Consider the following 252,829-nt stretch of genomic DNA (forward strand, 5'->3'; position numbering starts at 1 on the left):
GAATCTTTGAGCAAAGGTTTTCTGAGAAAGTCTTTAAAAATTTAGTTTGACTAATGTTTGAGCTTTTTGGCTAAATCAGAGACTTGTTTGGATCCCTATTTATTGGTCCCATTATTTTCAGTAATATGTTTACTATCATGTCTGTATCACTGTTCCGTTCATCTTAGGTGATGTAGAACGTGACAGATTGTTCTCAGTGCATCTGTACTGATAATCAAAGAGCATTTAATCAACATTAACCAGTACCATTCAATACATAATTACCACAAACAAACATTCTAGTTTCTCTTAGGCTGCATTAAAAACAAAATGTTTCTTGGGCATATTTTTCTCAAAATACAGGATCATGTTACAACATTTATTTTTTTCTCTTGTTCCAGTAACTGTCTGTTGTGTTTGTTGCTTTGTCCCAAGACTTTTGCTTCATCACGAGACAGTTGCTTTGTCCCGAGACTGTTGCTTCATCTCGAGACTGATGCCTAGTCCTATCACGATGTGAGCCAGTGTGGAACATTGTGTACATATTGCGCTCTGGTGGAATGGCTGCTTCCTCATTTAACGTGAACCAAACCACCGTCGTAGCAGATAATAAATAGAAATCAGTTATCAAACAGTGGTCTTGTTGTCACTTGGTTTTGTTCTGGGTGTGAGTGAGTGAGTTTAGTTTTACATCGCTTTTAGCAATATTCCAGCAATATCACGGCGGGGGACACCAGAAAATGGGCTTCACACACTGTACCCATATGGGGACTCGAACCCGGGTCTTCGGCGTGACGAGCGAACGCTTTAACCACTAGGCTACCCCACAGCCCCTGGTTTTGTTCTGAAGTCCAATTATAATATGAATTATAGTGGCTTGTGACTTTGTCTTTGCCAGACAACCAGTGGTTGATGCTATGAGTGCCAGAAGTACAATGGCCCACTAGTATGAATGGAGTCACCAGCCCTGACCAGTGACCATGTAGTCCATTGTTATGGAGGTCCCGGGATAGAATAGGCCTTAAGCAACCCATGCTTGCCATGAAAGGCGACTATGCTTGTCGTAAGAGGCGACTAACGGGATCGGGTGGTCAGGCTTGCTGACTGGGTTGGCATATGTCATCGGTTCCCAATTGGGCAGATCGATGCTCATGTTGTTGATCACTGGATTGTCTGGTCCAGACTTGATTATTTACAGACTGCTGCCATATAGCTGTAATATTGCTGAGCGCAGCGTAAAACTAAACTCACTCACTCACTCCATTGTTATGGCATAGGTATCTATGGGGATGTTCTGACTGGAAAGGGGTGGTGGGGTAGCCTTGTGGTTGAGTGTTCACTGGTCATGCCAGAGAGCTGGGTTCAATTCAGCACATGTACAATGTGTAAAGATCATTTCTGGTGTTGCCTGCTGTGATATTACTGGAAATTTGCTAAAAGCAGCATAAAACCAAACTCACCTCTGAGTAAACTCACTCATTTTGACAGTAAATATAGAAATGATGGCGAAGGGGGTTTGTTACACATGGGCTAAGTGTGAAATGCCATGTTTGGCATTGTCACTACCCCTTCCCTTGGTTATTAGGATTATTGCTAAGATTGGCACAAAACCAAACTCTGCCATTGTATGTGTGGCTATGCTGCTGCTCGTTATGAATCCTTTCTGATTTTCCTTCGTAACCACCCCTGCCATCTGTAATATTGCTGAAATATGACTGAAAGTGTCATGTAACCTAATTTAGAAATTGTCTGGGTGACCTATGTAGCCACTGTCTCCAAGGCTGTGCTCCTTGTTTGTCCTTCGATTAGTTGGTGGGAATTGTGTGGAATTTAAGGTTTGAAGTCCCTCCTCATACATGAAGCGAATTTAACTGAATACCTCCAAACAAGCTCACCTAATATTTTGGAAAGACATAATTTGTTCTCCACATGTTTTGCAAAAAAGTACATTGTTCAGCTCCTCTTCACCAAAGTTTTTTTCAGGTAAAAAGCCCCAAAAAATCCTGTTTATCCTTACCTCCAAACACTTAGTTTCACCAGCTCACGCCATCAAGCAGTTCCAGACAGAGGAAGAAGGAAATGAGCCAAACACATCCAAACTTCTGGTTCCCACACATCAAACCAGTCATGCCTTTCCATGTTGACATTTTACTGGCACTTCAATGGATACACACCACCTCAGTATCATTCACAGCACAAGTGGGAATTATGCACAGCAAACCATGGCTTCCTTCTACATGAAATCTTATGGTAACTCGTTGACAATTTACTTTGAAAACAATGGTGAACAATGCAACAGTATTTCCTGGGTGACATAATTAAACTACCCATCAAAAGTTTAGACTTGTGTAAATGTGGCCACTTCAGTCAACTGTTGTTTGCAAAATATTCCATACTGTTTTAAATATAATCTGATGTATTTTAAAACAAATTCGAACATTGAAAAGATTATTGTCATGAGTTCAATAAATGATTAAACTAAGTGATAATTGGCAAACTCTTCAAAATTCACACCCAACGGCAGCTGTTCACATTCACGATATTTGCACAAGCTTTTCAGCAATTTGATGGATGATCCTCCTGCAATTCATCTCCATACGGTTTGCAGTTGATACCCCAAACTAGTGGAGATATCAATCTTTGATGTAACCACATGTATATATACATAACAAATCGTGACTACTTTAACTGAGGCTAACCTTTCGACGAGTAGTACATTACATATGCGGACACAACTCAGTTTCAATAGCAGCAAGGATAAATTCATTTATTTCCTCGCAATATGAAATATTTGTACAGTTACACAGTTATCTTCTGTAGTCTTTCATGTATATAACAATGGGGACATAATGCTAAGCAGGTTGATATGAGTTTTGCTATATATAGCTGTTATACATCCTATCATATTTCTAGTTAGTTTCTGGTAGGTATTAATGTTAATGTGTAAGTACAGCGATCATAATGAACTCTGACTAGTGTTGTTGAGCAACAAGTGATTTTCTCAAAGATTCACCAATAGTATAAGATAGTAAATAACTTAACATTGGTAAATACAAACAATACATTGTTATCACTGTAATAATCTCTACCAACATGTTATGAAATACTTCACTTCAAGGCAAACAAATATTTTCACTCCTCTACATCTAGTGAGTTACATGATAATACTCAGTGTCCAGCCTGGACTTGATCGCTTGGTCATGGTGCCCAGTGTCCACAACTCACCAGAAGTCACATCCTCGATATCTCCAGTGTATACGTTATGATAAGTCTCCATTATATTACGGTCCGATAATTTTATCACCTCCCTTGGCTGGCTTCTTATCAAATCAGGTGTCTACACTTGCACTTTCGCTTTCTAAATTATCTGATTAAACTTGGCAACACATACAATGCACAGGTTCTTTGAAGGGGGTAGTAGGACTTTTTGCATACATTTGTGTTTCGGACCTATGAATTTGTATGATTTCCCCCAAATCTGAGTCGCAGTGTAAACAAACTTTCACAGATGTAACTGCTATCTTTAATGACACTGGCAAGCTCGGTTGTAACAACCGCCTTGCTGATTGGCTATTGTGAGAATGCTGAACCAGCCAAGGGAGGTAGTAAAATTATTGGGCATACCCACTATCTTTGTTGACACTGACAAGCTCGGTTGTAACAACAGCTTAGCTGATTGACTATTGTGAGAATGCTGAGCCAGCCAAGGGAGGTAATAACATTATTGGGCATACCCACTATCTTTGTTGACAATGGCAAGCTCGGTTGTAACAACTGCTTTGCTGATTGGCTAAATATATATATATTGTGATAATGCTGAACCAGCCAAGGGAGGTAATAAAATTATAGAGCATACCCACAATCTTTGTTGACACTGGCAAGCTCGGGTGTAACAGCAGTTTAGCCGATTGGCTATTGTGAGAATGCTGAGCCAGCCAAGGGAGGTACTAAAATTATTGGGCATACCTGCTATCTTTGTTGACACTGGCAAGTTCGGTTGTAACAAAGGCTTAGCTGACTGGCTATTGTGAGAATGCTGAGCCAGTCAGGGGAGGTAATAAAATTTAATGCATCCAGGGTATAGTGGAGACTTATTGGAACGTATACCCTGAAGATATCAAGTATGTGGAAGTCAAGGACTACCCAATTCTTATATATGGGATTAAGGCCCCCAAAGACAAGAAGCCATGTTCAACAAGAATCCACGTTCCAAACATAAAGTATGCCACAGTGTAAATGTTTCATAGCTTAATTCCCCAAAGTACTTGTATGGCTTGGTCCGGCCTTAAGATAAACTTTCTATCTGAGAAAGTGACTCTCACCCACTAGGAATGGTTTCCTAGTAGGACAAAATGGTAATTATGCCAGTAAATCTACCAACTCCTCACAGGGAGCTGAGAATGAAAGTTGAGTGCACACGGATAATAATGTAGGTGAAATGCATCTTGGTCTGTGGGCATCTGAGTATTTCTGAATGAGAAAATGTCCTATACAAGTTAGTATGGGCGAGTGAGTTTAGCTTTAAGTGTAAATTGGCATGGCTCCCACTGCCGAAAGCTATGATTACACAATGTCATTTAGAAAGAGGTTTCCTGGTTGCTACAACAGAGAAGTGTAACATGAATGTTCCTTCCACTCTATATAATGATGCATAAACATTTCAAGGCATATGTAATGAAAGACATATGGAATAAAACCTTACTGGGTCTTACCGTTTCAGTATATATATATAAATTGTGCAGCAATGTTTGTGTATATGAACAGTATACAGAGATTCCACCTCTTTGGGCACATGCTGGCCACTGTGATATAATTGTATACAGATATACACAATGTATACTTGCAGTTATGACCCAAATGTATATACAGAACATCACACTATAATAATAAGTGTATAGCGGTGATCACAATATATACAGCAATGACCACAATATATATATATATATAAAGACAATCATTTGTACAGTGATGATTGTTAACCACACTGTATAGTGATGACAACAATGTATATGACGAGAAACAATGTGTACAGCGATGGCCGCTCTGTATATAATCAGATGACCAGTCTGCATAGCAAAGGGGCATAATTCTGCATGACAAGGGGATGTAACTCTGCATGGCAATGGGATGTAACTCTGCATGACAAAGGAACATAACTCTCTATGCCACAGGGAGTGGTTTGGTTGTTGTAAAACACTACACTCAGCAATATTCCAGCCATATGGCAGAGGTCTGTAAGTAATCAAATCTAAAGTTGGGAACGGATTACATGTGTTAGCTAAGTCAGTGAGCATGACCACCTGATCCCGCCAGTGGCCTCTTACAACAAGCACCATGTCACACTTAGGTGCCATGGACAACACAGTCACATCTGTACCTTGTTATCAGCAATGACTCACAAACTCTAATATTATTCATGGTGAGGTCTGTCTCATTTCTGTGGCCAATGTGCAGAAGTTATCTCATTGTAAAAGAAACTGTCCAACTTTAAATCATTACTCCGATTACAATGTATTTTGTTCAAAGACAAATGAAAGGGAGTCCCTAATGACACATGATAGTTCATTAAAGGTCACATGCAAAGCAAAACACAACTTTGCAGATTCTGACAGTGATACCTTTTGGTATGCACTTACCAAAACAAATCATCAAACTGACAATTCAACATATAAAGTTGAAAGAAAAAAACACGATGAAAAAAAACCCCAGCAAAATTGGAGTTCAAACAATTCACTAAATTTCCCACAGCGCTGGGGGAAAAAGTGGTTTCAACAACTGTGCTGAGCTGCACCCATAACGTATGAATAGTGATTAGGTACAAAATATTGCACTTTTGAATCACGATTGTACGCTTATAACTTTATTTATTTGGGTTTTTTTTACAAGCAGCATATGTATATTATATGTCCTATATAAGTGATCATTGTGTTTTAATTATGTTTGATTTTTTGGTTGCATGTGACCTTTAAGACAAGACTATTAGTTACACAGTGATTTGAAAGGTAGTGTGTAGTGTGTTACGTGACAGATTTTATGGGGTGCATGGTTAGTACATCCAGCAAATCTGCCTACATGGTTTTGTATGCTTTGGCTAGTGACCAATCAGAATTTGACATATTTATCTTAAGGGTAATTAAGTGCTGTACTGACATGAAAATATTGCTGACCCACTGGAGCTGCAAGATATACAGTTGACAAAATGATATAAACTATAACCACAATCCTTTGTTCGGTATGTACAATGAAATACAGTAGAGTACGTTATTTGTCTGTGGACACTTTGTATATCAACTGTTATCTATGGGGTCATGCAGGCATATTATGTTTCCAACAAAACATTCCATCAGGAGACTTAACTCTGCGCAAACGTTTGATAGGCTTTTAAAACAATACATTCAAAACATCCTCTTGAACAGTGTCTACACATTCTTTTGCACAGGCAGAGTAAAGTGTTTGATGTCTATAACTCATGTTTCACCATATTTGTTCTGCAAAATGAGACCAACCCATGTTGGTTTGTAAGACAGATCCATTAAATAACAAACACACTAACAGATGGAGTATACTAACAGCAATTCAGTTGGTTTAAAATCTTGCCCAAATTGTGTATTTGGGAAATAAAGAACAATAATGTTCTTCTAATACTTCTGTTCATGTTACCAACTTCCACTGGAGTGAGTGAGTTCAATTTTTTGCTGCTTTAGCAATATTTTAGCAATTACTAGTTACACCAGGAAAGGACTTCACACAAAACGTTTAGTGGAATATTATCCAGAATACAAATGGTGAGATTATTTCTCACTGACTGCCATGACACGAGAATGTATTGCACAGATCCCCGTGAGCATCAGCTGCACTTGTTGGTCACCACTGTATGAGCTCTTGTCAATTAGGAAGCAACTATTTGATTTTGATGAGCGGACAGAATGAAGGGTGACAGGGTTTGGTTGTAAGTTGAGCATCAGGGAGAATCAGGTGAATCATAACAGAGCTTCAAAACATTTTCACAACAGTTACTAATCCTATCACCATCTATCATCATCTATCATCTATCATCTATCATCATCATCATCATCATCATCATCATCATCATCATCATCGTCATCACTTGTAATATAAATATTGACACAATATCATACAGTATCATCGAGGCACAAACGCAACATCAGCATATTGGAAGAATGTCTCTCTGATCATGGTCACATGGTCATCATCGTAACCAGCTACCATGATATCAACAATTTCTAACGAACATGTTTGCCGCTTATGTTTGAAACTGAAACAGTTACCCTGTGAAAAGTATATTATTCAAAATAACATTAGGACCACCCAATTCTATAAATTACATTAATCAATTTGCTAGGAAATAATTCAGTGATTCTGTTAAACAGGTATTAGCTAGTCCTGTTGAGAAAGTTATGAGCCAGAAGAAAACTTCACTGTAAGCTTGGAAAATGTAATTATATCAGCTGAAAAGTTCGGCATTTTGACAGGTAGGATATCTCAGGACAGACCCAATGCCCATTATGTGGAATATTTACACCAAGCATTTGTACAATAATATTGCAATCAGATCTCATTGGATAATGGAGTCATGCTGCACTAAAGCATTGTATGAAGAAGACATCAGAAATGGAAGATGGCCTGAAAAAATGTGGTACTGAGCATGGAATGCTTCTGAATGTTCTGTGACATTCATGGGTTGACACATTCACTGGCTGACACATTCACTGGCTGACACATTCACTGGCTGACACATTCACTGGCTGACACATTCACTGGCTGACACATTCACTGGCTGACACATTCACTGGCTGACACATTCACTGGCTGACACATTCACTGGCTGACACATTCACTGGCTGACACATTCACTGGCTGACACATTCACTGGCTGACACATTCACTGGCTGACACATTCTAGGGTTTACACTCAACCACACTGCTCAACTTCTGAATCTTCTGTTAAGGTGTGATACAGAATATAACTCACTGCTGGGACGTTGTCACAAATAGTACTTATATAGCTATGGAAGCAATGCACTTTCAGCATCATTAAGAGTTGAAGAAAAATTGAGTACATATTCCATTACCGGTATATTGCAGAACCTATCTTGAAGTTAAGTTACATAGCACACAAAGCATTTCAGTCCAGTTTATGTATAACTTTGGGTAAACATTTAATGCCTTAGGCTGGTATATTAGCCAAGACAAATCCTGATCAAAATGCATGTTGGGTCAGTCAGACAACCCAAATCTCTTTTAATCCTGCCTGCAGATGAGAGGATAATTCACTAGGCCTGTCAGCCATTTTGGAACATGTAAACATGGCAACCCAAACATTTCAAACCACATTCAGTAACTATGGTTACCCATCCAGGTGCTATTCATATACAGTCACCAAGGTCATGTGATCCACAGTTCAGCTGCCTTTCAGGACAAGCACTGCTAGTAGCTCTGCATTGCAGTCTCCATGGCAACAAGCAGTCATACATGGGATGTAACTGTTCCATTAGCATTTGAAGGCTGCCCTCTGTGCTGATATCACCTCGACAGAGCCATACAGTGATTGAGCACAATAAGCCTTGCATTTAACCTTAAAATCTTGCAGATGCAACAGTTTATTGCAGACCCTGGATGTTGCTACTGTCATGACTGGTCTCCTGGTTCTGCTTGGGACATGTTGCGACTGCTGTCCTGTTCTTCTCCGGGCTGGTGATGGCTGTTGTCTTTCTGTTCTGCTCGGGAAGCACCTCGGTGGTTATTCTCTGTGTCCATCAACATCTGCAGCTGTTGTCTTGCACTGGCCAGGAACAGGTCCAGACTCGCTAGATGGCGCTGACGTAATATTGAGTCATTCTGCAAGGAAAAATATGTTGTGTACTTCAAAATCAAGTATCATGGACAGAGGACAGACATTTTGTCTTCCAATGTAGCACGTTCTGATGTCCACTCACCTGTCTCTGTTCCTGGATGTAAGACCGGATTGTTTCCTGAGATGACTTCTGTGTGTCTCTCAAACTCTCTTGACCTCGCTGCCTCTCCTCCTCCACTGCTGTTGACAGCAACATCTGATAACAAGAGGGCAACCTGTACTACTAAATGTAGGACAGCTGTGAATAGCTATGTTCAGCTAAGCATAGCTATATAGAGCTTTGTGGAGCTGTGTGTATCTAGATGGAGCTGTGTGGAGCAGTGTTTCTAGATGGAGCTGTGTGTATCTATATGGAGCTGCATGTAGCTGTGTGGAGCTGTGAAAAGCTGTGTGTACCTACATGTATATGGAACTGTGTGAAACTGTGTGTATCTGGGGGCATGGTGGGCGAGCTGGCTAAGGCGCCAGGCTAGTGATCCAGCGAGGTTGAGGTGACGGGATCGAGCCCACCTGTGACCGGGTGTAAAAACCTTGGAGTCAACTTTGTGTGGAGACTCTTTCAGTGTTGTCACAACCCCTAGTGTACAGTACACAACCCTGTGCACATAAAAGAACCCACAAATCTGTTGGTATATGACCAGATGGTGGCCACATGAACACGTGCATACACCTAGTTGCGGGTACAGCAACGTGCAGTAAACTTGGACAAAGTGCTGTGACTATGTGTCCCAGTCCACCCAGGTGTCACATTGGGTACCTCGTTAGGATGAGAGAGCCACAATAAACACGGTGCGCCTAGTGGCAGCAAGAGTTGTATACTCCCCAGGGAGTTGAGATTGAAATACCATGTGATTGAGGGAAAAATACCAGCGCCTTGAGCATGCACTAGTGCGTGGATATGTGCGCTATATAAATATCCAATCAATCTATCTATCTATCTATCTATCTATCTATCTATCTATCTATCTATCTATCTAGAGCTGCATGTAGCTGTGTGGAGCGGTGAGGAGCTGTGTTTACCTATCTATATGAAGCTGTGTGGTCTTACCTGCTGTCTTGTCCTCTCCTCTTCAATGACAGCCTTTACATCTTCAAAACATCTCTCCTTCACATCACGTGCAACTTCTCCGAACCTTTCCTGCAAACAAGCATGGACGTCAACATCTGACTGACTTTAGGAATGGGCTTAACACAGTGTGCCCATGTCGGCATCAAATCCAGGTCTTCGGCGTGATGAGTGACCGCTGTCACTACTGGACTATCCAAACACCCGTCAACATCTGACATCATAACTGTAAGGCACTACAGGGTCCACCAACATCACATGTTTCAGGCAATTCTTTTTTCATAAAAAATAACTAAATTTGATTATACAAGAAACACTCTTTAAAGGGAAGCATGATACTTGCAATGCATTTGCAACATCCACTTTTCACATCTGTACAATGTGGGAGATTGGCTTCATGTCCAGGGCCTTGTACAGGACCCGAGATCCCTGAACACAACTGTACCTGCTCCTTCCCCAGTGTCTGAGCTGCCTTCTCTTGTTCCTCTGTAATGGCTGCCTCCATAAGTCTTCTGCTGCTTTCCCTCTCAGCCTGAACAAATATGACACTCTGTTGCAAAAGTTTCAAAGTAAATGCAGCAGATAAACATATTCCTTCTGTTATGAACCTTGTGGTCAAAGTTTTGAATCCTGTAATTATACATGCTTAATTTAAATTCCACAGCAACACTAAGCACGATACGTATACAGACACTTTCAAGGAACACCCCCTGGACAGAAGGACTGTACAGGGTGCCTACCAACACACTCAATGGATGACTGAAGGCCTATGCTTCACCTGGGTGGCTCATACTTGTTTCATGTGTGTGGTTAAAGGACCACTAAACTAAATTTTTTGGTACTCTTTTTATCACTGCATATGAAAGACTTTTGGTTAGCCATAAACGAAACACCATTTGATTTTTAAAAAAACTTCTAGTTAATTAATACCAAGTGCTTAAAAGTTGCTTAAAAGCCGTCTGCTTCTCTCTCGCCCGCAAACGAAACCGCAGACATGTTACGTAACTCTGTCGCCAGTGCCCTACAGTGACGTCATAGAAGGAACGATTGCCCGTTAAATGTATGGAAAATGTGTAGGAAGCTCGTCATTTTGCTGATTTCTTGACATCACCAAAGACATGCCGAATTGTTGTGTTGCCATCAGTTGATAGTAGATTGTGAGAACATATAGCTTTCATTTTTCTCAACAGCCTTCGCGATTTCAGGTTTGTACAAACCTGTAAACGAAATAGTTTAACCCCTGAAATGTAGATGAATACTGCACAGACCCTCATTTCTATACCCACTATTACGTCACAGAGACGCGCCGCTCTGAGTGGTTGAAATTTCGTTTGCGGTTGAGAATTGTGCACTGTTGACAAAAAGGTCGATTTAAGGTAATTAAAGATCGCAATGAGCAGTTTTAATGACGGGGTTTCATTTATAACGATGTCAGCAAACTGATTTTGCATTTGTACCCTATTAGAGTATATGTAACCTTTAAAGCATGCCTCATCCGGGTAGCTAATGAGTGCATCACATGGGTGACTAATGCTAGCTTCAATTGGGTGGCTAATGAGTGCATCACAGGGGTGACTAATGCTAGCTTTAGTTGGGTGGCTAATGAGTGCTTCATGCTGACTAATGCTAGCTTCAGTTGGGTGGCTAATGAGTGCTTCATGCAGGTGACTAATGCTAGCTTCAGTTGGGTGGCTATTGAGTGCTTCATGCATGTGACTAATGCTAGCTTCAGTTGGGTGGTTATTGAGTGCTTCATGTGGGTGACTAATGAATGTTTGACCTGAGAGGCTAATATATACATAACCTGTGCAGCTAATGAGTACTTCTAAGTAAACTTAGCCTCAGCACTTTTCATTACACTCCACTATTGAGTCTAACTGCGACTAAGTTTACTTAGACTGTTCACCTGAGAGGCCAGGGCATTCATGACCTGGGTAGCTAATGAATACATGACCTGAGTGGCTTATGCATGCTTCATCCATATGGCTAATGCATGCTTCACTTAGGTAGCTAATGTATGGGCTGCTTTACCTGTATGGCCTTATGTATTTCTGCCGTCTGCTTCTCTCGCTCCTCCTCCAGGAACAACTGGAACTGCTCCTGCTGCTGTAGACGTGCTGTCTCTATCACCTCTCGAGACCGTTCTTCCTCGCGCTTCAAGTCGGCCTCATGCTGGCTCCGCAAGTCTGATATCTGGAGCAGGTGAGATGAGGAATGTCATGTAGTGCTAGATAAAGGGATGTAATCCACAACCTTACCACACCACAACCTTACCTTAGCTGAACTTCTTGTTTACTAACATTCATCAACCTGTTTCTTTTCTTAGAAATTTACATTCTTATACCTACTTCAACAAGACAACAAAGTCATCAATGTCCCCACAATAAACATGTCTAGAAGTTGTTATTATGTTAAATATAGCACAATGGAAGGAGAATACTGAAAAGTTATTAATTTCTGCTCCAGAAAGGAGCAATACCACCAACGTCAGTTAAGCACAACAAAGTATTTTCATCAGAATTCCAACATTACCAAAAGGCACCAGTACATGACGAAACCTATACATGTGCCAAGTTTGGTGAAGGTTCATTAAATAGTTTTTGAGTTCTGCTCCAGAAGAGAGCATTACCACCAATTGGAGTCAGTTAAACTTCATGCCAGGGAAACGCCAAAACTACTTAATTCAGAATTCCAAAACTACCAAATAGCACCAGTACACCACTGGGCATATCTATGTACCAAATTTGGTGGAGAAATATTTAATGTTTTTAAAGATCTGCTCTGGAAAAGATAAATGTGCATTAATTGATGGACAGAACAATGCATGAACGGACAGAGTCCATTTTAATATCCAACACAAATCGCATTGCTGGGGATAAAAAGGATATCTGTCTATCAACATTAAATTTGTGAAACATTACTTGTTCCCACTACACTCTACTTCTGGCCTTAACTAGCTATCATCTTGTGGCCACTTAATTCTGAGACTAGATTGAAGAATGAAGGGAGATAACTCTACCTGAGTCTGTATTATCTGCTGGTAGCACTCTGCCTGGTGTTTGAGAGCCTCCTGTAGGTGCTGGAAGCTGGCCTCCTGCTGCTCCAACACAGCAGCCCGGCTAGACTCCTGGCAACAATTGGGAGGTCACAATCAGTGTAAGGGGCATGGCATTCATCATAGTGAGAACAGTGTGGCACATGTTCTCACTGTCCCAGTCATACAACAGCTGACCAACAGCGAGTTACGCGTTGTAAATGTCTCAGTCGGATCTCAAATCATCAACAGCTGGTTACTTGTAAATGTCTCAGCCTGACCTAAGCTGATCAACACAGGTAATATAAGCTACAAGTTGTCTGTGTTCCACCTAAATAAGAACTCAGGTGAGGTTTAACATTGTATTTAAGGATATTTTGCCCATAGGATGTTGTGCATGCATGTGTGTGGCTGCTTGTACTAGCCTAGACTTAAGCTGGTTTTGTAGTGTGAGCTCACCAAGATACCATGGCACAGTTAAGCATGAGTACCCTACTCAGACATACTATACTGACTCCAAACCGACAAGTGATTGATTTAACCATTAATGTTGAGCACTAAGTACCATAGTTTAACATGTTTTGGTAAGACGAGCAGACACTCTAACCACTACAACAAGGAAGGTGGTCCAACAAGAACTGATTAACAGCAAGTTACAAGCTGTCAACTTCCCAGCTGATCATCAGTGAGTTATCTGACTACAAGTTGTGAATGTCCCAGCCTCTCACAGCTGATTGCAAGTTACGAGTTGTTGATGTTCTACCTCTATACTAGCTGAGTCAGCTGATTATCATCTGGGAATACCCCACCTTGTATTGTTCCACCACCACACTCAGGGCATCATGGCCAGCCTTCTTCACCTCATCAAGTTCCAGACGATGTCGCTCCTGCAAGACATTTCACATGAGACTCATAGTAAACTTAGTGTGTCATATACATGGACTAGTCCATGATCCCTAGTTGCTTTCCATCATTTCTTAATTTTCTTGCACCGGTCTATAAAACACAGACTTGTATTAACCAGGTCTGACCAACTCATCCTGTTAGTTGCACTTTCTGATGTTGTTGATGACAAGTTCTACGAGGGCTAATATAATGAGAATCCTGACCTGTATCTCTGCGAGCCTGGCCCGCTGTTGATCCAGATCTGCCCTAGCCTGAGTCAGGTCCTCCTCCAGCTGGTGGTTCTGGGCAGACAGGCCTTCTAGGTCCTACAATAATGAGTGAATGAAGGAGTACCAACCAGTCCACAACTTCATCCACTTGTCTGAAGTTAGTGTCAAGTTAAATTCTGTTTTATCTTATAAAAGTATGATAAGACCAACACTTATCAAAAAATGATGCCAAGTTTAGTTGACGAAAAGGTTTAGACTGTTACCCTCAGAGGCACTGCCATGTATTTTAAATTCTTTTCCACATATAAAGCATATACAAAAATACTTAATACCTTTTTCAACTTAGCATTTTCTACTACCAAAGGCTGCACATCTTCATCATCGCGAACAGGAGGGGCAACATGTTCATGAATTTCAGCTGCTGGTTCTATCTGCTGTGGGACAACATGTTCCTGCAGTGCCGGTTGTAGCTCTGCCTCTGCTGCAGCTCCTTCTGGTGGCAGGTCAGGACTGGCTTCTCTCATCAAGGGGAGACGATTCCCTCCTAGACCCAGATCGGGAAGAGGAGCTGGGGAAGATGGTGGCTGAGCTACTTCAGGGGAGGTAACACTGCGTGTTGAGGCATTGAGAGTTCCATCCAGAACATTCTCGGCAATTCGGGCCTGGGCAGCAGCATCTGTGATCTGATCATAGAATGATGGACAGAATGATGTTTTAAGATTAAAGATTAAAATATTGATGAATGCTTGAGCATTAGCACAATGTGATCCTTGAACCCTTTTAGGTCTATTAACAAAGAACAAAACTCTTCAGACCATCGATATTTTATATTTCAAACATTTAGGCCTGTAACATGAGCCCCATGCTCAGTTTGGAACAATGGTTATTCCTAATTTTCACTGATGACATCATTAGAGCAGATGAATTTAGGTGGGGTTTAACTGGCTGATTAGTCAGCAAGTGGAGGTAACTCTGCAGTGATTCATGCTGACCAAAACCACTGGGTCATCAATATCCCTCATATACTACTCAACTTTACATAAGGATAATGTTATTTTTCCAAAATAACAAAACCATATCTCATAAAATGTGATGAGCATATTTAAAGTAGACAACATCTAATTGTCCCTATCAAAAGTTAAGAACATGCACAAGACAATACCATGCGTAAATACTGAAATCTATATAAGCTATCACTGTGATAGCTATCACAAAGTTGGCAGTTTATATCATGTAAATGTCACTGACAAGCCCCATTATGACCAACAAATATTTTCCAAACATAAATCAGCCATATGTCACTAATAGTGAAAAAGTTTTGATTTATGCTGCTTTTGGCAAACGTTTTCAGTAATATCACAGCTGGGGACACCAGATACAAGCTTCACGCACTGTTCCCATGTGAAGGGCAAATATGTTAACATCTAAATAACCCCACCATCCTAAATCAACTTTAAACATGCCAAACAGGGCTCCAGTTAGTACTTTGTTACTTGCACTGGTGCAACCAAATAATACAAAGTGCAACCCAGTTATAAGTCTAACTTGCACCAGGTACAAATTAATTTGTGACTGGGTAAACTTCTGAATAAAACATCTAAATAATTCAATAGCATATTTCTTTTATATTGCTATAAAAGAAGTGCAGTGCAATTTGACTGGTGGAGCTATGTTTCTTGTTATCTCAGGTTGCAAGTAAGTTAGCATCTCTTAAATCAATCCCTGCCATATATCAGCCTGCATCAGATTCAGAATTTGACTAACTGCAGATCTGGTAGGTATCATACAGAACCATTGCCTCTGATAAATCAAAAGATCTTGGTACCTTTTAATCTATGTATCTTGATACAAATATTTCCAGTCGCCTGCTTTCCTAAATGCCAGTCCTGCTGAACCTTCATTTATATATTTAATAAGAAATGCAGAACTGTCTGGATGACTGGGCTGCACACTGACCTGATCATGATTACTGAGATCCAGGTTGGCAGGAAAGGATGGTTGGGCACCTTGAGCGGGGTTAGCGGGGACATCGTTGGTCAGGCCCCCTGATATACCCGAGGGGTCCAGATACTGAGGGAAAGCGTTCTGTGCACAGAGCAGGTCAGGTTGCCGGAACGTTCCACTTCCTGAAGGAACACAGCCTAGTTTATGGATTGCCACAAAATATAACAAAAAATAACAACAGTGGACCTGCCAACATATGTAAGGAGTGTATGAAACAAGATCTGCCTGATAACCAGAGATGGGCTAGATTTCTGATGGATGATCCAAATTACAGCTAGCAAGTCCAATGGTCTGGTTTCAGATGTTCCTTACATCTGCGTAAATTCACCATATTTTGGAGTCTGGTCTGGTTAAATTTTGGACTGGCAACATTTTGTAGGTACCAGCCCTAATGTCTGCTTGAGTTTTGGGCTTTTCTTTCTTTCGATTAATCCTAAATGAAGTATTATGTTGTATTTATATTTGGAAGACATCAGGGAGTCACAGGACCTGTTCAGATTGATATTAGGCCTAGGTTCTGCAGCTAATGTTTTTTATGGATCTGTATTTTACAGACAAATAAGTGCTGATAAACAGTCAAGTCTCGTTAATCTGACCTCCGTTTATTTGACAATCATCTTTGTCTGACGCTTTTGTTGGTAACAAACTGAATAAATGCAGCTTAGTCTCATTTATTTGGTCCGATATCCTTGTTAATCTCACAGTTTGCTGTGAAACTTGAATTAACGAGACCTGACTGTATGTCGAACTAGATATAATGGAGGCATCACTACATTTTGAGCACATATGAAAAGAAATTCAAGTTTATTTGTACTGTGAAACTCTAAATGGAAATTATCTTGTAGCTCATGGACAAGTAAGATACCATTATTCCATTGCCTGAAATGAAAACTGACTTGTCCCGAGCATTAGGTGATGGGATTTTGGAACATCTGAAAATGTACATAATATGTAAATAATTAAAAATGAGATGCAAGACTTACCAGAGGCAAAGACAGCCCATGGAGATGATCCTGCCTCTGTCTGGTTTCCTGGCTGTGCTACATTTGGAGGAATTGGATCTGCAGCCTGTAACAAGAAAAGTGCAAATAACATATGCAGGCCGCTGTAAACAAAACTCAAGCTGAAAGTTTTCAGCATCTATATTTAGATACTCAAACAATGATCAACTATCAAAAATAGTAAATAGGTTAAAAATCTTATGCATCATAAATGCTTACACAGGCTATCATAAACTAACACAGGTTTTCAAACATACTGTATGCACCCAGTTTTGAAAACACCACTTACTTCAAAGCCTCCAAACTCTCCAAAGTCGTCATCATCATCAGCTGCAGGGGCATCAGCAACTCCCCCATTGGCCTAGCAGCAAATGGTAAAAGTGTTCTTGAATACAGTGAAACAATGCAACTCTACAAGATGTATTTTCTGTCTTAAAATATTAGGACTATGTATTTCACAATTCACAAATATTTTCCATTTGTCATGACATTAGTGAGTCCTAACTTCTGACAAGCATTTTAAAAGCTGGGAAGTACAATATACAAACTGGAAACAAACTGGGAGCAAACTTTATGGATAACAGCTTTTATTTATGAATACGATGTTTCGATACACAGTCTTGTGACCTGTGAAGGGCCGTTAATTAGTGTTACCTGGGACTCACGGAGATTGAAAATCAATTCGCTATAGCCGGTAAGTTCGTTATAGAGAATTTGTTATTCACGACTTTTTTATATGATAACATATAGTGCTTTATTCGCGACTTTTAAAACAGTTCGCTATAGCCGTCAGTTCATTACATCAGTGTTCGTTATAAAAGTATTCTACTGTATGTGAATTTACTGATTCATTTCTTATAAAAGTTGAACACCACTTAAAACTCTTAATATATTTACAGAGATTTCTTCACAACGAACAGCATAAAATTCTGACCACCCAAGAGGATTAGAATCATAAAATGACAATTCATATGTTTCCTGTTTTATTTCTCTAAAAGAAAACTTTAGGTTATGTCTGTTTGTTAGGAATAAACACAGAAAATGTGTTTATTATCAAATACATGATTTAGATGATATAAATTTGAATTTAACCGCACAATTATTATATGAAGATATGTTGAAGCATTTATTTATATTATAACAAATAACAGTACAATGTACAATGACTGAATAAAGTCATGCATGTGTAATGTAATATTAAAGTATACATGCATCAGTATACAAAGAATCAGATAGATTTACAACATTGTACAGTGCAAATACAATGTAAAGTGGGAAAAGATATTGACTTTATTTATATATTTGTGTTAGAATTTTTAAAATCAATATAATGCAACAAAACATACAGAGCGATGTCTAAAAAATAAAATATGAGCATTTTCATGACTATTTTAATAATCTGATCATTGTGAAGACAAAATGTATGTAGACACTGCAGGAAAATGTAAACCGTTCCACGCTGACAACGCTTAAAAGTGCCATTTATTATATTAGAGACAGAAATTTATTATCAATATGAATATATGTATTGTTTAGTTGTGTAATGAAAAATAACATTTGCAAAGTGCCCTGGAATATGTACTTTACCTACTGGTAGCTTAGTATATTTAATAAATTAATATTATTTCCTTTATTAAAACTTGAAAGAAACGTTTTAATTTATACACTTAATTAAGGATACTTAAAATGCAGTCATTGCAGAAATTTGCAATATTTTCATTTATTATTTATCTATACAGTGAATTAATATTTCATGCATCACAAACCGTTACAGACATGAAAAAGTACAGTAGGGATTTTAGTTATGCCCAGTTTATGGCATTTGAAAGTTGGCTACATGAAGGCGATAACTGCCATAATTCATTCACTACTGTTATTTTACAATTACTTCACCATTGTTTCTCATTACATGCTAAATATCTGTGTTGTCAGAAATCTCAATCCCATCATGAACAACCCAATGAAATTTCCATAACAAGATTTTCAGTGTTTCACATTTCGCATCAACTCCCCATCTTAGTGAATTCCATGCATACAGCCATATCGGCCATAATACTAAGACGATTTGAGGTCATACACAATGAAAATACACTGCAGTTTTAAATGTGTAATACTGAGATATTTAGTGCCAGACGTAAATTTCCGACTGCAAAACGTCAAGTAAATGACAAAACATGACCTGAAAATGATCAGCTGATTCCACTGCCTCGCTTCAAACTGCCATTTCGTGATTCATACTTGCAATGTAAGCAATCATGCCTATCCCAGGTGTATCATAGAATCATAGAATAAATATTTCAGGATTTAACACTTGATGTATCATCGTAAAAGGGAAAAGATATGCCGTCCACGCACCAGCGTAAACATTCCCAGTGACGGTGAAGGATATACTGGTTAACTGTCTCTAAGTGTAATAGTAACACGTAAGGCACACATCACGCATACGACATGCGCTGTCAGTTTAAGGTTGGACCGTCCGGATCAGTGTACCTAGCGGATTAGTAACAGGAAGATAAATTCAAAAAGATTGCCCATTCCGCAAATCGATGCTCATGCTGTTGATTACTGGATTATCTGGTCGAAACATGATTATTTACAGACCACCGCCATATAGCTGGAATATTGCTGAGTGCATCGTAAAACTAAACTCACTTGCTCAGATTCTTGTACCGCTGTCTATATTCTATACTAGTGAGTCATGTTGAGGTTTTTTCAGAGGTTACAACATACTAAGAAGCAAACACTATGGTAAATCAAAATCTGCTTAACAGGAGAAGTTGTAGTAGTAGCCTGTTCTTACTTTAAAGCAGAGTTTCAAATGATATAGCCAAACAATACATCTTAAAGGTCACATGCAACCAAAAAATCAAACATAATTAAAACACATTTATCACTTATTCATGACATATATTATACATTGCTGCTTTAAAAAAAACAAATAAACACAATTATAAGCGTGCAATCGCGATTCAAAAGTGCAATATTTTGTTCTTGGGCTTACTTCCCCCGAAACGAAGCCCTCGGGAGACCGAACCCAGTCATAGCGGGTGGATATGCACTCAAGTGTAACGACGGCTTCCGATTGGCTGTTTCATTTGCTGATATGCTGAGGGTTCATTGTGTGTACAGAAAGATGATCTGTTTGATGGGCATTTTAGAAGTATAGCCAGTCACAAGAACGTAAGATTCTTTATGGATAACAACTTCTTTTTGTGTATTTGATGCGTCGTTTCAGTATGGATTCATATACTGTTGTCAAACAAAATCATCTACACTAAAAGAAGTCGTTATCCATGAAGAATGTATATAGAGATGTTGGGTTTGGAAAATACATGTTCTCTGAATTTGCGCTCGATCCAATAAAAAATCATGTCTGTAGAGATGGTAAACTACTGCGTGTCATTCGTCCAAGTACAAAGCTGGACTTGAAACTGACAAGAGTTTGCACCAGTTTCCGTCAGATCCAGTCATCCGAAAAAAATGGATGTAGTTTGTTTGCAACCCACAGACATAAAAACATGTCATGTGTATCACATGTGCCTAATTACATAATGTGGCAGACACGGGACTCGGGTGCACGAGTCATAAAGCAACTTATTTTCTTTAGGTTGTATAGTCTGATAGGTGTTAAGTTCAAATTGCACGTGGTCAGTGATTGAAGCTGTGTATTGCATGTTGTCTTTAGCAGACAGGCAGACAGACATATAGGTGAATAAACCAGACACGGACAGAGACTGCTTACCACAATAAACAAGTTGTTTTACGTAACGAGTTCATTATTTACTTGTTTGTGTACACAACCAAGATTAGACTACTGCTCATGACCTCAGACGCTGGGCATGCATACTGTTTCAAGCTCCGCGAACCTATTCACTGTGCATGCGTTATGGACGCAGCGCAGCACAGCTGTTGAAACCAGTTTTCCCCCCAGCGCTGGGGGGAATTTAGTGAAACGTTTGAACTCCGATTTCGCGGACTTTTTTTTCATCGCGTTTTTTTCAGCTTTATAGGTTGAATTGCCATTTTTTTATGATTTGTTTCGGTAAATGTATACCGAAAGGTACCAGAATCTGCAAAGTTGTGTTTTACGTTGCATGTGACCGTTAAGTATGTATGCTGTCTAGAGAGGCTTGAGTTCACAGTAAAGTGAGATCAACAGAACTGGGAGCAACATTTGTTGTTTGTACTAGTGTTTTGAACTTATCCTAGGACAGCGATTTGGTGCAAAAATAAAATAGGAATTATATATGTAATGAAAAGAAGTTAAAAACCTTGTCATTCTTCCATCATAACGACAAAACCATAGAGTAATTAGAAAGAAATGGTGGTCCTTAACATCACTTATCTTTTATTTTAATATCTTTAAAACTTGAAATAAAGCATCATGAAGTATTCTATATTCAGCAGCAGATAGACCCACATGAAATACACAAATTATCAAGGATAAGTATAAGACACTTGTGAAATGGACACACTGGTTGGTTGGTTGGTTGTTTAATGCAGCACTCAGTGATATTCCTGCAATATAGCAGTGGTCTGTAAATAAACAAATCTGGACTAGACAATCAAGTGATCAGCATCATGAGCATCAAATCTATGGAGAAGCAAAGACATGGGTCAGTGTGCTATAAACATGTTACTGAGGTCATTTCTTATAAGCTATATCTGCTCTTGTCCTATTTTCATAACTTGTTTGACTAATGACAACTTCATAGAGCTAATAATTTATGCAAGCAAACATTTGTTATTTTACTATTTTTCAGATTAGTTACATGGTCCTCTGGTGAGGAGAGACAAGTCATACTTGTACCTTCAAGCCTTTTTTCCATTTCAGGAAGACTTAATTGTTTCATTAATGTGTAATGTATCTTACAATATTAACTTTTCAGGGTGTCATTTATTTTAAACAGTGTATTTTGTAGGTATGCACCATTTGTGTATATCTATAATGATCTAAACAATGACTTTCAAAAATGGTTATTTTATGACCGCTTCAGTTTACCATCATCTACCTACAAAAACACCATTACTTTGTGGCATATAACTATCTGTTTATGCAAAACAAAAGACAAATAACCTGATCTATATTGTTGCTGGGCCAGTCTTTATCCATGGCTACTAATTAGTCGATTTTTATAGGTGTATCTTTGCAGCTGTCATCAAATGACGTTCCACTGAGAAGCGTTCACTCTGTATTCGTGGACATGGGCGTCGCCATGATGGTTAATGCATTGTGGGTAAACAGGTGCACTTAAAGTAAAACCAGACACCCTTGATGTGAATTCAAAGGGTAAATATCTCTTGACTGAATTTTCACTTTAGTTAATATCATCTTGTGTCTCTGTGTTATTCATACTTTAAAATTACGACTGGCGAAAATGCACCAATCAAAATTTCGAGTAATATATGCCGCGTTTCTCTCGACCTCTGACACCAGCCAAATTTGCATCGGTAAAAGTCTGGAATGTTACAAGCCTTATCAAAATCGACCTCAGTGTTATAAAGCGAATGAGTAAATTGACGTGGTTACAGGTGCAACGGAATTTCAGATCTTCAAACTAGATTTTTGACCGGTCGTCAGGTTGGTATTTTCAAGCTGATTGCTAATTCTGATAATTTAGGTTAGATCAGTCACTTCCTGAAATTTGGTTTTGCTTTGGCGACGGGTGTTTGGCTTGTATCCAGGTTCTTGATTCACGTTGTGGGTATTTACGTCGATGTTATGATAAATGACAGCTGTGCAGTTATAGAATTATATTCGTTCTGATATTGGTAGTCTGAAATATGTCGTCATGAAAATAAAGTCTTGCTATTAATGATGAAATGTTGGAGATTGAGTCGTGGCGCCGCTCATCAACAGTCAACATGGACAGCCACGCCTTAAAGTTTAACCTCGTGCTTCGCCTTCTGATACATTTAATTTTAAGGAGTCTTAGGAGATTTATTAGTAGTCTTGTTGCATGAATTGTGATCTCTACAGAGAAACATTCCTATATCGTTTATCAATAAACATGTACTCTTAACACGTCTGATTCAATAGAATCATGCACATTGGAGGATTGGAGGATATCAATAGAAAAGTTTAGTAGTCACATGTTGTCTTCAAGAATGGATTAAGTTCGTGTCCAAATTTTATGTTAATACAGAGATGTTAATTCCCTTTTCCAGACAGTTTTGTCAGTAACATTACTGGTTCTGATAAATCATTAAATGACCAAGAATATTGTTTTGTATTGGCAATAAGGTCATCATGACCATAGTGATTATGATGAATAGTAAACAACAGTTTGTGTTTTTCCCAGAGTAAACTGATCTTAACAAACAAGTAAAACTTGTAACCATGGTAACAAATGATAGTAAGTTGGATATTTCGGAAGTTATTGTTTTCACTCATTATGGAAAAGGTGATACATCCGACACTCATCCATGCCAAGTTTGAGTGAAGATGTGTGGCTTTGATCATCGTGTTTGTACTGCCTTTCTCATTACTTTGGTCATAAATTCCATTCACCCACTCATTCGGTCTATAAATTCAATAAAGGGACTGACAGCTTGACGATATGAATAAGGTGAATTAAATGGGAATCATTCAAATGTGATCATGTTGACATATAGGTATACAGATCATTGTAAAACCTGCATGGTTTTGTAGGTTTGCTGTAACTGTAAGAGTTTAGATAAATCCTTACATCCTGCCACAGCTGTAATGCATGGTGGACGAATGTTGTCAGTTGGGTATGAATAAAAGGGTTGGTGGATGCGATAAATTTTTATTAATCAATGCTTTTGGTTGCTTGATTGTGGTTCATGTGTGGTGGAACTGACTTCTGTGACATAACATATCTTTTGCAGGCAAACAAATTCTACTCTGCAAGTTTTTGCAATTGCTGTTTACTGTACTGTTAGTAGAGCTCAAGCTTAGCTATTAGGCAATTTATGTACATGTGAATGTGATCAGAGTTATTGATGTAGATGTATTATTATGTGGGCTTGGTTATTTCCACTATCGTTAATTGAGGCTTAGAATGCCATGGGCTATGCTAGTGTAATTTTGACCAGAAGGATATTGCAGTTGAGGGCTAGTAGAACAACATGAACGTTTGAAGACAGATGTTCTATTGATTCACTTGTGTTCTTACATGAGGACTACATGTTCTAACTGTCAGTTTGGCATTTGCAGCCAGTGTCATAAAATACAGATGAATGCTGGATTAAAACATGAACTAGATTAATAACCATGATAACAAATAACTAACCATCTCATATATCGAAGGTCAAAATGAGTTATATTGTAACTCTATCCACAGACGAATGTTTTGTTAATGAATATCTAAAACATTATCTGATATTGCTCACTGTTGTTCCCTAGAAGATAGCATCCACGTTTAGTCCAGGTAGGAAGATTTTGACAGACGAACGCGTAAATTCAAATGAATTCTTGTGAATTTTGCTGCTAATGAATATCATGATTTGCCTGATTAAGTTTTTATGTAGGATGCAAATATTGTTTCAGTTCAGTGTGTTATCATGATGGTTATCGCCTGTGGAGTGATAACCTGCTGATTAAATGATTGGGGCTTATCACTGACATATGTGATGATATAAATTGATGTACGAAGTAAGGGTCAGCCTTTCGGCAGTGGGCAACAGGGACGTTCACACTGGTTCTCTTACCAGGATCAGGTCTGTAGGTCACATGACTGATTCATAGCACATTTTTTAACAGGGCATGACTTACTGTGGGGCTCCATGTGGTGGACAAATTGGGAATTGTGTTATTTTGTTTAAAAATCTGGATTTTTAAAAGTTATTTTCATAGGTATTTGAACATAGTACACACCCTTTTTTTTCGATTCTAGTCTGAGTATTAGTGGAATAAAAGTCTGCTTGACTAATTAATCTCTTTAATTACTGTTATTGTTAATATAGGATGAATACACTGTAGATCAGGTGCAAAATATCTGTGTCCTAGTATGCTTAGGTAAGTCCTTGAAGGGTTGCGATATAGATGACATGTTTTGGTATTAGGTATGTGTATATGTTATACCTAGATCTATCAGTCTATGTCATCACTTATCTAGTATTAGATATTTAATGTGACATATTTGATTATTCCTTATTACAAAAGAAGCATTTGTTGAAAAGAACTAGTTTTATTTTTAAGTAGATGTAACTGGAATGTAGGGTGGGGACTGGTTACCATGGTTACTTGCTGGGGATAGAATTGCTTAGAATAGACATTCAGTAACCCAAGCTTGAGTGGTCAGGATTGCTAACTTGGTTGATCATTGTATCCCAGTCGGGTAGACCAATGCTCGTGCTGCTTATCCTTGGATTAGGAGGTGAAGACTTGATATTTAAAGGGCGCTGTCATATTGCTGAAATATTGCTTAGTGCAGCATTAAACAGCAAACCAACCAACCTTTTTGACAAACGCCACTTTCATCCCTGATTGATAATTGTTCCACTCGTCAACAAATATAAACTAGTACAAGGAGGGCATGTGGGATGTCATGATAGATTTTCTCATGTTAAGTTGCAAGGTCAAGGACGTTATCTGGCGAATGAGGAAGACAGCGTAAATGTTGATCCATCTCATCCCGAACTTGCTCTATCTGGGAGAGATCCGGTGAATTTGCAGGCCAAGGCAGCAAGTCAGAGTTGTGGTTTTGCAAGAAATCCATAGCAACCTTTACCATATGAGGGCGGTCATTGTCTGTTTGGAAAGTTAACCCAGGGCCATGATGTTGCAGAAAAGGAATTGCCACAGGTCGAAGAATCTGATTCCTGTAGCCCACAGCAGTTAAGTTGCCCAGAACAATAACCAAAGGAGTTCTTTGACGTGCTGTATTCCACCCCAAATCATCACGGAACCACCACCAAAGACTCAGGCCTGTGCATAATGTTCTCCAGTGTGTCTATAGGCATGTTCACGTCCAACACTATGGGTAATATGTAACCTGGCCTCATCTGTAAAAACATTTCTCCACCACAACAAGGGTCTGCAGATATGATTTTGTTACCACATTCAGGGAGCTTGTCGATGACCTTGTGTCAGGATAGGTTGTATGGTGGGATGTTGTGGTCTGATCCGGTGATGACGTTGTTGAACTGTGTTGGGGTGAATTCAGAGAAGTCCTGGGATGGTCTTGGCAATCATCACTGCAGTCTGAAACCTGTGGCGAAGATGAGTCACCTTTATCCATCTGTCCTGTCTTGGCGTTGTTACATGTGGACGTCCAGAATATGGCTGATCAGTGTTCTACTAGCGTCTCACCAGTGCAGAAATGGTGTTCTGTTGGCAGTGGAGATGTGCAGCCACTTGTTGAGACAATCCCCACAGACCATCCCAGTGGCCTCATGACATTGTGCAGATATTAGCCTCGGCATGCGTTTCACTTTCAGTAGCTGTTTCATTTCTTGAACAATTGCAGGACCAGGGTTTGAGCTTTCCAAAGTGACCGTATTGTGTGGCATTCATATGCTGTCTTTCCTGGAATGCCAGTGCAACAATGTATTGCACGTCTCAAGGACGAAACCACTGACGTCAAGGAACGTGGCATGTGCATGCTTGTTGGATATGTGTCACTAATCTCTGAGTTTATATCCTTATGGGTCTACACAGGTTTGATAAACTTAGATTTAAAATTTTTGTATGCACAGTTTCTTTGTGTGCCTTGTGTATATTTTATCTTCTTACACAGTGGTAAGTTACTATTTTACAACCAGTCAATGATGTATGTGAGTTTTATGCCCTGAAGTAGGTATGGAAGGATACCACAGTCTACATCCATCAACTCACACATGAATGGTGGTTTGAAAATTTGATGATTTGCTTCTGTGTCTGCTCTCTGTTGTATTGACTGCTTTGACAGTCAGTCTACTTGTCCATGTCAGTGGGTGTTGAATATTTTAGCTTCCTCTAAATCACTATGATGTGATGCTGTGTTGGACGTTTTGTTGGTTAAACAATTCATGTCATCAAGGGCCTGGTTGGTTGAGTGTTACAGTGCATGCTTTGTATGTCCTGCGTTCATGCTTACATTGATTCACGATATATGTTTGGTTCATCCAATCCAGTTCTGACAATCAGACATTCAAATTTCTCTCCAAAACTCACTTCTTTAAAGAAGCCCACTCTTGGGCAGGTGTTGGGATTTCCTCATGCCTTGAAACATGTTAAATCTCTAGCATTCCACAAAAGGGTTTTACAAGGCGACTGTTTCGCTAACATGGCAATATGAGCAACTGCTAACATTCCAAATTCAGGCCATGCGCAGTTACTGACATCTAAACACAACCATATGTGAATATACAATGAATATATGAGAATATGTGCATGTGCGTGAATAAGTAATAAGCGAATGGTGTTCTACTGATAATGTAGACTTTATGACTCATCTTAGATTTTCAAAAAATGACACGACATGAAACTCTCCTTCATATTGCCACAGTCATTAAAATTTGATATGGGACAGAAACTGTTTTCCTTTCATGTACATCATGTTGATGTCATGACAGAATCAATGATGTTGTAATCACTGTCAGTTTAATTACACTGGTCTATATGACGGTAACCATGGTGACCAGGTAAAACTGAACTTGACAGCTGGTAACCATGGTAATATAGTGAATATGCAATGACTTTGTAAATGGTTAAATGTGTCATATGTTATGTTTTAGATTGTACTTTTTCAGTAACATATAAATTCTAGTGCTTTGGGGGACTAATTCAGTCTGTTGTAGAAATCAGTTTGAAATGGATAGTTTCTGCTGCTGTTACCAGAATTTGAAGCAATGGAAGTCACGTGTCTTGTAATGTGTTCTTGTTTAATCCAAGGGAAAATTTGTCCGGGAGTGTGAGAATTTAAGAAAAAAGCTATGACTTTAATGATTAAATTCACTTACAGTATGTCCATTGTTAACTGTTATCAGAAAGGTCTTTTTTTCAATCAAATGCTATCAATACAATGGCATTTTAAAAAATGATTAGATCAGATTGCAGGGTTGAGTTTCTTGAAACATTTTTTTTTTGTCCTTTCAGAGAGTAAATGGACAGCCAACAGTCTTCGAATGTTGCCACAGAAATGGTAGACCCTGATTCCACAGAAATCAAGATGGACGACCAGACAGAACTGTGTGTTGCTGATTATTACAAAGGAAGAAAGATATTTGTTACAGGAGCGTCTGGTTTTGTTGGCAAAGTGTTGATCGAGAAACTGTTGAGGTCATGTCCAGAAATAGACAAAATCTACATTCTGATGCGGCCCAAGAAGTCGCAAGACATTCACCAAAGGACTGAAGACCTGGTCAAATCTAAAGTGAGTTTTTTTATTTTCTGGACATGTCTCAGATTGGTTACAACCATGTTAGTAGAGTATGAGGGATTCCAGACCAGAAACAAAATCCAGTTCCAAGTGTGTTGGTTATTGGGCTGGGACAGGTCCATATTTTCTACCTGGGTACTCCACCCCAGCAGATTGTGCGGAGGGGTGGTGGTAGTGATAATATAATATCTAAAGAGCTAAGGTTTACCACTACATTTATGAAAAAGTTTATAAGTGATGACAGAACACATAAGAAAGATTCGTAAGTTTCAGCTTTATCTTCAGTGAAAGATAACGCTAAAGATAAACACAGGAAGCTACAGCTGAAACCTATGGTGTCACATATATCATCATGTTCATTTGACACACATATGAGATCGATGTTCACGTTCATCACTGGATTGACTGGCCCAGACCCGAATATTGACAGACTGCAGCCATACAAACCTTATTTCGTCATTAATTTTTTTATAAAGTAACTTTTCGCCCCGAAGTGTTATTGTAATATTGTACTATGTTTTTATGAAATTTGCCAAAATGCTGGGCCTAGATTTTCAAAGCTCTACATACATCAACATTAACTTAAGACTATCTTAGCACTAAATACATATTTTATCTCGGCCATGAATATATTTCAGTTTGGATTAAAATTCATCTTGCAGTATTCCATTAATACCATGCAGGAAGTATGTTACAAGTAGTGTTGTTTCAGTTCCACTTTGTACTTGTGTTAAGAGTAGCATGTTGCCAGCCTCTTTGTCCCTGTCTGAGGTTATACTAGTAGCAGCATAACAATACTGCAAAGCATTTTGTACTGCGATACAGGTCTTGCGAAACGAAACTTTGATTTACTTCTATGAGTACATCTTATACAGTACAGTACAAATTTATACTGATTAGGAGACGTGAAAAATAGCAGAAAGTATTGAAGAGCCAGTTGATGCAGATGTCCTAATATTTCTAGGTAGGCTGTGTATAGCAGAATGTTCATAGGTCACCAAGCTTACATGTTTCTCCTCTATAATTCCCACATCTTCACCATCTGAGATCTAAAAACAAAGGATTCAGGGTTGTGATTTACCTGGAGAGATTGTCAACTTACGAAACATGAGTGTTGTGTTGGGATAAGAATTACATCATCCCATGTTATCAGGCTGCGTGATTACTGATAATAGGTGATCTCTGTTCTGTGCTAATGAGGTGATGTGGGAGAGGGTTAGGCAGGAAAATGAGGTGATCTGCATGTACTCTGTAATGTCATGGCCTTATCGAAGCGCTTAACCTTAACTGTATGCCTTGACTAGTGGTCAAACGTCACCAAATGTCTGTAAGTTAACCAGTGACAGCTGTCTGTGAGTGTGGCACTGAAATCTAACTCAACAATATTTTTCCAAATTGTCATCTAACACCCTATTGGCTGGCAATATAGAATAACAATATAGGCAGTGATATTTATACTGAAAATCCTCCAAGAACAAATTAATTATATCACTTCCATGGTTTATCAGGCATAGTACTTAAACAAATCCCAGATCTCCTGATTAGGTGCATATTTGCATATAAATGCATTAAAAATCACATTTTCTCAATTACAAATCTGGGAGTACACGAAATGCATAAGAATCTCATAGAACCCAGTAGGTCAATATTACCTTCCCTACTTTACTCATTTCACATACATCGAGGCACCTGAACTCTACAACAGCATTTGCATATGTTAAGTGATGTCCATATACATATACTGTTATAGCCATAGCCACTGTTTGGAGTTGACTGTAGTAGTCATATGATTTCCATGTTGAGTGTTTAAGAGAAGATGCCAACTATTTGACAATATGAGAATTGCCGAAAACTTAAGTATATTGAGAAGCATTTCTATTTATGTATTTATAAATGTGATTACTCATTAAGGATAAGAAACTCTGATTGAAAGGACTCAATTCTTTAATGTCATTGGAATATACAAAATGCTAGTTACTCCTAAAAAAATACATAAACCGACATGGGAATAAATACCCAATTGCTTGAAAATTATCTGGACCTCTGTAATTCTTTTGTTTCTGTGCCTCACTTATAATGCATCGGTAAATTTTATTGGCAGTAACAAAATAATTATAACATTTCATGGGTCATTTGATTGACCATTGGCCTGGTTATTGACCATGGTTTGAAGGACAATTGTACTTTTATGTTTATCAGTGGTTGAAATATAAACTCATTAGTGGTGGACTTTAGAGGAATTACTGTATTTATTTGTGTACTTTAGATAAAAATGCAAGTTATGCATCATTTTACTGACAAAGAACCTAATTCTGTGTTTATTGTGTGAATGTTTGAGATATCTATAAATTAATGATACCTGTTAATATATGTGATACACGGAAGCATTTAGGATGGAGGTATGTGTTTTTAATTTTCTGTTGAGTATTTTGTCATGTCTAAATGGTTTGTCGGGATATTGTATGCAGTTTTTGTTTTGTAATTGACACAAATATGTACATTCAAATTCTTAAGTAAGATTGTGAAATCTAAAATTACAAAATGGGTTGTTAGTGACTAAGTATTCGCCATGACTTTGGAAAAGAAATAATGTCTGGAATTATTTCTCATTGCCACAAGAATTTATGATGCAACGGTTATGGTATTCTTAAAACAGTGACAATGATAACTTTTGTTTTGCTACATGAACATGTTGCTGATTTTGAAAAACACATCATTATTTGAAGTCACTGTACTTGTGTTGCCACACGTCTCTAATGGTGGTCCTTGATATACGTTATCCAGTGGGCTGCTAGAAGAATGCAGACTAAAGGGTCCTCCAAAGTCATTTGCTGTCAGTATGAGGACTTGTTTACTCCAAAGAAGAGATGGACTAGTAACAATTGGTAGTTTTACACCCACAAGCAATACACTTGGGTTAGAGTGGTGTTCAGGAAACCCTCCTTCAAGGACTTCCTGTCGCCATCATGGCGGATGATGTGGTCAAGTAGAACTGTAAACTCTGTAGGCATCATTTTGGCACTGATAAATACTGTAATGGATGATTTCTTAGTGCTCAGTCATAAAGCATTGATACAATGTATGAAAGTTTGAAACCAGTTTCTAGTGTTTCCTGCTTGATATTGCCAGAATATTGCTAAAAAATGCATAAAACTAAAGTCACTCACTCACTCAGGATGTGAAATCAAACTGTCTTTCGTAGTTCTACATTCATGCTGGCAGCTGGATTGACTTGTTAGGGAACTGAAACATTATGTAGTGATGTTTGACCCCTAGTTTGCGTGATTTATGCCACGCTCTTCGAAGCCTTATTGAGTATAAAGTGAGGTACTGCTGATGCCAGTCAAAATCGCTCACTTGATATCCTGGAAAAGCCCAGTGTTACAGAGCCACTTATCTGAATAAATCATGCAAATATTTATGTGAAAAGTCAATTAAGTCTGTTGCATGCAAGTATGCTTGATGTTTTGTAAATATTTCGTAATTACATGCGTATACACCAAAATGTCAAATCTGCAGGTTCCTGAGGATAGATCAAGTAACTGAAGTAGATTGAGGGCTTTTATTTCAACACAAGACCATGGCAACTTGCTGTCTTTCTTATTGTTTCTCATATTACTGATGAAATATAAATAAGAAACATGTAAACCCACGTTTTTACCTTGTTACATTTTCGCAATTAATAGAAAATGGTAAATGGAGTTGAGTTGGGTATTTTGGGTATTGAGGTGGGTACTTAAAGGAAAATTAGGATTCCCAATCGAGATGAACAAAAGCCAGGATGTAACTCATTGACCCAAAACCTTACCTGTAGCTCTGAAGGTCACAGCAATGTTATGGTAATATTGCTGGCTATTGAAATGTGGTGTTTCTGCTTAGTAACGCTTACTTGTTCCCTCCGTACCTCACTCACTCACTCACTCACTCCCTCCCTCACTCACCTGTTCACTTACTAAAATGAATGTCATTTCAAGACCACTGTGGTTTAAGATTTATCACTGTAATGTTTCTGAGGATGACTTCAAGACGGAAACTTGGTAACTTAAAAGGAATATATGAGGCTGTGATGCAGCAATAATATTGCTGACTACAGGATGAAGATATTGCCAAGTGTTGTATAAACATCATAATCATCCAGGTTTGGGCAGGTGTGTGACAGTAGGAACACAAACTCGTGTTCTGGAATGATCAACAACTGTGGGAAGTTTTTAGTTGGGGGATGTACGAGCAAGATGTTGCAAGTACCCGTTGTAGGTTTGATGGATGCATTGTGGCTATGCAGCCCTCCAACACTGTACACGCTACATCTGAACTGACCAGCTGGTGCTGTGATGTACAATACAATCAATAGTGTGGACGATTGTATCTCACTGCAAACCTTGACTACTACCTGGAGGTCAGTAAGGCGGCTTTGGTCCTAATTAAAACAAGATTTGTAATAGCCTTCAACAAAGTTGAGATGTGTACTTTAATATTGGTATTGTTATGCTGTAGAGAAGACAACTTTCTCAGTATAATTGGGTTGTTATCAGCCGAATGTGGAGTCATGACGACATTGGCACAATGCCAGATTGGAGTTTCTTTTATCCAGAAAATAGTTTGGCCTTAATGAGAGTGCCAATTTGTGTGAAATATACTGTATTAAACCTGGCGGGGATGGCAGATGAACATGTACGTGGTACTGACAATGTGTACCACATGTTCATTGATAAGAATGGATCTGACATGAATTGTATAAGCTTGTATACACTTGTATAAACTATTTGGTAGTCTGATACATTGACTTTTTTGGACTGTTATTGGAAACAAGAAATGCGACATTGTTTTGTTCATTATTTGGGTTGAATTAATAAGAATCGAGATGTCAGCAAATAAGACTATCATCTTGTCTCTGAAATGAAAATAAAATAAAAATAACAAATTATGAAAGAAACAGAGAGACTTTCTTTATTCCAGACACAGTAATCTAGACTTGCATGGGCTCTGTTGGATATATTTGTTTTAGGGACTGTATGAGAAAGAGTGGACAACTTTAATGACTTGCTTGAAGCCCATTCCTTGAAAGATTTAGTAATATCTACTGATCAGTGTTAATACTAAACCTGAAATCTACTGCATGTGGTACTAAGGTGAAATAGATGTAGCAGGTTTGCAAGAGACTGATAATAATATATTCTAAAATGCTTCACCCAACTAAGTCACAAACAAGAACTCCATTACCTAACTATTCCATAGAGGACATTGAAGGCCATGAAATCATTATGACACATTATTTAGTAGAGTCCTTTTAAACACTGCTGACTTGGACACATGTCTTCTTGTCCCCATTGGGTAGATCAGTGCTTATGCTGTTCATCACTGGTTGTCTGGTCCTGACTCCATTATGTTATGACCTCTGCCCTAAAGCTGAAATATTGCCTCCCTGATTAACTCAAATTAAGCTAACAGGCAAAAGAAACTGTATCAAGTCCAGTCACTGATATTACATAGCGACAATCTGCCATTGTTTAAAAGGAAAATGAATTTTACTAACACTTGTATGGGATTACAAATTGGTATCGTTTCTTTTGCCCGTTAGTTTAGTTCAACCATACATATTTTTCTTTTGTTTACTTAAGTTTCTTTGAAAATTACAAACTTAACATAAACAGCAGAAGCAGTAATAACTACTTTGTGTGAGACAATGATTTAACTGCAAACTGTTGATAGATCAGCCTTCTCTAATCCTTTCATTAAAACACTGATTTAACTGCAAACTGTTGATAGATCAGCCTTCTCTAATCCTTTCATTAAAACACTGATTAAGCTGCAAACTGTTGATAGATCAGCCTTCTCTAATCCATTCATTAAAACACTGATTAAGCTGCAAACTGTTGATAGATCAGCCTTCTCTAATCCTTTCATTAAAACACTGCTTAAACTGCAAACTGTTGATAGATCAGCCGTCTCTAATCCTTTCATTAAAACACTGATTAAGCTGCAAACTGTTGATAGATCAGCCTTCTCTAATCCTTTCATTAAAACACTGATTTAACTGCAAACTGTTGATAGATCAGCCTTCTCTAATCCTTTCATTAAAACACTGATTTAACTGCAAACTGTTGATAGATCAGCCTTCTCTAATCCATTCATTAAAACACTGATTAAGCTGCAAACTGTTGATAGATCAGCCTTCTCTAATCCTTTCATTAAAACACTGCTTAAACTGCAAACTGTTGATAGATCAGCCGTCTCTAATCCTTTCATTAAAACACTGCTTAAACTGCAAACTGTTGATAGATCAGCCTTCTCTAATCCTTTCATTAAAACACTGATTTAACTGCAAACTGTTGATAGATCAGCCTTCTCTAATCCTTTCATTAAAACACTGATTAAGCTGCAAACTGTTGATAGATCAGCCTTCTCTAATCCATTCATTAAAACACTGATTAAGCTGCAAACTGTTGATAGATCAGCCGTCTCTAATCCTTTCATTAAAACACTGCTTAAACTGCAAACTGTTGATAGATCAGCCGTCTCTAATCCTTTCATTAAAACACTGCTTAAACTGCAAACTGTTGATAGATCAGCCTTCTCTAATCCTTTCATTAAACCACTGATTTAACTGCAAACTGTTGATAGATCAGCCTTCTCTAATCCTTTCATTAAAACACTGATTAAGCTGCAAACTGTTGATAGATCAGCCTTCTCTAATCCTTTCATTAAAACACTGATTAAGCTGCAAACATTGGTAAACCAGCGTGTTCTAACATTTCCATTGACAGTGTCGTAATGTGCCAATGTAGTAACACTGAAACATGAATTTAGAAGTGATACCCTTTCCATTAAATCCAATCTTACGTCAACTGAACCATGATCAAGCTGGTTGTCAAACTGATATACCTTCTGTTTGTGATACTGTACAGATATGTAAACAAGACATGCTTATTGAGCAATGTCAGCTGTGATTGTGAATATCAAGGTGTAGTGTATCTTAATTACTTTGTGTCATGTAAGTGTAATACATTGATACTGACATTTGCATACATTTTCTTAATTGATAAGTTAGTGTCAGAAAACTGATCTAGGAGTGAGTAATATTGTCTTGAGAATATTGTACACCCAAGTTTAATTTGAGCACCCACTAGGGGATTCGGTATGTTTGAAAATATTTTGAGCATAATGACAAGACAGAGCACTACATTGTTTCTCATGAGCAAACTCTGGTGTCAGCGAATGCATGTCGGCAGATGCTGTCAATGAAAATCTGTAATTTGAGATAGAATATCACTGTAGACATGATGATTTACCTCTTGTATCATCTCCTTTGCAAGGTTTTGCATTAGATGTTGAGACTATGATAATTGTCTGTAAACTAAAGCTGATATAGCAGTCCACTGTGCACGTTTCCTTCCAGTCCATCTGTGACTCAGTTAAAATAACTTTGAAAATGAGCTTCTATTCAGGAATAATGTATTCTATTGTTGCTGTGTTGTTTTTTGTTGCTGTCAACATTCAACAAGAATATTTGTTGTAATAATGTACATGGCCGTTTGGTGCAGCTGTCTCACGCTGTAACATGTGTGCTTGAAATTAAACATGTCATACTTTCGAAAATTTTAATGAAACTGCAACAAATATGAAGCATAGTATGGCATTTATGATGAATACAGTTGTTCTCTGTCAACTGACCTTTTTTAGGTGTAGGGACAGTTGGGTAGCCTTGTGGTGAAAGCATTTGCTCATTAAGCTGAATGAGCATGTTCGACTCCCATTTCTGATGTTCCCCTATGCATGTAAGAGGCGATTAACATGATCAGGTGGACATACTCGCTAACTTCATTGACTCATGTCATCAGTTCCCAGTTACACAAATCGATACCAATGCTGTTGATCTGGATTGTCTGGTTCAGACTTGATGATTTAACAAACCACCCCCATATAGCTGGAATATTGCTGTGCATGGCGTAAAACTGAACTCACACACTCTTTTGGTGTCCTGTGCAGTGATACTGCTGGAATATTGCTGAAAGTAAAACCAGACTCGCTGGCTTCTTTAGGTGTCAGAATTCTGATTTTGGCTAGGATATGTATACAGAATGTACCTGGGGTACACATGCAGTCAGTACATTAGCTGACAGTGACAGTGTATCTCACTGTGGTTCTTGTAAACAATGGTGAATAGGTCCTCTTCTGATAACTTCAGACAAAGATGAAATATTTAAGTGAAACGTTGAATAAATTTGACAAAAAAATTTGACAAACAAAACAATACAAACACAAATTATGTCCAGGTATACACCTTTTATGACCAGATAGTGAAATTACATGATAAAATTGCGTATTTAATTTTGGCTTTGTTGACATTGCACATGAGTATTATAAGCTCCTTGTAATGAATGTATTTTATGAGTGTACCTGTTGACACTCTCTGTACAGGTGTATGTGACAAGAATCCTGTCAGACTGACAGCCATAGTGATGTATCCCCATGGGTTTGACAATGTCCCAGTGAAGTCTGGTCACACTGACAGGTTTGGAAGTCTGGGGCACTAATGGGGAAACAGCAGTTCTTCAAAACACATAGCCTTTTAAGCTAACAAGGTCCCTGTCGTCAAACTTATGTCTGTCTAGGTAGCTCAGCTGAAATGTTAACCTCCCCGACTGCCTGACTATCATAGTTAGTAGGTGCTTGTTGCTACCCGGCCTGCTGTCTGCATTATTCAGTGTATTGGATTTATGACTGGCTTGGGTTTAATGTGATGTGTCTAAGTGATGTGGTACACCTAACAGCCATATTACATAGTGTCACGTCACCCTAATCAAAATCCTAACCCTTACCCTAACTCTTAACCCTAACTCTTAACCCCAACCCTTAACCAAAAGTAGACTCGCTTGATTTCAAAGATGGCAGAAGGTATCTGATATTCTATAGTCTTACCAAGTCATATATCCTCATTAAATTGTATCAAGGTATCTCAACGTGGACTAGAACATTGACATAAGACATGAGCGTGTGTGTGTTCATACATGTGAGAGAAAGAGAGTTTGTGTTTGTGTATTTTGGGTACATATCTGTCAAGAGACAGTAGGGTAGCCTATGCTCATCACATAGAAGAATCGGTTTCAATTCTTTCATGAGTACAATGTGTGGAGCCCATTTCTGGTGTCCCCCCTGCCTTGACATTGGTGCAATATTGCTGAAAGCATCTTAAAACTACTCATTTTCACTCACTGACTCACTCACTCACTGACTCACTCACTCACTCACTCACTCACTCACTCACTGACTGACTGACTCACTCACTCACTCACTCACTCTGTCAACACTCATGAATATTGCAGTTCAGTGTGTCAGTTACTGTCCCACTGTGTGCAGCTGATTGGACCTCCTATCTATGAACCTTTGACTGGATAAACTCTCCTGATTGTAGATACTCTGAAAGTGATAGCAACCTGGCATATCAGGATAGCAGATGAACATAGATTACCCCCTACGTTGTGTCATTTTCTATGCTCAGCTCAAAGTGTTGTGGAAGTGTTCCAAAATTGATTTTCACTGTCTGTCATGACACTTGTTAGATTGTGGAACATGTCCTGAGAGCTACTGGTGTATTTTGGAAAACTGAATAGCTGCAGTATAAACTTTCTCTTAAATTGAATACATGCAGTAAATCAGTGGAATGCATGATCTGAAATACTGATGTAAATGAGATAAGTCCATCCACTCAGCTTTATTGTATGCATACAGCGAGTCATATTTAAGCTTTTCATTACGTTTAATCTGATATAAATATGCTGAAGATATCCAGTATTGGATGTTGCAATGTATGTTGACAATCTTCAGCTAATTATCATCTTTTTTTTTTAGATGAAAGAAGTCTGTAAGATTTTTGGTATTTCGGTGCCACAACTCTTTTACAATACTCTTTTTTCACATGTTAAAAACCAAAATTAAAACGAGAGAGCCAAACTCACAGCTGTTTCCATGGCTACATAGGAGAACTAGTGCGAGGTAATTTTGGTAGATGTGTTCATGTGTGCCTTTCACAAATAGCAAGTACCAAGGAAAAAAGTGATGACACCTTAAATTAGGGCTGACTCTCAAGGACCCCATGGTTCTCCATGTACATAGCTAATACTGACCAGGCTTTATGACGTATTAAGGTTCCGAAGGAATATTGGTTCCCGGCAAAAGAATTGAATGGCCATGTAATAGCATCTTTGTTGACTGTATGTTGCTGATGCTCATGATGTTAACCTCTGGACTGACTCAAATATTTCTGACCTGAATATTAACCTGCTCATCAGGTCAACTCATCAACCGGTCGTACTTGCTAACGGTTAATTCAGGGAGGTTATTCTCAATCAGCCAGATTATTAACATGCCACAGTGCCCCAGCTGTTTACAAATACCAACATACCAATTAATAGTTTCTATACATGTTGCACTGTAGGGGGTTAAACATGTTGTTATTGGTCTCAGAGAACACTGTTTTAACAGTTTTACAGAGCACTGATTTCTTGACCTGTCTTGAATGATGAAGTAGATGAAGTTATACATTCATTAGCATAATATGTGTCCTGCATTTGTTTAACGCAGAGACAAGGCATTATGTTTTTAGGTTTGCATATTGTTTATTAAATTACGTATGCAACAATGATTAAGGTTGTCCTTAAAAATAACAATATTCACCTGTCTCTTTTGATACTTAGCAACAGTTTATGGACATTTGAAATTTGTTTGAAACCTGCTGGGACGAGTTGACCCACATACCACATTTGTAATGTGAATATTTCGTATTGTGTTGTTTCTCAAGCATTCGTAAAGTAGTAATTTGTACATTTCTGAGCCTTTTTCGTATTAGTCTTTGGATCTGTAACCCTTATTGATTGAAGAAAGGTGCATACACGTTTTAACTACAATTCCAAGTTGCTAACAGATCATTTTGTGCAGTGTGTAGAACTTATTGCGTAGACACCATGTACCCGCTTGCCTAAAAGTCTTCTTTCAGTAGCTGCTGGAGAATATGGCATGTTATCTAAGTTCAAGGATTTATATGTAGCACAGACTATAATGTATTACACTTTGAACATATCTGCACATCGAATATCACTGGCATATAACATGTTATAACAATCAGACCGTGACACTGACAGGGCTTATATACACTATACTAACCAGAAGACTTGTATGTACACAGTTGATAACATAAACAAGAACACATGAATAAATACTGTATTTATCATAACAAACACTAAATGTGCTCAGGGAAATAAGCAACACCATTGTGAGATCCAGGTGCATTGTGAAAATGATTTCAAACTATAATGTTATTTGTCTCACTGTCTCTGAACCACATTGTTTCCCAGGGGTTCTAGCCTTGATTGTTATGACATAATCATGATAATGTAATAATGAAAGAATAAATGAACATGGTATTTGATGTTTGTATTTTATGGACTGTTTTTTGAGAGGAGATAAAGTGCAAAGAAAGATAACTCTACTTTATTATGATTGTTAAATCTAATAGCTACATTTTGAACGTGTGTGAAATGAAATCCAAGTTTATTTGCAGTTTCAAACCATAAGCAGAAATTATCTAGAAGCCCATGGACAAGTAAGATACCATTATTTGTTTGCCTGAGAAGAAAATTGACTTGTCCTGGGCGCTGGATGATGGGATTTTTAAACACCTGTTTTCCCTTACTGTCTAGCCCTCCCTGGATTGCTAAAGCCCTAAATGAAGCAACTCTGTGTCCTCATATTTAGGATGAATCTTCCCATCCATGGGCTCCTTTTAGTGCAAATGGGTTTGTTTGGTACAAAAACAATTATATATATTCAGGGACTAAGCTTTAGTCTAAACTAAATGAAAGAGTAGCTGAAATCTGTGCATGTTTTGGTAGGTTTCTCATCTTGTGTGATGATATGTTCATGCATTGTATCATGTACTGTAACCTTATTATAAAAATTTCACTACACTACAGCCGTCAGGGGTTGTATCTTGTTTCCAAGGTCTGAATGTTTCCCATTGTTTGAGAAGTTGTTTGAGCAAATGCTGTCATTGCTCATTGTGCCCAATAGAATTCAGCCCAGGCCCCATTCTTCATTGCGATCATAGTCGTTACGACAGTTGTAAGCAGTGTATGAACCTCTTATAACACAGGGCTGATAAATGTTGCTGGTCCTGTTAATATGTAACCAGCCCTGTATTAAAAACAGGAAACAGATATGGTGTTGAAAAAAGTAATTAATGAATTACTTGTAGTGAGGTTTAGTTAAGCATGTGCAAAAGCGAATTTAATCAAATCATAACTTGGTGGTCACTGTTGATTCATTTAGTGTAACTGCCATCTGAATCAGAAAAGCAGAACAGGAAGCATTATTCATTGGCTCCAAGCCTTCTCTAGACCAGTCATTTAGTGTTAAGTGAATGGGTAGGTTGATCTGTGGAATATACAGTTTGACTGATCATGAACTATACCTTCATCATCTAGCTACCACAGTTGTAAGTTATTTTTGAAATATTTCCTGTAGTCAATGATATGGTCCAATATATACCCTTTGAAATGTATTGACGTACAGGGATGGCTAGGGGATAAAGTTGTAAGCCTGCCATGTAACTAGCAAACAGTGTTCTGTAAGGCTATTTCATACACTGTCTCAAGTCGTAAAGTGTGCTAGTTCCAATCACCTTAGAGCTACAGTCGCTTTGAGGAGCAAGGGCCTGGATGTAGTTGGATACAGTTCGAGGTGTTGTTCAGGTGTGTAGTGAAGGCTTCATCCATAGATAGCATTCACACTGACCCAGATTGGTGTGAGTCAAGACTCAAGGCTGGATTGTCAAGTGGAAATCGTACAACTACTCTACCTGTTTGTCTCAAATGTAAACTTCAGTGAATGAGATGCCATTAGTATGTGGATCTAGCACAGGCTAGGTCTCTTGGGATTCTTTGGCAGAATAGTCCTCAGTGCTCTATGCTTGTGTCTCCTTGGAATTCTTTGGCAAAAAAGGTCTTTGACACCCTATGCTTGTGTTTCCTTGGAATTCTTTGGCAAAATAGTCTTCAGCACCCTGTGCTTGTGTTTCCTAGGAATTATTTGGTAAAGTAGGTCTTCAGCACCCTGTGTTCATTTCTCCTTGGGATTTGAATGCAGACTGCATCCCAGTACCCCATTCTTCTCTCCCAGTGGGACTCTTCGGCCAAAAATCTTGATTGTAGTGATAAACAATAAAACTTTGCATTTTATCTCCTTTGTAGCAGCATTCAGTGAAGTGTAGAATGGGCACTATCAGAATCTTGCTCGAAAGGTCAAGCTTTAATAGGACAGTGTATTTGTGAATATACCTATGTGATAGAAATAATGTGTCCGAAGGATTTGACCTTTAACAAAACACAACAGCTAACACTTGGCACAGGATCAATTCTAGTGAGGTTTCTTGTCCTACAGATGTTAGAGGTAAAGGGATTGTTTCCATCAGTGTGGGCTAATCAATGTGACTGCAGCAGAATGTGGGTTATCTTGAGTGTCCAGTATCTGTAATACATGTAGAGCTTACATCACCATGCAACGTGACTATGTCACTGGGGGCCTCACAGACCCAAAATAAGTAACAGGTCAAGGTAACTTGATAAGGGGGCGTTGAGAGGGTATGAACAGAAAATATGTGTTTCGGGTAACACAATCAATTCATTGTTAAACCTGCAGCACAAATATTATCCTTTATCGCTGCCAGAAACATGAGTTGAAACACTTATTATCATTCTTGAGCCAACATTTCCACGTATTTTGACCCACAAATACAACATGAAGTAGAACAAAAATAAGGCCCAAACAAGCAAGCTTTTAACTGTACAAAGATTACATATTACACACCTACTAACCCATAGCTGTTGGGCCCCGTGTTGAATGAAACACAAGTAATTGTTTGGTGTGTCATGACCAGGAGATAACAGTGTGTGCTAATATCAACAAGATTGGATTCAGGTTCCGGTGTGGGGTCTCTGTGTCAAAGGGCCAGAGGGGTAGCCTAATGGTTAAAGCATCTGCTTAATATGCTGAAGAATCAGGTCAATTCCCCACATGGGTACAATGTGTGAAGCCAGTTTGTGGTGTCCCCTAGAATGATGCTGCTGGAATATTGCTCAAACAAGTCAAAGCAGCATTGAATAATACTCACTCACTCACTCACTCACTCACTCACTCACTCACTCACTCACTCACTCACTCACTCACTCACTCACTCACTCACTCACTCACTCACTGAGTGAAGCTGTCGCTCTAATCAGTGTCATAGCCACACCTTCATAGTCTCAGACTGGGGTAGTCTAGTGGTTAAGGCGTCCCCTCGTCACACTGGTAACATGAGTTTGATTCCCCACATGGGTACAATGTTTATTGTATGGTAGATGGGATGTGGTAGTAGGCACCTTGAAGATTTCCAGCATGTTAAACTGCATATTAAGCTTGTAACCAAGACACCTCAAGAACTGTTCACTGGGTTTTCTTCATATTTGACATCAAGCTTCATTGAAGGAAGGTGCAGGAACCTCCCATAATTTGCAAGGTCATAGCAATACTTTAGAGATTTCAGCATGTTAACCTGCATGTTTCAGCATGTTAACCTGCATGTTAAAATGATCAGAGAGATATCTCAAGAACCAGTCACTGGACTTTCTTCATATTTGACACCAAGCTTTGTCTAGGGAAGGCAAAGGGACCAGTTGATTTTGGTGACCTTCACATAATCATCAAGGTCAAGGCAACAATTTTCAGCATGTTAAGCTTGTGAGCGTGATGTCTCAAGAACAATTCTCTTGATAATTTTCATAGACTTTCAAGATTTCCCTTGGATTATTTTCAGTGAGCAATTTCTTCATTACAATTTTTGCATAATTCATACACAGAGACATTTTATGCCAGGGTCAACCTGAGTCTTGAAAGTATTTGTGTGTTTGAACAACTACAGTGCAAGATATCAAGAGACGTTGACGTTTAACTTCATCTTAAATTATGACCTAACTTTTAAATTTGCGACAAGGGATTAGTGACAGTGCTTGTGTTAGTTTAATATGGCTGTTATTCTGACTATGGATTAGGTAAGCTGTAATATTGCTAACGATGCATGCTGAAGGTTTGTTAAAGATATAATATTGGTATGCATGCTGAAGGTTTGTTAAAGATATTATTGCTATGCATGCTGACGGTTTGTTAAAGATATTATTGCTATGCATGCTGACGGTTTGTTAAAGATATAATATTGCTATGTATGCTGACGGTTTGTTAAAGATATTATTGCTATGCATGCTGACGGTTTGTCAGGAGTATGGCATCGTTGACTAAGGCATTCCATCAACAACCATTCAACATTGGTACAACACAGATGATTGATTGTTCATCACGCTAGATAAGGTAGAAAGACTTGTGCCACAAAATTTGGCAGAGTGAAAACTGACGGAATGGTATGGCACTATTTCTGTCTTAAAGTAACAGTCTCAACTACTAGAACTGTAACTATCTCATCACTGGTGGCGTTTGGTGTATTGTACAGCTGGTAATTGTGATGTGAGCAGCTGTGTCTGCAGTCTGTTGTCCATCATGCATACATATGGCGTAATCAATATATACCATTGTTATTCACCAATTCAGTGATATAGCTTTATATACCCCACTGTTTCAATAGTAGTTTACAGGTATTGACATATCAATAGGCCCATTTAAGTTACATAGGCTGGCTTTATGAAAATACATGTGCTTTTCCTCATTTTTTATATTCGATTTTTGGGTTGTATTTCCCTATTTTATTTTCATTTGTAACCTACTGACAGTATTAGAAATAAGGGGTTGGATACATGATATGAAATAATATTGCTGTAGATCCACACTAACATGATATAACATTTAGTTCACACCAAGGATGTTTTCTTTTGTCTTACTAAATTTCAAAGATGGAACATTTTTTCATAAAAGGGCAATGTTATGGTAATTTTGGGTTTATAGGCTGCCAACCTGTTTTTTAGAATAGACTTTCCCATGCATGACACTGTTAACAATCTGTGACATGTTTTGGGATGTTCCATTTTCCAAATTAGGGGTGAAAGGTCATTGCCCAATTTGCCATATGCCTCTCCCACTGCCAGTATTAACATATATTTGCATGTGTCAGGTCAGACCACATGCCTGTGTAGGCACTGTCAGACATATTGATTACCCATGATTCATTGCTGGCCTCTGTCGGCCAGTCATTTGTATTCTGTTAACATGTAATAGCAGCTTGTTATTGTTTGAATGATGTGGCCTGGTGATAAAGCCTATAATAAACCTTTGGGAAAGGTCCGATGAATACAGATGAGGCTTTGTGTAGGTTATACTGATGCATGCTGGGAAATGTCCAAATTTGGATTAATTTGTGTTAAGGCAAAACAAGAAGCTTTGTTTGTAAAGATAAAAGAGTGGTGATTTTCTTAGCAATTTTTAAGAATATTTTATCCATTATTTTTTTTTACTGTGAGAGATTTATATTACATAGAAATAAATAGGTACTGATGTAAAGTTAAGAAGGTGATTATTTTATTGATAAATGTCTTATTGTTAAAATTACCTCAGTATGAAATATACTTGATGAGTAACCATGGTTACAAACAATCTTGCCATTCTTGAGAATTATTAGTTAACCCATTATCTGTGAACCCATTATCTGTGGCATCATGTTCAAGATAACATTGAACCCCTAAATTGTTCATGTCACGTTCCTTTTGAGACCAGGGGGCACTTTGACCCTTTGCATGCTGAAGCTTGGTGCAGTGATGAATGTTGACAGTAATTGGTCCATAGCTCAAGTTCGATTTATGATCCACTGGGGTCCTAGTGGAGATTTTCCCCCAAAATTTGCATCCCATCTCCAAGATTTAAGTCCTTTCCCAAACTCAATAATGTATCTTGGCACCAGCCCACCTGTACAAGTTATTTTGAAGCCAAAGGGGACTATTTATAGGTTATGCCAGATAGACCTCTAACTCGCTTCCCACCACAGCCTTTCCCATCACAGCACAATAGAACAACACAAGCACATTGAAACATACCATTTTGCCCCTCTGTCCACCAGGACACATCTTATCTCACCAAAATGCAAAAAGCTCACTTTTCCTTCCAGATTGTTTGTTTACACTGGCAGTTACTTTGGACACTGGAATTTCTGGATACATATTATCTTCACAAATGTGTGTTTTATTACCTTTTCTTATCTGTTCCAGTTGTTTGACAAGCTACGGAAGTTGTTACCCCACTTTGACCAGAAGATTCACCCTGTTCAGGGTGACATATCCCTCCCAAATGTGGGGCTCTCTCCTAGTGACACAGCTGTCCTTGTTGACGATGTTGATATCATCTTCCACAGTGCTGCCACAGTCAGATTTGATGAACCTCTCAGGTATTAACAATTGATGGTGATGATTGCATGTTTTACGGTTGGTTGTTGTTTAACGCTGCAGTCAGCAATATTCCAGCTGTATGATGGCGCTCTGTAAATAATTCAGTCTGGACCAGTGATCAACAGCATGAGCATAGATCTACACAATTGGGAACCGATGACTTGTCAGCTTGTCTGACAATCCTTATCCCATTAGTTGCCTCTTATGACAAGCCTGTGTTGCTGAAAATCTGTTCTAATCAAAACTTAAGTAGGTATAATGATGGTTGTGGTGAGGGGAGGGGATGATGATGATGATGATGATAATGTTGATGATGATGATGATGATGATGATGATGATGATGATGATAGCTGAATTGACTTGGCAGTACAAAACAATTTGTAATTTACCCATTATGGTGATACCCTTGTCCTTATCTCTGATTTGGTGGTAAGCTGTTAACAGTGAGTGGTTTTCTAGGAATTGTTTTGGTGATATTCTGAGGTTGTTATTCTACCATTCACAGGTTATCCACAGAGATGAATGTGGTTGGGGTGAGGAAGATGATTGAACTAGCCAAGAAACTGAAACATCTACAGGTAAGAGGGAATCAGCCATGACAACTGAGGAAAAGGGATGAGAGAGGGGGGAAGAAAGGAGGGGAAGAATGGGAGGGAGTAAAGAATGGAGTTGGATGGAAGAAGTAAGGGGTCGATGTAAGTGAGGTGGAATAGCAGAGGGTAATATTGGAGGAAGTAAGAAAAGGGTGAGATGGATGGAGGAAGTAAAGGATGGAGTTTGAGGGGTAGGGTGGAGGAAGTAAGGGATGGGTGAGATGGATGAAGTAATGGCTGGAGTTTGAGGGATAGGGTGGAGGAAGTAAGAGAAGGGTGAGATGGATGGAGGAAGTAAAGGATGGAGTTTGAGGGGTAGGGTGGAGGAAGTAAGGGAATGGTGAGATGGATGAAGTAAAGGATGGAGTTTGAGGGGTAGGGTGGAGGAAGTAAGAAAAGGGTGAGATGGATGGAGGAAGTAAAGGATGGAGTTTGAGGGGTAGGGTGGAGGAAGTAAGGAAATGGTGAGATGGATGAAGTAAAGGATGGAGTTTGAGGGATAGGGTGGAGGAAGTAAGGGATGGATTGATGAAGTAGGAAAGGGATGAGCTGTTGATGGAGGAAACTGGGAAGTAGGAGATCTGGTTGGAGGAAGTAAGGGAAGAAGATATAAACAGGGATGGACAAAGAGAAATTGTTGGCAAATTAAGAGATTGAGGAAGAAAGATAGTTGGAGTAAGGGGGGAGAAGGAAAGGTGGAAGAAGTGAGGGAGGAGGAAGTAAAGATTGAAGGAGGGAAGAAAATAGAATGGAGACAGGTCAGTGTACTAATGTGTGCTGGCTGAATGTTACAGGTGTTTGTCCATGTGTCCACTGCCTACGCCAACTGTGAACGACCCTACATAGAGGAGACTGTCTACCCAACCATCGTCCAGCCACAGAAACTCATTGATGCTCTAGAGTAAGCACCCTCACTTCTAATCTCACAGTACTTGACACAGGTTGTCTCCCTTAGTTGTAAGGATCTGCTATTTGTGTGTATGAATGCCTGATCATGGTCTTTTAGCACCACAGTGGTTATTGTCTGTTGTACCAAAATTGCAAACAAGGTAACGCAATCTTTATCACTTTACAATGTGAACAGTATTAAATGCTTGGAGCAAATCACCCACCCACCATGGTGGCACATGAGTTGAACACTGCAGTTTGCTGTCCCTAGGGTGAGGTAGTCTCAAATGGTTCACCTCACCTCACTCACATCAACTGGCTCATGTTACTTGAACCCTACAGTACCCCCACTTGCTCGCTCACTCACTTGCCCAACTTAACTCACCTCACTCATCTCAACTCACCCATGTTACCTAAAACCTACCTTACCTTCGCTCACTCACTCACCAACTGACCTCACTCAACCTCGCCTTATGTTACCTAAACCCTACCTTAACCCCACCACTCGCTCGCTCGCTCACTCACCCACTCATTTGCCCACCTTACCTCACCTCACTCAACTCATCCATGTTACCTAAACCCTACCTTAACCCTACCACTTGCTCGCTCACTCACTCACCCACTCATTTGCCCACCTTACCTCACCTCACTCATCTCAATTCACCCATGTTACCTAAACCCTACCTTAACCCTACCACTTGCTCGCTCACTCAGTCACCCACTTACTTGCCCACCTTACCTCACCTCACTCATCTCAACTCATCCATGTTACCTAAACCCTACCTTACCCCTGCTTGCTCACTCACTCACTTGCTGAATGGTCTCTTTCAGATGGATGGATGATGAGATGGTAGACATCGTCACCCCCAAGTTGCTTGGCAACAAGCCCAACACCTACACGTACACCAAGCAGTTGGGGGAGACGTTGCTGGTAACAGAGGGTGCCGGCCTGCCCATAGCCATCGTACGACCATCGATAGTTGGGGCAGCCTGGAAGGAACCCCTCCCCGTAAGTACCACCGTGTAACTGAAGTACTGATCAATTGCCTGTTAAATCCCACTCCATGGCTTGTCAGTCACCTTGGGAAATGATCTGCTTCAGTCCTGTTTAGAGATTTTGCTTTTCACAATATGTAACTATTTTCTTCTTGCAGGGTTGGATCGACAACTACAATGGACCAAGTGGTCTTTACATTGCAGTAAGTCAATTGTCAGCTGATGTTATATACTTACGACATAGGAAACTGCATGAAGGGAGATAACTCTTCCTCATCTGCCAGTCACACAGTAGCCTGAGCCTGCAGTAATGATTATTGTTAATAGAAATAAAAGTAATGAGAGGACAAGTTAGTATTTTCCGCTGTTAATGATAATTATGACAGCATTTTTAATTTTGTTTTCTTGCACATTGTAGACCAGGATTAAAAACTGATTGTATGTTTATTTAATCTTAGAGGATTTTGACTTTCATCTTGCTATTAGGATGATGTCTTTAAGGCTTGCGTGTACATTGTGTTTTGTGTTGTTCCAGGCAGGGAAGGGAATCTTGCGGTCAATGAAGGGTGATCACAGTGCCGTGGCAGACATTATACCTGTGGACATCCCGGTCAACCTGATGATCACCTCCGCTTGGTACACAGCTGTGTACCAACCCAAACAGACCATGGTGTACCACTGTACCACTGGATCAGTCAACCCCTTTACATGGGGGGAGATGGGTAGGTTAACACTGTGTACTACTAGATCACTCAACACCTTCACCTGTCGGGAGATGGGTAGGTTTAACATGGTGTAGCATTAGATCACTCAACCTTTTGCCAAGGGGGGCACAGGAAAGTTAGAGCAATGGATCAGTCAACGTTTACCTGGCGGTGGGGGTGGACATTGGTATGTTAACAACTCCACAACTGGTTAGATGGTAGGATAACATGGTATAGCACTTGGTCAGTCAAGATGGGTTGGTTAACATGGTGTTTCATTGGATCAGTCAACTCTTCTCTTGGGGGGAGATAGGTAGCTTAACATGGCATAGCATTGGATGAGTCAACCTGGGGAGACATGGGCAGGTTAACACACTCTACCTTTGGATGAGTCAACCCTTTACCTGGGGAGACATGGGCAGGTTAACACACTCTACCTTTGGATGAGTCAACCCTTTACCTGGGGAGACATGGGCAGGTTAACACACTCTACCTTTGGATTAGTCAACCCCTTTACCTGGGGAGACATGGGCAGGTTAACACACTCTACCTTTGGATGAGTCAACCCTTTACCTGGGGAGACATGGGCAGGTTAACACACTCTACCTTTGGATGAGTCAACCCTTTACCTGGGGAGACATGGGCAGGTTAACACACTCTACCTTTGGATTAGTCAACCCCTTTACCTGGGGAGACATGGGCAGGTTAACACACTCTACCTTTGGATTAGTCAACCCCTTTACCTGGGGAGACATGGGCAGGTTAACACACTCTACCTTTGGATTAGTCAACCCCTTTACCTGGGGAGACATGGGCAGGTTAACACACTCTACCTTTGGATTAGTCAACCCCTTTACGCTGGGGAAATGGGTAGGTTAACGTGGTATAGCACTTGGTCAGTCCACCTCCTTTACCTGTGGGGAGATGGGTAGGTTAACATGGTATAGCATTGATCGGTTAACCCTTCACCTGTGGGGAGATGGGTAAGTTAACAAGGAGTACCATCAGATCAGTCTGTCCTCGATTAGTCATGAGATGAGGATATCTTTCAGATACGTAAGTGATGATTCAGACTGCATGCTTGATGGTATTCAGACTGCATGCTTGATGGTATTCAGACTGCATGCTTGATGGTATTCAGACTGCATGCTTGATGGTATTCAGACTGCATGCTTGATGGTATTCATACTGCATGCTTGATAGTATTCAGACCTAAGACATAGGAAGTGCAATATTATCCTGCAGCATGTGCTGTCTACTTTAATGCCATACTACACAGACATTTTATGTTCCAGAATCTGTTGTAATTAACTTCTACAAGCGAACCCCACTAGATGACTGCTTCAGGCGACCCAACGTAGCATTAACAAATAACAGGTAAGTGCCCTCACCCTCCCCACTTGCTGCCTCCTCCTGTCATCGCTTGTCTTCTTGTGTATTTTGTTGACAGTATATACAGGATGTGTGTATTCCAACCTGCGTCCTTGTCGTTATGTCATTTTATGCTTGTATCGAAACGTCACACTCTCAAGTAAAAGAAGGGGGTGCTATCCATCAAGTTTGTTCTATGTTGTGTCCTTGTTCCAGCTTCCTCCATGACTACTGGATGTTTGTGAGTCACATGATACCAGCGTACATGTACGACCTAGTCTTCAAACTGGTGGGCAAACAGCCAAGGTAATAGTCATTTCAAGGTGTTAGTTGTAACTGTGTATTCATGTTTGTGATTTTGGAGGTCCTGAGATAAGAGAACACAGCAGGGACAACAGAATCACTCTTAGTTTCAAAGACAGCTCAGCATTCTATAAACTAGGTCACTAGATCACAGGGAAGCACTTGCACCATTGCAGCTGAATAATATTTCAATGTCACCTGTATATTCCAGTCAACATATGTAATATTGCTGCATCAGCAATAATCCTTCATTAATCCCAGTCCATATGCATTGTGAGCAGGGGGAGAGAACTCTTTCTGTTTATTATCTCCCTTTCATTGAGTACCTCTCTATCTATCAGTATGTATGGTATTGTTACGTTGCATCACATGATGATGTATTTTGTGTCTCTACAACTCTCCATGATACTCTTTCTCCATGACTGATATTCCTGTCAAGGAGCACTTATGTTGCTGGGAGTTGCCTAGTGAAATGTTGACTGTGGACAGATATGTCCACACGCATTCTCACACAAACTCACACCCTCAGTCAGGCTTTATTCTCATTTACTCTCCCCCTCCTTCTCTCATGTCCTCTCTCACTTTCTCTCCATCATTCCCTTGACTTGCTCACTGTCTTGCTCATTGACTCACTCTCTCACTCATTCAGTGTGGGTTTTTTTTTTGTCCAGAATGGTGAAGACGTACAACAAGCTACATAAGTCACTGGACATCTTGACCTACTTCACCAGCAACTCGTGGGAGTGGACATACACCAACCTGGATATGTTGAAAAGCAAACTGACCTCACAGGACCTCAAGGTACACTTGTTGCAGGTGACAGCCTCGTAGTCCAGGGGGTCACCTGTCTCCTGTAAATTGTTCCTATTTTCAGATTTAATTGATTTGTGTATTTCATGTCTTTTATTACATCTATAGCAATACAGGCAATGTGAGACTACTTTCCCTTACTTTCCCTTGCATTGCATTGATTCAGTGTAGCGGAGAAATATTGGTCATTTTTTAAAGGATAGCATTCTGCCGAAGCCCAAGGTCTCCATTAACTTCCTGCTAGATAAATCCAGGGCTTGAGATAGTGTCTTGACAAATACTGTTTCCCTTGTTTCTAATTGATAGCATATTAAACTGATTCTCCATGAACAAAACAACAAACAGCAACAGAAGTGTTGAAAACCTCACTATCTTTGAAAAGTATTTTAGAAGTTATATAGATGAAGAAAGGTATTTTAGAAGTTATATAGATGAAGGAAAACTGAGTTCCATGGATAGTCAACTTCTTTATTGCAGTGGGCGTGACATTTCGATTTAGGTACTAACACTGTTATCATGCTTGCTTTACTAAGTTCCCTATCCATCAAACTTGGGATTTCCCTCACAATGTGAAGGATTACATGACCAGCCACTTTTTTTCATTGAGATAGAGGCAGTGTCTGGTAACATGCAGCATGTTTATTAGGCTGCTTAAAAAGAATTAATGTTTCTCGGACACATTTTTTTCAAAAGTGATGAGGGTGGTAGGACTTTCTTTTAAAAGAAAATTATAGAAAAATGTGATGAGGGAGGAACACATTTTAATTTTTTCTCAATCTCAGAAATACAGCTTGTCATGCTTAGCATATGTTAATGAGTTGAGATTCAGTTGCACTTGTTCTTGCAGACACTCATTCCTACAGTATTCAAATGGATGACTGGGACGTGGCAAAGTCAAAATTATGTTTTTAGTACACAAATAAAAATGACACACTGATGCCTGAGAAACATTTCGCTTTTGTTATATAGCCAAATTCTTTACATTTTCACTAAAATGGATGCTGGTCTCAAATGTGACAGCTGTAAGGTCAACTAGGTGTGTGCGTGTGCGTGTGCGTGTGCGCGTGCGCGTGTCAAAAGAAGAAACAAAATTTATAACTATATTTTATTATTTGATGTGATTTCATTGTAAACCAACTTCATTGATATAAACATCTTTTGCATTCACAAGATAGAGAGGTTATCATAAAATTTGTCCATACTGTATTTACTATTTGTTTATATACCACTCAAAGAAGAAATTAGATGATGTAGTTTGTTAGTTATTATGTGCCACCTGTGTTGGTGACAAATGTTTAGGACGATTTTCCACCTCAGTACTGACCATATCAAGTTGTTTTTGCAGACATTTTATTTTGATCCCCGTCCCTTGCACTGGCCGACCTACATAGAGAACTATTGTCTTGGGGCCAAGCAATATCTCCTGAATGAAGACCTGGCTGGTCTGCCTGCTGCCCGGGCTCATCTCCGCAAGTACGTACCTCCTCTAGCACAGTCAGGCAACGTTAGTCAAGTCCCAGTTAATCTGATTCCTGCTCAACAGACTCAAAATGTAGCCATTCTTGTTTGCTATATAAACACATCAGTTGATAATTCATTAATCTTATGTTTTCGGCTCCAACTCGGAATATTAATTATCAGCAACGGATTAGCTAATTGTACTTGTTTTAGCTTCATTGATGTGGCTGTACTTACGCCGGTCATATTGTCTAACAATGGCGGGGCTCATTATCAGTTAACTTCAATGGTAATTAATTCATTGCGATTTGAACAACTCATGAGTTTGTGATTTTGATGATCAGCAGGTCACACTTTTTGTTTGTTTGAACAAAACCTGTCATAGTTGATGTTTTGATGTTATTGGTAAGCGTTTTGGACAAAAATTAGTCATTTCATCTGAAGATCAAAAAAATTGTCTCTATCAGTTAAGTGAAAAGGAAGTAACGCTGATGCAGTCTGGTTTACTGAACTTGTTGCAGCCGACTGTATGTTTCACTATCTTAACATATTGTATGAAAAATGACACTGTTTGGATCAATGGTGCTTGACTGAGCAGAGGACACATGGTGTAGTCTGTCATTATGTCTGTTCATTGTGTCAGTGCAGTGGAAACATCCACTAGTGTGCCAGACTTTAATACCAGGGGTGATTGATGAGTTTTGAGCCTACCACTGAAGGAGTGTGGTACAGATGAAATCATTTGGTGTGGTGATAGAGCAATGAAGCAGAAGCAGAACCAGAAACACAAAAGGTGGAAGTATTCGACGCATTATTTAAGAGAGAGCAAGGTATCGACTGCAGAGGGGGTCACCTAGTAACTGCAAATGGAAAAACAAGAGAAACAAGCTGTGATCAAGTACCTTTTGAAAAAAGGCATGACACCAACTGAGATTTTTGAGGATATGTCATCTACACTAGGGGACGGTGCCCCATCATATGCAACAGTAAAAAGATGGAGGGCAGAATTCAAATGTGGGCGAAAGAGCATTGAAGATGAACCCCATTCTGGCCCAAGGTTTGCGTCTTCTACGCCAGAAATGGTCCAGCAATTCCTGGATAAAGTTATAGATGACCGAAGAGTGACCCAGCGAAAGGTAGCCAACTTAGAGGACATCTCTCAGGAGTGAGGGCATTTCATTCTGACTGATATTTTAGGAATGCACAAGGTTTCTGCTCGATGGGTCTCAAACTTATGTCAGTGGATCAGAAGCACCAAAGAGAGCAGCTCTCCAGGGAGAATCTCAAGCTTTTTTGAAGGTGATCCAGAGACTTTTCTCAAACAATTTGTTACCACGGATGAAACATGGGTCCGTCACTTTGAGCCTGAATCAAAACAACAGTCGAAACAATGGAAACATGTCACATCTCCTACTCCAAAGAAGGCAAAGTCAGTTCCTTCAGCTGGGAAAATCATGGCTTCTGTTTTTTGGGGATTCTGAAGGCATAATCATGGTGGACTGGCTTCCTAAAGGTCGAACTATCACCGGGGTTTACTATGTAGAACTCTTGAAACAGTTGAGAGAAAAGCAAAGCTACACGACGTTGAAAGTTGACAAAATGAGTCCTTTATCACCATGACAATGCTCCAGCTCACACGTAAATGATTGCAGTGGCAAAAATCCATGAAATGGGCTTTGAACGTCTTCCACATCCGCCCTATTCACCTGATTTGGCCCCATCGGACTCTCATCTGTTCCCTCAGCTGAAAAGACATTTAGCGGGAACTTATTTCCAGTTCGATGATGATGTCACTGCAGCCACCATCGCTGGCAAAAGTGTGTAGCCCTGAAAGTGATTATGTTGAGAAATAAACAGGTTTCATATCAAATGGATTATGTTTTCCGTGTTAGGCTCAAAACTCATCAATCACCCCTCATATGTACCTAACACCATCGTACAACATAAATATTGCTCTGTACAGTCATAGTCAACAAGTAAAACAACAGTCTGTTTATTTCTTTTCAGATTGAGGAACATTCGCTACATGTTTAACACAGTGACAGCAATAGTGTTCTGGAGACTCCTGATTGCGAGGTCCGACATCGCTCGCAATGTGTGGTACCTCATTGTTAGTCTTGTGTTCAAGTTTGTCCGATTCTTCCGAATCACAAGCACCATGCAGAAGACATGAGTGGTGGAAACAAATAGACATTTTGTATGCAAGAACAACCCTCATCTAACACTGACAGTTACAGAGAAATCATTTCAATATTATTAGCATCAGTCAGGCATCAGCTTGTATAGAGTCAGCACATCAGTCCATGAAATAACTTAAAGAATTCAGATTCAAAGTATAAGATTTCTTACAGAGTTGTGAAACTGATGATGTGGAATGTTGTTGCAGGACTTGTATGTCCAGGGTATAGATTGGGATAGTGTCAACAGCGCTAGGTATAATGGTTATTTTTAATCTAGAGTTTTTGATGTTATAAATGTATATACAACCGTGAAAGAATCTACTGACGGCCTGGCCTGTCTGTAGTCAGATCTTGGTATGTCATGTTCGGGGATCAGAATTGATGTTATTTTGTTGATACAGGTGATAGCTGAATTTGTCAGCTCTGGGACACTTTTCTTTCCAAATGTTTAATTTCTGTGGGCTTTAACAAATCATGAAGAGGATTTTGCCAGTCTTAGATATTCATTTCTGTTGAAATATATTTTGTAAATGACAAGGTTCAATAACCCTTGAAAGTTGAAAGTTTTGAAGATGTCACCTGTTTGTGTGTGTGTTGATGAATTCATTCCTGTACATTGTATTGTGAATATCCCGTTGTTTGAAAATATTGTAAAAACACAGTATCAATGTAGATATGTACAGACTTTAATGGATTCTTTTATGAAAGTTATGAACAAACACGATATCTTGAACAGCATCTTAGCTTCAGGTGGATGAGACAACTGGAGTCGTCCATCATATGTGGATGTGTTGATGCTTACTCTATCACAAACACAAGGGCAGATTTGTTTTCTTGTACTGAAATGCTGGTTCATCTATTGGCAGGGCTCAACAACCTGGATCATCTGACAAAATGACAGGGCCTGGTTTGTACATTTGTTGCCAAAGCTCAATTACCCTGGCCGTCTCACAATCTGTACAGTTCAAAATTAAGGGCTTGCTGTGGTTGCCTTGAGATTTCATTTCAACAATACCATTGACTCCTTCTGTCGAGTGTCAACAACAGGGTGAAGGGTGAAAGATATGGGCCCCGTTCCCAAAGTCGTGTTAGCACCAATGTGATCACTAATCATACACCAATTTCAGCAGAGACAGTTGAAGTGCTAAGATTACTTTGTGAAGCTTGGCCCAGGGTGAATTGTCAGAGTACTTCTGCTTTGTGGTGTGATAAGATTTGATACAGGCTTCATATAGCTCTGCTTTTTGTTCTAGTCCTGCATGTACGTTGAACTTTGATCAGAGAGAAAACTGATTCAGTTTACCATAGTTAAAATGATTATCATCCAGCGCCCTGCTACTCTGTGATTTTAGTGTTATTTTGATAGCTATTCTCTTTCTCAAACCTTTGGTCTACAATAGTTACCTGTAGGTCAGCCTTGGCCTATGACAGTCCTAGAACTACGGTGGTTGTAACTCCCCTACTCGAACTTCAGCAATGATAGTTGTACCACTAAGATCACATTGTGGACTGGACCCTGGACTTGAGATGCATATTGATGATCATGAATTATACAATGTGTTAGTATCATCCATGGTTCTACACTACACCAACCAGCTGCATGGACTCTGAGTAAAGCAAGCACCTGTCTGTCCTCAGTCATTGTCATCCCAAACATGTTTCATTGAACTATTGTATCAGTTAACCAGTATTCCACGTTTGAGTTGATGGAGCTAGAGGGGAATATTCTTACAAATGCTTATTTAGAGGAATAACCTTCAGAAACTCCCCTGTACTGAAGAAAATTGAGAATATTAATTGGTTGCCAGATTCATTAGTAACTCATTATTGTCAAACTGTTTTTTTAATTGTACAAATTTTATTAGTTTTCAAATTAGTTGGGAATGTTTGATTCCCAGATTTGTTCCAGGTTTGTCTGTACCGATTGTTGGGATTTCAGCACAGCCTTGCACATCAAATCTACATCTCTTTGGCTGGATCTTCACACATTTTGCAGACACAAAAAATGTTAAACTGACCTGGTTAAGTTTGTGGAACTAGACTGTAATGTTTGGATGATGATGAGGTGTGTGTATTTTGGGATGAGGAGTAGACACAGTTGTGAAGTAGGATCATTTGGTTTGCTTCATGTACTGCCCAGTATTTTACCTCTGCATGAGCAACAGACGAAAAACTCTCATATCTGTTTCCATGTACAAATGTCCATATGTTGACAAATGTTTTAGCAAGTTTTTAGGTTCTGTAAATTGACATTACGATATGAAAGTGTTTGTGCAGTTATAACCAGCTATTGTAATTAACCATTGTATCCTGGATTCCGTTTGTTTGTGCGTCAGCAGTGTTCATGTCCTGACGCAAATAGACTCAGAGGAACAAAACAGACAGGTCAGAGGTTATGTGGTGTTTTACATGCTCAAGATACAGTTATTGCAATGTGTACGTGGCTGCCTGTACTCATCTGGATTAATGCCATGTACTGCATCTAGTTACCATGATACATTTCAACGTGGATACATCAGTTCCCAGTTGCATAGAATGATGCTCATGCTGTTGAGCACTGGATTGTCTGGTCCAGACTCGATTATTTACAGACCGCCGCCCTATAGCTGGAATATTGCTGAGTGCGGTGTGAAACTAAACTCACTCATTCAACATGGATAACCCACTCCAACGCACTTTATAGTATGATACATTTTGACATGGATAGCTCACACTGACCCGACCAGTCCTTGTTCTGTCAGCTTTATGCAGAGAAACAAACTGAAACAACATGAGATCAAACCACAGATGTTTCAGTGTTCAGGCAAACATGGTATCCACCAGACAACAACAGCCGCACTCTGTGCCAGGGTTAAGTCATACTAATTCAGTGTGGGTTTTTAGATTGATTCATGGAAAATACACATATATCATGTCTATTTAACCTTGTATGGGATTCGGTCAATTATCTGCTTGTTATCATTTACAGATATTTCTAGTATTTTAATGTTTTAATGTCATATATTATCAAAATATATATCATTTGAATCTAGTGGAAACATTTACTAAATATGTGTCTTATATCAATGATATTCTAAATTTCTGCAATCTTTTCACACAGTGTTTTCAGAACACATCTGTACTGAGAAGATATTTAAGCCCAGTTTTTATTCAGTTCATCACTGAGGTCCCGGTGTAAACGTTTACATACTCACCAGATTCAGAAGTCGCTGTGCATCAGTGAACAGTGTAATGAAGTCGGCATCCCTGTAGATATGTGATCATTGAATGTGTCCTTTTTGGATGTCGGTATGATTTAAAATCCTTATAAACATTTATCTGCATTTATCATATCAGCCTGAGAGGTCAGCAAGATCTCTGTAAGTCGACCATTTTTTTTAATGGCATTATCATCTAAGAATGTGGAGGAAAGAGGTTCATACACCACAGATGCTAGATTTGGATTCCATACCATGAAGAAATCTGTTGAAAAATAGGTGAGCTAGCATTCAACAATGTTTGAAATTTATTACTGCCAGGACACCTGAATTTGTATTTCCAAAAACACATTTTGTTGGGGAAGGGGGGGATTAACCATAAAATCTAAAGATCAAAAAGATGAATAGGTCTGGATTTAAGTTGGAGTAAAGTATCAATGTGGCCCAGTTGAAGTATTGTATTGGATATATGGCAGTGTAAACTTTGTATCGATTCACTGTAGTGACAGCCTATGAATCAACACGTATTAATGAATTGTCACACCAGTAATGAGTATTGTGAGCAGTAACAGGATTGTTGTGAGCCTGTTGCCAGTATAGTATACTTGTCCAAACAGACCTAGACAAGTGGACAAGTGACTACAGTTTGATGCTGCTTTTAGCAATATTCCAGCAATATACTGTCAAGCAGTTAACAACCTGGTCAGTCCTGGAGACTTAATCAGAAAGTAAACCAAGGATCTATAGAGAACTACTGAGCGATGAAAGTACTCTCGTTTAGCATGGTCTTCATTCAGCCACAGATAATCTCACACTGATTTTGTGTTGCTTGTTCTATATATGATCCCTGACATTTTAGTGGAGAATATAAAGATAACAACATGAAATGTCATTAGATAGATTTCACTGAAAGCAATCTAGTCTTCATAAGAAATGTAATCTAAATTAAGGATGTCATGAATTGTGAAACATCATTTTTCTCAACATTGTAGCAGTGTTCCATCATACAGCTTCAACTGACCAATCAGCATCTAGAAGTGCTTAAGTGCACATGCAAATATCAGCAAGTAAATTAATGATCTTTCTTCCCCTGAGAAAATTAGCTGTTTTTGAGATACAGTTTATTGTGCATAATATTACTATGCTGATTTTGCTGTTGCATGTCACAGCATGTAATAATCATGATAATTCACATGCTATTTATTGACAACTGTTTCTATTGTATATATATACTTTATTACTTTGCTTTGATTAACCTATTGTTTCCTATATGTTGTAAATATACCAAACTGCTCAAAATTCTAGATTATCTGTTAAGATCTATTTAAATATTGAGACTTGGATGACGAGACCAAATCCATGAGAGGGGCAAATCTAGAAAAATGGTGGTCTTGGAATCGGCATGTTCATGAGAAATCCAGTGTTTGGGCAGCGATGTTATGAGGCCCTTAATAGGAATTAATAAACTATCGATCCCAAGTAGCCCTCTGCTTGTGTCCATGTGTTAATTATCTGCTTTGTCCATGGTTAGGGCCTTACAAGGGATTTGTATGAAGACTTGGAGATGTTGGCTTAGCATTCCACGATGACCTTGCCCTACTCTCTGTTTCTGCCCGGCCTAGACTGCTTTGTAACTGATCTATTTTCACAACTGAATAAAAGCAGGTTACACTCTATGTTGTGTTAGTTGATATTTCCACCTCGAATACTAGCTGGAGAGTTTCTCTCCAAACAACAGTCAGGAGGAGAGATGGTCTGGTGCTGTTTACAAATGGACGCCCATGTGACAATATTGTACATTGACCTTGGATGCCTTCAGTTCAAATGAAGAAAAGAATAATGCTGCTCAGTATTCCTCAGTCATCAAAAACGATGAAGATCCAGGTTACAATTAGTCCTCAGTCATCAAAAACGATGAAGATCCAGGTTACAATTAGTCCTCAGTCATCAAAAACGATGAAGATCCAGGTTACAATTAGTCCTCAGTCATCAAAAACGATTAAGATCCAGGTTACAATTAGTCCTCAGTCATCAAAAACGATTAAGATCCAGGTTACAATTAGTCCTCAGTCATCAAAAACGATTAAGATCCAGGTTACAATTAGTCCTCAGTCATCAAAGACGATGAAGATCCAGGTTACAATTAGTCCTCAGTCATCAAAAACGATGAAGATCCAGGTTACAATTAGTCCTCAGTCATCAAAAACGATGAAGATCCAGGTTACAATTAGTCCTCAGTCAGGCTCGCTCACTTGGTTGACATGCGTAAGAAATGCGTAACCAAGATACACCTCAGCCGATCAGGCCCAGTGTAGTCACACATTTTACTTCAACTTGGTTGACACTTCATCGTATCCCTGTTGTGTACATCGATGCTCATAATGTAGATCACTGGATTGTCTGGTCCAGACTTGATTATTTACAGGCCGCTGCCATATAGTTCAAATATTGCTGAGTGCCAAGCAAGCAAACCAAACATACCATCCACCAAGATTGATCACAATAGCAAGTTTCAACAAGAAATATTCAACATTTCTGTTAAGGATGGTAGTTGGATGAGCATGAGATTGCTACATTCCCCTTTTTAAAAGGGAGGGTGGACATCATGGCTGGTAATAAAAGACATCAGATAGTACAACGTTCTGATCACTGGCTGTCTGCACCCCAACTGTTTATTTACTGATTGCAGATCTTCATGAGTGGGAGTATTACAGGGTCCAAACTTAACACAACAAACAACATTTTTTTCATTTTTTGAATTAGTGATATTTACACTACTTTCTCACTTCAACTTTATTTAATTATTTATTGTTGTTTCTATGTGGCTCAAACATTGTCAATGCTACTCTTAATTTAAACCTCCCATTCTGAGGACAGAGGTCATCCAATGATAGAGGTTGCTGACACTAAAACAAAGGGAATTACCCTGACACCTTGACATTCACAATACATCACTATACAATAAGTAAACACATAGATCTATAGATCTATAAATGTACAGATCTATGTGTTCAGTTGTGTGGAAAGCTTTAATGCTTTTTTACTCAAAACCTTGTCATAGTCTCAGAGTATCAAAGAAAGAGAAGAAAAAATCTCAACAAAGTGGCATATGCATATGTTCCTTGTAAAAACATTTGATGTAACGGTTAGGCCTTGAAGTGTGTCATTACAGCATGATGGATGGATGGATGGATGGGTGGATGGATGATGGATGGATGGATGGTGCTATCAACCATGTGTTTGTAGGCCCTGACTCAGACTTCTGATAGAAGAATGAACATTATCTGAACATACTGACCTAGGACACACAGCTTGACGACATTATGGTCTACAGCAGGGAACAGGACACATCCTTATGATTCGTTATAATAAATATATTTATTTGACCATACAATAAATATCATGGTTGTAATGGAACAATATGGATGGCTACGACAGGGTGAGTAATGTGATCATTCATTTCGTTCACAACTGCCCCCCTTTCACCTACCTCCTTTCTCCCCATTCAGAGTGATGCAGCCTCTTCCTCCAATCCCCCTGACTCTTCCCTTCATTCATCAATCCACCCTTAGCACCCTTGTCTCCCCACCCCAAGATACAGTCTCACTCCCAACCCAGTTGTGTCTGTATCTCCCCATTCCAGCTGACACCCAAAGTGTTACTCGAAGTTGCTCCCAGAAACAGTCTATGCATGCAGCGTCCTAAGTCTGCCAGCATCATAACTGTGTAACTTTGTCTTTGACTAGAGCAGTGAGAGTCTTCTGTGTGACAGACCTGGAACATAAACAGTTTCTCAATACTGAATAGATACGACATCTTAACATTAAGAATATCAAGACAGGCCAATCAAGAATGCTAAGGTTAGGTGATGAATCATCACAGCAAAGAGTCAAGTAAAGTTTAAGTTCAGTTTGATTAAGTTATCTAATGCTCCCCCGTATTGCACTAGAATATTAGACAATTTCATTAATTTTTTCTGATAAATCTAATAATACTGACACTGCCAACACTGAAAACTGATGAAATCTCTGTAAGGCCAGACCAATTTTGTTCCTTGTTTGACAGACTTTTGTCTGCAGAAAACCAAAAGTCAAGTGGGAATAAGAAATAAAAATAACACCAACAATCAGCGCAATATTCTTTCTAGACACTCAAAGTATTTTACTTCTGGAAGTTTATGAAGTCTTTATGGGGCGGAAAAATAATCTTAAAAAATATTTTCTTGCAAGTTCAATAAAAACATTAGGATTTTATTTTTGAGAAGGGTAAATTCACTTTCAGTTTTTTCCTTATACTTACAAAAATACAGCAGTCAGATCCGTAAAACAAGAAATAAAACTGGCCTGGCCTAACTTAGTGGTACAATATGGTATCTGTTAACAGGTAAACTGTAAAATCACTCAAAGTAATCTGTTCAAAGTATCCACAGGTATGGAAAACAAGAAGACAAAGTCACCAATATCCCCCGCAATGACTAAATACTCTTCATGAATATGTCTACTAGTTATGATGTCAAATATTTTGGTGTGTATATGGCAAAGTGGAAGGAGAGTATTGAAAATTTTTTCTGCTCCAGTATGGATCACTACCACCAAATTCAGTTGAGGCCAAGCATGGAATGGAAGCACAACAAACATTTTATTCAAAATTCCAAAACTACCCAAAAGCACCAGTACACCACAAGACCTATCCATGTGCCAAGTTTGGTGAAGAAACAGTGAACAATCTTAAGGTCCAAAACAGCACAGACCCGCCAAATTCTGTCAAACCCATGCTCATTGCCATGGAAATGCAAAAAAATATTCTGTACTTCAAAGCTTCCAAAAGGCACCAAAACACCACCACACCAATCTATGAGACAAGTTTGGTGAAGAAATATTGAAAGGTTTTACAGTTCTGCTCTGGAAAAGAACCCTACCACCAAATTCAGTCAAAGTCAAGCTTGTTGCCATGGAAATGCAAAAAATACTTTATTCAGAATTACAAAACTACCAAAAGGTATCAGTACACCACCAGATCTATCTATGTGCCAAGTTTAGTGAAGAAATAGTGACACGTTTTCAAGTTCTGGTCCGGAAAAGACAAATGTGCATGGACAGACAGTGCACATTTCAATACCCCCATAAAACATGTTGCGGGGGATACCTAGTATTGATTATTTTCCTTGGACGAACGAATCATCTAAATTTTCCTGTAGATTTATAATGTTTCCTGCATTCATTTGTTCATTCTTTCATGCCGTGAGAGCATCTCCATCTTACCTCATGGCAAAGGTTGGGATGTTGACATCGTATATGATGAAGATCTGATGGTGACCCTCCTGAAGAGCGTAACACTTGTGAGACTCGCACACTACATATGTCTCCATCGCCTGATGGGGGAACTCGGATGGACCTGAACACGCAGTGAGTGAGTGAGACGTTGGGTGGGTAGATGAGTGAGAGACAGTGAGAAAATCTGCACATATGTATTTCATCTCATTTCATAACTTTGTTGTTACAATCTCCCAACTATTTGTCAAGGCCTGTAAGGTGAAACAAACATCTGATTCTTTTATATTTCCTTTATTCATCTGTTATGCCAAATTTTAAACAGCATGTTTAACCTTAGAACAATACTTGTTTTCTTTGCCACTGTACACTGTACAACTGTATTCTGCAATGAGCAAAATTCTATCTAAATGAAAATAATCAAGTTCATGGCCGACAGTCCAGTGATTGACATCATGAGCACTGATTTACCACTGCTTGAATCAAGTCAGTTAGTGAGATCACTTGATCCCATTAGTGACATTATGACAAGCACTGGTCAATGAAGATCATCCTGGATCTTCAAGCAGGAAAGAAATGTTTCACCTTTTGTGCTGTTTTCAATGGTTGCTGAGAGGTAGGTTCCGATGACTTTCTTGTAGAAGGCCCGCAGGATCTCACGCTTTCTGTCTGGGGAGAGGATTCTGTCTGTAAGGTAATCACACATCCTTTAGGATACTACAAGGAAAAAATGCATGACGAAAAGTAAAACTTCAAGACAACAGGTTAAACTGTTAGACAATGGGTTAAACCATGTGACAATTGGTTAAACTGTTGGACAAAAGGTTAATCTGCAAGGTAATATTACCAATTGCGTGACAACAGGCTCAACATCTAGATCCTATTACATGCAGGAGGACAAGCTCAATTTTTTAAAAAAAACAAACAAATAAACAAAACAAACTCATGCTGTTGTGCTGTAGCTCACCTGATTAGCTGACAGTGGTTGTGTGCTAAAGACAGGTTCAAACACTGATATTCAAATATTTTCTCCATTAATACAAAGAACCAACAATTAATTGTATATATCAGTCTTTTATGATTAAGATACATTTTGAAAGAATTAAGTTAAAAACTCAAAGGTTAAAACAGTAGTCAAAATGAAAAGTGTTCCCCTGCTACTAAATCATCTATTAAGTTTTGTTACATTTAAACAAATATGACTAAGTAATTCTTAGCAGTTGGCAGGGAAAAGCATGCATGGAAGACATATTCTAAATATTAAAAAACAGTGAAAAATAGGATGAATTTTGTAAATAGCTTTTCCTATATGGTTACCATGTTGGCCATCTTTAAAATTTGATTCAAACAGATTGCATCCAAAGGTAAGACAAAAGGACTACGATTTGAGGCCAGTACCAACTGAGATATCTATCTGGTATATTATCCTATTTTTCCAATGTATTCAACTATTACCCCGCATCAGGTACTGGGTGTCTACTCTAAAAAGCATCTTGATATGTAAATGGATGTCTGACCTGGAGGTTTTGACCGGTCTCCAACCAGGAAGTCCACACTACACAGACATCGGTGGGATTCCGTGTTGACCACAATGAACCTGAAACAACCATAGCTTACTCAGACTAAGGCTCAATGACACACATTCAGGGGAAGTCTCTCTCATGTAGCATCTGTCTTCTCGTCTGTCTTCTCATCTGTCTTCCTATGGAGAAGCACTCTGTGAGCAGTATCATAGTCATATCGTGGTCAGTCACCCTCATGCTGCATGACTCAATATCCAGGGAGGTGAGGTATCATTCCTGTGGTCAGTCTAGAAGCAGGGTATAGTGTTGACAGGACATGTGTCATAATGAGGCAGTCTTGGAACCACATTAACCTGGCACAACCAAGGGAGGGAACTCTTGACAGTGAATACCAGTACTAAGAGAACAAAAGTGACGCAATATACTCTAGATAACATGTAAGGCCAAAACACAGAGACACACAGACGCACACGCACACACATATGCACATTTAGCAGTACTTCACAACTGCTCTACATGGGTCAGAAGTCAACAACTGTTTTTTGCAGGGATATTTCATTTTCTCATTTTTGTTTGTGGAATGACATGAAAAGAAAAATCATAAAACTGATATTTGTTTCATAATATAGTCCTAGTTAGCACCCTTTCCATCAATTTCTTCAAGGACTTTTCTTAGTACAAAAACCAGGTTAAAACAAGCAATGTGTTGGGTTTCTTTAACGCTATTTAAAACAGAATTCCTGTTCCATCACAGCAAGTGACCTTTCTGTCAGAGGAAAACCATTAATGATGCCGTCACAGATGTGTATGACATCGCCATGGTTACAGGTACGCACTGTCAAACCTGGAGACTTAATCTTGGCTAAATGTTATTCTACACCATGAACATAGAATTGTCTGATGGATACACCAAGAGCCAGCAGCATCAAACATGGTGTACAAGACACTTTCACTCTCTGTGACAAGCTTTGATTATATGTATGACAACTGCTGACATAAGAGATGAGCCAAGTCACTATGTGAATACTGATGTCCTACCCGAGGATGTTGTGGTCAAGCCCCAGGGTGGGTGGATAGTTCCGTGGGTGGTGGTTCCTCAGAGCCTTCAGGGTGTCCTGCCCGGCCCTCCAGAACCTGTTCACCTGGAAGAACAACAGAAGCCCTTAATGAGTGTGAGTGTGGAACTACATCAGTCATATCATGTGTCAGTCTTCTGTGTCAGTACATCCCAATTCAACCATTACAATCCCAGAATAACCAGCTACTTGTCATGCCTATAGTTTATCACACCAAAACTCCATGCTTCCATAACTTGTTCCCACTCCAATAATTTATGATCATAATCACAAAAAACTAAAATGTTTACAATGGCATAAGTGAGATAATATCGGAATCATCTGGATACATGTAAATTACAAAATATATAAGTTAAAGTATGAGGGGAGACAACTGGTGTACCTCTTGTGAAAGTTCTGTGAGTGAGGGAGTTGGGCCCGTCAAGATGCAGACTTCAACGTGTTTCAGCAACTGGAACGTCAGGAGGCGATGTGGAACCTGTAACATTGGCAACAGATACATAACAACAAACAATATTGTCATATATATCATAGAGCGCATTATTATTACCCAGAGAGCAGCATCATATGATATATGAGATATGATATAACCTGACAGGTGAAAGGTGTATTATCAAATAGGTAAAATTGTTGAATATGCAATATAATCATGCACACAAACATATTTGCTCTGTCAACTATAACACAATCTGTACTAGACAAAATGAATTAAAAAAAAACAAACAAAAAAACAAAACAAAACAAAACAAAACAAAAACAAATAGTGTAGGCAGACTTACTGTAAAGGAAGAAGACAGACTTACTCTTGAAGAAGAAGACATATTACTGTAGAGGAAGAAAACAGACTCAATCTGGAGGAGGAAGATAGACTTGCTGTAAAGGAGGAACATAGACTTACTGTAGAAGAGAAAGATTGACATACTGTGGAAGAGGAAGGCAGACGTACCGTAGAGATGACACAGACGTAATGCAGAGGAGGAACACTGACTGTGTACAGGAGGAACATAGACTTACTGTAGTGGAGGAAGACAGACGTACTGTAGAGGAGGAACACTGTGTACAGGAGGAACATAGACTTACTGTAGTGGAGGCAGACAGACGTACTGTAGAGGAGGAACAGTGACTGTGAACAGGAGGAACACAGACTTACTGTAGTGGAGGAAGACAGACTTACTGTAGAGGAGGAATACTGACTGTGAAGAGGAGGAACATAAACTTACTATACAGGAGGAAGACAGACTTACTGTAGGGGAGGAACACTGACTGTGTAAAGGAAGAACATAGACTTGCTATACAGGAGGAAGACAGACTTACTGTACAGGAGGAACATAGACTTACTGTAGTGGAGGAACACTGACTGCGTAGAGGAGGAATATAGACTTCCTGTAGTGGAGGAAGACAGACTTACTGTAGAGGAGGAACACTGTGTAGAGGAGGAACATAGACTTACTATACAGGAGGAAGACAGACTTACTGTAGTGGAGGAACACTGACTCTGTAGAGGAGGAACATAGACTTACTGTAGTGGAGGAAGACAGACATACTGTAGAGGAGGAACACTGACTGTGTAGAGGATGAACACAGACTTACTGTTGAGGAGGAAGACAGATGTACTGTAGAGGAGGAACACTGTGTAAAGGAGGAATATAGACTTACTATACAGGAGGAAGACAGACTTACTGTAGAGGAGGAACACTGACTGTGTAGAGGAGGAACATAGACTAACTGTAGTGGAGGAAGACAGATGGACTGTAGAGGAGGAACACTGACCGTGTAAAGGAGGAATATAGGCTTACTATACAGGAGGAAGACAGATGTACTGTAGTGGAGGAACACTGACTGTGTAAAGGATGAATATAGACTTACTATACAGGAGGAAGACAGACTTACTGTAGAGGAGGAACACTGACTGTGTAAAGGAAGAATATAGACTTACTATACAGGAGGAAGACAGACTTACTGTACAGGAGGAACATAGACTTACTGTAGTGGAGGAACACTGACTGCGTAGAGAGGGAATATAGACTTCCTGTAGTGGAGGAAGACAGACTTACTGTAGAGGAGGAACACTGTGTAGAGGAGGAACATAGACGTACTATACAGGAGGAAGACAGACTTACTGTAGGGGAGGAACACTGACTGTGAACAGGAGGAACACAGACTTACTGTAGTGGAGGAAGACAGACATACTGTAGAGGAGGAACACTGACTGTGTAGAGGATGAACACAGACTTACTATACAGGAGGAAGACAGACGTACTGTAGAGGAGGAACACTGACTGTGTAGAGGAGGAACATAGACTTACTGTAGTGGAGGAAGACAGATGTATTGTAGAGGAGGAACACTGACTGTGTAAAGGAGGAATATAGACTTACTATACAGGAGGAAGACAGACTTACTGTAGAGGAGGAACACTGACCGTGTAAAGGAGGAATATAGGCTTACTATACAGGAGGAAGACAGACATACTGTAGAGGAGGAACACTGACTGTGTAGAGGAGGAACATAGACTTACTGTAGTGGAGGAAGACAGATGTACTGTAGAGGAGGAACAATGACTGTGTAAAGGAGGAATATAGACTTACTATAGAGGAGGAAGACAGACTTACTGTAGAGGAGGAACACTGACTGTGTAGAGGAGGAACATAGACTTACTGTAGAGGAGGAAGACAGACTTATTGTAGAGGAGGAACACTGACTGTGTAGAGGAGGAATATTGACTTACTATACAGGAGAAAGACAGACTTACTGTAGAGGAGGAACACTGACTGTGTAAAGGAAGAATATAGACTTACTATACAGGAGGAAGACAGACTTACTGTACAGGAGGAACATAGACTTACTGTAGTGGAGGAACACTGACTGCGTAGAGGAGGAATATAGACTTCCTGTAGTGGAGGAAGACAGACTTACTGTAGAGGAGGAACACTGTGTAGAGGAGGAACATAGACTTACTATACAGGAGAAGACAGACTTACTGTAGTGGAGGAACACTGACCGTGTAAAAGAGGAATATAGGCTTACTATACAGGAGGAAGACAGACATACTGTAGAGGAGGAACACTGACTGTGTAGAGGAGGAATATAGACTTACTGTAGTGGAGGAAGACAGATGTACTGTAGAGGAGGAACACTGACTGTGTAAAGGAGGAATACAGACTTACTGTAGAGGAGGAAGACAGACGTACTGTAGAGGAGGAACACTGACTGTGTACAGGAGGAACATAGACTTACTGTAGTGGAGGAAGACAGACGTACTGTAGAGGAGGAACACTGACTGTGTAGAGGAGGAACATAGACTTACTGTAGTGGAGGAAGACAGATGTACTGTAGTGGAGGAACACTGACTGTGTAGAGGAGGAACATAGACTTACTGTAGTGGAGGAAGACAGACGTACTGTAGAGGAGGAACATAGACTTACTGTAGTGGAGGAAGACAGACTTACTGTAGTGGAGGAACACTGACCATGTAGAGGAGGAATATAGACTTACTGTAGTGGAGGAAGACAGACTTACTGTAGAGGAGGAACACTGACCGTGTAGAGGAGGAATATAGGCTTACTATACAGGAGGAAGACAGACATACTGTAGAGGAGGAACACTGACTGTGTAGAGGAGGAACATAGACTTACTGTAGTGGAGGAAGACAGATGTACTGTAGTGGAGGAACACTGACTGTGTAGAGGAGGAACATAGACTTACTGTAGTGGAGGAAGACAGACGTACTGTAGAGGAGGAACATAGACTTACTGTAGTGGAGGAAGACAGACTTACTGTAGTGGAGGAACACTGACCGTGTAGAGGAGGAATATAGACTTACTGTAGTGGAGGAAGACAGACTTACTGTAGAGGAGGAACACTGTGTAGAGGAGGAATATAGACTTACTATAACAGGAGGATGACTGAGGAAGGGTGACTGTAGAGGAGGAGGAAGACAGACGTACTGTAGAGAAGGAACATAGACTTACTGTAGTGGAGGAACACTGACCATGTAGAGGAGGAATATAGACTTACTGTAGAGGTCGAAGGCAGACTTACTGTAGAGGAAGAAGACAGACGTATTGTAGATTTCGAAGGCAGACTTACTATAGAGGAGGAAGATAGGCTTACTGTTTAGCTGTGTTGAGGAGGAGGAAGATTTACTACAAGGAGCCTCCGTGGAGGAAGAATTTAAACTTACTGTAGGGCTAAGATGAGGGAGGAAGACTGGTACATCACGAGATGAACATTGTGGCATGGAGGGAACCAGGAGCGACAACAGCACCAGTTCTGTGGGTGAGAAACTCCACCATTTCCTTGTCGCCACAGCAATCTTCCCATGGACTAATAAACAGCCATAATGACTCCCTGCAGCCTCAGCAAAAGCATCCAGAAAGTTCTGAAATCACAAGATGGAGTGACTCATTCTTTAGCTATCTCAGGAAAAGTATAAAGAATCCAACATTCAGATCCCGTCCCTCATCTGGGGCAGATTACCAAGAAATAGTTTAAATAGGTTCAATAACATTGGGCACACAGCTAAATTATAAAAAAAAAATGTCTAATCACAGGGAACAATTGTCACGATTTAATTTCCATAAAATTATTGGCAAACTTTTCAAGCTCCTTTAAATAGATTTCACTGGCTGCCATAGCAACTGTATTGAAATTCAGGGTTTGGAACAACACTTTGATGAGGATGTTGTTTTTTTGTGTGTTAGCAATAATCTGGAAGATCTCAGCAAATGCAAACAGATATTTTGTTGTTACAGAAATTTTCTACAATACTGTGAGTGAGTGGTGATATTTTGTATGTCAGTAGTCATCAGTAAGAGAGTGATCTGTGATCAGAATGAATGAATGATTTCTGGTTGTTACATTTCAAACACACAGAGAGAATCTTTTAGAGTGGGTGGGTGAGTCAGTCAGTGAGTGAGTGGGTGGGTGGTCGAATGAGTGAGTGAGTGAGCTACAAATGGTGTGTATGCTTAAGGCAATATCATATACTACACACAGGCAATGTCACAACCTACAGGAGGACAACAAAAGGGCAGTATCTCAACCTATATATAGGCAATATCTCAACCTACATGAGGACAACACAAGGGCAATATTACAACCTACAGGAGGGCAATATCACAAGCGGCAGGAGGACAATACAAGGGCAATATCACAACCTACCGGAGGAGGACAACACAAGGGCAACATCACAACCTACCCTACAGGGGAGGCAATATCACAACATACAACAGGGTAACACAAGGGCAATATGACAACCTGTATATAGGCAATGTCACAACCTACAATATCACAACTTGCAGTAGGACTACACAAGGGGTATATCACGACCTACAAGAAGGCAATATCATAACCTACAGGAGGACAACACAAGGGCAACATCACAATCTACAGGAGGACAATACAACGGCAATATCATAACTTGCAGCAGGACTACACAAGGGGTATATCACGACTTACAAGAGGGCAATATCATAACCTACAGAAGGACAAAACAAGGGCAATAGCACAATCTACAGGAGGGCAATACAAGGGCAATATCATAACCTTAAGGAGGGCAATATCACAACCTGCAGGAGGACAATACAGGGGGTATGTCACAAACTTCAAGAGGGCAATATCACGAACTATTGGAGGACAACACAAGGGCAATATCACATCCTCCAGGAAGGTAATATCACAACCTACAGGAGGACAATACAAGGGCAATATCACAACATATACATAGGCACTATCACAACCTACAGGAGGACAATACAAGGGCAATATCACAACATATACATAGGCATATCACAACATATACATAGGCACTATCACAACCTACAGGAGGACAATACAAGGGCAATATCACAACATATACATAGGCATATCACAACATATACATAGGCACTATCACAACCTACAGGAGGACAATACAAGGGCAATAGCACAACATATACATAGGCATATCACAACATATACATAGGCACTATCACAACCTACAGGAGGACAATACAAGGGCAATATCACAACATATACATAGGCATATCACAACATATACATAGGCACTATCACAACCTACAGGAGGACAATACAAGGGCAATATCACAACATATACATAGGCATATCACAACATATACATAGGCACTATCACAACCTACAGGAGGACAATACAAGGGCAATATCACAACATATACATAGGCATATCACAACATATACATAGGCACTATCACAACCTAAAGGAGGACAATACAATTGCAATATCACAACCTTAAGGAGGGCAATATCACAGCCTGCAAGAGGACAATACAGGGGGTATGTCACAAACTTCAAGAGGGCAATATCACGAACTATTGGAGGACAACACAAGGGCGATATCACATCCTCCAGGAAGGTAATATCACAACCTACAGGAGGACAATACAAGGGCAATATCACAACATATACATAGGCACTATCACAACCTACAGGAGGACAATACAAGGGCAATATCACAACATATACATAGGCATATCACAACATATACATAGGCACTATCACAACCTACAGGAGGACAATACAAGGGCAATATCACAACATATACATAGGCACTATCACAACATATACATAGGCACTATCACAACCTACAGGAGGACAATACAAGGGCAATATCACAACATATACATAGGCACTATCACAACATATACATAGGCACTATCACAACCTACAGGAGGACAATACAAGGGCAATATCACAACATATACATAGGCACTATCACAACATATACATAGGCACTATCACAACCTACAGGAGGACAATACAAGGGCAATATCACAACATATACATAGGCATATCACAACATATACATAGGCACTATCACAACCTACAGGAGGACAATACAAGGGCAATATCACAACATATACATAGGCATATCACAACATATACATAGGCACTATCACAACCTAAAGGAGGACAATACAATTGCAATATCACAACCTTAAGGAGGGCAATATCGCAACCTACAGGGGAACAACACAAGGGAAATACCACAGCTGACACGAAGGTAATATCACAACCTACAGGAGGGCAACACAAGGGCAATATTACAACCTAGAGGAGGACAAAACAAGGGCAATATCACAACCTATACAAGTTCGATATCACAAGGTGCACATTAGGAACTTTGTCACATCCAAAGAGTATTCTGAAGTATTCAGCAACTCAATTAATTCTAAACAAAGCAAATTTCAAATTAATATTAAACAAAAATAATTTCAGTTCCCTTTCAGCTAATTTTTTATGTGATTACTCTTTCTTCTGCTGCCATATGAAGAACATATTTTCGTTTCCATATTGATAACTTTTCTCACTGAGCATTTCAATGTATTAAATTAACAGATTACAAAACAAATATATTCCCAATTCTGCCCCTTTCTTCGATTCCAACATGATTATTCATCACAAAACAATCTGCCATCAGATCAATACACAAGCTGATCTTTATACAATGAGTATCTTGAAAATGTGTAAAATAACTCATTTTTAGGCCTGAGTGCTGTCTGTATTCATACCAACAATCACAGATGAGAGATTTGACACAGTGAGGGAAATATGCAGCGATAAACTATGACAATATCTGTCAGCACAGGTAACTTAAATGTTGCATCACGATTCTCATCCTAATTTACTGGGACAAAAGCTTGCCCCCGATAAATTGCTGCAATAGAAGGGAGGTAACTCTTCATGGATTGAGCGGCAGAACAAAGGAGAAAGGGTGCAAGGGTCATAAAGGCCCCTTCTGTATCTAATCAGCAAGAAATGAGTCACTATTTGGGGATATTTTCCTTACGCTCTGTAAATAATTGATTATTTATCATGGAATATTTAATGGAAAATAAATTGCATTTGCAGTTGGATAGGAAAAAGTCTTTTGCACTATGTGCAATTAGTGGATCTGTACATTAATGATTAGTGCAGAAAATAAATTGCAAAAATAAAATTCCAGGACAATTTAGGCTTTGTTAATCAAATAACTAAACACATGGCCAACTGCCATCAAAACCCGATTGAAGGAATTTTGCCTTTGTTCGAGAAGACTTTCGAAGAAGTTCCCACTCAAACTAATTTACATGTCGCATATGAGCTATTTAATTATCAAAGTTCATATATCTATTTGAAATTAATGCATTAATAATGTATGTCTCACTTTGATATATTTAATGCTCGATTAAGACAAAATAAGTCAAAAATAAAAAGCACCATATACTTATATTTTAATCAATCCAATAAGCTGAAACACTTAACTTTTTAATTTAAGCAACTTTAAACATTAATTTAAATTAATCATAAAATGAATTACAACAAGTTATTACATTACAACACAAATGACAAATCACAGGTCAAACATATTTGGTGGAATATCTCCAATATTAATATCACAAATGGTAGAATTTGGACTAGGAAGACAGCAGCACCATTTAAAGAGACAGAGCAATGCTTTCCGATACATACAATTTGACACAAAAGGGGGACCCTATCCTTAGCCACTGCTGTGCAGGCTGACATGGCCGGATGACAATGGATGCAAACGTGATTTGTACACACTTCATTTACCAATAAGAGCTTGAATCATGCCCAGAACACTCAATGACAACTCGAAGGACCCATGGGATTTGCCAATTCGGGGCTTTAGTCTAGGCTGTGATTTCTACCCCGGGGGTAAAATGGAATTATGCAAACACAGAACTATCTATGTCTGAGTAAGCTTGAGGGTTACAGGGTTTATGCTGGGCTGACAAGAGCACCATGACATGTTTGATGCAGAGAGAGAAAGATGCTGTTTCGTGGCCGACACATGCTTCACTGTGCTGCCTTAACAATTATGCAAAAAGGTTAGGGAACCAGGTCATTATTGGCTGAAGTGAAGCTTAATTTTCATTTTTTTTGCTGAAATGGTTTGAATTGTTGTGATCTTTTCCAGTTCAAGAATCAAGGATGAAAATCAGTTTGAATTTTGAAACCTACAACAAATTAAATATTTATCTTTTACTGTGTTAATTACTAATAAATTATTACATTTGTCCAAATGGTGTTACTTTACATTGTGGCAGTTTAAGATTAAGATTTATAACATCAATGAATAATTAATAGTTGGGATAAACAAATTAAGGATTGTGATAAATTACTTTTTAAATTAGCATTGTTTTTGTCTTCAGTTATAGCATTTTAGTTATGCCAAATGAAATTCTACAGACAAAAAACTGTCACATCAGCATATTTTCACAAGTGACTTATTGTACATACAGAAAGATTCATCATATTTTGTGTCCAATCTCTCTGTATAGTGCATCCCTTATATTAAAACTAATTTCATTAAAACACAATAACTAACTGCCTACATATAATAATATATATTATTACTACTATGTTATTAGTGCCGATGGAAAGTTATATACTGGAGTTTATAACAAGACAAAGATGGAGTCACCTACAACAATGTGGAGAGGTTAATATGTTAAACTGACATGAGACCTAGTCTGATACACACTTTTGAAAATATATTTTAAGAAACTATTTATTACTGACAAGTTCAGGGTTTTATATCACACAGAAACGTAAGTCCTGAATGCACAGATGTAGAGACCTGATGCAGATAACAAACCTACTGCATTCTGACGGATGCGCAATAACATAATACATTAAAACATAACATAATTAACTTTTGAAAGGAAATGTAAGCATGCTGTAATTTATATTAATCAAAAAATCCGTTCAGTGCAGTAAACCAATTTATTACTTTTCAGAATCCTCACACTTCCTGTAAGAACCCCTCAAATTAGTAACTGGATGTCTTCTGAAAAACCACGTTTTGTAGGAATATTGTATTTTGTATAATTTGTTCTCCTTTCACATCCGTATTCACATAATTATTGATGTGATGTTTAATAATAACTGAATGTACCAGTTATGTACTTGATATCTAAAACATGAACTGTCTCTTAGAAATAACCTTCAGCGAGAACATTTTCTCTTTCACATCATCATCAATTCATCCTAATGCAAAACATAATTTCCATTACAATCAACAGATTAAGAACAAAGTATGTAATATCACACATTTGTGATATCAGTGGTGTAACCTGAGTTTATTTGGCAGGACAACAAAACTTTCTCCTAAACAAATGTTGAACTTCTTACTAGCTTCAACAAGCTTGTAAGCCCAGGAACAAACCATGAGGGTTGTATTCACAATCAAACATCACATTCAATTTGAATGAATTCAATCCATAAAATGTCTTTGTTATTTTTCAGATATCTACTTAATAAGATTCTATGTACAAGTAATTTGATCGGCCTCCCAAGTCTATTTCTCCTTATGTCCATCATCACAGACTCTCTGTATGTGAAAACTGTATTCATAGATGCACGCAGCAATACCAAGTTTCACATGAAATTGGAAATTGATTTGACAAGCACTGAAACCCTGACACAACCAATTTATTGGCTTTTAATCAAAGTACTTTATGTGTATGAGAAAACTTGTGAGTTTACAGTTTTAACACGAAGGTTTAAATGTGATTAAGTTTTTATCACTGACAATAAATTCTTCCAAAATTATTATTCCTCATAGTTGACATATTTGTGTTACTGGAGCTGGTGGAACATCCTATCAGCATCCACGTCCTACATACACTCAATCAGGACTGAAACATCACATTTCATTTGAAATCAGCTTCCAAAAGGCATTTGCATTTCATATTCAAATTTATTATAATCTGAGTGGTATTCAAGAGCTATTTACATATTCCTCTATACAGAGTGTGTGACAACATATTGACGGATCAATATTCACAACATCTAAATTGACACTGTCATTACTGACTGATTGCCATGTACCAAGACCTTTTTCATACAACTGATGTACGTTACTTTTTCCCAGATAAATCACTTGGCTCAACACACCAATCTGCTGAAGCTGGGCTGGAGAACTAGAGACTTTAGAATTCAAATTTATCATGATTGCGTTGCAATATTCACACACTGTCTCAGCTTTCAAACACCTCGAGGATGTGATAGCTGGACTCAAACTTGTCATTACTTACAATAGCACATGTTTTGAACAGTACCATAGCGTAATTTGCGTAAATGTCAGGTATCTTCATAGAAGTTTAGAAATTTTGATTAAATACATACAAACAAACTGACTAGTGTATTCAATCTACCGATGTCATGATATATTACAGATGGATTCAACAAAGATACAAAGATCTGGACCCATCTATCTTCAATATTTAAACCTTTGTCCATTGCTTTCCTCTGAATAGAACAAAGATCTGGGGACATTTGTCTTCAATATCTAAACCCTTGTCCATTCATTTCCCCTTCAACCAACAAAGATCTGGGCCCCTTTGTATTCAATATCTAAATGTTTGTCCATTCATTTCCTCTGGATCCAACAAAGGTCTGGGTCCATCTGTCTTCACTACCTAAACCCTTGTTCGTTTGTTTCTTCTGGATCCAGCAAGAGTCATCACAAGATGACCTATCCCCCCAGCCCCCACATATTTGAAAGGAAGGACCCATCATCTGGCAGTTACTTGACGTTTTCTTAGATTAAGTTTCAATCGTTTATATGGAAGTCATGAAAAATGTAAATGCCATATATCTGTAAACAGCAAAAGGCACCACTTCAAGATCTGTCTCATATATCTGCCAAGATCTTTGAAAGATATGACATGGTTTCCGAGTTGTGCTCCGGCAAGGAAGCCCATCCCTCCATTTTGAGACTAAGTCAGCATCGTTTCCATGGAAACTGGGCCTGTGATATATCACAAAAATCTGTAAATAGTAAAAGGCACCACTTTAGGGTCTCCCCTACATATCTGTTTTGCAGAAAGATATTTAGAAGTTTTTGAGTTATGCTCTGGTAACGAAGCCCATCCCTCCATTTTGAGACAAAGTCTGACACGTTTCCATGGAAACCCAGAAAATTATTAATCACAAAAACCTGCAAATACCAAAAGGCACCATGACGTTGGGGTTTGCCACATATATCTACCAAGTTTCGCTGACAGATATTAGGAACGTTTTGAGACATGCTCCAGAAACGAAACACACCTCTCACTTTTGAGACAAAGTCCGCATCGTTTCCAGGGAAACCGAGAAAATAATAAATCACAAAAAAATTTAAATAGCACAAGGCACCATTTTAGCTTCTGACTGGCATATCTACCAAGTTTTACAGAAAAATAAAGAACAGAGTTTTGCTCCAGAAACGAAGCTCATCCCTCCATTTTGAGACTAAGTCCAAAATGTTTCCATTGAAACCGAGAAAATAATACACCACAAAAACCTGTAAGTACCAAAAGACACCACTGTAGGTTCTGATTCATGTATGTAACAAGTTTTGCAGAAAAGTTTTGATCTGGAAGCGAAACCCATCCCTCCATTTTGAGACTAAGTCCAAAATGTTTCCATGGAAACTAAGAAAATAATGAATCCCAAAAACCTGTAAATAGCAAAAGGCACCACTTTGGGGTCTGCCACACATATCTACCAAGTTTTGAAGAAAAATATTGAACATATTTTGAGTTATGCTCTGGAAACGAAACACACCTCTCACTTTTGAGACTATGTCTGAAACGTTTCCATGGAAAACGAGAAAATAATAAATCACAAAAACCTGTACATAGCAAAAGGCACCACTTTAGGTTCTCACTGATACATCTACCAAGTTTTGAAAATCAATATTAAACAGTTTTTGAGTCCTGCTCCAGAAATGAAGCCCATCCCTCTATTTTGAGACGAAGTCCGAAACGTTTCCATGGAAACCGAGAAAATGATAAATCACAATAAAAACCTGTACATAGCAAAAGGCGCCACTTTAGTTTCTGATTGATATATCTACCAAGTTTTGCAGAATAAAATTGAACGTTTTTTGAGTTCTGCCCTGGAAACGAAGTCCACCCCACCATAAGACTAACACCAAAATGTTCCATGGAAAAACATAACAAATGAAAATGGCACAACTCTGTAAATAGCAATAGGCACAGCTACGGGTTGAGATTATTATATCTATCAGGTTTGGTCTAAAAATATTGAACGGTTTCTAATTTATGCTACGGAAACAAAACAATTACAGATGGATGGACGGACGGACGGACACTGCGTCGATTATATCCCCCCGGCATTACATGCCGGGGGGATAACAAAGACCTGGATCCATCTGTCTTCAATATCTGAACCAGTTTCTACTGGATTCCTCTGGATCCTAAGATCCAAACCAATCTGTTTTCACTACCTAAACATTAGACCATTGGGTCCCGAAAGACCACACAAAGATCTAGACCAAGGTGTCTTCCACATCTAAAGTCTAAACCATCATCTCCCACTAGATCCAACCCAAATCTGGACAACCCCACTGCTGTCTCACCCTCCTTATCGTCCAAATCACATTTCTAACTACCATTCTACCCTTATCACATTTCTGACTACCATTCTACCCAAATCACATTTCTGGCTACCATTCTACCCAAATCACATTTCTGACAACCATTCTACCCAAATCACATTTCTGACAACCATTCTACCCAAATCATGTATTCATCTGACAAGTGGATCCAGGCATACAATGGCTTGGGGCATCAGAATCGGTCCCCTGGTGCACTGTATGTCATCATACACTGACAAAGTGGATCAGTGTCCACAGCGACTATCACTTGTTTGTCCTGACATGATTCCAAGATATACAAGCTGCCATGTATACTAACAAAGTCTAACGAGAATACCACTTGCCAATGCCAGTGCATACAAGAAATAGGAATATATATCCATACAGATGAAGGAATGGAATAAATTGTCACATTTAACCTTAATTTCTCTTCATCATCTATTTCCCTTGGCTTCATCATTTGCATTTTATCAATCTTGTAAATCTGATATCCTGTACCTTTGTTGAATGGTATATAACAGAAATATCACAACATGCCTCCTCAAAAAACAAACAAATAGAATACCTCCCTGAATAACCCACATCATCAATCTACGCATTTCCCAATTTAAATCTTGGCAATATCCCTCCCCCTTCCACTATGCACACTTCCCCCTTCAATCCAGGCATCCCAAAGTGTCAACCTTGTGACCATCCCTGCTCCTGCTGACCAGCTTAGCCTTGACCTCTGTCCACACAGGACACTATCCTGCCTCTACATAAGCTTTGAGAATGTAATAATTCCTCTTTCAGCCTATTAGGTGGCTTGTCTATAACACCAGCACTGAAGGTTGGTGCTGTGTTGAAGATTTCAATCACATCTCCTCAAAGGTAGTGCTTGTCACTTTGATAAAATCTATTACCTCTTCTAAGTAAAAAGATGAACAAAAAATGACACAACCATCATGTAACTTTCCTGAAGTAGTTCATGGCATTTAACATCAAGCAGTTTCTTCAATCTGTGAGCGAGAGGTGGTAATTTTGTTGTCACAGAAAAATGAACGGTGGTTAGTTATGAAGAGGAAAACAGACGAGAGTGATATCCAACATTTACCTACAAACAGAGTGCCAAGTTGGCAGAAAACAGTTGTGATAAAAACATCAAACAACTGCTTTAACTGACAAGCCTTGCATGGAATAGAATGATGGAAATCCTAACAACCACCACTTGATATTTTACCAAGGTCAAGGCCATTGTTGAAACCATTTTGAAAATTAAACAAAATGTTTCTCAACTTAAGAGGTAGCCTGAAATATATATAATGAAAGTTAAAAATCTATAACGTGGAATCCATAATTTCAGAGTAATTAAAAAACAGGAAATTCCATCAACAATTTACAGAGATGTGTATGTTTGGTGTTTAAGAAGTATGGGAACATTTCACTTGTGTTACATCTGAAATTAGCATGTTTGGAAATGGTATTAGTTGTAAGTGAGATTAAAAGGTATTTCGGCTTCACTATGTTATTGATCCCCGTGCTCGCTCATTTCAATGTTCATTTCAACGCCAATAACTTGAAATGTAATATTCCAAGAATAACTCATTTGGAAAAAAGTTCAGTTTCGAAACTCGGAGCCATGGATTTGTAAAAACCAAAATTAAAACTCTGCGCTGTACAACACACAGAAAGGTCAGAGTATCCTAACCAATTGAATTTAAATTGGTCCAATTTAAATACTTATTAAAGAAAACAATTAAATTTCAAAAACCTGCTCCGCTGTTGAATGACATTTATTATTACAGAATTCGATTAATATGTAGCCACATTTGCTAAGGTAGCTGGAACCTTCCCAGTCCCTGTTTCGTGTTTGTCATAACAAAACGTTTTTTCTGCTTTACAATGATTAAATTATAAATATTAAATAATCAGGTTTATTACCATGCATATTTCTCTATACATACAATACAGGTGAAAAAATTTTCAGCAATTATCCTATCAAAAAATCTTTCTCTGTTTGAGTGATAATCTTTACATAGTTGTGAAGTTCTCCTGAATGACGCCAACAGGACTGACATCCTCAGCAATGGCCTCATTCTGAAGGTTGAATATGGACGTGATAGTAAATTAATTTTTTCTTACCAACGCCTCTGGCATTTATTATAATCTAACTGTCCATACTTACAGTTTTATGTTAACTTGAATAATTATATCCACTTTGATATATATTTCCATCAACAGTTTGCCATTTATGAGTTTAAGGCCCTTAAAGTGATATTTTCTAGCTAAGAAAATTGTATTTGGTTGAAATGAAAAATGAGAAACAGAATAATTGGATTTGAATGTTTCAGTTTGGGACCTTAATTTTCTGATTGCTAATAAATGATAGTTTGATCTTTTTTAGTCAAATATGTTGCAGCTCATTATTGCTGGTCGTTTTGATGAAATGTTGATTGAGGAGAGATATGTAATATCAGTGGCCATTAGTGGAACAAGTTCATCAACTTGGCCATATACAGCTGAATCTCTTGAAGCCTCAAGGTTGACAAACAGTTTAACTTATCGTGAGTTTGACATGGGTGACTTTATTACTTTCTGACCTTGCCATCAACAACAAAACATAAACGTAGACAAGTTATTAAGATAACATGTATATAACCAGAGATGGCAACCCTAATTTAGCCAAATCAGTATTTTGGTCAAAATATGACACCAAATTAGTATTTCTTTGCAAAGATTAGTATTAACTTTTCCCAAGAATACACAGCTAATCTTCTAACAACTTGTTATGAACATTGTACTCACTTAAGTCAGTATTAAGTATCCACATATAGCTTGATGCTGAACAAAATGTGGCTGAAATTTATTGTGTCTGGTACACATACTATTTGATAATTTAATTTAATGTATTTTTTTAAATACTTACATTTTTACTGCTTTTTCATAGTCAAATATTTTGTGTTGTTTTTTTTATAACAAATATAATGAAATGGTATTGGCTGGCATCTCTTTGTAACTGTGAAAACAAAAGAAACATGTCATATCTACTTTGATGTATCTGTATGCCGAATGATGTTTACGTCAATTCTGTGCAGATTGTGTTTATCGAAAAGCTTGACGTAATGTAAGATTTAAAACATTTTAACTCATAAGGATTGCAAACTGACAAACAAAAAACAAAGTGTAAGTGAGTGAGTAAGTGAGTGAGTGAGTGAGTGAGTGAGAAACATTCACCCCACATGATTACAAGGACACCAGTAAATTCATTCATCACCATCAACTGATAAAATGACACGCGATCAACTTGGTCAGAGAACAACTGATTTTCCTAATGTGATACAAACATCCAGCCATGATTTCCTTTTAATATATGTATAAACCAAACCTCTGTATCTTCATCATCATCATCATCATCATCATCATCATCATCACTCGAATGATGCTGCTACCCTAAAAACTACCTCCACAATTCCCAGGACAACACCCAAATCTCCCAAGTTAGACTTAGTTGATTAACTTTGATATTTCTTGAGTAGGGAACAATCAATAAACTAGAATGGCATGCAACTGTATCATTTCCAGTTTAATGTTTGCATGTACTGGCAGCCTTTAATTTCCCTCCACAATTGGTTGTCAGCCTACTACTGCGCCAGCTATAACTCAAGGCAACACACAATTAAAGACACTATACCCCTTTAGTGAATGGTGCCTCCATGTACATCAAAACCACTGAAAAGCCATTTTTCAATGGTGATAATGCAATTCCCTTCTATGGGCCCTAAGTAACTAGACTGTTAGTCAAGGTCAATACTTCTCCCGATCCCGTCCTACGTCCCTGGTTGCAAGTGGGTTACTATATATAGAGCTGACGGCCAGTGAAAGGTGAAACTCCTTAAATTATTGATTTCCGTCCATGATGTAAATAATTTGAAGAATCTGTGTGATCTTATGTGTCAAGTCGGAGCATACATGTTCTTGATATTCTGTCAACACATATCACATCTGGGTGGTAAAAAAGTATGTTTACCTTTAACTGTATGGACAAACAAAGCTGGTAGCACTGATTAGATTTAGGAGGGACATGTCAATGTGTCATGTTACTATGATGAGTGATTACATGCAGATTATATAGAGGCATAACAACAACTGGTAGTAAACACAGGAACTCTAACAGTACTATTATTATTATTATTATTATTATTACTACAGATGCAACACAAAAATGAGCAAATGTATTCAGGACAGGGCCAGATGTCTAAGTCGAATTTTAGTAGAAATAATAAGTGATCTGAAACTAGCAGTGGTTGCTGCAGAGACACCAGTGGTTGCAATGGCTGAAGTAGTAGTTGTTGCAATATAGGAGGCAGCCACCCTTAAAGATGAAGTAGCAGCTGCTGTAAAAGAAGTTGCAGTAAAGGAAGCAGCAGTTGCAGTAGATGTATTAGCTGCAGCAGAGGGAGCTTTAGACACATTGCCTGCAGTAGAGGAAGCAGCAGGTGCAGTAAAAGCACTGGCCAGAGGAAGCAGCAGTTGCAGTAAAAGCATTGGCCAGAGGAAGCAGCGGTTGTAATAAAAGCATTAGCCAGAGGAAGCAGTGGTTGCTGTAATAGATGCAGAAGAGGAAGTAGTAGTTGCAACAATGGTAGAAGAAACAGCAGTGGCAGTAGACAAATAAGTAGCTGTGGTTACAGAAGAAGAAGCATAAGCTCCAGCAGAGGAACCAGCATTTACCAGAATAGATGCAGGAGAGTGGAAGCAGTATTGGAAGCAGCAGAAGTAGGTGAGGCAGTAGATGCAGTAGAAGCATGAGATGGGTCAGAGGAAGTGGTAGATGCAGAGTTGGAAGCAGCAGTTGCAGTAGATGAGGCAGTAGATGCAGTAGAAGCATGAGTTGCCGCTGAGGAAGTGGTAGATGCAGAGTTGGAAGCAGCAGTTGCAGTAGATGAGGCAGTAGATGCAGTAGAAGCATGAGATGCAGCAGTGGAAGCAGTAGATACAGAGTAGGAAGCAGTAGCTGCAGTAGATGTGGGAGTTGCTGCAGTAGAAGCATGAGATGCAGCAGTGGAAGCAGTAGATACAGAGTAGGAAGCAGTAGCTGCAGTAGATGTGGGAGTTGCTGCAGTAGAAGCAGGAGATGCAGCAGAGGAAGCAATAGATGCAGAGCAGGAAGCAGTAGTTGCAGTAGGTGAGGCAGTAGCTGCAGTAGAAGCATGAGATGCAGCAGTGGAAGTGGTAGATGCAGAGCGGGAAGCAGTAGTTGCAGTAGGTGTGGGAGTAGTTGCAGTAGAAGCATGAGATGCAGCAGTGGAAGTGGTAGATGCAGAGCGGGAAGCAGTAGTTGCAGTAGGTGTGGAGGTAGTTGCAGTAGAAGCAGGAGATGCAGCAGTGGAAGTGGTAGATGCAGAGCAGGAAGCAGTAGTTGCAGTAGGAGAGGCAGTAATTGCAGTAGAAGCATGAGCTGCAGCAGTGGAAGTGGTAGATGCAGAGTGGGAAGCAGTAATTGCAATAGATGAGGCAGTAATTGCAGTAGAAGCATGAGATGCAGCAGTGGAAGTGGTAGATGCAGAGCAGGAAGCAGTAGTTGCAGTAGATGAGGCAGTAATTGCAGTAGAAGCATGAGCTGCAGCAGTGGAAGTGGTAGATGCAGAGTGGGAAGCAGTAGTTGCAGTAGATGAGGCAGTAATTGCAGTAGAAGCATGAGCTGCAGCAGTGGAAGCAGTAGATACAGAGTAGGAAGCAGTAGCTGCAGTAGATGTGGGAGTTGCTGCAGTAGAAGCATGAGCTGCAGCAGTGGAAGCAATAGATGCAGAGCAGGAAGCAGTAATTGCAGTAGATGAGGCATTAGAAGCATGAGATGCAGCAGCAGCAGTAGTAGTAGTAGTGGTGGTGGTAGTAGTAGTAGTAGTAGTAGTAGAAGAAGAAGCAGCAGCAGCAGTAGTAGTATCACTGGCAGTAATAGTTGTAACATAAATAGAAACTGAAATCAGTTTCTGATCACATGAAAAGAACATGAAGAAGAACTCAATTTATAACAATAATATTGAAGTTCTTGATAGCGTGTATCTTTGATAAGTTGTGTAGGAGTTCACAAGAAGCTCACCCTCAGAGAAAAACGCTCTCCAGCCAGTTGACACACAGGAGAAGTGTATAATTGGAGTTTGAAACTAAGCGGATTCAATAGGTTATCGAGCTGTAATGGCAGCTAATGAGAACAGTTATGCGCATGTTGACAATGCTATATACATGATCTAGAGCCAGGGGCAACAGTGATCAGTTCACACGGCTTTTGTAGCTGTGATTAGACGGGATATATTTCATGTTTTTTTCTACATTTGATTTCACTGCAGAATCGCATATTTCACAAATGTAGCATTTGGGTATGAGGTGAGGTCATGTTGAAATGTGGCGAGGTAAATTGTCCAACACAATGGCTAGTCATGACAACCCGAAATTAATTCCATCATCTTATTCGAGTTGTGATTTCAGTAAAGAAATAAGACAATCTCGTGTATGCCTTCCTTCATTTATTGGTGGCACTATCAAACAGAAGCAAATAACGAAGCTTAGGATTGTGGGATTACTTCTGCTCCTGAGGCACTGCTTGATGCATATATTCAAATGACTAAATTTCATATTCAACTATTACAGAATAAATCAGACATTTTTATGACAAGCTTACTGCATTGTCAGTTTGACACGTAAACTTGTTTCTGGGAGTGAAAATTGTTTGACATCTGAATCAGCTTCAACATTAGAAATATGGAAATAGGTGGAGTTTTTTGTAACTCATAAATGGTATCCGGGAAACTGGAAGTATTTTATGTCCAACACAATACCCAACACGATCTAGGGCCCTGGAGGATGTGTGAAGGACATGTGGGACGTCAGCCCATCCATGCTGGTTCTACACGTAGCTGCTTTGATAAGTTCAATACACAACACAGAATCCAGGGAAAAACTCTCCCATGAACATACTGAGTCCTCCATAGAATACGACATGGATATCATCATATGATATGTTACATGTCCATTAAGGTGAATGTACTGACTTTTATTAAGATGAAGTTCATATACTAATGTTCATTAGCGTGACGACTTTCAATAAGGTAAAGAACTGAGTGCTAATGTCCATTATAATAGGGATCTATGAGATAATGGCCATTAAGTTAAAAGTCCACATGCCTCAAATCATTGAGGAAAAGATCTATGTGCTAGTGTATATGAAAGTGGAGATCCTTGTGTAAATGTCCATTAGCTAACATGGCTGAGAGACATATACTAATGTACATTAGCTAACATGGCTGAGAGACATATACTAATGTACATTAGCTAACATGGCTGAGAGACATATACTAATGTACATTAGCTAACATGGCTGAGAGACATATACTAATGTACATTAGCTAACATGGCTGAGAGACATATACTAATGTACATTAGCTAACATGGCTGAGAGACAAATACTAATAACCATTAGCTAACATGACTGAGAGACATATACTAATGTACATTAGAATAAAGGAGCATGTGCTAATGTGAATGAAGATAAAGGTTCAAGTGCTAATGTCCATTAAGATAAATGTTCGTGTGACGATGTCCATCAGGGTAAAAGTCCACGAGCTAACATCAAATAGAATAGAGGTCTAAGTGCTAATGTTCAATAAGGAAAAGGTCTAAGTGCTAATGCTCAGTAAATTGAAGGTCTAAGTGCTAATGCCCAGAAAGGTAAAGGTCTAAGTGCTAATGCTCAGTAAGGTAAAGGTCTAAGTGCTAATGCTCAGTAAGGTAAAGGTCTAAGTGCTAATGCTCAGTAAGCTAAAGGTCTAAGTGCTAATGCTCAGTAAGGTAAAGGTCTAAGTGCTAATGCCCAATAAGGAAAAGGTCTAAGTGCTAATGCCCAGTAAGGTGAAGGACTAAGTGCTAATGTCCAGTAAGGTAAAGGTCTAAGTGCTCATGTTCAATGGTAAAGGTCTAAGTACTAATGTCCAAGTTGGTGAAGGTCTATGTGCTAAGGTCCAGAAAAGTAAAGGTCTAAGTGCTATTGCTCAATATGGTAAAGGTCCAAGTGCTAATGCCCAATAAGGTGAAGGACTAAGTGCTAATGCCCAGTAAGGTAAAGGAGTGTTAATGTCCAATAAGGTGAAGGTCTACGTGCTAATGCCCAGTAAGGTAAAGGTCCAAGTGCTAATGTCCAGTACGGTGAAGGTCTAAGTACTAAGGAAATTGTTATCCAGAGTTGTAGGATGCAATGAAGCATTCTTGGCACTAAGATGATCCTAAGTCCCATGCTTTAATACAGACTTATGACAGTCATAGCGCTAAGATTGCTCAGTGGAATGGGGTCCTCCACCAATGACAATATGCTATTTAACAAGAGTCATCAGAAGATGACATATCCCCCCGCCTCCCACATTTTTGAAAGGACAAATAATCTGAGAGTTACTCATTGTTTTCTTAGACTAAGTTTGAATTGTTTCCATGGAACTCATGGAAATTATAAATGCCATATATCTGTAACCAGCAAAGTCACAATTTCAAGATCTGTCTCATATATCTGCCAAGATCTGTTGAAAGGTATGAAATGATTTTCGAGCTGTGCTCTTGGAACGAAGCCCACCCTTCCATTTTGAGACTAAGTCCGAAACGTTTCCATGGAAACCAAGAAACTTCTACATCAAAAAAAAATTTAAAAACCAAAAGGCTTCACTTTGGGGTCTGCCACACATATCTAGAAAGTTTTACTAACAGATATTAAGAAGTTTTTGAGTTCTGCACTGAAAGTGAAACACACCTCTCACTTTTGAGACTAGGTCCAAAACGTTTCCATGGAAACCAAGAAAATAATGCATCACAAAAACCTGTAGAGAGCAAAAGGCACCACTTTGGAGTCTGCAACACATATCTGCCAAGTTTTACGGACAGATATTGAGAAGTTATTGAGTTCTGCTCTGGAAACAAAACACACCTCTCACTTTTCAGACTAGGTCCGAAACGTTTCCATGGAAACCAAGAAAATATCCTGTACATAGCAAAAGGCACCACTTCAGCTTCTGACTGATATATCTACCAAGTTTTGCAGAAAAATATTGAATGGTTTTTGAGTTCTGCTCCGGAAACGAAACACACCTCTCACTTTTGAGACTATGTCTGAAACATTTCCATGGAAACCGAGGAAATAATAAATTACAAAAACCTGCAAATACCAAAAGGCCCCACTATAGGTTCAGATTGATATAACTACCAAGTTTTGCAGAACAATATTGAACGGTTTTTGAGGTCTGCTCAGGAAACGAAGTCCATCCCTCCATTTTGAGACTATGTCCGAAACGTTTCCATGGAAACCGAGAAAAGAATGAATCACAAAAACCTGTACATAGCAAAAGGCACCACTTCAGCTTATGACTGACATGTCTACCAAGTTTTGCAGAAAAATATTGAACGGTTTTTGAGTTCTGCTCCGGAAACGAAGCCCACTCCACCATACGACTAACACCAAAATGTTCCATGGAAAAACAAAAAAAATATAAATGCCAAAAATCTGTAAATAGCAAAAGGGACAACCATAGGCTGAGATTACTATATCTATTAAGTTTGGTCTAAAAATAGTGAACGGTTTCTGAGTTATGCTCCGGAAACAAAATTATTACAGACGGACAGACAAACAAGGCGTTGACTATATCCCCCCGCATTACATGCCAGGGGATAAAAAGGATTTTATCTTGAGGACATTTTGAAATGATTCAACTAACATCATAACTGAATTAGCTCAGCTGAGAGGTATAGTACCATTAATAAAAGGAGTTTCCACAAATACATCAGAAAGATACACACCTATACGCACAGGGATGCAAACCTATTCCAACACACAGATACAGGGATCATGTTACTGTTTTCAACCGTTGTGTATTTATCTAGATTCTAGTTCACATTCAGCTGTTATACTCCAGGTAATCAAAATATTTTCACTTCCTTGGGTCTAGTCTATTTGGTACTTTCAATCCAATGAGTAGACATGTTATGCAATATGATTCATCTCTATTGAATACTTTTAAACCAGTGTGTTGACTAGGCCATTTAAACATCAGATTAACCAGAACTGGGTACTTTTAAACCAATGAGTTGACATTTTATCAAAATTATTCAGCTGTATTGGGTACTTTTAAACAAATGGGTAGACATTTTACTAAACATGATTCAGTTGTGTTAGGTACTTTTAAGCCAATGGGTAGACATGTTACGCAACATTATTCAGCTGTATTGGGTACATTTAAACCAGTGAGTAGACTTGTTATCAAACATGATTCAGTTGTATTGGGTACTTTTTAAACCAATGACTTGGCATTTTTAAACCTCTGGTTTTCAGGTCAGTTGCAATATATCTAAAGACCACAATCGTAAGTAGGAAAGTGCTGCTGTCAGCATTAAACAACATTCATTCTCTATAATGACTGAAATAGCTTACAGCTGCATCACAATCTTTCATTCTGCTGTTATTAATCTGATTTGTATCATTATTATCATTATTATTATTTTGATGATCTACAGACATGAAGGGTAATTTTCAACATCACCATGTATGCTATAACAGTGAGATAACATATTAGAAGCTGACATCTGATGTTGACTGTGGATGACAGACATCATCTGATGTTTTCCTTGTCATGAAAAAACAATCCATTTTCTCGTCTGTTTATCTGAAATGTGATATGTCCATAAGGAAGCATAAGAACACATGACTTCAGTGTTATGTTCTGCACCAATGAACGGCATGGCATCAACGTATTAGATAGCACTACTACTCATGCCTGCAGAAATATTAGAATTGACATGAAAACCAGAGGTTGAAAACATGAGCGGCAACCATGTTGCAGACATTCAATACTCTTTTAAGTTGTCTTTAGCTAAATTCTGTGAGTACTGAATTGTCAAGTGAAAGAGGGAAGGAGGTGAGCAATACTCCGAGAATGTCATGGTGGGGGGGGCACCAGACACCAGGTGGGGGCTTCACACATTGTACCCACGTGAGGAATCAAACTATGTCTTTGGCATGACAACTGAACACTTTAACCACTGTCCCTAGAGGGAAGGAAGGAGGGAGGGAGTCAATGAGTCATCGAACAAGGTGAGTGTATATTGTTTCAACATATTCCTGCATTGTATGGAAGGATGAACTAAACCGGGATGATGGTGTCATGAGCATATACTCAGTAGTAGACAGTAGACTACCCCAGTCAAGAGTAAGAGGAGACTTTACCTGTAATATTGAGTTCTCAGGTCCGGCAATGATATCAGGAGCATTGGTAAGGTCAGAAAAGGTCGGGAGACAGGCTTGATCAAGGAGCGCATCAACCAGATTGAAACACACCTGAAAATGCAAATAAAATTTCTTTGATAGTGTTAAAATATTTGTGAATCCATTTTATCAATGGTTCCATGAGGTGTTGGGGGGATAGCGAGATTGTGTGTTTGTGACCCTGCCTGCAATGCTCTGGGTCACTCTGCTCCAAGGAACATCCTGACCCTTTTATACTCAAGGAATAATGAGCAGAGACATTGAAGGCTGCTATTGACACTCAAGATACAGCCTGATTAACTGTTTATAATGGTGCTCGTAATGACCCATCATGATGACTAAGATATGTTTAGTATTCATTAATTGTTTCTGTTAATTTCTGTTTTCTTAAGGGTCTACATGAGGTGTCATATCTAATTGATACATGTTTTTTCATTTGGTGCAGGAAATTGATGATTAAGGGAGTGGGTGGGTAGGTAGGTGAGTGAGTGGGTGGGCAGGGATTCATGCCACTTCAAACAGAGTTTCTGTCATAACACAGTGTGAGATTGGAGGAATGGTAAAAGTAATGCCTGTGTGTGACAACTAGAAACCTAACAAGCAGGGTGTATTACGACAACCACCATAAAAACTAAGGATTCTGACACATACAAGGGAGACAACCCTGCACAGCTGATTTGTTTGAACCATGAAAAGTGAGCCAGTGATCTAGTTTTTGCAGTAGATGCAGATTAACACTTTCAGCAATATTCCAGCAATAGCATGGTTGGAACACAAAAACAGAAAAAAAAAAACATAAATAAATTAAAAATGTGTTGGGAATATTTTCCTGAATGGGGTGGAAAGTGTTGAGACACAAGCTGATCAATTTGAAGAGATGTCTGTTGATGGAGGATATCAATCTGTATCTACTCCAGGAGGATACCAATCTGTATCTACTGATGTAGAATATCAATCTATATATACTGATGAAAGATATCAATCTATATATACTGATGAAAGATATCAATCTATATATACTGATGAAGGATATGAATCTATATCTGCTGATGAAGGATATCAATCGATCTACTGATGGAGGACATTAGTCTCTATCTACTGATGGAGCACGACAATCGATCTACTGATGGAGGACATTAGTCTCTATCTACTGATGGAGCACGACAATCGATCTACTGATGGAGGACATTAGTCTCTATCTACTGATGGACCACGACAATCTATCTACTGATGGAGGACATTAGTCTCTCTCTACTGATGGACCACGACAATCGATCTACTGATGGAGGACATTAGTCTCTATCTACTGATGGACCACGACAATCTATCTACTGATGGAGGACATTAGTCTCTATCTACTGATGGAGCACGACAATCTATCTACTGATGGAGGACATTAGTCTCTCTCTACTGATGGACCACGACAATCTATCTACTGATGGAGGACATTAGTCTCTCTCTACTGATGGACCACGACAATCGATCTACTGATGGAGGACATTAGTCTCTATCTACTGATGGACCACGACAATCTATCTACTGATGGAGGACATTAGTCTCTATCTACTGATGGAGCACGACAATCTATCTACTGATGGAGGACATTAGTCTCTCTCTACTGATGGACCACGACAATCGATCTACTGATGGAGGACATTAGTCTCTATCTACTGATGGACCACGACAATCGATCTACTGATGGAGGACATTAGTCTCTATCTACTGATGGAGCACGACAATCTATCTACTGATGGAGGACATTAGTCTCTATCTACTGATGGACCACGACAATCTATCTACTGATGGAGGACATTAGTCTCTATCTACTGATGGAGCACGACAATCTATCTACTGATGGAGGACATTAGTCTCTATCTACTGATGGAGCACGACAATCGATCTACTGATGGAGGACATTAGTCTCTATCTACTGATGGAGGACAACAATCTATCTACTGATGGAGGACATTAGTCTCTATCTACTGATGGAGCATGACAATCGATCTACTGATGGAGGACATTAGTCTCTATCTACTGATGGACCACGACAATCGATCTACTGATGGAGGACATTAGTCTCTATCTACTGATGGACCACGACAATCGATCTACTGATGGAGGACATTAGTCTCTATCTACTGATGGACCACGACAATCGATCTACTGATGGAGGACATTAGTCTCTATCTACTGATGGAGGACAACAATCTGTATCTACTAATGGAGGAAATGAATCTATATCCACTGATGGAGGATATCAATCTGAACCTACTGATGGAAAACATCAATCTGTATCTACTAATGTAGAATATCAATCTATATATGCTGATAAAGGATAACAATCTATATATACAGATTAAGGATATCCATATGTATCTACTGATGAAGGACATCAAGTTATATCCACTGGTGAAGGATATCTATCTGTACCTGCTGATGTAGAATATTTAGCAGTTTCTGTTGTTGGAGAACACCAATCTGTATCCATTTCAAGAGTAAATCAATCTAAGCTATATTGGTGATCACAATGCAAGTAGTCTCCACCACACCTTCCCTGTTTGTAATCAATAACAATATGCTATTCATAAGTGTTCTGTCAAAAATAGTATACAGGACAAAAACCTTATTCATTTGAACATACTCTGCCATTTACTGCTAAACATACCCAGTATAATGAGATATTCTTGCCCCTGGCAACATTTAAGCCTAGTAATGACTCCAGATGTTTTTTCACTTTGGCACTTAGGATTTTCTAAGCTTCAGCATTTTGAGCAATTTATTATTTTTTTGCCTAAACAGAAGCAAAAACAGGTCCAAATTGTTTGACCAGATGACCTGCAAGAAGTTCAGATGGTAGATGGTTGATATATACATGTAATACACACCAGATATAAAACAACAAATTAATTCTTTCACCAAATATTAACAAGAAAAAATAATACTTCATGAAGGAACGAAATAGCTGCTAGAACAGCATTGTTCATATGATCAAGGAAGACTAACATGTGATCTGTTCACCTCAAGACCATAACAAAATATTCTATCAAGTCTTTGGTACATGTTAACTGCATGCAATACAAGCACACCAACATGGATTTTACTCACTTGACATATATTTATACAACCTAGTGTCTTAGAGGGGGCGCTGCGGAACCCTAGAGGTTAAGGCTTGTCCATCCTGCCGAAAACCCTGGTTCAATTTCAGATATGGGCACAACGTGTAAAGCCCATTTCCTGTATCAAGCACCATGATATTGCTAGAATATTGCTAAAAGTGGCGTAAAACTAAATTGCTCACTCACTGTGTCTTAGGATGAGGATGGGATTGGAACTCAGAACTGCAGCTTACAAGCAAGCACACACCCTGTTGGGTAGAGTAGTACCCCATAAACAACCATAAGATGATGAACATTACACTCTGCTGGGTAGAATAGTACCCCATAAACATCCATAAGATGATGAACATTATATGAAATGATGGCATAAAGACTAACACAAAAATCAAGACAGAAACATCAATTAGAGAGCAATCTTACTTTTCCCAAATCGATAATACAAAAAATACATATTGATATTTCCATATTAAACTATGATGAATGGGGTATTAACTTTCTGAAACATATAATACCAAGACAATATTTCATTGGAAGAAATATTTCCTTAATCACTGCCAAATATTGCTAGTTTATGATTAAAAGACCAGATGTACTTTGTGGGCAATGAAACAAATTGATAAACTGACCTTTTATTTCTACTTCTTTTTTTATCACTTTTTCAACTGAACAATATATTACTTGTGACACTTCAAGAAGGATAATGATGGCAGCATGTGACTAACACTGAAAATGGGAAAGTTAATATTTCCCTTTTTCTTCTTCGCAAACTGAACATTACTTGTTAAGCTCTCGCTGCCACCATTTGGAATGTGTTTGAAAACAATAACAATAATATATTTGTGCTGATTTTTGCAAAGACCATCGAGTCATATTGTTCTGGCGTTCATTAATACCCAGGCCTGGAGGGCTAGTGCCTTCGCCTCTGTATAGAGCACAATGGCCATGTTTTCATGCCACGATCGCCCTGCAGGCTTCACAACACTGAGGGCACACTGACTTCATCGAAATGGGCACTTATAATGAATGTCCCAAGTTTTTATAATATTCTTCTATTAATGCCTACAGTTCTTTAAGAGTATGGCCACAAAATCAAAACCCCTGCCCATCAATATTTCATTTAATTAAACAGCTATTGATGTATGTAAATGTGCCAACAATCACACCAGCCTTTTTTTTGATGGGATAGAAATTCTCTGGCTTTGTCATATAGGTTCTTAACACCAGCCTATGGGGAAGCAAGTTCTTTGAGACGATGTGCAAAATCTGCCTTATCCTTCATATTGTGACATAACCTATTAATTTCACATTGAAAAACCAAAATATCATCCTAGGACTACGAAAGACTTCAAATACAAGCAGGCTTTTAATCAATTCGTCTTGTGAAGGTCTATCGTTGTCAGGGCAGGAATTTGTATCCTATGACGTCATATGGGTTTTTCTTGAGCAGGTATCCATGGAAGAGTGTATTAGGCCCTTACAACCATTACAGATGCTTCTCTTGTGTGTGTACATATTGCTGATAAGAATATTGATTGGGGAATTTTCGCCTGCTTCCATCACTGTGGGTTAACTGGTACGGGACGGACATGCATAAGCAGACGAGCCCCAATTCGCTGACGACCCATCAGGCTCCCATATATAGATTTATTGTCCGCGTGGCTTTGCAGGCCGGCCATAGCCTTTATGCAAAATGCAGAATTGTTGTGTGAACACTCATGAAAAAGAGTGAAGAGAAAAATGAGCGAAATCGGCAAATTTCCATTAAGTTAGGTGATTGAGAGAAAGAAGTACAATTCTATTACTGATAAGGGAGAGAATTTATGTAAATTTTTGAGCTTTGAGGTGATGATGGATAGTTATACTATGAAAACTAGAAATTTAGGTTTCTTCATTTTGAAAATCACAAATTTCTTAGGTTGTGTTTATGTAAATATTGCTCCCTTTCAAGAAAATTGTGTCGGCACAAAATATGTGGCCATCGTATTAACATAAATGAGTAGTTATTTTTCTGTTTTAATAGCATGAGGACTAAGCCAAATGTTGTATTGCCACTCAACTGTTAATATTCCAATGGCCAGAGCAGCGAACATGTATTTCTTTTCACCAAGTGTGATGAAGAGGAATCATGAGACATCACGCTATCTAGGAACAAGCAGCAAGCACATGTTGGTCAGCCACAGTTCTCAGAGACACATATGAAGAATGTCTTTTTTACATTCTTCTTTTTGCAAGCAACTGGTATCATCACTATTAGTGATGAATAAGATGTATACTGACATGTCCCAAGAATAATCAGTGTTCATCAGTGTTCATTATCAGCTGAAACTGATTCCTTAAGGCATGAAATAGAAAAAGGCTGTGAAGTTATATCAATGATTCACAGCAAGATATGACACCAGGTGTTTGTGACAAGGGTGTTCTATTGTACCTGTAGCCACTGACAAGGGTGTCCCGTTGTACCAGTAGCAACCGACAAGGGTGTCCTGTTGTATTAGTAGTGATCAACATGGGTGTCCTGTTGTACTGGTAGTGATCAACAAGGGTGTCCTGTTGTATTAGTAGTGATCAACATGGGTGTCCTGTTGTACTGGTAGTAATCAACAAGGGTTTCCTGTTGTATTAGTAGTGATCAACCAGGGTGTCCTGTTCTATTAGTAGTGATCAACATGGGTGTCCTGTTGTACTGGTAGCGGTCAACAAGGGTGTCCTGCTGTATTAGTAGTGATCAACCAGGGTGTCCTGTTCTATTAGTAGTGATCAACATGGGTGTCCTGTTGTACTGGTAGCGGTCAACAAGGGTGTCCTGCTGTATTAGTAGTGATCAACATGGGTGTCCTGTTGTACATGTAGCCACTGACAAGGGTGTCCTGTTGTACTGGTAGTGACCTACACGGGTGTCCTGTTGTATTGGTAGCAATCAACAACGGTGTCCTATTGTACCTGTAGCCACTGACAAGGGTGTCCTGTTGTACTGGTAATGATCAACGTTAGTGTCATGTTGTACCAGTAGTGATCAACATGGGTGTCCTGTTGTACTGGTAGTGATCATCCACAGTGTCATGTTGTACCAGTAGAGACTGTCAAGGGTGTCCTGTTGTACCTGTTGCAACTGAGAAGGGTGCCCTGTTGTATTGGTAGTCACTGATAAGGGTGTCATGTTGTACCAGTAGTGACCTACAAGGGTGTCCTGTTGTACTGGTAGTGATCAACAAGGGGGTCCTCTTGTACCAGTAGCGACTGAGAAGGGTGTCCTGTTGTACCAGTAAGGATCAACAAGGGTGTCCTGTTTTACCATGTGTGATAATGGTTAAAAGCATACAACCAACCCTTCTCTCAGCACAGGCTTTTTCTGATTTTGAAAAGTACTTTGTTCCTTGTATTTACACGATGATTCTGTCATTTGTGCTGACAACAGGAACAAGGTTTGTGAACTTACTTTTTATGAATTAATATACTAACAGTGAGTGAGTGCTTCTAGTTTTACATCGATTTTAGCAATATCCCAGGAATATCACGATGGGGGCACCAGAACTGGGATTCATATGTAGTGCCATGTGTTAAAATAACTGATGTATGATTACATTATATAGCTGCAATAAAGACAAAAGTAGCACTGAAGTACCATATAGTCGCAGTGCAGTTACAGTAGTATATCATAATAGCACTGGTAGCATTTAATTATCATATAGTAGCATTGCAGTTGCAGTCAGAGATAACAGTAGCAATGGTAGCATTTAATTACCATATAGTAGCATTGCAGTTACAGTCAGAGATAACAGTAGCAATGGCAGCATTTAATTACCATATAGTAGCATTGCAGTTACAGTCAGAGATAACAGTAGCACTGGTAGCATTTAATTACCATATAGTAGCATTGCAGTTACAGTCAGAGATAACAGTAGCACTGGTAGCATTTAATTATCATATAGTAGCATTGCAGTTGCAGTCAGAGATAACAGTAGCACTGGTAGCATTTAATTATCATATAGTAGCATTGCAGTTACAGTCAGAGATAACAGTAGCACTGGTAGCATTTAATTACCATATAGTAGCATTGCAGTTGCAGTCAGAGATAACAGTAGCAATGGTAGCATTTAATTACCATATAGTAGCATTGCAGTAACAGTCAGAGATAACAGTGGCAATGGCAGCATTTAATTACCATATAGTAGCATTGCAGTAACAGTCAGAGATAACAGTAGCACTGGTAGCATTTAATTACCATATAGTAGCATTGCAGTTACAGTCAGAGATAACAGTAGCACTGGTAGCATTTAATTATCATATAGTAGCATTGCAGTTACAGTCAGAGATAACAGTAGCACTGGTAGCATTTAATTACCATATAGCAGCATTGCAGTTACAGTCAGAGATAACAGTAGCACTGGTAGCATTTAATTACCATATAGTAGCATTGCAGTTACAGTCAGAGATAACAGTAGCACTGGTAGCATTTAATTACCATATAGTAGCATTGCAGTTACAGTCAGAGATAACAGTAGCACTGGTAGCATTTAATTACCATATAGTAGCATTGCAGTTACAGTCAGAGATAACAGTAGCACTGGTAGCATTTAATTATCATATAGTAGCATTGCAGCTGCAGTCAGAGATAACAGTAGCAATGGCAGCATTTAATTACCATATAGCAGCATTGCAGTTACAGTCAGACATAACAGTAGCACTGGTAGCATTTAATTACCATATAGCAGCATTGCAGTTACAGTCAGAGATAACAGTAGCACTGGTAGCATTTAATTACCATATAGTAGCATTGCAGTTACAGTCAGAGATAACAGTAGCACTGGTAGCATTTAATTATCATATAGTAGCATTGCAGCTGCAGTCAGAGATAACAGTAGCAATGGCAGCATTTAATTACCATATAGCAGCATTGCAGTTACAGTCAGACATAACAGTAGCACTGGTAGCATTTAATTACCATATAGCAGCATTGCAGTTACAGTCAGAGATAACAGTAGCACTGGTAGCATTTAATTACCATATAGTAGCATTGCAGTTACAGTCAGAGATAACAGTAGCACTGGTAGCATTTAATTATCATATAGTAGCATTGCAGCTGCAGTCAGAGATAACAGTAGCAATGGCAGCATTTAATTACCATATAGCAGCATTGCAGTTACAGTCAGACATAACAGTAGCACTGGTAGCATTTAATTACCATATAGCAGCATTGCAGTTACAGTCAGACATAACAGTAGCACTGGTAGCATTTAATTACCATATAGCAGCACTGCAGTTACAGTCAGAGATAACAGTAGCACTGGTAGCATTTAATTACCATATAGCAGCACTGCAGTTACAGTCAGAGATAACAGTAGCACTGGTAGCATTTAATTACCATATAGCAGCACTGCAGTTACAGTAATACATTATAGTAGCAGAAGTTGCATCAGAGTAAAAGTATCATGGACACCGCAGGATGTGATCTCATCTTGTATGCACAAATCCATCTTGTTGACATAATTTCTTTGTATGACATATTCTACCTATACTGGTAATGTCTAACCAGCAGTTTATTACAAGGAAGTACTACCAAACGTTTAATTACTGTCAGATTGTTTTGATCGTTTGTATCTTTAGAAAAATGCTAATGGTTATCTTTTTCCTAAGCACATTAAACTGCCTGCATGACCAAGATCTGTTTTCAGAGCATATCCAGGCATGGACAATCCCCTACCCACGGTCCTTATACACTCACAAGTATCTTGTTTGGCTTCAACAGTTTATGTTTTTTCAGCCAACAATTATTGTAAACAAAATAACCAGATTTGTGCAAATACAGAGGAAGCCACTGTCAATACCTTCCTCTCTCGGCTGCTTCCCTAAATTCTGTACATTTTCTTTAATTCATTCAATATCTCAGCTTGTGCTGGTCCCAGCCCTCCACACATCCATCCATACCAACTACATGAAGGTAAACAAAAACATCAGCAACATTTAATGTCACACTTTCTTCCAAGGACAAAGTGGTCAGCCAAATTTGCATGATATACCTGAAAAGGTTTCAAGTATATTTAAGAAAAGAGACAGATGAAAATACATTGCTGCTTTCTTTTTCGACCAAGGTAAAAAATTAAGGAGGTGACTTTACTGTATACTGAAGGTGACAGTGCCATCTGTTCATCCTTACCAAAAAACAGCAGGATAATATAAGGAATTGGTGGACTAGGTTACTTTGTCAAGGCGCTGCAATGTACAAGTATTAGTGCCATTTCTTTCGTGCTGGTCTAAATCTGTCAAGTGATTCAATAGTCTCAAAAACATCTGACGTTGACAATTACGTTTCCACAAGTCACTTGGTACCTGAACTTTGAAAATACATCAGACTGAATTTGTGTACATGGTATTATAGGGAACTGGCTGTCACAGAATGCTCCAACCTATTGTACAGTTGACACGACTCCATAAAAATCACCCTATGCGCAGACACCTGGTGTCAGATGTTTGCATGTAGAACGAGAGACTTGATCAATAAGTCATAGATCTACATAAAGGAGAAGGTGATGGACGTGTTGTAGTACACCTAGCTGTAGAACATCCTGTCATTAATACAGCAACCAATGAAAACCATATTTCTCCTGTGTAGGTAATATGTCTGTCTGTTTCTCTAATCTAGACAACAGGACTTGGTATCATAATGGTTCTCATTTTAAATGTATCAATTTGAGTGTGCATGTTTGAAAATGTTATTAATTCATTTCTACCAACTGAAAAATATTACAGAAACTATGCAATCTACTGAAATTTGACATTTAAAAGAATGATAACCCCCCCAAATACCTTCATCCCTATGATTTGGATTTGGTAAACTCAGTTATATTTGAATTTCTGAAATCTTTATAACAGTGCATACTTAAGTTTTGTTATGTTCCTGTGCGTTTCATGTTTTGGTTGGCTAGTTGCTTCTCCGACCCTATTCAACCTTATTTCACTCCCACCAACCAGTCCTAAAAAATATGGCATCCCTTTAATGGTTCTGTCAAATTAGATTTTATGTGAATATCATACATAACCTCATTTGTTCCAGTTAGGAAACAGCATTCTAGATACAGTATTAAACCCACATTAAATGGCTACAGTGTTTTCCGTCAAACCAACATCATAAAGTTACCGTTATTTTTTTCATCCACGAATCCGTAATTCTGTACACATAAAGGGAAGTTTACACAAAGGTCTCCATTAACAAATTTAGTCATGTTTACCATCATTCTATTGCACGTTAAAAAGTCTTCTTTCACAGGCAAATCTTTTCCTTCTGGCTCAAGTCTATAACGTACACTCTCACCTGACTCTTGTCACAGTGAAAGAATGCTTAAAATGTTATCGAAGAAACTGACAAAATCCAGACAAAGACACCTCCTAAATATTGGTCAAACAAGCACTGTTAACTATTCCAACCCCTAAAATCATTTTGATTCATTACCATATTCAAAAAACAATGAAAAAATATTTTCATAATGAGAAAGTCAGGCCAAGACCTTCTAAACGCTACATTGAAACTTTGAACGACAAATCAGAAATTTGGCAAAGTTTGCGAAATAATCCATCATTAAACAAAAGAGTTTGACCTCCAAAATCTAAAGTCTCCTCCGTATATTTAGAGAGTAACATCGTATGAGCACATGGTAGCTTGACACAGGCTGAACCACAGATGGGGATTAGAAGTAGAGGATTAAGGACCAAACAAGGCTGATATACGTCCCAAGCTCAAACCTGTGCGGCAGAGATGCTCGGCAAACTGGCCATGGCAGATCAGCTAACAGGTGATCTAGAGCTCTTCCTTACCCTGTTTTTTTCATACCGAGTTTTTCCTGCACGAACAAGATGGCTTAAAACCTTTCAGTAAAAATCTCGCTGGACAAGGGACCAAATATGGACAATGAAAGTTAGGTGAGAGTTAAACACTTGACGAGAGTTGGAAAAGTCAGCTGAGGATGGAGAGAACTCAACACATGAGAAGTGATGCATCTACATCTGTATGTCCTACATACTGTAGTTCTACAACAGAACCTTACTACATATCAGAGTTTATTTCTCATTAAATACTCTGGATAATAATATACAAATTTACACAAAAAAACAGCCGCATATAACACCTTGGCAAATATATATCCCCTTTTACTACATATACCATCTCCTTATATGTTCAACTCAGCTTTCTACATGCATAGATACTATTGCTGAATATAGTACCTTACTGAATATACATTCCGCTTCACTACATGCAGAAATACTGCAACTACATATACCACCTCATTACATGTATAGCATAGTTTTCTAAAGGCAAATATGCTACTACTGAATATACCACCTTACTAAATATACATCCCATTTTACTACAAGCAGAAATACTGCAACTACATCTACCTTGCAACTACATTCATATAAACATACTACAGTCCTATACATCACTGCTACATATAAATAACTGCAGTATGAAACACCAACTGACAGTTGGCCTCCATATTGTTCTATAGCTGCATGTTTCTCTAGTATCCATACACCTCCTCCCCCCACTAACCTCCTGGGCTGCCTTCCTGGATGGGATTCTCAGATCAGCATATTAATACCACCCACAAACATGCAGTGCCAGCTGTGATGGCGATAACACTATGTCACTGATCCAAGTTATATAACAACAGAAAAAACTACCTTCCCTACAATGTCTAAGGGTGAGTTGGTCTGTTAATGGCATCTACACTATGTTTTCTACCATCTTGTATCGGAATGTTACACTGATACATGGTTGTAAGAAACCATTGGACAAGGACCAAATTTCCGACTTGCTCCTTTTTTTAATGTTTCAAATGAAATATCTGAGGTTTAAAAAGTCACTCTGCTGTCGGTTGGTGGCAGATTGCCCTACCTGTGTAGTGTGAGATGGAACCTTTATTATATCAGCGACTTCATTACGGATTTCTTACAACTTTAATAACATACAAAGAGGAAGCAGGTGTCTTTAAGAAAAGATCATAGATGTCCTGTGAAGCTAAAAAAAATCAAACCCTTTTTAAATCCTAAATCACAACTGACATTCTACAGAGTAAGATCAACATATTGCTGGATTGAAACTGAAAATCCAATTACTCATTTTGAAACCACTATGTATTAAATTGAATTAATTTTTCAAAAGCATGTTCCAAAACTGAATGAAAAAAAAAATATAGCAAGTGGGTATTCAAATAAAAGGCAATTTAAACCAGATTCAAAAAAGATACCTCACTTGAATTCTTATTTAAAAAAAAAGTCTTGTTCACAAATTCTTTCTGTATAAAAACTCCAGTACAAAACTGTATGCTTACTCTTCTCACTATTGTTCTGGCTCTTTAGCTTAACACATTCTCTTCAATGTTTGATTCAAATATGACATAGTCTACCAAAGTTTACAAGGAGTGAGCTCACCTTTTGCCCTTGTCTTCAACAAATAGATTTACTTGTGTTGCTTAGCGATGACATGTACTCCCAGCATGGAGGGATGGATACTCTATTGTCTTACAACTTAGAGGAACTTCATTAGATAAAATATCTTCCTACCATGCCAAATACCTCCAATTACATTCATAGCTGAAGTCTAATTTCGCTTATTATGTAACATTGTATTTGTCTTTTATTTCCTAGCAGGTGAGTCAATATGGTTGTCAAGTTTTCTGAATATATTTGCTCGAAAATCAATGGCAGATATTACAAGGCTGATTCCTGTATTTGCAACATTATCAATGGACTATTATGAGAGCTGACAGAGTGTGTCCTTAACCGAAGACAAAATCGTACACTTCACCAAGCCTGGACACCTTAGGGGAGATGAGAGATGGACGATCTTGGGGCACTTCTATACAGTATTCCTACTCAAGGAATCTACAGAAACATCAAAATGTAGCATTCTCATTTCAGTGTATTTTGGTGTCTTCTTTCACCTTTGATTAAAATCTTTTTAAACAACATGAAACATTTCGTACAAAATTTAATGATTTAATTTAAATACAGGTGTATAAAGTAAAACATTTGTACACTGTTTTCTCCAAAGGAAATAAGCTTACTTGTCAATATGAGAGAAAAAAGGGGGAAAAAAACTTTATAAGCTATCCTGTATTTAAGTGTACAATGTTTCCAACATGGTTATGTTTTCAGTTTTACCTGACGTGCTCTGAAGTTTTGCGAACACCTGGTGTCATCACTGATAATGTGATCAATTTGTATCTGACAGCTATTTTGCCTCCATCCCAAGTAGCATCGGTTTCGGCATCTAATTAAGACAAATGATTCCCATGAGTTGACGTTTTACATTTACATCCAAGAATCATCCACAGCTTTATTACTTTAACATATAACTTGGACAATAAAATCATCATAACAAAACTATAAATGAATCTTCATACAAGCTTTTCTAAATATCAGCATTTACAATATATCTTGCAAATGGACAACAGATATATATGTGAGTGATAATGTACTAAATATGGTAAACAGTGCTGTGACTTATGGTTGAACCCTACTTTCACACCTTATCATCACGTTTACTTAACAACAATGCATGATATACATATTCATGACAATCCTCCTGTCCCATAGGAGTAATACACAACAAGATTTATAACACTGTCAGATATTGAACATACCACGCTCAAATCTGGAGTAGATTTTTAAAGATTAATTTTGATTTTTCTAGTGAAAAAGGGTCAATGGCTCTATGTGTAAACTAAAATATTCATGTGTCAATAACTCTGAATTCATTTATGTATCAAGGTTTAAGAAAGGATGGCTGACCTTAACCTTTGAAGGATGACCGAATCTTGACCTTTCACATGTCAGCTTGTGGGGAGTTATTTTGCACATCAAACATTGGACCATGAATAACTCATATTCCTAATGAATGTGACGTTATTAATTACAAAATTGTTTAACATACTTCAGGATCTTCTACTTAAAGTATTAAGAAATTTAAAGCTGATATCAGATTAGACATTTGCCGAAAAGATAATTGGACTAGATCTGCTCATTTCATTATTGTTTTCAAGAAGCTGTTAATATTGGGAAATGGTAATTGTCATGCTTCTAAAAATATCTTAGATTTTATCTGTCAAATTAATCAAATGGTGTAAAGATAAATTTATTTAAAAAATACTTTTCATCAAGATACTAGGAAGATATTGATTTTTTTGACTGAGAAAAAGGATTTAAGGAAATTAGATACAAACATAATTATCATCAAGAGAGTTCTGAATTTTTAATGAAAACTGAAAGTATCTCAGCAGTTAGAAGTTTACTCATAAATCATGTTCAATTAATTTAGATGAAATGTATTTGCATTGATCACGATAAAGTGAGTGATAACGTAAATGTAATAAATGCATTATCAGAAGTCAAGCTGCCTAAATATCTGGAAAAATAAAATCTCCATGACATTTTTTTCAACAAATCAAATAAAAGGTTAGCAAATATGTGTGGTATCACACAAAAATGTCAAAATATACACCACCTTCCACAATCCTAAAACACATTCTGTAAAAAGGCACAACCACATTATGATCAAATCAAATTCTAAGAATTTATTAATATCTATAAAAAGTGATCACTGTGTTAGTTGACATACTTCAGCAAAGTAATTCACCTGATAAAACTCCCTTTTTTCGTAATACTTTTCAAAATCATAAAATAATGCAAATTTCAGGCTAATTAAAAGATTAGAATACCACTTCAGGGATGTATAAGACATTTGGTCAGTACACAAGGGAAGTACGTATTAACAGAAGAAACAAATGACAAGCCATTTTTGTTTCCTTCCTTTGTTTCGCTAATGGTGCTGCTAGTGAGTTGACAAGCTGAACTATCTCTGACCTTATTCTAGGTAGAAAATTAATTTTATTGGCTGGGCACATGCAATATCACACAAAAGTGGAAGTAAAACGAAGCCCACGATTTCAGCCCAACGTTCACTATCTACAATGAAAACTCTGTGGAGTGCGACATATCCCATGATGCCCTCTATCGATTCTTTTCATTTTCAAAGAATAAAAACGTAACAGACATTTATTTTGAATTTCTCGCTTCACTGGAGCAAATCATGAGAGAGGAGAAGGCTAAAAATGAAAAGTTCACTCCTTTCAAACAAAACTCGTTGGGTTTTGCCGAGAGTTCAAACACAGACAAAGAAAGCAGGCCGCTTATTGAGGCATATGAAATAATACACACCCTATTTAGCTCACAAATATGCCACTTAATCATAGTGTAGATGAATATATATGCTGAAAATAAAGACTAATAGCTATTTCCATTTGTATAAAAATAACAAACAGTAACATTTTCAGTAAATATTGAGCATTGTCTTCATTGTACTATTCACGAATACTGTGGTGATGTACTTCTATAGAATTTTTGCTGAAAACATTTTTAACAAAAGTTGCCATTTTACAATAATTGAAGTTTAATGAATTAATCCATTAACTCCGATGTAGGTCATCTAAAGGTTTGCTATTTTTGTTTTGTTGAATTTTATTTGTTTCTTCCTGTACTTTAAACACGTTAGAAAGTAGGGTTCTTAAATTTATGAGCTAAAATATTATTTGATCATGTAAGTTAAAAAACCCAAGAAAGTTCACAGCACAATTTGATGACAAAGGATAAATAGGCAGATTAGAAACTGCACCATATTTAGTCTTCATATATCAGCATTGAAATAGTATTCCAAGGTGTGTTTTAAGACCAATTATTTCCCACTGCCTCAAGTTGTACACATAAAGCACTACTATCACCAGATCTTATTTGCCAGTTCTACATAATCAATCCTCTCTGCCACACAATACCTTCCCCAAACATTCAAAACTCATTCCATCAAATCCATCATTCAAAATATGTTGTAACAAACTTCTAACACAACCTTCATCTACAATACTAGAGGAAATATGTATTTTATTTAAATGTGAACTAGAAAACCCTTAAAAGGAGCCTATATGATGGAGCAATGACACAAGGGGCCGAGGACAAGCGCATGAACTCGTGGCTATAAGTGCCTTCAGCAGGCAACATAAGCATTTGCCCATTACAACATTGATTTTCCCCCTAGCTATAGCTTGAGAGGGCCTCCATATAACCATTCGTTATTTAGTATTGATCAATCATAAATTATTTGTTGTTTTCGAGGCAATATACAATTAAATACTGCATGCTTATAGATCAAGGAACTGACTGGAATTATGCACATAAAACAAGGTACAGTGAGTGATTTTAGGGAAATATTTATCTATGCAGCAATTAAGGCGATGTACGTCACAGGACAAAGTCTTCACTCATCCATATGTAGGATCCGCCAGTGAATACATGGTGCCTCGGGAGGACATTGAGCCCCGAGCTTGTCAAGAGCATCAGTATCAACTGCAGTTTCTGCAGGATTTTTGAGGTGATTTGGAAGATAAATTGAAATTAATATCTGTTATGGTATGATGTATCTATATCATAGTCTGATAAATCAGAACAGACAAAAATGGAATATTTGATACTTTTAATATCTTTGTATAAATACCTTCATACACAACAAACAACATATTGGTTACGTTTCCTGTTTAAGGCATATCAGTGCCAACATATACAAGTGACATAATGTACTATGAGATTAATATTAGTATAAATACAAGCAGTACAATAAATTTGCCCGTTCACGCGAAATCTCTGGTTTAAACAAAGTCTACTGGATGATTCTGTGTATATCAAAAGCAGGCTTATATGAATCATTATCAAATAGCGAAGACACCAGGTGTTCGGAATCAAATGATATTTGATATGAATCATATGTGTGCTGGAAAGAAAATAAATGGAAAAGCACATGGTTAAGAGTGTTTCGATTGGACTCCGAAGCAATAACCTCGATGATTAATTTGTTAAAGTTTGTTAAACATCAGACAATGTTCAGTTCCCTGAGTTCATTTTTGTGTAATTCTGGTTCAAATAGCGACCCTCTGCCTTTGTTGGATTTCCAAACTGGCACGAATCCATGCAGCTTGAAAGGATTTCCCTACAACAGCATGACAGCCTGCCTCCATTATTCACAGATTCCTCAAAACCGTTATGACAAATCATTAATCCACTGATAAATTAAATTCTATGTAATATATGTATGTATTTTATGTATGTCGTATATTACACATCACACTGAGTGCGTGAAAAACAGTTTGACAATTAGAACCATTTAAGGTAGGGTATTATCGTATATAATATATAATTCACAAGTCATTTTTGATTAAAATATATATACACATACCCTGAATTTAATTTCCTAAAGGAAACTTACTACACCAATTTGATGTATGCATACATTAAGTTCAAATGATTTGTTCAATAAAACTTCAAAAAAGTCTATGTTTTCAAAAAACACACATTAAGATTACCAGCAACCTGTCAAAAATTCTTACAAGTGAAAAATCCTTGACGAAAACAAAAATAAACTTTAAGGGAAATAACTCAAAATGCATTTCTAAATTTCTGTGAAAAGTTTGATTCAAGGCATAAGAAGTTATGGTGAGAAAGTTCTGAGGGAATGGAGTCGGAAATTGGGTCAGAGATACCTAAGGAAAAACGCTAACCTCGTGTCACTTACTCACTTCCCCCTGTTTCCGTACCCATCCCCCTACAAATATCACATCAAACTAAACAAACCGTAGAGAAACAAATCTATGACAAAGCTGAGCATCCGTCAACATGCAGGTGTGAAGGCAGGGAATTTCACACCATGGCAAAATTGTTGTCAAATTTTGTTTATAACAACGCAAGATATTTAAAGGAATGATAATTGTTCAATTTACAGTGGAAACTAAACTAAATTATGATTGAGTCCAAGGTTATAATGCAAGCAAATTTTGCAAGAACCAACAATGGTAGTGGGTTGGCCCATTGTTCGAACTGGGACACTCTTCCAAAGATAAGAACCTGTTTACCCAAAAAATTCTTCATAAATGCGAGATCGATGCATTAGCTCACAGATCCTGTGTACCGTTAGAGGCCGAACTTTTCACATCTTCTTGTGATTTCCTTCCTCCTATGTGAGAGAGCTAGTTCCCAAACCCCACGTTTAAGTCGCTCGCCACCAAATAAATAAGAGGCCTAACTCGGAAAATATTTAGACTTTAAATATGAATGTGTCAGGAGCTCCTGGCTTATGGTATACTCACCAAGTACAAGACTTGTCTACGCATTTTCTGTCTTGTCTTACGACAACAGCAAACTTTCATTGGGATGTTGAAACATCGTCAAAATTCTTTTAAAATTCATAACATGATAATAATTTCTGATGAAACAAAGTGAAATTTTCTAAAATTTTCAGTTTTGGACACTAAATTGTAGCATTAAGTGAATTAGTGGGACAGGATTTTTCCAAGTTTCTTAGTGGAAGTAAGAATGTGGCCAAAAATATGGAGTGCAGTCTGTGTATCTGTCATGAACATACGCAAGACTTGCTTCCTCTGTTATATTTCTACTGGAAATGTGTACACGAAATCCTCAGTCTTTATTTCAGGAATATAACACATTTCCACATCATTTCAACAAAAAATGTTTTCAAAGGATGTCCAAATTCAGCTACAATTCTATTAATGCCAGTTAAAAAACAAAAGAGAATTATCAAACATATTGCGGAGTCAAAAGCCAAAATGGCAGATTTGCTTCAGAAATATCCATTTCGTATTGCATATTTATTCAAAGTGAATGACATAAAGGGGAAACAACATATATCATGAAAAAACAACAATATTGGTATGTTTGAAATAGGTTGTGTATCAAATTGGCTTTGATCTATATGGCAGAAATAAAAGTGATACTTATGACAATTTGTTCAATCCTTAGCAGTTTACAAACAGTCATAAAGATGTTTGCCACTCAAGATATTAAAATACTTTTACATATTTTGTTAAAGGAATATGTCAAACAAAAGATTATCTTAACAAGCATACACTTATGTACAGAAATGATATTTTACTACATTAGAAACATGTTTTCCACACTTAAGCATGTATGTATAAATTCAGGAATATTATTGTGGATAATGCTGCACCATGCATTTGGAAAACACACAATTTTCACTAATTTATTAGAGGTTTCAAACCACAATAACTACCTCTAATACAAACAACTGATATTTGATGCATCACCACAAAAGTTGATTTCAATAGAAAGCTTCTGCTTCCTTCAACAGCAAGCGCCTTGAAATACATGTAGATATGTGTTACAAAATGAAGCGTTTGTGTTACTATGATTGTGTGATTATTCTGACAATTTGGCAAGAAATATGACAGAAATCAACTGAGATACTATGGTTAAAATGTGGCCCACTTTATCCCTTGGTGACTTCCTATCTTAAGTGGCCTAGTGGGCAGTGAGAGTCAAACAACTGACTGAGATGTAGAAACAGTCCTTGAAAAGCCTGCTTCATTGGAGGGGTCCACCTTAGAAAGCAGATGTGCTACACTCCAACACCTGAAATACTGGTGGGCAAATGATGATGATGTAACTAACAATGACCACATACTGTGCTGTGCTCTGTAGAGAAGTATCCGTGCAGTCTTAACTCACACACAAAATCCATTCAAACCACTGAGCTCTACCAATCCTGCTCCACTCAATATCTTGCCTAACACAAAAGAGATTTAATTTGTCACTGGAGAACAGGGATAAACATTACGTGTTGTCAGTGTAGAACTAGGTTATGTGTAGATTTAACAGTGCTAAATTGAATTTGGAACTGAAAGTGCTGTGTGAGGTTTCAGATGTTAAACTTAGAATGGTTTTGTCCTAATTGACATCACACTGGTGCCAAGCAATACTTCTTGGTACTCTGCACTTTAATCAATACTCTTGGTACTCTGTGCTTCAATCAACAAGTCTTGGTACTTGTGCTTCAACCAATGCTTCTTGGTACCCTGTGCTTCAGTCAATGCTTCTTGGTACTCTGTGCTTCAATCAATGCTTCTTGGTACTCTGTGTTTCTCTGAAGGTCCCAGGGTAGAATAGGCCTTCAGCAACCCATGCTTGACATAAAAGGCGACTCTGCTTGTTGTAAGAGGCGAGTAACTGGATCAGGTGGTCAGACTCGCTGACTTGGTTGACACATGTCATCGGTTCCCAATTGCGCAGATCGATGCACATGTTGTTAGTCACTGTATTGTCTGGTCCAGACTCGATTATTTACAGACCTCTACCATATAGCTGGGATATTCCTGAGTGTGGCGTAAAACTAAACTCACTCACTCACTCAATGAAAATGATGTGGTGCTCTGTGCTTCAATCAATACTTATTGGTACTGTGTATTTCAGTCAGTACATCTTGGTACTATGTGATTCAATTAATATATCTTGGTACTCTGTGCTTCAATGAAAGTGATGTGGTACTATGTGCTTCAATCAATAGTTATTGGTACTGTGTATTTCAGTCAGTACATCTTGGTATGATGTGATTCATTTAATATATCTTGGTGCTCTGTGCTTCAATGAAAAGGATGTGGTACTCTGTGCTTCAATCAATACTTATTCAACCAACGTGTTCTGGTGGTGTCCTTTAACCAACGTGTTCTGATACTAACATTAAACCAGCATGTTTTGGTATTAACCTTCAACCAACATGTTCTGGTGTTGATCTTCAACCAACATGCTCTGGTACTAACCTTCAACCAGCATGTTCTGATCCTAACCTTCAACCAACATGTTCTGATACTAACCTTCAACCAACATGTTCTGGTACTAACCTTCAACCAACATGTTCAGGTACTAAAATTAAACAAACATGTTCTGGTACTAACCTTCAACCAAAATGCTCTGATACTAACCTTCAACCAACATGTTCTGGTACTAACCTTCAACCAACATGTTCTGGTACTAAAATTAAACAAACATGTTCTGGTACAAACCTTCAACCAACATGTTCTGATACTAACCTTCAATCAGCATGCTCTGGTGTTGACCTTCAGTCAACATGTTCAGGTATTAACCTCCAACCAACACTTTCTGGTGTTGACCTTCAACCAACATGTTCTGGTGCTGACCTTCAACCAACAGTTCAAGGTACTGACCTCCAAGTATAAGTTCAACCAAACAAAGTATTATTGTACTTCATGTGATAAACTGTAGTACTGAACAACAGACAGTAAATTGTGAGTGAATGAGTGAGTGAATGAGTGAGAGAGTGAGTGAGTGAGGTTTTACCCAGCATTATTCCAGCTACACAGCAGAGGTCTGTAAATAATCAGACCAGATAATCCAGTGATCAACAGAATGAGCATCAATCTATGCAACTGGGATACGATGACAAGTGTCAACCAAGATCATTTCTAGCCTGACTCTTCATAGGTTCTGTGTAAGTGGCTGATGTATAAGTTGCATAACGTCCTTGTGTAGGATGGCTGGCAGTGCTGTTGTGTCATCTGACCCTGGAGGCATGTGAACAATTTCACCCTGGGCTCCAAGACCTGCATACACAAACCATCTACTGCCACTCAGTCCATTGTATTTACTGTGTACTCACTCACACATTAATATATCAATCCCAATGACACCAGGACATATGTTCCCAGGCTATGTGTCAAGTTCAGATGTGATGAAGCACTTAGCCAATTACAAATTCCACTCTGTTGAGCTGTATATGCTGTGGAGAAAATCCAAAAACCAAAATCAATCATCAAACTTTAATTAAAGTGAGTATTTGGTTGACTTACACCTCATTTTGATATGCTGTAAAGCCTTGTCCTACCCCCGGGTCTTTTCATCTGTATTCAATCCTACGTTCAATACCACTCTTAACCATATCAGGAACCAGCTCAGTTGACGTATGTTGTAAGAATCTGACTGTAAAATCCATATCATATTCAAGGCTTGATTGATCTGGGATGTTTGTACAACGGATGACCCTTTTTGGGGATAGATTGTCACCTCGTACCCCCGCTGTATCTCTGGGCTCTTGCTAAATACATCATTTGATAAAAGTCCTCCTTTTGCTTCAGCGGAATTGTATGCGCTTTGGGATGCTCATTACAAAATTTATATTCAAACGTCAGTGAGCATTTGGCCGACATACATCCATTATTGATGTTTCGTAAACGCTCTCTAAACTTAGTGTACATCTTAGGGCTCTTGTGCAATCCCCTATGTAATGAAGGTGTTGACCATTTAAGTATTCAGCTCTGTTTGGATGGGATATATTGAGCAACCTCACCCTCAACACTGACAGGAGACATTTATACCCAATACATCTCGCCACAATGTAAACCTCACATTCATGATTTGGATTCCAAGAAAAATCTTTTGTGCCAATCTTATTTCTTTTGTTCGTTTTACCCCACACCTCTGTAAGTGAGTTAGCGAGTTGAGTTTGACATTGTATCACTGTGATGGCTTCCTACACTGCTGCTCAATGAGGAACTGAACACTTACATGTGATAAGCCATTACAGGCAGGCTACTCAAACATCCATCGAAAAACAAAAGTTACCCTTTCCTTTTCTGATACTATGACATTGTTGGAATTATACGTAGGATTCTACTTTTAGCAGAGAGTCATTAGGACTATGAAACGGGTTTTGTGATGTGGGTGTAATTCTACCTTGACCTGTATTTCAAGGCGGCGCCATTCTTGATACCAAAAAGAAGTGGTATGGATCTGACAAGCCATGGAGCAAACTTTCGTACAATCTGGCTCTGAAGTCTACTCTGGTGGAGCCTATCCCTGATGGAGCCTATCACGGGTGGAACCTACTCTGGTGGAGCCTATCCTGGGTAAAGTCTACTCTGGTGAAGCCTACTCTGGTGGAGCCTATCCCGGGTGAAGTCTACTCTGGTAGAGCCTATCATGGGTGAAGTCTACTCTGGTGGAGCCTATCCCGGGTGAAGTCTACTCTAGTGGAGCCTATCTCTGGTGAAGCCTACTCTGGTGGAGCCTATCCCGGGTGAAGTCTACTCTGGTGGAGCCTATCCCGGGTGAAGTCTACTCTGGTGGAGCCTGTCCCGGGTGAAGTCTACTCTGGTGGAGCCTATCCTGTGTGAAGTCTACTCTGGTGGAGCCTATCACGGGTGAAGTCTACTCTGGTGGAACCTATCCTGGGTGAAGCCTATCCCAGGTGAAGTCTACTCTGGTGGAGCCTATCCCCGATGAAGCCTATCCCGGGTGAAATCTACTCTGGTGGAGCCTATCCTGGGTGAAGTCTACTCTGCTGGAGCCTATCCCAGATGAAGTCTACTCTGGTGGAGCCTATCCCAGGTGAAGCCTACTCTGGTGGAGCCTATCCTGGGTGAAGCCTATCCCGGGTGAAGTCTACTCTGGTGGAGCTAATCTCCGATGAAGCCTATCCCGGGTGAAGTTTACTGTGGTGGAGCCTATCCCTGGTGAAGCCTCATATGGTGGAGCCTATCCCGGGTGAAGTTTACTATGGTGGAGCCTATCCCGGGTGAACTCTACTCTGGTGGAGCCTATCCCGGGTGAAGTTTACTCTGGTGGAGCCTATCTCTGGTGAAGCCTACTCTGGTGGAGCCTATCCCAGGTGAAGCCTACTCTGGTGGAGCCTATCCTGGGTGAAGCCTATCCCAGGTGAAGTCTACTCTGGTGGAGCCTATCCCCGATGAAGCCTATCCCGGGTGAAGTTTACTCTGGTGGAGCCTATCCCTGGTGGAGCCTCATATGGTGGAGCCTATCCCGGGTGAAGTTTACTCTGGTGGAGCCTACACTGGTGGAGCCTATCCCGGGTGAAATGTACTCTGGTGGAGTGTACTCTAGTGGAGCCTATCCCGGGTGAAATGTACTCTGGTGGAGCCTACACTGGTGGAGCCTATGCCGGGTGAAGTCTATCCCAGGTGAAATGTACTCTGGTGGAGCCTATCCTGGATGAAGCCTACTCTTGTGGAGCCTATCCCAGATGAAGCCTATCCCGGGTGAAGTGTACTCTGGTGGAGCCTATCCCTGGTGGAGCTACACCTGTTCAGACACCAGAAACTTCATGAATGTTGCACACTGTCTAGATACTGAGAATGGAAAATAGGTCATCAGTGTGACATCTGACACCTAATGGAACAACACATTTATTTTCTTCTCTCTTGTTTTCATTCACACTCTTTTCTACTAATTATTTTAAGTTAATACAAAAATCAATTTTATATTTTCAATAGTGCTTTGACTATAAGAGTTTGCTCAATCTGCAGAGTATTCATTGTGGAGCATCATCTTAGAAATCTATTTTCAATTGTCAGAATTGTGACAGAATTTCACCAATTCTTGATAATTCATAATGGAAGATGACTTTTTCAAATCACTGGTCATTCACAACTCAACTGCAAACAACAAAAATAACTATAAAATCATTCAGATTCTGTTTCATCTGGAAAGTATCCTTTCATATTCTAGTCTGAGCAGTCCCTTGGTGTTTTGAGAACATACAAGGTAGGAAAAAATAGTTTCGATCACATTCCCTTTCAATTCTCCATCCCATATGAGATTCTGTAGTTAACCTTCTTCACGGTGCCACACATCTCAAGGTCCTTACCAAATTTTATATTTTAAAAAAGCTCCAAGCCATTTAATAATTCTGTTGTATTTGAATGCAATGCAGGATGGAGGTCAAAACCATGAACTTCACTAAAACTTTCAGCCTGACTTGGGTTATTTGAAAACATGCCATTTTTATCTCTGATTTTGATTTGATAAAGTTGTTAGAAATTTCAATCCTTATTTGGATGTTGTATATTTAAGAACTTGGGTTACAAAATCTATACTAACCATTTTAAGAGAAGTTTCTATAATATCAGACCATTCCATCCTCCTCATGGACGTAGCGAGTAGTTTGTGCCTATGGTCATGTAAATCAGTATTTTGATTGTTTGAAGGTAGGTGAGTGAGTGAGTTAGGTTAATTTTATGCCTCTCTTGGGGCAGGCCTTTTGACAGGCCTTTTCTTACTTAAAAGATACAATAATACGTTAAGTCATAAAGAAAAACAAGAACAGCATTGTGTCAGTATTTTTGTTGTCAAGTGTGACATTCAGTGGACATGCACATGGACTGAGGGGGGGTGAATGTTTTGCTGGGGTTTTTGAACTTGTGGACAATTTTGTGAAACATGCATGTACAGAGTGAGTGAGTGAGTGAGTCAGATAGGGGATGAACAAAGGAATCATCTTTTCTGGCCATTTTATCTTACTTACATTAGTGAGTGAGTGAGGAAGCTGTGGTGGCTGAGTGGGCTAGATGGCTGACTTTGTGTGCTGGCGATTAGGTACCTGACTCTGAGGGTGTGGGTTTGAATTCTGGATGGGACAAATGCATAGTTGGAATCACTCCATGGTTATACCAGAAATTTCTAATGAGTCTGGAAATGGTTGTATCACTCTAAACACCACGATGTAAAAAATGGTTTTAGATGGAGAGAGGAGGAACTAGGCTTCTCACTCATATTCCCTGCCTCACCTTGCCACCTCATTATGCTTCTATGAATTCCCCAACTTGCCTTCACCATCTCACCCATTGCACGTCACCTCCCTACGTATTTCACTTGCTCCTCACTGTACTTCCATCAATTTCCCAACTGATCTTCACTACCTCACCCACAGCACCTCATGTTCCTACCCCACCTTCCACCTCGTTGTACTTCCATCAATTTCCCAACTGATCTTCACTACCTCACCCACAGCACCTCATGTTCCTACCCCACCTTCCACCTCGTTGTACTTCCATCAATTTCCCAACTGATCTTCACTACCTCACCCACAGCACCTCATGTTCCTACCCCACCTTTCACCTCATTGTACTTCCATCAATTTCCCAACTGATCTTCACTACCTCACCCACAGCACCTCATGTTCCTACCCCCACCTTCCACCTCACTGTACTTCCATCAGTTTCTCAAATGACCTTCACCACCTCACCCACAGCACCTCATGTTCCTACCCCCACCTTCCACCTCACTGTACTTCCATCAGTTTCTCAAATGACCTTCACCACCTCACCCACAGCACCTCATGTTCCTACCCCCACCTTCCACCTCACTGTACTTCCATCAGTTTCTCAAATGACCTTCACCACCTCACCCACAGCACCTCATGTTCCTACCCCCACCTTCCACCTCACTGTACTTCCATCAGTTTCTCAAATGACCTTCACTACCTCACCCACAGTACCTCATGTTCCTACCCCCACCTTCCACCTCACTGTACTTCCATCAGTTTCTCAAATGACCTTCACTACCTCACCCACAGCACCTCATGTTCCTACCCCCACCTTCCACCTCACTGTACTTCCATCAGTTTCTCAAATGACCTTCACTACCTCACCCACAGTACCTAACCATTCTTCTTCATCTTCTACTTAACAATTTCACTGAACTGTCCTTCCTTAAATCTTTTGCCACTAACCTTCATCTTCTCACTTTCCATCTCACCTTGTCACTTCATTTCCTTCCTTCAATTGTCCAACTAACCTTCACCCCCTCACCTACAGCATCTTACCTTCCTTCCTCAACTTCCAACTCACCTTGTCACTTCATTGTCCTTCCTTCAATTTTCTAACTCACCTATTCCACCTCACTCATCACATCATACCAATATAGCATCTCACCTTCCTTTCCATCTAACCTTTCCACTTTATCTGCTCACTTCACCCTCCTATCTCACCTTTTCCACCTCACTATTATCACCTTATCACTACCTCGCTCATTTCCATCCCACCTAAAGATCCCTAAGAGTACACACATATATCACTGTACAGATAAACAACCTGCTCTATCATTAGATCAACAATCAATTTCCTTACAATTTCAGAATTAAACCCCAGTAAAACATTACAGAATTGCATAATATATAAATATCTTGGGCATAAAATCTATGCTTTGGTCATAAAATCCATATCTCGGCCTTTAGTTGACTTCTGATATTTACAGAACATACAATTGGTTATTTTTAATCCAGTGTTCATTTGGATGTGAAATATACCACATAGAGGCTCCTCAATCCCACATTCTTAGAACTCAGTCTATAAAATCTGTTCAAATGGACTGATATATGTCCATGGATGACGATAAAATCCATATTGTGGCTTCAGTTGACCCATGTATTTGTTGGGCATCTGGTAACCCAAGTATGTAGTCTGTGTAATCTCCTAGTATTGTATTCTCTATTGATTAGGTAAACAACCACACAGCCAAGTTACAGAGCACGCTAGTAGGTAATTCATGCAATCCTTGGGAGACACGGAAATATGTGTTATATTCTATTACAACCTATAAATGCTAAATGTTCTACAACAACAAGGACTGGCAAATACTTTTAACCAATATTCCAAAAAGAATTAAAAACTTAAAAATATGGGAACACATTTTCAAATTACGATTTTTATTTTATCATTTTGGTCTTAAACAACGGATCAGCTGACCTTTTTTTGTAATGTTATGCTGACATGGGAAAAATGCGTCTTCATCGAAGCAAGAATGTTCGTGAAGAGGATCAACGCTGATTTATGAAGCTCTGACGTAAGACGTCAGTTATCTCGGTTAGCGTAGTCTCTTCAAATTGACATACAATGATCATGAAAGTTTCCCTGATATGTAAAATGTAAATGAAACTCCTCCATCACTGAGTTGCCTCAATGAATACATTATCGTGTCAACAACACTCTTTTCTTTAATCATCAAGTAGAAATGTTTTCCTAATTCTGACAATTTTTATCTTGATTTGAATACGGCATACAAATTCTGTTAATTCAAAGTGACGCTGAAGCACAAAATATACGGTTTCGTGACCCAGTTGTACAAATAAGAAGATGATTCTGCAACGAGTTAGTGAACTCGGCCTTAAAATTACAGTAAAATTCATCGCAAAACGATGATTATCTTGATATTATTCAAAGGTCTATTCAACTTCATTTAATGTCAAAATATTTCCTTGGCATTTAGCGTGATATCATCATGTCACCCGCGCAAACAAAGAACGTATTGATTTTATTTAATTTCTATACAAGAGATCCTAGCTGTATAGGTGATGAAGTATTAGTTAGAAACGCAAACAGCTAAACGGAAAGTGTATCTTTTCTCAACTTCTCGTATCGATTGGGATGACAAAAGATAAGCAGGGCCTAACCGTATTGTTAATTTCCATGTATTGGGATAGCGCAAAACGTGACACTTTGGCTCTTTGTTCTGAAGTGCCTCTCTGTAACTACAAGATGATTAATACATTCCTAATCTGCACCTCCATCCAATAGTTCATCTTATCCCTTCCAAGCAGCTTGAAGCACCAATAGCAAAAAGTAGCTGTTACACATAAGTAAACAAGGCAACAATGACTCATTTTATAGGGTACGATGGCCGAATATGCAGGCAAATGCTCCACTGCAACCTAAGCCTAAATCAATAATTTCAAATACAAGCATTCACCAGATTAAAACACAGGGGCTCCGCAAGTAAACTCTTGCCCCGCAGAAATATATTAGATATTCCACTGCCGTTATAAATAGCAGGGGCATTGGCAACGGCCACGGAGATTTATGCTTAATATATTGGAGATTTCATTAAACTCTCTATTTACTCTGCCTGCCTCCGAAATGGGGCCTAAATCGTGACATGGGATCGGTGGATATACCAATATTGATCCCAGAAATATAAAGCAGTGTCATTGCCATGGTGACATGCTGGGCGTTCCACGTAAGTTTGGCCTCAACTGCGTATATTTCAATTTTACTGCCGGTGCTACGCAATAGCGTTTCTATCAATAGCAACCATTGACAAGTTGAAAACTGATTATGTAACAACCACTAGCAGGGTCTTTAGCGTGTGTAGTCCCATACAAAAAATACACGTAACTATGGAAACACAGAGCCTTACCGAGGCAGTTAATTGCCAGAAGAAATCGGAACATTTCAAAAAGATATTAAATTGTTCTTGGCAGAGAACAAATACTCCCAGAGCGGGTTTGTTTGATATACAACTCTGTGAATGTACAAGCTTAGAAAAGCTGGAATCCCCTCATGAAGATGAGCGAGATAGTAAACCAAGGGACCTATTCAATATGATAGCAGGGCCTATAGTTGATCAATGCTTTGATATCTATTTCATTACTTGGGTTTGATTTGCTCATATAGGATGGCATGTGTAAATAATCACCTCCTAAACGTAAACTGGGAAAGAATACAAAAGATATTGGACTGTGGTTACAAGCTCAAAGAATTGAAATCTGAAAATTAAAACAGAAATTTTCAGTTCTATTTAAAAGGCAGTATGCGATATTGGTGAATGGATCCTGCGATCCAATACAGTGCATGCCTAAGGGGGGGCATTCAAGATGTACCCAAACTGCATATAAATATTGATTGTTATAAAAACTGCTTCTCAATAATGAAATGCGGCTTCCAATCACGTTTTTGGGCTCCAGAATTCTCAATCATTTTCAGGAATCGTAAATGGCCTTTACTAGTTTTTATCAAGGATTCTTTACTGAGTACAAGATGAGAGATCTTCAAGCAGTGTCTCTCCTCAAAGCTGCAGTATATGACCTTCAAACTTTCACATTGTGATTTACTAAACTTGAAATCGTAACAAAATCATACCATCAAAAAATAACTTTTTTTCCTTGTGTTCTGTCACAATGAGATTTACCATATGCTTCTTGTAGTATTTTCTGTTTTATTTGAGCTGATGAAACTGACATAAACTAATTATTAGACTATTTATCACTTTTTCCTGCAGATGGTAGAGGTCTGCATAGTAAATATGTATTTGGTGTATTTCTTGAATACCACTGGGATGGAAATTGATCAGCTTTGAATACATATTAAAAGCAGACGTGGGGTAAGATGACAATGGAATGTCCAACTTTGCTTCCACAAGTGATGATTGAACACCATGAAAATCCTTGTCTTACAGCAATTCTGATGGTAGGTAATTGGAATTTTCAAATTTATCTTCATTTTCAAATGTCAGTAAAGTAATATGTATTTAACTTTTATATGTACTTTTCAAATTTTCCACATCAAACATTTCTAATGATACATCAATCAGAAACTGCTAAAAACACTTTTCATGTTCTACTTGTAAGTGGTATCTACAGATTTTTATCATTATTACATGGAGATTGTTAATAATGTTCATTCTATTTACCATATATTAGGAAAATAATCTTATATGTGAGGTTTTGGCAATCAAATAATTTTTTATACCAAATATATAATATTTATGATATGGAAGCAAATGAGGGTACTAAATTCTTTATCATATAACATCATTCTTAAATAATAGATGCTGCACTCCATAAAGCAGCTTTGAAAATTACATATGAATACAATGTTGAAGTGAACTGTCCAATTTATCATAGAATGCCAAATGACTTGTTTCTTGAGACAAATTGGAAAACTCCTATGTGAGCCTTTTGGGGGTGTTTGTGAAGACTTTATTCTCAAAGAAGGCATACTGATGTAAGGACGGTAGTTCCTGGAGATTGGCGAACTCATTTGTATATTTATCAACCTGGTCTATCCCACGCACATGCCTGTATATGATAAATATGGTCATTCTTGGCAGTCTTGAGAACAGCTTGCTAATTTTTGCATCTAAAATCTACAATATTTTTTTCATTCAACTGTGAATAAGTTCAAAATGGGGAGGAATTTTCTGCCAAAATGGTCAGTAGATTCACACAGGATGTTGTGCTGTTATCATGTATTGTCACTAGTTCTGCAAGTGACACAAACCTGTTTGACCTTGACTTGAATTGAGGTGCTTTAAAAAATACCATGATTGAAATGGAAAGGACTTACTCTCTCAGCTAACAGCTTTACCTTTCTGTTTGGTTGTGTATGAATATCTCATCACTACTGGCCTGGTTACACTAGCAGTAAGTAATTGTCTACCTTGTGCTAGCGGGACAGTACAGACCAGCCATGACTTCCCTAACTGGCTGGGGGTGCAGATGAACAGAGCAAGCGTAGGACTAAGGTGATATAGATGTACACCCAAACAGTAACAGATGTATGACACTTACAGGGCTAAAGTTCCTTGTAAACTCACATCCTGGGAGAATGCTAGAGTTAATGACCTAAAAGCAAGTGTTTGTCCCCCGTCATTAAAGTAGAACAAAATGTTTATAACACATTTACCACTTTAAAAGTTTCGGTCACATACAAGATGCCTTAAAGGACTGGTGTCTGCATAATCACCCAATGTGGGTTGTCGATACAACTGAATACACTGGGTTCAATGTTTTATGAAATTTTATGTTAACATAAGTTTGAACAGTAATAAATAAGTCGTGGTGACCTTGAAGATAAGGTCAAGTACTGACACTACTGAATTACAGGGTGAATATGGATTCAAGAGACGCAACTCTGAACAGTGAAATACGGCCCTGGAACAACAAAGGAGCTTCATTCTGACCACAGGGATGCCAGTTGTCTCCATACTGTAGAGGGAGTTCTGGAGATAACCTTCACACAAGGGAGATAATCAGTAATCACATTCCTGACCGGACTGTTTGAGAATGTAAAATTTCAAGTTTCTAGCAGCAGTTCCCTTAACACTTACAGTAGGTAGGAATGACCTAGAACACAATTTGGACCCTTCATGTTGAAAGAAACATTAATTGACCTTTGAACCCGACTGAAAGCAAACTTTGCCGATTACAGGGTCATCTTGACAACCTGATACACTTGACATTTATTGCGGTTTTTTTTTGTCACAAGCTCAAAGACACTAGCTTCTTGTTCATATCTTTTGCTCACTGCCATCAAACATGAAGCTTAATTACCTTCTTAAAATTCTTCAACATCGTTGCCTCTCTTCAATCAACACTTTTAAAACACCCAAAAAATATTCTTAAACGAAAAGATTCTTTCTTAGGGTCCTGATGCAAAAGAATACATATTTGAATATTTGAAGATGTTCAACCCCTTTGAATGGCAGTGTCCCAAATATACTAGATTATTATGCAATGAGCGTGTTGCAGGAAAAAGTGTTATAAGCTGTGAGTAACACTTCATTTTTGTGAATAAACTGTTTGAGTACCTGAACAGAACAGACATTAATGTTTCCTTTCGGGATAGAAACATACTGCACTGAATGAAAAACGAAGATTTCTGAAACAGAAACAGTTGGTAGTAATATGGACAAATAAGCTGAAGGAGAATCCCAAGTGGGAATCACCGTAACACAGAAAACAGCCGATTATGAAAGACACAAGAGGTGTCGATTTTTGACAAAGTTGTTTCACCATTCTTGCATCAAAGATTACATGAAAGTTTCTGTCAAGCTGTCTAATAGCGATATGGAAAAAATAATTATTCATGAGCGACAGCAAAGTCGCCACTTCAAAGAAGATGATACCAAACAGAAAATTCAAAGAGGGTGTCCATATTGGACAAAGAGTGTTTGCCATCATAGCTTCCCACAACATATAACATGCTGTATGAAGAGAAACCATTTGTGAAGGAGACACGCATAAGATGGCTCTAGAAATCTATATGCTAACTCTCAGATATAGATGCCCATCAATAATTTTCTATTTAACAGCAGCTTATTGCTGACCGCGCTGATAGAATGAAGTAGCTGTTGTCAATTCAGACGGTGAATAGGATGATTTCTCAACAACAATGCTCCATGTCAGCTCTTAGGAGATAAAAGTGAATCAGTTATTTCAGATTTACAGTGACCTGTTTGGTGTATTGGGGGAAAGACCTGGCCTGCCAGTCGCTGATGGCTTGTCCGGTCTGTTCGGTCTGATGTGAAAACAACACATTGGAGGGATGGTATGATTTGTATCAATGATTCTTGCTGTAGTCTCACTACACACTAACAATCAACCTGCTCATGGCTGAGAGATGGTCTTACCTGGTTCACTGATTAAAGTTTTTGGTGTCAAGACACATTTACAATCAACCTGCTCATGACATGGAGATGGTCTTATCTGGTTCACTGATACAAGCCATTGGTGTCATGACACATTTACAATCAACCTGCTCATGGCTGAGAGATGGTCTTATCTGGTTCGCTGATTCACGTCCTTCTTCAAATATTTCATTCCAGCTGCCATGGATGAGACTGGTTGTAATGATGTGCTATCTAGCTATACTTGATGATGGTGATGATGATGATTATGATGATGGCTGGTTAAATGTAATGTCCGTGAGTACTCGCTCCTATATTGGAATGAAACTATGGTCTCTTCATGGAAATGGGTTGGAAGATCAGTTCCCGAACAATGGAGAGGTCCCTGGGAGACTAGATATACCCTGGCATTGTCCTCATACCACAGGCTATAGTGACTCACTGAGCTGAGTGAGTGAGGTGAGGTGAGGTGAAGAGAGGTGGAGTGAGTGATTGAGGTGAGAGGAGGCGGAGTGAGGTGAGGTGAGGTGAGGTGAGGTGAGATGGAGTGAGTGAGGTGAAGTAAGGTGAGTAAAATGGTAAGCAGGTGAGTGAGGTGAGGTGGAGTGAGTGGGTGAGGTGAGGTGAGTTGAGGTGGAGTGAGTGAGGTGAGATGGAGTGAGTGAGGTGATGCAGAGTAGGTGAGTGAGGTGAGGTAAAGTAGGGTGAGGTGAGTAAAATGGTAAGCAGGTGAGGTGAGGTGGGGTGAGTGAGGTGAGGTGAGGTGGAATGAGTGAGGTGAGATGGAGTGAGGTGAGGTGGAGTAGGTGAGTGAGGTGAGGTAAAGTAAGGTGCAGTGAGGTGAGTAAAATGGTAAGCTGGTGAGGTGAGGTGAGGTGGAGTGAGTGAGGTGAGGTGAGGTGGAATGAGTGAGGTGAGATGGAGTGAGGTGAGGTGGAGTAGGTGCGTGAGGTGAGGTAAAGTAAGGTGCAGTGAGGTGAGTAAAATGGTGAGGTGAGGTGACGTGGAGTGAGTGAGGTGAAGTGGAGTGAGTTAGGCGAGGCAAGTGAGTAAAATAGTAAGCAGGTGAGTGAGGTGAGATGAGTTGAGTTGAGTTGAGTTGAGTTGAGTTGAGTTGAGTTGAGATGAGGTGAGTTGAGATGAGGTGAGGTGAGGCGAGTTTGCAAGTGAGCAGGCAGAAATGGAGGGATGTATGGAATACACTATCCAAACAAAATCCATCTCATGATGACACATCCCCTAAGTATGTTGTAATTCATACCAGGATCCTGGCTTCTCACCCCAATTTTGTAAATCTCTAGGTATGTGAATAAGAAATGTTTCTGTTCAGTATTTTACAAAGCAACACACCATTAAAAGGCACCAGTTCACCTATAGCTTAACCTGAATAACATGTTTCATAAAGAAATAGTAACTGCATTTGGATTTTTGTTTCAGAAATGAATATTTTCTGTCAAGACCAAATTGACAACATTAAAACATTAAAGATATATAGATCGACATTCTAAGTCACCAAACAGCACCACTTCTAACATAGATATATCTGTGCAGTAAGTTCTGAGGAGAAACACATATCTGGATAGGCATACTGAACTCTACATCCCTTGTTTTTCAAGTAGATGATAATAATGTGTTACCTCCTCCTAAAACTCTAAAATCAGGAATTACACTATTCAGTAGTTCACCAGGTATTGCTTAAATCAACAGGGTGTGAGTGGATTGGTGACATCTTCATAAATACTTCCAAGCAAATCACTGGGACTCAGGGTGCTTGAAGAAGTTATTATCTGGTAAAACTCCAACACTTTATTTGGACACTGAGAAACCAAAATAAAATAATGAAATGAATCTTAGACTTGAAATTTGTAGTTCAAAACGGTAGCAAAAACCAGCCCCATACATACCCCTCCAGATTAATTGATTTGTTTTATTTGATGCAAAGAAATTGCCTTGAAATCTCATGAAGCGGAAACCATCTCCAGGGAAAAATGGGTCATAATAAGAATCTGACAAATGATGCCAACACCCGCGTCATTCATGTATTATGTGTTACAACTTGTTTCTGGAACTGAATCCGATGGAAAATCCTAAAAAACCCGATGCACCTAATGCCTTGAATCCATCAAATGTGTTTACTGAATGAGCCTATGCTGGACAGTCGATCTGATCTGTACAAGTGGATGATTCTGGTGGTAGGTATCCCTGCAATCACCTGGGAGTTCCCACAGATGGAAATGTTGTTCAGCAACATGAGGAGGCTCTGGCATGCCAGTATTCATAATGCTAGTAGAATTGGTAACACCCTGGTCCTTCACACCTTGCTGGGAGGTTGAGTATAGTGACCCCTTTGTCAGTGATGGTTGGATTAACTATTTACATGGTTATAGATGGACCATCACACTTCAGGAATGTCCTCTTGTTTAAGGGTACTGTGAAGTATCAGTACTCATGTCATATTCAGTGTCACCTCCCTGTACCATGAGGTGACCTCCTGTACCATTGAGCATGACCTCCTGTACCCAGTGACCTCCTTGTACCATCAGGTGACCTCCCATACTGACAAAAACCTACTATTCCACCAAGTGACCTCAAGTACCCAGCATGACTGCCGGTACCCATTGTGACCTTCTTGTACCATTAAGTGACTTCCTGTACCCAGTGTGACCTTCCTGTGCCATCATATGACCTCCTGTACCAAACATCACTTCCTACACCGTCGTGTGACCTCCTGCACCATCATGGTACCACCTGTACCCAGAATGACTTCCTGTATCATCATGTGACGCCTGTACCATCATGTGACCTCCTGTACCAAGCATCACTTCCTACACCATCATGTGACCTCCTGTACCCAGTTCAACTTCCTGCACCAACATATGATCTCCTGTATCCAGCCTGACTTACTTTCCTGTACAACCATCTGGTGGCTCTGCCTTTGTGTTGAGGCATTCCTTACAATGACAGTATTACAAACAGCTTACATTCATCCAGTTCTCACAACAAGCACAATATTAATCCCCTACAACAACCACCACCAAGATCCATCCAGTGGACTCTACTCCAAACTACTGACACAAACATCACCTTGATGTACTGACAAACGAACAAAGAAACACCTCAACTCAACTCCACATGTGATCACTGGCCTGTATCAAGGCCATTTTCTGTTTTGTTATTCACAAACACATAATCATCATATAGTCAGAATCATACAATCGACTTCGGAAAATGAATAGTTTTTTTTTTTTTCCTTATCTACAGTGTTGAAAACCACTGCAGTGCAACAACCTCAGATGGCACATTCTTTTTTTTCAAATTAAAACCTTTACTACTCGATCTGTTTTCCTACTGAATCTCCCCATCAGTCAGCAGAGCTGTTGTTGGCAGGAATACATGGGGGTAAGCTAGATAACAGCTGTTATATTTGTGTAGGCGAGACACCCTTCTAGGTGCTGTCATTATATCTTAAATTGCTTGCAAGCGACACTGAGATATAACAAAGCTCTCAGCCATAATGTAAAGCTTATTGATAATGGATGCTAGATCTATACATCAAATTGCACACAATTATGTTACATACAATACCTGTGTTGATAGCATAATTAGAGATAGGATATATGCATAATGGTTAGGGAAAATCTGAAGCGGAGTACGATCATATAAGGAGAGAGAAAGGTGTTATTTTTGCAATATTTTGTGACATGTTGTCACGAGTGGAAGATACTTTTTGTTGTTCCTGGTACTATTCCTATATCATGAACAATAGTAAGATCTGTGATATTCATGTCACCTGCCATTGGTCGATGATTTAGTCAGTAGATGTAAAGTATTATTATATGAAATAAAGGCATATATGTAAACACAATTTCCATTTATCTTAGAATCAGTATCCATCTCATGACATGCATTATTTTCTGTTCATCCAAAAGACTGAAGACTGCACACTGTAGCTCACCTGTTAATGTAGTCAACAATTCAGGCAGCCTGGATAATTAAATATTTTCTGCATAAATATTGAGGACCAAAGACTGACACAAAAATTCAGTGGAACAAAATAATATTTTTCAAGCATAACAAACAAAACACTCAACATTCGACTCTATCAGTGAGGCAGTTCCAAAGAGATGGCCTCAGATCCAAATATACAATTTAGGAATATTTTGCAACATGCTCACTGTGCAAAACTAAAACAAAGGTCAAATTATGAAACATAACAACCGGAAAGGACCATGAGTTGAATCCTGCTTTTAACAAAATGTGTACCAAACAGCACTACATTTTGAGCATGAATAACTTAATAACGGCCAAAGATAAATACGTTTTTGAAAGTGTTTCTATGGCAGCATTTTGACAATCAGTTTTGCACCGCTTGAACTTCTCTAGTGGGAAGAAGCATGTAAAGTTTCAGCTTTATTTACCTGCTGGTTTCAGGGAAGATGTTTGTTGTACAAGACCTACACCTGACAAACATGCTGCGACATGCATACACTACAATTTCAAGCCAATGAGCTGGAAATGTGAGCCAACAGATTCTTTATTTCTGTGTACGAATTGAAAGAGATAATGTTTTTATTTGCATAAAATAAAGATCCCTGTTTGAAATATTCCATAAAAGGAATCTCACAAGACTAAAATACTGCTTAAGAACCTGAAAGAATGAACCAAAAATTCTTCCTACTGGATAAGACTGGATATAGACATGACATTAACATATATAGGACATTAACATATATAGGACATTAACATTGTCTTTCATGTCTCAAAAATGAACTCCATACATCCAAAAGAGTGAAAGACTCCATGCATGTTTTATATTTTTCAAAAATATGAATTCTGTACTTATTAAACAAAACCTCTGAAGCCTTGCTACTGGTTTCTTCGGATTTAAAAAATATTGATTCCATAGTTCCAGGAGCTGAACAATTGACACTTATTGAAACTCAAATAGTTTTCCTTCACTATTTACTTTTGAAATCTATCTCCTTAAATAGTACTCCCTAAATTGCCACATTATGCCAGAAATAACATGCCTTCTACAACATCAATCTGTCCAACAATTAAATTACCTGAAATAGAAATGTATTAGATTGTTCCCAACAGCAAAAAGCCTTTTTCTGTAGCAGCATTCAACATATATGTTTTACGACCAAAGTAATTATTTAAACAAGGAATCGACACCAAGTAAATCCGTTACGCTGATTTTTCATATTCACACAAATTATCGACATGATTGATGTTTGAATTTACACATAGAATCCTATTTCATAGTTGTCCAGGAACTATTTCTGTCTTTTTCATTCCATAGAAATTTAGCTGCAATATGTCGGTGCCAAATGAAAAGTAAGTTTCGATTGAATAATTGCAATAATGGAAAGAAAACGATTCTAAAGAGGAAATTACCTCGGTGATTCATTTATAGAGGTAATACAATCACAGACACGTGTTGCTGATGATGGAGTGACAAAAACATCTGATAGGTGTATAAGGCCTATCTCTAGCCCTCGTAGCCTCCGATCAATATACTCACCTTGAAAAATAACTCCACTTCAAGTGCAACTGCTTTCTTTGGGGCATTTTTTCAAATAATGGGAATTCATTTTAACTCCAGTTGCATTACTTTTAATTTCAGAATTCTGGTTTTTTTGGGCTTATATTTCAAACGAAAAATCTCTTGTATATACTGAGTGATTTTCAAAGAAAAGTATTACTTAAAGATTTCCTTATCATTATATGCTGGAAGGAAGTGTTTAGTTTCCAGCAACATAGGTCAACTTCACAGGAAAACTAATTGATATACAGTGTACTGTGTGGTCAGAATGACAAATATGCTTCTAGAATGTGTATTATTTAAAGAAACAAAATAAATGTAACAAAAATAGAATCCATGACACAATTTGAACTCAAGTTTAGCTTGTGTTTTATGAATCATGACTGATATTTCCAGATTAAGCACATCCTGCCCCACCAGAGACACCATTCACAAACACATGGCAAGCCAAGTAAATTTTTCATATGAAAAACACAGAAACGTACTTAAATACTGAACAATTGCATACAACAATTTTTTTTCACTGACTTGTCAACATCCAATATAATACCTTCACCATAATGTTTGTATTCTGACATAATACTTTTCTAATTGGAATGAATGAACATCCTAAACATACAGTAATTTAACAGGACTAAATTTTGAATATCATTCCACTTGGTGAGAAGGAATAAAGAGCCAGATTCTAAAACGTTTTTGAATATAAACACTCTAGCGAGTAAGAAAGAAAACCCTTGACTTAGTTCTTGAAACTCAACCATGACAACCTTGACCTTTGTCACTATGGTCACTTTGTCATATTGTAGTTTCAAAATGAAGGATTCTGTGAATATGTTCTTGGCTTTCCAGTCCTTTACGTTATGGAGATAAGGGCATAAAGATTCAAATTCTATATGCTTTGATTTGTTCAACATGGCCTTTATCAGATCAATGCATTTCTTGTGGACTAAAGAGATAAACCAGGGTCAATCCTGACATCAGAAAACATACCACTCTTCACTTTTGCCTGAACATAAAAACTATCACAACAGCTTTATTTTGTGGAATAATTTCCAGTATCTTCGACCCAGGTCTTATTTGAAGATCATAATTTGAATTTTCTTTTCTCTACCAGTAACAATGTAACAAATATGGCAGCGGTCAAAGTGCTGCCAAACACACATCATGAATATCATCTCAGTGCACTCGAGGTTGTATGCTAAATCACATGATATAATTGGTGATTATTCATTTCTAAAGAAACAATGAAACAACTGAGTCAGTTTTATATTGCACCAGGTAATTTGTCTTATCATTTTGACAACAAATATAAAAAAACAGAAATGTTATAAGTATATCTCAAAACACATTTTTTAAAGCATATTTTGTAGCAAACAGACCCTCTAGCAAAATGCAGATACAGCACTGAACTTTTCTCCTGGCTTATTCAGTATCAGTTCATCCTATTTTAAACATTCATTTCAATGTGTCGTAAAGTAACATACACACAGATTCGCTGCACATCTGCCACTATTGAAATGGTGCTTGAAGATTCAGAAGTGAGATACCTTTCCAGTTAAGCTCATATATGTCATAAATTATCTAAATTATTTAAATACTGCATACAATAATTGCCCTCAAGACAATGGTGGAAATAGAGATGGTTAAGAAGTGTTTGGAAACTTGTCTTGGGATTGAAATTATGAATATTCCTCAAATCATTAGATCAAACCCACTGGGTTACAATCACATTGCATGAGAAAGCACATGACTGTACCCGTTGCTGTGAAATATCAACACCAAATTTGCTGTATATTACTTGATACTTCTGATTGAGTCAGTTTTCGTTTTGTTTAAATTATCTCTTCATTTGTAATTTGACAAAAAAGATAATTGAAGACCACTGCAATACACATTAGAGAAGACTCTGCAAACACAGATGATACAGATTATTTGAAAATACTTTGATTTTGGCCATGTTGCTTTTTTAATATAAAGCTGAATTATTATTTTATACATTATTATATTTTAGGATGCTGTGATTACTGGTGATTCCACCTGCTCTGATGTATAAACCACTGACAACTGATAAGCACAGTTTATCAGCATCTTTTAGTTATTTCTGGATAATGAAATGATTTTTTAAAAATGAAAATCTTGGAAGATCAAACGTATTAATAACAGAAATTAATCACAAATATTGCTTTTGAACTTTACATCTTTCTCCTCACTAAAATGTCCTTTCAGAGTGAATTATCCATGTCAACATCATTGTAGAACCTACTTTTCCATGCTCTCTGTTCTCGGAGAATGCCAAATTGTCCTGTCATTATGTATCTCCATGTAAAAACGTTTGAATGTATGCTTAGTCCTCAAAGAATGTATTTTTCAACGCTTAATTATTTTTTAAAACCACTTACGGAGAATAGATTCTCAGACTGTAATCCATATGTTAAAATGAATCTTTCCAAAATCGAGAACACTTTTTCTGTAATCATTAAAAATCTCACCTCAGTTGAAATTTGGCCCACCATACACTTGACTACATAATTAGCGTGCCTTTGTTATTTGTGACACAATAAATAGATATCTGACACTCACTAAGGCACAAAAACATGAACAGGAAAGTCAACTGTCCACTGACAACAACAACAACATCAACAACAACAACAACAACAACATCAACAAGAAAATCCCCCAAACAAACATGTCAAGACAGGGTAACACTCGAAGTAAATAATTTTATCAGACATAACTTCTGTCACTGCAACAAATTTGGATATGTCCTTCACTATAATATTCCTTCAAAGTTCTTGATATCTTTAAATTCCTTGATTCTTGTAAGCCTGATTGGACAACAATGAGGTCACTCACAGGTTACTGTTTGAAAATCTTGACTGAACATGATGAAATGTACCTCTCAAACTTTGTGACTGTAAACACTGCTACACATAAACTGCCTGTTGAAGTCAACCATCTTGTCCCACAGTCTACGGGATTGGTTGCTGTCATTCTGAATCTTCATGAATACATGTCAATATGAAACAGACAACGTAGTCTCACTTGTCCTTCTTTATCCCTCAATGGTGGGCCCAGCAGTGGAAGGAATGGCTATTTGACACTTACTGAATGACATTCATCTCATAATCTATATATATATCAAAATGTGCGTGCGTGCGTGTGTGTAGTCATCCCTCACCATAGCACGGGTCTACATGTACGGTAAACTTGCAATAAAAAATCACTAAACATGACAACTTAATTTTTGTTCCTGTTCTATTACCTGTTATCAAAGATGTATATTCACGTGAATATATGTCTTGGCTGTTATTCAACTCGGCCGGAAATAGCAATCAGCTGTGCACAGATGTTTTGGTCCAATGTACCAGTGATTCAGATAAAAATGATCCGATAATATTACATCAAAGAACTTCTATACCATTATCAGAATATTTTACATATTAAGCAGTTACAGCAACAGATTAGTATACACTGCTATCTGGCTGGTATATAATGAATGTTTTCTGCAAACATATTTAACATAACAATGAACACAGGCCGTTACCTGTCTGAATACATTTTACATAGGAGACAGTTTGACAAGTCACCGCTGACTTCCCGCGGTACTTGCAACTTTGATTGTAAAAAAACAACAACAACAAACTGTTGGCCATTCAATTGTTAAAAATGACTTCAGTGAGTTAATAACGCTGGTCTTGGGAATCTATGGCAGACATGGACTAAATTAGTGCTATCACAAAAACTGGACCTTCATGAATGAGGTAAGTGAAAGTTGTACGCGTAAGGAATGAGGTAATGCCATTCTCAAGCGGTTTTTCTGTTGTTTCTATCTATTAACAAACATAATTGTGATTGAATTTAATCAAATAAAATGTGGTTTCTGACACCATACGTTCTGGGATGACTGTGTCTTACCGCGCCAGAGCGAGGTGTGTTGCATCACAGCAAACATTGTAAGTACTCGTCGTAACTTGACAGATAGTATGTCTTGTCTTTCATAAAATACTGCTACGATGTTGGTATGATTATTCTTGAGAAAACCCTGCATGTTTAAAGCATCTGAAAAACAATGGATATGTACGATAAACACTGTCAGTTGCCATCCGCACTGAATTTCACTAGTTTATGTAAATTAAGCTATAAGAGTTCAACAGCGGATGTGTAGATGAGCTATTTTCAATCTCGTGAAGGGGTGTGATCACAGTTCAAGTTTTTTATGGGAGCCATGGATTACCCCACGGTTTAACCAAATCCGCGGTATCACAAAGTGTGTTGTTGCGAAGGATGACTGTATATATATATATATTGAGAGAGAGAGAAAGAGAGAGAGTAATGTTATTGCAAGTAAAAACCATACAGACTTGCCTAAAGACACAACTAGCATCAGCAAGGAAGGAAGGGAGCATAACTGGTTCCTATGGCAACTTCTTGTCCCAAAGCATATTTCTTCATAGTAACTACCATCTAAAACTGTATTTTCCACACACAATGTCGTCTGAGGACTTATTACTTCATGCTAAGTCCAATCTGAAAACGTATTTCTCCATGCTAAATATCCTCTGCAAATAGACTTTCTATGCAAAATGACTTTTCAGAATGTACTTCTCAATGCTAAATATCCCCTGAAAAATTTCCACACTATGTCTTTCCAGAATGTATTTATCTATGTTAAATGCCGTCTTACAAAGCATTTATCTGTATTAAATGTCCTCTGTATTTTCCATACTATATGTCCTCTCAGAATGGCAGATGACCTCTCTACATGGGAGATGACCTCTCAACATGGGAGATGACCTCTCAACATGGGAGATGACCTCTCTACAAGGCAGATGACCTTTAAGTCCTCTGACAACATATACCTGATAAAATGTCCTCTGAACCTTTCATAATTACCACTTAACAGATGTACCCTGGCAATCTGTCTCCCTCTGAAAACCTGACCTGGGATATCCTTTCCCAAAAATCTGAATACCTTCAGGAAACATCTTTTTCAGAACAAAATAAATATCTTCAACAAAACCTCCATTTAAAAGCTAAAACATCCTCACCCAACCTCTTTATCGAAAGCTAAACTGTTCTTCAAAAGCTCATTTTCAAAGAAAATTTGTATCAACAAAGGGGAACAGAGGGGTATTTTTTACATTTTGGCAAAAATAAACTGACGTTGATGTGTATTCACATGAGGATTGGAAAATCTGCCAAATTCCATGGAAACTTATCCTTCCTGATTGACGCATCACAAGAATAGAGAGCTGGAGTATGTTCCATTACAACAGACGAGACTCAACCATCAAAAACTGAAATTACCACTAGAAACCTCTTTGTAAAGAAATGGAAAGCAAAGATGTATGACAGCAAAGGTTTTAATGGAGGCTGAAGAGGCTGCTTAAAGATTACCATAAACCAAATTGGTTGGCACCATAAGTCTAATTCTCAAGCAATCAAGAAGCACAATGTGCGGCCTCTAGATATCATGTAAACTTTCACTGCGATAGTAATCCGTGTTGATACAAATCTTCTTACGTATCACCTGTCAATAGCACATGACAGGGAAATTAACGATGGCCGTATCTTAATCGTCTATAGCACAAACGGGGCTGTATTTCAGGAACAACAATTATATTCATGTAGCAGTTACGCATATCTGAAAAGGCATGTCTTTCTTGTAGCCATATTTAACTAAGAATTCAGATGCAGGACATGTTAGGAACTGATGCCTATTTCATGACAATAAACAGGTACTTTTGATAAAGTTTTGCATATTTACAATTTTTTACATAGAATGTTTTTAAGACTTATGTTTTCTTTGATTTTCAAAACGATCAAAAGGTTTGTGTTTAATATTTGAACTTACTACATAATTTTGAAACATTGGGAATAATATTGCCAGATGGTGCTGACTGGGAGGAACATAGTGCACGATATGCTTGACATTAATAGTGCAAGTTGTGACAATTGAGCATTTTAAGACTGTCATGTGCAATGATGGTACAAAAGTATCCACAAATATGCAAGATGATTAATGCAAAAAATTGCGACACAGGTACAAGAAAATTATTCAACTGCTCTTCACATCACACAGAAACATTCATGAAAGAACAAAGCTTGGAACGCACATAAGTGTACTTTCCTTTGTAATGCTAGCGCCATGTTTCAATCATCCAACAGAAAAAAAGCCATTCACACACCATCTTAATTTCTGTCTTTTCATGAAATATGAAAACCCCCAAACACATAATTATACAATTATCAAATGGGAGCTTCAAAACAAACAATAAACTTCAAAGAAAGCTTTTATATCACACGTTACTTCAATTAAGACTGGAATCAATACACTTGTATATAACACTTGTCTCAGTTGACCATACGAGAAAACAGTGGGCAAACCAGACTCCACTACTATTGCAAGTGCTTTCTGTGAAGTCCTTTACATCTTGTCATTTGTCTATTGTCATTGACAATGGCTAACAAGACGTACGTTGGCAGCAATCACTGACATTCACTGTCGGCAATCAGCAACGTACATTCTGCACGTGGTCAATGGTATACAATGATACAGGAAGCTGGTTTTATCCACATCCTGTGTGCCATTATAGATGGCAGCACTTCAAGTCATTTATATGTGCGACCTCTTCAAAGTAATGACACTATTCATGGTATTCAGACTAAACTAGGCAGGACTGTACAGTCGTCTACATTGTTATCAAATGTATGGAGGTTGAAGTCTGGAACTGAAAAGAGTACAATGATTACCCAAATATTCCTTCCAAAGTCAGTATCTACCATATCAAACTCTGTAAGTGAGGGAATTAGGCTAGGGGTTTATACTTTTCTATCCTAATGTTGTGATATAAAATCTAATTCAAAACTCAAGTATTATGCCAATTTTAGCAATATTCCTACAATATCAAGATAGGGGACACCAGAAATGGGTTTCACACATTCTACCCATGTGGGGAATCAAACCTGGGTCTTTGCGGTGATGAATGAACACTGTAACCACTAGACTACCGACCCTCGCCCCCATGGACAAGAGCTCATGGAACATGCTCATGATCAAGTCAAACTGTCATACAATCAACTCAGCCTTTCACCTTAGATATAGTATCGTACTTCATGATGATGATGATGATGATGACTGTCATCATCATGGTCATCAGATGATCATTAGAGGCTTGTACACATAGCATTTCATATACTGCTGATCTTTTTTAAATTCCCTATTCAGTCTCTGCCAATAAACGCACCTGCCAAGGGTAGATATTAACTGTGGTTTCTAGACAATATGAGCATCTGGACTTACAGCAGGGCATGGATAAAGACAGCAGTGGCTGCTTCAGCATGAGAATGATCAAGACATACGTGACACAGCACGACGATGATAAGGCATAATGTTTCCTTCAGCATGACAATGATAAGGTACATGTGACTCCTTCAGCATGACAATGACAAAGATAGATGTGACTCTTCCACCATGACAACGACAAGGACAGATGAGACTCTTGGGATGACAATGATAAAGATAGATGTGACTCTCTCAGCATGACAATGATAACAGCAGATGTGCCCCAGCATGACAATGTTAAAGGTAGATATGACTCCCAGCATGACAATGGTAAAGGTAGATATGACTCCCAGCATGACAATGGTAAAGGTAGATAGGACTCCAAGCATGACAATGATAAAGGTAGATATGACTCCCAGCTTGACAATGGTAAAGGTAGATATGACTCAAAGCATGACAATGGTAAAGGTAGATATGACTCCAAGCATGACAATGATAAAGGTAGATATGACTCCCAGCATGACAATGGTAAAGGTAGATATGACTCCAAGCATGACAATGGTAAAGGTAGATATGACTCAAAGCATGACAATGATAAAGGTAGATATGACTCCCAGCATGACAATGGTAAAGGTAGATATGACTCCCAGCATGACAATGGTAAAGGTTGATATGACTCCCAGCATGACAATGGTAAAGGTAGATATGACTCCAAGCATGACAATGGTAAAGGTTGATAGGACTCCAAGCATGACAATGGTAAAGGTTGATAGGACTCCCAGCATGACAATGGTAAAGGTAGATATGACTCCAAGCATGACAATGGTAAAGGTAGACAAGACTCCAAGCATGACAATGGTAAAGGTTGATATGACTCCCAGCATGACAATGGTAAAGGTAGATATGACTCCCAGCATGACAATGGTAAAGGTAGATATGACTCCCAGCTTGACAATGGTAAAGGTAGATATGACTCCCAGCATGACAATGGTAAAGGTAGATATGACTCCCAGCTTGACAATGGTAAAGGTAGATATGACTCCAAGCATGACAATGGTAAAGGTAGATAGGACTCAAAGCATGACAATGGTAAAGGTAGATATGACTCAAAGCATGACAATGGTAAAGGTAGATATGACTCCCAGCATGACAATGGTAAAGGTAGATATGACTCCCAGCATGACAATGGTAAAGGTAGATATGACTCCAAGCATGACAATGGTAAAGGTTGATAGGACTCCCAGCATGACAATGGTAAAGGTAGATATGACTCCCAGCATGACAATGGTAAAGGTAGATATGACTCCCAGCTTGACAATGGTAAAGGTAGATATGACTCAAAGCATGACAATGGTAAAGGTAGACAGGACTCCCAGCATGACAATGGTAAAGGTAGATATGACTCCAAGCATGACAATGGTAAAGGTTGATAGGACTCCCAGCATGACAATGGTAAAGGTAGATATGACTCCCAGCATGACAATGGTAAAGGTAGATATGACTCCCAGCTTGACAATGGTAAAGGTAGATATGACTCAAAGCATGACAATGGTAAAGGTAGACAGGACTCCCAGCATGACAATGGTAAAGGTAGATATGACTCCAAGCATGACAATGGTAAAGGTTGATAGGACTCCCAGCATGACAATGGTAAAGGTAGATATGACTCCCAGCATGACAATGGTAAAGGTAGATATGACTCCCAGCTTGACAATGGTAAAGGTAGATATGACTCCCAGCTTGACAATGGTAAAGGTAGACAGGACTCCCAGCATGACAATGGTAAAGACAGATGTGACTCTATCAGCATGTCAATGGTAAAGACAGAGGTGACTCTATCAGCATGTCAATGGTAAAGACAGAGGTGACTCTCCCACCATGACCACAACAAGGACAGATGAGACTCTCGGGATGACTATGATAAAAGCTGATGTGACTACCAGCACGACAATGATAAAGGTAGATGTGACTCCCTCAGCATGACAACGATAAAAGGACATATGACCCAGCATGACAATGACAAGCATAAATGCAATTCTCTCAGCATGACAATGATAAAAGCAGATGTGAACTTGCATGACAGTGACAAGCACAGATGCAATTCTCTTTGCGTAGCAATGATGATAGATGAGATTCTCCCAGAACAACAATGTTAAAGACAGGTGTGCTGCTCTTCTCGTCTGAAAGTGATCCCTGCTGTATCTTCATAACAGTTTAAACATCATCATTCAGTGCTTAACATGGTGTCAATAACCTGATTGTCCTGGAACAATCTCCTGTCGATTTCATCGGACACTGACCAAACTGACCTTCTATTAAAACCAAAACATTAACATCCTTGATACATGTTAAAAGTATCAACTACAACAGCAGTCAAATTCCTCATAAATCCTTCAAATGCATTCAATATTACACAAGCTACAATGTAATGCATCCTTATCAAAATCTCTGCTAGTAACCTAGCAACATAAATTCAGAACTAAGCATAATCTACACAGAATGATTTCATGAAAAAAGACAGCAATATATGATGAGAAAAACAACTTTCAAACATTAAATATTCATTTCAAAATTGATATGACAGGTCATCAATTCATATCTATCCATCCACTGGAATCCCTATAAAATTCTATACCCTTCTTAAAAAAGATACATTGTAAATTTATTTACTAGATATCCTGTTTTATGGGTATATAAATCAAAAGTGTGACAGATCAAATAGAATGTTCCTACCTTATACACATTTTTAAAACCTTTTTTTCCTAAAACAATTGCCGGTCCATGATATGAAAATGCAAAGTGTCGACTGAATGGCGTTCTTAGTAAAATATCTAACTGTGCCGGAAATTGCAATAAAAATTCCTTCATTTTCAGTTATGAAAAAATGTCATAGCTGCAGAATTGAAAATTATGATGTAGCATTTGACAATAAAATATTGATCAAACAAAACTAAATCTATTTTATGGAGTAGTTTAATTCTTGTGATCAATCATTTTCAAAAGGATGTTATTAATTTTTGATGCTGTAATGATAGCTGCCAAGGTTGTATTGAGGTAATGCTAGCTTTCAGAACATAAACCAGAAAAGACAAGGAAAGTTTTAGTGCTTGTTATTCATTATGCTTATCAAATATGGCATTTTTGGAATGTTCGTACAAATTTATATAGATGGGGGAGGGAACGAACCACTGTATTAGCCACTTATTATATCATCACAGTCTTAATGAGTTTTATTTCTTCGTTTATCATGAATATTTTCGAATTTGCCTGTCAAAGTCAATGCTACTATGAAAGATAAAAGGGTTCTATCGATTAAAAAAATACAATAATTTCCACACAACATATTTTCATTACAAATATTTTGAAAGCAGTAAATCTGCACTCATCCCCCCAACGTCTGAAATGATTGGGTCATTAACTATCAAAACCTATGATAAAGGAAAGATAAGCATTCTGTAAGACATCTAAGTTTGAAGTGCCCACTTGGAAAGTAGGTCTCATCAAAAGTCCAGTATTCATATGCATACACAATGCTTTCAATTTCAGTGACATCTTAATGGAAATTCAAATTTCAAATAATCTTGAACAAGTTAATACAATATGCAGATTAAAAATGGTAATATAGAGAAAATATTGAAATTACCATTAAAGTAAGAAAATGACAAGATAAATATCCAAGCTTGAAAACTCTAAAATTCCATACAATATTTTACATATAAATGTATAGATAATGAAGCCTGAACTGAACCAGTAAATGAATTCTTGTTAGTTGTGTTTGGTATCAACCCAGCATTTGCTTAGGACCAAGTTGACAAGGACTGTGAAATATGAGAGCAAGTGGTGAATTAACCAAATCAACCTAGTGATAAAATGCTATCTAACACAATGATATTGTTCCACTTAGTGAAGTTATTTGAACTGATCAAATGCCATGTGTGACAGAATGATATTATTCCACACCAAGAAATTGTTTGAACTGGTCAAACATGATGATACAATGATATTGTTCCACACAATGAAATAGATAAATTGAGTGACCTTCCTGTGCTCTGCTACAGATAAATTGAGTGACATATTCCTGTGTTCTGCTACAGATAAATTGAGTGACATATTCCAGTGCTCTGCTAAAGACAAATTGAGTGACATATTCCTGTGTTCTGCTACAGATAAACTGAGTGACATATTCCTGTGTTCTGCTACAGATAAATTGAGTGACATATTCCAGTGCTCTGCTAAAGATAAATTGAGTGACCTTCCTGTGCTCTGCTACAGATAAATTGAGTGACATATTCCTGTGTTCTGCTACAGATAAATTGAGTGACATATTCCAGTGCTCTGCTACAGACAAATTGAGTGACATATTCCTGTGCTCTGCTACAGATAAATTGAGTGACATATTCCAGTGCTCTGCTACAGATAAATTGAGTGACCTTCCTGTGCTCTGCTACAGATAAATTGAGTGACATATTCCTGTGTTCTGCTACAGATAAATTGAGTGACATATTCCAGTGCTCTGCTACAGATAAACTGAGTGACCTTCCTGTGCTCTGCTACAGATAAACTGAGTGACATATTCCTGTGTTCTGCTACAGATAAATTGAGTGACATATTCCAGTGCTCTGCTACAGATAAATTGAGTGACCTTCCTGTGCTCTGCTACAGATAAATTGAGTGACATATTCCTGTGCTCTGCTACAGATAAATTGAGTGACCTTCGTGTGCTCTGCTACAGATAAACTGAGTGACATATTCCAGTGCTCTGCTACAGATAAACTGAGAGACATATTCCTGTGTTCTCCTACAGATAAATTGAGTGACCTTCCTGTGCTCTGCTACAGATAAACTGAGTGACATATTCCTGTGCTCTGCTACAGATAACTTGAGTGACATATTCCTGTGTTCTGTTATAGATACTTTGAGTGATATGTTCCTGAGTTTTGCAACAGATAATCTGAGTGACACATTCCTGTTCTGACAAAGATAATTTTAGTGAAATATTTAAGAGTTCTGCTACAGATAAATTGAGTGACACATCCATGTGTTCTGCTACAGATGATTTGAGTGATATATCCCTGTGTTCTGTTACAGATAATCTGAGTGACATATCCAAGTGATTAAAAAGCCTCAACATGGCAGAAATATTTATGTGATCCTCACATAAATTGAAACAATTATTAAACAGATGATTTGTGTGAAATCCCAAACCTGCAGGGAAACAATATCTGGGGGCATTTTGTGGGAGAAAAACCTGGAATTTGAACACAAAAAATCCTGTATGTTAGTATGACAGTAATAGTGTGAGCATGTGACAGTCCAACACAAGACTGAATATCAAACCTGAGGCCTGTCTTTCCTTCCACAGCATTCAGCATAAACAAATGCTTCGTAACTTGAGTGAAAACATCCTTTTTCTCCTTAATTCACACTTAAATCTCTCTGATTCATAGCTTGTCTTCAATCCCAGTTTTATTCATTGTCTATTTATTCATTCATCCTGTATTATCTCACTATACACGATATTTTCAAAGAGTAAATATGATCAAATGTTCTGGGACTGGTTAAGAATTTCTATGGACCATTTACAAAGAAATAACAATACTATTTTCTACTTTATATGGTACTAAATAATGGTACTACATACACAGTTCCAGACAAGGAGCGTATTTGCATATGATACTGAATAAATGTCATATCTTCTAAATTAATTACTAATACTGGAGCACAAAAAACCCTAAAGAATCACTTCGAACCCAATAGGTCTATCCAGGGACCATATACCTCTGGTCTATCTTGCGTACTTTACTCAAAGAACTGAACTGGCTTGCATATGAAAATTTGTTGTAGCGCCCAAACTCTACACCAGTGTTAGCAAATGTTAAGCGATGCCTGTATATACATATACTATAGCCATCGTCACTGTCTGGAGTTTACTGTAGTAGTCATATGACTTCCATGTTGAGTGTTTAGAAAAGGCTGCCAACTACTTGTCTATACAAGATGTACTAAAAACTTAGGCCTTTTGAGAAGCATTTAATTTATACATTAAGGATAGGAAACTGAGCAAAAGTAATCAAATCTTTAAACTAGTGGGAGTAAGCGAAATGCTAGTTACTCCTTAAAAACTGCAATTACTCATACATAAACAGACATGAGAGTAAATACCCAATTGCTTGAAAAATTATCGGGAGTTCTGTACATATATATGTGTATGATTGTAAATAAAGATGTAAACAAAACTTTTTCTGCTTAAACAAGAAATCTCCACCAAAAGTAGAGTCCATTTTCAGATTTTGTGTTTATAAATCACTATCAAAATGTGGTGATACCATGTGTGCATGAAGATGTGACTCGTATATATTGGGATATATACTATTCAAATATATATTGTTAGCAGTAGTAGTCAATAAATGTGACAAGAAAATGTTCTACAGTGATACGGGTGTGAATCCCAGGCAAACAGTGAGATTTGCAGGTGGTTGTGACAAGGTACGCTTATCCTGACACATCAGTGGGTAAAACATAGACATTTTCAAATGGTGTTGACAATATCTCCATAACCCTGTGAAGATCTGGGTTATAATGGGATCTTCAGTGACCCAATTTTGTCTCTACTGTGAAGATCTGGGTTATAATGGGTCTGAAGTGACCTAAGCTTGTCTCTTTTGAGAAGATCCGGCATTAATGGGTTCTCTATGACTCAAGCTTGTCTCTACTCTGAAGATCTTGCTCTTAATGGGTCTTCAGTGGCCTAAGCATGTCTTTTCTGTGAAGATCTGGGTAATAATGTGTCTTCAGTGACCCAAGCTTTGAAGATCTGGTTCAGAATTAGTTTTCAGTACCTGTAAGCCAAGGTTGATTTTCTGATTCTGTGAAAAATGCGGTCTTCAGTGACCCAAGCTTGTCTCCATTATGGAGATTCACGTTAGAAATGGTCTTCAGTTAGCATGCTTGCCTTCTCCTTGAAAATCTGCTTTAGAACTGGTCTTCAGTAAGCCAAGTTTGTTTTCCTTGTGTCTTTAGTGAACCATACATGTCTAACCTGTGAAGATCTGGGCCTCCTTTCACAAAGTACTAAGGTGATCATAACTCGCTAATGTAACTTTAGTGCAATGTTAAAGAATGGTAGTTAAGGTTAACCTTAGTAAAGGTTGCTTCATGAAAGGAGCCCTTAGCTTATAATGGGGTAACTCTGGTATTCATATGGTTTCCAGGAAGACATGTTTGTTTTCCCTGTCAAATATTGGGTCTTCAGTGAGTTGTGCAGTTTCACCCATGAAGATCTGGGTTAGAATTGGTCTTCAGGAAGACATGTTTGGTTTTCCCTTCTAAAACCGATTCTTCGGTGAGTTGTGCTTGCCTCACCCATGAAGATCTGGGTTAGAATTGGTCTTCAGGAAGACATGTTTGTTTTCCCTTCCTAAACCAGGTCTTCAGTGAGTTGTGCTTGCCTCACCCATGAAGATCTGGGTTAGAATTGGTCTTCAGGAAGACATGTTTGTTTTCCCTTCCTAAACCAGGTCTTCAGTGAGTTGTGTTTGCCTCGCCCATGAAGATCTGGGTTAGAACTGGTCTTCAGGAAGACATGTTTGTTTTCCCTTCTAAAACCAGGTCTTCAGTGAGTTGTGCTGGTCTCACCCAAGAAGATCTGGGTTACAACTGGTGTTTCGGAAACCATGAATCAGAGTCAACAAAAAGTAACTGGTTCACACTCAACTAAAATTACCTGGTTCATTTACTTGACAGATGAAGGCCAGTGTATCACAACTGCCACAAACAATGCTCATGTTATCAGTTGCTATGTTCAATTTTTCAGACATTTTCTCCACAATTATCAATTTTTTGTGCCTCCATGATGCATTATCTTGGTAGCAGCACATTATTGTCCTTTAATAAATTAATCATTAGATTTTATCTCTAAGAAACTAACTACCCACATCATTACCTAACATAATTTTACAATCTTTAACATTTAACAGACAAAAATACAGCAATTTTATTGATGAATCTATTAATGCAGATCTATGTAGGTAAATACTAAGTACAACCTAATTAACTGTATTATTAATCAACACATTGTGGTACATTGTCAAAATAATGTAAGCACACTATTTTAATCAATCACATCTCTACATTCATGATTATTCAAGTAGCAAAAACACTGCGGTCTTATTTACCTTGTAAAGGCCAATTCATAATTCATGAGTGGAGAAGGATGTAAGCCTACTGATATCATGCAAAACATGTCAGTTTCATTTAAAACTGATCATATATGTTGTATAATTGTTGACATTTATACAGATCATTAACTCAGAGTGCAATCATACCAGTGTGTTACACAATATTAACTCATATATTCCTCTCTAGTATTTATGCTAATTGTGTGAATGGTATATGGTTACTCTATAAGAGGACACCTACTGATTTTCAGCAATGGATTCATATTAATTTTTTATACTGAACAGCAAAAGAAACAAAACTCTGTGTGTTTATCAAGCTTTTGAACAGAAAGCATAAACATGAAAAATTACGTAATGAGATTTAATTTTTTCAAACCTTGTGTTTCCGTTTCTGTTTTGTGTATGCAGATTACCACAGTGGAATTTGTTTCAGCGGAGCCATTACTGTCTGGAGTTGATGCTGTGAGTAAACTGCCCAAAGAAATAGTAATGTGGGGTCTGGCATCGTGTGTCAGCACTAACATACTAACATGCTTACATGCTAACCTGTCATATGTGCCTTGTTCAGAAGTCTTCCTCAGATGCTCATTGCTTTGAGTAAACTGCTTTCTACTTTCCTGCCCAAAGAAATAGTAATGTGGGGTCTGGCATCGTGTGTCAGCACTAACATACTAACATGCTTACATGCTAACCTGTCATATGTGCCTTGTTCAGAAGTCTTCCTCAGATGCTCATTGGTTTGAGTAAACTGCTTTCTACTTTCCTGCCCAAAGAAATAGTAATGTGGGGTCTGGCATCGTGTGTCAGCACTAACATACTAACATGCTTACATGCTAACCTGTCATATGTGCCTTGTTCAGAAGTCTTCCTCAGATGCTCATTGGTTTGAGTAAACTGCTTTCTACTTTCCTGCCCAAAGAAATAGTAATGTGGGGTCTGGCATCGTGTGTCAGCACTAACATACCAACATGCTTACATGCTAACCTGTCATATGTGCCTTGTTCAGAAGTCTTCCTCAGATGCTCATTGGTTTGAGTAAACTGCTTTCTACTTTCCTGCCCAAAGAAATAGTAATGTGGGGTCTGGCATCGTGTGTCAGCACTAACATACCAACATGCTTACATGCTAACCTGTCATATGTGCCTTGTTCAGAAGTCTTCCTCAGATGCTCATTGCTTTGAGTAAACTGCTTTCTACTTTCCTGCCCAAAGAAATAGTAATGTGGGGTCTGGCATCGTGTGTCAGCACTAACATACCAACATGCTTACATGCTAACCTGTCATATGTGCCTTGTTCAGAAGTCTTCCTCAGATGCTCATTGGTTTGAGTAAACTGCTTTCTACTTTCCTGCCCAAAGAAATAGTAATGTGGGGTCTGGCATCGTGTGTCAGCACTAACATACTAACATGCTTACATGCTAACCTGTCATATGTGCCTTGTTCAGAAGTCTTCCTCAGATGCTCATTGCTTTGAGTAAACTGCTTTCTACTTTCCTGCCCAAAGAAATAGTAATGTGGGGTCTGGCATCGTGTGTCAGCACTAACATACTAACATGCTTACATGCTAACCTGTCATATGTGCCTTGTTCAGAAGTCTTCCTCAGATGCTCATTGGTTTGAGTAAACTGCTTTCTACTTTCCTGCCCAAAGAAATAGTAATGTGGGGTCTGGCATCGTGTGTCAGCACTAACATACTAACATGCTTACATGCTAACCTGTCATATGTGCCTTGTTCAGAAGTCTTCCTCAGATGCTCATTGGTTTGAGTAAACTGCTTTCTACTTTCCTGCCCAAAGAAATAGTAATGTGGGGTCTGGCATCGTGTGTCAGCACTAACATACTAACATGCTTACATGCTAACCTGTCATATGTGCCTTGTTCAGAAGTCTTCCTCAGATGCTCATTGGTTTGAGTAAACTGCTTTCTACTTTCCTGCCCAAAGAAATAGTAATGTGGGGTCTGGCATCGTGTGTCAGCACTAACATACTAACATGCTTACATGCTAACCTGTCATATGTGCCTTGTTCAGAAGTCTTCCTCAGATGCTCATTGGTTTGAGTAAACTGCTTTCTACTTTCCTGCCCAAAGAAATAGTAATGTGGGGTCTGGCATCGTGTGTCAGCACTAACATACCAACATGCTTACATGCTAACCTGTCATATGTGCCTTGTTCAGAAGTCTTCCTCAGATGCTCATTGGTTTGAGTAAACTGCTTTCTACTTTCCTGCCCAAAGAAATAGTAATGTGGGGTCTGGCATCGTGTGTCAGCACTAACATACCAACATGCTTACATGCTAACCTGTCATATGTGCCTTGTTCAGAAGTCTTCCTCAGATGCTCATTGGTTTGAGTAAACTGCTTTCTACTTTCCTGCCCAAAGAAATAGTAATGTGGGGTCTGGCATCGTGTGTCAGCACTAACATACCAACATGCTTACATGCTAACCTGTCATATGTGCCTTGTTCAGAAGTCTTCCTCAGATGCTCATTGGTTTGAGTAAACTGCTTTCTACTTTCCTGCCCAAAGAAATAGTAATGTGGGGTCTGGCATCGTGTGTCAGCACTAACATACTAACATGCTTACATGCTAACCTGTCATATGTGCCTTGTTCAGAAGTCTTCCTCAGATGCTCATTGGTTTGAGTAAACTGCTTTCTACTTTCCTGCCCAAAGAAATAGTAATGTGGGGTCTGGCATCGTGTGTCAGCACTAACATACTAACATGCTTACATGCTAACCTGTCATATGTGCCTTGTTCAGAAGTCTTCCTCAGATGCTCATTGGTTTGAGTAAACTGCTTTCTACTTTCCTGCCCAAAGAAATAGTAATGTGGGGTCTGGCATCGTGTGTCAGCACTAACATACTAACATGCTTACATGCTAACCTGTCATATGTGCCTTGTTCAGAAGTCTTCCTCAGATGCTCATTGGTTTGAGTAAACTGCTTTCTACTTTCCTGCCCAAAGAAATAGTAATGTGGGGTCTGGCATCGTGTGTCAGCACTAACATACCAACATGCTTACATGCTAACCTGTCATATGTGCCTTGTTCAGAAGTCTTCCTCAGATGCTCATTGGTTTGAGTAAACTGCTTTCTACTTTCCTGCCCAAAGAAATAGTAATGTGGGGTCTGGCATCGTGTGTCAGCACTAACATACCAACATGCTTACATGCTAACCTGTCATATGTGCCTTGTTCAGAAGTCTTCCTCAGATGCTCATTGGTTTGAGTAAACTGCTTTCTACTTTCCTGCCCAAAGAAATAGTAATGTGGGGTCTGGCATCGTGTGTCAGCACTAACATACCAACATGCTTACATGCTAACCTGTCATATGTGCCTTGTTCAGAAGTCTTCCTCAGATGCTCATTGGTTTGAGTAAACTGCTTTCTACTTTCCTGCCCAAAGAAATAGTAATGTGGGGTCTGGCATCGTGTGTCAGCACTAACATACCAACATGCTTACATGCTAACCTGTCATATGTGCCTTGTTCAGAAGTCTTCCTCAGATGCTCATTGGTTTGAGTAAACTGCTTTCTACTTTCCTGCCCAAAGAAATAGTAATGTGGGGTCTGGCATCGTGTGTCAGCACTAACATACCAACATGCTTACATGCTAACCTGTCATATGTGCCTTGTTCAGAAGTCTTCCTCAGATGCTCATTGGTTTGAGTAAACTGCTTTCTACTTTCCTGCCCAAAGAAATAGTAATGTGGGGTCTGGCATCGTGTGTCAGCACTAACATACCAACATGCTTACATGCTAACCTGTCATATGTGCCTTGTTCAGAAGTCTTCCTCAGATGCTCATTGGTTTGAGTAAACTGCTTTCTACTTTCCTGCCCAAAGAAATAGTAATGTGGGGTCTGGCATCGTGTGTCAGCACTAACATACCAACATGCTTACATGCTAACCTGTCATATGTGCCTTGTTCAGAAGTCTTCCTCAGATGCTCATTGGTTTGAGTAAACTGCTTTCTACTTTCCTGCCCAAAGAAATAGTAATGTGGGGTCTGGCATCGTGTGTCAGCACTAACATACCAACATGCTTACATGCTAACCTGTCATATGTGCCTTGTTCAGAAGTCTTCCTCAGATGCTCATTGGTTTGAGTAAACTGCTTTCTACTTTCCTGCCCAAAGAAATAGTAATGTGGGGTCTGGCATCGTGTGTCAGCACTAACATACCAACATGCTTACATGCTAACCTGTCATATGTGCCTTGTTCAGAAGTCTTCCTCAGATGCTCATTGGTTTGAGTAAACTGCTTTCTACTTTCCTGCCCAAAGAAATAGTAATGTGGGGTCTGGCATCGTGTGTCAGCACTAACATACTAACATGCTTACATGCTAACCTGTCATATGTGCCTTGTTCAGAAGTCTTCCTCAGATGCTCATTGGTTTGAGTATTATATATAACAACCTGTTTGTTTTAACAGCTTGTATCAGCCTGTCAATGTTCCTGAGAGGCATATAGAAGTTTGCATTAAATTATAAGACAAAAAATTATAAATGTCAACTTCTTTTTAATATACACAGTGTTTCAGGGGTTTTCCTTGCCCCTTTGTCTCAAAGTCCAGGAAATATACATGAACAAAGAAAGAGGTAATAAATGAGATATAGAGCTGTGAACAATAACACGCTCAATCAAATCAAATCAAATCAAATCAGAATGAATGAATGAATGAATGAATGAATGAATGAATGAATGAATGAATGAATGAATGAATGAAAAAAATATATATATGCATCCTAAACTAAAAAGTTAAATCTGAAAACATTCCATCATTTTATCAAAATATATTCTGGCATGAAACAAAAGTCTGCTCTATTATGAACAAGATACGCTAGACTTCAAGTATGTTGTTGGCAGTTTCTTTCTTCGTCATCTGCTTGCGAGTGTGATATTGTAATTATCTGCTTTTGCAATTTTAATTTCTTCTTTATCTCTAAAGCCTGTGAATGAGGCAATTCCTTCCCTTCATTGTACTTCAGCCCTGAGCTCTGATTCCCACAATGACACATATGGATCATGCTTGGTCCTCGACACACATTTCTTAACAACCTAATACCAAAACCAACAGTTAACAGTAGGATGATCACACGGAAAACCATACCTAATTAATCAATACCCTAATTAACTATCAACTAATTAATCTGATTAGTCAATAAAATTCACATAATACATAAAATATTAGTACAGCATCTTCAAAATATTCACACGACCTAACAGCTGGGGTCGAATTGGAAAAGGCAAATCAGTTTCAATGTCAATATCGCAATTTGGCAAGCCGCCTTGAAATGTACAACCCAGATTTAAAAAAATATCAGGGTCAAAGAAAAGCTTCTCCACGGTTGCTAATGGCAACAGCATAGAGTGACAGATATGCACTGCAACGTGTCATTTAATTAAACATGCAGGAGAAGGGTTGAACAGCTGCACATAGACAGCCCAACTTGAAAGACATTGGCCCAGGCTGCCTTGGTCACATGACCAGGACGATGCTGTGGGACAAATGCACTCTCACTTGATAATTACATAGATTCCTCGTTAACCGTCTTAATTGATTTATCCAATTTTATTCTCCAAGAAACATTCCTCAAAATTAGTGCCAAAAGCACTTGCGGGGTAAACTCCCTTTAATCGTGTGTAGTGTTTGGTCAATTTGTATGTTAGGAAAAAGCTTTGGTTTTCGTTTGAGGTGTAGTGACCAGAGCAGAAGTCTTATTTCAAATCTGTTATTTTGTGCAATGTACTGATTTTCAAATTTTCTTACACTGTAATTCAGTGAAGTGGATAAACAACAGTTTCACCAAATAAACTGTGATGAAAAGAGGACATTTACTGTAATTATATTTGTAATTACAGAAAATTATTTTCTGCAAAGATCCTATTTTGAGTTTCAGTAATTAGAACTATTTTGTGAATATCATAATCATTTGAATAATTGCATAAAACATGTATTGTTTAAAAAACACACAAAACACAGAAAGGATGAGATTCTCAGTAATAGCATTACTATTGATTAATAAATCAAAATAACATTAATGCTTTTTGGTCAAATAGGAAAATGCTTAATATGGATGAATAAATGTAATAAATACATTGTTAATAAAAGTGACAAAAAAACCATTCCCATAAATGTTGCTAGATGAAATAGTATGTCAGAAAACAGCCAGCCTTGAATTACTCTTTTACGCTACAGAAATTCTAATATTCCTAAGTCTGGTTAAACCTGAAAAACTAAATTGCACTATAAAACAAAATTATGTGTGCATTCTTTTATCTGTGAACATTTTTGATAAAAATCCAAATCCCAATATCTGAATACAACAGATGCCTGTACAAAGTTTTAAGCCTGGATTTCAGCAAAGTAATTTACAATTGAATAAATAAGACTTCAAATGTATCCAAAGTATTCTTTTCAAGATGGCTCTCAGTCTAAACGACCTTGCATGAAGTATCATCAACGATGATCACCACCGATTCACCACCACATCCCAAGTCTTGCTTCTCCACAAGGTTCAGTCCTACGTAGGTAGAATTTACGTAATCTCGCTGAATGCAAAAGAAAATATTTTCTAAACTTAAACTAAAACAAAAGGAGTTTCCAAGGCTTGAATGTACAAACACAGCGCGAGGTTCATCTGCCTACCCAACACCTGTGTGTGACTTGGACTAGAGAAGTTAAACTTTCCTATTTGGTCTGACGACAGATACAAATTCAAAGATTGCGGACCACGTAACTGTAAGCAGTAGATCATACATACAATAATACTTTTAATTCATCGACCCACATTTGCATCTGGACAAACGCGGCCATTTTTTCCTCCAAGATTACTCTTGCTCAAGTTTGCGCCTAGCGGTTCTCTAAGCAAAACGTAGAATTGTCAACAGCCTGCAATGACAACGCTTTGTCTTATGAATGCTCCCCACCATAGAGCTTTGTTTAGAGTTATTCCACGCTACACATAGAACTAACGGCGTGTGTGTTTTTGCTGTTCTTATCACACACAGGTGAGAAGAGTACACCTCGAGGAACGAGGGCTGGCTTTGTACGCACTACGTGATCACCAACTTCTCCAAATCCTCGACACCTCCGACAAACAGAATCAATATATTCTTTAAAGCCATTGTTTCTCACATTGCCTAAAAACATTTACTGCTCGTATACTGAGCACGATAGGCAAGCTTGCAAGACATACGACAGTGAAGCGGTAAGTAGACGAATTGTTGAAATACATTCAGAAGAAAATTCTTGTGAGATAAGTACAAATTACTTTATTTTTTCATTCATTTGTATTAACAATGTTTTTTCAATGTGTCACAGACTTTATTTCATATCAAGCATGCAAACGTCATTTCTGATTGGATAACTTTGAATAATCACCAGTTCTTGTCTTACTGCAGCACTTTAAGATGAAGTTTGTAGATCCTGTTTGGGTTAGTGCTTTTAAATCCTGGGGATTTAGCCCAAGGACGATCATGCAAATTAGCAGAAGTTTCACAATTTTCCGTACTTTTAAAGAATTTGGATGCTTTAAATCTTAAGAATAGAAAAGTGATCACATCACATACAATCTGAACATCTGAGTCGTTTTCTAAGTGTTAAAGCAGTGATTTTTACAATTTTCATGAAAAGGTAATTTTTTTAATGTGGAGATTAATGAGACAGCATGACAGCTATTCATAACAGACTTTTATTTTACAACATAAATCAAAACATTTTGTTTGAATAAAAAAAGTGATTTGTAATCACAGCTGACCAATCAGCCATAATACAGATGAAAGACTGATATTAAATCAGGATTATGTTGAAATAATTAGCTTCCCATACTTAGCACAACACTTGTCTAAATACATTATTCAAAGCAAACCTTTACTTGAGAATATAGCCTCAATACTATCAAGCTTGTTGCATAAATTTTAGCAAATTATCTGCAGAAATTCTGTGTCATGATACACAACTATCATAGTTTTCATTCAAGCATGTTGACATTAGGAAGTTAATCAAGTAATTGAAATTACGGTTATTGTCAATTTTAAAACTAAATTGCATTTGGACATGAAGGACCTTTCCATGGGTTAATAAACTTTTGGTCCCAGTGTTTGAAGTTCTCTGTGCCATTACAACATGTCGATGAAATGCACTTATATTGGCAGTAGAGATAGTGAGGCCAGTCACACAGGCCAGTGTATCAGGATCAGCCAGTTTCTTAATGGCTTTTCTGAGGTTGATTACCTTTGGCTGTGGAAATAAAATGAACTTAAGCTAAATTTTTTTAATTTCCCAGTGGTTGAGTGTGAAACATAGTGTGCCATATTGGCTGACAGACATTTTTGATTTATCGATGTCACTGTAAGATGATCTCCCAAAATTATACATATTGTAATACTTACCTCATGATGTGAGTTCGGGGATGATGCTAATGTCACAGAATGGAAACCTCCAACACATCTGGTATATTTGAAAACATAAATACCATTCAAAAGAACTTGTACTTACAACATAGATAAAGTACAAATGATGATGTCAAGGAGGAAACAGATGGTAAAGAGAAATTAGGGGAAAATGTGACAATTTATTCCATTCCTTTGGAAATGTTAGGGTTATGTGTTGGATGTACATGTATATTACTTTTTCTCATATTCACTGGCATTGGCAAGAGATATGCTCGCAAAATGGAATATTCCATACGTTTTGTTGATGGTACATGTTTCAGTTCAAAGAAAATTTTATTTCAGACTAGACTAGCACAGAATTTTAGCCAAAATCACTATAAAACAATTTAAATTTGGCATCAATTAATACCGATGAAACTATTTATGAAATTGTGGGCATGAGTTGTTTGTCAAGAACTCCTTCCACTGCTGGTTTTAACGCACAATGAATGACACAAAGTAAGACAGGAACATCAATTGACGGAGGACTAGAACATGAAATGATACAGATAAGAATACTGCATCCTCTGGCAGTGATATATACTCTGCAAAGTCCCCTTCTACCAGTTTCAACCTCCTTGAAATAAGTTATTGCTTGATATCTGATAATTTATTTCACTAGTTGTTTTCATGCATTACATAAATGTATTGATCTTATTTATTTAAATTGGATGCTATTTATTTAAAGATATGAACTAATAGCTGTAATGACCAACTTGTTTGAAACAGGGTGCTGGAAAGTCAACAAGTTCAGTCTCAAACATCTGAACAGCAAAAGAAATGTAACTCTAGCTTTTTGTGTCATTTCCGTTTTACATAGAAGATACAAACATTCACACTGAAACAATGTCCTATTTGACTCAATATTTCAGTGGTGCCATGAAATACCAAACCTTCACCTAAATGTATTTCAAACAAAAGGGGAGCAGCTGGACATTTGATTATATTCCCATTTCTTCACTTACTTCCTCTGAATGAACATATACAGAGGGAATTAATGCAGATATGTGTATTACTAAAATATGAAAATGAAGGACATTTATAAATAACTAAATGAAAATACCTAACAATTGTCTAAATATCTACAAATCTGGATACAATCTTGTTTGATATTGTCCATATAGGACATTATCTCAGACTTTACAAATTAAACTACGCACATAATAAGCATGCTTATTATGAACATATGATATAACAAAATGTTTGTTGTGTTTTCTTTCACTGGGCACATGCTGTATATTTGAGTCAAAATGCATGTAACAAACTCTGGTTATAAAGAACTAAACTATGTCCGTTATAACCATAGCTTACTGCAGCTGAAAAATAATACATTGTTTCTAAATATCGGATGTATATTACTACTTGCCTGTGTGATATGTCAGTCTCCCCTGGCTATATAACACAAATATGCCAAAGATACCAATCAGGCGAACTTTCCCTGTGTTACATAGATTGATATCTGGTGCTGTCCTGCCAAGGTGGGACACACATGGGTCGACAAACTGTCTGCAGGCTGGACTAACATGATGACTAGTCCTGTACTTACCATATTGTCTCAGTATATCATACACTTTCCCCAAATACCAGCTGTTTAGAACAAGTGATCTCAAGATGACATAATGAATTTTGATTTATTTTTCCCAATATACATCAATGCCTCAAATTTCAAAATTTTATTGACCAGGTTCATTGATGGAGGAGTCGGATACAATCTAGTTATTGCTCTGTGGATAATACTTGAAATAATAATTTTCTTTTTTTGAAATACAGAAGATGGGGATTGATGTCATATTTAGGTGCAATTTATACTCATGGAAATTATAGTATTCTGATAAACGCCAGCCTTCAATAAGGGCTGACCTCCATTCAGGAGGTTCAAAGCAAGGTACTAAACAACATCCACCTAACATCTCCTCAGAGTTTGGTCTTTAATTAGTGCCAGACTTACAGAAGCACCAGGTATGAAGCAGTATACAATGGGCGCCATCAAGGTGAGATTTAAATTGCTTTCCAAGTTAAGTGCCAGGTTTCTACTCGCTGCTCGGTTATCATGGCCGACCAGGTTGAGAACATGTTCAAAGAATCACAGCTAGGACCTTTATTAGGGGAAATACAGTATATTGTATTCTTGGTAACACCACATCACCACATCTTAAAACCACCCACTCTATATCAAAATATCCAGATTCTTTTTCAGTACTGACAGTCTTCTGGCCTTGATTACAAATTGTTCTAAATGTCTTTCTGTAAGTCAATAAACACTCAACGGGTACTTGAGGCATAAATGTAAGTTCAGCATTATTTATCTAACATAGAACAAGAGCTCTAACGTCTTGATAATTCTGTACATCTTACAACGTATTGGCTTGGTTATTGATGATAATAAAATACACTGTAAATATGTCAGTTTATGATGTCGCTGTATGGGTAAATGACAAAACCATCAGCTGTTGTTTCACATTATCAACCAGCTTTAAGCTTCTACATTTCCCAGACATTATTTAAACATTAGTATATAAAGGTAAGGTGGTGATGTCATAACTTGCAAACCTTTACAAACTATTGTTTCTGTTTAAACTTGAAAATGAACTTCAAAACCTATTGAAAACCTTAATTAATAACAGCACTCACTCATAGCATGCCTACACCATCATGTTGAAATAAATGTATCGTTATCACTGATAATGTAATCTTGCCAGAATAGCATAAACCTTCAGAACTGACAATTAATGAACATTTAATATTTACTGTACTGTTTTTGTTTTAAAAATCCAAATTTTAACAGCTCCTATTTAATCATTTGTAATGTGAAACAGAAGTATACGCTACCAAAGATTTATATAGAGTATGCAGTGTTCCTTAAAGAACAATGCCATGTCTCAAGGAAGATTTTCTTGTGGTCCACAAGAAACCCTCCCATGTGAGGTTTTAATGGATGATCATTATGTGTCCTAAAGAAAGTAATCCCATGTGTGTGTTTCCGAAATAGTCACGTGTGTCATTTATTAAATAATCTGTGTTCTTTCCGCCACATGTGCCACTTAAATAATTTTATGTTCTCTAAAACATAGTCTTGTGTCTTTTGTTACACAGTCCTCAGTACTGTAGAAAAAAACAATCTCCTTGTCCTTTAAGAAATAGGCACAAGATTCATTCGAGAAAGTCACATGCATCATTTGATAAACTATTGTATATGTCCTTTGATAAACAATCTCGATTTTTTGTTCATTAAACAAGAACAACTACATGATGTTTGACCCATAGCCTTTTAAGAAACTACAAGACTGTCTTTTTACAAACTAATCACTATATACCTATAAAGACCTGGAAACAAGGGATCCCTTACCAAGCAACTATACTGCTGCTGATCACTTATCGCCATTTCATGTGCAGTTTTTTAATGATTTGCTTTATTGTTTCCTAACAAAATGAAAGAAAATTTACCTTGATGATAGAATAACTATTCACCAACATTTCATGCTTGTTTAGAGTTGCCAATCGCGCTTCTCAGAAATGTGGCCAACAGGAAGCATGGTAGTGTACATTGTACTTTCCCAGCAACTAACAAGACTATTTATAGCCATTTCTGATTGTTTTCATGTTATTCACCAAATGTGAGTAAACTACTGTTTCAAACTTTCTCATATTGAAGAAATTTCATAATTGAAACTATATATAGAAAAAAGAACTGTAAAAGGACAAAACTCGCACTCATTGTGAATGTTGATGTGACATTCCCCCCGACATGTTTGGATCAAGTCTTCGAAGGGAATTCAAATTTGTAAAGTCTACAATACTTACAGTGATTTTAACTCTTGTGGCATATCACGTTTGTGATGTGTCAGTGTGTGAAATAATACAAAAGTACAAGTCAAGTCGTCTGCAAATGTTCTACAGCCAAGCGTTGGCTATAATTGGTACATGGTGATAACTGGTCGCTAGCCAGTATAAATAGTTACAAATATGTTTTACTTTAGTCATTAACACCTGATGTCAGGATTTCCACTGATCTGTTCCTGTAATATTCACAGGTATTTCATCACCAATACAAACTGTTTCGACAGATTGTTGAGACTAATTATTCTCAGAAAGTGATGTTTTACATGTAAATATTTGAATTTTGTCAAGTTTATTTCCTTAAAATCTAATCCCAAGTGTCTTTCAAGAAAGGTCACAATATGGCTGAAATATTGCCAATGTGATATTTAATATTAACTCACTCACTCACTCACTTTCAAGAAAGTATTCTCATACCTTAAATAACTGCTACTTGTAGGAGAAAAAAACCCAATAAATACCATATACGTCAAACTTAACTCAAAGTATATATAAGGAGAAAACGCTCTTCAATACAGATAACCTATGTACATATCACATCTGCTATATTTCCCTTCTCATTCAACGCTTTAGACATGCTATACACTGTCATAAATGACAATAGGTGACCTAAGACACAAATGCCAATCAAGATATATAAATGTCAGTCATGATAAAAATGTCAATCTAAGTGAAAAATCCATTCCCGTTTGACAAGATGCCTGTTAGATCTCATACATGTTGCATGGCACAATCACTATGGCGATATCGGACACCCAGTGTAATTTGTGAGAGATGGACAATATACAGAAAACGTAGATGGCGCTAAGAAAATAATGACACACTCAGATAGACCATTTCTAATTAAGCAATCAATATGACGGAATAAAGCCATAAGCCGTTATCGTTGTCTGTATCAAGAAAACGCTTGTACCGAGGACAATGTACAACACAATATACATATCATTCATCTGCTGTGACGTCAAGTGTCTAATCAATAAAACCACTCTGTTCATAATGATTCATATATTTATATACCAACCAATAAAATTGTGATTTCTATTATTAATCTGGCTGTGAAATTGATTTGGTAACGCGATCAACTTTCTATCAGCATGTGTAGATTTCGCTTGATGGGTAATCAATGGCAGATACAGCCCTCTACCTAATAATAACAGTCAAATATTTATGTGATGCGGGTAACATATTTCTTTTATCATGAATATGCTAGTGCTACCATTAAAGCCATGTTGTTTATCTGAGAGAGGGTTATTTCACAGAGACAATCCTCCACAAGGAAATAATGGCTCCACTTGGTCTAGGTAAGCAGATTTTCACACACCTCTCTGAAACAGTTGTTCAGTGAAATGTTTTAAATATGACCTACCTGTTCTAAATTTCAACTACACAAATTTATATAAAATTTAAAAAATGCTGTTTTTAATGTCGCCATATAATGGAGTTTTTGTTAAGAGAGATTTAAGAAACTGACATTGATCATGGTTAATGATTAGGAAATGAAATACTGCAAGATTTTTGCCACTGAATATATAGTAATGAAGTTTTTTATCAATAAACAGTAACATCATTGTGAACACTATATCTGACTCCTGTAATACTAATATTAAACAAGCTCTGTAGGAGTACATTTGTGAGGCCAAAAGATGTCAAGTGTAATATCCCATGTAACCAACAGCACCAATTCAGAATCATTAAAAGAGACAAAGCTAAAATGACATTATTAATCTTAATCTACTAAATATAAAATTGTTTTTCTGACTTACATAAACTAAAAATAACTTTCACAAAAATACTGAATGCATTTATTTTTTTAAAAATTCAAACCATAAACATACCCTAGTCTATTATCAATACTCTGTGAAAGCACTGAAGTCAGGGTTAATGGACATCACAGAGATGCTACTCTATCTCAACCAAACTTATTGGCACATATATTCTATATTAAAAAGAAAAAGCCACAATATCTTATGTCTAATCAGCTAAAAAAGTTTTTTTTTAAAAATTAACTGAAGACAGTAGAATATTATCCTCAGATCGAGAAAAAATAACCCTCATCCCCAAGTAGTGAAACTAGTGCCTACAGTGCCAAATGGAACAAAGTAATTGAGGTGAACTCAGGTAAGCTGTTTTGTGATGTAGTGTTTTATTTCATCACTGCATCCTTAGGTGACAAGTTCAGATTTTTTATTTGCATTCAAGAAACTATGAAGACGCGATAACACTGCTTGCATGATCAAACTCTAAAAGATGTAACAAAATACAAATACTTTATGGTGCAACGTTATACTTCAATAAATCCAATTCATTTCTAATTCATGAGAAATGCATACTTGCTCGCAAAACAATAAGGGAGTATAGTATTAGCTGGATCCTGTGCTCTTACATGAAGCCTTCTGGTCAGTGTAGCAGAACACATAAATGTTTTATTTGTTAATTCAAACCTTAATTGCAACCCAAGAATTTATTTGTTGCTGTCCTCTCACCACATGGGGCCCACTTACTGAAAATTACATCATAATGTTCATTTCAGTAATTTTGATATTGACAACTTTTGAACTGGGTACTGCCACGGAGTCTGAGCAGGTTTTCTGAAATGTACCGGATACAACGTCGGTAAATTCTAGACAGAGCTATTGTAACACTACAGCGTCTCTGTATGAACCTGTTCGAATCATTAAGCATTATTGAAAAATAGGGAATGATTGCGCTATTCTGTTATTCCTACCTTTTATCTACTGTGAAAACACAACAGCGGATCTCGTGTGTCCAAATTACAGCAATCAGCTTGATGTTCTGATATTCAGATAACAAAGCTGAATTTAATAACAATAATACAAATTTTGTAAAGTTTGTTAAAAAAAATACATTTTATTTCTATCTTTCTGATGTCACAAATGATGTGTTATTATGATCAATTACCAATTAGAGAAAAGTCTTGTACAAACTGATGGCTTCCACGAATTGTCCTTTTGATAAGTACTATATCACATCTTCAACTGTTCCTTCAAGAAATAAATCATCTCTTGAAAAAACAAACCTAAAACTAGTTACAGGCGAAGATGACAAGGAGTAATTCACCTTGTGGTTCACCAAAAAATACCTATGACAGCAGCCAACAATTCAATTTTTTCAAACAATTTTTTTTTCAAAAACACATCACTTACCTCCATTCAAAACCAAGGAGAAAAAATATAAAAAAACACACACAACAACAGGCAACAACTGAAATGGAAAATTGGGGCAACTCATTGTATCAATTTAGCACAAAGGAAATCTTTCTTAATTTGGTTAGTGGTTGTATTGCCTGAATTGCAAGTAAACGGTGTAGTGCACTACATCATGGGGCACAAACTCAGTGGAAACACTAGCTAATGGCAACAGCGTTCCAACTTACATGATAATAATTGTAGACATTGTTTTAAATTAACAATTCCAAATGTGGGCATGCTTCTGCATTCTAGTTTAATATTCAAAAACAGTGAGGGATATTCGAAATACATGACTGATACAATGCAAATGATTAAGCCAAGGAGGAAACAGATGATGAAGAGAAATTAAGGGGAAACGTGAGAGTCTATTCCATTCCTCTGAAAATGTTACATCAGTATGGATAATACAATACTTTTTCTCACTTACAATGGCACTGGATAGTGGTGTGGCCGCCAAATGGAACATACCATAGTTTTTTAATGGTACGTATGATTGTATGTTGGGGACTATATGCTACATAGGATTTTAGAAATGCAATAAATTTGCCTAAAAAATAATTCTGCTCGCATACGGATCAGGAAAGTGTTAGAATGAAAAATGAATCTTTGACATCTATGTCACTGTTCCTGTAACACTTGAGCCCAAGCAATATCAGACAGATGAGTGAGGTTAGTGTTACGCCACTCTTAGCAATATTCCAGCCATATCAGGGCAGTGAACACCAGACATGTAGGACCTGTACCCATGTAGAAAATCAAACCCTGCTCTTGGCATGATGAGTGGACGCCTCAACTACTAGGCTACCCTTCCAACAGGCAGCAAGTAAATGACATGATCATTAAACATGATGTGTGTTGAACAGTCCTGGCATTGGAGTCTGAAGCAACACAAAATCAGCCAGGCTGAGGACAAAGTCCAACCACACAAACAGAGTCAGACTCTTCTTGTCCAGTACTTGCAACCAGGGTGACCACAATTATTTGACTGGTGATTTGTAATTTTGTAAAGAAACACCAAGCCATGAATTATTAATTGATAACCCAGAAAAGCATTCATATCTCATAACAATATTATTTTCAAAATTAGAACATATCACACTCTAATCTCCCTTAAACGCTTCAACTAAGCTGAAACAATTGTTTGTCAATTGTGGTGTCCGGTCCTTATCCCCTATCAGAGTACTCCCCAGGGAGTTCAGACTACAACATGAACACAGTGATCTGTTGATGGGTAATAATGTCATAGTCAATGGGCATGCCTTCTGGTCTGCCTGGCACTATATACTGAACAGGAAAAGAAACGCATGTTTCGAAGTATGAAATATCATAAAAGTAAGCATTCATGTTTATGTGTTCTATCCAGAATCTTGACAAAAAAAGGTTGCATTTCTTTTGCTGTTCAGTATATATATGTACATGTCACCATTATCGTTATTAAACAGTTGTGTTGGAAGGACACACTAGGAAAGGTTTATGTAACATGCCAAGGAAACTATTTAATCTGGGCATCAGTTGATGAATATTGATACAAAATCAATGAGTTGCATTTCACCAACCTTGATTTCCTTCTTGAAACGCTCAACGTTCTTGATGTTGCCAACCTCCTCGGAGCCATACATAAGCACCATGGCGTTGTATACATTGTCAAGGAGATGGGCAAGGTGGCAATCTGCCGCACAGTCATCACTAGTTGCCACGATGAGGGTTATGCTGATAAACGAACACAAAGTCGTATTACAAAACAGAAAAAATGGAGCCGTATATAACAACTGATAAACAATGTTTTCTATGTAATTTATCAAACTGTTTCAGGATGAAACATTTAGGATGGTCTGTGATATTCAGTTACAATACTCCCAAGATCATACTGTTTGCTGACAGTTTTGGTGATCTTATCTTTGCTGCTGCTTCCTCTTTGCAAACTTATCAGATAAGCCCATTAAAATAAATAATCACTGAAATCTGGGATATTTACATTAGATAGATCACATGCCAAATTATAATCTATGATACTCAGGTCACAAAAGTTGCAAAAATTAGCAAATTCACAGAGAAATCAGCCAAACTGAGAGTCAAATCTAACACAAAATCATTTTAACTATCTCATCAACATTTAACTAATTAATTCATGTATGAATTGCAGAGACTTCCCCCAAACCCTATGTGTTATACATTGATGTCAATGTAATGTTTGTAAATAATGGCAATTTTACACATGGAAGCCTGACCAGTCCTTGTTGAGTATAGGAGTACCTGTCTTGATAGACTTTCCAGGCTATCTTGGAGCCATGTGTGGTGGTCGTCTGGAGGTCAACCTTATGGTTCTCAGCAAACATGTGCACGGCATTCAGAGACCCTATCACTGGGAACGGGAGCTGGACAACACAGAACAACGGCTCCAAATTAGCTGAATTTTATTCAATGACCAAAGCATTTTGTAATTTTACCTGACTGAAATTCATCTTGACAAAAACAGATCTATCTCCACAATGTTGAAAAAACATTGTGTAGAAATATTGTATGTGAGTTGGTGAAATGAAGTAATGAGCTTGCTGATGCAACACTGACAGAACCCAAAACACAAGTATTTTCTAAGCAGCAACAACTTGAAATTCAGATTTTAGAAAAGGACAAGTAGAGGTGTGTGGAGCAAATGATACATGTGGTCTCATCTTAGGCAAGTAAGTTTGTTCAAATTGCCTCTGTTCAAACAGCAGAAAATGGGTACCCGGTGGCATAAGTCATGTGATTATACCCTTCTAGTGCCTAACACGCATCTTGGGTTACCCGGGGTAATAATATGCCTGCTTTGACTGTTAGTGCTATGAGTATTCACCTCATGAATGGAGTCTGGCGCGATAGAAATGCACATGTCGTTTTTATTAGATCACGTCAAACAGTGTGGAGTGAACCCACCCGAAGTTCACTACACTAAGTGTTTTGAATATCGGGGGAGGGGTGGGTGGTTTACCATAGAGGTATTCTGAGAACAGAAAGTCACCATAGTCTGATAGTTTGTAGAACAGTTCCCAAACGTTGGCTGTTCACAAACTATAGCGGGGCAGTTCCCAAACGTTGGCTGTTCACAAACCATAGCGGGGCAGTGACCAAAAGTTGGCTGTTCACAAACCATAGCGGGGCAGTGACCAAACGTTGGCTGTCCACAAACCATAGCGGGGCAGTGACCAAACGTTGGCTGTCCACAAACCGTAGTGGTTCAGTGAGGTAGCCTTGGGGATAAAGGGTTCACTTGTTACATACACTAAAGACCTGGGTTAAACTTCCCACAAGGGTACAATGTGTGAAGCCTATTTCTGGGGTCCTCTGCCATGATATTGCTGAAATATTGCTGAAAGCAATGTAAAACTAAACTTACTTAATCCACAGCCTGTTCAATATTGTGTCATCTGTATGAGTCTTGGATGATGTTCTTGAACTTATTTTATAACTATAAAGAAAACATTATTCTTTGACATGTTTCTTTATTTAACGTAGACACACTTGTTGAAGTTTCCGTATGACCAACTACTGAACATGAGACTGGAAGTCTCACTCACTCACTCACTCACTCACTCACTCACTCACTCACCGATACAGTTACACAAGCATCACATTACTGGTGGTAACCCATTCTATATTCTCTCAGCACCAGGGAGGCCATCCCATTTCAGACACAAAACACCCAAAACAAATTAAAATTAAAATTTGAAATAAATCGATATGACCACAGATGTATCTTGGATTAAAAAACAAGCGTCCTTGACAGGCCAAGTTTGAATGTTTGTTCAACACTGGGATTCTTATTTCGCAGGATCCAGAGGTTGTTTAATATCTAATTCCAAACTGCATTGAATGCAATAATCTGAAACTAAGCTTTTAAGCCTCTTGCCTTTATTAGCTGTGTTATCACTGAAATACAAGTATCCACTATAAAGCCATTTCATTCATAATTGCTGAATTAATGTGATATTCTCAATTCCAATTTGGAAATTTTTAATACCATCTGTTGCTGAATTTGGGCCGAATATAGGCCTTTGGGCAGAACTAGATAAATCTCGGATGACACCTTACAAAACCTTTCGATAAATCCACACTACTGATTAGTTGATAGTTCAACATAGAATCAGGTTAATGTTAAAACATAAGTACACTGTTATCTGTACCTATCTAAATGCCTTTTCTGTCAAAATATATTCAGCTGGCTTCCAGACCCCGTTTCCAGAGGTCTCTGAATGGCATACACAATGGTAATGGTACGTGTTTTGTTGTTTAAATGATGCTGTTGTACTGCAGGAGTGGTGCAGCGCAAAGTGTGGGGCAACAAACCCTATACCTTTATCCTACTAGTGCAACTGGACATGCCTATATTCTGAGTGAACACCTTTTATCTTACCTTTACATAATATTTTATCACTATGTTGTCATTACTCCTAAACTATGAAGATCTGGTTAGAATTAGCCTTTAGTAACCCATGCTTGTCGTAAGAAGCGACTAACAAGTTCCTGACACATGTCACCACATCTAACAGCCCAGATCGATGCTCATGCGGTTTGGTTAATCATCAGATTATCTGGTCCAGACTCTATTATTTTGGGACCGCCGTCAAGGAGATGGGATATTGTTGAGTGCAGAGGAAAACTATATTGGCTCACTAACTCATCATTTATAATGTACTCTATTTCGGTACATAATCATGACAATTTGTGGTTTTTAGTCAATGTTCTACATTTACATTAGAATCTGTGCTAGGAAGCAGGGTAAAAAACGATGATGTGATGAACATTTGACACAGTAATGAAAGGGATGTGACAATTATGAATCTAACACACCCTCTGCAGCCCACTCCTTCAAGGTACACAAGCCTATAGCTCTCATGATGTTTCGTCACAACCTTATGCAGATCACTGCAACAAACACTGTTACCATGGCAACAAATGACACTGTCCATCAGTTGTAATAATTGTCATTAGAGATGCATCATGCTATTCTCCCACAATATATTCTTACAAACTAATCACATACTCATCAATTTGTATTCATGTATGTGTCAGTATTCACGGTGAATTAAGACAGTGGCTGCGTCACAATCAGCTGATCACGTACACATGACTGAAGCAGTTTCTTCACTTGGCCACTGCTTCCTTCATTCTTCAAAACATTAAAAACTTGGTTATAGCTTGTTTGGAAAACACTTTTTTTCATTCATTTTAGAAAGGAAAAAAAAAGAAATTTTCTTATTATTTGAAACCAACATTATGAAACAAAATAAACACATATGGAATCTGTGTTTGAGAAAATAGTATCTGGTGGATCTATCTAGTCAAACTGGAACAGTAAAAGTATTTTTTATTAATTCAATCATATAATTTCCATGTCACTGTTAAGACAGACCACTCAGTGCAGTGCTTGGCCCAAGTACAAACAGATATTGGCAACTTCAGAAAACACATGCAATGCAAGGTAATTAGACGACTTCTAGGAGCTACTTTTTTTGCATGTTAATAATATTAGTAAGGCCATATTTGAGGCCATGTCCCCTGCCATGATATTACTGTAATACTGCAAAAAGTGAAATAAAAGTAAACTAACTCATTGCCATTACGGATCCAGAGATTCTTTAAATCTGACACGAAACGATGATTCCCACTCACATCAAGTAAGATTCTTTACTAAACGTCCACTAGAGTGGTATCCAGGCATCAAGTGACCAAGAACTATCTTAGGCATGAAATCAAGATCACTGAGCTGAAGGTATCTGTATACAGGGTGGTTCATGGGAAACATCTATAGCTTGTTGGATTTTGCTACAAGCAAATACTTTAGAAGCAACAAAAATAAACCATATTATAATGAGATCCACAAATAGAAAAGTCTCCTTGCCTGTTGGACTGAGACTAGTGAAAATTCACAGTCTATTTTATGTCTTTCCAAATCAAGTTATCTCAGATGAATCGTAATTCCAAAATGAGTTAAGGCTAGTTGGATCTGACTACGGTGTCAACCAGCCATGCTGTGTTGGAACAGACACTTCAACAACCAACTGTCTCACATATATGGTCCTGCTAAGTTACATGGATCAAGCTGAAATGAATAAACTAATTTGAAAACAAAAGCATTTAACAAATGCTCACCTATGAGGACTTTGGCTTCAGCTTATCATTTAGGAATGTCCACCTGAGAGGAACAACTTGCTAAAAGACCAATATTTTCACCACTTATCTCTTATTGTTTAGACATTGATATCAATCAAGACTTGTAAGTGTGTGTTGTAAACATAATTACTGTGCGAATACAGAGTAATCTACGAGAAGGCTGTCTAGTTAGTCCATTTATAATGTCATAAAAGTAAATATATGTTTAGGTGAATTCTCACACATAAATATGACAGCAACAACATTTTACATGCGGTATATTTAATCATGAACAAAAAAAACATAAAGTTACTAATATGAAATTTGTGATGTCTTTCCACAAAATAATGCTGAACCCTGCGTTTATTGTTATCAACCAATCAGAAGTCTTGATGTCAATGTGGCCTGTTTGTTAAGGTGGATGAACCAAATCACAAAACGTTGCTTGGACAGTTGCTGAAATCCATGGAATCACTTGCTATATATTTATACACTATTATCCATACTACACTAATTATTATTAAACAGAAAAACATATTTTTCAGACCTCACAAGAAATTGATACAGCGAAGAAACCGATTTGAACATTCCAGTAAGACTTTGATACTACAGGAAGTTATGGAAAGCCTATAAGATATCTGAAATAATAGCCCTCGAGACAGTGCCATTAAACTGTATCCCTACGATCTTGTAGATTACAATAAGTGGCAACAATGTTGCAACCAAACTTCACCTTAAGTCTTGTACGAGTCTCATTTGCCATATATTTTACAGAGATGTCAGGAAAGCTGTTAAAAACAGCACAAAAACATGAACTATGCTATGAAATCAGATCCAGCTCATTTTGTTTATGCATCACCGTCATCTACATCATAAACATCATCACACCCACAACGTTGATGACGTTGCTATGGTCGGTGGTATCAGCTTATTGATTTCACAGCTGCAATCTCGTGTAACAAAGACTGTACATTATAAACCCATACTTACTGTAAACCTCTAAAACCAATTACTCTGTCATTCGCAACACCTCAACATCAACAAAAGAAATCTTCACGGACAGAGTTCTATCATCTAGAAATGGGTTTGATTATTCTACCATCTACAAGCACAAAAGACAATTGTGTGCCCTGCTATGGTGCCAGTATGTTGACTAAGTGGTAATTGTACATGGATTACATGAAACGGCATCGATATCCGGCAGCAAGATTTTACGATCACGTCAATGTTACCTAGATCCTATGCATATAGTGTCGTGGCTCAAACTGTAGTCAGAACCCAGCTGTGAAAACAGTTTCATTGTACAACCTGCCTCACTGACAAATTCGGATTTAAATGTGTTAAATCTTGAGCATTGGTAAATAAGATTTTAAAGATAATCATGAAAACTAACACACAGCCCACTTAAACTCACAACACAGAGAAGTTGGTGAACTGGATTGTTGTCTGTACTTGGTATTTTGGTGTTTGTAGGAATGCTCATCCTTCTGTTGTCACTGACAGAATCATTTCAAACCTCGGAAAAACATTTTGTTTCTCTTGTTAAAGATTTTGTTAGAAAATGAAGAAAACTGTGAATCAGCTATACACTCTACTGTCCATTACTGGTACAAGAAGGTCCTTTGGTCAAACTCAGTGTATGAAAAGAATATCTGAATAATGTTACTCTTCACAAAAACATGGTAAAGTTTGTAAATGATGATAATCAAAATGAACACGTATAGAGAGTTATGTGGGTACTACAAATCAGAAATATTATCTACTTCAGCAAGTCCTGAAGTAAGTTCATAACTTTTAATATCTGTGGTAAAGACAAAATGCCTTTGCCATGTTAACACAATGAGAAATTGGTACCTCCCTACAGGACATGCCCTGGGTCCTTTGAGCAGGCTTCGGTTTGCTTTGAACCCTACTAAATAAAAAAAATTCAGAATGTTTTTCCGAGAACACTTTTCCTCAGTAATTTGGGGTTGTTAAATCCTGTTGAAAACAAATACATTTCATACTGAAAACAGCATCAACATTTAATTCATTTCAAATTTGAGTTTTCAACATTGTAAACTAGCTGAGAGAATAGATATGCTCTTATTAATCTGACAATACCTACTCTGCTAAAATGACATTTCAAAGATCTTGTAAAATCAGAAAAAAAAATATTCATAATCAATTAAATGTAAAGTGCATTCATATTGAAAGACTTTGATATAATCAAACATGAAATGGATTCCAACAAAATATTTATATATGTACATATTATTCAATAACTTGAGAATATCATTGTCTTTATATTCAATGAAGAAAACTTAAAACAATGAAATGTAACAAAAATACTTCTTGAGAAAATAAAACTTATCTGCAAGTTGAGCTGATGTGGATGAAGGAATTTAAATTGGAGTATAAATGATTTCATGAAGAAACTGGGAATAATATATTTCTTTAATGTCTGGAGACTCTAACCTTATCTGTGCCTAGTTGATGATGATACATAACCTGACTTATGTTATGAAACATTTTCAAACAGCAGTAATACTTTTCCTGCTGACATCAACATTACATGTTGCATTGTGAAAAAAAGCTATATCTGGGAAAAAGAACATATTCCTGGGTAATATCACATAATGACAACAGGGTTGCAATAAACTTTGTACTAAAAGATTTAAATCTAAATTCATGCAACATTAGCAAAGTTTTGCAATATTACAAACTTTTTCACAACCTGTCTATACTGATGGGACATAAATTGAGGGACGTGAAATACTGTATAATTTCTAAAGTTGTTTCAAAACAAAGTTCTTCATTGTAACAATACAAAGTGTTAAATGTTTTAAAGGGATAATCAGGCATGTCATTTTACTTTAATATACACTTAACATGTTATGACATGTCTTGTGTATCTGGGAGAGATTAAAACTTTCAGTGTCAATGTGGAGTGGTGTACCATATTTCTTCTAATAACCACCCGGGTGGTAATGTATTCATCGCACTTCCAGACCTGGTACTTCTTAGAGGACAGGAAGTTATGACTAAAGGGACCATTTCTTAATTAAAAAAGTGACCATTTCTTAGTAAATCTATTTTGCGATTAAGGACAATTTCATTTATAAAAAAAAAACATCCAGCACTTATTAAAGGCACTGCAGCTTTATACCTGCTGATTATTAGAGGCCTGGTGCTATTTCGAAACCATGCAATTATTAGAGGCAATACGGTATGTGAAAATGTAATGTGTTAGCTTCCAGCATGTTTATTTCTTTGTAAAATAACCTCAATCCAAGCTGAGTCCTTTTTATTTCAATCAGTATTTGATCATGACAACATGAATTTTGTTTAGGGGCATAACTACATACCTTTTCAGCAAATCTAAAAAACACCCCAAACAAATAGAAGGTAAATAAAATCAAACAGTAAAAGTTGCCATATCTTAGATCTACCAGTTGTTTTCATGCCATAACTGTTAGCAAAATAAATTTGAATTTGTATCCTGCATTTATACCAACACTTTTATAGTGTTTTAGAATGGAAAAGGTAATTATTAAACAAATTAGAACAGCTATTCACTTTCAGAATAAAGCTATTTGAACCTCTCTCACCTGTGATATTTTATTCCAACTGAAAAAATAATTTTCTTTCACAATATTTCTTTCCATAGCATTGCTATTTCACAGAACTAATTTTTCCTCATAGCACGTTTGTCCCTTTAAAGACCTTGTGCTTATATGCTTTGGTTTTGTGCATGAACAGCTTTGTCAGTCAGACAGTCAAATCTGAAAGCATCTCGCACATATACAGGCCAGCATCAAAGACCATATGATAGAGGAATGAAAACTATTTTCGTGAAGAGGGTGTCCCAGTTTCCTGATTCTTGTACTTATTTTTTCCTGTTCGGTACAAAAAAAAAAGTTTGGGTTTTTTTACTATTGTTTTTTTATTTCTTAAAAAAAGTTTTCATAAGTATTGTTGACAAATTTTCACTATGGTACACTGAGGAAGCTGTTTGTAAACCCATGGACAATATTTCCTCTGTTAACAAAATCAGGAAATTGAGAATCTCTGAAGAAATATGCCCCATAGAATTTTCTAAAATGTCTTGTTTCATTCCCCATAGAATGACTTAAATCGTTGTGAAGAATTACATTTTAATATTTTGCTTTGAAGGGAATTAGAAACCATTTCAATTCAGGCCTTTTTGTAATTGTTTCAATAGGTTTCATCCCGATTCAGAATGGTAAATAATTTGGGTTAACTTGCAATCCTAAAACATAAAGGGTCAATTTGTACACCTGGACAATACAAGTGTTTACTTGTGTCATATGTGTTAACATACATCTCTTTACAAACAAATGGGCAAAGAAAGTTATGTGCCTTACTAGGGGCAGAATATGACTGAATCAAAGATTACAGAGTAAGTGAGAAAGTTTGGTTTTAGGTCGCTTTAAGCAATATTCGAGCAGTATCACAGTGGTGGACACAGAAATGGGCTTCACACATTGTACCCATGTGGGAACCAAACATGTGTGTTCAGTATGATGAAGAAATGCTTTAACCATTAGGCTACCCCACCGTCAGCAGAATTAAGGAACACTGATCTCACTGTTACTACTGGACTTCAGCACACAGGCAAATGATTAAGATGGACACCACTTGAGGCTTCATGAATATATCCCGGGATATAAGTAAAGTACTGATGGGAGTATATGGAAGTAGGCTCTTTACACAACAGTCTTGCGGCCAGACATGATTGTGAGATGACAACAGTGCAATACACCAGTATTATTGCAGACACTCGTGGTGACAATGATGCTGCTCCTTCAGGCTGTTGTTCAACTGTACCAGACAAGCCCTTTAACCATTTGCCTGAAGGCTGTGTCTAGCAATTCTCTGTTGGGCTCATAAACCCTGCTAATCATAGCACATGCAAAAGAGTAAGATGTGTAAAGAATACTGAAAGAGTGGGGTGTTGTAAGACATGTTGGCGCTCTATCTACATGTTGACTTGATTCTGTGCTACCAACCACAATATGTGCTCAACTTCTCAGGTTGTACTACAGTTGGCACCTCAACCATATCATGTTCTTATACTGAACAAACTGGGCTAGTGAACTCCAGGAATAAAACCTGACATTTCATAGACTTACAGTTCAAACTTCTTGTCAAATTTGCTTTGTAGAGAAACATGCAGAAGATTCCCCTCCTCATTTTGTCAAAATGAATAATGTCAAAAAGTGTAGTTAGTGACCTGATGATATTAGGTACTTGACAAGTGTTCCCTAAACTGAGATGGTTTGCTCACACAGAAGACTTTAACTGTTTCTTACAATCTGGCTCAGTGAGTCAGGGAACTAAAAACTTTTGTGTTTTTGAAAATGATTAATGAAACTAAGGCGTAAGTATCAGAAAATAACAGTGCATCATGTTCATTGCGTAAATTTTCATTTTGACATGAGTGTGCAAGTTAAAGTTTGCTATACCTTCCTAGCAGACACTCATCACAGGCTTCAGGGTTGATATGGGCTCAGACAGACACAGAGACAGACCCAAAAGGCTGACCTCACAAACTAACATTCTGACAGACAGACACAACACATCGACACAATTTATAGACTGACAGACTGATATCGATTAGACACATAGATTGACACACCCAACAGACTGACACACCCGACAGATTGACAGACTGACACACCCCAAAGACTGACAGAGAGTGACACACCCACAGACTCATAGACTGACAGCTTGACACACCCATAGATTGACTGACACACTCCTATAGACTGACAGACATGGTCCATAGGTCTACAGACTGACACACCTCATGGACTGACCCACCCCATAGACTGACACAAACTATAGACTGACAGACTGACACACCCATAGATTGACAGACACACACCCATACACTAACAGACTGAGACATTCCATAGACTGACCTACTTCATAGAATGAAAGACTGACATATCCCATAGACTGACAGACTGACACACTCCATAGGCTGACAGACTAGCAAATCTCATATGTCTCATATCTCATGACACACCCTATAGACCGACAGACTGACTGACAACCCCTAGACAGACAAACACACCCTACAGACTGAGAGACTGACACATCCCATAGAATGAAAGACTGACAGATTGACATATCCCATTGACAGATTGACAGATCTCATTGACTGACACACCCTATAGACTGAAAGACAGACACACCCCATAGATCGACAGATTGACATACCCCATTGACTGACACCCCCCAAAAAAAGTGTTACGCCCCATACACTGACTGACAACCCACAGACAGACAGACACACACTATAGACTGAGAGATGGACACACCCCACAGACTGAAAGACACACGCCATAGATCGACAGATTGACATACCCCATTGAATTACACACCCCACAGAGTGTCATGCCCCATAGACTGACGGCCACAACCCATGGAGACAGACGTACCCCATAGACTGAAACACAGACACCCCCCATAGATCAACAGATTGACATACCCCATTGACAGACACCCCCCCACGGTGTTTCATGGCCCATAGACTGACTGACAACCAACAGACAGACACATCCCATAGATTGACATACCCCATTGGCTGACACACCCTGTAGACTGACTGACAACCCATAGACATACAGACACACCCTATAGACTGAGAGACTGACACATCCAACAGACTGACAATCACATCCAACTGACTCTAGGGCAGACAGTGACATCCCACTGACTCTATGGGTTTAACTCATTATACACTTTGCCATAGGACATACACATTGGCGAGTGCTGCCAGCAGGAATCAGGTTCATTAAATCACATTATGCCTGAGTGCAGACTTGGTGAGCTAATTTGGTTTTAGCAATAGTTCCCTATTCATCAAGAATGATTTATTTGCTACCAAAAAGTGTATACAAACAATACTAATGATTCTAATCCAAGATTTTCTATCCTCAATAGGATACTCTGATTCAATCCTGATTGAGTTATGCTAACAGAGAAGTATGTTACTTTAATGAAAATGATTAATTTTACTTAAGAAGAACCAGGATATATGACAACTTAGTCAAAATCTTACATAAGACACTAATGCAGAAAATTAGGAAAGGGTCAAAATACTTTTCTAATTTGCAGGTTAGGATGCAAAAATTACTAACCTGACATCTTCAAAATATTGTAAACTGCTTCACAATCAAGTGAAATTTCACAATATTTGAATTGTTTGTAACATCATTTGCACCATACAAACAGAAAAATGACATAGAGTTGTTTCCTCTAAAAACACAATTTATTGCTTTACAACAGCAAATTAATCCTTGCCAATAAACATGTGTTAATAGCCTTTGACACACAAATCCACTTGATTAAACAGTTTGGCAAAACACCTTAGACAATACACACAATTAAAAGCTAATTAGTTTAATTGATTAAGGACTTGTATGTCTTCAATTAACTTAAAAATTGAATCATTTCAATGAGTGTGACCAATGTATTTTTATACATTCTATTAATCTAAGTGTACAAATAAAATACAAAAATATTTTCAGAATCACATCCTTCACATCCTAATCAATGAGTCAAGATTTTTCTAAATTACAATATTTTATTCAATCAACAAACACATTAACACCTATCCAAGATAATCAGTAAGATCTGACTTGATATAAAATTTGGAAAGAGTAAGGATAATCAAACCATGTCATTATCTGATTCTACAGGGTGAAATCACAACTCTGTAAGTGGTCAGTTATATCTGGTGACTAATCAAGAAAGATAAACATTTTCTTAATTTACAATAACTGTACAAACACCACACTCTTCTGCACAACTTCAACTTAATCAGTGGATCCTAAATAGCAGTATTCTTTCAACAATTACAATCAGGAAAAGTTAACTATCCCATCACAAAATTTAATCTTCAGGTTGGTGTGGATAGACATATAGATTACACATACACAGTGGGGAATTAACAACTTCACAAGTAGACACTTAATGCAGATAATTAATTAAGAAGGATTATCTCCAATAAGTAATTGCTCCCAATATACTATCAAAGCTCTTGATTAGTCACGGCTGAACGCACACCAACAGAAGCAGTTCAAGCAATACCTTGATGAGCACTCCTACCCAGTGCTATCTCTGGGTGCAATCTACCCTTACACAGGGATTTTATGGCATTCTCAAATACCTAACGTGTTGGGCCCTGACTTGTTTCTAGAGTAGCATTACACTTTTCTCACATCCATACAAATGTTCCATTGATGTGACAGTTGAGTGTTGTGAGGAGAAAGTTGATGCATTAAATAGACTTGATTGACTAGATAAATCTCTTTGTATATTTGTGTAGGTAAGATATTCATTTTGAATTTGTCTAAAAAATGCAGGGGTGCACATCAAAAGTGCATCACAAATGGTACACCAAATAGTGTTTATTTTAATTATGAATTGGTGAAAACAATACAACTGAAAAGGTACATAACTGACGAATATGTGCTAATCAAGACAAATTACTTACGACACAAAACGCCTGCTGTATACCCAAGCTCTCGCGCAGAATAGAAGAACATAAACAAAGCAAAGAAATATGAACCCAGACAAAAGCAAGAAAGCAAAATTTATCAGCGGAAAGTTTAAAATGACATACTGTCAAGTATATGGGCACCTGCTTCCGTGTTATCTAGATCAGAACACGTGGTAATGTTTACATCGGTATCTGAGCGGCACACATGCTAGCAGTGTACATGCCAACATAAAAAGCTTCCATAATAATAACTTTGCGCAACTAGACAGACAGTAAGTCTTACAGGTTTTAGATCTCCTTTTGTACGTGAAAATAGTGGGACGCCACCCCCGGCCGTCAAGCACACCAAGTAGGCCGCCATTTGTAAACAAATTGTACGCATGCGCACTTACTACTGCGTATGTATGCTGGGTAATTAAAATGGCGCTGTAGCCCAAAGAGACGAAAGCAGCTGTCAAAGTTTTGAAAATCCTTTCGGGTAAGTAATATTAATTGTCACCTCTGGTCAGTAACAAAAACGTTGTGTCTATGTCAGATTAGGAAATTTCCCTCTCAAAGTTGTCTGGTGACCGTCACCCATTTGTGTTTGCTTCAGTTGTGGTTAGCGCACGCGGCTGCTCTTGGTTCCATTGTTTTCGATCTCACATGTGCTCTGTGAGTGTGTTGGGCCACCGTAATGACACCTGGCTTTGCAGCAAATTTCTGCACATTCTTTCACACTCAAGCCTCTGGAATTATTTCATCTTCATTTCCTTTCATAATTCAACTCTTGACTTAAACTTTAATGTGTGAATTGATCTGTTTTTGAGATTCCCGCGAAGCCTATTCAAACCGCGGGCCTTGTCAGTTGAGAGTAATACGTATAGTATACCGGGGTGACCTAACGCCAGATATTGATCACTATAACTTAGATAGGAACTGCATCACACACGCTTTGACTGCCACTACAGGCAAGTCATTCTCTTCATTGCCAAGTTCACAGTCTTCCACAAATGTGAGTACTAGAGAAAGGTTTTTTCTTTTGTGGTCTATTTTTAGCTGAGAGAAGAGGAGATATACTGAGTAACTGTGTAAGATAAGGATGAATGGACTGTGGGCCATTGATTATTGAGCGTGTGCGTTTCTACTACTCTTTGTGTGAGCAGGGTACCCACGCTTTGATACGCTACATATGTCATAAACACGACATTATCACTTCCAGCATTTGCAATCTATGTGACATTTTTGACTCATCATTTCCATTATTTTAATTGATTGAGTTTGGCTGGGGAGCTGTGCGATGACTAAGTTGTAATCGTACAGGAGTACTTACGGCCTTTGTGTCACTGTCAGAAGCCTTCTCCATTGTCCTTTTGTCCGTCAAGTGTTGGTGATTGCCAAGGAAATTAAATTTCTCAAGATTCTTGTGGAAAGATGGGGACGGACAGCAATTGTATGTATGTGCACAATTTGATTTTCTGTTGACGTGCAGCACAATTTTGTGAAAATTGTATATGAAGAATTTGTCATGTAATTTATTTTAACAGTTCTCTGTGCCTGCTTAGGTCCAATTGAGTGAGTCATCAATGGCCAATTTCTTATTTACTGCCACATGGAAAATTATCTAGTGACTGAGGAAAATAATTACTTTTTCTTTGTGATACTTGCAAGTCATTGTCAGTTAGCAAAATTTTTTTGATGCCAGAAATAGCTGATATTGCTTCTTGCTATGCTAGAGTGAGCCTCTTGTGAAATGCTTACATTATTGACGATGCCTTTTGTTCACTGTAAGGAAAATACTTTTTATGGGTTTTAATTTTGCATCATGGTCCAGTGCATGTTGAAACAAGTATTTAATTATTTTTAATTCTTGTAATTACCTTCATTACCTTATTTTAAAGCACAACTTTCATATTTTCTGTAATCGATTTTGGAAAGGTGTATTTTCTAGTGCTAAACATTTTTTATTTGTTGTTAATTGCTAGGAAATATCTTTCAAAGCAGTATCAAACAATATCACCTGCCTAGTTAATATTGTGCAACATTGTTAGCAAAATTTGTGAAAAAGATTTGATTGGGAAACAGTGTTGCAAATTGCTTACATAGCAAAGCGATGTTCATTGATGTAATGTTGTCATTTGTTACTTAATTGTTCCACTTTTTGATATAATATCAATATTGTCCATCTAGAACAAACATTAAATCACAAGATCTGTTGCATTTCATGTATATTTACTATATTGACTTTTGTGTTAGGGGAAAAAAAGTTTTTGATAGAAAGAAAGAAACCAGTCTATTTGAAAACTCCAGAATCTAAACATGGGAACTGAATTAAAAATAGAACAGTAACAATAGCGAAAAGTTGTAGGAGCTGTCAATTTTAATCAAGGGTTTCTTTCACAATTTGAAACATGCTAAAGTCAAACAGTCCAATTTTGCATGGAATTTTTTAGGATGGAAACAATAATTCGTTCATGAGTCATGTTATGAAAGGATACATGCGGTATTTTGTGTAGTAAGTCGTAGATGTGCAGTTATGTTAAAGTCTGGCTCGTGTACTTTGTCTCAAGCTTATGTGTATCTAGCATTTCCCTTTCGAGAGAAGCAAACAAATATATCCTGTTGACATTGCCAAGGCCTGGATATAGACACTGCTGTGCAGTTCAATACGGAATACACCTGAGTTTCAGCCCACTCTTCATGTCAGGTTTGCTTGTTGACATCGTCAAAGAACATCGGGTGCAAGCAGCGAAAAAATAATACACTCTTTACTTCTAGTATAGACTATCAGGTGTGTGTGTCGGTGATTGGCGGGCATCAAGAAAACAAGCAATCGTTAGATTCTTACATTCTTGGTAAACAATATGACATTGTCAAAACGTGAACGGTTGCGTTCCACATAGGTAAGAGACACTGTTCCAACAAAGAAGTTATAGGATGGTTGGGTTTCATACAATATGAACGGAGAGTTTTACATACCGTATACATGTTATCTTTAGGGAAAAAACACAAGTTTTGTGTGGGAAAACAATATGGCTTTGTCTTACCTTGTACCTATTTGAGACCACCTACATTTTCAAGATATGAAGTACAATGTCGCCAGTCATATTTGCTCTTAAAAATCTATAAGTCATTTTCACATGGACTTTGTCTATACAGCTTCCCGCAACAAATATTTACCTAGTAATGAGACAGGTATTCATCACATACCTGGACCAGGCGTAGGGAATTTGTGTGCTCTTGGTGCCAAGCTTACTAAGAAATCAGTCTAGGTTTCAGGAAATAACTGAAACTGTAGAGCTGGGATAAGCGTATAGCCCACATGTCCTAGGCTAATGACAGATAGACAGACAGACAGACACATTTAGTTCATTATGGTGTCACATGTCAAACTTTATCATGCAGCAGTTTAAGCAATTGAAATAATGTTTAACATTTGGCCATATCCTGGTTTATGAAATGCTAGCATTTAAGACATATTTATAACACATAGATTAAGGTATAGAGTGTAGATGTAGTAATTAGTTAATTGTCTTAACATCTACATGTGTGCAATAGTTTAAACAAGGATGTTTGTATTTTACTGTGATAAGCCAATACACCCACTAAGATTTTCTCTTGTTCATGTTATTGTTTTTTGGTAAAGTTATTCATCAGTAATAATTAAATGGGAAGATTTGATGGAATTGCGAACAACTTTGGAACAGTGTTGCCTTTTAACCTGTTCTGGTCTAAAAGTATTGTAATGTTGGACAAAGGGAGAAGAAACCATCACAGTTTGGCATCAAGAAACATTTTTTTTTTTAAGTAAGTAAAGCCTCAAAAACATGTGAATCTGTGAAGGCAGTGATATAAAACTTCAATCTTGACTAGATGCTAACTGGCATACCACACCAGGTGTAATAAACTAGGTGTATATATGTTATACATGTGTATATGTCGTCGTTGAGTGATCATAAGGAAAGATGGTAAGCAATAAATAGATAGTTTGACCCACTCCTGCCCCTGTGATAGCTGATATCGTCAGCATACAAAGAATGTTCTGAGTGAGCACTCTCTGTATTGACTTAGTTAAATCATACTCTGCGAAACATAGACCAAAAATGACTTTTAAGTGATAAGACACAAATGATTTCCTTGTCATGACAAGCATTTTTGATTTGTCACGACATCTGAAGAAACCTTGTCTCACAATCAACCAACTTACATCATTACCCTAAACTGGCTGCAACATTCTGAAAAGGATTGTGACCTTAGTGCTTTTTTGCTCATTTGGTTCAAGCAGTTAAGTCATTTGAAATGGTTGTTTTCCTCTTTGTTTAAACATAAATAAATGTGAGTAAAACTACCCATACACAATGTCAAGTTAATTTTTTGTAAGTTAAATTGTAATGTTATGACACTGAAATGTTGTGGAACATGCCTTACATGTATTTATGTCTTACCCACAATAAAACAGTTGTACATGCTCTGGTTGTGTCAAAAGAAAATCCTCATCTGCCACTGATGTAAATAGTCATAGTTCATTTCAGTTTGAAATGTAGCATTGTTCAGTGATATCTATGAATTTCAGTTAATTCAAGTCCATCTTTATACATCATGTGGTCGGTCTGGTGCCAAAAAACTTTCTTTACAAACTCAATACAAGACAATGTTTGTCAATTTAAACTTTCAAAAAGTCGCTTTGCAAACATTTGTCGTGTTTGTAGATAGATAAGGAAAAAACTCTATCTTCAATCAAAATTGGCAGGCATGATAAAGGTTAAGAAACAGGCAACGAACACTGTCTCCTTCAGGGAGACAATGGGATGGGGAAGAGCTTTATTTTGAGTGACGCATAGTATCTACTTGCTCACAGTCAATAAGTGTGGCACATAGATTGACTATAGAATTTTAAAGATGGCTGGGAGTTTTTCTTGATCTTAAAGTCGACAGAAATGATGGCGCATTGGTTTGCTGGCAGATCTTAAACACAGGTACAGCTGTGTGTGTATACACGAGGAAATACGAACATTTCGGCCATCGATTGCCCCTTGCAACAATGACCTCTGGAAATATTTGTCAAAAAAATTTGGAGATAAAACAAACTGGGCTGAAATGAAAATATGACTCCACTGGGGTTTGTTGCCTTGTAACAGAATCTGTTAGTTCATCATGGCTCCGGCAGATTTATCTCAAGTTCATCTGTTCTCACAGACACATACCTTGTAATGTTACAATGAAACTATCAGAATATTCAGGGACGACCTCCAGTCAATTTTGGTGTCGCTTGTTTTATTGTTTGGAAAAATATTTGTCAAACTTCTGCAAATTCATGAGTGGTTCTTGATAGTAGTATTCTGCCACTTTTCAAGATAAAAGTTGATGTGATTTAAACACATGTACATAATAACGTTTATAGTATCTTGTTTGGGGAGTTCTGGGATAGAGGAAAAATATCTTGAGAGAAGTGATGAGACTCTAAAACTCAAACGTAGAGCAAAGCCATAGAGGGATGTTGATAACAGCGTGTACATACAATATAGGTTAAGTATCTTAGTCAGGTAGATAGGCGGAGGTATTGTGCAACTTCCTGCCATGTCATATGCCCTACCAAGATTCCTCTTTTAATCCTGTGCATACAGTAATTTATATAGTTTACTGTTCGAAGCAAATGTAACACAATGCCACGGCACCAGGAAAACTCTGCTATTACAAGCTGATTCTTGTGTGATTAACACCCTGGATGCATAAGACATAAAATACATGCATATTTTCACAACAGGAAGTTTAACTTGAGATAGCATGATTTACACCCGTGAGTGTTTAGTTATCAAAATAAGATTATTGTTGGTATAAGTTGCTTGTGGGTCATCCAGCTCTTGCCTACCTTTAGTCCCTAGCTCCACCCTGGATACTCTCATGAATAACAAGGAAATGTGTCTGTGTCAACCTGGTTTCATAAGATCAGCTGCAGAAAAATCTTCATGGTATAAGTCTGTTTGCTTATCTTTTGTAGTTACATGTGTATGTTTGTATGGAAAAATGATTGTCATGTGATAATTAATATTTCTAACACATGCTTGGGTCTTTATGGTTTTCGGTGATGTGTAAAATGTAGATGTTTCTAGGTATTTTACTGTTAGCTTAAGGGCTGTGACTCCTTCGCTTTCATTCTTTAAAAGATACAGTGGTATTTGTGTGACATATTTAAGTGCATGATGTGGAGGCATATTTTAGAGGTGATTATAAAAGTAAGAATAGAAGTTGTGCAAGAGTGTCTACACGACTGAATTAGAATTACAAACAAAGTTCAAATGTACTTCAACCACTCTATTTACTGCCATTGACAAATCTGGTTTATCTTTATGAGTAATGTTTCAGTTTACTGCAGTTTTGGAAAGATAATCTTAAGAAAATGATTCTTTAAATTGTTAGCTTAAGTATGTCTCTGTTTGTCTTAGCTGAAATAGTTGAGATAGAGTATGTATGTGAATATATCAGTGCAATACTGGGTTACGTTTCAAATTCCACTTGATGTCTGTCCTCAGCTTTATTTGCTTATGCTCAGTGCAAGCTGTAATATTGAAAAAGGAAAATGTGGCGGTTTGGAAACTGTGGTATTGGGTTAAGCAAAATCTGTGGCTTTGTGAGACTGCATATGGAATTAGCCAATAATAATAGTATTCATGAAACAGTTCACCTACTTGTTTGGGAATATTTGTTAAATATTTCAAAGTCAATAACCGTTGATCTCTGATCCAAGAGCTCAATTTTCGTTTATGCTGATGAATATATTAAGTGAAGTTTCAGATTGTTTTTCTGCTGTAGAAAAAACATGAAAGTTGATAGTAGTTTTTTATACTGTAGTGTGTTTGAAAGGGATTTGACTCCACTTAAACACTGAGTTCAGAGAAGAGTATAAGATCCTGAGTTCTTAAATGCACATGTGTTTTTACATCAACTGAGAAAATAGATTTGACATATAGAATAGAGCAACCATAAGACTATCACATTGTAGTTCTAGTATTAGCTCTATCAAGCCCTGTACAGGCCCATTCAAACATCTTGATTCGCACTGAATCGATCAAATGAGCGATGTAGATTCAGTTCTAAGGTCCTGAATTAAAGCTGAATGTGGAGGTAAACTTGAGACAAATATTGCTATTTATTCACTTAAGACTATGAAGAAATTTAATTTTGTTGAGATAAATCTTTAACAAAAGCAGAATTAATGTTTCTGAAAGATAAAATTTGATAGAATAATGTTAAAGGTTTAGCTTCTTATAATTTGTTTGATACCAGTTGTATTGTATATTTGTAGAATTTGCTTTTGTTACTCAATTACAAATAGGTTTTTTGATTACTTTGGCATTTAACATTTTCAAAAGCTGACAAATTCAGATTTTGAATCTGACAGGGAATGATATGTTCAAGTTGAATGTTTGCAAACTTTATCTCTGCCTGTCCCAGGTTGAAATTGAATGAGGGAACATCTCAGCGATTGACATATTTGGCTGCAGGAAGGAGGTTGTTGTTTTGTATCCATGTTTTATGGCACATTTACTAGTAGTGTAGTGAACCAACAAATATTTTAAACCATCTACTGTCACTCTGAATCTATAGGGGTAAGTATTAAGCATTAGTGTAGATGAATCCCAACGCCACAAGCTAATTCCCATTGTAAACATACAAGCATGTTTTCGGAATATCAGTTGTGTCCATGGTCATGTAGATAAAATGTTTCATTTTATTAGAGAATGAACACTTTGCATATCTGTCAAAACAAACTGTTATAATTAGGGCAACTATAGCTATGAACAGTATATGAAATGATATCTTGAAATGACATTAGACACCAGGTGTTTGATACTCTTGTTTGAAGACTGAAGAAAAATACAAGTGATTAACCCATTTCTTTATCATCACAATCTTTTCCTAAATTTGTTTTCTCCAAAATTTATTATGTTCAAAATATTTTGCAAAAAATAACTTTGTTGGAGCCAAGTTTATTAAATTGATGTTGTATTCAATATCAGAGATTTTGTCCTGTGTTGTATGTTGTGGTTCTCATTTTGTTGTAACTCTGTTCACGTTATTGTCAATCCTCCAGCATCAGATTGCAGAATATACTCAGGCTTCAATGGTGCTTCAGTTTCTTATACTAATTCATCTTCAGCACAAGCACATTATTGATTAATTAAACATCACATCAATTGTCACTAAACAAGTTTTTTTATTATGAAATTCTGCACACTGCCATTATCAGTTGAGAATGAGCAATATGGACAGTCTGTAACCATTTATCCTAATGTGAACCAGCCAGTGGGATGTGTCTATATATTTACCAACTGTCATATAGATAGTTATTAATCATTTTTTTGCATTTTGTATGGTAAAAATGACAAATTTACACAATTTATTCAAACGTTTTGGTTTGACTGTGCTAGAAACTTCAAATATTAATGGTTGAAGTAAAACATATCACCTACTGTCTTTTTTCAAAGAAAACTGTCCATGCATCATGAACACAAAACAACTTATAATAACATGAGGTATTTACAAGAATGTATCATAATACTGGTATCTGTGACTGCGCTGTCATAATAGGACGCTTCATATTTGAAACCTAGGCTGTACAGTGTATGCAAACAGATCACTTCATGTTGATAGAGATGTATGCAAGCAATGCCAAAGAAAAGGATGAACCACAAGTCTCCCTTAACAGTAGCAAGTTTATTAAGTTAAATGCTGACAAACTGAGCCAATTCCAAAATATACAATTTATTTTTTTAAAGGTCAAATTTCAGATGTATCAATTGAGATAAAATTTTTATTGGAGTTATGTTCACAGAAATGTTTAGTCATTTTTTTGCAAATTTATTAAGATTACAAAATTGCAAGCATTTGATAAATATACGTGCAAAGTATCAGTAAACGTGTTGTAATACAAAGAAAGAAATTTAGCATGAAAGGAATGTAGATGATTTGTTTCCTGCGTCGGTGTGTGGCTGCATTAATGGAAATGGGCAGTTTACTCTACAGCTCATGGTAGGTTGTACAGTGTTGTGGTAGGCAACAATATATCATAGGAGTGTCCGAGCCTCACTGTGACGCTTCAGTTATCCAATGACATCTTACTATGCTAAGACAGGTGTTGGGAGCACGGCTTACGCTTTTGAAATGTATATGCCATTTCTTATCTACTCCCTGACTGCACAATGAATTTCCTGTCGATGAGGGAACTTATAAATAAAAGCTTGCAAGGTTTATCAATAGCTGGGCCAGGCAGCGGTGCGTGAGTGGCTTTCAATAAGCGATCATCGTAATATACTAGCAGCATGCGTTTCTCAAGGGATGTGTGTTTCAACTGACATGTTTGGTGTCAGTGATCGTCAATCGTTCTGTGACAGATGACTTAAGTTTTAATGGTGAGTGAAAGCTTTGTGAGTCCACATGCCACGTGCTTGCTAAACTTGACTGCGCTCTGATGGCAAATTGTTGAAATTTAAAATGCCTTTGTGCATTTTGTAGTAAGCAGGTTTTGAATGTTTAAACATAAAACTTATTTAAAACGAATTGGGTATTTGTTTTTCAAATCAGTAAACAAAAGGTTTGGAAATTTTTTGTTGGAAATTTTTTATGAAAATAATGATTTTGGAAAAGAGTTGATTTTTGTGTTTTATTATCTGTCTAGTAATAAGCATTTTGTTAGACTGTCATCATTGTCTGTTTGTGTGTTGACTATTTGTATTAGACCCAGTGCCAGTCCTTTCATTCGCAGCAATTTGACAGATGTTCTTTGTCTTGAGGGCTTAAGGCCTTGCTCTTCACCAGTATTGATTGGTCGAAATTAAGGTCCAAAGATGTCAATAAATCTCTACAACATAGAAATACTGGAAACTACTATCATTACAACTTGTATTTGTCATGTCAGGGTGCATGTTGAAGCTTGGCTGGAGAGGGGTATTAGAATCCCGAAATAATGTCTTTGTGTTACAAAGTTACAATCACTCAAAACAGAATTTTTGTGTTGGTATTTTGGATTGTAGAAATGGTCGATTTTGTTCTTTTAATTGTGTTTCCAGGGATTATGTTTGTCATTTGTTATAATGGAATTTGGCGGGGGCATATTTTCAAGGAAGCGTAATATCATTTCTTTGTATTCAGTGTAAGATATTGGTAGTACCCTATTGCAATCAAATAATTTTATTGTATTTGTTATGTATTTTTCCTGTCGTAGATGTACATAATTAGATATGATATTATCAACTTAGAGGCCTTAGCAGACAATACATCTTTGAAAACAGTATTTCTTGTTTTATCTTTTAGTTGTCGGCATGGATGATCAAGAGGTAGAAATAAACACATTAATCCAAATGAAAACTAAAAATACAGTTCGGTTCTTTGTCTTAACATAACTAGGAAAGTTTAACCTTTTCAGACTTTCATCGAAAGGTCAATTATGCCGCAGTTAAAGACTTGAAACCAGTTTCCTTTGTACTGTGCTTTCCAACCTTGAGGTCAGTTTTAAAGTTACCAGTTACTAAGCTAAGCCATATGTCATGATTCTATGACGAATCTCACCATTTTGAATGAAAAGGGACATCTGTGATGCCTGGGCAATGCAGTGTGATAACAGCTTGTACTGTTACTACGGTAAGTTGCATTGTTGCTGGGCCTGGGGCAGAACAATTGAAGATGGGCCACCATAATTGATCGGAGATCATCCGTCCACTGTTTGATGAGGAGTTGTCTTCATTGATGGTCCTATCTTTGTCTGGGCAGCAAGGCAGTCCCTCCCTCCTCCCCCTCCCCTCCCCGCCACTCCCCCAGCCTAACGGGTCATCACACCCTTACTGACAGTATATATTGATTGCACTCACATCAACGTAGATGTTGGGTTCGGATTGCAAAAACCCCATCGCATTGACAAGGGAAATTGATATTTCTTTATCCAAATTAAAGAAATTGTTTAAACTGTAACATTCATCATTTCAAAAATCCATTTAGGCCTACAGTGGGTCCGAATGCGTTGCAACATTGCGTCATACGTTTCAATTGCTCATCAAAAACGTGATTTCTGGTATCACGTTCATTTAAAGAAACTCTAAGTATGCTTCGTTGTTATGGTAACGACGTGCATGCATGACTTTTATGAATTTACTTTTTCCTAATTTTCCATTTGAGATTTGTGTTTAGTGGTGGAGGTGTATTATGTGTATTAAACTGAAGGGAACATCAAGTTTGTGTGCGGGTACGATTGATTGGACAACATACATCCAACAGCGGATACTCTTCATGTTAAAGAACCGATCAAGCCACAATGGAACTGACCCTAAATTGGCACAGAAATCTGGCTCCGATAAAATCAAATTGCATCAAAGATGATTAAAAAATAAGAAAGGTTTTTGTTATGTGATTAAGCGCATCAAATGTAGAGTGTGATCAAATATATTCTTTAAGCAGCTTGCAGCATATGCGGAATTTCTGGTGATACCATATCCAGCAGAGACTTTACATGCTCTAGCACAGATGACCGTAAATCATTGTTATAATGCTGGATTTGGATGCATCAGGAAGCCAGGGTTTAAGAATATTGGATTTCCTTAGAATTTAAAATTTTAAAATATAAATTTGTAAGTGGAAATCATATGTTATCAGTTTCACCTTCCTGGTCTAAAATCACGGAGACAATGTCATGTTTTCAAGTTGTTAATGATGAGACCCTGGCTCTGTCAATGACAGTGTTAAAGGTAGCTGTCATTTTTTTAATAGGTAAAAACGTAAGAAACTTAAGTCTTTGTTGAGCTTTCGGCTTTGTAGGTAAAAAAGTGCAAGCTTCAATATGTAATCTGCTCATCACAGCATTCCCCGGGGGAGTTCATAGAGACGCGGACTAGGTATTAAAGTTTCCATTTTCCCCTTACAAAACGTCATTTCAAAGATTAAACATGCAGCCCTACCCAACAAATTGACGTAGATATCACTACAGGCCGTGTACACAGCATCCGATGATGGCATGTTGGCTGTTAGATGCAATTAGGGAACAGAGGAATATACAGTTACCTCGTTTGGGCTATGAAATATTTGACATTTCACTTTTGACAGTCATGTTTATGAAATCAAAGTGTTCAATTACTATATTTTTAATTTTATTTCTTTTGACTTTGATTCTGATTTAAAATGCTTTTCCTTATGACTCATTGAAATTCTAAAGTTTTCTTTCAACAAAAGCTGATGAACGAGGCAGTGGAAAGGGACACACAACGTGTGTGTCTTATTTTTGTTTGTTTCTTTTACGACAATGAAGCAGTGTAAATTGTGCAAATACTGAAGGCAAGCAGATAGTACATGCTCAATGGAGTATATCCCAATCTGGTTTCTGTTGACATATCTAGATTATCATGAATCTGTCAGCCTATCTACCGTGGCAAGCACTTCGTCAATATCTTCAACCAATGACTGGTACCCGGAGGTGACGTGGGTAAACTGTGGGGGCATCGCAAGTAGACAGGGTTATTATTTTTCATCTGTAAACTACGATAGTTCTACTTTGGAACAGAATCCAGCCTTATTATTACAATCCCTTGAGAAAGATAAGTCAACTTCTCAAGTCAATTGTGAAGGTAGTATTAATCATACCCTGTGTCCTTTATATGATTTCGATATCAATATTTGATACTACTATCCTCAAAACTATGTCTATATCTGCTGGTTTTGAAATGGAACTTCATCAATCTTACGTTGGTGAATACTACCATGTGGATAGATTGGGCTAAGGGTGGCCTAGTTGTTAAAGTGTCAGTAGCGCCCAGGACCTGGGTTTAATTCCCCATATGGGTACAATGTGTGAAGCTCATTTGTGGTGTCTGTTGCCTTGGTATTGCTGGTAATATTGCTAAACTAGTGCACAATCATTCTCACTCACTCATACACTGCTGTATGTAGCGCTTCAGTCCTCACTGTGATTGTTTCTTAGTCCAGGGGCTTAAAGGATAATTGAATGATTATTCTCATTGAAATAGCAGGGTTACTGTCGATGTGTAAATGGTGGGTTTGAATGTAGAGTCCTTTGTCTTTATTGAAAGAACAAGAGTAATTCTATTATCATTGTTGCGAATGCTTACAAATTTACCTTCCTCTTCAACAAAGCATGTCAGAGTTTGAGTGACAGTGAATTTCGGAAGCCTTCATCAGATAAGTTGAGCTACTAGCGTCCGTCTACACTTACGATTGATTTTGATGTAGATATGTGTTTGTAGTAAAGATGAAATGGAGGAAGAAGCAATCGGATGTATATTTCCTTCAAGGAAATATGCTTGCTGTAGCTTTAGTACCAGAGGAGCTTTTGAACCGACTTGTGACAACGTCCACGTGAATAAAACAACACTTTGTGAAAATCTTGTGTATCAAACAGTGATGGGGAGGTACTGAGGAGTTAGTAGTGCTGTGGGGTCAGTTAGAGACAACACGCATGCACAGTGGGTGCAACCAGGAGTGCTGGAATTTTGCTGAAAGTAACAAATCCAAACATACTTGACCTGAGGAGAAATCTCATGAAAGCCAGCAAAAATACTGCGTCCTTCATCATTTTGTCTGGGATGTACATCCATACTTGTAAAACTTCTAAAGTGTACTCATCCGAAATAAAGATTTCATTTGATCTTAAATACTGGATAAACAATGTCATAAAAATAATATCATTTCTGGATCCCCTTGTTATTGTTCTGTAGTGTCATAAGAGAAGACAACAGAAGGTATCATTAAGCAGACCTAACATGACCAAGTTGTACAAGTGTAAAGTACCTATCAATCTTGTCATGTGACCAGTGCAGAAGTGTATTTATACAAGTGTCAATAGTTATTAATTTACTGATACATCAAGGAGACGTGCAATTCGAATTTTGAACAAGGATGGAATATTAACAAAGAGGTATAAGATAAGTTATCCTCATTGCAAGGATAGGAGCTATGTTTATCACTAAGGTCAACTTAACCCAGAAGTGCAAGCCCTACCATCATTAACCAAATGAAAGCCCACCCTAAAATGCAGTGAAAACATATCTCTGCAATTAATGCAGTGAAAGTAATTTGGTATATATTCCTTCAATCTTGTCTGATACCTGCCTGTGTCCAAAACATGTCTGTATTCCCAGCTAGTGTCCAATACCAGCCTGTGTTCCCAGCTAGTGTCCAATACCTACCTGTGTTCCCAGCTAGTGTCCAATACCTGCCTGTGTTCCCAGCTAGTGTCCAATACCAACCTGTGTTCCCAGCTAGTGTCCAATACCTACCTGCCTGTGTTGCCAGCTAGTGTCCAATACCAACCTGTGTTCCCAGCTAGTGTCCAATGCCTGCCTGTGTTCCCAGCTAGTGTCCAATACCTACCTGCCTGTGTTCCCAGCTAGTGTCCAATACCAACCTGTGTTCTCAGCTAGTGTCCAATACCTGCCTGTGTTCCCAGCTAGTGTCCAATACCAGCCTGTGTTCCCAGCTAGTGTCCAATACCAGCCTGTGTTCCCAGCTAGTGTCCAATACCTGCCTGTGTTCCCAGCTAGTGTCCAATACCTACCTGCCTGTGTTCCCAGCTAGTGTCCAATACCTGCCTGTGTTCCCAGCTAGTGTCCAATACCAGCCTGTGTTCCCAGCTAGTGTCCAATACCAGCCTGTGTTCCCAGCTAGTGTCCAATACCAGCCTGTGTTCCCAGCTAGTGTCCAATACCTGCCTGTGTTCCCAGCTAGTGTCCAATACCTGCCTGTGTTCCCAGCTAGTGTCCAATACCAACCTGTGTTCTCAGCTAGTGTCCAATACCTGCCTGTGTTCCCAGCTAGTGTCCAATACCAGCCTGTGTTCCCAGCTAGTGTCCAATACCAGCCTGTGTTCCCAGCTAGTGTCCAATACCAACCTGTGTTCCCAGCTAGTGTCCAATACCTACCTGCCTGTGTTCCCAGCTAGTGTCCAATACCTGCCTGTGTTCCCAGCTAGTGTCCAATACCAGCCTGTGTTCCCAGCTAGTGTCCAATACCTGCCTGTGTTCCCAGCTAGTGTCCAATACCAGCCTGTGTTCCCAGCTAGTGTCCAATACCAGCCTGTGTTCCCAGCTAGTGTCCAATACCAGCCTGTGTTCCCAGCTAGTGTCCAATACCAGCCTGTGTTCCCAGCTAGTGTCCAATACCTGCCTGTGTTCCCAGCTAGTGTCCAATACCAACCTGTGTTGCCAGCTAGTGTCCAATACCTGCCTGTGTTCCCAGCTAGTGTCCAATACCAGCCTGTGTTCCCAGCTAGTGTCCAATACCTACCTGCCTGTGTTCCCAGCTAGTGTCCAATACCTGCCTGTGTTCCCAGCTAGTGTCCAATACCAGCCTGTGTTCCCAGCTAGTGTCCAATACCTGCCTGTGTTCCCAGCTAGTGTCCAATACCAGCCTGTGTTCCCAGCTAGTGTCCAATACCAGCCTGTGTTCCCAGCTAGTGTCCAATACCAACCTGTGTTCCCAGCTAGTGTCCAATACCTACCTGCCTGTGTTCCCAGCTAGTGTCCAATACCTGCCTGTGTTCCCAGCTAGTGTCCAATACCAGCCTGTGTTCCCAGCTAGTGTCCAATACCAGCCTGTGTTCCAGCTAGTGTCCAATACCAGCCTGTGTTCCCAGTATGCCGAGGATCATGCATGACACAGTTTCTTGGCATCCTACAATCAAGGAGATCCTAAGGCTCAAATACAGCAACTCTCTAAGATTAGCATTAACAAGTGTCCTAAAGTTCTTTTGAGCTGACAGACATGATTGAGAGATATGGAATAAGGTACTTTCCAGAATCCATGTCAGACCCATTCATCTAGATTACATATGGATTTCAAACTATTTCCCCTTTCTAAGCCAAAAGCACCTGTACTAAAGTCAATGTCTTCCTTGATTGTTGAGTTTCCAGTGCAACTTAAGTATGCCCCCTTTGGATCCGGGTGAGAACTGGTTGTCGGCAACCCATGCTTAATGTATGATGTGACTCAGAGATCCAATAGCCGGGCGTCACTGACTTGGTTGGTAGATGTCATCATGACTCAGTTGTTAACGGGTGTGACCCGAGAAAGTCCAGGGGTAGAATACGCCTTCAGCTTTCCATAAAAGGTGACTGCTCGTAAGAGGCAACTAATGGGATCACTTGGTCAGGCTCACTGACTTAGTTGACAGATGTCATTGGTTCCCACTTACGCAAATTGATGCTTATGCCGTTGATCACTGGATTGTCTGGTCCAGACTAGATTATTTCCGGACTGCTACTGAACAGATGGAATATTGCTGAGTGTGCCATAAAACTCAACTCACTCACTGTTAAGGGGTGTTAGGTAGTATAGTGGTTAGAGCCTTCCCTTATCATGGTTTAATTCCCCACTTTGGTACATTGTGTGAAGCCAGTTTCAGATATACCCTGCTGTGATATTGCCAGAATTATGTTGCTAAAAGCGGCATAAAACTAAATTCGCTCACTCACTCAGGATGTCACCCACTGTCCAGACTTGAGTATTACTGACAGCAGAATTTGTTCACAGGCATTAACCCCAATGATGATTTGCCTGCATATTTTTATACCCTCTCTATATCGCTAACTGGTCCTGGTAGAAATATTTAGATTCAATGTATTGTATCCTGATTGTAAATTTGTTTCACTTTAGAGATTGTCTTAACTTCAAAGCACTTAGAATTTTTCATCGAACATGTTCATGCTTCACATACCAAAAAGACATTTCAAAACAAATTTTCAAGGCAGTCTTAGGTATTTGATTGATGTTGCTTTTTGTGTCTTGGTACCTGAAGGGCAATAGGCTAATACGTTTTGATATTTAAAGGTCCAATGATGTAATACAAGATCTTCTTTCATGTCAGTGGTCACAAACCTTTATGACTCCTATTGACCTAATTGTTTTAGTGTCTTAAGGGTGTAGGGTAGCCTATTGGTGAAAGCGTTCATTTATCAGGCCTGAAGACCAGGTTTTGATTTCAGACATGGGTACAATCAGAGGTACTAACCTCTACGATTTTATCGTAGTTGCTACAAATTTTATCTTCAAACTACGCCACAATGATACCACTAGAAATCCTATGAAATTTGAATAAAGTAGACAAAAACTTATACTTTCAATGATGAAATACATTTTCGGACTTCACATACCTTCCATTCATCAAATTTAATGACATATTTGAACTGCAAAGATTGCAAGTAACAAACGGAATTTTAGTGAAACTGATTTCAACACCTTTGTGATTTGACACATTTAGTTCCGGAGGAAGTAATGTAACCATGTGAGGTAACGTCATTACTTTTTTTCACAGAATCCATCATGATTTGGTTTATTTAGTTGACTACTAATTTTACAACACTTTGGGGTTGGTATCTCTGGTACAATGTGTGATGTCAATTTCTAGTGTCCCCCCACCATTATGTTACTGGACTATTGCTAAAAGTGGTGTAATACTAAAAGTCACTCACTCATAAATGTCCTCTGTGACAGCAGGTCAGCTTTGTGGATGATGTGTTTATTTGTTACATCTCACACCTGAGTTTGATTCCAACATGGATTCAACGTATAAAGTAATTTCTCTTTTCCTCTTTCCACGTTGTAACGGTTGTGGGGAAAAAAGGTCATGCAAAGAGAAAAATGTCCTAGGAAAAGTCATAAACCCAGAAAGTCAGTATTGATAATGTATTTAGAAAATAGAAAAATAGAAAAAATAGATAACTGGAGAAAAGGATTTCTTTAATAGTTATATTAAGATGATATTTTTCCCATGACTTTTTTCAATCATCATTGTAAATCATGTTCCCATGTTAAGTCAATAAACCCAAATCTTGTATTCCTGAAGAGAACTCCCATGTTAGCAGTCATTAAAGCCGAATCATATATTCTTGAAGTAAGTCCCACATGCACAATCATTAAACCCAAATCTTGTATTCCTGAAGAGAAGCCTGGCATGTTAACAATCATTAAACCCAAATCATGTACTCTTGAAGAGAAACCCATCTTAACAATCATAAAACCCAAATCATGTACTCCTGAAGAAAAACTCATCTTAACAATCATTGAACTAAAATCATGTATTCCTGAGGAGAAATCCCATTTTAATAGTCATTGAACCAAAAATGATGTAACCAGAAGAGAAGGTCAGTGGTTAAAGTGTTTGCTTTCCATGTAACTGTTCTGGGTTTGCTTCTCGAATGAAGGCTGTGTGAGAAGCCTGACCATCTTAACTGAATACTGCCAACCTTGATTCAGTATTCCTGGATCATATAGTTTAAGGTACTGCTCCAGCGAATGACCATCCCAGTTCAATGCCTGTGTAGACCCATGTCCAGGGTTGTTTTGACAGCTCCAGTAATAGTAGAGATCCAGCCCTGGGGGTGTTGACATACCAATTAGCCAGAGGTGTTAATTATCAGGCAGACTACAATACACAAGTTAATCACCTACTAGGCCAATTAGCTGTAGTAGAGACTGAACATAGATAGAAGACTGGATGTATGTATTGTCTGCAACATTCTATAGAGTAGATGACCCCTAGGGGTAGTCCTTCATGGGACTCCCTTAATTAGTCGCTGTCTGGTGATGGGGATATCTACACCATTTTATGCTTGCTTGGTTTGTTTGTTACGGAAATATATCACTGCATTGTGATGGAAAAGTTTTGTGACTTTGTCACCTAGTTGGAAAAATCATTATTATACATCTCCGTTAAGTTAATGTTTTCATGAATACTCAAATTACGAGTGATTATCATTCAGCTTGGCTTTGTTACATTATTTTGACAGATGGGGAATTGTTGAAATCTGCTGTAGATTTAATGTGAATATCCTTTGTCGTGAATGATGAATAATTATGAAGTATTTACCACAGGTGTATTATGACAGTGGATTGAAATTGCAATCCATTTTATGTGCTTACCTGCAGAGTGAAGTTAATGGTAATATATTTTATTCAGTATGTGCAGATTGTCTTTGTTGTTGTGTAGATGGTGAGGGTGCTGTGGTATTGTATTTCCTTGACGGTATTGATGTCTTTGTTAGCTGCAGTTGGGGACTGTGTTAGGAACACCTATAAAAGTAGATTTAGCCTTTGTGGGACTGAAATGAAATTGGTTACATATTGATGTTTATTGAAATTGATAGTGATAGTACAGAAAACAAGACAACTTGTAATATTGTCATTATAATAAAAACAGAATAAGTATTATGTTCATTGTTGCAGCTTCTTTCTGCATGATTGGATGATTGGGTGAATTATGTCAACTAAACTAAGGCTGTTATCGGGTCTGTTGCCATGTTTTTCTGAATGCACACAATCTCGACATTGTTTTCTTATCAATCAAAGTTGCACTTTCATTTTGAAGTTCTATTTTGTCCAGGGTTTGCCATGACTCTATATACCCAGGAATATTTGCGGTGTTTGTACTGTTCAGCTATCTCTTTTCCTCAGTATTTTGTAGGGAAATAGTTTCTTCTTCATAGTTTTCTCCGAAAGCACTGCTAACTGAGATTAGGTTTGGAGAAAAATGATTCCACGGTAAAGGTGTTTTATTTGAAAGTTAGCTTTCCCAGTAATAAGTGTTGAAGTAAATATGTATTTTTGATGGATAGGAAGTTTTTGCATGTGTTGAGGATGTGTGTTGTGTGTGTGTTGAAGTTAATCTGCAATCAATGTTGCACATGTTGTTATTTTAGACTGTTAATGTCGCTGCACACGTGTGTGTGTGTGTGTGTGTGTGTGTGTGTGTGTGTGTGTGTGTGTGTGTGTGTGTGTGTGTGTGTGTGTGTGTGTGTGTGTGTGTGTGTGTGAGTGTGTGAGAGTGTGAGAGTGTGAGAGTGTGTGAGTGAGTGAGTGAGTGATATGTCGCCTATCACACTTCCTGCCAGTAAACCAATGCATGCTGGTTCAATGTGAGGGGCAGCTCTACATTGTTCAGGGAGACCACCCCCACCCTTAGTGTGGCGACACCATCAAGCAGTTATGACATTTCATGACTATATGGAGAGTGAAATCTTTTCCTGATAGGGAATTTGTCATTTCTGGAAGTCTTGCCCTGCCATGATGATATTAAAAGATTCAGTGTAATGTCATGGTATTTGTTTATTTCTTTAGACTTTGAAATATTCAAGTTGAAAAATGACTTTAAATATTACACATATATTTTGTGAGTACTTAGGAAGATGTGTTTATTTCTTACCCTTTAGTAGATTCAAATGTATTTCACTCTTTAGTCTCTACAGAAGAAAGTGGGCCTTTGATTGTAATTATTCATTGATGCCACAGTTTAATGAATTGCAGGTTATATAAGATCCTATGTGTCACAGAGAGAGTTGGGTGCAGGCAACTAAATTCTGGAGTGTGAATAGGTGAACATTATTTGCCCCGAAACTGACGTCTTGCTTGTATCCAGTGGAAAAAAGTGGTTGATTTTCCCTCCTTTTGCATTCATGTATGCAGCTAGAACTCCACTAATATAAATGATAATCACGCTGTCACCGCTTTACAACTGTTTAAACTCTTAAATCTATGTATTTACATTGATGAAAGACGTTTTGGAAGGAGAACTCCACCTGAGCATGATTTCTTACTTGGTTGACTGGTAATGTTCATGTTTTGTAGTAGTAATCTGTTCGTCCACACCCCCTGTGTAGTAAGTATGACATGAAACGTTGATCAGTGGTCTTGAGGCCCGCGCACCTATCACTGAGATGGGAGGATGGTGATGGCAGCGGCGGCACTGTTTCAGCAGCTCCGCGGGAGTCGTGGATGTAACATGGCTGAAACAGGAAGCCTAACACCTTGTCCGCTAGTAAATCAACATGGACAGATCTATTTGCTTCAATCTTGCTGTGATTAGATTGTCGTGTGATCTCTCCCTTCTATCTATCAAAGTGGAGGGAAGACACCTCGGGCAGAAACATTGTATGAATATACTTACAACTGTAGCGGCCTGCCTTCTCTTGCAAGGAATTAAGCAAGTCAGATTCTATTCGTGTAAATATCAATGCAAATCTTGTTTACATCTAGCCTATGACCGCTTGCCAAGTTATGCGAGATTTGGAATTATGCTAGAAGGACTTGTCAGGAAAGGAATGAAATTTAACCATTTTTATGCTAAAACTTGAAAAAAGTTGTGGTTTTTTGTTGTGAAAAAACTGAGAGATTTGTAAAGGTGATTACAAGGGTGTAATGGAGGTCTCCTGATGAGTCTATGTTTCTGCTGCTATTGTTTAAAGGAAACAGATTTTGTGAAATTTTTGGAGTTGTGTATATTGAGTTTTGGTTGCGGAAGCTGAGAGGTTAATTTAGATTGCAGAGCTAGTTGGCAGGTTGATATTTGATTTGATGTAGTGCAAGTAGAATTGATTGTGTTACAACGAATGCATGCTTTGAGCTGCTCTCAAGTACACAGTGTTTCATATGGGCTTCAAAGGCTACTCAGTGTTAAAAGAAATGAACCTATTTAAAAATAAATTCACTGGATAGCGAACAATTTACGATGCATCGTGTTGGGAAAACTCTTCTTGATAAAAACAAGGTTTATTCCCTGATCTTGACTCCTGTCGAAAAACCAGAGTTGACCAGGAAAATGTTTCTGTTTCCAAACGTTTAATTTGCAAAGTAACAGAATTATACCATAACTACACACCAGTGGTTGCAAGATGTCTTAGAGACAACGAACAACACAGCCAAGATTGAATGTATTCAGTGTTATGCAATTCAGATCTGTTTTGTTTGAAGCTGTGATTTCTAACAAAACAAATCGTCAAGAGCGTTGCATTTAAGGGCCAGAGTTGTTTTCCTGGCCCTTCAGTGAGACCCCCAATAGTGCAGTTCCTCCCCTAGGGAGCGAGTCAACAAATGTAAGCATCCCCTTGTACAGCCTATATGTTTATTGGACAATGAGCAAGAAGCTAAAGAAACTGGTGGCAACCAGAAGCAAGGTTCATGATCCTTGTGTCCCTGAACCAGCTGTAATACTATCTTCTAAGACAAATTAAGTAATCCCATTATATAAGAGCCCCCACCAGCTGCCAGCCTTGGGTCACACTTGAACTCTGCCAGGCCTTTGTTCAGCATGAATGATCAGGCTCAATACTGTACCGTCTACAGGAAGTAAAAGATTCCCTGCTTTTTCTGTGTTTGGTTTTTGACTGACATATGTGGCTGAAATCTACACAGGGGAAAAACTCACGATGACCTCTACGCTTATGTCACAGCGTCCAGTGAGTGAATAGGCGCCCAGATGTAGCTGTGAGGGAACACAAAGGGCTTCGGCCCTTACCCAGTGTGGCTAGGCACATGTATTGTGTCCATTGACTCTGGGAGGATCATGACTCTTTGTTCTCTGGACATATGGCCAGCAGTAGGGGCTGTAACAATGGGGGATGGGTAGATGGCATACTGGCATAGATACCAAACACACCACTACCAATAACACAGTTATGCAATTTTTTTTCTAGGTCAGCTTTTTTTGAAAATGGAAATCTAACTGAATTGAATTTAAGCAGGCAGGAAATGGTTGGACTTCTGTGGGTAAGAAGGCTGTGATATGTCTTAACAGTTTAAATTATTTGTTGAGATTTTGCATTTACTTTTCAGTTTACTTGATGGTTTTGTTTGTTCAAAGTAAATGACCAGTTATTATTGTTAGAAAAATTGTTAAAGGAAAGAAATAGCTTTTATCAAAGCAGTTTTTGGAAACAGAAACAGAAGGTCCTAACAAGAAATATAAATAGAGAAACAGTAGAAAGAAACAGGAATTAAATTAAGAAAGTTGAATGGCCATTCTTTTGTATGTACGTCCTTTGTCACGTTACCTTTTTTGGGTGGGCTTGAGGATGATCAAGCATGGTTGCATCCCTTTGTGTCGGGTTGACGTAGAGATCTGTCAAAGAGTGGCAGGCAGAGAGAGGATTACTGACACTTTCAACAGCTAACAACAAAATGCTGTAGGTTCCCTTCTTGTCTGTACAAAACACCTACTTTTTGCATGCAGATCGAGAAATTATACCTCCAGATAACTCCTGTTGACATAGCTTGCTACTTTGACTTGTGAAAGGCAGTTGTTGGGTTCAGCTTTTAAAGGATGATTTTCAAGTTGAATGGAAATATTTTGTGAGTATGCAATGCATTATGTTTGCCGATACTGTATTTACTTTTTATGTTCCAGTTTTTTATATGGATTCATGTGGGTTTTACTCTGTGGCTGCCATGTTATTATGTTGATATGGTTTCATTTGTGCTGTCCTGTGTGGAGATGTGTTTGTTGGGGTTTTAGCTCCTGTGCATTTTGTGTCTGATATTAGTGACTATGCAGAATCATGACTGTTAAAGCTATTTATTTTACATTTAGTGAAACTGTTCAGAATTTGGATTTAAAATGTTTGACGTTTGGTGTGTATTAAGTTCTAAGGCTGTTTTATTCATTTGAGTGTAGAGATTGACATTTCTTGATTTATTTTTTTGTAAAATATATTGTCCATTGTTATTTCTTGTTTTGACTGTTTGGTAATAACAGTTCATGTGGGAATTTACAAAATGTTTTAATCCACAAGATGATGGTGATTCTTACTGAGATAGTCTATCCAGCTGAATATCATAATAGATGTGACTTTAATAGATGTTAGGGGATTTCTTTTGACTTGATGAATAGATCTGTCAAACAGTTAAGTTTTACACAACCAGTTCAAGTAATTTAATGGCTGTTTTTACTGAGATACCAAGACGTTGGAACTACACAGTTTGTTGATTTAACTCCACACATGTCAGACCAGTGATTATTCAAGTTTGACCATTTAGCCGAGAGGCACTTCAGAATATGGCATTGGTTATCAGGTGTTTTTCTTCCACTGTGGAAAGGCTGGTTTCAACAGAACCAGGATTATATAATTCCCGACTGGGCTGAGCTGGAGTTACCAATGAGATTTATGATACTTACTTGTCTGTGAAATTGACCATGTTGCATGAAAGAAAATTGGACACAATCGTATGCAGTCGTAAAAGGAAGTGACACTTTTTATTGGCCCAACTAGGGTTAATTCTGTAAGAGAGTGTAATACTTTGACACATGTGTGGTGAGCGTTTAGCCAACACTGGCAAAAATTGCTGTCATTGTACAAAAGAGCTTGTCAGGCATGAGGAAGATTTAGAAAAGTGGATGTATATTTGAGTGGCAGGAGGTGGACAAATTGATTGGCAAAATATACATCTTTGTCCGAGACTGGAGGTTAGTGGAGCATTGGCCTCAGTATGTATTCTGAACATTAGAGTTTTTTGTGTCATATTTTGTTACAGTTATATCAATATTTGCACCAATTTGTCTAAATTTAATGCTCTGATTGAGACCCAGGTTGTTATGCAATGTAGATAGATGGTAATGGTATTTTGTGATGTATTCAAAACCTGAATCAGAATTTATTCTTTGGTTTCACATTCAGTCTCATATTTTCTGAAAGAAATTTCTCTTGAACTGATGATTTAGGTCTTTGATGAAGAATGAAATAAGATTATTTTTTGCGTATTTATTGTGTCATATGAAAACACTGACTGAATATGAAGACCTAATTTCTGCATTGTAGCATTCAGTTGTGAAATATAATGAAAACAGGTCATATTTCTGTTTGGGCAATTGTAAAAGCGCTTGTGTCGGAACGTAAATCTTGGATATCAAATGCCATCCAATGCCGTAAATATTAGATCATAGAGATGAGTACTATTAATATTTTAACTACCTCTGATAAGAAGATAGTCTTTCATATCACTTCTTTTTTACTTCTGCAAACATTTCATACTTTGAGAATGGAAAAATGTTTTAACAAGATAGGGCTCTAGGCTTATTTCATGTTTCGAGTAATGAAAACACTCCTGAATTGAACTTTATTTTTTCTGTCATTATTGCTATTGATTTCTGCAAGTTGATTACCACAACTCATATTCACTGGCCTGCGCTGCGATATACGTTAGGTTGCCATGGTGATGCTTGATAGATATGCAGAGTAGATAATGCGTGCATATTGGCCGATAAAAACAGTTTGATTTAATAGCCGTGTGTGGACTTACAAATAATATCGCGTTTGCCAATAATCTTGTGGGTTACATTGTACGAAGCAAGAATTAGTCCATAAATTAAGGCTTCATGGAACAACAAAATCTCTTCTACGCTTAATTGAGATTTATTCTTGTATATCCTTAGTTGGCTGCGACTATTGACTACTGTGACGAAATGACTCATCCGCGATTAATGGGATTGAAATGAGGATAATCGCAACACAAAAACGGCAGGTGTTCGCCGAAATAAATCAATTCCAGTAGAGTTCTCATATTCCTATTGTGTGAGAAATTGATCTCTTGACTGTGTGATTGATACCTAGATAAAGTGGTTCTACATAGGCATTGATATTGAGAATTTGTCACTGACCATAGGTGGAGACAATCAGTGATGCAGCCAATGCTTCGTGGGTAATCGTGTGACATCAAGGTTCATATCACGTAGCATCAAACTTTGCAGTGTAAGCATTGAACAAACATGTATCATCGGGAGATATTAAGATACGTTGGCACTGGTCATGTTACAGGATATTTATTATTTTGGAAGTAGGGTTGGATAAAAGTGATGGAAATGTGTATTGATGATTTATTCAAACATGAAACTCATACAAAAGGAAAGTTGATCACAGCGTGGAAATGATGTTGATACTGTAACAACAGGTTTAGTATGTCAGTTTGAAATTAAGTAAGCATATGTATTGTAAATGTTATTGCATCAATTTTAATGCACAAACTAATAATGGACATTGAAATTTTATATTTTGTCATAATGGGAGTAACGACATTAATTTCCTATGTTCTACCTTTATTTATTTAGGATAATGATAGTATTGATTTATATTGGCAACAGTATTGCAGGGTGTAGTTTATGGATTCTATATAATGGAATCTAGGAGATATTGACACTGTTTAATTCTATTCACTATGCTCATGTAGATCATGATAAGATATTGGAAAATCTAACAAATCAGAGTGCCTGACAGCGATGGGGAAGAACGTGAAATGTATTTCGCTACTGTGTTAATTATTAATATAATGGGTTTGCAGGATAGTCAATAAGTTTCAGTAGTATGTTAGCTCTTTCATGCCCAAAAACAACATACGTGTGTAGGAACAGACCGTAGTGCATTGATTAATAAAGTCAGGACATTTTGTGTTAAAAGAAGCAGATTGATGTTTGAAGCATTTTATCATGCTTGTGTTGGTGCCATTCATTCCATACCACTTACCTACAATAAGGTATTGCCATATCAGTGCCCATATGCAATGTGGAACTGCACAGTAGTCACTTTAAGTAAATTATCAGCTGGTAGATTCTGCCTTTGGGGAAGAAGAGGGGAATACATTTAACGGAACTGCAAGAGGATTATGCTGGCTGTCAACAGCTTTAATCCATTATTGAGCTCGGCACTCGGTCTGTTTGGGTATCTGTACTAGCACTTACCTCCTCTCCCCAGGGGTAATATGTGCTATTAAAGAGAAAGCTGTATCAGCGATTGAAAAAAAAACCTATAGCAGATGGCGATATTGACGAATGTTTATTTCCGCCATGAAGGTGATGGATGGGCATATCATGAGATGCATATTTCGGCATTATGATATTGAACGCAATCGAAATGTATCGGTGTATGTGAGCGATTGAATCTGACAAGCTCAGCTTGTAAGTTGACACAGGGCTATTGAGTGAAATATATTCATGGTGCTGTATTCCTGTTGCAACTGACAAACCGAGTGTAAGATTTGATGTTGTGGACTCCCTGGCTTGTCCTGACTGAGCGTTGTTGATGCTTCAAGATGGTGTGTGTCAGAGGAGTATAGTAGTTTTAGTACTATACGCTGGTTCAAGGTTATCTTGCACTGGGCATTAACAAGCCAGTGATTCCTCCCCGTAAAGTAAGATTGATGGAAGCAGATTACGGGTTGTTGGTGTGTAAGAAGGAAAATAAATTGATAGATTATTGAAAGACACAATTGCAATATACGATGAAGTTAGAGAAAGGGATCGTAGTTATTGATGTTTGCGTGTTGGAGGGGCACAGCACGCTGACATTCAAAGGCTCAAATAAAACAGGAAAAAATTGTAAATGGAGAGTGTGATTTGTTATTGGGTATATGGCATTGTAAACTCTGGCGTTCAATTGAATGTTATTGATAGAATTCTTGGATTCTACCAGGAAGCAGGTTAAATATAAACCGAAATGAGGTTAAGATATTAAATTTGATGTGTAGCAGGAAAATTCTGGGAATTGATAAAAATGTTGTCAATTACTGTGAAGTGACATTGATGTACATCTTGGAATGACAAGTGGTGGGGCACCATTGATATGGCAATTCAATTACATAGACGTTTACGCTGGTCACGAGTTGTAACTGTAGCCTTGATCAGCCACACTTGGTGGTGAGTGCTTGCTTTCTGTTAGAGGCAGATACATTACTGTCTTAAGTTCCCCTTAATGGCCTTCTTCATGGTAGATTCACATTTTCAAAAGTTTTATTTACTGGATTATGGAGTTCTCTTCTGATGGTTCTGTATATTTTGAAGAATTTATGACAGTGCACTCTGTGACAGACAAAACCAGCTGCTTTAGTATGCCTAAAGTAGAGTTGTATGAAAGGTAGGTATTTAAGTCTTAAACCCTTCTGCAACAGTTAGTCTTTTGGATAACTTTATTGTAGTCTAAGTTTTCTGATAACCGTTCCTTCAGTTTTGTGAATCAGCAACTTTATGACTGGCTGAGTGTTCTTCAGTCTAAATTTACTATGTTCAAAACAGTCATGCATTGTATCGATCAGTTCTGATAAGGTTGATGAAGTAGCTGACGGTTCCTGCTGTTGTTAAAGAATATTGAATTATTATGTTGTAAATACATATATACTCGTGACAGGAGAAATTAGTCCCCATGAAACTGCAGCATCCACAGTAAAACGTCGTCCCCATCTGCCAAGGGTTTGAGTCGTTCCAGGACAATAGCAGATAGAGTTAATCGCAAAGCTGCAACATCAGTTGCAGTTATTGTAATAAGTACGCAGCTATGGCCATCACTGTGTAAACCTATATATGATGTTATTGGCCAGTATGATATTTTGCGTTATATTGCACCGTAACGATTTATGTCGGCCATTACTCCTTGCCCTACCCACAGAATATAGTCATCAACTTCAAGGGGATTGACCATGAATCATTACGGGCCGCTGTAGACAAAATAATGACTGGACGTATATCATTTGTGAAAATTGATTGACCTCTCGGATATCGGTATTGATTGGGCAAACAGGATACCAACGATGCCTTATCTTCAAGCGGCCCGGTAGGTAGTGCAGAGTGATGCTGTTAGTTGTGTTGTTTGTCATATTGAGAGATTAGGGCAGCTGGGTGAGATTTGCCACTTTCAATATCGTTGCCTTCATGGTTTATTTCATAGGTAACGTCTTTATGCTGGTTATTTGTACGTGTTTGTCAATCCGAAAGTGATGCAATTGTTACCAAGGCAATTACTGCCTTATTGCCAGTTTCAGTATCAATTCTTTGATGGTTTGTTGTCCGTCAAGTTGCATCTGTCTAGTTTTCGTGGTGTTCTAGTGAGAAAGAAGTGAAACTAATCATTGTAGTTGCCTCCTTTACAATTGCGGTGGACGCTTGGTGGCTTTGATAATGTCTTTTTGAATGCCATCAGCATTTTTTCATACACTTAGCAGATACAATCCCCATGGGTTAAAAAATGTCTTGGTGAAACAAGCTGAAGTATTAGTTGAAGTTGAGTGACGAGAACAAAGCATAGGGAATATATATATATATATATATATATATATATATATATATATATATATATATATATAATTCTTGTCATTTGCATGAAGAAAAATGTGGCCTCAACTTTGATTTTAGAATGCCAATTTAGTTCATCTATTTTACAAATCCCTGTAGTTTTCACCTCTGCAGAATATATCATTGTGTTCAGTTTTTATCCCGAAAGCATGGTCAGTGACACATTTGTGTTCACCCTGAAGAGGCATGGGTATCATGAGTTATGTCCCTTGCTTGTTCCAGAATCCAGTGATCCTTGGTAGAATCTGAGTTTCTACATGATTAGAGTATGCTAGTATGCTAGTAGCTCATTAAACCTCAAGCTGACATGATGTGGGAAAGGGAAGGGAAGGTAGGGTAGTCGAGTGGCTAAAGCATTTGCTTGTCACACCAAAGACCCGAGTTTGATTCCCCACATAGGTACAATGTGTGCAGCCCATTTCTTGTGCCCCTGCCATGATATTGCTGGAATATTGATGAAGCGGTGTGAAATTAACCTCACATCCATGCTCAGCACCTAGCTTCAGTGTTACATTGTATGATCCATGTACCTCCATTGCTATATTTTATGCTCATTGAAAGATGGAATATATGTCATGGCCTCTCATTATCACTGCTTCAGTGCTGACTGTAGATATGCTCCTTTTGGTTTTAGAAACATGTTCAAAATGAATGATAAATTATTTGGGTTTATTAATCTGAATTTCATGATATCAACACAGAATTGTTTTATTAATGTGCTGATATGGCACTGATTATGAGGTTGAGTAATTGCACTAATCTCAGAAATCTTTGCAATGGTTTGAATTATTTTGCTAATTATGATGTACTGCTTTTTATGAACTGTATATTCTGTTCTTTGTCAGTTTCAAAATACTGCCCTCAATTATACCTGTCACAAGAAGTAGGGGGATATCAGATTGATAAAATACAAATGATGAAGTCAAGGAGGAAACAGATGATAAAAAGAAATTAAGGGGAAATTTGACAATTTATTAAATTCCTTTGAAAATGTTACATCAGTATGGTTACGTATTTCTTTTTCTCATATGCACTGGCATTGGTTGGTGATATGCTTGCAAAATGGAATATCCCCTAAGTTTTTGAATGGCCTATATGTTGAAATTGTATTCTCTTACTATCAGAATATATGAGGTTGCATTTTGGACAGGCATTTGAATGTGACAAAGTTTTCTGTGAAACATTGAGGACAGCATGCGCTGACATGATTGGTCACAATGTCACCTAACACATGACTGGACACTCCCGAAGTCAACCTTCAAATATTCCTGTGTTGTGATAAGGTGCAGAATGACATGTTGACAGAATTTTTGAAGTGACATTTCCAATCGGAGTACATCCTAATCAATCAGTTGTACGAGGTACTGTTTGTACACAAAACAAACTTGTGTTGACAGTTTTGATGCAAGTACCTTGTATGTTTCTTATAACAAGGGTTTCACAACTCGCCATGGTGTCAGGCAAGTTTTTTTTGTTTTCATGTATGTTTTAAAAAATGGGTCAAAACAAAATGGCATTAGTGGAGTCCTGATTTATTGGGTTAGTTTTTAAATGTAAGATGTTTCAATGTTCAGTTAAGAAGTATAGATGATATTTATGGGCAAGTTAAGAATGCTAAAATAATTACCTTCGTTAGAAACAAGTCTTTCCCTCAAACAAAAAGCATTAACCTTATTTGTGGCCTTGTTTTCACATTCTACCATGCCTTCAATAAATACTGGATTGTGATTGGTTAATTAAAATCATTCAGAGATCTATAATCACATTATATACCTCTGATTTTCCAATACATTATGTTTATGTCCTCCATATCATCTGGTTACTTAATGCTTTCATCAGTTCTCTTGTAAGCCTCCTTAGTTATTATGGCCCAGTTTGAATACTCGTTATTAAATGTGGCTTAATTATTCTGGAAAATGAAACTCATTAACACGACCAAATAGTAGTTACACTGACGTTACACATTTACACTGACAGTTGAAGTTTCTATCCTCAGAAATCTGCTATCAGTACATTCATGTTCATTTATGTTTTATATGTCCTGTTCAATTAATCATTTAAAAAATACAAAAGGTTTTAAGCACGAGGCATGCAAATTCTTTTCCTGTGACATACTTTAACAGTGTTTTACAGAATATGTACATCGGATGGTTTATCACAGTATGTGACTAGCTTGTATCCTTTGTGATTTCAAACACTCTGCTGTCTAAGAAAGATATTAGATCAGTTCAAATGATCCTTTATGAATTGAAATTGCAAGATTAAAGTCAACTTGGAATGGTATATTATTTTGTGAGTATCTGGACCTGAGGTAGCTGGTGCAGAAGACTGGTGACATCATCATTAGTCAGGACCTAGCAGCACATCCTTCATTATCGTTACGTGGTCACATGGTCACACGAACATATAAGGGAACACATACTCATTCCGGCCGGTGTTTGTCATGAGTCGTTCATACCAGACGAGAAAAAACAGCGATTCTTGCTGGTCACAGGCCTGTAATGGCTTGCCATCTTACTAGATGCGTAATCGGCTCTCAAGACGTAGAAAAGCCCTGCATGCATGTGTCATAGGAGATTCTGCCAGATTAATCATTTATACATGTCAAAAGTTTGTCTTGTCCAATAAATGTTTTGTGATACGTCCCTCTGATGTAGAGGAGATAAAAGGTCAGCGTACGCCATATTTGGCTTGCAGGGGGATTGAAGGTGTCATGTATGTACACTCAAAGACACGCTCATATCTTCCGAAGAATTGAATTCTGGTCCTCAGGACCATTCAATCACAGCCCAGGGATCTCAACTTGTTCAATGCTATCGAGCTTTCAAAAAACATTGCTGAGTTTTTTTGCCTAAATCTGATACTTATACTTTGAAGATGAAAACTTGGGATGTCAGTTCAGGTGATAATTTTGTGCCAGTTTGTTTATGTAATCACAAAGATTGGCTCCCTAAGTCAGTTGCTTGTTCAGCTGAGATGTCCTTTTTAAATTGAACCTTCGAGATTTGAAGTTTTCTTTGGTATTATTTGTGATTTTGAAGATGTGAAATTTAAGCTATTTTGCCCGGAGTAAAAGTTTGCGTAATTATATCTTTATGAGATAGGCTTTGATGCTTAATGTATTCATTAGTCTCTTTGAAGTAAGTCATGCAATATTTATTGTTTGAGTAATGAATTACGTGAAATCAGGCAGAATTCTGTGCAAGGCAAAGATTAAAAGCTGATCTTACTTTCAATTTGCAATGAAAAACATGAGAAAACTTTTGAAATAGCAAACCAATAAGAAAAGCCTTAAAAATATTTCAAAGAACTTTGTGTTCTTGGATACAGAATTCCCAGCACCCATACATGGAAATAATGGTAAAGAGCTGATAAGTACAGTTTGTAAGAAGGTGTAGAATAGCTAGGACTGTTTCCATGGCATCGTTGTGTTGAACTGTTCTCATGGTCGGTTGACATATCAGAAATAATATTGGTAGAGCTTGGTCAGAATGGATGATAGTTTATTAGCTGAACATTTGGTTGAAACTGATTATTTAGTTGGTCTTTGTGTACTTGCAACAACACATGCAGACTTCTATTAGATGTAGATTTCTCTATCACAGAAGCCATTGTGAAATGGACTAATTATGGCACCCTGCATGTAAGTGACAGCACGATGGGTCGACAGGGAGGTCGTTGGGACGGTAGCTGCCTGCGCCCTGCTGATCGCTACGACAGATTTGAAGTGGCACGTTACTGATGGCAAACACAGGCTTTGACGAAATCTATTAATGGTGCTATTGATTGAAGCTATTATTGTTCACCACAGCCTCTCGGAATAAGAATGAATAGATGACCTTTGAGAAGGGGGTATATCGCAATCTGAACGCGACCAACCAATCGAACGATGATCGCTTTGTCTGAAAAAGAAAACAGCTTAGCTCTGATTCTATGACATCACCACCCTAGCTCTCTCTCTCCCTCCCCCTCCCTTGATTTTGTGGAAATTGGTTGTGGAAGGGAGGCTTTGTGTAGTGTTTGATTGTGTAGCGTGATATACAGGACTGAATGGCAGGGATAAGATAACAGAGGCCGGCCTCGCTGGCTGCAGAGCCTGACAGATGGCCCTTGTTTACTCACCACACAAAGGACCTGGCCTGATCCCTACCTTCTGACGATTGGTAACTTATCTTTTGTGAAATGAAACAATGTTTTCTCTACATATCATGCATATGCTTAGATAGTCCCCTGGAGACCGACCTGCAAGCACGGTTGATATTACCGTCATATATCAATGCATTTTGGAATTAAGATTAAAGTAAGCGCAGAGCATTTGAGCTATAGGGAAATCTGGCAGTCCGTGATCGCTGAGAATGTAAAACTGTATTGATCCTAAGTGTTTCTGACACATCCTCGCAATCATTTCCTTTGTTTAATACTAGCAAATCTACGCAGGACCCTGCATTTTAAGTGATTCATTTAAAATGCTTTTTGCATCAAAGCCGGAAAGGCGCTGGCAGAATTTCTTAGTCAAGATTAATTCGTTTCAGAGTCGATTGACATAATCTTAGTTAATTAGGGCCTATTTCTCTGCGCCATTCAAACAGTGGAAAGGGGAATTTCTCGTTTTAATTCCTGCACTGAGGATAGAATAGAATATGATAAAATATTTGGTTCTGCTACGTCGTGGAACAGAGAACAATGGCCATATTGGAAGTTAGGACATCTTTGAGCCTCTTGGTTTTCTTGAAGAAATTGGAAGTTTTAGGTGTATTTCTTTCTTTAATAATATGGGCACTGCTGGTGTCATTTTTGAAAAACAGGAAAAAATTGTGTCATTTGCAGACGCATTTGTAATTTGAATGCTTATCATTGCTCTTGCTTGGACAATTTATTTTGTGTTATTTTAAAAATATAACATCACTAAATGCTTCTGAAAATTAAGTTAGTTTTCAGGGGAAAATGTTTGCATGTTGTAGTTTCAGAAACTGCTGTGTTTGTAAATCCATGTAATCAAACCGTTTCCAATCATATTATTGGGAAACATGGAATTTAAGATATTTTGCATCTGTGTATAAATTCTTGAACACTTGCATGAACATGGGTTGGTAGATCACTTGCAGTACTTGTTAGTGTTATTGTATGGATCTTACTGGACTGAAGAGTATTTTACTAGGCTCTTGCTTTGTATGAATAGCTGAATCAGACTTTGTAGTTAAGATAATTTGTCTGACATCAGAGATCGTGTCAGTAAGAAATGACAGGTTTGAAACACAGTATTTTGATCATAATGCAAGAAAATGTTTGACTTGACATAAATTTAGTGCAAAAAGTTCATACGCGTGTTAACTTGACTTCAAGTGAAATTTCTTACAATGGAAGGGAGATAACTCTTGACTGGCTCTGATTCAGGTCAGTGTTGGTGGGTTAAATGATTGATTGAACTTTCTTTCAGTTTATGTAACATCAAAAATATGTTTTTATATTTATTTCAAACTGGCTTTAATATTAATCTACACAAATAGATCTTGGGACAATCAAAAAGTACTTGCAGTCATATGTTGTTCAGGTGACTATCAGAAAGTATTGAAGTGAGTTCTTTGCATGATGACCGTCTATATCTCCCTTGTTGTTGTTTTCATATTTTTTATTCCATTAGCAAAGGTGTGACAGAGAGACATAGATTACAAAGGCCAAGTTGCCCTTATCTTGTATTGATTTGTGCAGTTATCTGGTTGTAAACTTTGATTGATTAGGTGAGTGGATAGTGAAATCTTGTCAACTTGTCGCAACCAATATGCCAGCCCTCTTGCCCTGTATCCTGATAAGAATGCAGGATTTGTGAATTTTTCTGCGAGCATGTGAAGTTGAATTTTGTTGTCGTTTGCAACTGTTATTGATCTATCAATCAAGATCAGTGATGAAGGTTTTCACCGGATCCCAAATTAAACTGATCTGTCAAACTATAACTGACCAGAAAAATAGATAAAGAATTAGTGAGAAGCAAAACTGTATGCATAACTACTCAAGCATGATAAATCATAATTTGACAGTTTAAAGAAACACTTCAGTTTTGTTAGTGAAAGAAACGATACTTCATCAAATCTATCAGAAATTTGATCATGCTAGATCCATCTCGATGTCATCTGTATAATCTCCAATCTTTTTTCACATCAGTTTGACATTTTCTTGAATATTTCACCTGGGAATATTATCTGTTTGAGAACACTTTATTTCAGATCTAGCTTTCATTTAATTTGGATTTCAAATTCCCTCTATTTACCATTTCTCATTTCTTAAATATTGGATTTGGTAATGTGCTTGGCTGAAATGTGAAAGAAAAGGGGAAGTATACTAATATTAATTCTCATCATCCATCACACAATGTAAAACAATAACGTGAATCTAGCGAATTATATGTTTAATATTCCTCCATGCCTGCAAAACATTACTGCAAAAAAGAAAAGTTCAAATAATATTGATACGACAGTATGGACATTGTGTTACAAAAACAATCAAGTTGCTTTGTAAGAGAATAACAATTAATAGAAGAGAGATCTATGACAGTGTTTTCAAAGCAGAGAGTTACCTATCTGTGACAATATGCTTGAAGCTAAGGGAGATTATTAGATCAGTTACATACACCAGTGACTGGATAGAGGTGTGAAATGTCTTATCGACTGTGTAGCCATTGATGCAGGTCTTGGAGATGACTTCATCTGCCTGGAGTAATGTATATTTAATTGTTCTCAACTGCCAGCTATGTTTCTGCTTTTAAGTAGCATAAACTAGCGTAATTCTAGCATCTGCCTTGTTTGAAGTTTTAATTCTGTGATGGCTGATAGATTACTTTGTCCCTGCTTTATGTTCAGATAATGTCATCATATATATTGACATTAACTTGTAATATCCATAGATTGTAATCATCCAAACAGGAAATCATCTCAAATGCCTATCAATATTTCATGATTGTAGTTTGGGGAATATTTGTAAGAATTTTCAGTACTACTTTTTAATCCTGCTGTCTCATTACAGTATTAATGTGAACGGTTAATATCGATTTGTGGGTTGATTGCTGTGTATATTTGGTTAGTGATAATGTCCATCTTTGTCGGGTGCTTGGCTGTGGGACAGCGATCATGGTACACTGGCGTGATATGAGGCTGGTGTTGTAATCAGACTACAGCAACAGCAGTAGCGGGTGGGGACACATATCTATATCACCATATTGAAGCCATGCCATAGGTGCTGTGGTTACCATAGATGGATTGCTAGATTTATATCCCCAGTCGTGTTGGTCTTAGGTCGACTTTTGTCTTGTAGCTGAGAACTGGCAGATGGCCGTGGCAATGCAAAATATGGCTTGGCTTCGGAAATCTGTCGATGTACATTCAATATGTCGTACGTGGTATTGAGGTGGAAAGTCGTTCTGCAGTTTATATGTGTAGTTTAAAGTGTTTTTATTTTTTAAAGAATTTATGGCATGTATTTCTAAGTATTTTATGTTGTCATATGTGATGGTTTCTGATGATTGTGGGCTATATGTTTTGGGTGGTAAGTGCTGAAGTCAGAGGTCAGTGCTGATTACAGGTGTGTTTTTAATGTTTTAGTTGGTCATTCAACAGCATTTCTCACCTTTCTGGATCACTGCTGTCACCAATCCCTCCTCTCTTGGTGCATTTAAGGGAGAACATTGTTTCTTGAATTCTGAAGTTTTTGAAGTTAAAAGTTATTTAAGTTTTTTACATAATTTTTGCCTGCATTACTGATGATGTTTGTGTCTGTTTCAGGAGAATGATTCAGAGGTCTCTGATGCACAATAACCAACCCTCTGCTTCACAATGATGGAAATAGAGACTGCTACCTGCCTGCCCACTAGTGAGAAGCTTACTGCACACGATAGCCTGTCCTTGAACGCGCTCGCCCAGCACACCTCCGTCTCCCTCACTTCTGCCTTGCACCATTCATCAGTCTTAGAAAGCAGAAGCGTACCCAACAGCAAGATGATTGTGGAATCTTCCAGCCACGAGTCAGAGCCAGCTGTAGCTCAGCCCCTGTCCCCAGAATCCCACCAGCTCCAAGAAGAGGCAGCAGACATGACCGGCAACATGGTCAAACCATCCACTGACGATGTCATCACCACAAGCAATAACCTACAACAGTCTGACGAATCTGGGGAGAGCTCATCCTTGTCCCCTCCTGAAGTCGGACACCCTGCAACCACTGACCTTGAGACAGGATGCAGCAACAGCCCTCAGTCCATAGAGAGTTGCCCCGAGCGACCAAGGTCAAGGCGAAAACCTACATTAGAAGATATTGTCCGACGTATGAAGACTTCCGAGACGTACTGCAGTGATGACAGTGAGGAGGAAATGATGAACGGCTCGCTGACAATCGACATGGCTCGTGGGGGAGCGGACGAGGTTGATGGTGGCTCCACAGATATGAGTTGCCAGGATATGGATGTGAAGGAGGGCGATCACTCCCTGCGTCTATCAGAAACTCCCTCTGTGGAACTGGACGGTGAAGAAGTACATCACCGGCCACCCAATGGGCTGCAACATCATCTTCCTCCCCACGTCATTGACAATCTGGAGCACCAGAAAGAAAACCAGCCCCTCCCGCCTGGAAACATAGGCGGGATGCCTTCCACTATGCCCATGGCTTCCAATATCAGTGAAACTGCTTATTCCCCACATGTGTACGCAGCTTCCAAAATAAACAACTGGTTCCACGGGTCCTTCAACGGTCTGCCCCTCTTTCCATTCCCACCAAGTCCCATGGATCATAGCTTGGCCAGAAAGTATCTTCCATTCGAAACCAAATTAGCTGCTGAGGTGGAGAAAGACTATTTGAAGTGCCAGTTCTGTGAGAGAACATTTCGTCGCCAGAAGAACCTGGAAAATCATATCGAGAACACTCACCATGGCAAGGGTCCTGTTCGACGAGCACGCTCAGAGAACGGGAATGACATGTACTTCAAGTGTACCCACTGTCCCTACACTACAAAGCATCAGAGCAATCTCTATGTTCATCTAAGAATACATACAGGTACGTATACTGGTTGAGTTCAATGTTGTTGGGTAGATAGGTTGTACCTTGAAACAATGATATCCTTTCTGGTTTCCCTTCGGTGAGCAAAGCACTATAGTCAGTGAGAAGTTGCCAAGAGAGTCTCAGTCTTTGTATCTCTTATTCTCTCTCTCTCGCGTGCACACACGCACATGCACATGCACACACACACATGCACATGCATGCACACACACATGCACACGCACACACACACACACACACACACACACATTGATATTTGATAAATTCTGTATTAGTCATAGAATTCATGACCTGTTGCGGTGATGAATGTAATTCCATGTGTTTCCCAAATTTGGATGGTCTTTTGCTTGGTTTTGTGACCATATTAGGAATATTTTGTGTCACTGTGCTTGTTGTGCTATTTATTAACATGAGTATGCACAGGTGACTCTTTCCAAGTTATGTCTCCAAACTACAAATAAACACATTCTTGTTCCGCTAATCTTAAAGTTGCTGAAATAGTTTGAGTTGTATATTTTGTGTTTGTTTATGAACTGCTGATGCAGCAGTTTCTCCCCCTCGTCTCTCCCGACAACCATGTCGGTATTCCCTTCACTGCTTCTGTTTGTCAGCCATGTTTGTGGACCGTGCATGTTTCCCCATCACCGGCTCATACCTACCTGTGAAAAGTAAATTATTTTGTCCTATTTTCCAACTTTCTCCTAAATATCCGAACAAACAAACATTGAAATATTTGACTTTTTGTTTTTAATTTTTTTCACTACATTCTTTGTTATTTGACCTGCCTCGCTGTCGGGAAAGTTAGCCAACTTATACAGATGTTTTACTGAGGTGGCATCCTCAAGATTTAAAAGAAACGATTTGTGGAAATAAGCGTGTACTTATTTGAAGAAGTTAGTTGATCTTAATTGTGTAAGATAAACAGAGGTGAAGTTTGTATGAAGAGGTGTCTGCATTTCTTGCTGTTTCGGATATCATGGTAGCAAGTCGTGATTGAAATAGATGTAGAATATTTGCTGTATTTATTTGCTCCACTCACTCCTCCGGAAATGTTGTAGTCTTGTTAGACGCCATGCTGAGTATCCCAGGAATTAGGGAACTCAGAATATATACTACTCCAAAATAAATACAGAACACCTGATTCTTTCATGTTGCTGTTTATTCAGTCATGTTATCACTATATTTCTTTCAAAATATTTAGCAGTATTCACTGATTTGGAGTACTGTGTTAAGACAAAAAGATGGCCTTTGAGATAAGTTTTCTTTTATATTACTATGTTTAGGATGTTTACATTGATGGGAGGTTGAGTAGCCTTGTGAAAGGTCTAGGTTTGAATCCTCATATGTGTACAATGTGTGGTTTGATCGGCTGTGATATTGTTGGGATGTTGTTAGAAGCGTTGTAAGACTAAACTTTGTCACGCTATTAACATCAACACGGATGATCATCTCTTCAATACTTTCTGTGCTTGGTCTGTGGTTTCTGTTCTGGCAGAGCTTGGATATCTGTGGTTTCTGTTCTGGCTGAGCTTGGATATCTGTGGTTTCTATTCTGGCAGAGCTTAGATATCTGTGGTTTCTGTTCTGGCAGAGCTTGGATATCTGTGGTTTCTGTTCTGGCAGAGCTTGGATATCTGTGGTTTCTGTTCTGGCAGAGCTTGGATATCTGTGGTTTCTATTCTGGCAGAGCTTAGATATCTGTGGTTTCTGTTCTGGCAGAGCTTGGATATCTGTGGTTTCTGTTCTGGCAGAGCTTGGATATCTGTGGTTTCTATTCTGGCAGAGCTTAGATATCTGTGGTTTCTGTTCTGGCAGAGCTTGGATATCTGTGGTTTCTGTTCTGGCAGAGCTTGGATATCTGTGGTTTCTGTTTTGGAAGGGCTTAGATATCTGTGGTTTCTGTTCTGGCAGAGCTTAGATATCTGTGGTTTCTGTGCTGGCAGAGCTTGGATATCTGTGGTTTCTGTTCTGGCAGAGCTTATATATATGTGGTTTCTGTGCTGGCAGAGCTTGGATATCTGTGGTTTCTATTCTGGCAGAGCTTAGATATCTGTGGTTTCTGTTCTGGCAGAGCTTGGATCTCTGTGGTTTCTGTTCTGGCAGAGCTTATATATATGTGGTTTCTGTTCTGGCAGAGCTTGGATATCTGTGGTTTCTGTTCTGGCAGAGCTTGGATATCTGTGGTTTCTGTTCTGGCAGAGCTTAGATATCTGTGGTTTCTGTTTTGGCTGAGCTTGGATCTCTGTGGTTTCTGTTCTGGCAGAGCTTATATATATGTGGTTTCTGTGCTGGCAGAGCTTGGATATCTGTGGTTTCTGTGCAGGGAGAGCTTGGATCTCTGTGGTTTCTGTTCTGGCAGAGCTTATATATATGTGGTTTCTGTGCTGGCAGAGCTTAGATATCTGATTGTGAAAGAAATTTAAGACTTGAGTTTCTCATCCAGTAAATGAGTTTTGTTAAAAGCAGCTTTGATAGTATTCCACTTATCACCTGTCTTTTTACCTTTCTATTTATATGTTTGTCTTTCTCCCCAGGTGAACGACCCTACATCTGTGGAGCCTGTGGAGTTCAATACAGTCAGAGTCACAGCCTCAAGAGTCACATCATCAACAAACACGATGGCATCATGTCCTACTACATCAAGGAGAAGCGAACTCGGTCCCCTCGTGGCATGGGGTACATGGCCACCCAGGTGCTCCCAGAGTCACCCATGTTCAAGATGCCCACTCCTCCAATCATGTCTCCCCACATGAACCAGCAAGCCAACATAGATCTCGCTGCCAAAACCATGGAAATAGCCAAGAGTGCTATAGAGAATATGGTATCTCAGCCCCTTCCCATTAACAAGTCTAGTCCACACATCTCAGTCAATGGGCATGCTTCACCACACTACGCTGATCTGCCACACAACCGCAGCCCGGGCTCACTGCCCCAAACTCCGGGGAACGGCCATGTGCCCACCAGTCACCCCACGACCCCGGCGTTCCCCACCAGCACACCGTCACAGATCAACAACCTTCTGGAAGAATCCTGCGGAGCCATCGACCTTAGCAAGAAGACAAGCTTGAAGGAGCACATGTTCAACTCAATCCATGATAAATACAACCGCTTCCACGATAAGGCCACATGCAGCAACTGCATGCATGGCGCCAAACTGCGAATGCTGCGTCTGAACGTCGTACGCATGTTGAGCATCCTGGTTCCAAATTTGAATTTTGAGGAGAAGGGAATCAGTGCGGACAGCGACTCTGTTGATGAATTGTTGCAGGATGTCATCGAGAGCAACACTCACGAGGAGGATATGGCAGAGTAGCTCTATGCTGGGAGATATGCATGGAGGGTATGGAACGGGAAGTTCAGATGATGTACTCGATCTGCAATGACCTGATAGACTTGTTGATGGTTTAGACTCTGTTTGATAACCAGATTGGCATGGAGCTACCGTTTAAGGTCAAGCATTAGCAGTCTCTTGTTCCTTTCTGACTCATCACATAGACATTTCAGAGCTGGTAACGTGCAAGTCGGACTCTTCGATTAAAGGATGTCTTGGTATTTTGGACTTTCGCTAAAGATCAAATCAAGTGCTGAATATTTTACAAAAAACTGTCTCCAAAGGGCGCATTGGTTTTGATGTGCTTCGACCTTGGTGCATGAGCTTCTCCTATTGGAGAGAGTGCAATACCATTTGGGTTATCACACCACAATCCATCAGATGTAGCTACCAAACAGTCAAGTCTCATCGTTCGCTGAAGACGCTGTTTGTCTTGGCGACACACATATCCAACAGCCATATCTCAAACATGTAATAATCTCAGTATATATCTCATTGTGTCATCTATATATATATATATATTATATATATATTGTGTGTGTTTGGTTTTGAACACACATTCTCGTCACAAGACTTGGACCAAGATTGAGTATTTTGATAGTGCCAGAGTATTAGAGATATTTTGGACATAAACATATCCATTCCTTTGTTTCTTGGCTTTTAGGCCGACCAAGGTTTGTCAAACTACTTGTTGCCATGACAACTGTTATTCACCAATCCAAATCATCATCATTGTTTTCTTCATCCAACCAGCGCGAGGCATTCCTGTTTGTCATCCAATCAGAATTCAGAACCATACTAGATGCTTGAAGCATTCCATTTGACCTTGCACAAAACCAAAGTTGTAAATGTTGGAACCCAAAATCCATTTATTCTATATATGAATCATGATGTATATTTCTAATTGTGGTAGGGGTGAGGCCAGCATTGTAACCTTCCCTCCTCCCCCTCTCCCCTCCCCCTCCCCCAGATGTGGATACTTTGTGCCCTTATACCCAGGAACTAACCCTGTGTACTGAATGGTTGTGAGATTAGCTTGTTAGGAGTCCTAGGTCAGTGTAGTCACCTCGTCCTGTCGTCGGTAGAACAAGTGGTAGAAGTAGCCTTGTTGAAATGTTGAAGTGTCTCTTCCTGACTTGATGAAACTTTCTGTCCTATGCTGAAGCAATAACAGAGAGGTGCAGCTGATATATCCCATTGCAAACTTAGAGAAAAATCTCTGTAAGATTTTCCTATTTAAACTGCTAGCAAAGTTAATTATATTTTTATAATCTGTGTTCGTGCCCCTGATCGGTCTTGTGTGTATATTTCTCCTATATGTCTTCCGTCTAGGAAAGGGGCCCTATCTGTGCTGAGGTTTCCATGGAGTTGACAATAGAATATCGGTTACCTAGCAACCAGGGTTGTGAGAATCCCTCTGCCTTGAGGTAATACTGCCGAGAGCAGTCTAACTTGATTACTGATGATAATGATGATAATGAAATGTGCTTATTTTGAAATTTTGATATGTGGACATAGCTTTAACTAGACAGCGTCCCTTAAAGATTTCCTCATAGTGTGTTGTCATCTACTCGTCGTGTTCGTGAAAAGGCCGACTATGCCAAAGGTCCTTGTTGACAGTTTGTCATATTTAGTGCTTAATGAATTCATAGTATTATATTTTGATGACATCCCACCTATATATCCCAATCAAGTCACATGATGGTCACATGACTTCTATTATTGTACATCATCCTGTCGTGCTAGTCGTAGTTGCACCTGCCCCGCCCCCTCCCACCCCAGTTGTACATCAGTGTCATTTTGTTATACTTTGTATTGTGTCCTGGATATGTCCCAGTGTTATTTGGTGGCCCAAATAGCGTACCGGTGCTTACTCCCATTGGTCATCTGTTGTTGAGGGTATCACGGTTGGTCACGTGGAAACAGTGCATGTCAGTATTTATTTCATTATTTTTTTCCATATAAGAGAAACTAAAAACAATCAAAACATCATTCTCATTTCACAGAATCCATTGCTACCAAATATAGTTAGGATCAAATCATGACATCCCAAATCAAAATCCAGTGAGGTTGTTATTCCGAGTTTTGGAAGCTGCCCACACCATCCCGCATCAGGATGTTTCACTATCATTCCCATCATGCAGTGGAATCTCTGCTTCCTCAACAGGGTACTGATACAAACTATCGCTTAATAATGTACAGTCTTGCACCAAATACCTTTTCCACTTGATACTCATTTCTCTTCAGTGAAAATCATTCAGTTTGTTGTGAAAGTATGAAATACTGCCAATATTTTACAATTTAGTAAACAGTCTATTTGAATATGTTTTTGATAATGTTTTAATCTTTTACAACGTAAGAGCAAATCTACTTATGTGAAGAATATGTACTTAATGCATGAAGAATGTCCACGTTCATTCTTGTGTGTAAAACCACCGAGTATTTTACCTTTCCACAGTGTTACTTAACTCCAATTTGCATTTACTGCTGATACAATACTTGCCTTTTTTCTTCTATGGTGACCAACCAGTGGCCAATTTCATTCGTCATCACGAGTTGTTATTTGTTCTTGTATATTCTGTCTTTTATTTGAAGATGTATTGAAGTTTTAGTCATATACCTTATGTTTTTGATCACGTCAGACTCAAGTTCTAGACAATGTCGTACAATGGCCAGGCCTGACACACAATGCCATTGCTACGATTGTTGGTTGTTTTTGTCTATAAATTGAGGGTTTTTTTGTTTTTTGTTTTGTGAGATACCCAGGTTAACAAAATGTAGTTGTCCGATGACTGAGTAGTGCAATTTGTTCCCACCAAAACCGGTTCATGTGTTCGTTAAAACAATCTAGTCTTTTCGTGGTCGCTGTCACCATGGCAACCACCTCATCACTGCATCAGTTTGTCATTCTGATTAGTAAGCAATTACCCCCCTTTTAAAATGCAACCTACGGTGTTGTTCCCCTTTGTATACTTCATATGGAGAGTTGTCCCCCTTTAGTTCAGATAGTATTATTCACATGGAAACTGTTCCATGATGTTCCTCACATTGTGTGTGAAAAGTCACTTTATTGACTGTGCTGTTGTAAGTATTAAATAGGAAGGCGCCATTTTTGTTGCTCATGTCCCTCAGACCCTGTATTCGTAATTCTGGCAAAAAGAAGACTTTTGGGCTTTAGCTGAACACATTGTGTGAATAGATGAAAAGCAAAGATCTTTATGTAAGAATATGAAAAAAGTTCAAGATATTATCTTGTGTGTATCTGATGAGCTATTCAGCAGAATATTTCAGTCAGGGCATTGTTGGAAACATTGAAATGCAAAATGGCGTCTTAATTGTAACCAAAGGGCTGACATCTGTTGTCTACTATTCAGCTATAGTTGATATATCATTTTTGTCACACATTCCTAAGTTCATTTCCTCTAAGACATGTTTATATTTTGACTTGAGTTCTCAATGTCTCATCAGAATGGTGTAATGTGTGTGTTTGTGTGTGTGTGTAGCATGTATGTGATCCCACGCCTCTATAGATCAAGTATATTACTGTCTACAGTTCACGTATCAAATATGATTGTCGCACTCTCTGTGTCAAAGATATTTTGAAATGATGTAAATGTTGATTCCCACCAAAATTCGAATGCCTTAAATTGTTTCATTGTTTTGTTTCCTGAGATGAATATTAAACGGATGGAACAAGTCGGGCCCTAGACTTTGCTTACTCTGAACATCATCGGAAAACTGCTTCTTCGGCCGGCGTGGTGCGATGAGGTCACTAACAAATTGTTTTCTGATGTCTCTTGTGAAAACATCCTTTAGCTAGCTTTGGATATGTCCATTCTGTCCATTCGAAATTGTGTGAAACTGACCATCAAATGGGAGACGAGACAGGCCAGTTTATGAGAAGTCGTTTCGGTAAAGCCGTTACCAGTTGAATTTGAAACACAAGGTTTGTGATAGGGGATTATGTTTGATGTCAGGTTGAGAGTTTCATGCAGTATCCAAAGCTGGCAGCAAGGTCATGTGAGCCGATTTGGAAACCAAGGGTTCAGATTTGCAAAGCATAGGGTCTTCGTATGGCATCAAGACTAGGCTCAAAGTCTGTCTGAGAATTATACTTTAAGATTGTAACATTGTGGCTAAAAGCACTGTTTCTAATGTATGCAAATTATAACGCAATCTGTAAATGAATATTGATATTTTCTTCTGCAATATATGAGATATGTTATTATGAACGCATGCATGTGTCCGGGTTTTGACACAAGGAGCTACAAACTGAATCTGTTTTCATGTTATATACACCTGTCTCCCAAATGTATTATGTTGTTTTACTTTGTTGGAGGTTATTCTTTTGAATAACCTCAACATGTTCAAAGCAATACTGCTAATGATCTACTTTTTTGAGATTGTTTTATTGTTCCATTATCACCCAATCATTATGCATGTGACAAGATGCTGTTTATATTCCATGCAAATTTTCTAAACCTACTACAGCTGATGCTACTGACTGAAAACTATTTCCCTTTTATCACCTAGCCTGTTGAAATTAATCTATATTTTTAGAAATTGTTGACACAATGCTGTGGTATGAATCCGTAAGCAAACAGAATTACATCGGAGAATTTTCATGTTTGACATGTACTATATTCTTGACAACCTGTGTCATTAGTGGAACACCTGAGTTGATTTGAACTTCCGAAAAATGCCTAGAGTTCTTCCAAGTGCGTGTGTTGTTGTTGACCTTTGTCTAAACCCGGACGGTTGAGTCGACTGATTCTTCCAGGATTGGCGATGACAAGAAGTCTATTTCATGTCGTGCTGACGCCCTCGGACGCCGGACGCTGTTATATGGCAATAACCTGTATTTAGTATTAAGGTCTATTTTCGTAATAGATCCCTTTGTATAAGGCTTGTCCACTGCTGCGAATTAAATTTATTTTCTAAGGATACAACCTTTGATATTGAATCAATCATGTTTCCATTTATGTGTGCATTTAGACATTTTTTTCCCTCCTGACTTATGGCATGGATGCCAAAAAACCAACTGTTTCCAAAGGTGCATTTATTGTCTAGAATCTCAAATTCTATCGTCTTTTCTGTGTGTCTGTAGATGGGAGTTACCTCCCTTTAGTTGTGATTGGAGAAATTGTTGTGAGAGAATGCCATAAGTTCTCGTGTTGTGTGTGTCTAGTTTCTCTGTTCATACAAAGGCCACAAGTCCTCGGACATATTTTCCTATGTGAAAATTGGTTGTTACAAATTTACTTGGAAGACATAAGTCCTACATCAAGTGCTTGAAATCATATTTTACATGAGACCAAAAGTGCTTCGAAATTTTGTATTGTTATGGCAACTACAAGTTCTATAATCTGCTGTGCTAACATTTGACCAATCACTAACCACGGTCAAGGTATGCTTTCTTCAAAATCTAATTATGGAATCAAAGAGTCAGTTTTCAAAATTATGTGTAATTATTATAAACATACGTCAAAAGTTTGGCCAAGTCACAGGACTGTTTCTAGAAAACTATTCAAGTGTTATGAATATTTGTTTATCAGCAGCTTCAGTGCTGTTAATTTGTTGTCAAGATGGTAGTATTTGTTCTGTTGCCCCAAGAAAACCACAAGAGGTCAATTTTCTCTCATTGTCTGCGGTTGTTAGCGCTGCTAACATCAATCCAACCAATGACAACGCGAGAAACTGCCAAGTGTATATTTTGTCGAAATGTCTTCCTGCTAAGTGTGATGTGTTCCTTAGAATTCTGTATTTGATGGTGTGCAATTATGCTAGAGAAATGTACAAGTTAAGGTTGTATTTTATCACCGTTCTGTTCTATAGTAATGTGTATATAGTGAAGACACTTGTTAGTCTTTGTGTTACTGTAGCTAAACTGATTGAGTCAACACGCTTGTATTCCCACGATATTGCCTCGATTGTATCTACTTAATGATCGCGCACTTGTTTACTCCTGCCGTCATCTCCAGGGTTGTATTTTTCGCCATGAGTGTTGGATGCGGCTCACTCCACTGTCTGTTTGTCTTCATAGTTTTTGAGTTCCGATCAGTTCTACTGCCGCTGCTGCTGCTGTTGCTGCTGCTGCTGCTGCGTTGTTCTGTCTCCGAGTATTTGGACAGGAAGCTAGTTCATTCCATATTGTCTCAAGTTATTTTAGAATTTATTTAGTTGTTTAGTTTTGAGAGCCTTTGTTATAGGTCTTATTGTTTGATGCCCCGGGTGATGCTAACATTTGTCGTCTGTTGTCATGGTGATATACTCCCTTTGACGTTTTGCAATGGATATGGTTTTGGTAATTAATCTTTACTTATCTTCAACATTTGAAAAAATAATCTTTGAAAAACTTATACCTGTTTCAATATTTTCATATGAAGTATTTAAGTATTTTTCTTTTTTTGTGTAATTTTAGTTTAAAGGTTGATCGATGTCATGACAACAGAGGCATATGTTTTGTCAGCATGGTGGTTTATGTGTTTTTTTACCGGTGTGTATTGAATTATTCTAAACTGTAGACTGTTCCAATGAAACATCCTGCCTCATTCCTCTCTCACTCACTCTCCAAAACACATTGTCTATATCCCTGTCGCCAGTCGATCCAATTTGCACACAGTGTATGCTGAAAAGTAGCCATGTCCCTTTATGACGATCTCATCTTTTGTTGCCCATTGCTGTTAAATAGCATTTATTTGATATGGTGCTTCAGAGTATGTATATATTATACACTTTATTCCATTATGTTGGCCACAAAATGTAATACTTATTGAACCCAGGGAGAGGGAGAGAGAGAGAGTTCAGACTTGTGAAACTATTTGGATATAGCTTGCACATTTCTCATGTAAACTTGGGAAATTAAGGTTCTTTGACACTGGGTTGGTCAAGGGGAGACAACTCCTGTTTGACAGATTAACCTTGGTTAGTGAGATTATGGAATGATGAAAGCAGGTCTCGTTGTAGCAGTCTACACAGACGTGGCCATGTTTAGTCCTACCTCACGAGGAACTGATTTTAATGAGTTAGTTAATTTGTTAAGTCTGTTTTTTATTCTGTTCGAGGACCCGTTGCAGTGGATGTGTACATATCAGATTTGAAGACTTGGCAAACAAGCCATTTTTTTTTGGGCTTCTAGTGGATGCTTGGTCTTGTATTGTTATGTAGATGTTCGTACAACCAGTTGTAAGTTGTCACGCAATCTATGTGTAGATGATAGTTCAAAATAAAGAGTACATCTGAAAACTACTTACACTTGTGTTGTTCTTCAGAATCAAAATGAACCATTAACTGTTGTATTGTCATTAGATGATATCCACTTGGTGGGGTACAGTCAATAGATGACACCCACTTGGTGGGGTACAGTCAATAGATGACACCCACTTGGTGAGGTACAGTCAATAGATTACACCCACTTGGTGGGGTACAGTCAATAGATGACATCCACTTGGTGGGGTACAGTCAATAGATGACATCCACTTGGTGGGGTACAGTCAATAGATGACATCCACTTGGTGAGGTACAGTCAATAGATGACACCCACTTGGTGAGGTACAGTCAATAGATGACATCCACTTGGTGGGATACAGTCAATAGATGACACCCACTTGGGTACAGTCAATAGATGACACCCACTTAGTGAGGTACAGTCAATAGATGACATCCACTTGGTGAGATACAGTCAATAGATGACACCCATTTGGTGAGGAACAGTCAATAGATGACATCCACTTGGTGGGGTACAGTCAATAGATGACATCCACTTGATGAGGTACAGTCAATAGATGACACCCACTTGGGTACAGTCAATAGATGACACCCACTTGGTGAGATACAGTCAATAGATGACACCCATTTGGTGAGGTACAGTCAATAGATGACATCCACTTGGTGGGATACAGTTAATAGGTGACATTCTCTTGGTGGGGTACAGTCAATAGGTGACACCCACTTGGTGAGGTACAGTCAATAGATGACATCCACTTGATGAGGTACAGTCAATAGATGACACCCACTTGGGTACAGTCAATAGATGACACCCACTTGGTGAGATACAGTCAATAGATGACACCCACTTAGTGAGGTACAGTCAATAGATGACATCCACTTGGTGAGATACAGTCAATAGATGACACCCATTTGGTGAGGTACAGTCAATAGATGACATCCACTTGGTGGGATACAGTTAATAGATGACACCCACTTGGGTACAGTCAATAGATGACATCCACTTGGTGAGGTACAGTCAATAGATGACACCCACTTGGTGGGGTACAGTCAATAGATGACATCCACTTGGTGGGGTACAGTCAATAGATGACATCCACTTGGTGAGGTACAGTCAATAGATGACATCCACTTGGTGAGGTACAGTCAATAGATGACACCCACTTGGTGGGGTACAGTCAATAGATGACATCCACTTGGTGGGGTACAGTCAATAGATGACATCCACTTGGTGAGGTACAGTCAATAGATGACACCCACTTGGTGGGGTACAGTCAATAGATGACATCCACTTGGTGGGGTACAGTCAATAGATGACATCCACTTGGTGGGGTACAGTCAATAGATGACATCCACTTGGTGAGGTACAGTCAATAGATGACACCCACTTGGGTACAGTCAATAGATGACATCCACTTGGTGAGGTACAGTCAATAGATGACACCCACTTGGTGGGGTACAGTCAATAGATGACATCCACTTGGTGGGGTACAGTCAATAGATGACATCCACTTGGTGAGGTACAGTCAATAGATGACACCCACTTGGGTACAGTCAATAGATGACACCCACTTGGTGAGGTACAGTCAATAGATGACACCCACTTGGGTACAGTCAATAGATGACACCCACTTGGGTACAGTCAATAGATGACACCCACTTGGTGAGGTACAGTCAATAGATGACACTCACTTGGGTACAGTCAATAGATGACATCCACTTGGTGAGGTACAGTCAATAGATGACACCCACTTGGGTACAGTCAATAGATGACACCCACTTGGGTACAGTCAATAGATGACACCCACTTGGTGAGGTACAGTCAATAGATGACACCCACTTGGTGAGGTACAGTCAATAGATGACACCCACTTGGTGAGGAACAGTCAATAGATGACATCCACTTGATGAGGTACAGTCAATAGATGACACCCACTTGGTGGGATACAGTTAATAGGTGACATTCTCTTGGTGAGGTACAGTCAATAGGTGACGCCTACTTGATGGGGTAGTCAACAGATGACATCCACTTGGCAGGGTACAGTCAATAGATGATGCCCATTTGGTGAGGTACAGTCAATAGATGACATCCACTTGGTGGGATACAGTTAATAGGTGACATTCTCATGGTGAGGTACAGTCAATAGGTGACGCCTACTTGATGGGATACAGTCAATAGATGACACCCACTTGGTGAGGTACAGTCAATAGATGACACCCACTTGGTGAGGTACAGTCAATAGATGACACCCACTTGTGAGGTACAGTCAATAGATGACACCCACTTGGTGAGGTACAGTCAATAGATGACACCCACTTGGTGAGGTACAGTCAATAGATGACACCCACTTGTGAGGTACAGTCAATAGATGACACCCACTTGGTGGGATACAGTTAATAGGTGACATTCTCTTGGTGAGGTACAGTCAATAGGTGACGCCTACTTGATGGGGTAGTCAACAGATGACATCCACTTGGCAGGGTACAGTCAATAGATGATGCCCATTTGGTGAGGTACAGTCAATAGATGACATCCACTTGGTGGGGTAGCTGACGCCCCCTTTTTGGGGTACAGTCAATTTCTGCTGCTTTTAAGTTGTGACCTGGTGATGCAGCTGATGCAAAGATGAACACTATATTGCATGCTTCAGTGAGTCACATGCCCATACTGGTTTTAGCAATATCATGGTGGGACACCAGAAATACCTGTACATACACACATTGTATCTTTAGGGAATTGAAGCCGAGTTTTTAGTGTCATATGTGAGAGATCGAGAGACAGAGACAGAGACAGACAGACACAGAGAGAGAGATAGAGAGAGAGAGAGAGAGAGACACACACAGACAGACAGAGCGAAGCAGAGACAGAGAGAGAGAGAAAGAGAGAGAGAGAGAGAGAGAATTTTGAAGGTTGAGAGACTTTCAAAGGAATTAGATCAGAACAAGCAGTGCATCTTCCCACATGGAAATATGAATATTTATTTATAATAGTTTTACCTAACCAGACTTTTCTGAAAACCAGAGTATGCAAAATGGCAGTTCTGCTGAGCTGAGTTCTGAGGGAACACTGACATCTTGATGCTCCTCTGACAATTGTATCTGCAAAAGTGCAGTTGTAAGGTGCCTGCCTGTCATACTGAAGACCTGTGTTTGATCCTGGGTTGGTTGAGATACCTAAGTTTGGGTCCCAAGGTGGACAAATTGCGTAATATCCTTGGACAAAATACTTGGATTCACATAGTGTCAGTTCACCCAGTTGTGTGATGGCAATGAGTGTTTAACACAGCAGGGTTGTATGATCTCCAGGGTGTTGAACAAGTATCTGAAACTATGACAGTGTCCTATGACTATGGATAGTAAAGCAGGCCGTGAGTAGGCAATGTGCCTAGATATGAGCTCCAGATATGTGCACTATTAATGCTACTTTCTGATGACAAGTAGGTTCAGTTACAAACGCTCTGACGGGAGACGTTAGTCTACATTAGACAGCTGCAGCAAAAGTGCTGTCATGAGCATGTAGTTGTTGTCTGATATGACAAGACAACTGTCTTGTAAGACACCTTGTCATGCCACTCTGACAAAACAGGTCAAGTTGATTTAAGTCTGGTCAAAGGGAGGTAACTCTGCAAGCATTGGCTTCTGTTAAGCCTGAAGCCAAAACCAACAGAAAAATAGTTCAAATCTTCAAGTTTACTCACTTCTAAAAAGGTCAGATCCAGAAAATTTACACTTTTCTGTCAAATATTTAAATGCAGATAAAGTAAATCATTTCAAATTGAATAATTTCAGGATAGAAATTCGTTAACCACAAATGCTGAAAATGCTGAACCCTAAAAGCATGAATGAATGAGAGAGTATGGTTTAACGCTGCTTTTAGATATATTCCAGCAATATTCTGACAAGGGAGATCAGATATGGACTTCACGCATTGTATCATTGTAGCAATTGGAACTTAAGTCATCCGCATGACAGGTGAGTGAGAGAGTTTCATGATGCAGTCAGCAGTACTTCACCTATATGGTGGTGGTCTGTGAATACATGTAATTGTGTCTGGACCAGACAATCTAGTGACCAACAGCATGAGCATCAATCTCTGCAACTGAGAACTGATGACACGTGTCAACCAAGCCAGTGAAGCTTACCACCTGATCCCATCAGTTACTGGTTACTGAAGATCAGTTCTAACTCCGATCTTCGTTGGTTATCAGTAAAGTGATGATTCCAGCATTACTGAGCGAATTTCATTTATATAAAAATCAAAGCTGCCAAGCCCTCCCCAATCCCCCAATGTACAAACTAGCTACCCCCCACCCAAGTTCACGTGTATAAAATTGATGACCCCACTACCCCTCCACAACAAAATGGGTAAAATTCCTGTAAAATTATTATCACCACCACCAGCTATATATAATGTGTAGGATTGGGCATTTCTAGAGGGCAGTGGGCTTACTTTTCAATAATGCCCATGGGTTATAATGTGACTGAAGATATGCTTTAGATGTAATTTCGACATTTGGTATTTACTGTTGAAAATCAACTGGGATAAGACTGGCAGCTGACACCTCGCAATGCATGTACTTCGCACACGCTACCAGTACCCTGCACGTGCGCTTCCCATATTACCCGTCTTGTGAGGAACACACAGTTCATGCCGACAGTCTTATTCTACACAGAGATCCTTTGTAGCCTAGTGGATACAACCACCAAGCTGGAGAGTGAAGGGTTGCAGGTTCAAAACCAGCTGTCGGCACTATATATTGGAAATTGTCAACAGTGTCCTATTTCAAGATTGCATTCAGTGACAATAAGACAAGGTGCCCAGATAACGGCCTGGGCAGAGGGACATTATTAAGATAATGGCCTGGGCAGAGGGACATTACTAAGATAATGGCCAGGGCAGAGGGACATTATTAAGATACTGGCCTGGGCAGAAGGGACATTATTAAGATAATGGCCTGGACAGAGGGATATTACTAAGATAATGGCCAGGGCAGATTGATATTACTAAGATAATGGCCAGGGCAGAGGGACATTACTAAGATAATGGCCAGGGCAGAGGGACATTACTAAGATAATGGCCAGGGCAGAGGGACATTACTAAGATAATGGCCTGGGCAGAGGGACATTACTAAGATAATGGCCAGGGCAGAGGGACACTACTGAGATAATGGCCTGGGCAGAGGGATATTACTGAGATAATGCCCTGGGCAGAGGGACATTATTAAGATAATGCCCTGGGCAGAGGGACATTATTAAGATAATGCCCTGGGCAGAGGGACATTACTAAGATAATGGCCTGGGCAGAGGGACATTACTAAGATAATGGCCAGGGCAGAAGGGACATTATTAAGATAATGGTCAGGGCAGAGGGACATTACTAAGATAATGGTCAGGGCAGAGGGACATTACTAAGATAATGGCCTGTGCAGAGGGACATTACTAAGATAATGGCCAGGGCAGAGGGACATTACTGAGATAATGGCCTGGGCAGAGGGACATTACTAAGATAATGGCCTGGGCAGAGGGACATTACTAAGATAATGGCCAGGGCAGAGGGACATTATTAAGATAATGGCCTGGGCAGAGGGACAGTACTAAGATAATGGCCTGGGCAGAGGGACATTACTAAGATAATGGCCTGGGCAGAGGGACATTATTAAGATAATGGCCTGGGCAGAGGGACATTATTAAGATAATGGTCAGGGCAGAGGGACATTACTAAGATAATGGCCTGTGCAGAGGGACATTACTAAGATAATGGCCAGGGCAGAGGGACATTACTGAGATAATGGCCTGGGCAGAGGGACATTACTAAGATAATGGCCAGGGCAGAGGGACATTATTAAGATAATGGCCAGGGCAGAGGGACATTATTAAGATAATGGCCAGGGCAGAGGGACATTATTAAGATAATGGCCTGGGCAGAGGGACATTACTAAGATAATGGCCTGGGCAGAGGGACATTACTAAGATAATGGCCTGGGCAGAGGGACATTATTAAGATAATGGCCTGGGCAGAGGGACATTATTAAGATAATGGTCAGGGCAGAGGGACATTACTAAGATAATGGTCAGGGCAGAGGGACATTACTAAGATAATGGCCTGTGCAGAGGGACATTATTGAGATAATGGCCAGGGCAGAGGGACATTACTGAGATAATGGCCTGGGCAGAGGGACATTACTAAGATAATGGCCAGGGCAGAGGGACATTATTAAGATAATGGTCAGGGCAGAGGGACATTACTAAGATAATGGTCAGGGCAGAGGGACATTACTAAGATAATGGCCTGTGCAGAGGGACATTACTAAGATAATGGCCAGGGCAGAGGGACATTACTGAGATAATGGCCTGGGCAGAGGGACATTACTAAGATAATGGCCAGGGCAGAGGGACATTACTAAGATAATGCCCTGGGCAGAGGGACATTATTAAGATAATGCCCTGGGCAGAGGGCCATTACTGAGATAATGGCCTGGGCAGAGTGACATTACTAAGGTAATGGCCTGGGCAGAGGGACATTATTAAGATAATGCCCTGGGCAGAGGGACATTACTAAGATAATGGCCAGGGCAGAGGGACATTACTAAGATAATGGCCAGGGCAGAGGGACATTTTTAAGATAATGCCCTGGGCAGAGGGACATTACTAAGATAATGGCCAGGGCAGAGGGACATTACTAAGATAATGGCCAGGGCAGAGGGACATTACTAAGATAATTGCCAAGGTAGCAAGATTGTGTAAGATTTGAGGGATATTACGAGAAAAAAACGTCCCCTACGAACAGAGTGACGTCAGTGTCAGTTTATAAGAAAGCGCAATCCCAAATACGACCTATGTTACTTTTGATCAGTAACTCACAGCTGCAACAAGTTCACCAAATCCTGCACACTAAATTGTGGCCACTGACATAACTGAACAACTTGCCTGCCAACTCTTCACTAGTCTGCCACTAAGATCATAGAATCTACCAAGTCAATACACAAACAAAAACTGTCACTGTTGCAGATTTAATTATTCCCCAGTGAGGGAGTGAGTGACTATGGTTTTATGCCTGGGTCTTTGGCGGGTGATGAGTGGACCTAAAGTGTGCTTCTCACTATATATTAGGTCATCTCCTGTTTTCCCAGAATAACCGCATTTGAGGTTTTTGTTTTGGAGGGACAGTTTTTACTTTTTGTTAGTAGGACCGCTTCCCAGGGCTTACTTTTCCTAACTTTATATGAACATCAACATTCAAATGATACAAGAGTGTTTCAAATCAACTGAAAAATATCCTTCAAGATTGAACTCACAATACAAAGGTTTTCCGAAATGGAATTGGAACCACAATTCTCTCATCTGTAGGCCTATGTGACCTGTGAAGGTTCCGGGGTAGAATAGACCTTCAGCAACCCATGCTTGCCATAAAAGGTGACTGTGCTTGTCGTAAGAGGCGACTAACGGGATCAGGTGGTCAGACTCGCTGACTTGGTTGACATATGTTATCGGTTCCCAATTGCGCAGATCGATGCTCATGTTGTTGATCACTGGATTGTCTGGTCCAGACTCGATTATTTACAGACTGCCACCATATAGCTGGAATATTGTTGAGTGCGGCGCAAAACTAAACTCACTCAGTCACCCTACGCTATACCGCACGGCGAACAGGCTGACGTAGGTGGAGGGGTTAAATTATCTACTTATAGTTACTGTCATTAAATTGATTTTACTTGCGCTTCAGTTATTGTTATGTAGCTTCATTAAATGATCATCTATATTGTAATTACCCATCACTGATGGTATATATGTTAGAGAAAACACTTCTCCTCGGTTTTGGTAGACAATGTAAAACCATCGGGGTTGGGAAATCCTGGGATTTCCCTCCCCGTCTGGTTTTACATTGTCTACTAAACCCTCGCAGGCATGTTTTCTCCTATACTTAGCACACTGGCTGCCACCACGAGTAGCTACATTAGCACCAGTGTAAAACATGTCTAACCTCTTGGCAAACGGGCACACAAGAAGCCATCGCCTCATGAATTAACAAAGAACGCCAGAAGCCCTTTGTTTCTTGTGCCTATTTTGCCAACATGTGAAACTTGTTTTAATATACCACTTTGCCACTTTAGGATAACTGGTAGTGGCACATTTGACAAGAACTGATACTGCGAGAATACTTGTGATAGCCAGTCAATGTGTTAGCCATTTGGCTATCCCTCTTATTCCTCAGAGACACACACATGGCAGAGTCACAGTGTCTTCCTCCAGTGTGACACCATCAAACCACTGTGACCACCTCCCAGTGTCCACAAGCTCCTGGAACCACTTGGAGATGTACTGGGCATAACAACCTAAAACACACACAGGAACACTGAATGAGTACACTATGTGGAAGGTCTGCTTGATATGTTCCCCCAGGTTGTCATGGCAACAACCGACAACTCTGTAGGTGGTGAGAGGCTGCAAGGAGAGACAGTTCCCTGAGGCCTCATCCTCCATAGAATACCAGTAGATCACAGGATAGCCCAGAAGAAGTCCGAACAAAGAAGATGGATTAAATATATTTGTTTGCAAACAAGTCCTATTTTTTTTGTCATATATAATCTGTTTGTATTCCTGATAGGTTGTCTGGAGTCTTGACTTGTCATTCATTGATTCTGGTTGTTGTAACTCAAAGGAAACATCCACAACCTTCATATTGTCTAAACATGACACAGAGTGATGTCCCCTTAATGAATCCAAATTTAGAATCATAACATCCATCTCTATGGCAACAACACTCAGTGTGTTTTTCAGGAGGAATCTTTCTTTTGCCCTTTTGAGTAAGTGTTCCAGGCTCTCTGAATCTAGTTTCCCATAATCCCACAGTAATCCTGGTTTGAAGCCGGAGTCTACGACCAGGATATCCAAAATCATCTCTTGCCATTTCTTCACATGTTTACGTTTGAATGTCGCTTGAAGTAAATCTTTCCATTGAAAAATATCTTGTTGCCATGACATGGTGGACCTTGAACACAAAACAATTAAACACAGCCCAAAGATTAATATATGTATAAAAAAAATATTCAGATCACATGAATGATCCTATTTTCTTAAAGGGCATTCTCTGGTTACCATTCAAATGTTTACCCCTTTGAGTGAGCGAGCGAGTGAGGAACTTTTCAACCATTATGCTACCCCACTACCCTAAAACAAAATTAAATTGATTGGGATATAGTCAGTGGGTAGTCGATTAGGACATAGTGAGTCATGAACATTTTCCAGTTTACAAGAATGGCATTCTCTAAGATCTACAGACACATACACTTGCTGCATTTGGGCAAGAGGAAAAAACTGTAATTGGTAACGATGTTTGGACTAAGGTGGATACCTGAAGTAGCATCAGACTGTCTTGGGGAGCAGAAAGTTTTGTGAAAAACACCACCATGATTGTGGCTAATAAGAGAGGAGTTTGTCATCATGTATGTGAACTCTAGACAACACTGGAGCTACTTTTCATTTCAAAAAAATATCTTAGTTTGCTCCATACTATACTCAGTTGTATAGTCAGTCATGTCTTCTCTGAGGTGACTGTACCAAATATGTTATTGATATGAGTCTTACGAAAGCTCATAGGAACACTGGTTTAAGGTCGTATATGCACTGCATCACCTTTACCATGTATTTTGTGATAGATACTTGCAGAGACAATATACAGGTACACTTGTTGGTACACTCTGGTAGCCAAGTGGTTAAGTGTCCACTTGTCACACCAAAGACCCTGGTTTGATTTCTCACATGGATGCAGTGTGTGAAGCAAAATCTGATGTCCTGACGCTGATTTTGCTGGGATATTGCTAAAAGCAGCGTAAATCACAACTCCCTCGCTCACTCATCCTTCTCACCATACACACCGCACACATGCCTCCCTCCTTACCATGTAACATCCACTAGTTAAGAAAGACATTTTACTCTTCCTCCATGTATAGTGAAATTAAGCACATTTTCATCTTGAACTATTACAACACGGACCAGGACGTGTCTTTTCTAAGATGACAAATTTAATACTTTCGAAGGATGATTTTGATTATCAAACTGACATGCTCGGGGTGGTAGGGGGGCGACTACAAGACCTGCCATGCAAATGGATCTAAGTGTAATATACATATTTCAAATATCGGATAATAGGGGCCGGAAAATAGCTGAATTGGCAATGAATAGTTTTGGACGCTTGGGAGTCAACAATGTAATGACTCTACATGCAGAAGTCAACTCTTCTAGGTATACAGCTCTGACATCCCGTTTGCGGTTTATCTTTGTACGTACCTGGGGTATTCAAACACACGTGTAGTTTCACGTTTCCCCAACGCTTTGGTCCATTTAATGTTTACATGTCTCTCTTTGGGAAGCAATCTAAGGGAGGTTACTCTAATCACCATATGCAATTTCTATTCTGAAAGGATAAATACAGCCTGATGACTGAACTTAGGATCGAGTCCACTCTCAGCATACAACATGTTTCATATGTCTTGCGAGCGTCACGTTTTCCTTCAAAGAAGACATATAAATGTGAATATTGATGCAATATGCAATGCACAAAACGCCACAGAGCTTTTTGTTAAAAGAAAGGAAGGGTTATACAAGCATTTTGAAAATATATATTGTGTGAAAGTGAATCAGAACATTGAATATGTTTGAAGACGTTTTCCTTAGGTACAGACCCATGCAAAAAGTAAAAAATGTTTGAGAATGTTTTTACTCCACATTTAGCAACATTCCGGCAATATCACAATGGGGGACATCAGAAGTGGGCTACAAGTACAGTGTGACCAGAAATTATTGATTGTGCTTTTTGTTTTTTTATTTTCACTCATTACTCACGTATTAAATGTGAACATAACTCAAGATTCAAAGCGAAGTGAACAGTTAGTATTTTGTCAAGTCACCATGGGTAGCAATACAAGTTTCAGTTGCGGATGGGCATACTATTGATCAAAGAAGTTAGAATGTCGTGATCCATGCTGTCCCAATATCGTACTACCACTTCTTTCATTTCAGCAATATTTGTCAGATGTTCCTTATTGGGACTTTCCTTCATAAGTCTCTAATCTTTTTCTTTTGGATTTAGATCAGGACTATAGTTTGGCCATCTAATAATGTCATACTTTTGGCCTGTGAATGCTTTCAACGACGTTTTTGGTCGTTGCCCTCCTGGAAAATCCAAACTTTTCCATAAAAACACGAGCAGATGGAAGATAATGTCCCTCGAGAATATCTGTGCAGCGCTCACTGTTCATATTCCCACTAAATACACATAGGGGCGTTGCCCCTAACACGGATGAGTTTGTTTGGTTCAGAATTTCAGTGTAATAGGAAACAGACACACTGAACTTTCATCTGAGAAAATCACTTTGTCCCAGTAAAATATGGTATGCTGTAAGCACCAGTTCAACTTTGGCTTCTTTTGTTCAGGTTACATGATCGGTGACGGAATTCCTCGACTTTTCGGCCAATCCATTGCATGCCGCTCAGTTGTAATTGTCTCTTTACAGACAGAGACACTTCAACTATCTACCTGTACGTTTTCTAAACTCCTTCGTTTGTTTCTAGAAACAAGCCGCCTCCTGTCAGCAACGGTCAGTTTTCTGGGCTTACCTGGTGTTCAGTGCCATATCCATTTGTAATGTGGCCAAATCATTGTACTAAAAAATAATAGCGACGGTCACTGACTCATCACCCGGCCATTTGAAAGTACTTCTGTGGTAATGTACCCCGTGGATGTGATATCTACTTACGACGTCAGATATTACTCACATGGTCGTTATATAATATAGCTTTGTTATAGTACCTGTCATAGAGAGTTTATATCCCGTTGTGGGATCTGATCAGGACCACGCACCTTCGAATGCAAGGTCGGACGCCTTGTGAACGTGACCACTCGTACAGGAAATTTGGATTAATGGTGCAGTTTTGGGTATGGACTTAGTTCTCTGGGTAGGCCAGGCGAATTAAAAACGTTACGGTATATTCAAGAATATCTCAACCCCCACCCCTTGTCAACACAACAGCCACCTACCCCAAGTACACCCCTCGTCTCTGAAAACCATCTGTGGAGATAGTGAATTTGTCGGAACGTATAAAATGGAGATATCGAAAATGATGTATACATGGATGGCTTAAAAGTCGGGCCAAGAAAACAAACAAGTAAGCAAACAAATAAACAAACAAAAACTAGCAAAATGCTCTTGGTTCTCACAGTAATAAATTTCTAACTGGATGCTTCCCAGCGAGCACCATTAAAATGAGTTCAAAGTATGTCACAGTCGACATTCAATCGTGCGAAACGGACTAGATAAGGGGACATAACTCGTGGGGTATTATTGGGGAAAGACTCCGATCACGACACCTCCTCATGACGAAAGCCCGCCATTGAATGGTTACAGGTAACCCCCGCTATACCAATAAACCAAACCTCATAGATCACTCTGTAAAAATTTGAGTGGTATCCTGATATCTTGTCAATGTCTCCATACAAGCTGAATTTTACTATGTCAATATGGCCATACAAAGCGTGAAAGTAGATTATCCACGATATAATGTGATTCGTGAACACTCGCCAATTTCCGCAGACCTGTAACATTAACGAAATGACACGAAGTGTCACGGACGAGTACGCTGCATTAAGTTGTCAAACCCCAATAGGTGTATGTATTCCAAAGTCGTTGTGGGCGTACAGATAACAATGGTGTGAAAGGAGACATAGAAAGACAGGCACAAGTAGCGCATTTCTTCCTGTCCTTCTCACTTTGAAAGAACGAACGCCCGTTTAGCCTGATTTGGAATGCAAATCTTTTTATGTGCTAACACTCTGGCTATATTTGAATATTCTCCTGGGTATCTATTGATACACCCCAATTGAAGTGGGTACATCTGTATTACATATGTGTGTATGATCTCGCAGAGACTTGTGTTTGCTAACTGCTTGTATATTTCTGAAGACGACCCACAACCTCTAAAGCTGTCATATGATTTATGGGGTCAGTACTCACTTTGGACACAAAGTAGCCCTATATCTAGGCAGGAATTGTTTCCAGCGCTGCCGGCGGTTTCCGTCGCCCAAATCAAACACCTATTTATAACGTGAGTAGATGCAGTTGTGTCATGGATACCTGTTTTTGATGGAATCTGAAACAGACAAGTCAGTGACTGAACAGATCAGCAACGATGACATGCACTTATCCTCGTCACTTGGCATGACTAAGCAACATTCACGACTCCAACAACGGAATATTGTCAGATGTTGCAGCCGTGGCCTAAACAGCTTTTTCTGGCTACGCCCCACATCTGACTGGAATCACCCTAAACCGTCACACTCACAAAACTTACTCACTCACACCATCTCCCACCAACCCAAACAGCCCGCTCGACAGTCTCTCAAGCATATACCAGGGAGCCTATATAGAGTGTAGTATCCCTGCATACACTCAGTGGCACGCTGTGACAGAGGCACATGTAGTGTTCTGCTATTTGTTGTATACACCTGGAAAAAGTGCTCCATCACTCCATATAATGATTTGTTTTGTAGTGCTGATGACTATAGTTGGATGACTTTAGTAAGTGTGGTTACTTTCAAAATTCTTGCCTACTGTCCTCAAGAAACTACACAAGTATCAATGAAAGAACGCTGTGTCTATATCTGGTGTAATATCCGCCGACTTTACGTCTCAGTGATTGCATCGGATGTGTTAACGTTTTGGTATTGTGTTTCACTCTTGACAGGGGCCTGTTCCAATACATCAATATGTAAGAGTTCACCAACGAAAGGTCCACAATCATCCGCTTACCATTGTCGTCCATGACGACTGGCCATCTTTTGAAAGGATGGCCATCGATATGTGGTACAACAACTACCTTTCTGTTGGACAAGCAGCCTCATTGACTTAGTCTTGTGATTCCGTGAAGGGCTGCCTACCCCTCGGAGCTGTCACACTTGGTGGACCTTGTTTTTGACGCACTTAATTTGCTCCAACCAATGGGCTGAAAATCGATGGATGACTACCAACATCTCTTACAAAAGCCCCAAATGACATGTTAGCATTCTACATAACAATCTTACATTGTGTAGTTGTCAGTTATGCGGGAGGACCCGTATTTACGAACAAAGAAATCAGCTGATTTTTAAAATTATCGAAGTGTAAAACCAGTGTAGTGAATTTGATGTTTGCTATAGACGGGTACACGTATTGCACGTAATGCTCACCTGTGTTCGTATCACGTGCATATCTAAAACCAGAGTGCGTCAGAAGGCTTAGAAATTTCACACAAAGAAACTTAATTATAATATGAATATAAATGGCAATAACAAAATAAAATAAACTCACACAATTCTTTCAACTGTGTTTATAATGAACTGTTTTACCTACTGTATCTTCCCCAAACACTTTCGCATATACTAGTACGGCAATTTCAGACTTGTGCAGTTTGATTTCCACAAGAGTTATTTAACAGGAACGTTGCCATATATCAGCTTATCAGTCGGTATGAAACATTTCCGCTACAGAGGTTAACAGTTGATGTGTATAGTCAGTATCAACTTGATACTGTGTATCAGTATTAGCAGCCGGGCTTACATGTAGACAATGGCTACATTGTCTTACTGTCATCGATATCAATGGTATTGCCCTTGGGGTCTCTAAGTGACAGTGTGAATCACGTTTTGTTTCTGACAGCGTGACTTGTGTATAGTAATGAAGGTGGTGCAGATAACCGGGAGTGAGTGAGTGAATGAGTGAGTGAGCATGGTTTTACGCCGCTTTTAGCAATATTCCCGCAATACTACAGCAGGGGAACCAGAAATGGACTTCACATGCTTGGAATCGAACCCGGATCTTCAGTGTCACGAGCGTGTGGCTACCCCACTGTATGAACTTGATGAGCCAGTGAAGTGTCAAACTGGTTTTCAGCTATGAGGTTGTCAACCTGCAAAGGAATGAAAACAGATCTTCCTTGACTTGAACTCGGAGCCGCCGGTTCTTCGTAAATAACGCGAGGCACTGAACGAAGGTGACGAAGATAAGGGGAGATAGTTAACATCCTTGCCGAATCCCACCGTGAACTGAGAAGCAGTAGGTGTCTCGACCAGTAATCCCCACACAGCAGGGTCCGAGCGTGCGTACTTGGGTCTGCAGTTCGTGTAGAAGGAATTACTTGATGGGGAAATGTGTTGTTGGGAGGAAGGGGCTTTAAATATTGCCACTGAGGAATGTCAAGAAAAATCCTGAGTCATTTAAGCAAATAGTATAGCGGCGGTACGTCAGTAAACTAACATAACATTATATCATCGATCTGCAAAAAGATCATTTCATCATGACGGTAGGAAACAAAATAATGATCCAAACTTATACATATTAAACTAGCCTGTTGGTCACTGGAGTATCTGGTCCAGACAAGATTATTTGCAAGCTGTGGCAGTACAACTGGAATACTGTTGAGCGGGGCCCCAAACAACAAACACAAAACCTTGCCCAGTTTCAGTCGACGGCCCGTGTCATAAAACCTCCTTACTGATTGATAAGTGAGAAACTGAGACATAGAGTAATCATTACTGAAGACGAAACAGGTGAAGAATAACAGAACAGTTAGTAACAGCACTGTTACGAGTCAAGTCCCCTTCAAGACGCAACTTCTCAACGGCGTCGCCGGGATGACGTCCCACGACACGAAGAGTGCAATGAATATGTTTAAATATTATCTTGACCCGTCTCGCTTTAAATGAAAACGGCATCTATACATTATTCATGTATGTGAACCAGTTATGTGGGAGCTTAGATTTCGAGCGTTGTTTATGGAACAGCTCAGTGGTGTCGGGTAAACAAAGGTACGTTACGTGTGTATATACACCGGAGTACGTTACGGAACATACTCGGCAGGTCTTTTTAGACCTTTTCACACCGACATCATGATGTATGTGTTTTTAAGTCGTTGTGGTGTATATAACGTTTGTAAATGTTGTATATATTTAAATATAATGTTATGTTCTGGTAACAAATTTGAAGAAATGTAAATTTCGAGAGGTAAGTATATTTATGACACTGGGTCAAGGTCACCGAAGTTGAAACTTAGGTTGTTGGTAAGTCTAGCGAACGCTTTAATCGTTGCCCCCTGTATATCATACACATATTTACCCACAGTCAACACGGCGATGGGAGATTTACAGTGACAGTTTGATCAGTTTTTGTCATGCTGTTGTCGAGATTCACTGAACGTCTCTCCAGATAAGAACCCGCCATGCTTACTGTTGCCTATAGAGAGTGTTCGGTACGAACCGTAATTCCTATAACCAATTTATAGTGTGGCTAGTCTGAGTGATGACGTAAGTAAGGGTTTAGTTTCTATACATGTAGAATGGCGCAACAAAGGAGCTACAAGAAATCCTAAGCACCTACTTCTTCAGAGACCATGCACTGATATATATATCGGTATATTGTCTCTGCGGTATACGTGTTTTCCTTGGTTTCAGATTCTAATTCCTAGATCTGCAGCACCAGGATAGGCCTGTATACATGTGCAGTGGGCAGCCTACATGTTATTAGTCTTCGCTTGTAGATCTGAGTTCGATCCCCGACGATTGTAGAACATAGAAAACCAATTTCTGGTGTACCTCGCAATACATTTATGTTGAATATTGCTAAATTAGGTGTAAATTCACACTCACTTTCTCTCAAGTCTGAAGCAAGTCCGAACATTTCAAGGAATCTGTTTGTCCGTTTATTTCAGCATTATTTTTATTGCCCTTGGAAGCAACCATGATTTGCAAGGGTGTTTGCGTCCTGGCAGGCCTCTGTTTCACGAGGCACAAATCTGGGAACTAATCTGATTTCAGATCTGATTGGTTACCCGACATGACATCATTATTTCAAATCTGAATGGTTTCCCGATCGTTGTTTTAAATGTGAATGGTTACCCTATCTGACATGTTATTTCAAATCTAAAACGGCACCCGATCTGACATCGTTATTCTAAATCTGAAAGGTTACACTGTCTGACATCGTTCACAGGTCATCGGTTGCCCAGGGATTTCCCGACGTAAGTGTTTCATCGAACGTAAGTACGTAACGTCATGGTCAGAGAGTAACCAGCCCCGTTATTTGCCCAAACGTATTGCGTTGGGTGGTAATGGCGATATAGAGATGATACTGGTATGAATAGGTCAAAGAAAATCAGAGACGGCACCAGGGAAGTATGTTCCCCCCACAGGAAACACTTGCATCACTGACACAGGCGGCGTCTGAGCGCTCGTTATCTTTTCATTCACCGGTAATGTGGATTCCCTGTGGATCCAATGTGGATCCTATACTCATGAAGATACAGGTTAGAATTGATCTTCAGTAACGCATGCGTGTCGTAAGAGGTGACCAACGGAATCGGGTGGTAAAACTCGCTGACTTTGTTGACACATGTCATAGTAGACCAGTTGCGTGGATGTTGCTGATCGATCCAGACTCGATTATTTACAGACTGCCACCATATAGCTTGAATATTGCTGAGTGCGGTGTAAAACTGACTGACTGACTCTGATGTCCCCTGCTGTGATATTGCTGTGATATTTCTAAAAGCGGCGTAAAATCATTCTCACTTATTTCGCAATTCCTACTTATTGCTGAGTACGGCGTAAAACTAAACTCACTCACTCACTCACTCACCTTGTATGGATCCTGTATTGGAGTACATGCTTTCCACTGTTGCACTACGGTGATATAAGAGCGGTACAGTTCTTCAAACTGTTGTTGAAATAAATATTTATGTTGTAATTTATGTTGAAATATGTGAGATCCTCTTAGTGTTAGCTAGGATAGCTTTGAGACGTGGAGCCCAATCAGTGTCCTATCCAGTGTGTACGGCGATGATTCCATCAGCACGCCCGACGTGGACAACCGTATCTCGTTACACCATTAACCTTCTACAGGTGTACAATACCTACAGGCGGTACACTTCAAAGACCGCGCTGTTTCAGAAGCTAAACGCCAGAGCGGGTATTATTTTCTGTGGAAAGAACTGCAGGGGAAGTGTGGTAAACCAAATGTTTTCCTGTGATGACAACAACGTTAATACTTTAGTTTTGTTCTTTTGTTCCCTTAAAGACAGATTTAACTTTGAAAACTCGTATTCTGGTGTTTTCTTGTCACGCCAAAGACCCGGGTTCGATTCCTAACATGGGTAAATATTGTGTGGAAGCCAATTTCTGGTGCCAATTTCTGGTACTTTTAGTCTTTTATATTATTGTACGACCATTCACTATGTATTTATCGTCTATAGCAATAATGTAGGAACAGTGCTGATGTTAAACACATGATTGTATTAATTCTATTATATTGCAATATTGTTTGTCAGTTGCTCATGTTTAGCAGGTGTATTTTTCTCACACTGCAATATTGCATAACTATTGCTGATACTAACGCATTGTATTTCTATTATATATCAGTAATGTATACTATTTATCGTCTGTTTAATATTTCTGGTGTTTCCACTTTACAGTATTTTTCTACTAGTTACTGCGTTAGAGATGAGCATGCAGGGCACTGTGTATTCCTAAGAGCATGAGGAAGTTTGGATAAGCCACAAGGAAATACTCGTAATACATCCACATTAACAGACCACAGATGGATTAAAACATTCTGAGCCACAGTATGGTTTATAAACTTGAAAGCATAACTGAATGCCCGAGCAAAATACATGTAATTCTTTCTGCCTGTAAGTGGATAAAAGTCAAGGGGATTAAGGGCAGTGACAGTAGAGAGTGAGTGAGTGATTTTCGGTTCAGGCCTATGTCTAGACGCACCTGGTGTCAGGAACCAAACCATTGCATTTGTGTAGTATGGATAATCTGTCATGAGATTAGTTTTGCGTTCTGAAGCAATCCACGATATACTCAATAGTAACAGTTTATTTCTTGGCGTGTATGTTGGGAGAAGGGAGGAAAACCCGGAGAAATGCAGGTCCTGTTCGCCTTTAGGTTTTGGTGAAACACGGGAATCGTGTTGAAACATAATTGAGGCTAACCGGGATTCGAACCCACAATCAGAGGTTTCCGGTGTGCACAAAGGAGGCAACTCTGCACACCACTGGGCCACCCGTGCACCAAGGCAGCCGAACAGTGGTGTTAGGGAGCTAATACGTATCAATACGTACCAGCTGTACTCCGTGTATCTCTGTAACCTTTGTTCGCCAGAGATAACGACGATGTTGTATCAAATCTTCTGATAATGTGACTCACAAAATGCTCTATATTATTATATACGTGTGTAATGGTCGACGCCCATCTGCGTGTCATTGTCTGGGTCAGTTACCTACATGGCATCTGCAGCTCCACCCTCACCAAAGAGAGTCAGATAACCAATGGGTGTATGTGTGGGTGGTTGGGTTGGTGTACGATAGAATGTCTGTGTGGATGTGTGACAACGTGCTTGGCTGTGAGTGAGTATGGTTTTACGCCGCTCATAGCAATATCCAAGCAATATCACGGCGGGCAGCACCACCCATGGGCTTCACACATTGTACAAGTGGGAAATCGAAACTGGGACGTTGTTGTGACGGACGCTTTAACCCTGGTTCTCCTCTCTCTCTCTCTCTCTCTCTCTCTCCCCGTCCTTTCCCGTCAACGTCGGAGCTGCCAATGTCTACAACAACACAAGAAATATTCCTCTCAACGCCTCATCTCACAACAACTATAACAAGACAGTGAATATTCCCGTCAACGTTGTGGCTCACGACATCTACAACATCACAGGGAATATTCCCGTGAAAGCCGCGTCTCACAACGTCTACAACATCACGTGGAATATTCCCGTCAACGCTGTAGATTACAACGTCTACAACATCACGTGGAATATTCCCGTCAACGCTGTAGATTACAACGTCTACAACATCACGGGGAATATTCCCGTCAACGCTGTAGATTACAACGTCTACAACATCACGTGGAATATTCCCGTCAACGCTGTAGATTACAACGTCTACAACGTAACGTGGAATATTCCCGTCAACGCTGTAGATTACAACGTCTACAACATCACGGGGAATATTCCCGTCAACGCTGTAGATTACAACGTCTACAACGTCACGTGGAATATTCCCGTCAACGCTGTAGATTACAACGTCTACAACATCACGGGGAATATTCCCGTCAACGCTGTAGATTACAACGTCTACAACGTCACGTGGAATATTCCCGTCAACGCTGTAGATTACAACGTCTACAACATCACAGGGAATATTCCCGTCAACGCTGTAGATTACAACGTCTACAACATCACGTGGAATATTCCCGTCAACGCTGTAGATTACAACGTCTACAACATCACGTGGAATATTCCCGTCAACGCTGTAGATTACAACGTCTACAACGTCACGTGGAATATTCCCGTCAACGCTGTAGATTACAACGTCTACAACATCACGTGGAATATTCCCGTCAACGCTGTAGATTACAACGTCTACAACATCACGGGGAATATTCCCGTCAACGCTGTAGATTACAACGTCTACAACATCACGTGGAATATTCCCGTCAACGCTGTAGATTACAACGTCTACAACGTCACGTGGAATATTCCCGTCAACGCTGTAGATTACAACGTCTACAACATCACGTGGAATATTCCCGTCAACGCTGTAGATTACAACGTCTACAACATCACGTGGAATATTCCCGTCAACGCTGTAGATTACAACGTCTACAACATCACGGGGAATATTCCCGTCAACGCTGTAGATTACAACGTCTACAACGTCACGTGGAATATTCCCGTCAACGCTGTAGATTACAACGTCTACAACATCACGTGGAATATTCCCGTCAACGCTGTAGATTACAACGTCTACAACATCACGTGGAATATTCCCGTCAACGCTGTAGATTACAACGTCTACAACATCACGGGGAATATTCCCGTCAACGCTGTAGATTACAACGTCTACAACGTCACGTGGAATATTCCCGTCAACGCTGTAGATTACAACGTCTACAACATCACGTGGAATATTCCCGTCAACGCTGTAGATTACAACGTCTACAACGTCACGTGGAATATTCCCGTCAACGCTGTAGATTACAACGTCTACAACATCACGGGGAATATTCCCGTCAACGCCTACAGCATCACCAGGTGTGGCGCGCTCTGTACTGAATGACTCTGGAAAGGTGGTTCAACATCTGGAGTGACGGTGACGCTTGAGGGTGACACGTGTGGTGTATCTGTACAGCTACTGACAAGAACACATCAATATGTCGCTGATTGACATCGATTCATGACAGGATTACGGTATGGTCTGTCACGGAATCATTTGTGCAATGAATACATGTAGGTTCCAGAACTGCCATGAAATGACCGACTGTCCAGCCAAATCATTGATGTAGAGAGCGTGAGAGCGTGAGTGTGTAAGAAAGAGAGGGTACTTATGTATGTGTAAGTGTGTGTGTGTAAGTGTGTGTGTGTGTGTGTGTGTGTGTGTGTGTGTGTGTGTGAGAGAGAGAGAGTTAAAAGGTAGTTAAGAGTTACATTTGATCTACGTGTTTGTACCAAATGTGAGCACATCTTCACATCATCCGTCACACTCTACACAATAGTAATCTTGACCATTTTTCTGAACCCAAATCCACACAATGAGTGTTTAATATGTATACATTCAACAAATTCGTCACGGGGCGGTTTCGTCACCTCCTGTATGAAGATGTGGGAGTGTAGACGGGGGTCGGGTCAGTGACACACAGACATGGAAGTATCCCAGGTGAGACGGGGTATTGTTCACATCTCAGGTAACGCGTGTGAACCAGACCCTGTGTCTGTCCGGCCTCCATTCACATAACTTTAGGTGGGAGCAGTCTTGGATCTTGCCTACACATGAAAATACGACATTGTTGTTTTTTTAACAAAGGACGCCATTAAGCGTATGTATCGTAAACTTATAAAGATAGGGTGTTTGAGCGAGAGTGTAGAAGTTTGTTAACATAAATTAGATTTTTGCTCCACTTTCTCCAGTGACGCATACATTTGATGTTAATCATGAGGTGAAAAAGTGTAAAATGTAGGGTAACGCTCTGCGTCATTGTCGCGATGAGAAAAAGGAAGGATAGCTGACAAAGAAAAGGGAAAACCTGTGTTATAAGAGTATTGGTTGTGGGGAAGTAGCACAATGTCTTTGTTTGAATGTAATGCTTGCCTAACAACATTGTTTCATGTCACTGGCTCTCCCAGCAGGCTGTCGTGAATTCATTGAGTCATCTTATATATATGTATATTCAAGTTGCTGGATTATCGCGAACACGCCTAGAACAGCACATCGTCACTATCCATGTGTGTGTGTGTGTGTGCGTGCGTGCGCGTGTGTGCGTGTGTGTGCTGGAGGGGGGTGATCAGGTACGCTCTCCTTTCCCGCCCGCATCCCCTGATCTTATAAACCATATAGGGGCGATAGGGTAGCGCCGTAGTTAAAGCATTCACTCGTCACGCTGAAGACATGTGTTCGATTCCCCGCATGGATACAATGTGTTATGCTCATTTCTGGTGTCCCCCGCCGTGACATTGCTGGAATATTGTTAAAACGGCGTAAAACTTAACTTACACACTCGCTCACTGCCACTCAACATAGGCTCACTACTATATTACCAAAGAGCTCCCCCTTCCCCCTCATATTTGATTGACCCCTGGGTGATACCGTGCTTTGCTATACATGATTCATAGCACGAACCTGTATCAGTGAGCTAATGTTTTAATTTATTATCAACGGGGCAATTGTCCAGAATTTATCCCGAGTATGTCATTGGGCGTAAGATGTGGACTGAAAAATGGCCCACTCACTAACTCGCTCACTCACCATTCCATTGATAAAACTCCCTCACTCCCTCACTCCAGTCAACTATATGATCGCATATACCTGTACTTGCCCGCATTAAACTGTGTGACGAAATGTAACCTGTCTTCAAAGGCACGTATATGTCCATATGATGCACTCTTCCCGAGGCCACTAATCAACGCCAGCCTAGAGATGTATGTATGGCGTCTTAATAGGTAAACACCAAAGATGCCGGATTGTGTGCGGCTAGCGGTCGTTATTCATATTTGATTGACCCCTGGGCCATGCCTTACTGTGCTATACATGATTCATAGCGCGGACTTGTATCAGTGAGCTAATGTTGTAATTTATTATCAACGGGACAATTGTATAGGATTTATCACGAGTCTGTCATTGGGCGTAAGAGATTGGACTGAGTGATACGCCATGTTCGTACCGCAGCCACGGGGCAGGAGATTGATGGGAGGGTGTATGGTAGCAGAGTGGTGGTGGTACTCGCCAGTAACGGGAGAAGTCAAGGTTTGATTCCAGACAGTAAATGCGACTTGTTGATCATAGTCTGTGTGTCCTCGTAACTATGGACACGACACGTAATGTTAGTAGTCCAGCAGCCTCACTGTCAGACACTTGAGAAACAGATCTCATGTCTGTCTTTGGCCGTGGTACACGGACTACAGACTAACAGACATTTTCACATGTCGCATACAGCTGATAGTCATCTTAGATAGGGGATGGTTGCTGGGTTACTGTCATTGAGGTACCCATCCATCACTCACTCACTCATTTCGTGGCTGTCTGTCTGACCGATCATATCACTCACTCACCGACACATACTCATACTGATTCACCTTCTCATTCACTCACTCACCAACCCACCGTGAAGATCCGGTTTAGAACTGATCTTCAGTAACCCATTCTTGTTGTAAGAGGCGACAAACAGGATCGGGTGGTAATGTTCGCTGACATGTCTTCGTTTCCTAATTGTGTGTATGGATGCTCATGATGTTGACCATTGGATTGTCTAGTCCAGAATCAATTATTTACAGATCGCCGCCATGTAGCTGGGTTATTGCTGACTGCGGCGTTAAACAATTACCCAACCAGCCCATCCACCAGCCATCCTCTCTCTCGGCATCTCTCTCACTCACTCACTCACTCACTCACCACTCACCACCACCGTAAGCCATCCCACGTTCTGCAGCTGATTTCGCCAATATCTTCTCCCATAAATCAATTATTTGTAGCCTACAGATAATATGATTGACAAACAAATCAACACTGATAACGTCAAGGACTGCATTTTTTAAAATAATGATTATGCATACATTTATAGTTACCTCCGACTATGGATGATGTTGATATTTACTTTAACCAAAAGATAACAAATAAACTGGCCACAATGAAATAGTTCAGCGCAAAAACGCAAAACAGTAGCATTTATTTATTTATTTATTTATTTATTTATTTATTTATTTATTTATTTATTTATTTATTTATTTATTTATTTATTTATTTATTTATTTATTTATTTATTTATTTATTTATTTATTTATTTATTTATTTATTTATTTATTTATTTATTTATTTATTTATTTATGCTTGCGGGGTACTTCAGGGGATGACACGAACTGTCTTGTTTGAAGTGCGAATTAACTCCAAGTTACGACATATGTGTGGAGCTACATAGCCCCGGGCTCGTGGCATAGTTCACCGTGACGACGCATAAGTCAGTGTATGTCCCAGTGTCTCTCCGTCACCTGGGAACAAGTGAACATGAGATACCTTGTGTGTGTGTGCAGTCATCTGTAATACTGGAAATATCCAAGTCATTTATTGTAAAACTACGGTTACAACGAACACGGTTATAACGAACTGACGGATGTAATGAACTGAGGACTCTTTTTTGTCCTGACCTCGTTCTGTATATTTCAATATTTTATTTCATACAATAAGGAACACGGTTGTAAATGTCTTTCGAGGAAGCTATATGTACGTCTACTACGAAAGGAAAAATGAGTTGGTTCTGAACATAACTTACTGTATGCAAGAACAGAACAGGTCAAACGGGTGGGCTTGTGCGTGTACGTATGCTTGTCCCTATGCGTGTGCGTATGCTCGTCCGTATACGTGTGCGTGTCATTGAGGAATTGGAAAGAACTGTCGAACTGAATATGAACCTAACGCAGCAATGCTACAACGTTAGATTTCCTACAAAAATGAATGTCACATCTTAAGTCTGCTACTTTTTCAAATGTTGTCGCTTGTTTCTATTACAATTGTGTATGTAGGGCACGACATACACGTATATATCTGAAGCAGGTATAACTGCCTTGACATCGCCGAAACATCTTGAAAAGCAGGTCGTTTATCTTTGTTTTTGTTTTCCTATTTATTATTTCACATAAGTATACTTGGCAGCTACATCGGCGGCAAACGTGGCCGCGAATAGCGCCACCTACGCGCCTGTCTGGGGAGATAACGGAAGCACTCAATTCTGCGGTAGGTGTCGCCAGTCCAGACGTGAATACCATGTCGGACAGAAACAGGTCTCTTGGGTGGAATTCGTTGTATGTGTAATAAAAACAGTAGTTGTGCAGTGTGAAGGCCGTCTGGCACGTTGCTGCAAGATTTAGAAGTTTTCAATTTGTTTAATTCTTAACTCACATGGGACGTTGTTCCCATATGAATCATCAAATAAAGTTAAATGGTTTCACGTCATACTAAAACAGTATTCCAGCGTTCTGTAAATAATGGGTAAATTGAAACTGGATCTGGATATCACATCTAACCGGATCTGGAGACCACATCCCACCCGGATCTGGACATCACACCTAACCGGATCTTCACAGGTGTTTTCTAACTCCCCAAGGAGCAATAACAACTTGACAACTGGAGCGGATTCAAACACTGGGCAACCCGACACCAATGTACAAATTTGTATTGTAGGCATGGTACAACTTTATTCCGCTACATTGTATCTGTGATTTGTTTAGACATCGGACACAGCTGGACAGCGGTTAACTCTGGCGGGCAAGGCTGACTGGCCGGAAGGAACTTGTACTGGACTGACCTGTTGTTGGTCTTCTCAGTCAGGTGCAATTTACCCGTCTGAATGACTCCTGACACCAGAAATGAGTTTTATTGTCCCAATGTGGGAGTAGAATCCGGCAGGTCGCGGGTGAAGGAGACATGGTACTACACAAGTCGTGGTGTAAGGAGACATGGTACTACAGGTCGTGGTGTAAGGAGACATGGTGCTACACAGGTCGTGGTGGAAGGAGCCTAGATATAGCTGACCCAATGTTGGGACTTCTGTTGGAGACAATGCCATTGCTTTAAAACACGCCCATTTATTCTGTGGGCGGATTAACGTAAAGTTTTTTTTTTTATTGGTGTTCATACCACTATTTATTTTCATGACATGAAACACAAATTACTTTTTTCTTAGTTTTCCGCATTTTCTTTTCACCCCTTCCTGTCGTATATCAGATGCTTGGTCACTTTCGGTTTCTGACAACATGCCCGGCCAAGTGGCCATGTCATTGACCCATATATCTGCACGACTTTCTGAAAGAACGCAATGACCCCTCGGCCACTCAATCTCCCTTGCTGTGTGTGCCAAGCCCCCACGGCGAGACATCAGAGGGGCCCGGGGCGGTGTCTCTGTGCCTCGGTGACTGTGCGGTGTCCACATGGAGAGTTATTGCTCCTGCTGTCTATACGCCCACTTATTGGCTATAAACAACCTGGTGTAACAAATATCTTATAACTCGTTAAAGTCACAGTTATTCTAGTTGTCGTGACATATGTAAGGGAGAATGCCAATAAATAAAATCTACATATTCACGGCCGGTTTGTGTAACAATGATAAGTGAGAAGGGAAAGTGGAGATATGATCAGTTTGTGCTTAGGGCGATCAAATCCGACACTGCTCTGTATGTATGTATGTATGTATGTATGTATGTATGTATGCATGCATGTATGTATGTATGTATGTATGTATGTATGTATGTATGTATGTATGTATGTATGTATGTATGTATGTATGTGTGTGTGTGTGTGTGTGCGCGTGCGTGCGTGCGTGCGTGCGTGCGTGCGTGTGTGCATATGCATGCATGTAACGGTATGTGAGATTAACGTTTGTAGTGTTAAGCCCGAATGATTAACACATTTTGAGTGAGCGAGTGAGTGAGATTTAGACCTTTAGCAATACTACGGCAATATCACGGCGAGGAACACCAGAAACGGGCTTCACATTCTGTATTTATATGTGGGGAATCGAACCTGGGTCCTCGATCGGTGTCACGTGCAGGCTCTTTAACCACGAGGCTACCCCACCGCAGCATTACGTCTTCTTGATAATATAGGCAGATAGATGATATATATAGGGGGTGCTAGACAACTACTAATAGAAAATAAATTGTGCCTGAAACTTATGACTGTAAACAGGAATACATTGCAATATCGGAAGACAGCCACTATCAAAATACGTCAGGACACTAGGCCATGTTTCTCGTGTCAGACAGTATACGAACAGGATACTTTCCATCTATGGAAAAGAATATGCCCTGTACTCTGGCGATCGTGGTATTCTTGTAGGGCTGTGACACAAAGATATTCACTTAGTTTAATGTCAGTTTTGTCACAGTGGTATCCAGAAAAAAACGCACAATAATCTGCTGATCGTAAATTGACAACGCAGTACTCGGGATTACATTTTATGTGAGTCCTTTACATATCGAGTTTTAAATGATAGTAAATGTACTGTTTTGCTTAAGTAATTTTCACATATATAGTTGTCCATTTTAACGATATACTTGTATATAAAATCGTGTTCTCGTCGCGATGGCTGAAACAGGACAGGTGGGACATTAACTTCTTCGTCACTCACTTTCCTGTCAATGGCGCAAAATCCGCGTGTAAATAAAACACCAGTGTGTAGCACGTGCCACCTACGCCTGTTTTCCTCGTGCAGCACGGCATTTGACACGTGCACAAGGTAGATGGTAAATGCAAAACTTGCACAGTACTGAAGAACTGTAACTATCTGTGAGGTGGGCGCAGCACGTTTGTCGGGCTGTCGCGGAACTGTAGGCGAGAGCTCTCGCCGTGCAAGTGCAACGTTTCAACACCTGTGACTGTGAATGACATGGTATGATGATATTGCTTGGTTTTACAAGTATTTGTAGTCGTGTGCCCAATTTATACATGACACTATTTTCTTTAATCAGCTTAATTTAATGCTGATATTTTGCCGAAATCCTTCCAGGTAATTCATTATTCATATCAGTTAGGGTGGATTTTTGTTTGAATATTTCATAGTGATCGCAATTATTACCAAAAGTAACAGTCAATGTCATTGTGGGTAAGTTAATAAACATTATCATCCTATCTCTAGGAGGTCAGGTTGGGTTAGATTTTATTGCAAGCTCTCTGTTTGTGCTCCCCCAACCCCCGTTGGTAGATAAACAAATTTTAGCTCCTTAAAATTTAGAAACAACGATTCTAGCCTCGCAAGCTCAACTGTCAAAGTCTCATCCCGCCGAAAATCAGCTGGTTGCTCCCTAATCCAACAGCTTCGTTCCTCCTTCAAGACGTGTTACTTTTTATTTTTCCAGCAAAGTTTTCAAGGCGTCCCTCACACCAAAACTCATCACGAAAGTGTTTTTACGGCGAATATATTTGCCTAAACATTCTTCCCATACCTGTTTACATTCAAGCACAATACCTGCGAGATAAACAACAATACGTGATGTTAATCCCTTCCTACTGCAGGCGTTCCCTATCGCCCCCTCGGTGGCAACCACACAAATTCTTCCTACATACGTGCATTGCTCATGTGCAGAGCTCAGTCTCACAAAGAGACCGTAGCGCTATAGACCCGTGAAGGTCCCGGGGTAGAATAGGCCTTCAGCAACCCATGCTTGCCATAAAAGGCGACTCAGCTTGTCGTAAGAGGCGACTAACGGGATCGGGTGGACAGGCTCGCTGCGACTTGGTTGACACATGTCATCGGTTCCCAATTGCGCAGATCGATGCTCATGTTGTTGATCACTGGATTGTCGGGTCCAGACTCGATTATTTACAGACCGCCGCCATATGGCTGGAATATTGCTGAGTGCGGCGTAAAACTAAACTCACTCACCCCGTAGCGCTATGATTGTCGCTATCTTTCTCCAAGACATCGGAGAAAACAAATAAAGAAATAAACCCAACTCAGGTCTAGAATGTGTTGATTAATTGCCATCGGACACTCAACAATTCCAATCAGTCGATAGTTCGAAGCATGATTACGGTCGTGATATGGTGCGCATGCTCTAACCACTAGGCGTTGATCCGGGGTGTCACCGCAGAGTGGCTTTAACTTCCTTGACAGTATATACAGTCAGGTTAGTTATGTCTGAAAGTTCCTTGACAGTACATACAGTCAGGTTAGTTATGTCTGAAAGTTCCTTGACAGTGCATACAGTCAGGTTAGTTATGTCTGAAAGTTCCTTGATAGTACATACAGTCAGGTTAGTTGTGTCTGAAAGTTCCTTGATAGTACATACAGTCAGGTTAGTTATGTCTGAAAGTTCCTTGACAGTACATACAGTCAGGTTAGTTGTGTCTGAAAGTT

At 38.7% G+C, this 252,829-nt stretch overlaps 6 protein-coding genes across 6 annotated transcripts in view; 3 read left to right on the forward strand and 3 right to left on the reverse strand.

The window, feature by feature from the left end:
* LOC137261194 (uncharacterized) overlaps window positions 1–611 on the forward strand; it is an 11,544-nt gene extending 10,933 nt beyond the window's left edge. The window contains exon 3 of the mRNA XM_067798897.1: window positions 1–611. This exon is cut by the window's left edge and continues 2,288 nt beyond it. The gene's annotated coding sequence lies outside the window, so the exon portion shown is untranslated.
* Window positions 612–8,063: 7,452 nt separating this feature from the next.
* Window positions 8,064–22,307, reverse strand: LOC137260939 (coiled-coil domain-containing protein 91-like). Its single transcript, XM_067798507.1, has 13 exons — window positions 22,152–22,307; window positions 17,364–17,435; window positions 17,057–17,141; window positions 16,026–16,195; window positions 14,402–14,752; window positions 14,064–14,165; window positions 13,764–13,841; window positions 12,940–13,047; window positions 11,952–12,113; window positions 10,366–10,452; window positions 9,903–9,992; window positions 8,937–9,050; window positions 8,064–8,838 (listed from the first exon to the last, which is right to left on the reverse strand). Exons 1-13 carry the CDS (start codon window positions 22,185–22,187, stop codon window positions 8,629–8,631), a joined length of 1,665 nt encoding a protein of 554 aa, XP_067654608.1. The 5' UTR covers window positions 22,188–22,307; the 3' UTR covers window positions 8,064–8,628.
* A 183-nt stretch (window positions 22,308–22,490) lies between these two features.
* LOC137260940 (fatty acyl-CoA reductase 1-like) lies at window positions 22,491–59,991 on the forward strand. Its single transcript, XM_067798508.1, has 13 exons — window positions 22,491–22,655; window positions 28,119–28,395; window positions 45,639–45,814; window positions 46,321–46,393; window positions 47,203–47,309; window positions 48,128–48,305; window positions 48,451–48,495; window positions 48,828–49,014; window positions 50,292–50,373; window positions 50,584–50,673; window positions 51,342–51,471; window positions 52,826–52,953; window positions 54,946–59,991. Exons 2-13 carry the CDS (start codon window positions 28,126–28,128, stop codon window positions 55,109–55,111), a joined length of 1,632 nt encoding a protein of 543 aa, XP_067654609.1. The 5' UTR covers window positions 22,491–22,655; window positions 28,119–28,125; the 3' UTR covers window positions 55,112–59,991.
* Window positions 59,992–60,958: 967 nt separating this feature from the next.
* Window positions 60,959–175,334, reverse strand: LOC137261119 (protein fuzzy homolog). The gene is made up of 11 exons (XM_067798811.1): window positions 175,236–175,334; window positions 162,559–162,680; window positions 161,862–162,015; window positions 90,824–90,934; window positions 70,366–70,563; window positions 66,567–66,662; window positions 66,147–66,250; window positions 65,103–65,182; window positions 64,171–64,272; window positions 63,577–63,709; window positions 60,959–62,089 (listed from the first exon to the last, which is right to left on the reverse strand). The coding sequence occupies exons 1-11, from the start codon at window positions 175,332–175,334 to the stop codon at window positions 62,032–62,034; spliced, it is 1,257 nt and encodes a 418-aa protein (XP_067654912.1). The 3' UTR covers window positions 60,959–62,031.
* A 34-nt stretch (window positions 175,335–175,368) lies between these two features.
* LOC137261382 (uncharacterized) lies at window positions 175,369–216,249 on the forward strand. The gene is made up of 3 exons (XM_067799125.1): window positions 175,369–175,430; window positions 211,577–212,837; window positions 215,375–216,249. The coding sequence occupies exons 2-3, from the start codon at window positions 211,628–211,630 to the stop codon at window positions 216,151–216,153; spliced, it is 1,989 nt and encodes a 662-aa protein (XP_067655226.1). The 5' UTR covers window positions 175,369–175,430; window positions 211,577–211,627; the 3' UTR covers window positions 216,154–216,249.
* A 15,194-nt stretch (window positions 216,250–231,443) lies between these two features.
* Window positions 231,444–233,778, reverse strand: LOC137261627 (UPF0739 protein C1orf74 homolog). The gene is made up of 2 exons (XM_067799406.1): window positions 233,686–233,778; window positions 231,444–232,387 (listed from the first exon to the last, which is right to left on the reverse strand). Exon 2 carries the CDS (start codon window positions 232,378–232,380, stop codon window positions 231,607–231,609), a length of 774 nt encoding a protein of 257 aa, XP_067655507.1. The 5' UTR covers window positions 232,381–232,387; window positions 233,686–233,778; the 3' UTR covers window positions 231,444–231,606.
* Between the last annotated feature and the right edge of the window lie 19,051 nt (window positions 233,779–252,829).

The sequence above is a fragment of the Haliotis asinina genome, chromosome 14, assembly GCF_037392515.1.
Source record: "Haliotis asinina isolate JCU_RB_2024 chromosome 14, JCU_Hal_asi_v2, whole genome shotgun sequence".
NCBI lineage: Eukaryota > Metazoa > Mollusca > Gastropoda > Lepetellida > Haliotidae > Haliotis > Haliotis asinina.

Excerpts from the sequence above, each read along its gene's own strand:
- LOC137260939 (XM_067798507.1), bottom strand. The coding sequence starts at position 22,187 with ATGGATAAAGACTGGCCCAGCAACAATATAGATCAG. Across the intron at positions 13,842-14,063 it reads CCAGGCTCGCAGAGATACAG|GAGCGACATCGTCTGGAACT; the intron begins GTCAGGATTCTC and ends AATGTCTTGCAG. Across the intron at positions 9,993-10,365 it reads AGACACTGGGGAAGGAGCAG|GAAAGGTTCGGAGAAGTTGC; the intron begins GTACAGTTGTGT and ends GCTTGTTTGCAG.
- LOC137260940 (XM_067798508.1), top strand. The coding sequence starts at position 28,126 with ATGGACAGCCAACAGTCTTCGAATGTTGCCACAGAAATGGTAGACCCT. Across the intron at positions 50,374-50,583 it reads GTAGCATTAACAAATAACAG|CTTCCTCCATGACTACTGGA; the intron begins GTAAGTGCCCTC and ends TCCTTGTTCCAG. Across the intron at positions 51,472-52,825 it reads TGACCTCACAGGACCTCAAG|ACATTTTATTTTGATCCCCG; the intron begins GTACACTTGTTG and ends TTGTTTTTGCAG.
- LOC137261119 (XM_067798811.1), bottom strand. The coding sequence starts at position 175,334 with ATGCGTACAATTTGTTTACAAATGGCGGCCTACTTGGTGTGCTTGACG. Across the intron at positions 162,016-162,558 it reads TGGAAAGTCTATCAAGACAG|CATAACCCTCATCGTGGCAA; the intron begins GTACTCCTATAC and ends TTCGTTTATCAG. Across the intron at positions 63,710-64,170 it reads CATTGAAAACAGCACAAAAG|GTCCATCCGAGTTCCCCCAT; the intron begins GTGAAACATTTC and ends CTGCGTGTTCAG.
- LOC137261382 (XM_067799125.1), top strand. The coding sequence starts at position 211,628 with ATGATGGAAATAGAGACTGCTACCTGCCTGCCCACTAGTGAGAAGCTT. Across the intron at positions 212,838-215,374 it reads TCATCTAAGAATACATACAG|GTGAACGACCCTACATCTGT; the intron begins GTACGTATACTG and ends CTTTCTCCCCAG.
- LOC137261627 (XM_067799406.1), bottom strand. The coding sequence starts at position 232,380 with ATGTCATGGCAACAAGATATTTTTCAATGGAAAGATTTACTTCAAGCG.